At 29.5% G+C, this 269,817-nt stretch overlaps 9 protein-coding genes and 1 long non-coding RNA gene across 13 annotated transcripts; 5 read left to right on the forward strand and 5 right to left on the reverse strand.

The window, feature by feature from the left end:
* Positions 1-17,449: 17,449 nt before the first annotated feature.
* LOC122714073 (protein sister of odd and bowel-like) lies at positions 17,450-21,636 on the forward strand. Its single transcript, XM_043935092.1, has one exon. The coding sequence runs from the start codon at positions 17,605-17,607 to the stop codon at positions 19,693-19,695; it is 2,091 nt and encodes a 696-aa protein (XP_043791027.1). The 5' UTR covers positions 17,450-17,604; the 3' UTR covers positions 19,696-21,636.
* Positions 21,637-36,787: 15,151 nt separating this feature from the next.
* On the reverse strand, positions 36,788-59,475 carry LOC122714070 (tumor protein D54). 3 transcript variants are annotated; one of them, XM_043935087.1, is made up of 7 exons: positions 48,907-49,257; positions 47,574-48,340; positions 44,831-44,961; positions 44,077-44,225; positions 42,154-42,213; positions 40,976-41,138; positions 36,788-39,402 (listed from the first exon to the last, which is right to left on the reverse strand). In XM_043935087.1, the coding sequence occupies exons 2-7, from the start codon at positions 48,046-48,048 to the stop codon at positions 39,274-39,276; spliced, it is 1,107 nt and encodes a 368-aa protein (XP_043791022.1). In that variant the 5' UTR covers positions 48,049-48,340; positions 48,907-49,257; the 3' UTR covers positions 36,788-39,273. The 3 variants fall into 3 exon arrangements, with proteins under 3 accessions (XP_043791022.1, XP_043791024.1, XP_043791023.1); XM_043935089.1 differs by lacking the exons at positions 47,574-48,340; positions 48,907-49,257 and adding an exon at positions 59,284-59,475; XM_043935088.1 differs by lacking the exon at positions 42,154-42,213 and having other exon boundaries at positions 48,907-49,251.
* A 4,253-nt stretch (positions 59,476-63,728) lies between these two features.
* LOC122714057 lies at positions 63,729-65,173 on the forward strand. Its single transcript, XR_006346567.1, has 2 exons — positions 63,729-64,260; positions 64,341-65,173. It is a non-coding gene; the product is annotated as an uncharacterized LOC122714057 (long non-coding RNA).
* On the reverse strand, positions 64,889-70,585 carry LOC122714056 (oxysterol-binding protein-related protein 2). The gene is made up of 9 exons (XM_043935057.1): positions 69,994-70,585; positions 68,475-68,673; positions 68,291-68,400; positions 67,286-67,444; positions 66,768-66,968; positions 66,387-66,576; positions 65,559-65,675; positions 65,245-65,462; positions 64,889-65,029 (listed from the first exon to the last, which is right to left on the reverse strand). Exons 1-9 carry the CDS (start codon positions 70,026-70,028, stop codon positions 64,927-64,929), a joined length of 1,332 nt encoding a protein of 443 aa, XP_043790992.1. The 5' UTR covers positions 70,029-70,585; the 3' UTR covers positions 64,889-64,926.
* On the forward strand, positions 70,451-74,809 carry LOC122714090. The gene is made up of 3 exons (XM_043935111.1): positions 70,451-70,630; positions 73,888-74,081; positions 74,587-74,809. Exons 1-3 carry the CDS (start codon positions 70,451-70,453, stop codon positions 74,807-74,809), a joined length of 597 nt encoding a protein of 198 aa, XP_043791046.1.
* Positions 74,810-75,142: 333 nt separating this feature from the next.
* On the forward strand, positions 75,143-76,944 carry LOC122714086 (cilia- and flagella-associated protein 20-like). The gene is made up of 4 exons (XM_043935108.1): positions 75,143-75,226; positions 75,526-75,720; positions 75,890-76,122; positions 76,533-76,944. The coding sequence occupies exons 1-4, from the start codon at positions 75,143-75,145 to the stop codon at positions 76,942-76,944; spliced, it is 924 nt and encodes a 307-aa protein (XP_043791043.1).
* A 421-nt stretch (positions 76,945-77,365) lies between these two features.
* LOC122714080 (transcription initiation factor TFIID subunit 9) lies at positions 77,366-78,634 on the reverse strand. 2 transcript variants are annotated; one of them, XM_043935101.1, is made up of 3 exons: positions 78,387-78,634; positions 77,823-78,272; positions 77,366-77,584 (listed from the first exon to the last, which is right to left on the reverse strand). In XM_043935101.1, the coding sequence occupies exons 1-3, from the start codon at positions 78,523-78,525 to the stop codon at positions 77,445-77,447; spliced, it is 729 nt and encodes a 242-aa protein (XP_043791036.1). In that variant the 5' UTR covers positions 78,526-78,634; the 3' UTR covers positions 77,366-77,444. The 2 variants fall into 2 exon arrangements, with proteins under 2 accessions (XP_043791036.1, XP_043791035.1); XM_043935100.1 differs by having other exon boundaries at positions 77,366-77,587.
* Positions 78,635-78,882: 248 nt separating this feature from the next.
* Positions 78,883-168,724, forward strand: LOC122714093 (26S proteasome non-ATPase regulatory subunit 1). The gene is made up of 14 exons (XM_043935115.1): positions 78,883-79,002; positions 79,255-79,372; positions 79,458-79,627; positions 79,709-79,917; positions 80,028-80,495; positions 80,573-80,799; positions 80,872-81,124; positions 81,246-81,434; positions 87,462-87,677; positions 88,866-88,930; positions 164,593-164,927; positions 166,329-166,681; positions 167,287-167,629; positions 168,358-168,724. The coding sequence occupies exons 1-14, from the start codon at positions 78,972-78,974 to the stop codon at positions 168,426-168,428; spliced, it is 3,048 nt and encodes a 1,015-aa protein (XP_043791050.1). The 5' UTR covers positions 78,883-78,971; the 3' UTR covers positions 168,429-168,724.
* LOC122714092 (pancreatic triacylglycerol lipase-like) lies at positions 81,460-83,970 on the reverse strand. Its single transcript, XM_043935114.1, has 7 exons — positions 83,883-83,970; positions 83,638-83,803; positions 83,240-83,385; positions 82,723-82,974; positions 81,944-82,132; positions 81,713-81,848; positions 81,460-81,603 (listed from the first exon to the last, which is right to left on the reverse strand). The coding sequence occupies exons 1-7, from the start codon at positions 83,908-83,910 to the stop codon at positions 81,546-81,548; spliced, it is 975 nt and encodes a 324-aa protein (XP_043791049.1). The 5' UTR covers positions 83,911-83,970; the 3' UTR covers positions 81,460-81,545.
* Positions 141,339-238,496, reverse strand: LOC122714091 (tyramine/octopamine receptor). Its single transcript, XM_043935112.1, has 6 exons — positions 238,106-238,496; positions 176,749-176,981; positions 162,813-163,029; positions 154,219-154,549; positions 145,521-146,050; positions 141,339-144,741 (listed from the first exon to the last, which is right to left on the reverse strand). The coding sequence occupies exons 1-6, from the start codon at positions 238,494-238,496 to the stop codon at positions 144,248-144,250; spliced, it is 2,196 nt and encodes a 731-aa protein (XP_043791047.1). The 3' UTR covers positions 141,339-144,247.
* Between the last annotated feature and the right edge of the window lie 31,321 nt (positions 238,497-269,817).

The following is a 269,817-nucleotide window of genomic DNA, read 5'->3' on the forward strand; positions in this document are numbered from 1 at the left end:
AAAAAAAAAAAAAAAAAAATGAAAGTGGATTTTCGTTTTAAACGATTTTAAATTGTGTTAAGGACAAGTTACACTTTATTCTATCCGACATATCGAGACTATAATTAATATGAAAGAAAATATAACGTTTCGATTGCTTGAAGGAAAATTAATCGATCTTTAAATGTTAATCAAAGATTGAATGTTGCAATTTTTCGCAACACTGCATATTGTATACTGATGCAGTTACATTTACAGTATATTGAATTATTAAATTTTTGAATAGAATTGTTCAAAATTTTAAATTAATGCGTTTAAAATAATACGATAAAAAATAGATGTTTCTATTTTGATATTTCATTTTCTTGTTTCTTTGTATAAGAAACGATAATTAAAATATTCAGTTGGAGTGAAAAATATCAACCTTTTAAGGCCACTTCTTCGAGCGAATATCACATCAACCATGACACTCGTTTCTTTTTTTACCCTATCCACACTCTGTCCAACTTCCACGCGACCTTCGTTTTTCTTCCTTTCACCATTCTTTCTATTCATCATTCTTCTTTCTGCCTCTGCAATTTATTCTCGTACAACAATCTAATCTACCGCATTTCTTTATTAATTTTCATTTCGTTTGCATTTATTATCAAGTTGTAAAGGGAATAAATGATATCATTATGAAACGAGTAAGTTGCATAACGAGTTTGTATCTAACCTTACATATTTTATTTCCTGAATGCGACCTTTTGTTTGTTAACAGGTGATAGAAAACGTGATGGATAAAATATTCGAATAAACAAATAGAGAGACGTTCGAAGATTTACCATTTTTATTCCCAATCAATCTTCATTTTCTCCATCTCTAAACATTCTATCAGTTCTATTAAAGAATGAAAATATATATATATACATATCAATGGAAAATTTTAATCCATTTGAAACGATTTTTATATTTATTTAAAAACAATAATGCTGATATTGCTACGAAAGAAATTATCTTTGTAAAAAAAAATCCTAAAATTCTTTCCATTTCACGCAATTCTCGACGCAAGAACAAAAAGAAAAAGAAAACAAACAGCGAGAAGAATTAGAAAAATCCAAAAGTCAGAATATGCCGAGTCGGAAAAGACGAAAGAATTGCATCAGCAAGAATGCACGTCTTCATAGTTTAATCGAGGCAGAGAGGAGAAATCTTCTGCGATACAATGTATCCGTTGTTTATCAACAATCAACGACCATATCCAAGGAACGGTTTACACGTAATTAACAGGCTGGCCTTTACAGGCGTCTCGTTGCGTCACTGACACTGACTGCCAGCTAGACAACGTTGACATTGACACACGTCGCAATTTCAAAGTCAGATCCGTCAGGATCGCTCGGAATATGCCGTGAGAGTTCCTTTTTTTTTTCTTTTTTTTCTTTTTTTTTTTTTTTCTTTTCTTTTTTCACGCAATCGAATACCTTGAACGACGTGTACGAGAAAATAATGAGGATAGAGAGAGAGAGAGAGAGAGAGAGAGAGAGAGAGAGAGAGAGAGAGAGAGAGAGAGAGAGAGAGAGAGAGAGAGAGAGAGAGAGAGAGAGAGAAGGAACGAATATCGAAGGCAGTGTAATGAGAAAGAGAGAGAGAGAAAATTGCAACGTTTTTGTTCAACGAGAGAATAATCGAAGAAGGAAGTGTGCTGAAACGGTGAACGGTGGACAAAAGTTGTTTTTGAATGGTTGGATAAATGAAAGGCGACGATACAGTGGTTCTTCATTTTTTTTTCTTTTTTTTTCCTCTCAGAGGAGGCTCACTTTGAGGAAGAAACCGCGAGTCGAGGTTGTAATTTGGTATTGTCATTTGAATCGAAGATATTTGAGTCTCTGAGAATTGTGAAATTTTTCTTTATTTTATTATATTATATTATTATATTATATTATTATATTATTATTATTATATTATTATATTATATTTTATTATAAAAAGAAACTTTATATTTGATAATTATTGAAATAATAATTTAATGATGAAGATATCATTTACATAATGTATCTAATGCAGTATGCAAATAATATAATAATAATAAAGTTAATTTATACAAATAAAATACAGTGAATAACGAAGAGGAAGGCTACAAGTGACAATAATTTAACATAATATCTTAAAGAATAAATATATGTATTTATATCATAGAAAATAAACATAAGAAGAGGCAGGATCAAAAGAGGAGATATAATTTATACAAAATTATAAAGCAGCAACGATCTTAAAATATTGACCATTTCTTTTAATTAACATTTGTTATTCAACTTTCAATTTAATCATAATATCTTTAATAAAAAATAATATAAGCATTTAAAAATCACTTATTATCTTTTCTACAAAGTTATTATAATACCAACAGAGATACAAAACTATTAACTCGTAAAATAAATCTTCCTAACGAACACAAACTCAAAGGCAAATGCTAATATCGAGGATCACGATCATCATCGTTGTCTTTTACTCAACATCCAAGTTCAACATCCCAGTGAAAGTAACCTTTGACTGTCTTGTGATCGCATCTCGACAAAAAGCAAACTCTCTCAAAAAAAAAAAAAAGAAAAAAAAAGAAAAAAAAAATCTAATCAAAGGAAAATTAATTTTTAGAATAATAAACGAACAATAAACGACAAAGTTTGTTCCATTTACGATTTTAATGCCAAGAAGAATGGAAATAGAGATGTTGCAAATCGGGGAAATAATCAAATGATCGGGAATGAAGCGAAGGAAAGTAGAGAGGCAGAGTGAAGTGACAGATTGCAAACATGGCAAGACCTGTGTTATAGATCGTCGATCTATAAGGTAACGATCTACAGTCGATTTCTAGAGATCTTAAAGATAAAGGAACTTAAACGATACAAATTTTTGTTCCTCCTCAGAGAGAGAAAGTTGCCGCTTCGAGGAATATCATATCTGGTATTTAGCTGCATAAGGATCTTCAGGAAGAAGGACAGAAATTCTTAGATTCCTATAAAATGTGACCATCGTTATTCTACAGGAAATTGATTTGATTAAGTTAAGGAGTTAAGCAAAAAGAAAAAAAAAGATACGTGATTAATCCTTAATTGGCGACGTGTGTATTATTTACGACCAGGTAGAAAGTAAATAGGTATTTAAGATGACAATTTTTCATGACAGGTTACCACTCCAGTGTTTCTCCAGTGATTTGTTATTTGCGAAGCAGTCCTGGATAACTTTGTTTAATACTTTTTTTTTTAATTCCTTATTTTTTTAATCTTTCCATTATATTTTTTTCTTTATATTTTCGTCTCTTTGCGTTTAGCTTTCTTCGTTTCTTCCACACTCGATTAACCCCCAAGGAGAGAAAAAGAGAGAAGAAATCAATCTAGATGCATTCTTGTTAAAAAAAAAAAAAAAAAAAAAAAAAAAGAAGTAATTCTATTATCTTTTCTACAAAGGAAAACATTCTACGATAGAATTTCAAGAGGAATGAAAGGATTGGAACGTTGAAAAAGAAAATTTCAAATTTCTACAAAATCATCTCGAACGTGACTACGATAATCTTGATGAATAATTCGAACGTGACTGTTTATAGTTCTTATCCGTAGCCTGTCGAATCAATCAAATTATATAAAAACCCGGAATCGAAAATAAACGGAAAAAGAGAGGGAGGGGAGGATGTAAAGGAAAAAATGTAAAGAATAAAAGAGTTAAAGTCATTCGATCAGGTGAAATCGAGAATGAAGCCATAGAAACCTTCGAAAACGTATTATTACAGAGTATAAAGTGGCTCGTAAAAATTTGCCAATTCTTGGCCATTTCTTTGGTATAAGGGGGCGAAGGAATCCCGAAGAAAAAAGGAAGTCATCTTCCTCCACGGTTTCTTTTTTTTTTTTAAATCAATTTATTGTCTCCGTGAGAAAAAATTTTCTTAATTTAAAATATTATAACACGTATCATACCAATCGTAAAATTTTTAAAATCCCATTTACGACCCCCAAATAAATTTTTATCTTTGCAATATTTACAGCGCAAAAAAATTTCGATACCCAAACTACGACACTCGTCACAAATGATTCGTTTAATTTTCGTTCCCACGATACAAAATTCCAAAAAAAGAAAGAAAAAAAAAAGAAAAAGAGAAAAAAATTTATTCCCATTAATAACACGCGTCTCAAAATCGGGACAACTTTTAAAAAGAAAGCAGAGCGCAAAAAAAAAAAAAAGAAAAAAGAAAAAAAAGATGATCGAACCACATATATATATATATATATACATATATATATATAGCAATATGATGTGCATACGTATCCGTACACGCAAGCTTCTAAAAGCAGATGACTTTCCAGAAGAGTAAACGTTGGTGTACAAGCGTGTGCACGCACGCATAAAGGATGGGAAAGGCGTTTCGTGTATGTTTCACCGCCGACTTCGATTTCACCTTGTTGTTCCGAAGTCCTTTGACCCCATAGAACGCGTTTGTAACGCGCGACATAACGCTACCTTGTAGCGATAAATTAGATCGTGCGCTCGTGCCGCGTTTACGGACAGTTTGACGTTTTTTTCCCCCCTTTTTTTTTCTTTTCTTTTTTTTTTTTTTTTTTTTTTTTTTTTAACGAACACGCTTCCTCGTGTAACGTTGAACCTGCTCCGAGAGGAAAGTAAGCATTTTGGCATTCGATGCACTGTTGGACGATTTAAAGTACAAGTAAAATTTACATTCGGGTGTTTAACACCGTTGGATGGCAGAGGTCTCCGATAGCAAGGCTCGACAGTGGCGCCATAAAGGTCACTAGTGGTACTCTATTGGAATTAATTAAAGAATTATGATAATTTAAAATGGAAAGTTGTGATTGTGAGATTTTTTATATTTGTAGAAAAATGGTGAAACAATTAAGTGGGAAGTTAATTAGTTTAATTTTTACAATAGGTGAAAGGAAATGAGGATAATTGAAACTTAATGAATAAGTTCAAAGGACATTTTTGTTTTAATCTTTAAAATATCACGAATATATTAGTTAATTTTCGTATATTAAAATAAGTAAAACGATTATTCTATTACATAATATTTATTATGATTATGTAAAGTATACATATTTTTCTCTATTTATTGTTAATAAAAAATGAAGTTCAAGATCTTCGTTTTATCTCTACACATTTACTTATGAAACAAAGTATCAATATATTCGTGGAACAATTCTAGAAACTAAAAACAGACAAGAAAGTTACTATACAAAAAAATATTAATATTTATTTATTTATTATGTTATAAACAATTTAATTTTGACGGAGATAGAGTAAAAAGTAAAACCAAAAACCTTTTTACTTCTTGCTCTCATCCCAATTCACGTATAATATTATTGTCCTTCGAACTAAATCCATTCTCTTGAGATTATTTTTCATAATCATAGTTTTCATGTTCATAATACTCGACCTATTAATTTCTGTCCAAACTGTGCGTGAGAAAACGTAATTCTTGCGCGTACATGATGATTTCTCTTAACCGTGACGTTTAGAGATGAGTCAGTAACCATATCATCTGTAAGACTCATCCATGAGACCAAGCTTATACATAGATCAAGATCTAACGATATCTCAAGGGCGAAAAAGAGGGGGGGAAAAGGCTGTCATTCTCTCTTTCACTTTTATTACTCATTTCTATTTCCAGAAATAGGAAATTCACTTCTTTTTCTTCCCTCGAATTTACAATTGTTAATTTGTAATTGTTATGGCATATCCACTTCACAAAAAAATAATGTGAACGCGTTAACATTACGCGTTACAAAGATCGTTATCGATTTTACATTAAACTGACGTAATATTCGTATCAACAGATATGATCTTTATTTACAGTGATTACCTGATGTTGATCGTCAGCTCTGATTGTGGGATTATATTTCAATTTTAGTTACACGTTTCAATCCTTGTAAAGTGTTTGCGATTTCTGGAAGACTGATTCGTTTTAACGCGAAAGTTTTATAAGATCTTTCGAAGTTGCTATATACAATATTTATTCTGAAAACCAGTTTGTTCAGATCAATGCATAAATTAATGACATTTATACAACTTGTCATCAACATCATTGAATGATACGTATTTTTATATTATTTTTATTAAATAATATAAAAATAATTTAAAATAATTATAAATATTTCAGTATATCGTATATAAAATTTTTTTTTAAATTATCTCTATATTAAAAAAATAACTACTCTCAAATTTTCATTTAAAATCAAATCCATTTCAATATAAAAAAAGAACACACGTACACATAAAATAACAACTTCGTTCCTGTATAAAATAATAATAATAATAACAATAACAATCGATCAACAATGTGATACAACAAAACCAGAGCGCGAGAATGATTCATCACCATGGTACAAAGTCTGAAAATAGCTGTATGTAGATCAAAATCTAACGGTGTCGTTTCGCCATTGGCAAAAACAAAGGCGAAGAATCGAGCAAACAAATTCCGACACAGTTGTGGTCTCTCGAGGAAACCTGGAGAGTAGCAACGAAAGAAATGGAGGGGAAGGAGGGAAGGGAAGGAAAATCGGTTCTTCTAGGGCTGCTAGGTAATTAAGTGTAACCTAACGCGTGTACAAGGATTTTTGCGAATGATTCTTCCTAACCGACCGTTAGAAAGAATCGTTGGAAAGAATTCGCGGAACGCTCCACATCCTTTGAAGCGTTTTGTCGCGATCGCCGCGTTTGTCACGGTTTGCTACGGTTTGTCGAGCGTCTCGGAAACGGCAATTATCAGATCACACCGGCGACGCTGTTTTTCGAATTAAATGCCCTCGTTCAAAAGGCATTAACCGTGCTTTTTCGCTTGCGAGCTGAACACGTAGAGATTTCTCTTGTGTCGTTGAACGAGTCGAGTCATTTGAAGTCATTTAAAGTTGTCTAAAGTAGGAATCATATGCAAGAAAAAGTTATGAGTTGGATTGAATTGATCGACAAAACGAAATGTTTGGTAGAAGAAGTTTGTAACAGAAAAGTAAAGAAAATTTAATGTTTGACGAGGTTTGCTCACCAATATTTCCAGTATAATTGATAAAATGATTTGAAGTCATTTAAAATTATCAAAAATAATGATTGTATGCAAGAAAAAGTGAATTATGAATTGGATTGAATTGATTGGCAAAAGGAAATGTTTGGTAAGAAGTTTTGATAAGAAATAAACGAAGCTTAATGTTTGACAAGGTTTGTTCACCAATATTTCGAGTGCAATTGATAAAATAATGATTTGAAATCGATTGAATCTTTTCAATTAAAAGTTATCTAATATAAATATATAGATGAATCGAGTGTTTGCGAATGTTTATATTGGTTTGACGAAGTTTGAATTCAAGTGAAAGATAGAATTTTAAATTTCTGAAGATATCGAACATTTCGATTTTATTTTAAAAATGTTTATCATCTAAAATTAACAATATTCAAGTGTAAAATAAAAAAATTAGATAAAAAAAAAGGTGTTGAATATACAATAGAGAGATTTCTCGGGATAATATTCGGAGTAGTATGAAACCAGCTGTTCATCATCACCTGGCTCGTTACAAGGATATTAAACGTATCTCTTAATTTACGAAGAAACAGGAGGCATCTTTGAAAGTCTTCTTCCTCGGAGAGCGCATTATTCCCTCGTGCTATAACTTACGCTGAAAGGAAAGTTTTAACGACTGCATCATCTGCATGTGGAAATACCAAGGTTCGCATAGTTTCAAGAGAATCTAACGCACTGAATCGTTATGCAGAAAACTGATAAATTGCGGATAATTAACGAGTATGGACTTGAAATCTTATTCTCGTTTTTGATGGTTATTATTAACGCGGGCTTCGAGAGGATATTAAATCTCATTCCAATTAATCGACTATAAAGTTTGCAGAGGTTATTATGGAAGAAGAAAATTAAGATACAAGATTGTGTTAATTGTGCTCTTGGAATACTTTTTTTCTTAATTCATAATTGTCATAAATTTATATAACGAATATATTTGTATTTACGTTGATTTCATATTTTCAATAACTCAATTACTTATAATACTCGAATACCATTTAATTCAACATCATAAAATCTAAGTATCATCAAGTTTAGCTGATAATGCTACGTGTAATATTCCATGCTCGTCTAAAACTCTTCCCAAAAGTATCACTTTGATTCAAAAAAAAAAAAAAAAAATCACCAATACACCGTTAAAACGTAATATTTACGTTTTGAATCTCGTTATCTCGATCACGACTCGGCCAAACGATGGAATAATTGAAAGATTCGATTCAATCAGCAATACCATTCATCGTCCCTGTTATAATAGATTGGAAAGGTATGAAGGTTAGGAAAGTGGGTTCCGCATGAGCTATCAGCAATAAACCGTATTCACCAGGACGGACCTTCTGTGCTTCTTTTGTGGAATGGATAAAATCAACTGGCCGTTTCGCGATCGTATCGTTGGAAGAAGGTGAGAAATAAATCTTGTGCAACAAACTACTTCGAGGCAAAAGAGATAATGGGGCGTTCGTTCATTGGGGTTGGAGCGCAATTAGTGTGTCTAATCTTAGGCTTTATGCGGTTTTAGAAAAAAAAAAAGAAAAAAAGGGAGAAAAATCGCGACACACGATCGATTTCAAGAGGAACAATGGAGTGGACGATTAAGATCGACGATCGAGAGATGCATGTTGAGGAATTCTGTTAAAAGATCGAGTTATGTATTTCTTGTGTGCAAGATCCGTAATGGGATTGCATTTCATTGTAATAAGGTTATTGTTTACTGGAGTGATCGTGAGGATATTACTAAATGAGATAAATTCTTGATCCTTTCACGGTCCAACGTGTCAAGGATAACGATTACTAGACGATTAGAATTCGTATTTTTATTACGTTTAACCCTTTGAATCTTTAAAATTTGAAATTGCTAAAGCGATTATTTATCAATGTATAAAATATCAAAATGAAATCTTAGAATTATATTCTTGTTTGTAGTATCTTATTCTTTAAGTGTTTTATTATTTAGATATCCAAATTTAAAATTGGATTTGATGGATTGGCAACATTTTTTATTTTATCTTCGCATCACCTGCATTCTGCACACGACAGAGTCAATATCAAATAAGGCCCCAAAAGATCTTGGATAAATGATAATGATTCCATAAATAAGCATGTGCTTTTATTGACGTCTCCAGGTGTTAATTATACGATGATTCGTGGCTCTTGGATTAAATTGGCTGGACTCGTTTCGAATTAAATTTGTTAATCGATATCGCATATTCTATAATATGCATCACGAATATATGGGGATTATATATGTAATTTCTTTGACCATCTGCACGATCGATGTAATATTTATCGAAAATTCAGGGAAAATAAACGACGAAAGTTAATTAATAAAATGATGATGAAAAGAGAGAAGGTCTGTATATTTAAAAATTGAATAAGTAAAAGAAAAAAAAAAATATAATGCAAATGCATTTTCTTTCCTTCTTAATTAACATATCATTTTATTTTAATTTTTTTTTCAATATCGAAAATTATAATATGAAGCGTAAAAAATTAAATAAAATTAACATAATAGTTAATTAAACTGCAATTGATTATGAATGAAAGATTAAGTACAAGTTTAAAAAAAAAAGAAAAGAAAGCAAAATATGTAAATTAAGAATGAAATATCTAAAAGAAAATCTCTGAAGTTTAATTTTGTTAAGTTTAATTAGATTATAAAAACAAATAAAAGATTTTTCGACGCATAATTAACTCCTTCATAGGACAAACAAATTGAAAATGACATATATTTTTTTACTAACATACATTTTATTATTAAGTCATTAAATAATTATATTTTTGAAACAAAATTTAAATGTCATATGTGATAATGAATAATATTCTGGATAAAAAATAATTATTATAGCAATAATGAATCCATTGTATCGTAATAATCATATTTCTTTCTAACAATAAAGCTTAAACTTTCTTTGAATAAACGAGCAAATTCATTTTTTAAAAGAAATGACCTCGCAGAATATCACAGAGAGATTTCCTTGACTTACACCATAGGTTGATCATGTAGCTATTATTCTTTGTCTAAGGTGGATTGGTAGCTCAAGGCCATTTCACTGTCTGCGAACATGACACGAGTGACTCTTTCCTTTGTAAACTGGTTCCAATTCTATCTAGATACGTGCACTTTTTTATCTCTATAATTCGTGATAGGTAATTTAAAACGAGGTCGAGATATTCGACATCGAAATAACGACGAACTAGTCAAAAAAAAAAAAAAAAAGATTTCAAATTCAATTTTAATTACTTAGCTTGATATTGAATGAAAGATTATTCTTCGTAAAAAAAATTCCACGAAAATTCAATCTCCAAGAAATGCAATTAAATGCGCGTATCTGATAATTATTTGAAAAAAAAAAAATCGCTTAATCCCCTCGCAGAAGTTGGAATAATTTTTCAAATGGATCCGACAATCATCTTACTTCGTAAGCACATCCGGATCGATCTCGAAATCGAGATCACGTAATTCAGGATGCCGAAACCGGCTAATTTGGCCGAATGGGCCCACCTGTGAGCCCAAAAATGGACACCACGGTGTCATTTCGACGGAAATGAAATCGACAGAGACCGGATACGATGATTATCTCCTCGAATCGCATTCGAGAACGTTATAATTGGCGAGTTCGACGATTTCGATGGATACACTGACCCCGTTTACTCGAGGGAATCCGCTCCTCCTTTTTTCGACACTTTGCGCGCGCCTTTGGGCCCTCGTTTCACCTCGATCCCGTTTCGACGTGTCGCGAGATCGTGAAAAGATATTTCTGCTCGCTCAGTCGGAAGGGATTATCCTCGATACATCTTTCGAAAGACGATATAGGTTAGGCTTCAAGTTTTTTGTAACATTTTCGCGTGAAATAATTTTAATAATGTCAAAAGTTTTGAAATATTTGACTTCCTTGAAGATACTTGGATTCTGAATTTTTTTAGAATTTTTTTAAAATTATTTTTTAGAATTTTTTTAGAATTTTTTTAAAATTATTCGTTGAAGATAATATCGTTCTTCAAGAAGAAGGAAAGAGTTTGTATAATTTATTAAGAAATTGTTAAAGAAGGAATATTGTTCGAAGAAACTTATAATTTAGTACCAGAGATGACTACTTGGAGCGCTGTCATACTCCCAGTTTGAATCAAAGTTTTAATTAATCAAAGTTCTGGTAAGAATAGAATTTACAATGAAATATTAATACATATTTCCATTGATGGAAATTAAAAATTATTTTACATATTGCTATCATAATTTGGAGATTTGGAAGAAAAAGAACGTATCGAATGCCACGATGATATTACGAAGGGTGGTTAAATTGCTGGGGGCTCGAGGCGAGTAAAAGAATACGATAGAAACGATCTTTCACGAACAAGTATTGCTTATTGCGGCAATAGCAAACTTGAAGATTGGTCTGCTGGTAACTCGGTAACTCAGCTAAATGTCAAGGATAGTTTGAATTATTCTTTTACTTTTTGCGTCGCAGCGTTGCGAGCGACTAAACTTTTATACACTGTGAACCCCTGCTAGTATCGATGAGTAATATTCATTGATATTTCCACGATTGTTCGTAAACAATCGCACGAATACTCGTTTCAAGTTGAATGCACAATGTTTTAAGAGTTGTTCCCGTCATATTAGAATTGTGTAAACGTCCATCAATGAGTTTCCCTTGATAAATTGAACCTCCAAGTTTCTTAACTGCATTCGACGATTTATCTTCGAAAATTTTGTGATTTATCGCGTTCGACTTTTTTTTAAAGTGCATTATACGATTATATTTATTAATCTTTCATATTTCTTATATATATATTGAATCGATTTTAAAAATCAAAACAAATAGAAAAGCTGATGTACAAAAATGTCGAACGAAGCTTATTTATTAAGTTGTAAGGAGTTTACGTTAGAGAGAGATAGAAATAGAGATGGCGCTGTGACAGCGACTATAGCTGTCTCACTTTATCTCCGTCTCTCTTCATCTAACTTGAATTATAAAACTTAATAAATAAACATTAATCGACATTTTTATACAGCAACTTTTACTATATTTTAATTTCTAGAATCTCTTAAAATCAACTTTTATAATAAAGACAATCATTTACATTGGATTAATTTATATAACCAGAATAATATCAATTAATCACAAAAACATATTGTTAAAATTTTTACGCCACGATTCTCTGTTTTTCCAAATTGTTTCATTCTCAAAAAACCGCCATTCCCCTATCATTTCCTTAAATCATCCCTCTTCGATAGTCGTAAAAATCCCGAACTCGCATACCGAGACACCATAACCTCAAATTTCGCTGCATTTATGATTTCGAGGCAATCGAAACTGCCGTAAATCGATCAACGAACCGACAATTAGGCGGTACCAATGTCAGTGAACGAACGAACAAACATCCTCAACGTGGTCTTTCACCCTTCCATCTCTCTCTTCCTCTCTTTTTCTCGATTCACCGTCCCCGAAGCGATGAAAGAGCGCGCGCGACGAACACTTTCGAAGACTCGTTTTTTCTACAGACGTAATTTTGCGCAACTTGATCTAGTTTTCTAGATCGATAGAAAATCATCGAAATGGACCCTAAAGTTTCAACAGCAACGACCATTTCGTGTGATCGGCCCGAGGCGTGCCTGGCCTGATCAAATCGCGAACCTAACCTCTTGCAACGATGAAGGAAGGAGAGAAAAAGAAAAGAAGAAGAAGAAGAAAAAGAAACTGAGCCTTGCACCAGCGCAGAGAAACAAACTACGACGAAATCGAGTAACCAGAAACGATAAGTATCGTTCGTTCCGTGAATTCGCGGTCTTTTTGCGGGACCAGCGACACCTGTTTTCGCTTTTCTTGCTCTTCGATGGTGGATTGGACTTCCTGTTTTTTGACTAAGTGTATATAATTTTATAATTTCTTTTTCATTCGCTCTTATGAAGCGGTTTGTCAATTGCGGATTTGGTAGTGAATTGGAGGTAACGAAATGGAGATAATTAGAGTTGTGTGAATATTAAATAATGGTTTTTTAATCGAGAAGTAATACAAGGTATAGATGGATTTTCATAACGATTTAAATCTCAAAATAACAATTTCCAAACGTATTTATCGATTTTTAATAAAAAACAAATTACAAAGTGAAAATTTAAAATCTTATTCATTCCAATTCACTTGATTCATCTTCTTTAAATTAGTTCCAACCATGTCCCGATTTAAATCTCTAAATCTCCAAACAAATTTATCCCATCCAGGATGATAAATATCCAATCAAATGCCGCCCGTGAATTATCATCATTCCCCGTTCAAATTTTCCAATTCTCCATACCGATCCAACAAAATCAACTCCACGAGCCTTGTTATATTTTTCGTTTTTGGTTATTAGCGCGTTTTCAATCATCGCCATTGCCTCACCTTGCGCGGCGATGGAATTTTAATTACATTGTAGTAAAGAGCAAGATTGATGCCACTGCGTATATTAGATGAAATACAAAAATAATGTTGTGTAATAAATGCACAGTGATAATAAGTATGTGAAAGACAGTGAGAGTTTGATCGTGCAATATGATGATCATTATGCCGACATTCCTCGGGTACAAATTAATGGAGACACTTTGACGATTATACACGTTCCTCGATAATAGATTATCGATAATACAAATGATCGAGCTTATTACGTTGAATTTGTAACAATAATTATAAATAAAATTCGATTCAATTGAAATATTGTTATAAATAAATTGTTCGATTGCATTTTATAGGTTTTTTCATCATTTTGTCAGCACATGATCGTTGCATTTGTGGAAAAGAAATTTGTATTTTCATTAATTCAATGGTCAATATTTCGTAACGTAATTACATCTCATTAATGTAATTTTTGTTTAAATGAATCATAAATATTGAATTTTATTTAGTAACATTGTGTTTCCATTATGATTTTGTAATTGTCAATGGATATTTATATTTTAACAAGATAATATTCGTTGATAATTATAAATTAAATTATATTTTTTCAAATCATGGAAATTTCTTTCTGTTTTATGTATATCTTTATGATATTGATTGCACATGTAAATTATTTTGTTTGATTTTTGTTTTTTTTTTTTTTCAATTACATTACACAACAATTATGTAACATTTCATTAGTTAGTATATAATGAGTTGAGGATTTTAATTATAATTTCACATTTCCAAGATGAGTAAAAAATTTGAGTGATGGACAAGGATCCTTGAATTATTCTCTGGCATTTCACTGGACGAGGTTTTTATATCTGATGCAATCTCGCAAAACTTTTAATAATAAAGTGTTCAGGAAGTCGAAGAATGCTATGAAGAATCTTATAATACACGTCCTATTAGAGTTTTCTATTTATCGATTACGTTATATGGTGAACATTTATGAAAACAATCGTAAAATATTTCACTGGAATAATAACATAATAATATTCATCAAGTTAATATTAATTATTTCACACGTACGAGGAATATGATTAGCAGTAAATCGCCTATATTTTAATTTATCATTATTTAATAATTTTTAAAAAAAATGTTCTCATACTATCTTCCATACGACTATAAATTTCATTTCAATATCATAATTATAATTTTCTTTTATTTTCTATTGTCTATTATCCAAAATATATTAATAGATAATGCTTCGATTCTTCGAAGTTAAAAATGTGGAAACTTTGGACAAATTTCAACTTTAAATTTCAGAATCAAAACTCTTCTCCAAAACTCTTCGCCTTCATCTTTCGTCTAACTTATCATTACCAAGGAAACCGTAGCACATTAATCAAAATGATACATCGTGTTTCGTACAGACAAAAAATGAAAAAAGTATTGCCAATTCCTGACAGGATTAATCGTTACAAATATTCGTGAGGATTAATGATAGTAACGATTCATTTTTAATGATAATTTTTATCAGAAAAGAAAGCAGACAGAGAAAGTATAGCTAAATCGATGTTCGGTTATCGATTTATTTCAGAATCAACCAATTGTTGTGCTAATGCTATGAAGTAAGTGCTTACCCGCGTGCGTGACCATAGATAAAGATCTACTTTCGCCATCTATAGTAACGGGATAAAATTGGCCGTGGTAATTTTGAACGAAAGTGAATCGATGAAACGAAGAGTTTTCGAATTTCTTCCCTACATTTTTAAACCCATAGAATCCTATAATTTAAATCTTCTTTTAAACTCTTCAAAATTTATACAACGCTCAAACAACCTATAAATTTTCGTCAATTTTCTTAACTATAAATCACATATTCTATATATAACTATATTCGAATAAACAATTATTAAAAATAATTTACCCCAATTAAATTTTCCATAAAAATATTCGCAATTCGATTTGAAAAATAATAAAACTATCGCAACCTATAAATTATAAACCTGAATTTTCGACGATCCATATCACAATTTCTAAATTAGAAATCACTTCAATTTCGATTAATTAAATATTCATAATTCGAAGGTAATCCATAATTCGAAGATGCAGACTTTTTCCATCGGATCTGTCGGATCTGATGTATCGCGTATGCGATTCCAGGCCTCGGTTTCGCAACGTGGATCGACCGTCCTCGGACATCCGGGTGGCGAACGGGTCTCGATCAATTGTTATACACTGTGGCTGGCATTTAGCCGCGCGCGACTCGCGTCTGCACTGTTGCCGCATTAATTTGGAACGGTGCGTTGCGGTAGGATAGCTCACGGAAAAGAAATTGCGCAACCCTATGCTGTTTATGCCTCGTACCACGAGCGCTGCGCCTGTACAGGCTGATCTTAGCTTAACTAGGTTGCGAATATCTGTTTCCAAGTTTGGATTTATCATTCATTTTTTCTTTGAAATGACAAACAAAAAGGACGAATATAATAATTCAAAGTGGAATGAGAAACTTTGAGAAATGAATAAATTCTGAAGGAATAAAAAGTGAGGTTATTTTAATGGAGAGAGATATTTTAATATTATTCCATGAAAGAAATTTTATATTTAATTTAATTTAATTCCAATGGGAAATTTTCTGACAATAGGAATATCGTTCTATTGTTCATAGAAAAATATTTTCTTATTATTATATATTTTCTTAAAATCAACGTACATACCTATTCGTGGATCATTAACGACGTTAAAATTCGTATATTACATTATTCAATTGCTTTAAATCAACTAGAAATAATACGAATATTTCATTTATAAAACACAGATTGAGGTTATGTTTTCACTTTCATAGATCGTAGGCGGTAAACGATCATAGAAATCGCGACAGCAATTGCAATAAGAAAGATGTACTTCTTTCAAAAAGATACATAACAATCCAATTCTTAAATTTTCAAAAAAAAATTATCACTTCTTCACTATTCATTCTTCATTACTTCTTCATTACAATTATCACTTCTAAATTACTCTATAGAAATTAAACTACATAAACTAATTCAGCCTCTCCTTATGTACACAGTGTCCATGCAACAAAGCCTCCGATCTCCACATTCTTCCCTTCTCTGCCATTCTGTCTACCTCTCCATTTCTCCATCCTCGTTCTATCTCTACTCGGCCGGTTAACTTTCTCCTTCTCCGTCTCGATCCCTCTGTCTCCTGTGTTATACGTGGCGGCTGATCGGTGTACCAACGGCTAGCTGGATTTATACACGGCTACGGTGCGTTCCCACGCCTAGCACACGCGAGAGAGACCTGGCTCTTCGGCCTAATGCCCGCATGGTACCGATCCTAAGAAAACTGGTGGAAAATCTGGGACACGGCGTCGCGGTATGCGCCATTGTCCCGCGATTCTATAGGTTTCGATATCTTGGTTAGGTTAAGCCAGTTCCATTGGTCGCCCTCCGGTTTTTTGCAACCTTGCTCGGCGATCGAGCTACTTGGTTTTGTTTCCCTTTCCGTTTGCATTTACGGATGTTTATGCAAATTTCTTAGAATCTTGTTTTCTAGAATGCTTCGTAGAACTCTCGGTATTTCTCTCAATTTTTCTTTTTTTTTCTTTTTTTGCCCATTATATTTGTTTGCAACCGTGACACAAATTTTTATAATGTAACATTTTGGATGAATCTGATGAAGATTACATTTCGTATTGCGAATGTGTTTCGAATGGTTGAAGACAGTCGAGATTAAAATATCTATAATTCTGTTAAAAATTTTTATTTGGTAGAAAAAAATAACATTAGAAAATTGAAATAAGATAAACTGAAGTATAGTAAACTATATAATAATCATGTTATTACAAACGCTCTATCATAAAAAGAAAGTGAAATTTCACTCTCTATATAATTGTCACTTTATTTCCTTTTCTTTTCTCTCCCCATTTCATCTCATCGAGTCTTTCTTCCTCTTTCTTCCTTCTTTCTCTTTCGTTTAAGAAGGATAAAATATCAGGATGTTAAAAATTTTAAGAACAGTTACTTACCAAGAATCCAATTTTTTTTTCAGGTCGAAGCCCGAACTCAAGGATGCCGTGGGTGAGGAGACAAATTATCCACCACCACTGAAACCCACCCCTTGGCCGCCTTAAAACGAATACTGCCAGCCGCGCAAGACCATCGATATCGAAAGGAAGCGTCGCAACCGATCACCAGGACGAAGCACCAAACCTACCCCATGGATCTAACCGAGGCATTCGCCCCGGGAGGGGGTGGAGAGGAGCTGCCAAAGACCGATTTCTTCGACTTCGTCGTCTCTCCACCTCCCCACTGCGCCTCCGCAGATGGCGTGTCGGACGAAGAAAGCTTCCTCCATCGCACCACCTGCAGGAGCATCGGCTACCTTCAACAAGGTCACGAGGAGCACGAGACCAGTCGGGAACTCCACGGCTCCCCATTCATCAAAGAGACCAACAACAACACACTGACAGCTTTACCACCTGTCTCGACTATCACCGGCTCCCTCAGCCACCATCATCATCACCACCACGTGAGGACGCATCACAGCGCTTGCAACGTTCAACAGAGCAACGAACAGACACCGATGGACCAATCCGACTGCGACTATTGGGGCACGGACGAGAGCAAGGAGCAAACCTGTAACATACTCCTGGAAGATCTGAACAAATACTGTTGGTCGGCTCACGCGAATGCGCAGAGCCACGGAAACGACAACGTGAACGTTCACCAGGGCTCGAACGAGCATCACCAAGGGGTGGGTCGAGGATGCTCGGCGAACGACAGACAGAACACCGACGGGGCGATATACACTCTCACCGTGTTGAACAACGAGGCAAACTCGATGGACGCGTTGGACTGTTGCAAGAGTCCAGCGCCCACGTCCAGCGACTCATGGTCGCTCAGACCTAACCTAGATCTGGACGCTATACTGAGCATGGAACCAGCTTCCGCCGAGCAGGAACACGATCAATCCAATGCCGTGACAGAGGTTTCGCGGACGGTGAACGACAGGTTTCACCCGGACCGTTTCTCCGTTGCTTCCTCGCAGTACGCCACCGACGACAGCGGCTTCGTCGAGAGCAAGGAGCTCTGCGGCCGAGGGGCATCCAGCGGCGGCAATTGTACCGGTGGCGACAACAACAACGATTGGAAGCTGTCCGATCAAAATCTGCAGGAGGCTGCAGCCGCCGCCGCTGCCGCTGTCGCGGTCGGTGCCGGCGATTCCGCCGAGAGCCTTCTCAGGAGCGCTCTTCAAGGCAAACTGTACACAGGCCCTACCCAAGTGGTGTCATCCTCGTCACCGACCACTCAAGGCTCCGCTATATCGATGCCTGTTACGAGCAACGCAGGTTTGCAGATAGTCTCCGATCAACAGCAGCAGCAGCAGCAGCAGCAACAGCAGCAACAGCAACAACAACAGCAACCGCAAACGCAACAGGACGAATCCATGCACACGTGCACCGACGAGGATTTGTTACTCTCCCAACTGGACCAGACGACCTATCGTCCCGGCGATTACGAGAAGCTAAAGAGCATAGCCAACGAAGTGGTGGAGTCTTACTGCAGCCTGGAACCGGTTTGCAACGTGTCTGCAACGACCACGGTTATGTACACGTTGGACCCAACCAGTGGTAGCCTCGGCACGATCACGCTGCCCGCGGATCTGGGTCAAGTGAGCACGGTTACGGTGGTGACAGCGGCTCAGCAGGAGGTTCTCCAGCAACAGGCGGCTCCTCGAACGGAGGTGGAGCAGCAGCAGTCAGCCAACCAACTTCAAATAACCCCGTCGCGAGTCGTCACGACGAAAGCCCCGAAGAAGTACTGTCGACGCACGAACAGGAACAGCAGCAACGCGAACGCTGCTAGCAATGGAAGCAGCGGTTCTGAAACAGGTGGAAACACGAGTGGGCAGCAACAGGGTGGTTCGGGCGGCTCGCCGGGCAGCGTTCAACGGAAGGAGCGCTCGTTGCATTATTGCAGCATCTGTAGCAAAGGTTTCAAGGACAAGTACAGCGTGAACGTTCACATCAGAACGCACACGGGCGAGAAACCGTTCGCCTGTTCCCTGTGCGGCAAGAGTTTCCGGCAGAAGGCACATTTGGCGAAACATTACCAGACCCACGTGACGCAGAAGCCCAGTGTTCAGCAACAGGCGAGCGGCAGTGGCGCCAGTAACAACGGAAATAGCGGGAATCCAAGCCCATCTGGCGAGACGAGCGGCACGACAACGAGCACCGTGACGAACAGGAGTCAATCACACCAGGTGTCGGTCGATCCCGCGGGGAACGCCTGTAATCCACCTAGTTAGTCGCGTTGGATGGGCCAAACAACCTACTTCCGGTTCCCAACGTCCAATTGGATTGCAGTTAATCCTTGCTACTCCATTTAATCTAATTCCCGGTGGCACGGTGCGGAAAGTGGATCGGCGATTTTGCACGATGGTGATGGTCAACGAAAGGATACACCGTGCGAGTCTTCCTTTTTTCTTTTTTTTTTTTTTTTTCCTCTCTTCTTTATCACTTTATGTATCTATTTCTGTTCTCTGTTCTCGCTTGTCTCTTCGTAAGTTTTCTCTCTCCGTTTTTTTTTCTTCTTCTTTTTCTTTTCATATTTTCCGTCCATCGATCAGAATCTTCGTTCGGTTCGAGAATTCGGGATGATTTACGACGACTGAAGAAGTTTCAGGATCCCGGCAAAGAGCTAACCATGACTAGCGTCGAGCATCGTGAGATCTATTAAAGTGTCGATTAGTATTAATTTTTTCTTTTTTTTTTTTTGGAAATTATCTCATCTTAGGAGGATAATATTAGGATCGTTCTCTCGTCGATTCGGATATTTATTTGAATTGCATGTTTTATGTCGGATAGCACAGAGACGGTTTATGAGCGTCTTAAAGAGCGTCTGGTAAAATTTATAAAGAAAAGAAATTAGAATTTAAAAATTAAAAGTCAAAATATTCTCCTTCGAATTAATAATAATAAAAGATCAATTAAGAGAATCGCAAGTTTATCTGTGATAAATTATCATCAGTAACATCTTCCATTATCAAAACATTTATACATAATTGATTCTCACGCTTTAGAATTACTCGTATATATCTCATATTTCCTTTATAGTTCGAATCGTGTTGTGTTATATAACACAATCACCAACAATTGTTTATCGTATAAAAATAATTATTCGTGAAACATCGTTTAAATAAAAAATAAGTAAAAAATAAGTAAAAAATTTGCACCAGGCATCTTTAAGACGTTGTTGGTTTAAAAACTAACTCCATAATAGACAACTTTTAGACGTCGTGTGCTGTCTGGGACGAGTTGCACGCAGCGGTGCTCACGAGTTATGCGAGAAAGCGCGAGCTGGTAACCGCTGGTAGCCGCAGAGATCCCACGAAGAATTTAACGAGCCACACTGTAGAACATTCCTTCGGACGCTTTCTTTTCTGGGCGTTCCCGATCGTACCCTTGTCTTGCGCGTAACAGCGATTTATCAATCGCGGAAAACCGTCCGTAGAATCGCGATCGGATCGCGGTTTATCGTGAATTTATCCATGGGAGTGCAAGGAGGAGCTTCTGATGACCTTTGTATGGCTGTTGTTCCTATCGCCAGTCTAAGTTCCCGTAATATTATTATTCTATGATTGTGATGCAAATATTAACGACCCGTGTGTATGTCGTGGTCGGGAACTTGAATTGGCGATGCTCGTGAGTGAATTAAATCGATATTACGTTACGATCGATCGATAAGTTCCGTCGATAAGTTCACGATGATATTATAGGTTAAGGAGGCGAGCAGAGATCGCCATTTATTTTTTTATTCTCGTGATTAATTATTTCTCGTTCGATGTCAATTGGTCGAGGCCGTTCGAAGAAAAGTATAATAATGATTTGAACGATTGATAAAGGAAAAAAAAAAAGAAATAAATAATAAACAGTGAGAAAGTAAAAATGGAAGAGAAGGAGAGATAAAAGAATGAAACGAATGGGGTAAGTTCTAACGAATTGCCTTCAAATTGATCAATTGATTTCGGACGAGGTATAGTCGAATCGTCGATCGACAGTGGATGCACGATACGATTCAGTTCGCGATACGAGAACTCGGTGAAATTGTTGTTCCTAAGACGACTTATTGCTGTTTCAAAACGAGGGACCACGTCGACGATGATAGCGCACAATTGATCGATATTTAATACCGCTACGAGATATTAACGTTGATGATATTTTTACAAAGAAGATTCTTCTTCATCTTCTTGCTCTTTCCATTTCTCATTCCTTCTTCTTCTTTTTCTTCTTCTTCTCCCTCTTCTTCTTCTTCTTCTTCTTCTTCTTCTTCTTTTTCTCGCCTTTTCTATCTTTGTTATATTTTTCTTTCTCTCTCTCTCTCTCTCTCTCTCTCTCTCTTTCTCTCTCCTCTTTTTTTACTTTACATACGTATACAGTCATACACATACATACACATACACACGCACACATAGAGACACACATTAGACTAGAGGAGGTAACGTAGAATCGGTAAGTAATCAGAGAGAGAGATATATAATGTTTAGAAGTAATTAGTAGCACGAGCTGTGATTTAGATACATACTCAACGCGCGAGGGCCACGATCGAGCCTGGTTCACAGGCGATCGCGTGTCACGCCGTCTGTTATTCGTAAGAGAGTGAAAGCGAGACCGTTCAAACGCACGATTTTGCGAAGAATTTAACCTTCGATACACAGTCTTAGAGCCGAATCGTTATGCACGAACCTCCTTCGGATCCTATGGAAATTTCCCTTTCAGCTAGATTCCGTCGAGTCTCTGGCTCCCTCTGTCGCCTATTCTTTTTATTTTTTCCACCATACTCCGCCAATTTGGCGGGTCGTTCGAATACTGCCTGTGAGATTCCACGATGTAAAGAACCGCGCCGTTTTTTTTCTTTCTTTCTTTTTATTTTTTATTATATTTTATTAATATAACAACGTTCAATTTTTTTATTCCGTCCATTTTGGAAAACGTTTAGCGAAGTTTTTATCAAATTTGGATCAAATTTGCTCAATTTTAATAGGTTTCTCGTTTCGATTTACGAAAGAATTGGATGATTCGAGCTCGTTGAAAATCATTTCTTCTTGACTCTTTTTTTAGTACGAAATTGATTTTGGACGAAGCATACATCGATTCTTTCTCATCTCGATCGATCAGAGATATAATTATGAAAGGAAAGACGAAAAAAGGAAAAAGAAAGGAACGAGCTCGGTTGTCAAATAGTGATTTTTTTCAAACTGGAAACTGCCTTTGACCTTTGAACGATTGGATTTCCCTGGTCGTATCGTTTTAAACAATGAATAATTAACGATCGGTTAATCGGCGCTGTTCCCTCAGTGTTCAAAGTCGCGATGCTCATTGTCCTTTCGTGTTCACAACCGTGAATCCTGTTCTCCACCAGTACAAGTAATAAGTTCTTGTCCAATTTATACCGAGATATTAGATAGAAATAAAAACTTTTATATAAAGAAATAATCTATTTAAATAGATATTTTATTTATCCGCGATCTAAATTATATTACAAACTTTTTTAAATAAATCTTCCTCTCGAACAAAGTCTGGATTTTTAATAATAAATTATATGTGTCGTTATTATTTATACAGGGTATTAATTCATTAATATGGAATATCTTTGGAAGATTTATAAAATATATGAATATACACGAAAATTTGATATATGAAAATGTTAATTTTCAGGTTTATTTGTCAAGTTACGTACGAGCGATTTAAGTTTACGTTAGTTAGAGCGAGACGGAGATAGAGATGGCGCTGCGGTCGAGATGCAACTATCTCGCTCTATCTCTCTCTCGCTTCATCATCGAAAACTTCAATTGCTCATAATTTAATAAACAAGAGCCTCGATAAACGTTGATTTTTTATACTTTTATGTTTACAAAATCCATTTTCCAAAGTGGAAAAATATAGGAACATCCCTTATATCAAGGTAAATAGAATTAACCATTCTGTTACTTAATATTCCCGAAGATCTATTTAAAATACGACGTTACATTGTTTATCACTCACTGATTAATTGTATGTGCACAAAATTATGTACGAACATATATTTTTTTTTTCATTCAAATGTTAGCAAAATCTTGACCCCTTATATCCCTTTCATCATATCGACAAATCAACAATTAATCATTTAATTTCGAGTTAACCAAGCAATAAAAGCGAGCAAATCAGACAAGAACTTACCACTCATCCTGGTCTCTATCTCCCTCCATCCATCGTTTGAAATATTCGCGCCTCTTCCTACTCCTCTCCTCCGCTTGCGCCATTGTGACGAGAGATCTATGCCAGAAACGAGGCTGTCTTCGTTCGTACATATCGAGTTTTATCTCCGCTCGTAAACTTCGATTTCCAATTAACGATGTGCCGCTCACGATCCAAGGACGAGAGCCACGGTGTGAATTTCTTCTTCGCAATTCATGGGATGGGAACAGATTAGATAGATAGACGTCGCGATTGGTATTACAGAATCAATGTGGAATTTCTTTTTTTCCTTTTCTTTTTTTTTATTTTTTTTATTTTCTCGTTTCTTCAGAACGGGATCTGAATTCAGTTTCTTTCGCTTCTTTGCGAGGAACTTTTGTGAGCAGATTGTTGCTGGGGAATGATCGATGAGGATCGAGTGGGAAATCGGTATTGGAGATTTGACCCTTTCGTTCATGGCAATGTTGATTGGAGGGATATTTGTTTTAATTACGATTGCAATTGGTGAGATCGATTTTAAAAGACAGAGAAAATAGGTAATTTTATCTCTTTTTATTATTTATCGAGGAGAATGATTTTTGTTTTGTGGCAACAAATAATAGAGGTATTTAATATTGGAACATTGTGGTTACGTAATATTCTCGTGACTGTTTGGTAACGTTTTTCTTTCGATGAAATTTTTACGGCCTAATTACGATCGAGACATGGACTCCTAGAAGCCATGTATCTGATCGGTCAGAGATAAACAACATCGTGCATGCTAAATCTGGAATTGCGATTCTTTTCGGCAGTGAGTTTCATTCGTAATGGGGAAAGATCGATTGCTCGAACGTGAGATTGATATTAAAAGAAAGATAATACGAGCATTTTGGAGGATAGGAAAAATATACGTATAAATGTTTATAAAGTATAATATGTTTGGATAGATTTATATATATATGAGGATAAAAGAAGTACATCAAAATTTATGAATCATGTACAAAATTAGAAAGAAAATTGGATTTAAAGGAGTTACAGACAAATTTCTGATTTTTGAAGCAAATATCAATCAATTTCAAAACTGCTTCATGATTCTTAAATCTTAAAAATCCTTGACTCGACGATACCAATCGTCTTTGTTTTCGAAAGATCGAAATATTTCACAAAAATACAAATTCGTCAAAAATGCTTCGAAATCGTGGTTCAAAGCGTAATAGCCGCGGGAAAAAAGGATAGGATCGGCGAAACGAGCGTTGCATCGCGGAGGTCAGAGAGTTTTAGAGAGAATCCACGGTTGTTACGAGTACCGTCCAGGTAATTACACGTTCGCGATATTGCGTTACGTGCATGCATTACGCACATACTACGCGAGAAAAACGATATGTCCTGCGGCGGACGATAAATTCCGCTCCACGCCGTGTGATTTTATCGTTTCTCATCACTCGATGCACCAACGATAATTCAACAGATTTTAGGAATATTTATATAATCGACTTTTTACAGGATATTAATATTTGATAAACGAATCACGACCATCTTTTTCACGATATCATTCGTATCTGATTTACGTAAGAATTATTTATTTAATTTCTAAAAAAAATTATTGAAAAAATTAATTGAAATATATTTTTTAAAATCCAAGATCTCGAAAAAATTTAGTAAGTACAGGAGTTGTTAAAATATTCGTGAAATCTTCAGAGAGTCGATTATTAGGTTATATTAAGTTGTGAGCAATTTAAGTTTCCGTTGGATGAAGGGAGATGGGAATAGAGATGGCGCTGGGATGAAGATAGAGCTGTCTCGCTCCATCTCCAGTTTCAAAATTGTCGTAAACTACCTTACATATGCTCATGGAATTAAAGTAATTGCAAATGTTTCGAAAATTGACACTACACGAAACTATTCTCGTTTTACAATTATTCCAGTTTCGTTTCCTTTTTCGCAATCAGGTTAATAAGATACTTTCATAACGTTACACGAAACTGAACCGTAAAATATTTACATTTCTTATAATCTGAAAAATTTTCATCAAACTTTTTACTTATAGTTGTAAGAAGAATCTACTTATGAACGAATTTTCATGATCCTCACTTCCTGAATAGATCTAAATCTTACTTAATCTTAATTTGAAAATTCGTTTGAAAAGATTTTATTTTGGATAGATTTGTATCAATACGATTTCGTGGAGATTGTTGCGAAATTTAGTTAATTTTTTTACAATTTATTTCATTTTTACAATTTACCATTACTCTCAACGATTACTCTGACTTTTTTGAACTCTTACGAAGGTAAAGAAAAACGGTGATTTTTAGAAAATTTTTACCACGTACTTTACGATCGTTTCTGTTACGCAAACAAAACTGTGGCAGGAATTTCATGAAGTTTTATGAATTGGAGCGAGACTTTCGAGGAATTTCTCGTTGTATTTTAAAATTGAATTTGATTGGATAATTTTACGAGCATTCATGAAATTGTCAAAAAAATTTAATTTTTATCTTGGTTTCCATGATCATTTTGAAAGTTTTTATAATCTCAACGAATCAATTAACCACGGTATACAGAATTAATCTTTTCATTATTATATTTATGCCTCTGAATATCGAATAATTATTTATAATTAAAATATTCTCTCAGAGATTGTTCATATTTTAAATTAATTTGTTATTTTCGTTAATATTTATTGATTAAATTAAGATAGATAAAAAATTTTAATCAAAAAACGCATATAATATGACAAAGATAATAAATCTGAATAAAATATCAATTCATACTTTCAACAAATCCTCGAGTAAATATTCAATATACTTTATTCTATATACTTTAATAATATATAATTATTCAAAGAAAAAGTAACAACTTTTTCTTTGTTCTTCGCACTTTCAAACGAATGATTTCTCATTGCAAAAACACATCCACATCTTCAACATACTTTTCCCAATATCAAATTCGCGCCATCTTTTCTTTGTGATCACAAGTAAATAGTATTCATAGTTTGTCGATCAATCTATAAAAATAAAATTATTTTATTACCATTCGTATCCTGATTCGTAAACATTCAATTTTTCTCTATGCTTTTTTTCCTCAAACTCGATTCCAATAATTAAATGTTGATTGAAGTTTCAAGACTGATCAAGTATTTTAGTAAGCATTCACTTCCGGTTACCACGTCATATATATATGGCGGATAATCTCGAAGAAGAGTCGTATGGAAAAATTTCTTGTATTGCAAAGAACGTCGCTCTATTTGTGGTCACTCCTCTTGCGGTCGCGGAAAACTGGTAGCAGCTGTGGTTGAGCAAACAATTTGACGAACACCAACAGGACGATGTTATTCACAGCTGCTCCAGTTGTGGTTGTGAAATTGGTGCAATTCTGAAATTCTTTTTTTTTTTTTTTTCATGTAGATTTATACATAACGTTAGATAAATAGTGTTGGTAAATAAAATAATGTCAACGATTGACTGCGAATTTCTTTGTAAAAATGTATATACATATATATTTTTATAAAATTTACAATTTTATTAAAATTTCACAATTCCTCACATTTATCGTTTTCGAATACGGAAGGGAAAATGTTCACTCCATCATCCAATCTGAACACAAATTCTTCCAACTTCATCCATATCTTCACCTTGATATCTCGCTAACCACACTGCAACACTGTTCACAAATCTCCCCCAACACAATCTTCACCCAACACCTGCCTCGATCTACCCAAGATCCATTACGGTACCTATTCCAACCACTAACAGNAATTCTTCCAACTTCATCCATATCTTCACCTTGATATCTCGCTAACCACATTGCAACACTGTTCACAAATCTCCCCCAACACAGTCAATCTTCACCCAACACCTGCCTCGATCTACCCAAGATCCATTACGGTACCTATTCCAACTACTAACAGCCTTTCACGCCGGCAAATTACCCTAATCTGATCCACATTCGCAAGTGGAACATCCACTATAAACGATTCATAACCCTGCATCCGCTTCACCGATCCCCAGACATCACGAATTTTATCTCGCGTATAATGGAACCGGTCTACTTTATCGATTATTGAAAATTTACCGACAGATATATCACTCCTGCCATCTAGCGGTACTCAGTCATCGACTATGCAGTCTTCTCCAGATCCCATCCAAGATCACAAAGAACTTCCACAACGGTTTCCTTTCATTTTTTTTTTTTTTATTTCTTTTCTTTCTCTCTCTCTCTCTCTCTCTCTCTCTTTCCTTACTTCCACCAGTGGTTAGTAACCCGTTTCCGCAAAAAAAGGTTCTGACCGACCAAGTATCGTTTTCTCGCAGGTGCACTCGCGATACTATCTTTCCTCGTAACTTCGTCAGGAACAGGCTATCAAGGATAATAGAACGCAACCTCGGTGGCGTTTGAAGTATAGTTCCAGATGGATTTCCATCTATCTTCCCAGCCTGTCTCCTCCTCTGTTACGTTTTACCGGTATCATTAGTCAGTTTTATGGGATAAATCGTGACAGAGAGGAAACCGATACGAAACCGGACTCTCGCCCGTTCCTTCAGAGATCGCGAACGATCCGTGAAGGGATTCGAATCGCCCGCTCGAATTTCTCATCGCGAAATATTATCAATAACGCTCTATCCATCGATCCTCCGCACAGATTCCCGATGGATAATGTCAAGGTAATTGCTGATCGGGGGGGGATAAGGACTTGGACTCTCCTTAATCTCATCCTTTCCATCACTTTCGCCTCGACTCGTTTCCGAGATAACGTTTTAAAACGATAATTAACCGACTATCGCTGACCCGTTTATGATCGAGCGATTTTCAAGATGTTGCTTTCTTCTTTTTGCATTTGGTAAGTCCAATTTTTTGTGAAATGTATTTTTTACAACAGTAACAATAATAATTTTCATATAATTTATTTCCAACAGTTGCCCAATTGTATGAAATAAGAAGAGGAGAATCGAATTTGATTTACATAAAATATTTGTTATTATATATATAATTGCAGAAGAAGAAATTGAATTGTTGAGAATCCTTTTTTTAAATAATAATCGTGATAGCACAGGACAGAAGAATTGATTTCTCGTAAGAAAGCAAATTGAATTTCTTTGTTTGTTTTGTTTTAGAATAAAAAAAAAAAAAAAAAAGGAAACCTGGTAATATATTAAAAATGCTACAAGTCAATAATTATCTGTCACCAAGATTCTTTCAAATCAGTGTAAAATCAATAGAATGTGAAATAAATACAACATTATCATCTATGGCACATCGTTAACTATAAAATCAAACGTATATATTCTCAATATATTTCTTCAATATATTTTACACCCAGTGGCTGAACATTAACTTAACACGACTAATGTTTCTCGTTGATTAACTAGTAAATATTCGAAGTGTGATGCGATAATTCCCGGAGTCCATTCTTAATGATGCATAGCCAATTTACCATTGGAAGTCACGTTGATGACTACTGATGATGGATCAAGTATGACGTTAGATCTATTAGGTTCTAGAGATATCTTGTTTCGGTAACGACGAGAAATTTCTTTCCATCCTTTCATCGAATTTATGGAAAGAAACATGAATCTCAAATCATGAATTAGATTGACAGGAGAGCGATTGCCTTGATTGGCCACCGCCAGATGACTCTGATAGTGTTATCGACTCGTAATTTGGAGACTGGCTGTTAGGATGGTTAGTTATTGATTAGATATGTAAAGAAGAAAAAAAATGTTATGATATAGTCTATAACATTCACGTTGATTAGAAAGTGGTTGGATTTTAATTTAGAAAGATTTATGGAGAAAGAATTAAAAGTATGCAAGTCTTTGATATAAGAAAGTTAATGGTATTGGAAGATAGATTTACATTGAAATTAAAATTTTATATTTAGAATCCATTTATATTTTTCCAGGTTACTGTTGTTAGTTCTGTGTAATTCTATTATTAAGTATAAATAATTAAATCCAGATCTTATTATATAAATATCAGGAAGTCAATGTTACATCTTGGAACTTAAATAAAAGTAAAATTATCTTTCTTAAAATTCAATAATATTAAAAAAAAAAAAAATAAAAAGAGAAATATTCTAAAATTCTATACAATAATATTTCATAGATTAAAAATTTAAATATTCAATATTTCTTTTATCCTCATATAAAATAACAATCCTAAATACTAAATATTCTTTCCATTATAAAATATTAGATATTAGAATCTAAAGAAAGTAATAAAACAACGAAAATAAATTTTCTATAAATTCTAATTAATTATATAATTCTCGAAAGTCTCGAGCCTTCCATTCCACACATGATTAATCATACAATCAAGACGATTCTTCAGCAACGTCATTCCCATTCTAAAATCGATACCCTCAATACTCTCTGTATGCATAAAAACCATTCCCAAAACTATTACTTACTTACTTGACGTTACTGAACGTTAAAAAAAAAGAAATAGTAAATTAAAAAAAAATTAAAAAAAAAAATAGTAAATTAAAAAAAAAACAAAACAAAAAGGAGAAATCGTGCAATTACGAGAAAGAACTATATACAACATGATTTCTCGTCGAATTAGATCTCGATGTGCCGAGTGGAAGTTCCAGGAAAGCTTTCCAACGCATAAATATTCTAATTAAGCGCATAATTAACGAATAACGAATAAAGGATGGATTATCGGTAAACGGTCAACTGTATTTTCATACGTTATCACGACAACAATATCTTGTCTCGATATCTCTTTTATCGCGTTAATTAAGCCGGGCCAGCTGGTACACGGAAAACTTACTCACTTACATGCCGCAATTCCGATCGACTCGATCATAGAGAGCACGCCTAATTGACTCATTCCTGACTATTACCGGTGTACACAATTTAGAAACGAATGTTTTTAAATACGAATCGAGTGGGTAGATGTCCGATAACGGCTCTGTTAAACTGCAAATTCGTGCATTTGCAAGATTAAACTCTCGGACAGAAGGCTATTTGGAACGACTATTATCTCGACGCTTAAAGGTTAAGTGAAAATGGCGGAAGGGGGAAGTGAAAATGGAAGTTGTGTGGTATTAATATTGTATAAGATTTGAGTGGCTTGGAATTAGATTAGAAGATATCTCTATCGTTAATTTTTCTTCTCTCCAGTTTTTGAAAGAATATAAAGTAGGATATTAGAAGAATAAATGTAAAAAGAGAAGGAAATTTATGAATGATAAAATAGGATATTAGAAGAATGAATGTAAAAAAGAGAAGGAAATTTATACAGACGCAATATTCAGCCACGAATTTATATATTTTTTGAAAAGATTTAGATATCTTTGTGAAAATGATTTTAAATCCCTGATCTTTTTCGTTAAAGAGATGAAATAAAACGAAGATTCAAAATCTTTTGATTAATTCCAATATTATTTTTAAAGTATTTATATTACGTGTTTTATTATGAACTTAAAAAGTGCGACACGTGCAACGGCTCTAATTATTCAGGAATGAAAACTGTCCGCACACGACTCGACTTATGACATTTGAAACAGCATAAAGAACTATAAGGGAGCAGTCTTATGTAAAATTCATCGATAGTGTTCGATGCGCTGAAAATATTTTGAGCACATTGATGTTTGAAATATAAAAAAATGAACATAATTTTTTAGCTTAATTAAAACAACTCTGAGGAACTCAAATATTCTTTTACTTAACATCTGAAATTTATATCTTTTTTTTAATTTTTCCTTCAGAGTTTCAAATTCAATCACACTGTATTGTTGCATTAATATATTTGCTATCGATTTACACTTCAAGTTTCGAATAGGATTATTAGAAAATTATTGGAAGCAGACATTGAATAATCTCGAATTTCATATATGGACACAAACATAATGAAATCTTCAGAGAAGCTACACTTAATTCAACCAACCTTCAGAAAAATTCAATTTATTATGTCACAAAGCATACTTCCAAGTTCCAATTTTTTCCTTCACTCATCGTTAAAAATAATATTAAATCTGGTTTCTGATTCTACCAGAGCATACAGGGTATTCAACATATCTACATATTTTAATTAGACACGTTTAAAAAACATATCGAAATATTTATCAAATTATAAGCAATAAATATTTAATAATTATATCGTTAGATAAAACGAGACAGAGATAAATAAGTTCAAGCCTCGTCCTCCACGAAAATATTAACATTAAATATTTCCAACAAATCATAATCAATTTTCTATATTTAAAAAAAATACTTTTCCTTCGATTCACTCGATCACTAAAATTCTTCAACAATTATTTCCAAATACTTTTTCCTTGTCAAATATAACTCATCACCACATCCAACAAGATACACAACTATCACAACTATACACATAACTATCGAGGAACGATGGTTTCTTCAACTTGATTAAAAAAGAACAAGAACAAGAAGAGGAAACAGATGGAATCAGCGGTGCTCCAATTAATAGGCCGAGCGAGGTTTCTCCAGAAAAAAAAGCGCCATCTAGATCTATTCACGAGATCGATAGCCAGTAATCGGCGTGTGCCCATGAATTTCCTCTTCCTTCGCAGCTATTCTTTAAAATCGCGTTAGCTTGGGCACACCGGCGAACTCTGCACACTTCTTGGGATCCGATATGATGAGAGCCGCCATATAAGGGTTACAACCGGTGTTTAAAGTCACTAGCGGCGCGGCTTTCACCAATTTAAAGTCAGATTGCGACCCACCCGGCTTCTAATCGCCGCTCACTATACAACCAATGATCGTGCGCCCGGTAAATCGATCTCTCGATTTCGTATATATATAGCAACGTCTTGCTACGAAGGACGAGTGGCTGTGATTCTGTTACTCTGTCATTATGTCGTTTTAATTAGGTCGATCCTTTAATTGTACCGGGATGAACCAATAATTATATCTATGAGATTTTTTTTTTTTTTTTTCGTTTGATCCTAACGATGAACAATGTTAAAAATATCTATCGTATATATCTAAATAAGAGATTGTAATTGGAAGTTGTACAAAATTATTTAGGCGAAATAAGTAGTTGTTTTAAATTCTGTCTTTAAATTTTTTATCTAAAAATCTATGCTTTTTAAAAGACTTTGGAAAATTGCGATGTCCATACGTGGTTTTAATCTTTTTAAATCTTAAATTAAATTCACCTTTGATGATATATAATAGGGTGATTAATAATTTCGAATCAATTTTGAACTTCAAAGTTCTATATAATCTGTTAAGTAGAAGATTGAAAGTAGAGGATATTCGAGAAAGGAATTTTAAATACGAAAGTTGAGTCGTAAAGGAATGAATCTGTAATTAAAATCTGGCTAATAGCAAAACATGGAACGATTTAACCAATTCATCGATCATAATGTTTTTTTGAGAAACGTGTTAATAATATAGATCACGAATATTAGATATACATATATTTCCCATATCATTAGTTACCTTGATTGCTGTGACCTAAAATCCCAATCTTTCTTCAATTTTATTTATATTGAATCCTGCATTGATGAAGTCTCCAGCATTGAAATTTAAAAATTAGAACGATCAGTCTAACGTGTCACAATTCACTAAAAAATAATTGAAAAATTTCAAAATTTCTTACGAATTCTAATTCAATTATCACGAACTATAACGTCTATCGACATTTGCTAACAACGAAAGGGTTAATTCGTAATTCATAAATTCTCCAAACACCTTCCATATGCATTGCTAACATATGTATATATATACACACACACACACATACATACATACATACATACCTCCACAAGAAATCTTTGTCACGGTACCCATCGAGAAAAAAAAAATTCAGAAACGTCGTGAAATCTCGCAACGATTTATTCAACCGCACGGTTGGCCCAAGATTTTTCAACGACATTCGCATTGTGGTCGACTAATACCGCTACAGCGCGTTAACCTTCTGAAGGTAGGACGGAGGTGTGCCACACCCCCGTCTCTTTCGCCGTGAACCACGAGAGAGCCACGGGAGAGATACTAACAATGGCCTCTGTAGATGGGAGATTGGACGGAAAGGTGCAACGTTCACGTGCAAAGGTCGCCACGGTTGAATCGGGTAAACGAGGATAATGTCGTGGCCCCCGACTATCATAGGTGAATTTTATTGCCGCGAAAAAGAAGGCTTGCCGCATCCTAGACGCATCTAAATGCGATATCTCCGTATCGTGAAGGCCTATTGTGCATGGAGGAAAGAAAGTCTTTCGTGCTATGTTCGAATTATTCGTAAACATTGTGTGCAATTATGAGATTGAATTTTTTAGATGGCGTGGACCGTTTCGTACATTTTTGCTAGAAAAATTAAATTTTGTTTGATAATGTATGCACAAACGCGTGTACGGTTTTGATAAGTTGCATGAATTTTTTTGTAGAAAGGTATGTAATACGTGTAATATTTGTAAGTTGTTTTGGAAATTTGGTAGTCAGGTTTTGTTAAATTCCCTTCAAATGGTATTGTCAGGTGATAGATGATTATAACAGATTGGAGTAGGTTAATTTTTAAGTACTTAATTTTATTTTATATCATGTATTTTATGTAGTAGTTATCGTTAATGGTATTAATAGCGTTTTAATAATCTGATATTTGTAAACTTTATCTGTGCTGTTGTAATCATCAAATAATTGAACAATTCCAAATAGGGTAATTTGAAGCTATTGAATTTCCAACTTGTTTGTGAGAATTAAAAGCAATTCACATTATATGTCATGCTTCTTTGAGAAACGTGCTATATAAAATAGCTATATAAAATAATGTTTTGTTATTACATCTTGAATACTATTTGCACTTAAAACAAGCATAAATTTTCTTTCGATTAGTATTAACTATGGAAAAAAAAATCATAATTATTGTGCAATTAAGAATTTATCAATTATATTATCAACTTCAAAAAATTCTATATTTTCATTATTTCAATAAAATTTATAAGAATATTATTTTTAATAAACGATAAACAAAATCATTTGAAATGAAAATAGATATTTTTATATATTATCTGCTCTCAAAATTATTGCCAACTTATTATCAACTTGTAAATCAAATTATGCAAAAATTTATGAAACAGTCCAGAAATACATACCATGTAAATGCGAAACACAAAGAAATGTGATCTTTGAAACGTGATATTTACACAAAAGTCGTGGTATGTATATTACATTACATTAAACTCGCGTAGTAAAGTTTAATCGATGTAAATTAAGTCAAACACAATAATGGAACTTAACCTAGCGAAATTATGCATCGCTCGCACGCTAAATCTTAGCGCTAGTTGTTAGGTACGGAACGAATCATGATGTATGCGTTAAGTTGTTCGCATACAAGTTTTGCCCTCTCTCGTAACATTTCCGAACTACAAATGCAACATGGAACGCATTAATTTTTATTACAAGACGCAATCTTTAAGAATTGTATTATAAATATTATCATTTGTGCAAACAAAAATCTTGAAGTTCGTGAGAAAATGACATTTTAATTGTTCGAACATAATATGATGTATGATTATATTGCAAGATATGTAATAGAAAGAAAAAAAAAAAAAAAAAAGAAATATTACTAATTGTTCCTTGAAGAAATTGAAAGAATCGAAGGATATTAACGATTTGAATAAGCAATGGAGGCTCGAGCGAATTTCCTCTCGGCACAAAATCGATTCCCGCCAACAACTGCGATTCATCAACGTTACGATCGTTACTAGTGATTCGCTTAATAGTAAGCATAATTATATCGTTACCGCGTGATTCAACGACGACAGACGTTCAGAAAGCCGTCACGCCGATTTGTTCACGTTGAATAATACTCAAGGTACCGTTGTATTATAAAATGATCCCTTCCAATTATGTTATACTGCGTTTTTAATTTAACATTTTTAATTCCCTCCCTTTTGTTTATAGACATATACATATATTATAAATATATATATATATATATATTTTTTCTTTTCACACCCTATTTTCCTAGTTAATACGAAGCCTAATTTTAAACAACGGAGAACATTGTCGATGTTGTTTATTAAGATGGCGATCCCAATTTCAAGGTTACCATGGTAACAAAATATATCTGTTACGAGATATTTTCAACGAGATGATATATAAATAAATAAATAATTAAATAATTAAACTAAATAATACTCAAACAGGCCTGCACGTTGCCTGAAAGGAAAAGCGACAAGCTAAGCTTGCGCTTCATATCATAATTAAGAAAAATTGATAGATTCTGTTTTTTTTTTTTATGTTTATATAAATGAAGGTTAATTAAAGATTTAATAAAGAATCTCGACTATGTGTATATAGGAAACTGTACGTGTTGGCCTATCCAGTACAAAAAAAAATCGTTATAATATTATAGATCACAGATTATTGTGTTATGTGAATAATTACATTTTATGTTGTTAACGAAGTCGTAATATATACACATGTTTCTATACATATATAGATATACAGATATATGTACGAATATATATACATATATATAATATGTATACGCATACATACATAGATATGTATGTAATTGCATATAATGTTAACACAGCTCTCTCTCTCTCTCTCTCTCTCTCTTTCTCTTCCTTCCTCTCTATTTCTTTTCTTTTTCTTTCTTATTTTATTTTCGTTTTTATTCTCTTCTCATTCTCTGTTTCTTTCTACTTGTTTGCTCTCGCCATGCAGCTGGAGAAGACTACTTATAGAGGATCGTTTTTGTTTTGTACTTAAGCGTGCTCGTACGCACCCGAACTATGTTTTGTACCACGTGAAGAATGGCAATAAAGTAGTTGACCAATTCCTTTTTTTAACACCGTGTATAATTGTATTTCCACCTTCGTTATTTGTACTTCATGTACCTCCATAAATCATCATATATCTTCATATATTTTCTCTCCATGATATTAAAATGCATCAAATTTATTGATTAATTTTATTTTAATAAAATATATTTAAAGAATTAAGTTTAAATATTATTATTAATCTCATTTTAAAGGTAAGTTATCTTTTTAAATAAAAAGATTTTATAATTAGTCAATTTAAACATAAATATTTTTTTGATAATTTCTTAATAATTTTATTTTCTTTCTTTAATAGCAATAACATTGCAGCAACATTAAAAAATTTAATATTCACTAGATAAAAATTTGTTTCTTTTTCTCAAATTTCAAAGATCTAAAAATTTAATTATAGATAGGGTTATTTAATAAAAAAATTAAAATGATTGTTAAGATAGTCTATAAAGTGGTCCATTTATTATAAGCAGGAAATTGGAATACTCGAAGATAGAGTAATTTCCAAAAAGTTGTCTCTTATATTAGGACGGTAATCTTAAAGTATCATACAAAGTACAGATATATTTAAATAATATTAACAAGATTATTCCAATGATACATTATATTATACGAAACAAAATTCTGATATATTTTATAAATTGTGTAAAGATGAAGAAATGCTGTATCATAGATTTAAAAAATGATTAATATATAATACCAAAATATACATACAAGAAAAAAAAAAGAATGTTATCAAAATGCAAATTAACATTTTCATGGAATAATCTTATCTAATTAATTAGGAATCGAAGAGATCCCACTAAAACTAGTAAAAAAAATAGAAACTTTTAAAATTTTCATAAAAAATATATTATTAAATTCCCATTAAGTACGAATAAGTTTTATATAATTAAGAAAGCACACATAGATCTTTAATATAATAACAAGCATTTTAAATCACATTCCATACAGTGGGTGAAAAATCGCTCTTCACATGTAGCATTTTTTTAAAATAATTATTTATTCACCAATATGAACAAGTAGATCATGTATAGCAGGCTGTCGATGACGACATGAGCGCAGATTTATGATTTATAAGGATTAAATCGAGTTTCAATGATAGATAACGTAATTAAATATGGTGAAAATGCTTTGTATCAGTGTATCTATACGTGTATTTATAATTGCATCCGATTCCTTAAAGTTAACACATCTGTTAAACAAACGCGCTCTGGTCATCGCGCATCCGCGCCATTTTAATTTCATTCTAGAGCGTAATAAAAAATATTCTTCGCTTTTCTAGTCAATTTGCATTTAAATCGATTCTTTTATTTTTATTTATTTATTTAAATTTATTATTTTTGAAAGTCATTTGTAAGGCTCAATGATCACGGAACACGGGAAGCCTCGTTCTTCCATTGACTACTACTTCTAAACCATCCATAGAATCTTCATAAACTCTTCAAAACGAAAACAATTCTTGTTAATACACATATATATTTAAGCATATTGACGAAGAATTTGATTTTGCACTGGATAACAATATCAAGTTAGAATTTATAATTAATTTTTTACAACGATAAAAGATATCAATTCGAATAAAACATGATCATAATTGCTATGTCATTTTTTAAAGATTGATATCATTTTAAGCTAAATGTAACGAGTTATAAAATGTTTTATGATATAATTATAAAGACATTTAATAACGTATGAAGATAAGTATATATATATATATATTTTTTTTTTTTATTTAGAATAAATTTAAGAATCTTAAGAAGATAATGGCAGCTACCTGTGTCCCGCATAAATTAATCCAGGAATAATCTAAAAATGTTACCGCACTAATTCAAAACTGTTAAAGAAGATTGGATCCTCTTGTTATCACACGAAAATAGATAGTATTGTCGAAGCACGAGTCTTATCGAAGAATATTGATAGTCAGAATTCGTATGTCATAGGAATACATCGAGGTAATACCATTTCAGATGTTTAATATTATCGAGGTCCAGTGTATAAGATCCGGGAGGAAACGCCACCGAGGTAAAATATCTATCTTCAAAGCGTGTGTGCCCTACATTCACAAATTCGTGGTGCAAAAAACAGGTTGAAACATTAAGGTACGTATCAACGATATATTATATTATGCGTTATAAAAAATCGCCATAGTGCAAATAAGTTCGATAAAATAAGGAAATTAATTGCCATCTTCTTGAGTAACATGATCTTCGTTAGAGGAAACGCAAATTTCTGATACAAGCTCTTGTCATCGTACAAAAATCAACTCTATGGATTAATCAATACAAAAAATCTTGCACCTCTCTTGAAATAAAAAAAAAAAAAAAAAAAAAAAAAAAAAAAAAAATAAACTTATCAAAAAATCATCGAGATTTTATGTCTATAAAATTACACACAAGTTCCATAATCATTAAAAATCAATTTATATATATAAAAAAAAAAACTAGAAATAGAACAAAAAGAATTAATAGAAAAAAAAAAAAGAAATAAATATATATCATAAATTATTTTTCGTTTCAATAGATTTATTGTGCAACTTACTGAGTTTTAAAGAAGTGTCAAGTTGCAATTATCAATTTCAACAACGTCCAATGTCCTACTACACAATTTTGTGCACACGAGGAGACATCCAAAAGACACGAATCATCCGAGTTGTACCATATTAATCGAGTTCCGCGAAGCCAACTCTTTTTGCTCTTTTCCACAATTTCATTTTTTTTTTCTTTTTTTTTTCTTTTCTTTTTTTTTTTTTTTTTGTTCTTTTTTAATAGATGATCGATTATATGACATCGCATAGCAATACGCAGGTGGAAAGTGATAGTGAGTAGCATAGGGCGAAACAACCGGCATCGTGGATCGACGCATCAGCATGTTACGCAGAGAAGAGGCAGAAATCGATGTAGACTTGAGAGGCCCAACTCTAAGACAGAAGTTTATCTTCAGGAATGGTCGGGCTAGTTGCTGTTGGTGCAGAACGTAACGAATCGGTGTCTCGAAGCATCTCGTTGAAACTCTGCATCGAGTTAGATCTTGAAGGCACAACTTTCGTCTAGAACATAAAGAAAAATTCGTTAGATTTTATATAATTATCTAATATTTTATTACGTGTTTAATAGAATTTAAAGAAGAAAATTTTTAAGAAATCTCAATATCTCAAAGAAAAAATAAATTTTTTATCAGAATAACACGTTAAAACTTGAAGAGTATGAAACTTTCGGTTCATAAAATTTTATGGAATTTTATAAAAATATATTTTGTTTTTTAAAAAAGTGATACAAAAGTTTTTTGAAATTTAAAAAGCAATTGAAGTTAGGATATTGAACTGAAAAATTGGAAATGAAGAAACTTGTTGCGTTATCGATCGACGATGTTGAATTTGATTTTATAGAGTTTATAATTAATTCTAAATTTAATTTTTGTAAGAAGAGGAAAATTTATCGAATGATTGTTAGATCAATATTATTTTTAAATGAATATGCTATAATTTAAAATATTTAATGACGAATATTTTTTTTTAGATTATTATAATTAAATTAGTAAATTAAATTAGTAATATCTGCAATCTTAAATTTTATAAATATAAATATATTATTTTTTTAAAGCAACTTTAATTTTAAAATTTGCATTAATAAATATTTGTTTTCTTGAATATAAAATTTTCTATTCATATAATATTATAATATATAAGGTATGTGTATAAATTATATGTAAAATAAATAATTTTTAAAGAGATGTTTCTTTCATAAAAATATTTAAAGATATATTTAGAGAAGATAAAATTTGATAAGAATTCTGATTTTAACTTTATATTGAAAATTATATATAGTATATTCTTAATAATTCCTTCATTTACGTTAAAAAATGTTATAATATTTTTAATATAACAATTTTTTAATATAAACTCAAAGTTTTTTTTGAATTCAATTTTTTTTTAAAAAGAAACAAGATCTAATATCCAAGGCAATAAATATAATCTGATTTTAATATAATATATGAGTAACTTTATTCTGCTAATTTAAATTTTCTAGCAAAATAAGTTACCCAGATTTTAAATTAGTTGTATAGGACAACGTGGTTGGAAGTTATAAGACTTAATCTCATAGAAACGGTAAATTTACTGGAAAATAAATTGTGTGATGTATATATGTGTATGTGATGTATTTATGTGTAATATAAAACAAAAGTTTTAATTACAAGATACTCAGATTTATTATCCAAAAAATATTCTTAGATAAAATCATATTTTAAAAAAATATAAAATAATGAAAATTTCAAAATAAAATTGCTGTAAATTTCCAGCATATAAAGAGATTTCTTCTTGATGAACTGCTCCACGTGTAACTTATATTCTACATACTCTATAAACTTTTATTAAAAGAATAAATTAAAAGAATATTCAGAACATTCAAGTTAAATCAATTTTTCTATAAAATAATATTCAAATTCTTTCTCGAACCACTGTATATGGTACAATTTTTTTAATTTAAATTAAAATCAGGATTCTAACTAAGTAATTAAAATTTCTTATAAGATAATGCTGATTTTTATGTTGAAGATCAAAAAAAAAAAAAAAAAAGAAAAAAACCATAATCAAATTTAATCTGATTCATCTATCTAATCACCTTCATGTTCTCGTAGGCAGATCCAACTCGTTCCTCCAATGAACGAAAACTGTCTGAATTACGCATCTGGCCAAGCTTCATGGATAATCCACTGCCGAAGCCGCCAAGAATGCTGGTCGTCTTCTCAGCTGTTGTCTTGAACACAGACTCCGTCTTCTGGAATCTGTGGGTGGACGAAGAAACGATAAATATTCATTTAACGTGGAACTTGTCCTGTTTCAGACAAGGTCATGTTGTCCGTGGTCATTGATGCCTTAGGCAACTCGATAATGAATCAAGCCGATGGACAAACATGCATTTTTACTCACACACAGCCTCATAACGGATTAATCACACAAGCGTTCCGTGCTCGTCGCTAGATCAGAGTTATATAAAAGCTTATGCTTCTTCTTTATTATTTTTTTTATTTTTTTTATTTTTTTTTTTTTTTTACGCAAGCAAAAATAATGAGGAAATACGCCTCGTCGTGATTCGAGGTCGATATATACCCTGATTTTACAATTTGGATTTGGATTGGATACAATTTGGATTGATTATAGTAATAATTTAGCGATCGTGCTTTTGATTGACTATTCTATTCCGTTGAAATTCTTCTCTATATACATTTCTTTCTTTCTTTTCTTTTTTTTTTTTTTTTTTTTTTTAAGACGCGATTAAGAACCTTAAGCGTTTGGAATTTTATGTGTGACAACGTGCAAGAGATTATATTGGCGAGAAATGTTACGTATGTTATGATCCAAAATTTCTATCAGATGCGCGCAAGAGAAAGAAAATGTAAAAAACTTATTTCATACTATAAATAATTTCATTTTAGAAGTATGATTTTAATAAAGGGAAATAATATTTATGTTTAATTTATAATATTTTTTTTCAGAAATTATTTTCAATTGGAATATTATATCGAATTTTAATTTAACGTGGTCTCCGTTTTAGAAAATTTTTCTCATGAACAAAATAGATGATACGTTGGAGAAATATTTGTTAATACGATAGTTTTCAAAATTACGTCAAATTTATCTTCGATTATAAATTGCGATCATAATAATATTCTTTTTAAATTTTAGGTGGCTTCTAAAATGACAATATTATTCGTGGGATAACTTAATTTTAATCGATGATGGAAATTATGATGGAAATGTTGGATCTGAAGGATAACACGATTGCATGTGTGTACTTACAAACTGTTGTCGGTGACTGCCTTGGTGATCTGACCGAGTTTCTCGCCGACGTTCTGATAACTGAATGAGAACCCAACCAAAAGTCAAAGAAAAGTGTTCTACATGTCTGAAGAGCAGAAGTAGCAGAAAATAAACGAAAAGGGTTTGGGAGGGCCGGTAGCCGTCACCTTGCGCGAAATTAAAAAAAAATTAACATTGTTTAGAAGTGTGCGAATTACTTGCTAAGTTTGGGTCGAGCAAAAATTTTAGTTAATTTTAGTTAATTCGACTTAAAATTCCAAAAATATTATCCTATTATATTTTTATTATACTTTATATTTTGGAATTAATTAATTTATTATCTATATCCGTTTATCACAGATAAAATAGTAAATGATTGAACATGTAGTTATTGCATGCAGGATGATTTGTACAATTTTATTCAAATATAGTAATATCTGAATATATATGCATCATATTTGGCCATATATAGGGCATATAATATTCATGGAATATTTTTGAAGGATTGATTTTAGAGGGTAAAATAAATACAAAAATTATACAAAATGTAATTTAGTTTTAACTAAAAAACAGATATGGCTTGGTATTGTTGTGTAACTTATCCTGCATAAGAAATTACATTTCTAAAATTTGAAATCAAGAATCTTAATAGAATAAATTTTTTAGAGAATATTTTTTTAGAAAATATTTTTTTTAATATTTTTTTTTTTAGAAAATATTTTTTTTTAATTACCTTTAAATTATTGATTAGAGAAATTTTGATATCAAATTTACCTATTTACCTATTTAAATTATATCCCATTTTCATTTTATTCAAATTTATTTAAATATAGTTTTGATAAGATACCAGAAAAATTTTATGGTGAAAAATTCGAATCAAATTTTGGACACCCAATAATTCTGTCTATCCGCACACTTCTAAATTGTAAGTTTTTATATAAATGTACAAAAAAGGTGAGTATTGTGCATGCGTACCGTTTTTCGCGGCTTAAAACGTGATATCTGTACAATGGATCATTTAAAAAAACATAATTTACAATGCCGAAAATAAAAAGAGATTTGAAGATTCTTAATGAACGTCTACTTACATTGCGCAAAAATTGAGAATGTTTTGTTACAAAGAGACAAATAATCATATTTTCTGATAATAATACAATTACAGCAACCTCGATATCTCTATATAATGGCAACAAGCTTTTATAGCTCTAGCTTGAACCGCACAATTGTTCGCGTGTGGCATTCGTAACTGTATTTGGAGTCTCGGGCATTTCAACAGCATGTTATGAAAACAAGTTTGTTCAATAGAAAATTCTGCATATAATTATATAATTAATTCTTTGTGTTATATTTTCGTAGTTTAACCTTAATTAATTCTGATTTTCTGTGTGTATAATTAAATAATTAACTCTTTGCAATGTAAATATTTTCCTGAATTCATATTAAGATTTTAATTTGTTTTTATTGTTAATTATTCAAAGTTTGTTGTTAATTATTCAACAGATTTTTATTGATGCTCGATCATGTATGATATATAATTAAATATTTCTTTTGATATATCATACAAAAATATAAAAATATAAATACAAAAATATTATATAATATATATAAAGTATTATATAATATTTTATATTTATAAATTCCAAAATTTCTTAATTAAATAAATTATATATTGATATTCAAGTAATAAATTAACTATTCTTAGATTGCATTAAATAATTCCAAATTCATATTAACGAATACGATAAATAATATGATATAAATAAGATATTACAGAAACGATTAAAAAATTAAATCGTTCATGCTGTTGAAAACCCTGCGCATAAGAGCGCTAGCAAAACTCAGCCAAGACTCCATTCGTGCAAGATGATGGGTGAAAAATATATAGAAAAGTGCGTGCTTTGTATGTATTGAATAAAAACGTACACTTGACTCTCCTTAACGTTTTTCAACCCTTGATTCATATCATCAGTGATCTCCTTCCAAACGCTGATACCCAGCTTCCTCTTTAAATCTTGAGAGACTCTGATCTTGTTCGCCAGCACGTGCCTCAGGGTTTGAATCTCTTCCTCCACCTAGGAAACGTGACTTTTTCAGTGAAATAATTAATCGTTCGTGTTTGAATTTTTTTTGAAGAATGATTTTTCAATGATTGAACAAATTTTTTTTAATAAATTATGTTACAATGTTTAAACATTCTTGCAGAATAGAGAACTGATATGGTGTAATATTAATATTAATTAAAATTGATAAAAGAAAAAGGTAAAAAGAATTTCCAATAGTAAAAATTAAATTTATAAGTTAATATGTTTCTAATGAATTAAAAAAATAATTATTTTATTATAAAGTAATTATATGAAAGTATCCAAGTTCTAGATCTTTCCAACCAATTATAATCGTTGATTATTTGATAAATTAAATTTTTAGATTTAGGATTTAAGCCTATATCTTTTCACAAATCTACTTTCACAATTTTCAATACTCCACTTTCCATCTACTTTCGCAAATGAATAATTATTTTGACAGCAAGGATCTTGGATATGTTTAAAGTAGAACTATCCTTACAAAGCAAAATAAATAGAACATATTTCATGATCAATCTGAATTTCTCTCAAATCATATTTCACAATTCTAACTGTTCAATATTTTTTACAGGATGAAAAAGCATAATAAGATGTACTTTGGCTAATTCTGCACTCCATTCCGCCTTTTGACGATTTTGTTCTTCCAAAGAAAGTCCTTGCAATTCGTTCACCACATTATCTGATGTTGGCGAAATGTAACCAGCTGAATGGAGACTGGCGTCTTCTCCTGGAAAAAAGTCAATGATTGAAAATTATTTTAGAATTAAAATAACTCGAAATCTTGGTCTTTAAAATATCTTTTCGCTTATCTTAATATGATTTTCGGTTCTCGAAATATCATCGTGTAAAGAAAAGGTAATTTTTAATCATTTATTAATTAATCCTTAAAATTAAGAAAAATTTATATAATATATTTTCTAAATATTAATTGAATATTTCAACATATTTCAGCTACATAAAAATCAGCAGTTTAATTATTAATGTTTTTTGAATTTATCAACAAATTTTTAATTTTAATAAAGCAAAATTAAATTTTTGTATTGAATTGCTTAAAAAATCTTGTTTTATTTGCTTGAAAACTTTATTTTATTTTAAAAATTTCATTTTTCATTAATAATTAATAATTTTTAAACCGCTATTAATAATTTAATATTATTTTATTCTATATTCGTTTTTAAAGAACAAATTGCAATTTGAATGCAGTAAAAAATTAAATTTCCTGTGTTATAATTTAACATATTTTAAAAAAAAAAAAAATATTTTTCTTTCTTTCTAAAATTTCTAAATAATTCAAAAACGTGAAATATACAATTTTGTGCAATTATAATTTTAGATTCTGACTACCAACTTGATATATTTTCCATCACATATGTTCCATATCTTTTCCTCTTTATTTATGAATATAATCGAGTAATGTCTCATTTAAAATTTCATCTTTCAACGCTAAATGCATCGTTGTAAAATTTGAATGTCTCCTACAATTTTAGAACACGTTTTATGAATGCATAATGTGAATTTACTCTGCATAAAATTAGGACGATAAAAATTTTAAAAACTATAAAATGATGTTCATAATAATATCAAAATGAAAATAAATTGAAAATCGTAAAGTAGAGGAAATTAATTTACTGTAATATGAAATGCATTACAATAAATTTTCAAGCATCAAAAATTAAAAGCTTCAAGAACGATACGAATATGCTCAGATTAACAATTTCAATAAAACACCCACTATCGCAATCGAAAGACAGATTACTGTCATTTTATCGATCATATTACATCTACTTATAACCGATCGAATCACGGATGCTGGTATCGTTTTACACGAAGTATTGCTCTATATCTTTACAATTGCCTTTTCATAAATTTTATCATTTTTTTTTCAGAAAAATTTTTACGTTTTTTAAAATACAATTTGTATAATTATAATAAATTATATAATACAAAATTTGTATTATACTTTGAAAATTGAAAAAAAGAATCCTTTCAATTTTAAGAAACATGTGTTAATAATAATCCTCGCGTAAGTTCTTCCGCTTTGCGTGGAATAAGTATAAATTATTTCCTATCACACCAAATTAAAAATATTTAATTAACTAAATCTGAAATTTCACTTGTATTAATATCAAGAAATTCCGCATTTTTACGTAAAAAAAAAAAAAAAAAAAATTACGCGATAGGTGAAAGTGAAAGAACACCTGATAAATTTAAGGATAAAATGATTACTCATAAACAGAAAATTTGGAACAGTACTATAACTTAACGATAATCGAATACATATACTTATTTTAACCAAAGGAAGGAAGTACAGCACGTAGTTAATTATTGCTTTTTCTTGCTCCCAGAGCGATTAAGGACGAACACTTCTACGCTGTAAAACTAATCTCTGTCTAAACGCGCGTACATCCTGAATATCATCGATTTAATAGAGTAAGTAGAAGTCATGAACTTTCTCGAGTTCAACCAAGCGAAACGATATTACGAACACGAGAATGATTTCGATCGAAGGTTCAAGAAATCTAAACTTAATTACTTCGTTGAAGAATAAATTTATCAAAGTCGTATTTACAACTTTTAAATTTTTTCCCTCCCAAAGAATACAAGTTGGATGCAACGTGACTTCGTGTTACAATTTTTTTTTTACGATCGAATAAGTGAACACGATAAATTTATCGCGACAGTAATATCCTTTCTCTAAATAGAATACTAAAGATACATTTCTTGTCATTACTTACAAAAATGGTAATGTAACGTTACTCTCAGATACCGTTGCATGCCGCTCCAGTATTCGGTGGAAGTAATACTACGAAATACTGATATACTTCTCACTTTCATATTTTGCAATACTGTTCTACTTTACGATCATTTATACGTATAAATTTCGATTCATACGAAAGCGATAAATATTAAGATAAAACGTGCTTAAACTTGTCTTGAAAAAATATGGCATTTCGTTTCGAACGTCTAAAACATATGGGGATTACAAATCAGCGGAAAAAAGTCTGAACCTAGGGAATTTTGTGGAGCGTATCGCGTGACTGCCATCTATTAAAACACGATCTAAATGAGATCGATATCTCTATAAATAATGCAATTATAACATTCATAAATTTATCCTTCATTATCTACTATAAAATTGGCATACACGAAACGAAGGAATGAAGAACGTTGGTATACTAAATAATCCAAAAAAAAAAAAAAAAACTCTATTGTAACTAAAAATGAAACAAAAATACTACTTTATCAACAATCGGCAATACAATCGGCAGAATCGATAGTAACTCGAATCAAAGATACAATATCAAATTTTATCATTTTCACAAAAATTATATGCTGCACCTTTTACCAATTCGAGGAACTTCTTGTAATTTTGACTGTTGCTAATTTTGGCCAAGTATGGTTTCGAAAAATCTTGGAATATTACTCGAACTGATTTTTTCTTCTTCTTCTGGTCTCGATTAGTGGCGCCGTCCTCGGCATCATTCGTCAAAAACTGCGTCTCCACCGACAAATTTGCATCGTCCACCACGATCTCGTCTATATCACCGTTCGAATCCCGCCAACAATGGACAACGATTTCGTCCACGTCGTCACTGAGCTCATCAATGTCATCGAAACTCGGAGTTGCTGTTAAATTCGAATAATATACATCCTCCTCATATTCCAGCGATTCGAACTCGTGTTCATTTTCACTTAGACAGTCCTGTTCATCATGCTCCTGACACACTCTCGATCTCGAACCTTGTTTCGATGGTTCGCGGCGATTTTCAATTTTTACCTCTCCTTGCTTAATGTCCGGCATATCGGTTTTCATGTCAACGCGATAAATCACTTTTTTTTTACGAAGCTCGAAGAATCTCGATTAAAATTTGTTGTGAAGGAAGTTGTTAGGTTAATTGTCATCAATGTTTGTATAGATAGATGTCGATTCGTGAACGTGAAATTAATAATCTTTGTTTGTCAATTCATTTGATTGAAATTTGATGTTACAATTTCTACGATATTGCGAAATTGTGAAATATTTTTTTACCGCGGATTGTTTTGGAGTTGATAAATTCGTTGATAAAATGCTTGTCATGTTAACCTTCAGACATCGGAGTTGATAGCTAGATCAATTTTGACACTTAATATAGAGTGTTAATACATTGGCAAAATATTTAAAAAAAAAAAATTAATTCTAAAGGCCAAAAAAGAAACAAATAAAATGAGACAGATCTCTATTTCACCGCTATCTCATTCCATTTATAAGTTAATAAATGAATCTCAATTGAAATTTTTATATGCTTTTGTTTATTTGCCTTCTAAAAAGAATATCCACAAACATATTAATAATCTTGTAGATAGATTACGTAAATAAATCTATACTTTGAATCAATATTATGATTATATAAAAATAAAAAAAAAAAAGAATTATACTTGCAAATATTATTAGAAAACGTATTGCTATTTCTTATACGAATATATTTTTTTATAATTATAAAAACTATTATAAAAAAAATTATAATTATGACGAAACTATACTAAATACTTATATTAAACAAGTATAAAATAGAATATTATAAAAAGGTAAAGAGAAATATAATGTAATATTTTATATATGTCAAAAATGATCCAGACATCGCCAGGTTATTAAACAAAATCTCTGGTTGGCGCGTCTTTGTTTCTTGCCTACCGGTGAAACTAGTTTTCTCGCAGAAACCGTTTACCGTAACTGCATCAGTTCCACGCTAAAACGACCACAAATGTCACAACGTATGCGTCCTAGACGAAATACGATGATTCCCACAACGATCTTCAAGTAAAACTAAAACTCATTCGTCGAAATCACTGGATCTCACTTTCGCAAAACGACACGGTGGCCAGTCACGCGTCACGCGGGTAAACAAACCAAGTTGAAGTTAGGTACGACAATGAATATTCCGCGGGAAATCGGCACTTTCAGCCATTTATATTTCTACGAAGTGAAATCAACAATCTACGAGTGGTATTGGCCACGAACGATCTAAATGACCACGTGAATCGATCGGCGCGTGCAGACGACGATCACAGCTGGCATGATCATGCTTCGTTTTCCCGACGCGAACAGATCCTAAGTTCCGATTTTGACCAATCATGGCGCCACTATCGTACAGCCACGTATCCAAGAAGGAAAGAAATCGCGGCCAGTTACTCGTTCCTCTTTCGCGAAGGTGAAAGGGGAAGGGACCCAAGGTCCCCACCATCATTGTGCCCGTCTTCTTTTAATCCTTAATAAATAAAAAAAAAAAAATCTACTCTCGAAAATTTGCATGGAATTTGTATTTTAATGAGATTACATTTTACCAAAGGTATAATAAGATTTACTTTTTTACATTTTGATCGTTATTGATTTTTTTTTTTACATATATGTTTCGTGCATGAAGAAATAAAGTTGCCGACTTTGTTGTTGGTCGGTAAGTCGATCATAATGTTTTATGTCATCTAACGTTACATAATAATATTGTAATTTAGTATGAATTCGATTGCTATTGAAAGATTATAAAAAAAAAAACTATATTCTGATATCAACACAAATTTTTTTCTTTTTTATAACTCGTTTTTTTTACCGTGATTATAGATCGGCTCAATGCACACTTTGAGAAAGACAAAAAAGGAGATTTGTCGACGGTAAAAAAGTAGATTGAAAGTTGGGAAAAAAATATACGCCTGTTCTTGCGAAAGATCTCGTTGGATGGAGATGATGGAACGGAATCTTCGACGGTTCGTTGACTCTGGACGCATATTAAATTTCCACTTGCAACGTATAAAAATATGAATAAAAAGTAATATTACCAACTATATATATATATATCTTAAAGTATATAAAATTATTGTAAAAGTGACAGTATAGATAATAAGAGAAAGCCAACTATGCTTATATAATTACTTTTTTCATTAGTTTTGGATTTTATAGAAACTAGGCAAAAATTGACTAGAATATTCATTATTAAATAATTTTTATATTTTAAAATATTATTGATTCTACGATAAAAAAATAATATGAAAAAATATTTTCCTTAATATAATAAATCATCATTTCTAGCAATCATCATTTTTAGCAAGATTTTCGTGGAAAATCTCTCAACCTAAACTCCTACATCTCTTATTAAATTCTATGTTAAAATTAGATGTTACATGAAGCAATTGCGTGCACCAAATTAGAGTACGATATACGAATCAAACTGTAATTTTCCAAAAATCACTTGTACAATTAAATAATTATAATCTTCCACATCGAATATAATACATACACATGTTTAATAACGAATTAACAATGAATGAACACGCAACACACTAAATAATGTAAATACAGTTCTATTTAAAGATCGTGAATGTGCCGGTTATCAAAATAGCGGAAAAGGTAAATGAGAAGCGTGATAAATGATGGGTAAGTGTATTTTATAATAATATCGAGAACACAGGATAAAGCTGATAGAACGGAATCTATGTGGAACCGGTTCATCCGCTTCTTTCGGTTCGATGAAGTTCTAAATACGGCCCTCCCTCGGTAACAGGAACCTCAAGGTTAACTGCTGGCTGTCGTAACAATCCACGGATGAAATGACCGATCGTTTGAAAATACGCTAGTTAAAAAATTCTTTTGCCATTCTGTAATTATTTTGCTGCTGATATCGACTCATGACCCGAACGAATCGAGCTTTCCATCCCCGGTAACGTGACTTATTCAAGTGGGTCACAAAAGAAAACTCGAGACGTCGTGTCAGTTGAAATCCTGTATTTTTGATTAAGTCTAGAATGGAATAATAAATCTGATTCTTTTTTAATCTATCTTTGCAGATTCTTTTTTTTTTTTCTTCATGGACGAAGATATAATTAATTTCATGCTCTATATATGACAAAGTATTTTAATTGAATAATTAAAATAATTATGTAATAAATATATTTATTTTAAATTGTGCATTATGTTTTTTTTTAATGAGAAAAGAAAATTATAAAAGATATGTTTCCAATTATTAATAATTGATGGATAATAATTTTTATAAGTTTCCAAATGTTTGATTTCAAAAGGTCAAGGATTCTGAAGCAAGAATATCTGTAAGTAATACAATTTCATTAAACTTTCTATTGATTTCGTATCGACATATATAAAATTGGAAACTGTTCTATGTCATTTCATTAGAAATTTGAGATATTGCAAGGAAATAAAAGAGATCACTATAAATAGAAACCTATATCAAAACAAGATATAATTTCTTTAAGGAGAAAGGTGAAGTGGAAGAAAAAAAAAAATATGTGAATAATGCCATAGAAATAATAATGCAGCAACGTGTTCAAGAAACACTAAGTAATAAAATAAGAACTAAACATAACACGCAATAAAATTAGAATGATTCATTCAAAAGATTTTAATCAATGATGAACCTTGATCTAACAGAGGAAAATAGATAACAATATTATGAATGAATTGAAGTTATAATATGACTATCTAAAATAGTTTACATTAATTTTATTATAAACATGGCAATTAGCTAGATCTATTCCAAATAATATGAGAAAAAAAGAAAAATCTTTATGCCATTATAACTTTGCTATCTCTTTTATTATCATAAGTCAAATACAAGTTATCATAAGCATATGTAAAAGATATACCGTATAAGTCATGTAATTATTTATTGCACTATAATGAAGTTATAAAAAACATTAAAATATTTCATGTAAATATGTTTCATGTAAATATTACATGGTATTATTATTTTTTTTTTGCAAATAAAAGATCCATTATTTATTCATATATAAAAATGCATTAAAAAATTATATTCTTTTTCATATCCAATTTAATTTTTGTACAAAATAATTTTTTTAGAACAAACAATGAATTATTTGAAATGATCACGTTATCCTGCATATAATTACCAAATTTCCGCAAAATATATTACCCAAGCAAAATCGCGTTTACGTGATGTCAGCTGATAACTTCATAAAATCACGCATACGTGGCAACACCGATCGTCAAGGTGATTCAATTATTTTTAAATTTCAATTTTATTTTTACTATTTCGATCTCGAATAGTTAATTTTTATATAATTTCTTTTATAGATTGAGAATAAAAACGAATAAAAAGAATTTTATCGATATACGTTTAATAAAATTATTACACGTGATTTCTAGGAAATCGAGGGATCAATTCGTGGACCTTCCTTCAAGTTTCTCGAAACACGCGATTCCGGAATTAAGAGGCAGGTCCGACGTTGGTTTGGGTGAAGATCGATAAAATTGCCGTGCTAAGTATTCACGATGCTAACGGCTCTCGCCATCCTGGATAAGGTGGTAAGTGAACTTTCTGAACGTTATAAAGTTTCGCCAAATATCGACATACATTGCTCATAATAAATTGTTTTCCAGGTAAATTTCGCTTAAATCGAATCTCAGACGATTCCATTTATGTGAAAGTGGAGTGAAAAAAAGAGGAAAAGATAAAGGAAAGTGGAAATCAAAGTGTGATTTACACGATGGGTTGACTTTCTAACATAGTTAATGACATAATGTTTGTTAATGAAACAGGAATCTGGAATTAATATTTGAAAATTGTGGATTAAAAAAAAATAAAAGGAAAATTTTTTTCCTTGTATATTTTAACTTTTTCTTATTGTTTGGAATACAGAAGAGAATATAATACTTTAATTTGTTAAATTCAAATCATAAATTTTTCAAAAATATTGTTTAATAAACCTATGAAATGTAAAATTAAAAGGTTCTGATAATCAATATTTTTTAAATAATCGAAAATTCCTTAGATATATTTAATTGCAGGATACAGAAACAATTGACAGCGAGTTGAATTTAAAAATTATTATCTTATAATTAATTATTAATTGACAGGAATTATTCAATAATTAAAATAGAATTTCTAGTATTTTTAAACTAGAATATTCTTATTTCTAATTCTATCCGTGCATGATAACTTAAAATGTAATTGCATAAAATTTAATTAATCATTATAATTATTTCAACTTTAATTAAGAAAACAAATTTTTTTTTTAATTTTAGCCATGCAATTTATATGCATGAAATTAGTAATATATAGTAATTTATTCATCGTGAAGTCGTATGTTGTCCAGACAAGCAATAAAAGCAATATTAGCAAGACAAAGGAATGGTTATTGAACGTGCAAGGGAAAAGCAGACAAAAGGTGAGGTATTAAACGAGCGTTGTACACGCGTTGTTGGCAAAACGTTTCCTTTGTCTTTAATTAATTTCCGGTACAAGTGGAGGAAGCATCGTGACTTCGATTTTATCTTATTTATATTAAAAAAAAAAAAAAAAGAACGATCGTTATATAATTTTATTTACAAAATAATTCGAAAAGAAAAATAACAAATATCTAAATGAATAAAAGATTAGAAAATAGAAGATGTTAATCGAGTTGAGGACTTTTATTGAGTAAAATCGCGAGTTAAAATGGCGTCGGAACTTTGAGCGAGCATTAGGAATTTTTGTTTTACAGTCTAATGGGCACAGACATATTTGCGCATCCACGCAAAACCGAATCTGAATTTTTCTACATTTTGATTTAAAAGTCGAAATTGAAAAAAATTTCAACGAGTTTATTTCTTATAATGACATAGTACATTTAAAAATTTCTTTATTTTAAAGTGAAAAAATTAGAGGGAAAAGAAAATATTAAAATAGAAGATGAATGGTTAAAAACAATAGATAGTTATGCGAATATTGATAAATAAACTAAATTAATTTTTAATTATAAATTAATTTATCGTATTTTTTATTTGTAGTGAAATATTAATAATGAATAAACAAACTAGATAATTAAATAAACTCTTATACAAAGTATAAGTTGAGAAGGAGTTTGTAGACTATAATTAAATTCTTAATTTGCTAATCACTAATTATTTTTAACAAAAATTTTTTCTATAACGTAGATTATGAATTTATGAATGTTGACTTTCACTTTCACCATTTATACAATGAACAGAAATAAAAAAGAAAAAAAAAATATTTTATAAAATCAATAGTTAGTTCTTCCATGGTTCATTTATAAAGGATATTAATATTAATATTAATAGCATATTAATAATTAAATTCATGAGATATTTTTAGATTCTAGAGATTATAATAAATATAAAAATACAAAAATATCAATTATTTATTATCTTATAAGCAATTTAATTAAATAATTTAATTATCATACAAAATAATTAAATGATAACACATTTTAGATTTATATGATAGCTTATGGACAAGAGATTATATATCATAAGCGCAAAATAATCAAATAACGTAATGTTGTAATATATATTATAATATTGTAATATTTCATAAGAAGGAAAAGTGGTTAATAAAAGCATTCTGTTTTTCAGAGATTAATTTATGGGAGTAACAAGTTCATCAGATTATTAAATTAACCGAGTGGAGAGATAAAATTAACAAGAAATTGAATTAGTTAGATTGTTAATATATGAAAATATGAGTAATAAAATTTATCATGATTTAATCAAATAAAAAAATTAAAATGATTCTTTATAAATTTAAAAAAAAATATATCAGTGAATTTTGCCTCTAAATATTTGTAATTTTGTATGAGAAAAATTTATAATTTTATTCTTTTGAGAAGATAGTAAGAAAACTTATTCTGAGGAAACAGTAGTAGAAGTAAAGAATAATAAAATATTTTCTTTTTTAAATATCATTTTCTTTGATATAAATTTTCTTTGATATCCAAAGTAAAGAAACAAATCCATTATTTTGAATCAATAGCCTAAGATAAAACTTCTTTGAAAGAATCAAAAGAAAAACAGATAAGATTAAAAAAAATTCCATAATCCAATTATTCTGTTCATTTCATCCTATCATCTACAAACTTTATTCCCTTCGTTAAGAAACAAAATGTATTTATAAAATTGAACAAACATATACAAGAATATAACAAAAATATAAAGCACTGCGATTGTTATATAAATTTTTTCCCATATAGGAACACAGCATATATATATGAGAAACAATCATGAGAAATAATCAAACGGTGATTAAACGAAAAATTGAATCGTTTGTTCGATATGAAACGAGATTGAAAAGCTAATTTAAAATCGATTCTTCGTGAAGCAACTATACAAACATTTTTTTTTTTTTTTTTGAAGTTATAATATTACGTTGCAACCAGAACAGCGCGACGCGATTTCCGCGAACACGACACCATGGCTGCTTTTACAACTTTCTCTTTGGGATTGTCTGTCGAAGAACGAATGAATTATGCTTGGTTTATATTATCTGTTCAAGACACGAAACGATATGAGAATGATTCCGACAAATATCGGACGATACATCATATCAAAACGTATGCACGTATGAATTTTTAAACTTTAATTCATTGTGTATTATAAATGATATTTATATGATAAATATTATCAAATTTTAGGTCCAATTACATATAAATTTTATTATGGTTTAATCTGCCTGGAAAATGATTTTATTTTAGGAAATTTTATGTTTATGTTTGAAGCAGATATTTGTGACAACATCATTTTTTGTCATAAGTTATTTAATATTTATTTATATTTAATGCAAAATAATTAAACGGATTCCAAAGGATTAAAAATTCTAATTTTTGAGATGTAAAATGCTATATAATATAATATAATATATAATTATAATAAATAATTATATATAATATAATATATATTATATTATATATCAACATCATTATATATAATTATATATAATATTAATAATAAATAGTATAAATTAGATCTAATCTAAATTATTTAATTACCCAGATATTCGAATTCTATTTTAAAATGCACAAATATAAAATTATTTCAATTATCAAAATATGGAAAATACGTAAAAAAAAGCAAAACTAAAAAGAAATTATCTCTCTAGAATCTTAGGTTTGATTCTAGGCAGGATATTAACAGCCCCATTATGCAACTTATACGTATTCTTCCTGTTACTTTAAGTTTTCAAGATGACTTTAAAAATATCTCATCAGGATATTAAAAATGTAAGAAAATGTAAGGAATCTTATATTATAAATTATAATAAAAAGAAAAAAAAAATCATGACCTTTGTCTTTAGAAAATAGATGACTCATGCAATATCCATCGATAAGCAACGGATGGAAAGGTTAACCATCCTCCTTCCGATTGATTCGTGGAAAAAAAAGCGAACGTTTCGCGTAAATCAATTGACGCGATACTTCCGCTCACGGCGGGTTTATGAGCACGTTGAACGGGAAATATTTGCACTGAAAACAAGGAGGCCGTTAATGTGAAAGGGGTAGGGAGATGTGAGCCGTTAGGACATGGAAGATAAAAACGTGCACAGAAGTGTGCCTTGTTAATCTTTGACGTGGGCCGCGAAAATAGACACGATGAACGAAATAGAGAATTTTCAGTTGTATCAGAAATAATTTTCTTTTGAGAGACTGTTCGTCATTTGAATTGCACGATTCATTAATTTTTGAGAGGATTGTTGAATGAATCGAAAATGTTAGGCAAAGTGAATGAATTATGTACACGGACGTATATTATTACGATGTATGTATTCGTATTACGTTGAATTTCCATCGTATTCGCATAATTATGAGAATTTCTTTTTGAAAAAAATGTGAAATATATTTTAAATATAATAAAGTAGAAAAGTGATATGATGTAAAAATAATTGTGAGAAAAAAATATTCTAGAATTAAAATATCACTTTTCAAAATAAATTTTTTAAACGTATAATTCTTTTTTCAGAAAAATCCTCATTTGCTCTCTTTTATAAATTGCTCTTTTATAATTAGTGTATGCTATATGTTATATGTACACTAATATATTGAATAAAGATAAGGATAAAATATTTATTCTAAACTTAACATGTCATAATACCTAGAATATTATCTTAATAGAATTCTTGAAAATTTTCATAAGTAACATATATTTATATACGTACAGCTATTGTATCATATTAAATAACAAAAATATACTATATAAAATTGAAATATAATATAATATACAGGAATATAATATATATTCCTATATATAAATATATTCAATTATTAATATAATTAATTATAATATTATAATATTTATTATGTAATATATTACACATTATTATAATATTTTTTATATGATTTTATCATAATACATATGATAATTTTAATTCTGCTAATAATTTAACTATACTTCCACTAAATACAGTTAATATAATGTCGTAGTTTTTCTTCTAAATATTCTATTTTCAATCCTTATAATATTTTTGCAACTTTCAATAGAAATAGAAGAACTTCAGAACTCTTTGCAATAAGATATTAAGTATTCTAACAATAAGTAAATATTAGTACTAATATATCTAATGTCGTGAAAATATTTATATTTATACGAACATTCTTAGAGCTTCTAATACTTTGTAATACAGTATTATTCTACTGCCTTTATTATTTTCATATTATCCCTAATATAATTCACTTACATTATACAATAATAAAGTATTAATATACTTTATGAAAGGAATATTTTTCCAATGATAAAAATATTATTTTATTTATTTTAAAATATATCTTTACTATTAAATTTTATATCTTTCCTTATACTTTCAATATCCTCATATATAAAATTTATATATATAAGAAATATTTGAAAAATATTTCATATTTGAAAAATATGAAATATTTAAAATATGAAAGAAAAATAATTTTAACATATTTAATTCTATTATTTTAATTTTTATATCTTAAGAAAAATATAATTTTCTTTTTTTTTTCATACTATGTGATTTAAATATCACAAATGTATCTGTATTTTTAAAATTGTATACAAAAATAGGATAATTTTTATTTTCGAATTTTTAAATTAAAATGGTAATAATAAACATTAAAATAATAACAAAAAAAAAATTAAAAAAAATTTTAAAAATTCCTATAATTTTTAATATAATAAAATTGAAAACATATGAACAGTAATTAAATAAATCTAACGTGTGCCAATATTAAAAATAATATATAATAATATATATATATATTATATATCATCGAGATAATGATTTTCGCGATAAAAAGCAATATTATACGGCGATAACAGTATTATTACATGTATGATACACGATATTGCAAATGACCTTTACCTATCATCACTTAAATATCATTATCTTTTATAGCTACTTACGGATATGTACTTGTTACGTAGAAAATTATAGTATTTTTTATTATTATAGTTATCTGATATTTCATTCAATAATATTTATGAAAAGTATAACATCGATTAACATGACAAAAAAAAATTGTAAATAAAAAATACGAAGATAGAATGTTTCATAGCCACATTAAGTAAATATTTAATTCATTTTAATTTTTCATTGACTCCCACGTATTAGGTAATGAAGCATTTACATAACGAATGTGTAAATAAGGAGCCTTTAAATCAATGATGCACTTTCGGTTGAACGTATCATTAAAGAGTGACTTTAAAACAAAGCCTGGACAAATTCTAATCACGTTAACGTGATTAACGTGTGCCATAGGATGAGAATAACACACCGGCATATATACGTATGTGTGATGTATTTGCTCGTGTAATTGGAGAGGTTAGGACAACAATTGCTTGAAGATTGCATTGGTTTTTGTATATAAACGCACCATTAACGTTTTATTATAAAGTTGTGAACATTTTTTACACAATATAAATATAAAGAAAAAACCGATTATATAAAATGCTTGTAAATAAATATTATATAAAAAAATCTTGGATTACTTTCGACATTATCGCATGATTAGCGAATAAAATTTCATGCGATATTGCGATTATCGTACGATCAATTATACGTAATTTCACGAGATAAGTAGGACGATAGAAACGGTTTTAAAACTTTTAAAAAAATAACAATAGGTTAGAATGTATAACAAAAATAAATTATATCATTTATGTTCTTCTTCTTAGAGTTATATTTATTTACTTATCGTTTTTTAAACGAGAGATATATTTTGAACGCGAGATATATCACGCCGAAAATATGGAATACATTCTTACAGAGGAAAATAAGAAGCGTATCGAAAAAAGTGGCGTCAATGATCTCACCTGTTGGTACGTTGCTCATTTTGTCGAATCGATACGCTTACGTCGATGCTCCCTCTCGCTCGCACACGAATCCACCACTCGCAAATAATCAACGAAACAATAATACGCACACGTTTTTCCGCGAGAACTTTCGAAACGGATACTGTGACGTGTTCTGTGCTACCGAACCGAGATCGATTCCTTCCGAATCGCTTCTGACGAACGGCACCGCGGCCATATTGAAAACAGCCGGCTAGTGGCGCCACCGTATGATTTTTGTGGAACTAACAAGCCCGTAGACTTAAATTTGAATTTATGGCGCCATTTTAGCAATATTAAACTATATTTTATTATACTGATCTAATCGTATTAGAAATAAGAATGAAGTATACATATAATGAATAACATAGTTTCTACATCTATGTGGGAGTTTATACAACATTTTAAAAATAAATAAAAGTATAATATATTGTGTTTATAACATATTAGATTATATTGAATGAAAACAATATTTGAAATAAAATTTGTAAAATTAAATCTGTCAAAAGTTAGAATTCACACGTTTTTAGAATTGTAATATATAATTTGAAGCATTTTAAAGAGTAAATGTTATGACTTTTAACAAATATTTTTTAAATTCATTTTTAACAGTATTTATAATGAATTGAGCAGCATATCAAGTTAAAAATGATTTTCTAAAATTTAAAATGTTTCGTCAGTCGACAACATTAATGGATTTTTTCATTTAATTTAATTTCTAACTGTGATATATCGTTTCCGCTTAATACATATTAATTCTCTAGGAATCTGGGTCTGCTTCACCCACATTTTTTAAGAGCTTTGTCAGACATTCTAACTCACGATTGTTTCAGCACAAATTGTTTCTATTAAAGTTGATGAAGCAACTTAGATATCTTGAAGAAATCTTTTCTGTTAAATTTTTGGTTATTAACATAATGTTATTTTAAAATATTTAAAAATAAGCTTGAAAAATTAATTCTTTTAATCTTTAATTATATAATTTATGAAAAAATTACAAAAATTATCTAAAGAATGATATCAATGTAATTATAAGAATAAAAAACAATAATTTAAGTTTTTATCTACAATTCGTTTTCTTGCAATATCATTTTATTGTATATTGTATATTATATATTGCTTCTAATATTGAATTTAAACTAGAATATATTTAGGCTTTCGTGATAATAGAAAGGAACGTATGTCTTTCTTTACAACATTTATTTCTAATATCTATTTATCTATGTACAGATACATACATTTGCCTATGCAACATAAATACAATAATATTCTACAGCTCGTGAGCCTGATGGTATACCTCTTCTAAATCTTATTGGCATTTTTGAAAGAGTATATCATTCTTGTTCTTAATGTTTAATGACTTTCATGATAAATGGGTTAGAACAATCGTTAGAAATGTTATGTAGAAGCGTAAAGATGTTTATTACGCAATGATACATATCTGTAAAATTTATGCATAACACTTTTTGTTTCGCGATAATACTGATACTAAATTCATGTATATGCATGTTATGATGTAAAAACTATATATTATTGACGTTGATCAATAATGATCAATATTTCTTCTGAATGACAATGATCGAACAATTGACTTTTGATCAAAAATTAACTTCTAAATTAATTATTATAAATATCACATCTTCTTTTTTAAACATATTATTAGTTAAATATTTATCAATTCATTTGTTCTTGTTCGTACATCGTTTTCTTTGCGGAAAAAAGATTAAAAAATTGTTTTAATTATCATTATAAATTTCAATATTCAACATTCTCAACGTAATATTAATGATATCTATTTTATAAAATAGATATCTAATTTTATAAAATAATACGTACCAATGTTTCAAACTTAAATTTACATATAGAATACCATTTTACATAGAGATAACCATATATTTGTTATATACTCTAAAATTATATCAGAAAGTTCTTTAATTGCATAATAAATTACTATCATATGAAGAAATCTCTTAACCCTCAAACGGCTATTCCTGTTCCTTCTTTTTTTTTTTTTTTTTTTTTTTTTTTTAAGTAATTTCTTTTAGTTATCACTTTTGTATAATACCATACAATTTTAGATAGAGACTATGTTTGAAATATACATTAACGAGGGTTATAAATTACAAGGTTTGGCCGTCTGAGAGATAATATTAAATTCTATTCTGAGACATAGTTAATAGCAGTTAGATTCTGCACAAAGCAACAATATATTTACAAACTTCCTCATATACCATTCTCTCAACAAGTTACAATCATATTGCGATCATCTTCAATTTCATCCATAAACAAGAATGATCGATCATGATATACGAAATCGATAAATAATATAATGAATTCGTGATTAGATTGAACGTTTCATGAAATACATACATATACTTCGAAATACACGTGTACACCTATCGATTAGTGTTGATTTTATGACAAATGTTTCATCAAAAGTTTACTCGTGATACGGATTTTCCTATAAAGCAACACATTTAGACAATTTCACAACTTTAAGATTCGATGGATGTCAGTATTTCAGAAGCGTATTTTAAACTCGTACTGGCCTAAATGTCCACATAGTTTCGTGTAAACGAATCGTTATTAAACGGCGGTCACTAACACGAGCCGGATGACACTTATACGTTAAGCTGAGCTAAAATCTAGGTGCATGAGGGTCTTCAGCCTATTGTCTTCTAATGGAAAAGTTCTATGGAGACCAAATAATGGTGGCATAAGAACTTTTCATTTCCTGAATCCCTTCTCAAAAGGTAATTAAAAATCTTATCAATGAATTTGAAAGCTTAAACACATAACAATAATATTATTTTGGTTTACAGTGATCTATCGATGGAGAGGCCAATATCTCTGTTCTGCCATTGATTGATCAATGTCGGTTATTTCAACAATTCTTTTGATTTCACTGGCCAAATAAACACCCTATATTTTTGAAGAAAGAAATTTTTTGTTTTCCTTTTGACTTTATCATGGATCAGTAGTGTTCAGATGTTTTATGGATATAAATGATTAAGAGAAAAACTGAGAGTAAAAGACAAAGAAATTGTTGAAATAATAAATTGGGGTAAGTTTTAAATTTTACTGAATTATTACATTATCTATTTCTTTCAGTTGTTCATTATTTTGTTATATATGGATAATTGTTAAACATTACTGACCCAGATGATGATATAGACTGCTGAAAGGATTGCAACCAACTATAGCTTATTAATTGTGCTGTTACCTATTGATTTCATTCAAGAAAAGGAATCTCTATGACGCAGAGGAATTTTAGGATAATTAATATGTAGTATTTTTATATTGGCACCATTGAGTATCAAATATTATCTAATTTATTTTGTTCTTAAGCTTTGAATCTAACTATTTAAACTAGATAGTGAATTAAATTATAAATACTAGGTTATTGTTTAGCCAATTATAAGTATAAGTACAAGTTTCTTTGCAGTTCTTATTTGTCATAGATAAATAAAATTCTATAATTAGATTTTATTCGTTTATCATTTTCTTAATTTTCTTAACAAACAAGTTAGTAAAATCATACAAGCAAATTTTAATTTTATAATTTCTTTCTTTGAATTTTTATAGAAAAATGATAAATAATAATAATAAATATTAATTAAAATAAATAAAATCTTCAAAGAAATCTTTATATATATGTATAATTGGCTATTATTATGAAAGAAAGATCTAAATTGAGTCAGGTGATCTAAAAAGATGTAAACTATCCGATGAAAGCTATAAACAATATGAAAAATATCAATGATTATTATTAATTTATTGCTCGTTCGATGCGTGGTTGCAAAGCTTTTTTGAAGACTTGAACTAACTATTTGAGCTAATTTATTATATATAAGCAACCGCTCATTTACTAAATTCTTCACCTCGTGCTCAAAATTTTTCTAAATTATTAATCTTTAGATACAAGTATATAGTACAGTCGCTGTATGTACAGAAACCTAGTAGTCAAACTAACCATATATATATAAGAAAGATCGTGGGGTTCTTGATTTTTAATCCCTTTCTTTCTTTGTTATAAAAATAGTTTCAGAAGTGATTTTGTGGCTACGCGTAATTCATAAAAACGAACGTGTATAAGAAAGAAAGTTTCGATTTCCCAATGGCTCTTCTGGAAATCGAACAGAAGTGATTTTTATATGTTGCATTTTGTATGTTTATGTGATATGTGACAATTCAGTTTCGAGGATATTGAGAATGTTGAGAATTTTCAATGTTTTTCAATATGAAAAATTATATTTTATAATCTTATCATTACTCTATTAATTTGTATATATTATCAATTATTACAATTATTACATTAATACCAAAGAAAGTTGATTATTTTATTAATACCTTTAAAAAAAATATTATATCTATGTATGTATGAGGAAATATTATTTTAAATATTTTTATAGTTGATCAATTTTTAAGATATATATAATTTTTAAATGAATTTATTTTCTCGAAACTTTATTGTCATGTCACATATATATTTAGCTTCTTTTGTGTATTATAAAAAAATTACTATTTTGTTATTTGTTCACCGTAATATATACAGCAAATATCGATTATAGCAATAATGCTACAATGGACTTTGTAATTTAAATTTCGCGCTATGAAAATCACCTACCCATGCGAAGTGTCATGGCGAACCATCCGGTCACTTCGCTTGGGTGATAAAGTTCGTTCGTTATTGCGCGACATTTTATACAGACATTGATTTCTAAGTGTTATTTGTAAATCTACAAAACTGCAGTTACACGATATTCCATGTTTAAGCGTGGTGCCGCGATTACAGCGATAAATTTCGCATGCGAACAACAACCAGCAGAAATTGTTTCATCTGGCTCGTTTCATTACCTAACCTCTACTATGGCACTCACAGATTGAGTACCAGGGTATTATTTAATTACCTAAAAAAGACTATGCACGTACGACCTGCATACGGAATTTTTCTACGAGGTATAAGCTTGCTCGTTCAATTCTTCGAGAGAAGATTGGATTTGAGAGATTTAATGATTTTTCATCTTTTTATGGCATAGTTTGAATAACAATTCCTTTCTTGGTCGCTTCGAAAGAATCTGTGAACAAGTTCGTGTATTGAGAAATATTTGTGTGTACAATATATTAAGATTGCACTATCGAGGAGACACATATATGTATTGTGTAAAGCTGTATATTGTACAAAAGTTTTTCTCCTCGTGATGGAAGATCTGTTTGTGTTGAAGTATCGCATCTCGCATTGTCGTTTCATTGATCGATTGTACGCCTCATCTCACTGGAACACAATGGTACTTGTATGTCACAAGAAAGAAAGCATTTCTTTTTTTATATTTCGCTTTGTCTTCTTATTCTTATAAGATTTTCAAGAATCTTTAGAAGAGCACGTATTATGTTTACATCTTATAATTGTTTGTTTCTCTGTTATTTATAGCTATAACGATGACATAAGCAAGGATTTCTTTAAATTGTTTTGAGAATTGTAAATCGACCAACGATACAAAATTCATGCGATGTCATTGTTAAAAAGCAACCAATTTAATTCTACTTGTAATAAATATTCCTTATGAGAACAGTATATTTCGTTATTTGTTAGTTTTTCCGTTCGAATAAGGGTATCCACGTTTATTAAAATATGTCTTCTATGTTGCTGTAGTTACGATCCCAATAATCTCCACGATATAACCAATCCATTTGATTTGTATATGGATTCATGGCTAATTGGAACCACCTGTGGCACATAAAAAGTTTACATAACGGATAATCGATATCTGTAGTATCATAGAGAAGAAAAATTATAATGAATATTATTCATGAAATAAAATAAAAATATTACTATTATATACGTTATGCAAATAAGGAATTATTATATATATAAATTATTATATTATAAAAGTTTTAAATAATTTTAACATAAAAAACTAATTATTTTTAATTATTTGTTACCTAGGTGTCCATTCTTCTCCTTTCTTATGCTTTCGAGATTTACGCGTTTCCCGTTGTTTTTCTTCAAGTCTCATCTTTTCAGTCGCAGCTCCATCTTGATCACCATTTTCCAATTTCCTAATATCCGGTCTTAATCTCGAATCTGTCGGGCATATCACTTTTTCCATTTCCGATGTCAATTCATTTAACGACATTGCAAACGTTGTGAATTGATAATACTGGAAATCGATTGAATAAATATTAATTATTAGTTTAATAAGATATCGAATAGAATTATAATTATAATTAAATATAATAAAAAGGTTCTTATTTACTTCTGAACTATTAGATGGTCTCGGAGTAGCTTCCCAAAGAGTAATTGATCCAGGAATGTCATCGATCGTTGGAGTTTCATCTCCGTCTATACTTGCTGATGGATCATCAATTGCATCCTTAAACAATCGAAAAAATAAAAAGAAAGTTTAAGATGTCAAAAATATAATTAGGATTAATTATTTATTAAGAAATATTTAAATTTTTTAAAATAAAATTTCGAATATTTTTCTTAAAAATAATTTTAATAAAATTTTATAATTTTATAATATTTTTTATCTTTTAATTTTAATTTGATTAAAAATAAAATTTCAAATGTTTTTCTGATATTTTCAATAAAAATACTTTCAATATAACTTTTTATTCATCTTTGATTATAAAATTTTAATATATTTTAGAAGAAAAGTATGATACTAAGATCGTTCATAAATTATGTAAAACATTTGCTACTTTTCTCATGACGAAATTTTTTTTTTCATAAAGAGAACTTGTTGAAGTTGTTGAATATGCAAAGCTTTAATGAATGAAGATACGTATAAATAGGGATAAAATATAAAGTTCTATATATAGTTTGCTTTTAAAACACTTGAAAGTTGAAGGTACAAAAAAATGAATGGAAAGCGGAATTTTTACCTCGAATTTATAATATATAAAATCAATGAATCAGATGAAACAATTATATAAATTACATAAATTGGAATATTTTATTTATTTTGCATATTTTAATTATTTAAATTTTATTTTTTTCTCTGTATTAATTAAAATTAATCTTTATTTCTATTCATTATTTTTATTATTTTCATTTTAAAATCAATTAACATTCCAAATACCTGATGAGAAGGTTTAAAAGCTCCAACCTTGAGGCTGTGCAATTTTGCAAGAACCTTCTTGTGACCAGGACTACCCTGAGGACTCTTGGCATCACGTTTCACTTTTTCCAACGCTTCTTCGTACAAAGAAGGATCGCACACCTTTATTCTATCTGTCCATTTTCCATACAAAAAAAGAAGTTTCCTCTTTCTAGACATAAAATATATTAAATATTTAAAATATTATTTATTATATATTATATTATATATTTATTAATATATTTTTAGACTTATTAGAATGTATATCGTATGTATAATACTTTTGCATGCAATTCGATTTGCGATACAGTCATCGTTATTATATTTTTGAATTCAAGTGATAATAAATTGTTACCAGCTTACTCTTGATCCATTATAAAGCCTTCGACGCGGTGAAGATCTTTTCCATTGCAACTGGCACTCTTGAAGGAAAGAATTGCCTTCAAGTTCGCTCCACCGCTTTGTTTGATCTCCAAGGAACCGAGCTGTTCCATCCATAATTGACCCACGAGTACGTTATGCAGTATACAGTTGATGTTTTGCCAAGTGTATGCTTCCTTCCATCTGCATATGTGAAACAGTTGATAATGGAATTTTAATATGACTATATTCTTATTCTTTTTGCTTTTGTATTATTTGAATACAATTATTTACAATTAATTCTTATAATTTTTTCAATGTATTTTTAGAATTCTTATGTTTAATTATTTTTTATATTTTTATTAATATATTATTTATATATATATACAGAATTTTCTAGATGTATTTATAGAAGAGGAGATGATAGAATTATATACTTGTTTTTGTATTTCGATTTTTGTTTTCATAATAGTAATTTTGATTTTCATAAAAAAGAATTATTGAAAAATTAATATATTTACTTTGGAAGTTCGACAGTGACAATGCCTTTTGGATGAATCTCTATAGATGTGCCCCAGAATTTCAATTTCGGATGTATGGTGCCATGGAATACAAATTCATCACTTTCTGCGTGGAACGCGGATACCGGTGGGTGATGTGATACTTGTTCACAAACTATTCTGAAATAATAATTGCAATTTTGATATTCTATTAATTTTTTAACGCATTCTTAGCACAAGATAAATCTGGCATATTATTCTTTAAGAAAGTAATAATTAATTTATTTTGTTATTCTTGACAAGCAAATATTGTAAATAGTACAACATAATATAATATTAATCTTTTCTGGAAAAATAAAATTGACCTTCATATGTCTTTTATACATGCATTTATAAAAAAAATATTTGCACAAATACTCGCATTTGATGATTAAATCAATTATATCGATTTTTACATTATTTATCTATAACTTATTTTCTATTTTTAGAATCTCTTTTCAAAGATTAAATGCAAGAGGGGTAAATTGATCCGCTGGTTTGTGACCCTTTTTGTGCCTATCTATCCATGGTAATTGCTTTACTGCCACGATAAAGAAGCAATCTTCAATTACTTCAATGATTTGATGAAAAATTATATAATATTTTATTTTTGAAGAATTTCTTTCAAGAATAAAAAAATTATATTTATTAATACTTTTAGATCATATTTTTAAAAGTCAAAAAAGTTATCAGAGTAGCGATTTTCAACTGCTTTTGTTCATTTTTTTTTGAAAAAATTATAAATTAACATTTTAAGAAAATAATATATCTATTATTTTTAATATATATATATATATATTGTATTGCAAAATTTATCAAACTATTATTATCTAATAAAATTATCAAATTATTAAATTAATACTTTAATAATATTTCCAAATCTACATCTATTTTCGAAATCTATCATGAAATAAATCATTAATTTTAACATTTATATCATACTAGAACTATGAATTTCCTAGTGGCTTGAACTTTATTATTACTTACCGGAAATCTTCACGTTCCAGTTCGTACGTTTCTCCAAGTATCGGGTTGAAGGGTTTGCCAAGTCTTTCCCAGTTTGAAGCCAAAGCACTTACAGCAAAAGCAGCGACGTACTGTAATCATCGACTTTTAATAAATTTTTTTTCTAGATAAAAAAAGATTTTTCGATTAAAAAAAAAAAATTTACCTGTAACCTTCTAATAGGAGTTTCTTCTTGGGCAGCTTGTTTAAGCAATTTAGCATATTCCATATATTCGGCTACACGTTGAAGGAAAGAAAGCGGTTCGTTGAAGATGACCGGCATAGTGATCTTGCTAAGATCTTTGCCCAGTGATAACACCGAGCATAGATTTACTTCCGAGTGACCTGGCACTGGTAACGTTGTTCTTAAAAAGAAAATGATACTTTTAATAATTCGATTGGTTAAATAATAATCTGATTAATTCAAGCAACATTAATAAAAAGAATGTTAATAATACTTATATTTTAGTGACCAGTAATTTATCGTTTCAATTACATTATTTCTTCTTATTAATTAGACTATTAGAAATTAAACAAATTTCTAATAGTAATATTAATGATATAATATAATTTAATAAATTTATATTTTTCAAAATATAAAAGTAGTTCTTGATTACTATTTGATTATTTAAAAAACATAGAAAATGGAAAATGATAGTCCTATTCAATCTTAGAAATAAAAAATTAAAAATATATATGAAGCAATGCGCAAAACGTAATCGATTGCCCTATAAACTAGTTGTTTTGGTAACAATACTTAATCGGGATCAATAAATCAGCTACAATCTGACCGAACATGGTCGTCAATTACGTCATTTGAAACCTTAATCGGGCAAAATTTGACGATTATAATCGATCAAAATTATAGTCAATGTTTATTCAAAAAACATTCGATGCCTTTGTTAATTACAGTTATCTAAAAAATTTTAAGAAAGTGACGTCTTAAAAAGTGTAGATTATAAAATAATAAGATGACAAATCCATATTGTTGATCTTTTATTTTGATGATATTTGATTGAAATAGATAACTTTGATAAAATATAAAGTTATAACTTGTTAAGTTTAAAGATTAAAGATAAAAGATAAGATCTTTCTAAAAATAGATATGTACTCATTACTGCGTAACTAATATTATAATCAATAGTTTTGAAATTATTATCAAAGTTTTGCCATAATATTAATTTCAATAGCATTCATTATATTAACAAAATTAGAATAATGATAAATATTATTATCAAAATTGCTATCTTTAGTATTACTTTTAACATACTTTATAAGTTTTATTTTGAATTTAAGAATTCAAAATAAAAACAACTACCAATATACTATCAAAATATAAATTCAATTTTTCTATTATAGCAACAATATTAAAATTAATATTGATACGATAATACAATTTAATAACAAATTTCAAATTAAATTTTCTAAAATGAAAAACGAACAATATAATTTATCACGTTCAATATTCATACTTTTCAACTACTCAACCAATAATCATTTGGTATCAAGCAACAATTGTCAGAGACAATTTAATAAGATCGTCAAATCGGTCGACGTCTATCGCTCATCATCCTCTTCAAGTGCTTCGCAGAAATCGGCTTCGTGGCCGGCAATCGCAATCCTCATTCGAATATTCATTCAGCCCCACTATTCTGATCCCTGAAAACGACCAAACGATCACGCACCTGTACGGTCTCTGTGTCTTTTCGTTGGCCATCATAAACAAGCCTGTCGAGCGTGGCCAACCGTGCTATCCTCGAAAGTGGCTTCCTGGATCTGCTCGACGCGGCTCGTCCTCTCGATCCACCCTCTCTAAACGACCACACGCTACGACTACACGCACATCCGACAGGGATCAAAGGTCCACGAGACGCGCTGATTCACGCCACATCGTTGGCTTCCTCTCTTCCGTGTTATAATTAATTTCTCACACGTACATCCCACGAAGGGACGGTACAAAGAACGATACAGTGAACGACACACGGATGAACGAGCGGCTAAAAGTGGGGGAGAGGGTGAAAGACGTCCCTTCGCGTACTCCAAACGTGTACACACCTGGCTATCACCGCAACATTGCGTACACGATTGCTATTGACACGATTTCGAATTGATTAATCTATGTAAACGTGATTCAGGTCCCAAATGGATAACCTGGCCGTTCGACATGTGCTATCAACGCGTCACAGTGCGCTCTCAGTTGCGTTGGGAATGTACAGAACTCGGCGATCAGCTGTACACCCGGACACTGCACACGTTGGGCATGCGGGCGTGACGAGGTCTCTGGCGCATCCTCTTGTCCATATGCGTATCCTACTCCCACACGTATAGAACGTATAACTGCCCACGGTGCAACTGTCTCACTCGTGTCGCGCTCTCAAATGTACGTAAAATATCAATAAGTTCGAGCATGGTTATTGCGGCCCTTACTTGTGGACGTACCGTGTTATTTGATAGGCGCATGCGCAGAATTGGGCGAGAGATGATCGCATTTGAATTTTCAACAGAGTTGTGGGATTAATGTTCTTCATTTTTTTTTTTCCACGAGGATTGAAAAATAGATATATAGCGCTAGAAATTTTTAAAAAGGAAGAAACGGGTAATTGGAGTGATTTATTATTCTGTTATTTCTGGTAACTCGTAAGCTATGAGAATTTTGTTAAGTTGTTTTGAATTAGATTGTTTTAGATTGTTGATTTATTTTAATTAGTTTATATGAGAAGAAGTAAGTAATAGGAATTTAATTTTTTATATCGAAGAATTTTAGAAGTAAATAATTTTCCTTTAATAGTATTCCTTACACGAAGAAAAGAGAAGAAGAAAAAGGAGAAAAATAAGTAATCTAAGTTTTAGTTTCGAAAGTTTCGAGAGTTATTGTATTTTAGATATTATAAATTAGATAGAATATTTTAGGTATTGTAAATTAATAATATCTATTCAAAAAACATTAATAATAGATATATGTAGTTAATGGGTTCTTGCACGATCTAAACTTTTGTATTGTAATTAATTTTCTAAATATTTGAAATCTGTATTTCACAATTTAACGAGCACTTTGTGCCATGTTATACCGAAATGCAATTTCCATAAGAAAAGCATACAATATTGATCCATGGTTTGTAGTTATGTTGTAGTTATTCCAATTATCTACATATAAACTTACTTACTTATTATTTTTAGATTTTAAGTTAGATTTTACCTGAAATATTCAAATTTTATAATTTTTCAGTTCGCACATATATACAATATAAGAGATATTAATATATCCATGGAATATTTTCAAAAGAACATTTTCAAAATATTATTTATTTAATATTAATAATCAAATCAAATTTCTATTGCACGAAGTGAAGCAGAGCGCAACTCAATTTTTACATATTCTTACTGTTACTTGTAGCCACTCGAATATCTCGTTACTTAAAAAAAAAATTTAAAAAACAACTTTAATAAGTTTCGTCCCCCTGATTAACTCGGCCGTAAGTTAATTTTTCCTCGCAATTTCCTAACCACGTCCCTCGATTAACTCGAGCACTCGGTTTTCGAGTAATTACGGCGCGGTGTCAAAGAAATTTCGTTTAACGCGTGGAGACGAAAGGGCAAGAGTTCGAGCCAAGTATGTTGTTTTGCACGTTTATCGATTGGTGCACACACCGATTACCGAAGATGCACCGTTTAATCGATGCGGTAACGAAGTTGTTAACGACATGTCCACGTTAATTGCAATAGAATTTTCACCGCTAAGAGTGGGCCGCAATAACATCCCATTGCGAGTGATTGGCCCTTCTCGAGGACTCGATAGTCCTTCGATAAATATCCTTCGTGTTCCTCGTCTATTTCGTCCAACAATGGCACGCGATGTAGCTCTTGAAAGCAATTTCAATGGACTCATACGATGGCGGTTAATTAAATTCGTTGTTTTCTGGTTGAAAATGGTGTTAGGTAGGGGATGATTGACGATTTACAAAATTTGATTTTGTTAATTAACGTAAAGATGAAATGGAAATTGTGGAATTGAAAATTTAAGTTTATACAAGTCATTAGAAATTTTTAAAGAGTTTAACGATTCTAATTGCTTTAACTATTTTTAAAAAAATGGAAATTTGAAGGCAATCTGCATTTTTCTTTCTTTTTTTCTTTTTTTTTTTGTAAAAGGTAAAAGATAGTTTAAAATCTATTGTAAATCGTTTGTTTTTTTTTATCAAATTATTTTAAGGAATCGAATCATTTGAAATTCTTGAGATTGCACAATCGTAAAGCAAGATTATGGTTATTCTTTAAGTGCATTAGAATCTGTATCCTGTATAAAGACAAGTGACGTGAAGTGTGATTGACTGAGAATAGATTTCTTTATTCTTGAGTTCATGAATATGTAACAATTTATGCATATAAATATTAACAATAAGAAAATCAATCCAGAGTTGATTATATATTATATGCGAATGCAGAAATCATATTGAATTGCTGCATAAGTAACTTATTATTGAATATAAAAAAAGATTCTTATTATTTTTTAAAGAAAACGTGGAAAAGAATAAAATAAGGTTTATTTATCTTAAGGATCAACCGATTATATATAAAATAATCGGAAATGCAAGTCACCTCACAAAATTATTCTAAAAAAATCCTTCTCCATTGAATTTATAATTAATATTTATAATTAATATTATAATTAATATTAAATATTAATTATACACTAATTACTTCTTAAAACTTTTTATTCAATATAACGATATACAAGATTTTCATAATTTGATATATAATTATTAATTAAAAATTTAAAAAAAAATCACTCATCAAAATTACAATTAATATATATGATTTCACATATGATAAAAATTTCACTATTCCATTTAATCCTTCTCAAAGTAATCGAATTTACTTATTATTATTTACTCATTATATTTACTCAAACAAATATCTTAACGAACGATCGTCCATCTTATAAATGTAATTCAAATCATCGTAGATCGTTCGATGAGTTGAGAACAACTTTATCCCGCTCCGGAAATTCCTAAGGTTACCGCATAATCTTCTCGCGGTTAATTAGCATGGATTAATGGATCTGTGTGGTGAATTCGATGGTCCGACATCTACAGACAAACCTATCGCAATAAGAATGAACCGAATCTCTCTATTGATTCACCTGGAAACCAAATCGATATCCGTACGAGGCACAGGGGCTCACTTCGTTACAGATCGGCCAACTTTCGTCGGATCCAACGAGAGAGACGAGCCAGACTCGCCGAATCGAAAAATTCTCCAGTCCAAGTTTCGCGTTTATCGCGATCATCACGTTTCGTTCATTCGACACTTTTTTATTCCAAAATTTTAGTTTCTTTCGTACGTGAGTAATATTAAAATCGTGATTAATTTCAATCAAATCGAGGAATAATGAAAAAATATTTAAACAATATTTTGGAAAATTGTTGAAGAATATTTTTTTTTTCTTTTTTTCATTTTTATTGGAATATTTTGATTGGATTGTAAATTAATATTAATAAATGAGAATATTGGGCCTCGTTGATGGATAAATCGGTTATAATAAAGAATCGATATTTTTGTGTGTATTTTGTAGTTTATAGGACAAAATGATTAATCAGAAGAAGATGACCGAAAATAATAACGAAAAGAAATCGAATGACATTCATAAAAAGGAAAATGAAACGAAACCACGTGTTAAGAGATATTTAACGAAACACATGAAATTGTATCCGGAATTATACAGAAGCGATGTTTCCATACATCCAAGTTACACCACTCTTAAAAAATTTCCTTAGTAAGAATAATTTCATTCATAAAAATAAATAAAATGTAATATACCTTTTTTAATTTCTGTATTTTATTTCTAAGACGAATTTTATAGCTGTTTGATTTTTCTACTTTTCTATGAAAAAAATATTAATTAAGTAAAAATTTTTTCTCTTTCAATTTTGAATACTGGAATTTTTTAAAATATTTTAAAAAATAAGTAAATGTAATATAATAAAAGAAATATAAAAGATAAATTCTTCAATTTTTCTTTATAATTTTTTATAATATTAAAAAAAATATAATAGAATTATATATATATAATTAATGAATTAATGATTTGTAAAAAGTTTCAAAAACTTTATCAAAAAGATGTTAAAAAAGAATCTAATTCTCGAAATAAATTTGAAATTTTTCAAATTTTTCATTTCATTGTTCAACAATTCAGAAATTTATTTCGAATGTTAAATTTCTCTAAAAAAATTTCGATTATTCCATTGTCAGTGTTTATAAAACGTTTAATCTGTTAAAAGTTACGTGGTCTGCCGGCACCGTGTACAGAAGACCAGGAAGCAGATCAGACGTCAAATGAACCGCAACATAATGCATTTCGCGATGATGCAGATGTTCGCCATCGATAGCGTCAGGATCGACCGGGTATTCAGCTTTGGGATACCACAGGAGACATTGATTGTCCCCGATTTGCTAAGCAAGAACGAGAGACGTCACATCAACGAACTTCTCCGTGTCAAATAACGAAACAACACCTCGTTATATTGTCCTCCCAACGTTCATTGTGCTTGATATGTAACGACACGTGCAATCGAATAAACCTAGAGTTTCTACATTGAACAAAGTGTGGGCGAGTCTATTTTCTTCCTTCGTTCGTGAGTTTGAAAGACACAGGGCGTGTGGAGCGAAATTAGAAGTGAAAACAAATTCGATCCGACGAACGAAACAAAGAAATACATTCTCGCGTTATATTAAAACGATTAAACGTGACGTTTTCTCGAGATAAGGATACGATGGAAATGTAAGAGTTATTTTCGATTATTTTTTTTTTATTCATTCGATGAGAGGAGGAGCATTATGTTTCGTAACAAGTATCAACACGGACTTATGTCCATTTTGTACAGCTGTGGATCGTCACCGCTCGAATTATGGGATATGCATGTAAGTTTTTAATGAGTGATGGAAAGGGTAGGAGAAAAAATATTCTATTACGTTGGATTAATTTTTTTTTTTATTGGTAATAATCGAAGATGTTTTCTATTGTGTTAAAATAATAAAATTAATTTCTTTTTATCTTATTTTTTATCAATGGATAAAGAAAATATTTAATTTTGCTTACGTTATTAAAGTTTGATCTCCATGAAAAGAATTTCTTATTGTACAAAAAAATTATGTGAAAAAATATATTCTATTTTATTTATTATTGAAATTGAGCTGAAAAGTGAAATTATTGCGAATAGGTGAAGAATGGTTATATTCGAAGAGTAACGGACGATGAGGTGAAATCTTTAGCTTTGGAATTAGCCGGAACCAATGTCACAACAACTTACATTTACTGTCCTCGTGGCAACAGGAAAGCTTCCCTCGGCATTAAACTTCCGTTTTTAATCATGATTATCAAGAATATGAAGAAGTACTTCACGTTCGAAATAACAGTAAATTTTTCATGAAAAAAATTTCGTATAGATTTTTTATTATATTTCTTTTTTGAAAAAATGATTTCAATATATTTGGTAAAATTAAAATTGCTTCGAATTAGAGAAAAGAAAAAAAAGAAAAAGAAAAAAGAAAGGAAAATTTGCATTATCGTTTTCGATTCGACAGATACTCGATGATAAAGATATGCACAGAAGATTTCGAATGAGCAATTTTCAAAGCACCACTCGGGTTCGACCATTTTGCACGTCGATGCCGATCGGTTTATCTGGCGGTTGGAATCAAATTCAATTTAATCTGTCAGATTTCACGCGAAGAGCGTATGGCACAAATTATATGGAAACTACGCGAGTACAGATCCATGCAAACTGTAGGATTCGACGTATCTACTTTGCGGACAGGTAGGAAATTAGCTTTCTTCTTTTAATATTGAGTTAATCGAAATTAAAATCTGATCATAAAAATAATTATACATAATATGTATGTATATTATCGTAATAATTACTTATATATTAAATAATTACTTATATATAAATGTTTTTAAGAAGATTTTCAGTTAAGAAGATTTTCAGTTCAGTTCAGTTCAGGTTTTTTTTTCATTTAATTTTAGGTGGCTTAAGTTTCTTCTAGGTTGATAAATAAATAATTTTAATTATATTTTCTCAATGATATATTTTTAATGACTTTTTCATTTTATGAAATCCAAGCGTGAGAATATGTAAATTTTTTAGCATCACTATGACACAATTTGTCACACAATAGTATTGAAAAAATATTTATTATTTTTTATTATTTAATATTTCTCGAATAGATTATATTCCGAAGATGAATTGCCAGAAGACTTTAAACTCTTCCTGCCAATTCACCGAAAGAAATGCATTCGAGAAAGAGATGTGAAAGAAATAGAAAAGAAAGAACCACCGGAAGAAATCGAAATTGAAGAGCCACCACCTTTCGAAGGCGTACCAGAAGAGGAACGAGAAGAGGAAGAGGAGCCTGAAGAATTACCAGAAGAATTAGTAGAAGAGATACCCCCAGAGATAGAACCAAGAGAAATAAGAGAGGTGGATGAAGAAGAGGAGGAAGCTATAGAACCTGAATTTGAAGCCGAAGAAGAAGTTGAAGAGGAAATCGAAGCTGAAATAGGTCCTACTGCATACGTTACTGAAGAAGAAACTGAAGCAGAAGAGCCAGGAGATGAAGAAGAATATGCAGTTCCATAATGAATAATTTTGATTTTATGTAAATATAATGAATAAAACGTCTATTTTCGTGTGATTTAAAATAGTCTGAATAAAATTGATTGTAAATAAGTTGAAATTGAATAGATTCTATTAATTTATTTAAAATATTTATCTTATTTTTTTAAATATATTTTATATTATTTAGTGAAAGTATTTTATAATGAATAAAAATTGATATTTATTTTCTTTGTTTAGGAGAAAAATAAATGCAAAAAATTGTGATATATAATAAATACTTATTAATATATATAATTATATTGGTATGGGTAATAAAATTCATAAATTTCATTATTACAATCATATATTTTTATGGTATTCTCTTAATAAAAATATATAATTTTATTTTAAATTTAATTTTAATTATAGAAAGGTAAAATTATAAAAATTATTACATTGCATAAAGAAATAAAATTATTTTGACATTGTATATTGTTTTATGTAATAAAACATAAATATTTAATATTTATTTTATATGTACATTATGGTACATCATAATCATCATCTTCTCTCTTTCTTTTCATAGGTTCTTCAACTTCCATTTTTACAGGGGGCATTGTTTGTCCTGAGGAAATTTGAATTTTTGGTTTAGATACTTGTGCTTTTACAGTAGTACCTCCTCCTGCTACAACGTTAAATAATTAATATAAATTAATAATACAAATTATATTAAGAACAATAGGATATAACATTTTATTATTATTAATCAAATTATTTTATATCTTACGTATTTGGGTTCTTAATGAAATATGGATAGAAGGAATAGATGTTTGGGAATGCAGAGCTCGGAAGGGATCTATAGAATAAAATATAATTAAGAAATCAATATTTAATGTATTTATAAAATTTTATATATTTACCCGCTGAAAATTTTAAAACAGGCTTTGGCATAGAAATAGTTTGAGTTCTAGCAACAGTTGCAAGTGTTCCTGGCCTTTTGACAATAGAAAGACCAGATTTATTACTTTCTACTTTGATTTTAGATTGACCACCTTGAATGTTATTTCCAACTAAAGAATGTAATTGTTTCCCAACTACTTTTTTTGTTGCATTTTTAAGTCTATAATTTGTGGCATTTAGACAATATCTGTCAGGTGGTAATCTCAGACCATTGCTTGGTTTAACAAATGGAAGAGGTATATTATTTTTGGCCCTAGCAACATCTAATAATACATCTCTAGGTGGTGGATTTGTAAAAGTACGCTCTAATTGCATTTTAACTGCCAATCTAACGTCATCCAAATCAATAAATTTCTTTTTAGCATGATTTGCATATATTCTACTGTCATCCAATATACAAGTAACATAACCTAAAATAATCAAATTATTACTTTATAATTTATATTTTAAAAGAAAATAAAAAAGAATAAATATACATAATCATATATCTTATTTTATACATTAAATAAATTGCAAATACTTACGGTATGTAAATTCGAGTAATTGATTTATAACTTTTGGCTCATAATCTGTAATACCCATGTCTTTCATAATTGACATTATAACTTGGGCATCTTTTGGAATATGTTTTACATGACTCATAGTTTTTGCTTTTTCCGTCATTTTAAGAAATGTAATATTCTTATAAATATTCTTATACTTTATATACTAATTTTAACTTACATGTATTTTAGATTTTGATTAGTTTTATTAATCAAAATCCTACAGAAAATTATGAAGTATACGCCATTGAAAGCAGTGCTACCACACTAAAGTCCGAATTTCCAAGATTAAAATTTTGTCATTTATAGATTTTTTTTAATTATTAACAATATTTTCATATTTTTTTTTTAAATTTTCTTTCTTTTTATTAAAAAATAACTATATTAAAAAAAATTGAAGAAAATTTGAAAATTTTGTTACGTGATTTATAGTTCTTTCATCATTAAGGTGGCTAAATCTAGAACGGCATGTAGTATATTTCAATTGAATTTAGTTGACGAGTCCGTGGCTTGTGGCTTACAATCAAAACTGTCTTTTGGAATTTTTGCCGAAGGAATATATATTGTATGAAAATCAACATGAATATTACATCAGCAGGTAAATTATTTATTTTAAATATATTATTATAACGTATACTTAATTTTTTTATTTGTAATTTTGTTAATAAATTTTTATATTATATTAATATACATGCAATGATTTGCAAAACTCATGGACCATAACCTCTAATTTTGTATTCGAAATATTAAATACAGTCGATAAAAAAATACGTGTTAAATTATTTTATAACTTTTATATTTTTTAATTTAATTAACTGATTGGTTTTAATTTTTATTATTTTATTTTCAGCCGGTATCATTTCTCTTCTTGAGGAACCAATGCCAGAATTAAAGGTGTTTGCTTTAAAAAAGTTGGATATGATAGTAGATGAATTTTGGCCTGAAATTTCTGAGGCCATAGAAAAGATGTATGTAATTTACATATTATTATTTAATTTTTTATATAGTTTTGATGAGATAATAGATTTGACAAAAGTTTTTTATATATTTCAGTGAAATTCTTCATGAAGATAAATCATTTCCTCAACATGATTTAGCTGCATTAGTTGCTAGTAAAGTATATTATCATTTAGGAAGTTTTGAAGATTCTTTAACTTATGCTTTGGGAGCTGGGGAACTCTTTGATGTTAATGCCCGCAATGAATATGTTGATACTACCATAGGTATTAGCAATTTTTTATTAGTAATTTTAGTAATTAAATTTTATTAGACAATTTATTTTATTTATTTTGTTTTTATTTCAGCTAAATGTATTGATTATTATACTCAACAACGTGTATTGGAAGCTGAAGGAAAATTGCCACCAACTAGTAAAGGAATTGATCCAAGATTAGAAGGAATTGTAAACAGAATGTTTCAGAGATGTTTAGATGATAATCAATATCGTCAAGCTTTGGGTCTTGCTCTTGAAACAAGACGAATGGATATCTTTGAAGCTGCAATTATGCAATCAGTAAGTTTTTAATATTTTAATTTAAATATTTAATTTAATTTTAATAATTTAAATGTATTAAAAAATAAAATACTAATTTATATTTAAGTTTATAAATATTTTTCTTATAGGATGATGTTAGTGGCATGTTATCTTATGCCTTCCAAGTTGTTATGAGCCTTATTCAGAATCGTGGTTTTCGTAATACTGTTCTTCGTTGCCTAGTGAGCCTTTATCGTAACTTGGGAACACCAGATTATGTCAATATGTGTCAGTGCTTGATATTCCTTGATGATCCATTAGCTGTTGCCGAATTATTAGATAGACTGAGCAAAGGTTCTCAAGATTGTGTTCTTATGGCTTATCAAATTGCATTTGATTTATACGAATCGGCAACTCAACAATTCCTTGGACGTGTCTTACAAGCTTTGAGGGCAACAGCTCCCATTCCAGGAGCTCTTATGGTTAAACCAATTGTAAAACCAGTTGCAAAAGTATCTACTGAAGCTGCTGTTAGTTCTGAATCTACACCTGTAATGGAAACTGAAAGTACTACACCAGTTTCTGAGGAGAAATCCCAACGTAGTGTCGAAAGTTTGGTAAGTTTTGTAAATAAAAAAAAAAATTATATTATATATATTAATAGTTTATTAATCTAATCGTATCATTTATTTAGAACGCCGAAGAACGTGAGCAACAAGAACGTGTAGATGCTTTATCAAGCATATTAGGTGGTGAAATTTCGATCGATTTGCATCTCCAATTCTTAATTCGTAGTAATCATACGGATATGCTGATATTGAAAAACACTAAAGATACTATACGCGTGTCTATTTGTCATACTGCCACTGTAATCGCGAATGCATACATGCATTCTGGAACTACAAGTGATCAATTTTTAAGGTAATTATATTTGTTTTATTTGTTATTTTTGAGAATTTATTTTTTTATTTTATTTTCTTATTCGTATTTCAGAGACAACTTAGAATGGTTAGCCAGAGCCACGAACTGGGCGAAATTAACAGCGACAGCGTCCTTAGGAGTCATTCATAGAGGTCACGAACAAGAAGCTTTAGCTTTAATGCAATCTTATCTTCCGCGTGATTCAGGAGCGGGAGCTGGTTATTCCGAAGGAGGTGGTTTGTATGCATTAGGACTTATTCATGCAAATCACGGTGCAGCAATTACGGATTACTTACTTGGTCAGTTGAAGGATGCGCAGAATGAGGTATGTATATTATAATTCATAAAAACATACAGTTATAAAATCATTCGAGCAATAAAGTAGAGCTTGAAACCATATAATAATATTACATATACTACAATTTATCGTGGTTTTTTGTTCACAGATGGTTCGTCATGGAGGTTGTCTAGGGTTGGGTCTGGCTGCTATGGGCTCTCATAGACAAGACGTATATGAACAGTTAAAATTCAACCTTTATCAAGATGATGCTGTCACTGGCGAAGCAGCAGGTATTGCTATGGGTATGGTCATGCTAGGATCGAAATCAACCCAAGCAATCGAGGATATGGTTGCGGTAAGTCGAAATAATACGATAATAATAGTTTTTTGTAAAAATTTTTATTGAATTAAGCAAAAAAATTTTAACATACATATAAAATATATAAAAAAATGAAGGATTATTTTATTATACTAGCGCATAAGGAGGTTTACTTCCAGTTTTGAAGTTGTAGGATCCTCTGGCCCTATAAATGAAATTAATAATATATATTAGTTATAGATAGTTAAATTAAAATAAAAAAAAAAAATAAAACAAATATATATTTAATCACAGTAATATAAAATGAAACTTACTTCTGATCGAGAACACTGCCACCCATATATATCGTTGCTTTCAGACTTAAAAATGATTTAGATGTACCAGGAAAACCTGTTGGATTCGTAATAGATTCGCTGTAATATTCATAACTACGTCCATGTGCGCAAGCTCCTGTTAAATAAAATTTATCTTTAACATTGTACGCACAAACGAGTGTACTTTAAATTGGAAATTAATTTAATTTAATTAATTTCAAAATTTCTTACCAAGCAAATCGTTATTGCATCCCGGTTGTTTTCTTCCATTATTAGCATAGAAATCAGAAGTACCAACTGATTTGTCTAAACCCAATAATCCAGGACACGTGTGAATCACTTGAACGTTTAACGCATGTGATTTATCCACTCTGCCATTAGCATTTTTGTTATCGAACAATGGTTTCGCAGGATCAAGAGCTGCAATTGCAATTTAAGAATTTAATATATTTTTATTCATTATAAATAATATTTTATTAAATTTAGTTACATCAAATAATTAAAAAAAAATTTAATATTTAAAATTTCAAAGTTTGCATTTTTTTTAATAGTAATTAGAATTTTTAATTTACTTTTATCGATTATTGTTTCTTTCATGATAATATCATAGCATTGTCTTGTTTTTGAGAATTATTGTTCGAAAATCAATTGATCGATAAATTTCAAAATACTTTTCTTAATATGGTGTGATAATCTAAATATATATTATCATAACTTATCGATTAAACTTAAAAATATCATTACTTATATCTCGTTTAAAATTTAGTTCATCTATTTTATTGTTTGCAGTAGATCGTTCTTTTTCTGTTTTTTTGTTCTTCTTTTTTTTCTTTTAATTTTAATTTATTTTTTAATTTCATTTTTTCAAAGAGATCTTCAAACAAACTATTGTTTCATGCGTAATCTATTATTTATTATATTATGCTTTACGTAAAGGGCTTTTATTAAAATTTTATTAAAATTTTTGAATTAGATAAATGAAACAGTTGATATAATATATCGTTACTCACCTATAACTTCTGCGACTTTGCTATGCGTTGACACGCTCTTCGCAGCCAAACTCATGATATGCGCTCCAAGAGAATGTCCGACCATTTTCAACTTGGACGTTTGTAAATTGAATTTTGTGCGTAAGAAATTCACAAAAGAAGCTACGTGATTAGCCACATTAGGGACACTCTTTGCTGCAGTAGAATAAATGTTTTTTGCTATTGTGCTCCAATCTACGATAATGACATTGCTGTCCCAAACTTTAAGAAAACCTTAGGAAAGATTAAAAAATTATTAGGAAAATTTATTAAATCGAACGAATAAAAACAAGATTAGAATTATTTAATCCAATTAAGAGTTACTAGCTTAGCAAAATTATAATAAATTTGATGCTAATATTTTTAGTGTTTTTTGTTTTTCGAAACATTTTATAGTTTTGCGTTTCGTTAATTTTTACAATCTTATCATATCATCGATTGAATCTATATACAATATCAAATAAATCAAATTAATTTCTACAGTTGTAATATTATTTACCATTGCGCACAAGTGTGCAAGCTTCTGTGGTACCACTACTACTCCAACCATGAGTGACTATGATCGTGTTTTTTGCCGGGTTTAGATTACTGTTTTTAATTGAATTCACATCGTTCAATACTAAGCGATTGCCGACACGATTATTTCTGAAATAGAAAATATATTTTTTAATAATTTTAATTATTTTTTTTCGTGATTGATAATTCTGATCGAAAGTCTATCTACTTTTTTGTAGAAGCAAAGAAACATTTTTAGCATGATATATCAATTTTAGATTCATTTGGAAATCAATCTTCGAATAAATCGTCCCACAATGCATATCAACACTCTGTATATTAAATTAATATACAGATAATAAGAAAATACGAAAGAAAGAAAGATATAAAAATAATTCTGACCGTGTGAAAAGCGTAAAAGTAATCGTGTTCAAATTGGTATCCAAAAGACCAAGTTCCTCCAAGGATAATGGAGTGTTATCGAGATGTACTAGATGTGGAACTCCATCACCATCCGGGAATACCGTATAATTGAAAGTTGCCAAAGTTTGTAGCAACGTAGGAATAACTGGAAAAAAAAAAAAAAAGAAATTCTCTCTCGAGTTATTCTAATTTCCACTGTTCTCGTGTGATATTTGTGTACAAACTTAGCGCTAACGATGCGTTGGCGACCATGCTTGCTTCTATTCTCTCCGCACTAGAATTCAAATCCGCAGCGTTGTCTCTTCTTTTATAGGCTTAAGGGAAACAATCATCACTCTCGAATACTATTATACTCATTGATAAGTAGTTCGATTGATGAATACGTCAGATTAATGATTCACATTCACGTAAACGTGTAATTGTATGGTTTTTAATATTAATTTTGATATTAAATGTAATTAATTATATTAGAATTGTATTAGAATTGATATTAAAATAGTTTTACATTTTTTTTTTATATTTAGAATTATCGATAGTATAAGTGTTTTCGGCGGAATTAATTTTGGCTTTTAATCGAGATAAAGGTTGAGATTTAATTGATTTTATGTAATTTGTTTATTTGTGTTGATTATTGAGACCGAGATTTGCTCGATTGTTTTTACCACATTTTGTGGTAAAAATTAATATTGATTTGCATTGAGATTTTATATCTATTTTCGTTATATCGTTCCGATTTTATCGTATCGTTTATTTATTTAGGAATATATTATGAGTTTATATCTTGAATTTTGAAGGATTTTTTTTGATGAATGATAATTTTTGTAATATTTTTCAATATATCTTTTAATATATTTCATCTTTCGAATAGATATATATTACGTTTCATTATTTGTGATTGTTGTGCGATTATTGTATTTATCTTCAAAAATGAACAATTGGAATCAAATAATCAACTTTTTCTATTTTATTGTTTGTTTTTTTATTTTTCTTTCAATTTTTCAAATTCTAATTAATTAATTAACGATCATGTTTTTATATTTTTAAGATTTAAAAATATAACAAATATCTATTTTTTTTAATAGAACTGGCGCCAGAATTGTTCCTAAAAATAATTATCGATTGTTAAAAACCTGATAGTGATTATGGTTTATAATTTTTTTTCATTTTATGTATTTTTAAAAAAAATTAATTATTATCTTGATTATAACACGTGATTAAACATGATCAAAAGATTAGACTCATATTAATCATTTATTTCTTTATGATCTATTATTAAAACAATATAATCGTGAATCATATTATTACAAAACTATCATTTATTTCATAATAAAATAGATATTGTTGAATATGGATATTCGATATTCGAAATATTCTTGCCTTTAGCATAAGAATTTTGCTATTTGTCTTTCATTTTCAACTTAATTATAATACTCACAAACATTTATCTGCCAATACACAACAAATATACAATTTATATATTTTTGAAATTTAAAAATATTTTACAAATAGGATAAACAAAAAATTTATAATTTTCTATTTGTGTTCATGGAATGATTTTTCCATCAGGTTTGCCTTGATCTCAATCATTTTAATCTAAATTCTATCATAGCCTCATTTTCTAGTTTTCTTTCAGATTTTGTGTTTTAGTAATTAAGATTAGGAATCTAGTATTTAGGGATGTAAGGAAATGAAATATGAAATCAATGGTTACATAGATTCTTAAGAGTTATAAGAATTTTGTGCTATTTTTTAAACGTATTTATTTATTTATTTATTTTGCATAACTTCTTCTAAATCTAAATTTTAAGAGAATCGTCACAACTTATTATAAAAATCGTAATTTAAAAAAAATTAAGAAATATTCTTTTTTTTGATATCAAAGGTCAAAATGACTTTTTTATGACACTATAGTAATAAACGACAATATAATTAAGTCAAACGTGTCGTATCATTATCCATATTTTTCTTTGAAATTTTCTCAATGTTAGATATTTTATATATCCTGACATAGTTAAAGATGAAGTCTTTTGCATAGTTCATTAAGCCTAATGCTTTCTTTTCGTGAAAACGGATGCCGTAAAATTTTCTCAATTGCAATACCATCATTTTCGTAAACAGAAGCATAAAGCAACAATCTTCAACTCGTTACCACGAAAACTTAGAAACGAAACGATGATTTAACCCCTCGATCTCCACCCCCATTGCAAAGGAACGTTTTCCAACGGCATGTTTCGCGTATAATCTCGGCCCATTTATTCGCCAGAAACAGAGATTCTTGTTCGCAAAATAGCGTGGCATCGTATTTCTTAGCGATTCCCCACCGGGTACAACAACGAAATCCACTTACTGTCGGTGGAAAAATAGGTGCAGAACAAACTGCATCGATTTGTCAAGGTTGTTCCACCTGTCCACCGCCTCCGATGAATTTCGTTTCCACATTTAGAATACGATTTTCTTCTCGCGTGTTTATCTCGTTTTTCCCCTCGTTATCGAAAGATTAAAAGTAAAAATAAGATTCTCAGACGATATCGATCCAATAATGTCGCAATAATTATGTTCGTGAGATAACTTTGAAATATCGATTGTTGAGGCCAAAACAAACGCAAAAATTATACAAAAATATCGATTATTTATAGCGAAATAGACACGTGTTTCATATCTTCTCATTTCATTTAAATTAAATTGTTTGTAATTTATAAACAAATAACCCTCAATCGATATTTTTGTATATCAAAATCTTTTGTATTTTATTTTATTTTGCTTTTTTTTTTTTTTGCTTCTAGAATTGATCTCCAAAGATAATAAAATAATATACATTATAATATATTTGACACTTTGTGTACATATATATTTATTGAAATTAGGTTACAAAATGTTTCTTCGATTGAGATCTTTTCGATTGTATATCTTCAAGGTTGATATCTCTAAGAGCTGATAGATATCGTTTTTTGCGAGGTGATGACAAGTATGATGGAATAGCCTGTTCTTCAGATTATAATTTTTTTTTTTTTTTATACAATGTATGAGCGTTATTTGGATTTTTAGAGTGACACGAGTATTATTATGATGTAATTAGTATGAGATAATATTGGAAAGGAACTTCGAAAATTTGATGAATTAATAATTGGTGTGGAGAATGTATAAAAATACGAGTTTCTTCTTAGAAACATAAATTCTTATATGGATATATATATAATTGTTGGAAAATTATCGACATAGTTAAAGATGAAGTAACAAGAAGAGGAATTCAACTTTAACATTCATGCATTTATATCTTTTACTTTTTGGTTTATATCTATTTTTTTTTTTTTTTTATAGCTAATTTACTTATTTTTCACATTGAAGTGCACTCGAAAAAATGTACACGCGTGCACTCCAGATATATACGAAATACATTTTCCTTTCAAAACTTCTCATTCTCATTCATAGAATCAATTTAAATACATATCTGCTCTTGAAAATTTCAATCTCGAGAAGTTATTTTTATCTTTTTCCCATTACCCTAAATTTTCACTCATTCCGAAATTAGTTCATCTTCACTTCTTCTAATCAATTCTTCGAATTCTAGATAGTAAATATAATTTTTAAAAAAATTTTTGAAACAAAAATTCTCAAACAAAAATTGAACGAATTGGAATTAGGAACATTTGTTTTTCCCTTAAAGAAAATATAATATTGTTTGAATCAAAAATGTTTCAAAACGAATTGTTTTGAAACACGATAATTTAATTGAAAAGCTAATCTTCTTCTATGTAAAATATTGTGTACAATTTTTATTACATAAAAATTTTTTTTTTTTTCAGTACGCCCAAGAAACTCAGCATGAAAAGATCCTTCGAGGATTGGCAGTGGGTATCGCATTTACCATGTACGGTCGTTTGGAGGAAGCCGATCCTTTGGTCGCTTCCCTTTGTGCCGACAAGGATCCGATTCTACGTAGAAGTGGAATGTACACGTTAGCGATGGCCTATTGTGGAACCGGAAACAACCAGGCCATCAGGAAGTTGCTGCACGTTGCTGTAAGTTTTGCACAACGCTCCTCAAAAATTTACTCCTTTGTTTGCTGAATTTTTTTCCATTTCAATTTTTATCATCTGTGTTTTTCTTTTTTTTTTTTTTTTTTTTTTAAATAGAAATATCAAATATTTGACAACTTTACATGGAATTTAATCGAATGTTTTAATTTACAAATATTTTTTTTTTTTTTTTTTCGTTTTTCGATTTGCAATGGTATTTTGAATAAACTAAATATTTCTTTGTTATAATATTTTTTTTTTATTTTTTTTTTTAAATTTGCATTGCGCTTCGATGTTTTTATCGAGAAAATTTGTCGATATACGAAACGAGCAAAAGTCAGATAGGAATAAAACATTCTGAGCTGAACTCCAATAATTTTTATCGTGTCGTTAGTGATGTATGCGCTCGTGAGTTGTTTGCAGTGGAAAATAACTCTTATTCTGATTTCTTCTAATCAATTTCAATTGAACATATAATATTTTTTTTATTATTAATTGCATGGTTATTTTTTTAGATTTATTATTTTATAATGTCATCAAACTTTAAAATTTTTAATCGTTAAATGATTTATTCGTATGTTGCAATAGTATATATATATATATATATTTTAAAGATAATTATATTGGAATTACATTTCATCAGTTTTAATTGATGTAATTCAATATATAAAAAAATGGATTCAACGTTATCAAATTGTTATTATATGATTTATGTCCTTAAGTAATTCTTAATATCTTTATGATATTGATGAATTTTTACAATGTTATTAGAAACTTGAAGAATGAAATAAGATAAATTGGATACAAGTATATTTTATTTACTTCAAAGACTTATAGAAATCTAATATCATAGTTGTTCAAAATTCATTCACGAATATTTTTTTTTATAAAATTAACAAATAAGAAAGAATATTATCTAATGCCATTTAATGACAATATATTTAATACAAGATATAAAGTAATTCATATTTACATTCATTTTAAAATTGTATATATATATTTTATACATAATTTTTAAGATAAAAATTTTTATCTATCTTCCATTCAACTACAAATTATTTGAAATGTACGTCATAATATTTCAATCGAAAATACTGATATAAGTGAATAAAATTCAAATTATAAATCTATTTTCGAATATTCCATTCTCTTAAATGTCCTCTATAATAATATGAAATTATGTTCTTTCAGGTCTCTGATGTGAACGACGATGTTCGACGAGCAGCGGTCACCGGCCTCGGATTCTTGCTGTTCAGGTGAGTACCACAAAAGAATACTTAAACTCATGGAAGTCAATATACGAGGTCGAGGAATGCGGATTCCTCGAGGTGGCTAGGTTTAGTATCGATGTTCCTTCCGCAAGTTTTCTGGCTTCCTGGAATAACCTAGATTCACGAGGTTAATAATATCGATGAGAGTTATTTCGATGATAATCCGCGCAAATACCTAAGGAACAATACCTAGAAAAAGAAGAGAAAATAAAAATTCATAAAATTTGAAGCTGTTATAATCTTTTACACTTTAATTTTCTATGAATCATTTTGATTTCTTTCTTTTTTTTTTTTTGTTTTTTATTGATCCTTATATTTTAATTTTGATAAATTTATTTGATTTGAATATACATAATACAATTTCTGTAGATCTATCTATATGATAGGGTTATTCATATATACTTTTATGTTCGTATATTTCTATATTAAATTCACATTAATATTGTTAGGTTTAACGTTGGTTTCTCTATGTTAAATTTTTATCTGAATAATCAGATAATCATCAGTTGATTTTATTGTTATTTTTGCGATTTTATCAAATTGTACTGACTTGTTTCATAAATTAGGTTTATATTGTTTTTAAACATTGCTTAAAATTGGGGATGATATTTTAGTTTTATCAAAATTGTAAATTCTAAACGGGAGTGTTGATTTTTCAATTATTTTTTAGTTGATTTTGCGAAAATAGAAGATTTGCAATGTAGCTTAATAAAGTGATTACTATTTTTGAGATCGCGTTAACGTTTCGTCGTATCATGTTCCTTATTTAAATATTTTTTCCTGTTCAACAAGTAACTTTAAAAAGTATACTTGTAAGCTAAAGTATTTTCTTTTTATTGTAATAATAAAAAAGAATTTTTTTATAAAGTTATTATAAATTAAATTTTGGATTATTCGATAAAAATTCAAATCAAATTAAACTGCACACGTAGTTTTCAAGATATCATATATGGAATGGAGTTTACGTTTAATTAAATTTAAATCTAAAAAAAAAAAAAAAAAAAAAAAAATTAGAATACACATATATAATTTTTCCTCTTGGATAAGTATTTCCTCTGAAGAGGGTCTTCAAGAGACAATTTTACTTTAATCAATTCGATATCAGCTTATCAGAGTTCCATTAGGAATTGATAAATTGCTGTATCTTCTGAGATTACAGTCGAATTGAAAATGATCTTATTGATTTTTTCCTCTCTCTCCATTTTTTGCTTAATTTCAAAAGATCGATTATTCATTTATAAATTTTCTTTTGTGATTTCGTTTGTGATTCATTATTATAGCAAAAATCCACGATAATCTATGAATCACTATTAATAATCCTATTAAAACTTTTGTGCAGTAAAAAAAGTGTTGCATTTTATTGCATTTTTTTGTGATTCATTTATTATCTTCTTTTTATTTGAAATAAGATTTTTATATCTTAATCCTTATTATCTTTTAAGGAAATATGAATTAATTTCTTTTTGTCGTTTGAAATAAAGTATAAATATATTCATATTCATCTTTTATTTACGAAATCTATGACGCATTAATTTTTTTTAATGGAAATTTGACGATACGTAGGTAGAATATTTGCGTATATATTTTCAATTTTAATAAATTCACTCGGAATTTCAGTAAATGATATCGGATTTTATAAAATTGAACAAACACGAAATAATATCTACAATTCACTCTTGTACATATTAGTTAAAAATACATATGCAAATTGTCTAAAATAATAATACACGTATACACACGCATACACTTCCCTTCTTCAAAGATACATAAGAAAATTTTTTTCACGCCTCATTTTTCTAAAAAATGTACATTTACAAAAATCATTCTTTCAAACATTATATCTTATAATTTCATCGGTTTATTAATAATATTTAAACTTCATCACATTTTACCAACATTTTATTTCACATTTTATTTAATAATAACGTTATTAAACGTTCACATTCCTCAAATATTTCCAATCCATAATTCCGCCAATATTTTAAGTTCGACGATAATCACAGCTCTTCCAATTTTCTTCAAAAATTTATTTCCCCGATACACCATCGAATCCAATATTAATTAAACTTCATTAATATCCTTCGAACGTTTCACTTCATCTGTTCCATCCATCTTCAACCTTAATATCTCCACCCTCCATCCCTCCCTCCATATCGTATCCCTCGAACACTTTATTCCCCATTCTCGCTCAACTTTTATAAATTCAATTTCACCCATTGTAACCGTATCTCAAGCTCAAAGGCGTGCCAGAATCTCTTTCAAATTTCCCCTATCCCCTCGAAAATTCCTCGAATTTCCTGCTCCATCCCCCTTCCCTTGCGAGGACCGCGTTTGTTTTCCATCGAATAACCTTTCTCCACCCCCGTTCGTCCAACGAATCTCGCGAAACTTTTTTAATACCTCGACTTATACCATATATATATATACACTGATCGGCGATCCAACGTCGAAGGGGCTTTCGAAGCGATCGATGCTTTTCATCTCTGAGAATTTGACGGATTGAAAGTTGCTTTCATTCTGCCGTTAACTCATCCAATATCCGGCTGGTTCGAACGGTTCCCATTCTCGTTTCGACGATTTCACGGTGCAGTCTTCGCGGTCTGGAGGCGGCGGTGGTTAATCTGCGCCGACATTTTCTATTAAGCAAACCCGGGAGGGGAAGGATCGATCAAACGCCGATCCCCTTTCAAATCGTGGCCGAAGGAAAAACCGTGACAATTTTCTCGATCGCTTTTATTTATATCCTTGTCTGACGGGGGGATTCGACCCCCGTCTCTGTTGATCGATCGATCAACCCTTGAGAAATGGGGATCGGAATGAATAGCTTTCTTTCGATTAAAAAAAAGAAAAAAAAAGTTGTAGTTGGAACATGGATGGAGGGTGTATTCTAGAATAAGTGGAGGATTAATTCTAAAATAAATAGGTAGATAAAAATTGATATGTTATCGATTGGATTTATTATTCTTTGTTTCGTTATTTATTTTTTTTTTTCCCGTGAATTCTGTTTGATAATTGAATCAGTAGAACAGAATTCGAAGTTGAACGCTCGAGTGAGAAAAAAAGACGAGTTAGGAAAATGGATGTCTGATTTGGTTATCTCGTCTTTATTCTATTCTTGCGTGCACGGTTAAGAGTGGCGAATCCCGCCCCCGCGCGGGATTTGTTTCACAAAGTTTGCCTTTAGAGGGTCGAATTAACCCTCCTTTCGATTTACTTCTGATCTTTCGAGTTTGCGGGCAGATATAGGTTATTGTTTCGTATTGTTGAACGATGGATGATGATTCGATATTATTGACTTTCAATGCTTGACTTGATCGTTTCAAAGGGTAATAAAAAATTAATTGGACGATTCAGAAAATATATCTTTCGTGCAGTGAAAATTTTTAATGAATCTTAATCACGTTCGTATTTGGAATAATAATTTTTGCTTATCGTTTATTTTATATTCTTTTTGATGAAAATTTGAGGGAAATTTTATCGCAAATTTATCTTCTTACTCTCGAATTTGACAAATTCTACAAAATTTCTTTTAACTATATCAATTCAATTTCCTTCATTTTCCCCAATTTAAAATCGTAAAAAGGAAATATTTTACATAATTTCATTATACAATAGCACATACTTTTTAAAATTCTCAAATCATACACATTTCCATTGTATAATTTCGTATATAATTACACATCGTAACGTTAAAAATTTCCAAATTATATTATCCACGCGTTCTGTTCCATTTTCTACGAAAAATCGAGTTTTCAAATTTCAAGAAAAATTTTTTCTCCCCCCTCCCGTATCGTATGGTTTCGTTGCAGAGTGCATTCGAATTCTTCTTGCTCGCCAAGTTCAATGAATCTCGATACGGTGGGCAATCGATACCGTGGCCCTGTAGAAACTCTTAATTGAAAACAGTCGATCGATCTTCGTGGTATCGCGGAATGGACTGTCGAACAGGATGAATGGTCGGCATCCTTGCATCTCGCGAAAGTTGTGGATCATTGAGTACAGAATTTTACACGAATTTTTTACTCCGTGGCGAAATATTTCTGGAGATAATAAGATACGAATTATTGATCTCTCTTAACGATAAAAATTGTTCGAAGAACGATACGAAAATCGATCAATCGATCTTTCGAACGTTTTTTATTCTTTTGTAAATTTTTGTAATTTTTTGTAATTTTTTTGTAAACGCTCTCTTTTCGAGTTGAGAGACTTGTCTCGAGAAACATGAGGATAATCTAAGTGTAGGATAATTATATATATATTTTTCAAAATTAACGTATACAATTGGATTTTCATTTTTTATAATATCCTTCTAATTTCTACGTTGATATTTAACAAATTAATTTTCCGTAAAAGTACTTGATTTGAATCAATTTTTCTTTTTTAATCAAACAATTTATAGTCGATCCATTATGTCTAAGGTATCCAGCAGTATACGATTCGTCAAGTAGATATCTATCAATCAACCTATGAGAATCTCTCATCTGTTTCGGATTTTATTCAATTTTGGCGAGAAATTCGAGTAGAGGGATGAATGAATCACTTAAAATTCGAATTGTTGATATAACGCTAACGGGTTAAATAGACTCGAAAAGTGGGGGGAATCGATGACCTGTGATGTAGCCGTGAAACGTGAGGAGGGTTGAAGAGGGACATTTTAAGCAGGGACAAGATCCTAAGGTAAGCTCGATTTTAATCAACGCTGGTAATCAGGGGATAAATGTAAATTAATTTCTGGCGAGGAGGACGAGACGAGGGATTTCCATCCGCTAAATGGGATCCGCGAATCGTGACTAGATTATTTCTCTCCTTTCCCTCGTTAAACTGTGTCCATTGATTTCGATTATGCGATCGAAGTTGGTCAATAAATCCTCGTTTAAGGTTTTTGTTTTTTTTTTTAAAAGATTACTTACGTTTTTTATAAATAACACCCATTTTGAATACGATTTCGTAGAATAGAATTTGACGATTCTTAATTAATAGATTTTATTTAAAATTCTTTTTAACTTAATAAATTAATAAAGGAAACAATGTATATAAATAAAATATTTATTTTGTCACACCATTGATATTATTAAAAGGATAAAAAAAAAAAAAAAAAAAGAAATGAACGAGTTGTATATTCAAAATGGCTGCATCCATGGTTTCTAATAATATTAAATTAAATCCAAGGATCAAAGTGAGATGTCTTCAAATATTATTTAATTTAGATGTGGATTAATTAAATTGTTTCAAATTATTCGTTATTATACACTGAATTGTAGAATGAATTCTTCAAACATTTTCGTATAATTGAGTCCATCCATCATTATTTCGGTTTAAGTCAATTATTAGAAAGATTGGGCTGTCCCCAAATATTTGGCAACCGCTGTTACACCGGCCTCTTTTTCATCGAGTCAAAATCAAGCCGGAAGTGGTCGATAACAGAGATATATCGCAGTCGTTAAGCGGAACTGTATTTGCACCGTGTCTATTTGCACAATCCATAATTTCTAGGAAACGAATAGAAATTCAACGGTTGGACGAACCATTCGTTTCGTTACGTCCCTTTCTCTCTCCCTCCATCCATCTTTATTCACAGCAATTTCGAGCACGGAATGATCGAGTTAGCAGTAAAATATTGCACCGAGAAATACAATGAACGATGAAACAACGTTTATGCGTGTCGTCGAATTTTTAAAAAAAGAGAGAGAGAGAAAAATTATAGGAATTGAAGCAGAAATGAATCTTAATCGTATTGATGAAATCGTGAATGAAAGACGTGTGATCTCGAAAATCTTAAGAGCAATTGTATCAGTTTATTTAAAGATTTATTTAATTAATTAACATATATATGTGTTATCAAAAATTTGTCGTCAGAGTCTATATTCGTTGATGATCAAGAAGATGAATTTTATAAAAAGGGGGAAGCTTGATCACCACTTATCAAATTTAAGGAAATTAGAGAAATTATCTTTGCTTTCTGACATTATAATAAAATAAGATGATTAATCAGAATTCACTTTGGGATGTGATTTATTAATCTTTCTCATCATTTGTCATATTATTTTACAACAAACTCATTAAATATTCCATGAAAATATAATAATATTATTATTATGATAAATTTCCCAGTAAATGAATTTCAGAAAGAAGATCACAAATCATATTATTTCGTTCGTAAATTTAATTTTAACAAATATATACATATATAATATATTTGCAAAGGAAAAGAAAAATTTTTATTTTATTATATTAATTCTTCATTCAATTGATTAAACTCGCAAAAATCGAATTTAATAAATAAATAAGATAAAAATATAGAAATAAATTATACGAATAATCATTGATATTCAATTTTCAAATTTTCAAATGAATTTATATAACAAACAATATATAACATAGATAGATAGATAGAAGCAACCGATATTGAATTCGTCCAATTATGCAAATCGTAAAAGCGACAAACAAAATTTCTCTGAATAAAATCCGACGTGGAAATAACCCGTTGCTTTTCAATTACCGGATAATTAAACTCGTGTCACGAATATTAACAAAGATCCCGGTTATGATTCCACGCGATATACTAATTTTCCACGAAAGATTAAGCGAATCCACACACTTTTAAAAATCAAAATAATTTCCAAACGATACGATAATTTATTTAATTAATTTTATTATAAACAAAATCTTCTTCCAAATCTTCCGATCGTTAAGAAAAAAAAAATCCAAAGAACTTAATTACGTAATTCTTAATCTCGAATAGAATTGTCGAATTAAAAAATCATTAATGAAACTACTATTGGAAATGTCATAGTTTTTATTCAAACTAAACGACGAGGTTTTATACATATGTATCATCAACGTTTTTCTTTTCTTTTTTTTTTTTTTCTGTTGCTTAAAGAATTCCCTTTTTCGAGCTTTATGACCATTTACGGTTGTTTGAAGCCATTTTTCCTTCGAGTTGGTTAAGTAATCATTAATCTTCTCCGAGAGTACTTAGCACACATGCTATATTCATGATAATTGCAACTGTTCCTCAGCAACAAAAAATTCTCCATGCATTTGCTCAAGGAATAAGTAAATAGTAATAACATATTGAATTAACAATAAATCGATTTGGAATTTGAATAGATATACGTTATGTTTGTTTCAACAAGCATTTTTTACTTTTTATTTCTCTTTGAAACGATTTTATCATTTTTCTCGAATATTTATTATTTTTTTTCTTACATTTTTTTAAAAAAATTTATTGTGTCTTAGTTAATTGTGCAAATTTAAAATGTGCGTTTATACGTATTTTAATTAGCTTCTCGTTGATCAAGATATCAAATTTTTACTAGGATATCAAAAAGTTGATATACTTTGGTATGGTGCTGTACTAAGAAAAGTGTCACGAATCGAAAACAAAAAAAACTGAAACTTTTCAAAAAATTGATTATTTACATAGCATTTCATGACACTAGTAGTTCAACTTCAACTTTTGACATTTGTAGTATTGAACCTCACATGTGACATTTTTCCGAATGGTAGACCAGAAAATATTTCTGGAATACAATATAAATTAAAAATTCTTGACTTATGACATTTTTCTTACGAAGGTGTGATGCATATATGGATCATAGAAGTATTAATGCGTTGAATAAATAAGGTAAAAAACATTTTCGATGATCTATCCTTTTTTGTAATAAAATCTAATGAACGAAATTCAAATTGTAGAATGTAGAGACGTGTAACGACGAAGATATTGTATTTATTAATTTGTTTGGATTTCATTACGCAGAAACAAATTTTTAATAAGTTAATAAATTTCAAGCAAAATTTTTCTGCAAAAAAAAAAGTACATTCTAAAAAGTTATTATTAATTATCATACATATGAAACATGAAATATAATAAAATTCATTCATAATCTTTTTTTTTTTTTTTTTTATTTTAATTCTTTTTGATATTTTACTTTCATTTTGTTTAACAACGTTGAGACCTTCTCTCGAAAATTGTAAACACATATCACAAACAATATAAAATAAATTTCAAACAATTCGTGCAAAATCAATGCACGCGTAACCGAGTTCTTTGTGTTAATATTCGCAACACGTGTTTAATTACCCCCGTAATCGAAGGTTATCTTTTATCTAGATTATTCCATATTTCGCTAAATTTATGGAATTATTTATATATCACGTGGATCGAATGCGTTTAATAGTTTGGCGAAATTTAATACGATAAATGAAATTTGGCAATGAATAACAATGCCTCGGACCAAACGTGTGAAAATATTCCTCCAAGGAGAGATTATATTTATGGAAATGGTTAAGGGGCAGCAGAAGGAATATTCCATTCGGACTTATTTTCCTTTCGGATGTTCCTTTAAATGGGAATATATATATTTTTTCCATTGTCTCGAAGAAGATGAAAAAGTGAATTCGTGTATTCATAGTCCACGATATTCGAACATGTTTTCGCATCTTTGAATGTGGAAATGATAGAAAACTTGGAAACCTCGAGGAATGAAAAATTAATGAAATCTTATAATTTTTTATTAGAGATGTGATGATAAAAGTTGGAAATTTTGCAACTCGTCGTCAACTCTCGAACTAATTTAACGAGTTGAATTAAATATTGAGAAAAAGAATCTCGTTTTTTTTCTTCGACGTAAATTAACGTACGAAAGGCATCGAATTGGTTGTTGTCAATTTTTTTTTTTTCTCGATAACGCGAACATACGTGTTATGAAAGTTTTCTATCTTTCCATACGATCACGTCACAAACTTTTTTAGAAAAATGTATAACGTAAAAAAAAATTTTATCAAGTATTTTTTTCGTGTTATATGCATAATCATTTTAGATTTCGTTGCCATTTGTCGCTATTTTATAATTGTTTCTTAATCATTTTTTTTTAATTATCAGAAAATTGATATTCAATCCTTCTCGAGTGTCAAGAAACACGTAATTTAACTTTCCTTATCTTTGTTCCATTTCCTAAATAAAGAAAATTTAAAAGCAAGCCTTTTTATCCTTAAAACAAAATCCCTTATCATGGGATGATGGGAGAGAAATTTGTAAAAAACTTGCATTACACCTAATTTCCTTTTTTTTTCGTACTAAAACAGTATGCAAAGAATTTAAATTTTCTAAAAAAAAAAAAAAATCTAAAAGATCGGCGATACTTTGTTATATTTCTCTCTGTACCGTAAGAACGCTTCGATCGAACGTCATCCTCGCTTCCGGGAGCTTTCATTTCCGGTCGAGCCGTGTGTTGGCCGACACGAATACATACACAGCTCAGGCGCATCACTTTTATTATGCAAATCAGTAGACGTTGCAGAAAAATCCCCTGTTTCCCCGGATAGGTTCAAGTTTACTTCTATCGAAACCCTCGGCCGACTGATATTCAAATATTACCAATAACACGATTCCATCGAATTTCATACATAAATTTCGGAATAGTATTATTTCATGCACCATGAACGTGTATCTCGTTCGTTGTTTCTCTCTACTTTTCTCGCGGTTGAGGTTTATTCTTTTTTTCCCCTTCCCTTCATCATTGTGAATATTTATTATTAATATTAATTATTAATATTATTAATAATTAATTATATATTATTAATAATATAATTATATATTATATATTATTAATATTATTAATATTATTAATATTAATATTATTAACATATCGTGATGATATTTCATTTTATTTCCTTTTTTTTTTATTCCAAGATTGCAGTATATTTGGATATTTCAAATCTTACGTTGCTTGATAAAAAAAAAAATATTTTTCCTTTCTTGAATATTAAACAAAATTCGACATACTTTTTCGAAATACTTACAATTCTAAATTTTTATTACATCGATGATACGATGATTCGAACAATACTTTATTGAAGAATCAGTGAAAAAAGACTGAAAAGTGAGATAAAAATATCAACAGACTGTTGCACTTATGAAAAGAGGTAAAGATGAATAATAAAGGAGAACAGACGAGAAAGGAAGGAAAAGAGGACGGAAGAAATGTAAGGGAACTAGGTGACGATGAGACAATAAAGCAAGATAATAGATGAAAAGGTAAAGTGCAGCTTTTTTTTTTGCTCTACCATTTGCATTTTTCTCGACACGTGTAATTTTCTGCGAAAGTTTTTACACGTAGATCTTTTTCACGTGTACGAACGATACCATTACCAATTAATTCAGGATAATTGTAATTCCATGATCTATATAAATCAGAATTACCACGTACTCTGCACGGATTGTTAACAATACATTTGCGGGAATAAAAATAAAAATATGTATTCAATGTGATGCGAAATGTGATATTGTGTCTATGCTTCTCTCTCTCTCTCTCTCATTGGTTTTTTCAAAATAAATAAATTTCGTGCAATGAAAATTGTATACGTTATATATTCGATTCGACGATAAACTGCACGCGCGCGAAATTTGCACGAGGGCCATTGTCACGAGCACTTTGAAAGTCGACGAAACAAAATACAATCGATGGTTCCATTGTGTTCGCAACTGTTCGCTTTCCTTCGAACACCATCGAACGGGATATCGATTTTTTGCTGCTTCATGGCGTACATTGGTAATTAAACGATATTAGTTTAAACAAAATGTTCACAGAGAATGTAGTTATTCTCGTTCGCGTTTCGAAATTCGCGCCATTATTTTTGATTGATTCATAATAGGAAAATATATGGTGGTTTATCGTTTTATTAAATCTAGTCACTCGAGGAAATTACTGAGAATAATGAAAGGAAGGAAAGTTTTTCTTTTTATAAATTTTGAAAAATATATAATATTTTAAATATTTTAAATATTTTTATTAGTGTATGGTACGTTTTTATTTTCAAGTTTCAACATCGATAAGAATGGATCTGTTAATTTTGTAATGTTTTTTCGACATCTAAAAGTTGAAAGTGTTAAAAATGAAAAAAAGAAAGTAACAAGGGAGATATATAGATATGATAAATTCTAATTATTTTATAATCCAATAGAAAATCCCTTCTTCCATTTTGGTAAACGGATTCGGATAAATGATAGTGAAGATAAATGTGCAAGCGAAACGTTCTTCCGGATGCTAGATTGCATGATGATAAATAATATGATGATATTTCACCGGGTTGAAGAATTTTTGTTCCTTTTTTGTGATTCGCAATTGTTCAAAGTCATCAAATATCTCTTCTCGACGATTATTAGCAAATTTATAAAAAGGAATGTAGTATTTTTTCTTTTCTTTCTTTCTCTTTTTTTTATTAAATTTAAAAATTTTTATTTATTCACTTTTATAAATTTCTGCTTTGGAAACATTAATAACGTGTATTATATGATTTATCGTATTTATACGAATAATAAGTCCTTTGTAGAATAAGATCAATATTACGATGAAAATTATTAATCAAGCATATTAATGAAGCTCGAAAATGGATTGTATTTGTTGTATACGAGTGTTACTCTCTTGTTCAATTTGTCTTTATCATACTCTTTGAAGTATTATTTGTTCTTTGTTAAAGTTCTTTCTTCGCGATATTATTCAAAAAGGTATCAATACGTATTGAAAAATTTCATCTTGTTTGATAAAAAAAAAGTTATCTGTGTGATTTTTAAAAATATTGAAATAATATTGGAATCTTTAATATTTTCGTGATATCGAATATTGTTGAATATTTTATGCTATTTGATTTACAGATAATGCTTTATCGAAATCGAAAAGTATAATGAAACTTTAATTCTCTTGAATAAATATCGATAATACGATATTTATTTGAATAAGTATTTTTTTTTTTTTCTTTAGATTATGATTGAGAATTATATCGAAAATAAACATAGGCACCAGAAAAGAGATATTTTCTTCGTTTATAACCGTAAAAGTGGGAAATAATTCGTTATTTGTTTGTTATACTTTAATTTATTATTTGTATTTAAAAATAACACTGTGAAATAGTGTTGTGTTATATTTAACATTAAAAAATATAGAAACTATAAAAATTGAAGATAAAATTGGCAAACATATGGTAGATGTATTTAACTTCAAAAAGTTTCATTTAATTCATTCAATGTTAAAATATTGACTATCCAAACTTTGCTTAATTGAAACGCCGATCATTCGAACGATTATTTATCCCGGACAATTATTGGACCATAGAATAATTCACGTGTCTAATTTGAACTACGATTACATTTTAGGACACAATAGAGTTTAAAATTTCGAAATTTCAATATCTCCTGCGAATTCGATGCTTTCGTTCAATTTCTACAATTTCTATAGATATATTTGAAATGAAAAAAAAAAAAAAAAAAAAAAAATGGTGCGAAAATTAATTAATCGACAAAAATAATTTTAACATTCGAGATCGTACCGAAAATCTAGAAATGCAAGATTGTTGTGACGACAATTTATTTTTTTTTTTTTTTTTTTTACTGAACACACATGCAAAAGAAAAACGTGTGAAAAATTTTTTTTCATCTTTCTTCAAAAACTTTATGCATATTCTGTGAATTGTGTGTTGTCACAGAATAAAAGAATTAACGTGCACGTAAATATTGAATAATTACATATTTTTATTACAAAATTATGCAAGACCATAAATATACAAATACGTTATCAATAGTGAATACGAAAATTAAATTTTAAATCTTATTGAAACGTTAAGGTTGATAAGGATAGGTCGGGATGGATCGAAGTTCATTAAGCGATCGGAATCGCGGTCATCTGTTCTAAATTTTTTTATCAGAAGCACGTGTGAAGAAACGAAACGCCACCACGTATTCATTTCTATCGATAACGATCGTTTCGCTTGTTACTATCTTCTCTTGTCCAATTTGTGATTTAACCAGGAATGATATTCGATATCGTATCTCCATTTATATGAACCTCCATGCCAATTTCAGGAATAAGTAACAGCGAGGAACAAAGAGGGCACCACTGTTCAATTTTCTTTTATTTTATTCTCGTGCGTATGATCAATTGAGGTTAGGTTTTTCGTAGATTTTTTATTTCTATATGGAAAATTCTAAAATAGCTCTCGAAACATGTATTGAACGATAAATAATATTGTATTAAGTGAATTAATAGTGTTAGAATGATAATATGGATATTTAATGTTGTATATTAAAAGAAAAAATACTTTCATCTATTATTTCTACTATTCATTTTTCGTGTAAAAAATTAATTTTAAAATAAAATGTAATTTAAAAACTCTCAGATTTGGTAATATAATAAATAATAATAATTGAAAATCAATGGGTATTAAAATCCATTATATATAACGTGGCTTTATTTGTGGTGCAAACAACGTGGCATTATTCTTGAAAATTGCAGTGGAATAATGTTATAATTAGATCGTAGATTTTCATTGCAATTTCATTGCATGCATATTTTTTTTTTTTTTTTATATTACGCACGTTTTGGATATTTTTACGTAATGTTCACCAATGTTGCGATGTTTTATCGAAACAATTTTCCAGATAAAATCATTCGAATTCCTTTCGATCGCGTAACAACAGAAAGGAGAGAAAGAAAAATTACGTGACACCGATTAAACAGAGAAATGGAAAACAGTCGGACGTAAATTTGCATTAATGGCACATGTGCGTTCCCGCGCTATCGATTTTCCCGCCAATTATATTCCCGCTTTCTACGAATCCCCACGTTCTTTTTCGATGTGTACACTACATTTTCACTATTTAAATTCCATAAATTTTTAATTGCAAAATTCGTTAGATTTTCACGCAAGCAGAAAATGGGGAAAATTTAGTTTTCAATTAGAGAAATTTCGTTTCATGAGTTTAAAAACATGCGTATTAATCTTTATGATCAAGGTTTGAAAATAATCAAATGCAAGTATCTTTTGTATCACTTTCTTTATTAATATAATTTTCAATACAATTTTTAATACAATATATTCTTTTTACAATATTTTACAATTTTATACATGTGTTCCGTTGTTTGGGAGCCGTCAATTTTTGTTGCCACCCACACTTGGATTTTCCAAGTTTTCCAAGCAGATTCGCGAAAAATAAATATTTCGTTCTCGAGCTCATCGCGTTAATGCCGCTCCCTCTCGAGATGACACAGGCGGAAAGCTGCTACTGACATCCGCCGCGAGCTCGAAGGAAAATAACCGGACGTTGAGTGGAGTCGCTATTGTTTCCCCGGAATGTCGGGGATACTTGAAAATTCTAGCTTTAGGTCTGCCAGGCAAATATTATTTTCCATTCCGAGGCAAATTTTTGTTCCCCGTATCCAACGTGTCTTCGTTCAAGAAATTGTCAACCATCTTCAACCATCTTCAACCATCTTGAACCATCTTCAACCATCTCGAGGATGCATCTCGATGGATCTTCGATTGTTTTATCTTATAACAGTTTGATCTAGGTATTTATAATTTTATCTTTACACCTGTATATTCTCAATTATACTATTTTCAAAAGTACCTTTTTTCGAAAATTTCGTACAGAAATACAAGTTTTATTTGGAATTGATCTGAATATAGATATATGGTACATTGCTCTGTAACGATTGGTCAGTGTTTTTTGTTTTAAATAAGTCGTTGATAAAAATGTTATTTAAAATTATATGAGGAATTTTTAGGAGAATTATAAATATTGCATTATTTTAAAATATTTTCATAAATGTATAATTTTTCTCGAATGTGTTTGATACATAATTTAATTTTATAACAGATAATTATCCTTAAATCTCTAACACAGCGCGAATTTCTCAATTCGAATCGTGAATTTTCAAGAAATTTTTTCATAGAACATCTGTTCAATTACGAATTAATAACAGAGAATCGAATAAAATAAACAATAAGCTTTATCGTTTTACGAATCATCCATTAAATGCATCCACTCATTAACCTTAATTATCTGTATTAACCTCGATATCCAACCACCGTTATCGAAAAATGAAAAATAAAAGATCAAAGGATAGTCATTTCCTGTGTTCTTGGTATTATATACGAATATTTTACTGCGATCGAATCTATCAGATGGTTCGAATTCATAAGTTTTCAATGCGAATTCGAACGCCATGCAATGCACTTCTCCCTACATTCTTCGACTACAAAAGAGGTCGAATATCGGACAGGTCTCGTTTCCTTTGATAAGATACAATATTCAAATAGCATTGTTCAAAACTTTACCACCGTTTTAAAATAACTAAATATATTCTTTATTATAATAAATTTTATAGTACAATTCCCTTTTAATTTATATAATATTTTTCGATAATATCACGATAATATTAATAATATTGGCTTGAATAGCAGATCGATAATTTTCTGATTTTTTGAATATTCAAGAATCAGAATGAGATAGAAATAGATATAGGACATATCTATATTAGTAATTATACTTTTGAATGCAGATCTTAGATTCATGTCTTTTAGACTTTTCAAATTTTACAATCAACCACACGAAGGTCAAAAGTATTTGAAAATTTCTAATAAATTTCTTTAAAAAAAAAGAAAAAAAGATGGATCCTTCTATTTGGAACGAGAAATTTCCATTTCTTGGGAAATAAAACTCGGTCTATCTGCCTTTCAGACTTGGTCAACCGATTTCCTAGTTCGATAGCAGTTGCCGTGATGGGAAATGTAAAAAAGGAGAAATAAATGGTTGCGCTCGAGGAAGCTCGGGCCTTTTATTCGCGTAGATTAACGAGAAGCTAGCAGGCCACGGGATTAATTCTTTACGCGAAAACAGATTTTCGTGAAAGGAAATCGATCGATGTCGTTTATAACATCGTGCTGCTTCTTGAGAAACTTCTTGTTTGCCGCTTTAATCGGTAGATCTTCCTCCTCCCCTGAGAGAATCCTGATGATTTTTGAAACTCAGAATTTCAGAAGTTCGGTATAATTTATGCTTAAACGTGATCCTCTTTATGCTTTCGACGTTTAATTATTGGTTTCGATGCATTTCGAGTGCAAAAATCAATTATTATAATCTTAGAAAGATGAACGTTCGATAATTCTTTAGAAATTGAGAAAGGAATTTTATATCATAATTCACGAAAATTGAATCGTTTCTAATTCTAACACATTCTAAATGTAACTTTTTTTCTCTTAATCGAATAAAATTTTGAATATATTTAAATAATCAACTTTTTCGATAAACGATCTCGCAATTTATTATACATCCGTTTAAAATTATTATTAAAAAATATAATTTTAAAGAAGCAACGATAATTTATCTCAATTAATATTCCACTATTTTTAATATCCTTGAAATTTCTTTTTGTATCCAATTTAAAAGTATCGCGAGTTCCATTTAAATTTTTATATCATCATTTATGGAACAGAGGTGCCGGTTTCGGGCCGTTAATGAGAAATCTACGAATCACACAGGTGTCCCAGTTCTATTCCATCTTGTTTCCTTCCATGTTCATTAAAATTCTCGGGAATGAAATCAAAGTAAAGTAAGTTTTCGATCCTGTTTCCATCATATGAAATCAAAACAAAATTAATCTCTCCAGATACATACATATAATAAATTTCCATCTTACTATTGACGTCGCAAATATTGTTTCTATAAACAAAAAAAATGTCTTCTACTTTTCTCTTGTACGATTTCCTCTTCAACATGGGCCATTTACTTGGCGTGTATTCGTCGATCTTTTCATTGCTGGCCTTTGTTGGAATAATGTATATTCTTTTCGGAATGATGCAAAGAAATTTCGAAAGATGAAATGTTATTGAAATTATTTTTATCTTTTTATTGTCTTTTATGTAGAGAATAATATACCTTTTTGTTTTAATTCACTTGAAATATATCGTATATTCTTTTATCTCAACGAGTTCTATCAATTTTCACGTTATTGTTTCAAAAATGTCTTATCAATAATTGCTTAATAATTAGATCTAGGAAAATTAATACAAATCGAATAAATTTTTAATTTTTTCAATATTATTCGTGTATAAATTTTAATTTTAGATAAAAGATAGATAAGAATGACACAATTATTGAAAAATATCGATTAACTTATCCCAATTCCATTTCTTTTATTATTAAACCGTGCAAAATTTGCGTAAAATTTTTAATGAATACTCAAGCGTAAAAAAATAGAACCGAAATAAAGGTCTGTTTCATCCTTTAAATAATATCTTGATACCTCACTTTGCATATTTTATATTCGCTCCGTAGATTTTAAATTATTTAAATTTTCCACGCGAACAAACATTCATAAGTGTTACATACATACGTTTATAACATCGATGATAATAATAATAATTTTAAATCGTAAAATATATTCATTTCGAAAAATAGCACAGAGTTTTCGTCGAGTTGAGGTGAAGAAGGACACTAGCCTCGGCCGATTTCCTCGAGTTGATAATTACAAATTGCCTCTTAATCACCCGCTGGAAATCCTAGTAAAAGGCCCCCAAGCCTCGTATCATCGCCTAAATAATCGCGTCTTACAATTAGCCTGGTGGCCAAGTTCTCGTTCGTTCCGATCGAACTCTTCGTGCTGAATAATCGATCCTTGGCCGGCAAATTCGAGATGAGAAATTCGATTAATTCGGGGCCACGTTATCGTAATATCGTTCCACGTTTCAGGCATTAATCATCGCCTTGGAACGAATTTCGCCCTACCCTTACGGCAGAGAAAGAATTGAACAAGTGGCTGGAATTGGATGCTAGATGGGATGATCAGGTTTGGATGTGTAGAGGAAAATACTACGTTGATTGTAATAAATATCACGCCTTTCTATTTCGTGTGCTCCCCATTTTTGGTGGTTTTTCTCTTTAATTCGCTTCGCCAATTCTTGGAAATGGAATCTCGAGCTGGATTTGGCATAATAATTATTATTGTTTCTTCTTAAATGCTATAGATATAGATGAAGAAAAATAGATTTATTTAGAGAAAATTATGGTTAATATAATGATACAATCTGTTAGTAAAATAATTGAATAATGTTAGTAAAATGTTTGAAAAATAATATGAGATTATGATTGGTTAATTAAAATATTCGTAAGACAAAGTATTACGTATTATGGACGCAGGATTATTGGAATTTTATTGAATTTGTATTTAGTATTTTTTTTACAAATATGTAATAATAATACATATCTATTCTTTCTTTCAGATTTTTGGATGTGAAAACACACATGCTTTAATGAAAATTATTTTACACGAACAATTTTATTTATTTATCTATAGTCCACATATATATAAACGTAGGGATTCAAAATTAAACGATTAAAACATAAGTGGATGACAAAGATAAAAAGTCGACGAGCAAATTTATCCCCTTTCTCATAATTTGAAAAGAATATCCGCGTCGAATGTTTGCTCGAGCATTTAAAAATAGATCCAGGGACACGTTTATGAGTATAATTCTCAGGATAATGAAACTTTATTTTGCGCGGCTTAAGGCATTCCGTTCTTCTTCAGTTATTGCGAACCCGTTAGTCGCGCAATTTTTTAATCTTCCGTCCGTCCAGGAACTGGAACGAAGTCGTTCGAAAAGAAAGGAAATTATAGGGGTTAGTTGATGGAGAAAAAAAATTCTATGTTTCAATCCTTCCTTTTGATAATAGAATTTTGATTACGTTCTCCTCTTCTTCTTTCTTTTTTTTTTTATCTCTCTTGTTTCTTCCATTTTCTAACTTTTTTTGTTTTCTCATTTTTTTTCTTTCTCATTCTATGATTGTCATGTTGAATTTCGATATAAGTTTTATTATTGTAAAAGTTTTACGAATCAATAATATTGTATATTATAATATCAGCATATTCCTTATAGTATTCATTGGATCCATTTATAGTACAAATTAAATCTTAACTTTTAAATATCTTCATTAAATACATTTAACAAAATGAGGATATCAATCTCGAATAATTTTATTCAATTTGGACAAAATAAATTCGAGTTTATCACGATACAGAACAAAATTACAAATTCTTACTATTTTTAATTCGATACAAAATTATTTGTAAATTTGTGAAACAAAAATTTGGACGAAAGAAATATACGAAAAGAAAACTAAAGTAGGATCTGAAAAAGAAACAATATATTTAAAGAGAAATTTGAATGCTCGAAAATGTTTCTCTTTAATTGAAATCCTTCCTTCGATTCTTCTCCTTCCACTCGATATCAATTTCTTCCTTTCCTTTCTTTTTTTTCTTTTTTTTTTCATTCCTCGTTCCCCGTAGATTTTGATACACGCAACACGGATAAACGATTCTCTGTGTCGTTGGAAAATCCGTGGGACTACGGATACGTGGATATTTTTGGGTGGGTGCGCTCGTTTAAATTCACGTTATTCACGTGAAAAGCCACCCCCACGTAATGCAGTTTCCATGTCTGTACTTCGTGACAATGAATCGGCCCCAGGGAAGATCTCGTGGGCTCGTTCGACAATTTACGAACAAAGGAAAATGATAGTTTTCCCTTTTCGACCCGCTTACAGATTTTTTTCTTTTTTTAACCCGGTTAACCTGTTCCGAATGAAGTAGAGAGGGTGGAAATAGGAGATGCCCCTTCTCACCCAGAGTGTGTGTCTGAGAGTAATTGTAAATAAAATATCAGACGAATCCTTTTAGAAAATTTTACGTGAAATATGGTATATAAATTTTTAAAAACTTGTGAAAAATTTTTTTTTTTTTTTTTTAGTTTTTCTATATATTTGGGGACAATATAAAAAGAAAAAAAGAATAGTACGAAAGGAGAAATAAGAGTTTAATTTGTGACATAGATAATTGAATTTGTGTTTTAATATATTTTTCTTATTTTTTTTCTATATTAGGGGACAATCAAAAAAGAGTAGAATACGAGGCAGTTTAATTGATGAATTTGTTTTAATATATTAAAAATGTATCAATAATTGGTTTTATATAATTGTAACAACAGGTACGTATACTTAATATAGCATTAGATTTTCTGAACATTTGAATAGTGATTTAAATTGTCTGATATCTGTTCGCCATTTTCCATTAATACACGATTGATAATTATTTATTTTCAACCATTATAATTTAATAACGTAATAGAATTTACGAAGTATATCATTGTATCGTTACATTTACATCGCGACGAAGAAAAAATTAAAATTATTAAAATATCAAGTGTAATTACGGATGTGTTTCACACTCTCTTCTCTGTATTAAATATCGCAGTTAACTGCCGCCAGGGTGCAGGAGATGTAATTTATACATCTAGAAGATATTATTTTACAATATCATCACGAAGCGAGAAATATTTCTTTAATCCATTTTTATAATCTCCATTCCTGTCTCCTGTTAATCTCCGTTTCACATCGTTTCATAAACGACGACAAAAAGACGAGATGCAATCGTATGAGATCACGATATTTTCAAATTGTTTAAATGGCGAACGATTCTGTCTTTGCTTTTTCTTTTTGTCCCATACATTGTAAAAAAATTTCCTTGAACGTTTGTGAAGAAAAATGACGTTTCTTTTTTGCATTGACATTCTTTCTCTTTATTTTGCAATCGTGTTCGTTTCTCTTCGATGTATAAGAATTCTGAATCAATTTGAATTCATTCGACTTTTGCGAATCGAATTGAAAAATTATATATATTCGCTTGTATTAAATTTTTTTTAATTTTAAGTAATAAGTAATGTATAATTTTTAAATTTTAAATAGAAATTAAAAGATATTTTTAACTACATAAATTTTCTTTCTGTTTCAGGTAAGTGGCCAAAGTGCAACCAAAGTTTCTGCATTTCTTTTCTCTCACGTAAGTTATATATATATATATATTTTTTTTTACAACTTTTTATCACATAATTCTTAAAAACTTATTATCCATTGCTTCTTTTAATTCGATACTCGAAGTTGCTTTAATAGGTAATTGGGTAAAAGAAAAAGTGGTTTGTAATATGAAACGAAAAGTCGAAAGGAAGTTTTTAATTCATGAATAATAATATTACGACAGTTCGAAACTTTTATCGAAACAAAATAATGTTCTACCTTTGTTAGCACTTTCTTGCGAAAGATAATTTAATAATTTTTTTTTTCTTTAATTCAGAACATAAACTTTTATCGTGAACACTTCTACGCTAAAAATTTTGGAATAAATTTAATTCTTAATTAATTTTAAATTTATCATTTGATTTATGAATTTTAATTGAACACAAATTTCTAGTTTTCAATATTTTTACGTACGTCGATATTTTATAATTCTAAAAGTTTTAATCTAAGAGATGTATCAAAAAGAAAATAATTTTTATATCGTCATCGTTGCCTCATTGCGATGTAAACGAGAATATTAACAATCATGTTCATTGTCATTATATTCGAACTTCTTCAATTTTCTTTGGTATCATCGTTGCTCGAAGGATAAATAGAATTATGGTCTCGTTACTGAGATTTGCATAATGAATATTATCTCGTGGAAAAATTGGTCGTCTCTCTGATCAATCTCATTTGAGGGGTAATTAGAAGATGAAGACAGTGGTAAAGGAATTTTTGTGTTTGCCTTGAAGGAATATCAATAAAATTTAATTAATTAATGTGGATCTCTTATTGAAGATTAATGATGTCTCGTAAAAATATTAATCAAGGAAGGAATTAATTTTTTTTTTAATTTTTAAGATTTTTTATTTTATTTATTTTCTTTTTTTTTTTTGTTCTTCTTAAAATTGGAAAAGTAGTTTGCGAAGCATCTTGTTGAATTTTTAATCCCACGCGAAAAGAAATCGTTTATTTTCCTCTCTTTTGTAGTAATACTTATAATTTGCAACACCAAAAGTTTTTCACAAAGATGGTGTAACGTTTCCTTGTTACAAAGGAACAAAATCTATAGCCTTGTTCGAATATCCTGTTGTTGCATTTTTTCGTTTTTATTCTCAAACAATCCAGCGAAAGCTATCAATTTTCACAAACGATTTGATCTCACCTCCTCGTCACGTTTCACGCGAAAAGTACAATTTTTCCCCCATCTGAGTTACCAAAAATTCAAGAATTGCAAGAATTTCAAAAAACTCGTCAAATTTGCTCGTTCTTATTTCAATTGATTGACAATAAATCTTTAATATAATCGAAAATCTCGCCAACAATTTTCATTTCTCAAAATACAAAATTTTCTTTAACAAGAAATGAAAAAAATTTTTAATCTATTTCAATAGAAATTAAATTTATTTTTCGTTTCTTTCATTCATTATTTTCAATATTCGAATAAATTCATTTTTTCGATTATATTCTCATTTCAAACGTATATATATATCCTGTTTTGCGTGGGAATCTGATGAAAATAAACGCAGATGTGTTTCTCAAGTCACTTATCGAAAGAAGATAGAGATAAACTTTCCGTGTTTAGGCTTTCTTTTTTGACGCATCAACGACAACTCTCGATGTCGGTTGTCATTCCTGCATCGCGGTGCTCGGTTTTACAACTCTTCGTGACAAACTGTTGAACGCGGTGAAACGTTGAAATTACGTAGACGACGGATGTGGAATGTGAAAATTGCGAGTTCCATTAGCTGGAATTAATTTATGGAAATTTTTGTTTGTAAATTAAACAGGTATCCCTGCACTTTTCACTGTATCATTTTTATTCATCCATATTTTCTTTCCTTTTTTTTTTTTTCATAGTTCTTTATAAATGGAATTTGCTCGTTTATGAGAGATAAGGATTTATGATTGATTACAGTTTTTTTTATTTTTTATTTTTTTTTACTTTCAACTGGAAACTGACAGTGAGAAGTAATAGTTGTTAGTAATACAACGATAAAATGATAAGATAAACGGAAGAGTGGTAAATTAATGAAAGTGAATTTATGAAATACAGAAATATAGGAGGATAGAGTGAAAGTTTTTATCTCTATACCTCGGCTTCATCTATTAAAACGAATCGATCGTAAACTCGAAAAATAATCGTTTTATCTTGTAAAAAATCTCTCTTAAATTTTCCATCTATCTCTTCCAAATATTCCCATGCAATATCAAATTAATAATCCATCCATAGTTTATCTATCCCTCCCTCAAATTTCCTAATTTCAAACGTGACAAATATTATTCAGAAAGTCATTATTCTATCACGTAAACGATAAATAATCGATTAAAAAAAAAAGAAATAAATGAAAGAATAATAAAAAGAGAGATTTAGTGGGGGTAAAGCGTCGTCGTAAAACGGAATTCCCTCGAATTCTCGCGAAAGCCAATTCCCATAGACGTGCCATTCATTAAGCTCGTTATACATTTTGCATCTTCTCTAACCTCCTCTCTCTCTCTCTCTCTCTCCCTCTCTCCCCTCTCCTTCCCTCCTCCTCTCCCTCTCTTTCTCTCTCTGAATTATTCAAACCAGTTTCTCAGGGTATTCCGCCCCAGTTTATTCCTCTTCATCTTCTTCTCCTCGCCTCTTAAAACTTCCTTCTCGCCAACGAATAGTTTAACGACTATATACGAGCCCATTCGCGTCACTGTCTCGAACGTCGACTTGATAAATTATTACAATTCCCAGTTTTCCCTTGCAACCGAGTGGGTGCTTCCCGTTGAATACATCACCTCCGCCTTGTAACGCGGTTTCCTCCCGAAATGAGTAAACTTACACGAACAACTTGCCAACAACCTGCATCATTTTCTTTTCGTAATAAAACAAAAAAAAAAAAAAAAAAAAAAAAAGAAAATAAACGCGGTTGAGAATTAAGAATAATATAAAGAATGGATCGTGAAATAGTTTTACGATGTTTTTAAAGAAGAAGTTGAGGAGTGTGATTTCGAGTTTCATGAATGAGGGGAAAAATTATTTAATTTGTATACGATTTCGGATTATCGAGGTATCTTCGTCGCTTGTTTCCGTCGTTCACTTAGTTTGCAAACACAGACGGTGTATAAACACAGAGTATCGCACGATACAATTTCTCACGACTTTGTTTACTACGATGGATTAAATTCGATTCTTATTTCGAACGACGTTTAATCTCGTATCGTCTTTGGTGTCGTGCGAACGATAATTTCGTGCGTGGAGCCGTCGAGAAATAATCGTGGTTCGAATAATTTTTATGATTGTTATCTGGTTTTGCAATCTCAGAGGAGAGATTTTTACGATATATAGAATATCGCGCGACGCAATCTCTCGCCATTTTGTTTGCTACGACGAAAGTAGAAGATGTTAAATTCGATTCTTATTTCGGTCGATGTTTCGGTCTCGCGTTGTGCGAACGATATCGTGGGATAATCGAAGGATCAAGTATTTTATAGTGTTGTATGATTAAATCTTTCGTTCAATTCTTCGATATAAAATATCCTGCATCTGGGTTTTTTTAGTTGAAATTTGTTCACTCGTGTTAAATTAATTCGTATATGTATAACACGACAGGAACGATATTGCAGCGCGACGAGATGTCTTGTTCTCGGATTTGCAAAGATTTTAGATTAATTTTTAATTGGAAAATTGCAAATATAATTTATTATGCACGTATCTGTTCTTGTACGAGTTTAAATAAAAATGATTCCGTTACTTCGATCATCCACGAGTCAGACAGTTATTCAACGAATATTTTAACACCTCTGTTAAAGGGTTAACCACGGAAACGAAAATTCGATTCGAACTGCTCTATGTAATAACCAATGCACAATGATTTAAATAATTTATTAGCCGCGGAATTTGAAAATAATCGGCCAGTTATTGATTAAAAAGCGGTGGATTCAATTAAAAAATGATGATTCGTCACACCTCTAAATAAGATTCGCGTCGTTAACAGTATTGTAGATGATAGTTGGTGGATATCTTGTACGAAAATAATTCAGGTGTTCAGAAACCAGTGATTTGATTTTGAAATATTCAAAAATTTTACGATTAAATTTTTACGAGAATGCGTTGGAAAGAGTTTAAATGATAAATTGATTCGTCCTTCGATATCGATAATGGATATTTTCGATATTTTCTCCTGTCGTGCGAATTTAAGTTTACGCGTAAATGCGATCGATCAGACCGTGTATCTGTCATTGTCGTTCTTCGACCAATGCCTTTGATGCATTGGCTGGTAATCGAGCATATAGTGATAACGGAGAATAGAGATTACAAAGGGGTGAATATTTTACAGAACAGTGTAGTAAATAGATGAAATTTCAATTTTATTAAGAATATATTGATCTGAGAAAAGTAGATAATTTGGAGGATAAATCTCGTCGAAGGGTTAACGAAAATTCGATTTCGAACCATTCTATGTAATAACCAATGCACAATGATTTAAATAATTTAGCCACTGAATTTGAATCGGCTATTATCGATTCAATTGAAAATAATGATTCGTTACAAATATGATGGAATATGATAAATGAAACGACATTGAAAATCGAATTATGGGTGAGAATGTTTCGTGATTGGAATAATTTAACGAAGATTTGGGTCAATTTTCATTTTTTACACGCGAGGATTTTAAGATGATTTTTTTGTATTCAAGGAGGAGTGTACACGCATAGAAAGAAATATAATTATTTTAATTTTATGTAATATTCATTGTTTTTGAACAATGAAATTTTGCATGAAAATAAGAATGTATATACAAATTTACACACGTGAAGCAATTCGTTTCATTCGTAAATTTTTATTTTTATTTTTTTCTGTGCTTGAGAATTTCGTAAATGAGGTCTGAGCGAGAGAAAAAAGGATGCACAGAGAGAAAGAGCTGTGTGTGTATATTGCGTAAAAAAGTAAAAAAAAATTTTATTTCGCGCATTTGTATAAAAAAAAAAAAAAAACGATAACGAGAATTCAGGCAAATAGGGATAAAATCCCTCTCGTGTTCTAAATATTTCATGAGATACGGATCCACTTGTCCCGAAAAGAATTTATTTTTAACGATCGAAGATAATCGATAGAAAAATAAAAAAGTAGTGAAAAATAAATATTACTTAATATTTACATCATATAACATAAACTTTGATAATTATTTTACTTATTAATTACGCCGTTTATGATAAAACCAATCAATTCTGGAATAATATAAAAAAAAAAAATAAATTTACTCTTTGAAAAAAAAAGAGCCAAACAACAAAAGTTTATGAGACGATGGTAAAAATGATAAGATAAAAAATTCCCCAAAACGGAATGAAGTGAATTGATATTTTTAATTGGCGTGTTTACATGTTATACACGCACGTCGTTTTTACGACGAATTTTGCATTATCGAATTTTTTTTTTTTAATAATAAATAATTTTTTTAATAATAAATTGATCACGTCCAGTGCAACTTCCTAATAAAAAATAGAAAAATAATTGATTGCAATTGGATGCAATTAGCGCATAAAACGTTTCCACAAAGTAAATAACATTTGGTTTGACGCGGGTGGTGGGGGGGATCAAACTCGGAGAGTCGCGATTAAACACGCGTGGTTAATCGTGGCCCGTATAAATAAGGGGAGGGGATCACGGATCACGCACAACGGAATCGTAATAATCGCGCAGCCACACGGGTTTTGATCGTTTTAATCCTCATCGTAATTCATCGTTCTCGTGCATCTTTTTTTGAAAATCGATCTCACTTTTGGATACGGATATTTTTGTGCATTATCGAGACAATATTGCGATTAATTAAGAGAGGGGGGGGGAGGAATAGAAATAGTTATAAATTTAATAGTTAGTAATTTATCGATGTTTATTATTTGGATCGAACGTGTTTACGCGAAATAAAATTTTTAGGATCATGATGAGTTAAAAATTGAAATTGTTTTCAGAATAGTAAATATTTTACGCAAGCATAAAAATTCTTTTTCACTTGATATATTTTTTTTGAATGTTTTTTTTTTCGTGTATCCGCAGTTTATTAAGTTTTGATTTTTTTTATAAATTTATAAACAGATATAGGGATTATTTATCAATTTTCCACTGATCGGATTTTAATTCGTTATTTTTTGAAGATTGAAATTTCGCAATACAGGGTATAGGGATTATTACGATCTTCTTTTTAGAATTCTCATTTATTCGTTGGTTCGTGTAAATTTAAAAATAATAATTTAATTTATAAATATTTTCTGAATGGAAGTCATCAAATTGAATTCCATAAGTTTATTTCTTTAATTCAATCTGAATGGCAATCTCATGAATTGATGGAGCAAGGAAGGATGTGGAAATTATTGATTTTGGCACATTTCCTTGAAAAATAGTCATCCAATCGTTCCATATTATTAGTCCATTTGAAAGAATATCTTCAGGAATGTACCTTGGCCTGCTGGGTTGAAAATTGTTCTAAGGAATATATTAAAATAACGAGTTGTAAATCATGGGAATTTATGTAAATGCGGGTGGAAATTTTTTCGAAACTAAAACCAAATTAAGTAAACTAAAAATATTTGTAACATGCATCCTACCAATTCTCGCGTATTTTTCTCTCCGAGATTATTAGTTCAGTTATGATATTACGGCGATGCAAGAGAAATATGGGGTAATATAAAAAAGTAGCTCAATGAAATTATTGCGTGTAAATGAAAATAAATTACTTATTTGGCTTCCTCCTCCGATTCTCGTATGCATATAAGACACAAAAATTGCAAAAGAGAAACGTGTCTTTGTGCAAGCGATATTTATTAACCCTCTATAATTGAAATTTAACGAAAGAAGTAATTTATTGTAGATATTTTTAATAAATTAAAATATCATTTTAAATAGTGAATAAAAAAAATTTTTATTTGATTTTTTTTTTATCGTGAATTATTATTTGAATTAAATTTTTATATGTACAGTAATGCTTTCTCTATTTCTACTATTTAGAGAAAAATATAAAGGTAGAGTAGAAAATTTGGAATTATTTTTCAAACATCTCATTAAATTAAAACTCGAAATAAAATTTCGAAATAAAATTTCGAATAAGTTTCGAAATCAAATCGTGGTAATTAAAAAGATAATCAAAAAAGATATAAAAAATATCAAAAAAATATCCAAATAAAGAGATACACTCATAATATACAATTTTAATTCGATCATGTATTTAAATTCCATATAGTTTTCGTACACTTTCAAAATCAAGTTATATAACATCATCTAATCTTGTTCTCGTATCATATTCCCATATATATCATATCATATTCCCATTATAACAAGTAAATCACGTGAAGATTATATCACGAAGATATCTTATCAAAGAAAAATTTTGCGAGAGTGAATGCCAACAATCTGTCAGACATTCTATACTCGATACTACTCTCTCTTTCTCTCTCTCACTCTCGATATTCTCGTTCGAGACGCGAACACTCCATGCCCCAAGTGCATCTGGAAGTGACTCGAGTTTAAGCTCGGCTTATCCTCGTCCAGCTTTGATCGTACTCGACGCTTTGATTGACGCGCGCAGAACGTAATACCCATACATAATCTTCTATTTACTCGCGAACAATTCTTTGATTGTGTTGGCCAACATCGAATCGCCTTCGCTCTTCGAACGAAAATTCTTATTCGTTTCTTCGTAACTCTTTCCCTTTTGTCACGATTTTTCGTTTGTCTAGAAGGTTCGCATTGATTTCGAGGTAATCGTTTCTGATTTTATCTTGTTAGATAACATTTCGAGATCTTTGATATTTTTTTTTTAATTATTCTCAATCGAAAAATCAGCAAAAATATTCCAATTATTTTGGAACACAAATAATTATCATGTAATTCTAAAAAAGGCGATTAAATTTAGGAAATTTTTGAACCTCTGTAACATCGAAGATAGTGATTTCCGGCCAACGAGTGAACGATTCTTAGAACCGCGGAACCTTCCCCTTTAAAATGCATTTTTATTTATCTCTATACGACTTCCGGTTCCCCAGATATCATCGTGTAAAGAAAATATAATTTTTAGTCATTCACTTCAAACCCCATTAAACTTAGGCAAAATTTGAACAGTTGTAACTCTGAAAATAGTTATTTCCGGTCAACGAGTGAATGATTCTTGGAATTGCGGAACCTTCCCCTTTAAAATGCATTTTTATTTATCTCGATACGACTTCCGGTTCCCCAGATATCATCGTGTAAAGAAAATATAATTTTTAATCATTCACTTCAAACCCCATTAAACTTAAGCAAACTTTGAACAGCTGTAACTCTGAAAATAGTTACTTCCGGTCAATAGATGAACGATTGTTGGAATCACGAAACCTTCCCCTTTAAAACGCATTTTTATTTATCTCGATACGACTTCCGGTTCTCGAGATACTATCGTATAAAAAATCGTATAAAGAAAATATAATTTTTATTCATTCACTTCAAATCCAATTAAACTTAGGCAAACTTTAAATAGTTGTAACTTCGAAAATAGTTACTTCTTGTCAATAGATGAACAATTGTTGGAACATTCCCCTTTAAAAGGCACTTTTATTTATTTTGATACGACTTCCGGTTCCCGAAATATCATCGTAAAAAATCGTATAAAGAAAATATAATTTTTAATCATTCACTTCAAATCCAATTAAACTTAGGCAAACTTTAAATAGTTGTAACTTCGAAAATAGTTACTTCTTGTCAATAGGTGAACAATTGTTGGAACATTCCCCTTTAAAAGGCACTTTTATTTATTTCGATACGACTTCCGGTTCCCGAAATATCATCGTATAAAGAAAAGATAATTTTTAATCGTTTATTATCTCCATCCTTATTGTTTACTAGAACTTCTTGTTCGCACTCGTCTCACTGACCTATCCCAAATTCCAAACAAATGACACACGAGATTCTTGGTATTCGCTTAATACGCATTTCCAGGAAAAAATATAGGTCAGTGGATCGCGTGCCCATTCATAATCTCCGCGCTGTCTTAAACTTACTATGGAAACTTTAAGTCTTTATATCTCGGCAACGGATTGAGATATCGGGATAAAACAAAAAAAGACTTCAATGGCACATTTTCCTCTATTTCCTGAGCGGGTTTAGATGACAAAATTTTTAATTTACTCTCAAGTTTTTTATATGGAAAATCGAAATTTCTTTTGTTATTTCGCGTGTCGAATATAACGATTTGTTTTCTTTCTAGTTAAAAGATTCAGATAATCTACTTATCTTGTTTTAAGCCGAGAAAAGAAGAGGATCCGTTTTTCCGTGAAAACTATTCAACGACTTCCACTATTTCTTCTCTTTTCTTTCTCCGATACGGAGAAAATTCGATACCACTGTTAACAAGCTACGTTAATTTCGAAAATCGATACCTTGTCCGCTACTTTTCTTTCAGTTTAACATCCCTTTCATTTTGCAGTGAAACGGAGTATTTGATACTTCTGCGATATATACCGAGACCGAGAATCATTGTATTCCCGTGATCAGTCGATTATACTTGATTTATCAACATGAAAATATTCAAAAAAAAAAAAAAAAGAAAAGGAAGAAAGACAGAAAGAAAGAAAAGGAAGGAGAAAAAATTCTGTTATCGAAAATTAAGAAAAGTATTTTTAGAAAAATTAATATTTAAAGCCAATATGCTTTAATAGAATTTTTAATCTTCGTTTGAAATATAATTCAATCAAGTGATCAGAAAAATATAACCGTATTAAGAAATTAAAGGAACGTTCTTCTCTAAAATCCATTACTCCAAATACCGATAATACTCTTCTTCAATTAAACATTTCTTTCCCTCCATACTTCCTTCCTTCCTTATATTTATCTTCTAATTGAATTCTGATTCAAGAGAGAGATTAAGTATTTCTCGCTAAGCTCAAAAAAGACTGAAATCGACGATTATCTTTTACTCTAGAAATTTATAGCTGTCCAAAGTTGTGTAATAAATCACTTGCACGGGGGAGGACAATTGATTCAAACTCGAGCAACGAACAGTCGAAGGAAAGATTAAATCGTTTACTGCGATTTTTAAACGATTTTAAGATTTCCTTGATAAATCGAGTTTAATATTTTTTTTAACAAGAAGATCGATTCAACGTTTTCGTGAATTTCTATTTAGAAAATCTTTTCCCAAATTCATTCTCGAAATTTTTATAGAAGTAATAATTGTTTTTTGAAAAATTGAATGTTTTTGATGTTATAAGAGACTCTTAAATAGAAATGTCAACGCAGCAACGATCAGTTTGCTGAATTGATATGTCCAACTATTCTAAACTATCAAGTATTGTTGATAAGGATTAGTGTGCTTGACAGGTGTCTGTTATAACTGACAATCTTGTTGAAAGGGTTAAGTGGAAAAGAAATTTCAAAATTGATTGTTCCACTTGAATGTACTTTTTCTTTACTACACACTTTCATTTTTTTCTCACAATTTATATACACAAATCATTTCAAACTATACAAATTTGTTTCAAAATTCTTAAAATAATATCATTAACAAAAATTTCTTCAAAAATCTATAGATCTTGTTTGATGTTTTACATAAAATAACACGAAAATTAATACAATGAAAATAAATTTCATACATTGGTTTACTCAAATTTTTTTTGTTTCTTTCTTTTTTCTTTTCCACGAAGGATCATTTCATGGATTTTTCAGTTTATATTACAATAACAATTCGTATAATTTTCTTAAAGAAACAAATTATCTTTTTGACTCGTGTGAGCTCAATCTAAGGTGTCAAAAAATCATTCTACACCCAATCATACATTCATACATTGGTTTACTCAAATTTTCTTTTTTTCTTTCTTCTTTTTTTTTTTCCATAAAGAATCACTTCGTGTTTCAGTTTATATTACAACAACATTCTGTATAATTCTTCTTAAAGGAACAAATCATCTTTTTGACTCGTGTGAACTGAACCTAAGATGTCAAAAAATCATTTTACACCCAATGCCAATCAATTCATCCACTTGTACGTGTCTCCAAAACCATTTAGGCGCACCTGGGATTCTCATTGCCAATGTTAATGCAGCGCAGTTGCATTAACCAATCCCTGTTAGCTGAGATTCGCAATCAGAATACCCTGGTGAGCGTTAAGCGAGTGACAATTTACCAAGCTTTCCCTTTCCCTTCGAAATTCATCTCTGCCACGATTCCCTCTAAGGGAAATCTCAGTCGTTCTCGTCGAAATCGTTGTCGTGGTGAAACGACTACCTTGAAATTGCCATAATTGGCAATTCAGCGCAATTAGCTCTATCCCGTGTCGGATGGAAAGATTCGAGGGCAATTTTCGCATAATTGCTCGCCCATTCGAATTCGAATGCGTTTTCGAAGATTTGTAGCCGATCGATTATTCTGTTTCGATTATTCTGTTAATTGAGCGACGTTATAAACTGTAATTAAAACGCCAAGTGCGTGCACAATTACTCTTAAAAGTATTCAAGTGTAGAAAGATCGAAGAAAAATCCATGTTAAATTTTCGAGAGATAGAATAATAAATTTCTTTGAAAAAATATATAAATATGATAGTTTCATGGTTAATTTATACTACGTATAATCATGTTTGTTCAATATGAACAATATTAAGAAGAAAAGCGTGTTGGTTTATTTCACGTTTGTTCGAACCGGTTGACGGTTCAAACCCATCGCTATTGTAGTCATGGCGCTCTGTGATTGGCCAATGTTTTTCGTGAATAACTCGTTAACAGAGCCGAGACGGAAATTTTTGCAAATGAAAAAGTTGTTTGAAATCATCTCACCAATCTCTAGTTAAGATCCAGTTAAGATTTTTAAAATATTTTATATATGCGTCATATTTAATTTTCATTTCCATTTGTAGTAAGAAAATACATCTGTTTCCATTCATTTTTGCAAATATTGATAGTATACGGTTCGGATAATAAAATATTTTGTTAATAAAACATTTAGTTATTAAGATAATTTCGAATAATTCCATTCTATTTTATTTCGTATTTTATTTCGAGATGGCGCACTTGTTGATTTTTGACAGAGATAATTTTATCCCAACTACGAAACGGTTTATGACGGACGCTCTTGTACATCAATAAAGATTCTGAGAACTCTCTTTTTGAAAAATGCGATTCTTTCGTAAGCTTAGGAGATGGATACATTCGACCGGCCAGAGAAATGTGGATTAAGGCCAGTTGTCTGGAAGAAATTCATTCGAAAGAAACTTATTTTTGGATATAACATTGATAGAGATGGATTTTTACGGATAATGGAGTTCTTGGAAATCAAATTGACGTGTGCGTACATTCTTAACATTAATTGGAAATAAATTTTTTATGGATATAGCAAAATTTTAATATATTATATAATAATTATATAATTGAAAAGAATAGAAAGGAGAGTATTATATCGGACAAATCGTTATAATATTATATAGTTTCATAAATTTCAATAAAAAGATCAGATAATAAATAAAAAACGTACAATTCATTAAATATTGAGTAAACAAATTTTTTAATAAATAATTTGTTTAATCATAACACGTAAGATTTTATGTATATCATAATGATTTATTATTAAAAATACAAATTTTAATATTTTCCTATTGAAAATATCTCGTATATCAAATAATTAATTTACACGAAGGTAAGATGTTTTTTTTCCTTTTTTTTAATATATATATACACATTTGTATGAAAAAGTGCATCGTCATATTTACATATACGAGAACTAGGACGAATTAAATCGCTCTTATGAATTTTTAAATCTACGTGATCAAAAAGAATTCCTGATTGAGAAATGATCCAATTTGCATGTTAATATTCGACCATTATAGGTGTTTGTAGACTTCTTGTAATCGGGGATGCATAAATTAATTTCACGTCAAATTAATTCGATTCGTGATAATATTACCAATTCCTTTCGTTATTATAATTTTTATCTCTCGATGAATTTTTCAAATGTATGTATGAATAATTGGATGAAATATTCATGAAGATATTATTATTATTATTATTATTAACAAATCAAATTCGGTATATATATATATATTTGTAAATTACGAAAATTTTGTATTGTCAAAAGATTTTTTCGATGCTTTTAAAAAACGTATAAAGCGTAAACGATAAAAGTTTCAAGAATCGAAAAGATGACGCAATTAGCGACCGGTAACTTCTAACGAAATGAAGTTAACGCGGAAAGGGAAATTAAATTCCAGCTGCATCCCCCGGCGATTCTGGGTTACTGTTGCATCAACAGCCTTGTATTTTCCGTGTTCCTTCGAAATTTCTTCGATCTCGTCCAAAAATAATAAACGCAAACAGAACTTTATTTTCATCGATAAAATATTATTTCTTAATATTATGTATTTTTTTCTTTTTTTTTCATCAAGAAATAATTGCGATGCACGAAATTTAATTTCATATCGTGTTTCAAAATAAATTATATTTTATTCCATGTATATAAATTCGTACGCAAAAACGAGATGTCATAAAGTAATAAGAAACGTGAATTCTTTGTGCGATTATCATTGACTTGTACTCCTTTTTTCTGCCTCGCAACACTTACATATATATCTCGCTTTAGCAATATTTTCATCAATCGTCGATTAATTAATTAAAATATAAGTTTTTGGATTTTGTTTTTATATTGATTTGAAGAATCGTTAATATTTTAAAACTTTGTATTTTTTTTTTTTTTTTATTCATCATTTCACTTATCGTGGACGAAATTAAGATTAAAAATTGAATTAGAATTTTTTCCTTGTGAATTCTGTATAATGGAGAATTAATTTGAGAAGAAAATTGAATTTACTTATAAGCTACTTATGGCTATATCGTTACTTTTCTTTGAAAATCGGAGAATTATTATTGGAAGCATTGCGAAAATCGGGATATTGGGAAATTTTTAAATTCCAAATATCGTTTCTATCGATTATTCTAAGAAAATGAAGGTGGCGCCATAGTATGGAAATTGAATTTTTGGCGCGGGAGGGATTATCGGTGCGTTCAGAAATTGCTTGCATCCACAAATTCGCATTTTCCAACCTGTTCACAGCTGATCGCCGTGGAAAAATATTCGAAGGGGGCTAAAGTCGGCTCTAAATCCCCTCGTAACTATTGAGAATTAAACTTTCGAACAAGGATATTGAATTTTCAGAGATATTCTCAAGCTGGATGTGATTTAATATTCCACATGAAAATTACTTATTTTATCTTATTGGATAAAGATACGTGCAATCCTATTTTTACTGATCTTTCTTTTAATATTAATGCATTGTAATTTAAAATGTAAATGTAAAAAAAAAATAATTTATTTTTCAATTCAATTTTTTTTAATTTAATCGAAAAATTGTAAGTCTTTTTCTTTTAGATTTTCAAGAGCATATTGAATTAAAATACTCATTATTCTTTCGCACATGGTTTAAATTTCATCTGTTTCACTTTAAATGGAAGTTTTATTTTCTATTTTTTTGATACAGTGGAATCTCAAACCTTGGCAACTTTCAGTTCAGAATAGAATGACACGTTGAGATCCGCACAATTGTGCAACTCGAGGAATTCTGCAAAATACGAGCACGTTCGCGGGAATAATAAAAATTGGGAAGTTTCAAAGTATCAGAAACACAGTTATCCTTCGGTAACTATCCTAAGAAAACAAACAGGTCTGGGAATGAAGTTAAATTTCGATTGTTCGCAGAAATTGTATACGTAGAGAGAGTTGTATTCTTGGTTTCATATATTTATTCATTATTCATTATTCTGTAATATTTCACAAAGAAGAATTGAGTACTTTTTATTCAAAATAGAAATGTTTTAAATTTTAGAATTTTTGGAATTTCATTTTTTCAATGAACATATTGTATCATGGCATGTCCTGATATCGAACATATCAAATTTTAGATTCTGTTAAATTTAAATAATCAGAACCAGGTGCATTGCAATTGACAATCAAAGTATATATAAAGTGAAAAATTAATCTATAAGGTTCAAGTAAATTTCTTTCTTTGCGAAAATTTTTCGATAACATTGAGTATTGACAAGTTGTCCACGTTTCTTTGACTATTTGTTCAAGCTTGACGACTCGCGAGCGGTACATATCCAACACTATCGTTACATGTGCAATATATCCACGCATCTTCACTGATTTGTCTTTTATAACTCGTTAACAGGGCTAAAAAAAATTTTAATAGCATTGAATATATACCATTAACAAGTCGCCAGATTCGATATAAGTTTCTTCGATTATTATTTGTTCAAACTCGACGACTCGCGAGCTGTACATACCCAACACTATCGTCACATCGCAACATATCCACGCGTTCTGCGATTGGCTAGTAGTTTTTCTTTAATTTAGTCGAAGAAACGTGGACAACTTGTCAATACTCAAGTTAAAAATTTTCTCAAAGAAAGAAATTTGCTTGAAATCATTGAACCTTATAGATTAAAGAAAAACTCGTTAACAAGCTTAAAAATTTTCTTCAATAGCATTGAATATATATCATTAACAAGTCGCCAGATTCGATATAAATTTCTTCGATTATTTGTTCAAACTCGACGACTCATGAGCGGCACATACCCAACACTATCGTCACATCGCAACATATCCACGCGTTCTGCAATTGACTAGTAGTTTTTCTTTAGGTTAAAAATTTTCTTTAATAGCATTGAATATATATATTGACGCACATTGTTTCGATTATTTGTTCAAGCTCGACGTTTCGTGAGCGACACATACCCAACACTACCAACTCAGACAATATATCTACGCGCTTTGTAATTGGTCAGTGTTTCTCGTTAATAACTCGTTAACAAAGCCTAGACGAAAAATCTTGCAAAGGAAAAAGTTGCTTGAAATCATCCCTAGAATTCATCAGTTAATCATTTTAAATCGATTTTTCGATTTCTTCGACATTCTATACGCCTCGTGGGAATATTTTCGTAAACGAGAGGCATAGAGATCGTTTTTCTCGCGATTCTCCCATCCTTTCTATTTCAATTCGCCGAGAACTCGAATCACTGGAGAGGATATTCTCCCGCGCGGCGAAGGGTTAATTAACGTCACGTCGAACATAGGTGGAAGCCTGGTTTCCCTTCTCCGCCTCTGTTCCAATCCTCTTTTGTCTCTCGACTCATTCGATCCTCCAAATTCAGGGAAAATCGTTTTTTCCACGGATCCTTTCTTCGATTTACCTCGAACACTGTTTACCAAACACTCGATCGTCTCTCTATCATCTGGTTTCTACTATCTTTTGTATATATCTTGTATATATCTTTTGTATATGGTTCCTTAGTTAAATGTTCGAACTAGTAGTCTTTCGTTGGTGGTGGAATATAATTTCTTCTCTTGCATTTTTTCTGGATTTAATTTTCTCTTTCTAATGAAAAAAAAAAATGATAATCGAGTGGTGGTTTTGGTTTCAGTTATGGTTTCGTGGTTAAAGGAATTTAAATGGATTTATATTTGATTGGTGTGATTGTAGGATTGCGTGAAGACAATTTGAAATAGTTGAAGAATTCAAAAAGAACAGAGTATAATCGGATATGTCTTTGCACATATTGTAATGTGAGTTTATCTCGTTAGTTATTTTTATTAAAATGAACGAAAATTTTGTTTTTAATTAAATTTTGTGTACGTGAAATTAACTTTTTATTTTTTAAAATTCAGATATCATTATTTTATCAATCTATTATCAAAATATTTTCGGATGAAATTATATTTAAAATAAACTACTAAATCTTTAAAGATTGAATTCAACTTTTTAAAAAAAATTTTAAAATTAAAACGTACATAAATTTTAATTAAAATTAGACTTTTCGAAACAGGTAAATTTTCTTGATATCATGCATGAACAAATCAAGTTCAAATTCAACGAAGCGTAACAAAAATTCAAGAAATACGAACAATGTATCCAAAAGTTAAACAATAACGCTAAGAGAATATGATACACGATGATAAATTTTTTTCAATACCGTAATACCAATTCTATCGAATTTGAAATCTCATATTTCATATTTCAAGTCTTCGAGATATCAATTTCGCGAGCTCGTTCCGTCTAAATTCTTTCGTTTCAATATCTCGAGCAATCTTGTCTCATTTATTCCATTAGAATTTCTTTTCCATCGATCTATCGAAATAAGATTAACAATCACGCGATTTAAACCTCTAATTCAACTGCACCGACGGTTTTTCTTCCTCTCCTCTCCGTATTCCTTATGCATAATTTATCCCCTTATCCCCACCCATCTCGCGACTTATCCGTTTCGCTTTTCGACCGACTTGTTTTTCTTAGAACTTGGCTATTGATTAAATTTCCTGCCCGGTGATGAATGAAACCGCATTGAAACCTGGCAACTTAGCATTTCTCAGGTTAAAACGAAAATAATCTGCCAATCTCTTTTAATATCTTCCAAAGGAACTTTCATCCACCGTTGTAGGGAAAGCCTCGTCCCTCGACAGGGATTTTCGAAAAAGATAATCGAATATTGAGGCTACTTAAAAATTAATAGTGCAATGGAGGAATATGTTGGTGCGAACAGATTTTCATTGCAAAAGTGATATTGTGGAATTGAAGTTGATGAAAGTGGTAATTAGCATTTTATTCTTTATTATATTATTATTTTTTTTTGTGTGAAATAAATAATTATTTTTGTTTCAGTGACTTTTCAAGAGGTCATAATTATTTTAAAATTGTGGGATATTTAGAAAAATTGGTTATTTTGAAGTTTTACTGTTGTTTCCCTTTAATTTTATTTTCTGAAATATGTCGTTTGTTTTTTGGAAATATTAAAAAATGTTTTAGACAATTAATTTGTTTCAGAAGGGGCGAAATATGATGTACTTATCTTCTTTATAAATGGACTTATAAAGAATATATAAAGAACAACTTTCTTTTTTTAATAAATCATATATTTTTTAATGCAAGAATAAACGTAGTATATTATTCTCTATAAGAAATTACTAAGCCATTTATAATAAAAAATTATTAGTTTAGCAGATATTTAATTATATTTAATTATCTCCTAAATTAATAAATTTTTGATATATATGGCTTATTATTTTTTTCTAGAGAATGCCAAGATACATCAATATGCATTAATAATCATATGATAGTATTGAAAAAACAAATTTGTTCTTCATAAATACTTTATGCGTCTATTTACGATAAACTAGATAACATCAAAAGTAGCCTCATCGAAACTATTCAATTTTCATATTTTTTAATATTATAAAAAACAAACGAGATATTCTAGATATAAAATTATATGGGATATTTAGAATATTTCTGAATTTCATACAATTAAAATTGTAAGATGGCACATTTGTTATAAAAGGTAAGTACAAAAAAATAAGTATTAAACTAATCCTTAGTATTAAGAAAACTGTTGAAAAAAATTATAGAAAAAAAAAAACAGACAGGGGCAACAGAAAAGTATGGAAATGGTAAGTATTTTAGGTAAGTATATATAAAATTTTATAAAAATTAGAATTTTTTAATATTTTAAAAACAATAATTTTTAAAGTATTAAAAAATTCTATCTTCTATCGACATATATTCTCCTGATACAAAATCAGAAGTTTTAACATCTAAAAATATTGAGTCAAAAAATCATTTTTGTAATTTTTTCAATTTATCTACATTTTTGGCTAGTATATTTACATTTTCAATGTTTATTTTCATTCTTGGTCTGTTTATTTACATTTCCAATATTTATTTACATAAAATTTCCGAAATTTTAAAGCCTTGGCGTTAAAATTTCGGTTTGTCTACAAACATTGCTCGGTTTATTTACATTTTCAATGTTTATTTACATTCTCGGACTGTTTATTTACATTTTCAATGTTTATTTACATTCTCGGTCTGTTTATTTACATTTTCAATGTTTATTTACATTCTCGGTTTGTTTATTTACATTTTCAATGTTTATTTACATTCTCGGTTTGTTTATTTACATTTCCAATGTTTATTTACATAAAATTTTCGAAAATTTTGGTTTATTTATAAAAATTGGTTTGTTTCTTTACATTTTCAATGTTTATTTACATTCTCGGTTTGTTTATTTACATTTCCAATGTTTATTTACATAAAATTTTCGAAATTTGAAAGGCTTAGCATTAAAATTTCGATTTGTTTATAAACATTGGTCTGTTTATTTACATTTTCAATGTTTATTTACATTCTCGGTTTGTTTATTTACATTTCTAATGTTTATTTTCAAAATTTTTGAATATTTTCTATAACTAATTTAAAATACTTACCTTTACTTACCTTTTATTACTTACCTTTTTATCGCTATTGTTTTTTGATTAAATGTTTTTCAACAGTTTTCTTAATTCTAAAAATACTTACCATTACTTACCTTGTTTTTATTTATCTTTCTTACAGCTATTGTTCCTTAATGCATTAATTATTTTTCAACAGTTTTCTTGATTGATTAAGAATACTTACCATTTTTATATTCATTATTTACAATATTATTATTTTAATATTCTTTTGATTCTAATATATGTATTAATTAATTCTCCTAAGATCCTTGATAAAAGCTCGAGAAAAATCAATTGAACAGACGAAATTTTTGGCCAAAAAATGGATTTTGTATTAGGAGAACATAATATAATAGGAGGTCGTTCGAGAAATTTTTCAAAGAATTAGATGTTTGCTTACCTTTTTATACTTTTCTTTTAATTTTTTGGTAATTAATACTATTTTCTTCTCCCATATTGTCAAAATTTACTCGTTTTTTTAACAGTTTTCTTAATTCTAATGGAATAAGAAATATATAGGATATCTATGTAACTTTATTACCTGCAATAATCTTGTTTTTTATATTCCATGTAATAAAGTTATTTAGAATAGCCTATAGAAAGGTAGGGAATATAAAAATGAAAATGTATTTCAATATTAAAAAATAATCATTTATTTAAGAAATTTGGTATAATTACAATTTTATTACAACAATAATAAATTACATATAGTACAATATACATTACAATATAATAATATTTAATTACATAAATTTATAAACTACGATTTACAATAATTTTCCTTCTATCGTTCTTCTGTACTGCTGCTCGTTCCATCAATATTGGTACACGTGGCCACATATTATTGGTATATATCACTGGCTCGTTTCACATTATCCTTTATAAGCTTATATTAGCTTAACCATGACAATTCTCTTCATTTTTTTGACTTATATCCATATTATAATTTTCTCCACTCTGAAAAAAAAATCACGAATTTTATCCATCCGTAACATCTTGGTCTTTCAGCTCCATCATAAAGTCAATCTGTCTCTGTTCTCCACGAAGTCATTCGTTCGAATCGCTTGTTCCGTGTCCGCAATTCCTCTCGACGTAGGCCGAGGCTGGTTAGCGTGAAAAATCAGGGGATGTCAGATATTTTCGAGGTGGTGGGTGTTGTTGATGAATCGACGTCATTCGGGGAAGGAACATATTTTTCTTGAGGGTGTGCGCCTCCTTTGAAAAAATAGATCCGTGCATCGGCCGTGCCAGCTTACAAAAGCAAGTAGGAACGGCTGCCACAAAAGAACCGCCTCTTTATTGTCTTCTTCTTCCTTTCTGTTGTTGGTGTTTTTTTTTTTTCCTTTTTTTTCCCCTTCCTTCTTTTTCCTCTTTTTTCCTCGTTTGCCGGTTACTCCGCTAACAATGAGCTGCCTTTGAAGTCGCGAGCCTCCTTTGCCTCTCCTCCATGTTCGTTTCTTGTTTATACGATTGGTTCCGGATTGCAAGATTCTGGTGCGTGATTAAAACACCGCTCTGTTTGTCCATGAATTTCGTTTTTCCTTTTTGGATTTGGATGAAATTGATAGGCGAAATTATGATGGAGTTGGTCGGTCGAGGGAAAAAGTTATTAACATTGATGTTTATAAGGTTGCAAGCTTGTCTTCCGTGGGATGTTCCTTTGGAGGCTGAAACAGAAATAAAAAAATAAATTATTATATTGTGAACAATTGAAGTGAAATGGAGACGGAATGTAAAATTAAAACCAATGTAAAATTATTACCATAATTTAATTTTTGTATTGTTTGCAGTATGTAGAAAAAATGTAGATCAAATTTAGATTTTAAATATTGCTATTTTAGTTGCAAGTTTAATAAATTCATTATTAAATATTCAATATTGAATTTTGATTTACAAATCACGAATTTTCAGATTTCAGATTTTGAATTTTCATGCTCAAAATTGTATCACGTGCACGAGAATACCGAACTATCTTCCTCGAATTATTTTCTCCAAATTTTATAAAAATATTTCAATAAAATATCTTTTTCGAATTAAATTTCAAAAATTACAAAAATTGAATCCAAATTCCATATAATTAACCAATTATATTCCCAAACGAATCTAAAAAAAGATATCAAGATTTAGAAACTTAAAAAACAAAAATATAAAATTGTTCCGAATATATATCTCTCCAATGATGAAGATGTACTTTTGCGTGCGAGAGCAGATGTTCGTTGCTGATGAAAAATCCGTTTCCATTCTCGATTCCCGAGATTTGCCTCGAAATAACGAAATTCGTGGGTAATCAGTACAGAAGGATGATATATATTCGAGCGATGATCCGACTGGCTGAATACATCTCGCATCGCCAACTTTATTCGACCTACTTCGTCGCCTAATACGAATTGATTCCTGGATATTAGAGATACAATGCGAAATATCACATCTTTCCTAATATTTCTTCGAATATTAATTCTTCCATGCTTGATATTTTGCATACGTGCGATATTCAATTGCTCAATTATTTATTGACTCATTGAGTGATTGCATGTCCATTGTTTTTGGTATGATTGGTTTTAGTATGTTTTTCTTCATAAATATCGGAATCTATTATACGATTGGATTTGCTCGTTTCCTCCTGAGGAAGAGATGAAAATTTTTAGTAATAATAATAATCGTTGCAAATATAGTAATTTATTTTGTACAATGCTATAATGATGGAATCTAATAGTGATAGATGATTAAAATATGGAAAACGTGATATGCAATTTTTTTGAAATGTACAATTTCCAAATTACATTATACATGCTATATGGCTATCACTTATTGAATAACTTCATGCCAAATCGATCACTTTCGACTTATATGATATATCAGAAATTTTATTCACAATTCAATTCATGATATAGAAAATTATTAGTATTAGTTTGAGTTATAATTATCATCGGTCTCGAATTTATTTAACAATTTTCGTATACAGATAATTAATCACAGTGATTTGAATTTAAGATAAAATTATTTACATCTAAAAATATTATCGAATTATCTTGTCCATGGATGTATATATGCGAATGATCGATGGATGACTTCGAAAATAATGGAATTTCGGTTTCGAGGAGAGGAATATTACCGCTTTCTCGTCGTGAAAGTTTATTGTTGTCGAATCGATCGAGTGATTATTTCCACGAAGAACGAGTTACACGAGTTGATCAACAATGCTAATTACACGAGTGGCGGAACAATCGACTACGGGGAGTTTATTTGCTCGATGTGTGATTCTGATAGGGTTGCAGTGCGATCATCCACACGCAGGGAGGGATGCATTAGCATGTTTTTCCTTACGTGTACACGGAAAAAAAACAAAATATCGGTTCTTTTTAGCAAGAATTACTTTAAAGAAAAATATGAGATAAAACCGAAAGATCATTAAGAATTTTATCATTTATCATATTTTTAAGAGTTGTGTTTTTTTTTCATAATAAATAGAATTTTAAAATATTCGAATGTAAAAGAAAAAAATAAATTTTCATATATTTATTTCGTCAATCTGTAAAATTTTGGTTATATAAAAATTCCAAATGAATCAATTATTAATGAATATTTCTTTCATTTGATTCAATGAATTCTCTTAATCTCTAAAAACATTAAAATATTTTATATTACGATAATATTATGATATATTATGATAATTGTTAACAAATTTTCCGAATAAATGATTTGAAAAAGAAAATAGTTACATTGAAAGGCAAAAAATTACAATGTAAATTAGGTGCAATCATTATTGGAATAACCTTTTACCTATCAGGCAACTTTACTGAAACGTTCATTAAAGAAATCGTATTTTCTCGATTAATTAAACATTATTTGTACAATAATTTGGTTAAAATTTGATCAAAATTGGTTCTCTGGTTTGAGAGAAAATGGGTCAACCTCTCTGTGAGGATATAGCTCCTATTTCTTTAAACAGAAAGTGAGAGAAAGAAGAGGTAAACAGAGATAAAAGTAGAGTGAAAGTATCGATAAAGAACGATGCGAAATAAACCAGGATTCTTTTTGCGGATGGAATAAAAAAAAAAAAAAAATCTTCAAAACAAAAGTATTATCTTAAAAGATGCGCAAAAAGTATTTTTCAAGAATCCTCTTCCAACTCTCGAAATTTGCTAATTATCTCGAAAGCATCCAAGTATCCACTTTAATTACTCGACCAAACTTAAGAAACTTCGATCCTCTTCAATGATCTTAACAACTTGCCATTTTTCAATAGCTTGCTTCGCGTCGAACCCACTCGAATCGAAAACTGAGATCCCTCTCTCAAACGCTTGAGAACAAGATCGAAAATCAAGTGTTCAAAGAACGAAGAAGAAATTCTATTAATTTAACATCCTTTATGGGAGGAGATGCAATATGTATTTTATAAAATTACAGAGGTATATTGTAAGTGAAACAAATATCTGTCCACGTCCTTTTATGCATTAATCTATGAAGAACGTGATTACTCATGGGATTAGAGATTTTACACGATGAATATCGATAAAGAATTATACAAGGCTCGAGACTATCAAATGCTAACGTTATAACATGATAGCTCCTCATTATTCAGTCTCCCCTAATATAAATATATTGTCTTCTCTTGTTTGGATCACGTTTCTTTCAGCATTTTCTCCCTTCCTTCGATTAATTAGCAACTTCAACGACAATTAATCCTTGAATTATGTTCCCACTGAAGATTTTCTAGTTGCAGTTTCATTAATCAATTTTGACATAAAATATGGCAAAATGTTCAATATTTAGATAGAATATTCCGCAAAATTTTTTCTCTCAGAATAGTATATATTTAAATTTATTTTAATTATAATAATTTAGAAATTAGTCCAATCAATGTTATTAATAATGGAAATCATTGAAGTCACTTTTTGTTTCATCCCGATATTTAAATCGATTAACAAGATGTTAAGGCGTCAAGCGTCCATGAGACAATAGTATTAAGCGTCGAAGAAACGAGGAAACTCAATATTTACGATTCACTCTTTCGTTGTAATCTATAGACGCAGCACCTCTAATGTTTATTAATATTTAACGATCAAGTCGTTTTACGAGTCATTTATGATAATGATAGATCAGAAATTACGTTTCATATCTATTTCTTTCTTCTTCTTCTTCTTATATCTATTTTTCAATAATTAGTTATCGTAATAATGTATCTAAAATAATCGAAAATTCAATCGTTAATTGTATCCAAAATTTAAACTCTGTCATAATTTTAAAATTTTAAAATTTTAAAATTTTAAATTATACAAATTTACTTTTAAAATTTCTATAATCATCACTGCCTTTTTCTTCTTTTGTAACGATGATGATCGATATTTTGTTGAACGATTGAATGATTTATTCTCCGATATAAATATATTTCTTCCTTCGATTCTCATATTTTCAGAAATTTCGAAATCTGATATGATATTTATTTGATTATTCCACGAGAAACGCAGTCTTTTCCATTTCTGAAAGTTATGTTCGCGAGTGAGGGATGAATGTCTATGTATCTCGCTTCTGTCTGTCAATTGGAAAAGAATCCATTTTTCAGTTGAATTGATAGAGAAAACGAGATATGGATGGTATATGAGAGTATTATGCGTGCTGCAGATAATGCATTGACAGGTATGATAAGATAGAAAATCGAAAACGAAAGTAAAGATTTTGTTTGGGAGAAGATAGTTCTCAAAAAAAAAAAAAAAAAATCCACAATCATTTATATTTAAATAATAAAACCAGTTCTCAAAGTTGGTGGTTGAAAATATTTTTTGAAGTGTTTGGTTTATAAAAATGTTATTTGTTAAAACAAATAATGTTTTAAAGGAAAAAAATATTTTTATAAAAAGAGTTAATATTTCTTTATTGAGATTTTTATTAAGATAGAAATTATATTGATGAATTTGTAATTAGTTCGAAAACTGAGAGACTTACACTTAGTTCTTACACTTTAGAATCGAATAAATTATCATGAATAAATAAAAAGAACGGAATAATATTTAACCATTTGTTCTTGAATTTTCTTGGAATGAAACGAATCAATTCTGTCGCGCCAGAAACCATTGCAATGTACAACTGTTGAATCTTTTATAAGTAAACGTCTGTATGGAATAGAATAACGAATGAGCAGAAATAACTATTTGTGTGGAATATGATACGTTAATGAAATATAATAATGTCATATATGAAATTATGATACTATTGATGATGACATAAAATGATGAAAATAATTTCACCTTTAATCGATATGATAATTTTTTAAATTTCCATATATTTCATAAAATACCCTTTTTACAAAAATTAAAATAATTATTTTTAATTTTTAAGTAAAACCTTTTAAAGTTAATTTCATTTTCAATTTTCGTTTAATGTAATTTAATGTTGATGTAATTCAGAAAAATTAATTTTTTTGATAATATCTGAGTGCATAATCACAGTGCATAATGCATATAATGCTTATTTTATTCAATATTTTGTTATAAATTTATTTACTATTTCTATTATTGTTATTGCCATTTCTTATTAACTGTTCCTTTATTTAATCATTTTCCAGTAATCTCTTATTATCCCATCTTTTTTTTTCAATTTTCACTTGACCATTCTCCATCCAGAATTGAAGTGAAACTGTTTTTCACCTTTCACTTTATCCTTTCATTTTTTCTTCTTCTGTATTTTAGTTTTTCCTCCTCTTTAATTTTTCATAATTTTTCTTACTTTACCTTTCACCTTTATGTATTATAACCATTATGTATTTCCTTTATTTCTACTTTAAACCTTTTGTTCCTCCTTCTTATTGTATTTTATTTCTTCTTTTTACAATTTTTTATTTCATTACGCTTTCCTTTTTTTTTTTAATACTTTTTCTATTTTACATTATTTTATCATGTTTAATTTTAATTTTAATTTTTATTTTATCACTTTTCAATATTTATGGTTCAATTTCTTCAAATTTTTATTTTTCTTCTTCTTTGATCTTTTATTTATTATATATTATATATACTCAATTTTATCTTTTAATAATAATTTTAACATTATTATTATTATATATATATATTTTTCCTTTCTAATTAATTTTTTCTTTTTTTTAATTTTAATTATTTTATTTCTGTATTCCAATATTTTATTTCTTCCATTCTGTTTCTTTTATTCTTATAATTATTATCATTTTTTCAACTTTTTTTTCTAATTAATCGCCATATATATATATTTTTTATTGCACGAAACTTTTCCATTTCGTCTTGTTTCCATTTTATTTGTCCAGGTCAAAAGTTGAGCTATCCTCAAATTGTAAAATCAATTTTAACACAGGGAGCCACGTTGCATTTGTTGTTTATTTATACCGTGACCACGTTAATCATTCTATTTAGACGTTATTCTCGTGGTGATTAATTGCAACCATCTGAAAGGCCGTTTAACAAATTCGTGTTGCCCAAATACTATTTACAATTAACTATTTATTCAATTATTGTTTTCGATTCGTATTATTCTTACTAAATTGTTCACCATTTTCTTTTTTAATCATAATTTTCAATTATTTATTTCATTTATCATATTCAAAAATAAATTTAAAATTTTGTTTTTACTTATTTAAAGTAAATTTATTAAAAATGATTGTAATTTTTAAAATATAAAATACTGTAGTATAAATTAAATGTATGGAGATATTAAAATCATTTGTATAAAGTAAAAACAATTTAAATTTCCATTCCTTTTTTTTTTTTGACAAAAAAAAATAAAAAAGAATTGGAAACACTATTAATAACACGTACAACATAAGTATATAATATTACATAAAAAATATTTAAAAATATTTTTTTCCAGACTCTTACCAATTATTTTTTTCAGTCAATTTCATTTTTTCACTCTTTTATCTTGATAAATAAACAAAAGTTTAAATTAAATTTCCTTCGCTCGATTCAATAATCCCCATATATTTAGCATTTCAAAATTAACAATATATTTTATGAATTTCATATATATTGCATTTGATCCGACTACCTTCCGCCAAATTTTTACATTAAAATCGAATAGAAAGAATCGAAGACATAGAAAATCAGAGGGCCACTGAAGTGTTAAACAAAAATTGAATGCGAAAACGTGGCGCGCAACGTGGCGAAAATTTTCAAAGAACAAGATTTTTCCAAAAAAAAAAAAAAAAAAAAATGAAACATCGAAGAAAAATTTCTCGTTGCTGTTAAAACTCAACTTCGAAGAATGGTGGTGTAATGTAACGGTAAATATCGGTGAAATGAAACGACATTTGGCGATCGAAGGGAAGGAGGTTTCCACTTGTGATTGCAATCGAGTTCAGGATTAGTGAAAGGGATTTCTGGATTCGGTTGGCCTCCCAATCTTCGCAGGAATCTCTTGGAGATTCCTGTTGCTCTCTCACTAAGCACGCTAGATTAACTAGTTTTCTAACTCCACTTGTTCCTTTCTTCGTTCGAATCTTTACTTTGCTTCACACAAAATTGCGATTTTTGATTGCAATTTTCACGCTGATGCTCACGCATACTATGCAAATTATACGTAATATACAAAAAGATTTTGAATTTTATTTGATACATTAACGATAAGATAGTTTGTTGATATAAAATTTGATTATTTTTTTGCTACGTACAATTTATTCTTGAAATAATATGATTTCACTTTTTCTTTTTTTCATCCTTGGATGGATAATATCGATTTTTGTCTGATCAACTGCTACGATGAAATTAAATTACACATAATCTGTAACAACAATAAAAAATAAAAATATGAAATTATAAATTTTTTTCTTATAAAAAAATCTAACATCGTGAGGATATTTAGATTATACAACAAGATCCAAAATATATAGTATAGATTGGAATTAATTAAATATCTTAAGAACTTAAACTTATTTAAGAACTTAATAAATCACAAACATTTAAAAAAAATCTAATAAAATATCTAACTCAAATCAGCTATCAAAAAAGTAAAATAAATTTTGAAGTAACATCTTCAAAAATTTCTTCCAATTCTTATTATTCTATCTAAAAAAAAATTTCATATAACGCCATAAACCCTATTCTTACGTTCCAGCATCAATTGTTCGAATCATCCCCATATGTTTTCCCAAAATTTCTCGAGCCAAATTGCAATATCCACGAATAGACTCCTTAATATTCCATACGTTTATCCAATTGTTTGCTTTATGACACGAGTTCGAAGGATTCTGCAACATCCACAATTTCAATTTCCACCCTTCAACTTCCGGTATCTTTGGTCTCGTATCTCGAAGAACGAGATCGATACGCTTTTATGTGGGTTTTATCGCAGCAACCCTTGTTTGCTACGAGAATCTTTCACCGATCAATGCGATCAGTTCCTCTTGTTGGAATCATGTTCTGGAAGAGGATCCCTATTTACGACTTTTTCTTTTTTCATTCTTTCCTGGTGATCCAACTCGTTCGTGATTTGCTTGAAATGTGTTGGATTCCACGTCTAATTTGCCCATTTCTCGTGTTCTATTGCGGATAAAATAAGTTTCGGTTTCTTTCACACATTTGAGATGCATCACAAAGATTTCTGGCGTATTGATCGATCATGAAAAATGAATGAAAAAAGGAAAAAAGAATTTTTCTTTTGTATATGCATTCAGATTGTTGTAAATATAGCCATTTTTGGATTTCGTTGCATTCTTTTGTCATTTTACAATTTTGTAATTTATCGATATTTGGTATATTCGAGCTTTAATATCGAAGTCGAGAATTATGGAAAACTTTAAAGATGTTTGTAAATTTTTGAGAGAATTGTTGAATGAAAAGAATCACGAATAGTTGCGGTCTAAATGGCTATTAAACTAACAATAAGAATTGGAAAAATTTAGAGAAAGGATTTTTTTCTATTAATTATGAAAATATTTTGTAAAATAATTTTTGTTCACTGAAAAAATGTAGGTACATATCGTCGCTTGAACGAGTACTTAGAATATTTTTATTTTTAGTAAAATTTCATTGTATATCACTGATACATACAATAGACAGAAGCAAAAATAAATGGAGATATTTTTTTGATACAGATGCAAGAAAAGATATCAGGAATTCATGTGTTCGTTTCGTTTGAATAATTGAATATTTTAACATAATTTTTCTTGAACTTTAATTTATAATTCAACCAAGAGGAGACAGAATGTATTGAAAATTGATTCAAGAAACCTTTTATATATTCTCTCTTATCACTTATTTAAGAAACAGAATAACAATTTGTATATTAAGTATTTCAATTAATAGAACTTTCTTAAGAGTTCTTTCATCGGAATTATTTTTAAAATTCCATTGTTATTTGTGTTTTTTCGATTTGGAATAATCTTAATCCCATGTGGACTCGTTGTAATACAGCATAAATTATAATTATCGGGGTAAAAGTATAGATTCACTAATGAAAAGCAAAATTTATTATTTTAATCATCTTTCACGATAATTTAACACTATATTTAATAGCAAAGATTTTAAATGGAAAGTTCAGACTGAGATGTTGATATTATCGTAATTGTTCTTAGAAATTTATCAAAATCTGTCCACAAAGGATTAATTATTTCGTTACAACTGTTAATCACTGAGCAATTTATTATAATAATAATAGAACTCTAACCGTAGCATTTTCGACAGGAACAATCGCATGTAACTCGAGAACGATAAACTATCAAGTGCACTTAATAGGAATTCAATTATCAACGCTTGTATCGATACATCGTTCTTTTTTTTTTCTTTTTTCTTTTTTTATTGTTAAACACTCTGCAACGATTCTTCATTATCTAGCGAGTAAAATGAAACAGCGGTTCCACCGATTTTACAACAATTTAATTCAGGATTAATATTTCATTACTTGTTTCTGTTTCCATAAGCGTCACTCAGCATCTACTTACTCTACTAATATCTACGTGTTCGTTCAAACAAATCTCAGTCTCCATAAATTTCATCGAAGCAATAATATTCTCCTTCTTTATTTCAACTTTGGTAAAAATGAACACGATATATTAACAAAGAATGCAAAAGTTTTCAGTCGAATAGACTTTTTTGCAAAATTTTTTGAACGAAGTAATTATAAGTTAATTATTAGTTTCATAACCTATAAGATTAAAAGTATTCGACCATTTTGAATAACGAGTCACGTGATCTCGATGTAATCCTAACCTAATCATTTAAAACAAACAAAGTGTATAAAGTATTGTATCTAGAAAACAATGAGATTAATTCTTTGAAACTATTTATCCGATATCAAATGTATCTTTTTTTTTCATCTTTTTCTTAATAAACAAATATTTTTTATAATCAAAAACTCTTTCATTATCTCATTATAAAAATCTTTTAGACTGAATACTTTTGCATATCACTGCGAAAACGAAACAAAGAATCTTTCTTCTATATCATTTTTATCAATCGTTTCCCTTAATCTTAATCCTCTTTTAACTAACTCGTACACTACCCATTATTTTTACTCACGAAATTTCACGAGGCGATAGGTATAAAGAAGTTATCAACAGAGAAATTATTATGTACATATTATCACTGTCAACGTTGCATCGAAGATCGATTTCTCTTGTAATTAGTGTTAATCTTCCAATGGAACGCGTGGAAAAATCGTTAAAGATCGCAGAGCAGGATTAAGCGAATACGAAGATTCGAAATTCGCGCCAAAAAACGATACGAGGCACGGGCGCGCGTTCGTTTGAAAACGTTCGTTTCGCGCGTTCGATTGGACGCCTTTTTCCGTGGCGTAAAATTGCGTAAAATTCGCCAGAAACGAAACAGGCGATAACAATTCATCAGGCGGCGTTAATTATACGGCGAATTCATCACGGACGAGCGCATATTCGACGACTGATTTAACAGTTCTTGCCCTCGTTAAAAGTTCGAGGGCATTCCGTGCGCGAATTATAGCAATTCTCTATGCCCTGGAATCTTGGGAATATCTTAAGAACGATATAGCACTTAAGAACACAGCAAACTGACGATTAAGTTAGATTAGATTAGATCGACTAATAATGGTAATAGCTCGAACATCGAGCCTTAACCTAGAAGTGAAGTTTATTGAGGAAATTATTAAGGACAAGAAAGGAGAATTGTTCTTTATTTTTTGGGGAGGGAAGAAAGATGGGCAGCACTGATTTTTCTTACGTGAACAATAATAGTTAAAAATTTGAAATCAATATGATACATATATAAACTTAAAAGTAAAAAGAGATTGAATAAATTTATAAAGTAAAAGATATTTTTGCTTAAGAAAAACTTATTTCTAGCTTATTCTAAAATTTGAAATCAAATAGTGATTTCTTATTTCGTATAACCTAAAAATTAGCAAAATTAGTAAAAATCCCTATTCTACTTTTAACAAAGATCTATCAAAGATATAGCATTAATTTTGAATTAATAATTAATAAGATATACCTGTTGGTATAAATATAATTGATAAGATGATTTCAAATTTTCGATTGGTAATATATAATACAAATTACTTAGTTTCTTATTATACATTGTGCGTATATTGTACATAAATGTAACAAATCAATCCCTCCATTGCAACAAATCTTATCTATCTATTTCTAAATGAACTTACTTATGAACTTTATTTATGTTGCAATTGTTTACACGATTATCTAATTTTTCTCAATTTATGTGTAATAAATCTTCTGATAAGATTTTTTCCCAATCAGAATTGGATTTGTATGCATTTTATAAAGAATAATTCCTTTTTTCTCAATACTTAAATTTTCTTTAATATCTTCTATATGTTTCCTAATTTCTCTTTATTGCTTCCATGAATAATTGCTCTCTTGCAGTTCGGTAATATTTTTCTAGTAGCGGAAGGGTTAAAGCACGTATTTCAACACGCAACCATTATTCGCGAGAAATCTTTGCCAAGCTTTTTATTGTAACTCTTTCAGGCAGCGCATTTACTTTAATCGTTATTTAATCTTTTAATCGAGTTAATCCTTTTAATGCTATTCAAAAGTATCTTCATTTTTTAATTTAATTTTATTTATTATTTATTGTAATATTATTGTATTTAATTTCTATCGTTCGCTTCGGAATTTATCTGTTTAAAATAAAGGACTGTGATGTTTCTCTGATACATGCAAAAGAATATTTCTTGTTTAAGCGACAACCTGGAATTAAAAACGCATTTAAAAAAAATTGGAAAATGATGGTTCTATAGCATTTAAAAAAAGTTAACTCTCGTACATTCAATGATTACATCCATTCATAATGGCACAATTTCCAAAAAATTATTTTTCAAATAGATAAAATTTTGCATATATGAAAATATAAAAGACTATATCCTTTTACTGTTAATTTCTACGTTAAAACAATTCGTTAGAAATAAAGAGTTGAACGATGATTAATTAAAATGAATAATTCGAAAATAAATTGTGATAGAGAAAAATGTAGAAATATAAAATTTGTTACTCCATACCAATGATACGTGAAGTAGTAACGTGTCATCTTTATTTTCTAATTTTCTATTTTCTTCGTTCTTATCAATTACTTTGAAATGTTTATCGTATATTTTAATAGCGGAATCCAAAGTGTCAGATCCAGATAACAGATTGAAAATCATATACGTAGGAATTATATCTGATGAGGTAATTTCTGAGGTTTTAATAGGCCAACTCTTTCACAGTGTATTGTTATATGAAACACGGAATAGCGAATAAATATCTCGTCGAGGATACAGTCTATTATCGTCCAAAATATCTATTAAGTTTTCATAATATTGTTTGAAAGTCTCATATTTACAAGATTAAGAGAACGTATTATACTCTCCATGAAACAATGAAAAGTGAATATCGTTCAAACATTTGTTGATATTTATTATTCCGAAATTTTAAATTTTGTGCTTGCTGTGTTGTTAAGTGGTCAATGATCTCAATTCCTCGTTTCAACAATTCTCATATTATTAAATAATAATTGAAGGATTCGTAGTAAAAATGATTCTAGCCAAACTTTTCCAAGATAAGAATCTTCTGTTCAGAAGATTTTATACAAATGTATAAATTGTAAAAAAATAATATTAGACAAATTAATAATTGCTAAAAATATGATTATCATTAATTCTTATCAGATCCAAATGAATGAAAATTAATTGTTTCCACAAAAATAATTATTTTTCTTGTCAAAAGTGAATAGAGCTACTACTTTATTTCATCTTAAATCATTGTAATTATGATTTAACAACAATAGAGAAAACGAATATTTTTAATTATTTCCATTGTCTGTTATTTCATTTCTTGAAGCATATTGAATTCAAATGAGGATCTATCTATTATTCATTTATCCATCTAATTCGAAAATGTAGAAACAAAATTATTGAATTAACATCTCTCGCGATATACAATTATAAATAATCCGTAAGAATTAAAAATCTCATATCTATAATTTTCAGTAACATATTCACTACGAATCCCTCAATTACATCAACTGTTGTAAGACTGGAATTTTCGAATTCTTCTTCTATTTAATCATATCTAAGCGAATTTCATCCGAAAGATTCACTGGCAAAATTCGATGCTCGCTTATTATTAGGAAGCTCTTTCTCCTCGTCTTAACCCTACTTCACCCTAGTTCCCTTTATCGATATTGAAAAAGCTTGTCGAACCACTTTTGGAAGATGAAAACGCCCGCCTGGAAATCTTAATCATCGAAACACCCTCCTTCCATCTCGCTTATCCTAAAGTTCTTAATCTAAATTGCGTGTCCCGACTTCCGATCTCTCGAAAAATCCGCCCATAGGAAGAAGAAACGTTTATTGCATCTCTTGGATCACTTGTGAACAACAATTTCCCTTCGAAAATTAACAAGCACAAGCATACACCTTCGTCTTAAAATTTCCAATAATAATTAATAAAACAAAAGATTCTTCCAATTTACACAGTTTATCGAACGTCACTTTTCACAAAAAAAAAAAAAAAAAAAAAAATCTTGAAACGATTCGAATACAATCTTCAAAATTTTCTGCCTTCGAATTTCATTATTTTCAAATATCCTCCGATTATTATATTCGATATATTCGATATATTTATACTATAACGATTGATTGACAAAACAAAACGATTCTCTGTCACACTTGAAACAATAATCAATCACTTTGCACTCCAAACTTGCACACTCGTTTCTGGAAAACTTGATTTATCATATAACACGATCTTCAAAATTTCTCTTTTCCAAATCTTATCAATATTCAAGGTATCTCTTCTCAAATGTTTCTCTTCTCTCTTCATCATCTTATGATATTAAAAGGAGCGATCGACGATCGAGCACGGTTCCTCCGCTTCCGGTTCTCGCGGGCCGGAAGTCGGTGGTGTTCACCGCCGATGTTAAACCCTGGTGACAGCGATCCCCGGCCTCCCGGGGCCGAATGCCTACCTGGACGGTCTCCACGTTTGATTCCTGTACCTGCAGAGCAACACCTTCTTGAACGCTTGTCTGAACACCTTGTTGAAGATGGTGTAGAAGATGGGGTTCACCATGGAGCTGGCGTAGCCTAGCCAGGTGGCCAGGTCGAATATCTTGTGGTCGATTTGTCTCTCGCAGTTGGGGCACACGGCTGGGATCAGGTTGAGAACGAAGAACGGCGCCCACAGTATCACGAACGTGAAGAACACTACCCCAAGCACTTTGGTGGCCTTCTGCTCGAGCCTGATGATCCGACCGTGGCGCGAGCTGTTGCGGGACACCACGCTGCTCGTCCTTGAGTGGTGGCTGCGTACCGTCGTTTGGTATCTGTGGGGGCACGGGGAGGATGAATTGCTGCTTTGCCTCGAGCTGATGCTCGCGGCGCCGTTATGGGCACGCATCGTCGCCGCGCGGCGGATCGGCGCTGGCCTCGACGTCAGCAGAGTGGTCCTCGTGCTTCCTGCGGAGGACAGATTTTTGGAAATTGTACGTTTTCAAATTTTAAGATTGGGATGATCGATTTCACCTAAAAATTTTCATGGGTACGATATGGTTTCTTTCCCTTTTTCTCTTTCTTCTAATATATCGTTATCTCGTATTCTGACGGTATGAGTTGGCTCAAGTTTCAAGAATGAATAACTTAGGTTTTTATCAATAAATTCATTCACTTTTTTGGGTCATCTGTGTCCGCCCGTCTAAAATTAGATTCTCTAGCGCATCTATCATATTCATTAGAGATTCGATAATTCATATATGTCAGCTTTTCAACAAAGAAGGCCTCCTTTCCTAAGAGATCGATCAATCTCTTATTTACATTCACATTTTGTTCTCCAATGCTAGAAGAATTTCGATCCTTATCACACGAAAATAATCAACAAGGTTCATCAAATAGATCCTATATTAAATAGTATTTCAAAATTAAACTGCTCCCATAATCGTAAAAAGAATAATACTTATAATTCAATATCCAAATCCTTCTCTAAATTAATTAATTCTAAATTAATTAATTATTCGTCTCTCGAAATTTTGCACTACCAAAAAAAAAAACAAAAAACAAAAAACAAAAAACAAACTTACATTTCCAATCCCAACAAGCCCGATCAACCGCGCCAACCCTCAAAGAAAAAACAGCGCACAGGAACTCGAACTCGGCCAACACCGAACTGGAAAACCATTCCACCGACCCATCGCCTCCTCACACATTTCCAATCAATCCGTCCACCTCCTCCCCTTACCCACCTCCCAGACTAGACCCCCTCCTGCACCCTCTCCACGTAACAACGGAATTCAGCTCGTAGCTTCTGCTGCCCTCCATCCTTCCGCTGTTGCTCCTTCCCAGGAAAGCCGCCTCGAGATTCTTGCCCGAGATCGGCCTCATAGTGTCGCTGGAAACGATCACGATCTCGGTGGACGGTTGGGGCGGGGGTCTCCTCGACGATTCGCCGAAGTATGGGCACGTGCACGGTGGCGGAAGGGCGATCTCCCCCTCCTGTTTGTCGCTCGACTTGCGACTCTGCGGCGTTTCCTCGTTCGAGGAGCTCTTCCTCGAAACGGAGGAGCCACGGCCGAACACGGGCTGCTCGTGGAAGCTGAACGATCGTTTCCTCGGCGTCTTCGGCGATCCCGACTCGGCCCGCTCCAGATGTGCCTCGTTGAACGTGGACGCGCGTCGTCGTGGATGCTTCCACGGTGTTGGCGAGCTGAGGTCCTCTTGGATCGAGAGGCTCGTCCTGGAACCGGAAGCGCTGCTGCCGCCGCTCTCTCCGCTCCTGAAATTTTCAACCGACGTGGTTAGAATGTTGAATTCTAGAATTAGTGGTTAGAATTCTTTTGGTGAATAATAGTTTTTCTTTTGAGTTCTTTTGGGTTGAAAAGAGGATATTTAGAGCTTGAAATGTGGAATTTTCGTTCTTGCGTGGAACGAAGATTTATTGGAAGTTTTTATGGATATATTTGGATTCTTGAGAGAGTTTGAAAAGGAGAATAGGTTTTTTCTTTGTTGGTATTGGGGAAAGAGCGTATGTTTGTGTAATGTGTGCATTTAGAGTTTGTAGAATTTACATTCTTGTGCGAAGAATGAAGGTATAAATGGTGGTTTTTTTGTGGATGTTGAAGAGAGAGTATATAACAGTTTGTAATGTATACTTATACAAAAATGTGAATTGAATAAATTTTAAAGAACGAAGTTTTTAATGATTCATTTATGAAAATTTAATGAATTAGTATCATTTATCAGAATTCCTCGTTTTTTCGTACTGAAGATTTATCGTGTTCCTGTTGAAAGATGTGTCTATTTAATCATCAAAGTTTACAATTTATGTACGATGGCGGACCATCATATTTTCTTGTCGAGTTCTCAAGAAATATGATCCGTAGAAAGTAGATAGAATTTATACTTCACGAATATTAGTGAAAATTTTGAAGTAAAATTTCGTAATTTTCATTACAAAATTTATACAATATTAATAACTACACATACAAAATATAATATTTCATACACGAATAATTCACCTATCTATCTTTCATCTTAATTTAAAATTCAAATCCATAAACCAATAATTTCATAACCATCTCTCAAACCACTCATCAGTGATTATTTGATGCACGAAAAACTCTCTCTAATTATCAATCTCGATTCTACTCTTTAATCGTATAATAATCGAATTTTTTTTTTTATTATCTCTTACCAATAAAATCATACCAAATTCTAACGTTGAATCAAAAACCAATAAGACTTCAAAATTTCAAATCATAGCCGACCAATGTTAATGCAAAAATTACTGCAGAAACTTTTAAATCCTCCCCCATTTTATCTGAAACAAAAAAAAATATAAAGTTCGCATTCGGGATGACGATGGAAACAATTCTCCGACCGGAAGGCAGCATTTTTAGATCGACCTCCTCATTTCTCCACACTCTTTATCCCCCTATGTTGCTACAGAAAATAGTAATGGAACGGTCTGATTGAAAAAAAGAAGAAAAAAAAAATATGAAGGGACCCACGTGTATCCTCTGGACGAAAAAAGGTCGATGGATGTCGCGTCGTCGCTATAAATTCGACACATATGAAACGCAGCTGCACTTTTGACGCGTTCTATCCATTATTGGGGATCGGCCAGCCATTATTGCATATCGCGGCTTTCTGTCCACGGCCTGGACCAAAGGCAAAGTAGTTGATGAAGCTCGGTTTTATCGCCGACAACGTGTTCGAGTGATTCGTAACCTTCGAATCAAGCTTAAAACATGACGAAATTAAAGCTGAAAAAGATAAGGCCTATAGATTGATTTGAGAATGAAATTCGAATTTTGAAATGAAAATTTGATTGTTGAATTGATTATATATAGAAATATTTAACTCTAGTGGATTAAGGTTGATGAAGATTAGTAATTGAGTCGCTAGAATTTAGAAATGATCATTTCAAGAGAAAATTTAAGAAAAGAATTTAAAAACTCTCGTTATCGTTATAAATATTACAAGTTTCTCTGTAATTCTTTTTATCGTATATTTTTATTAAGTTGAGTCCAATTACAAACTAGATATTCAGAATATCTAGTTTCCCCTAACCCTTTGACAAATATAAAAATTCAAAAAGTAAAAATTTGACGAAGAAGGGGAATTTATTATCGGGACAACGCTATAATCCTTTTTCCTATATCCCTTGCTAAGTTATTTAATAATGCTGCCACGAAATACTGTACAATACTATCATCGAAGATTCTTTGCCAAGTCCACGCAGCTTTTCATTTCCTCGGCAGGTTCATTATTGCAGGAATTCTTCGGATAACTTCACCGGTGTTTTTAAAATTTCATAGAAAACTTCCGACGATGTCCTGTACAACTTCATAATAGCTTCTAACATTTCTTTTCAAAGGGGCGATGGACAAAAGACGCGTCGGTGAACAGGTGGACAAAGGAATGTCGAGATTTTTGAAGTTAAAAAATGTTCGAATTTATTTTATAAAAAAATAAAAATTCGTGTGCATGCAAAAATGTACATCCTACATATTTACAAATATGAATGAAACATTTATAGAAAGTGTAAGGAATCTGAAGGAATTATAAAAATCTTTGACAATTATTATCTCTTTTTGAATTTATACGTACGAATAAAAATATAAAAATCGAAATTTAGATTTATTTTATCGTGTATATATTCACCAATATATATTTTTATTTAATTCCATCGAATTCAAATGAATTAAACAAACTTCTTCGATCGTCTTCTTTTCCATTTAATTCTTTATAAATTCATGTCAACAGAAATAGGCAATTTTGATTAAGAAACGTGCCTTTGATAATCCATCATCTTTCTATGATTCTCTCTTTTATTAATCATTAGCCATAGATTGCATTATAGTTCTCGTCTCCGCCACTAGAGGCTCCACTTTGACCACGATTCTCGCATGTACTTATCCACCCACAACGTTCACAACGAATTATGAATAATTCTACATTTTGTTTTTGAAATTAAGAAAAAAAGAAAGAAAGAATTCTTCGAGGGATTAAAATTGATTCGAGTGAAAGAATACATAAATCTCTAACCCAATCTCAAATCTTATTATCGTTGTTAAAAAGAATCTTTTAAATAAATCTTTTAAATAAGTTCTAATTTGTGAAATTTCATTAATATAATTATATTTTGATTATTCAAGAGGGGATAATACTTACGAAAAAAAAAAAAAAAAGGGTACACGTGGGACAGGTGGAAAAACATTGTTGGGGGAATTTCAGTTTCTCGATAGTTCGATAGAACGATCCCGAAACACTTTCGAAATTGAAACTCGAATAGGATATTGTTGCCGAAATCGATTGTCGGCTGAGTGATCGTTGACCAAGGTCTTCCCATTCGGTCGACCGATGCGGTTGATTGAAGATGTCTCGAGTGGCTGCGGTAAAATCAAAAACGCGAACGTATCCGTTCCATCGACACTTTCTTCGTTCATGAATCGCGTTTCAGTACCAGATATTCGTCCATTTTCCAAAGGAAAATGGCCTCGAAGAATCAAGGAGAGATAGAAAGAATTTTAGAAACTTGGAACAGCTCTTGAAGATTCAGTTGAAGATTCGATCGAGATTCGAAATGGTGAATTTGAAAAGATAATGGTTTGCAAGAGTTTGAATACTTTTTGATCGATTAATTTTAAATTCTAATTTCAAGGTTTTGCTTGTTTCTATTGCTTAAACATTTCTCGTTGAGATTTGTTTTGATTTTATCCAATTTCTGATTGATTTCAATGAGAGTCACTTCAATTTCCATTTTCAAATTTGCTTTAATTACATTTTCTTTTCTTTTCTTTTCTTTTTTTTTTTGTATTTATTATTACTTGAAATGTAATTTTATACTTTTTAAAATTCCAATTTTGATATTATACAATGCTTAAATATTATTTTTAAGCGTTTAATTTATTATTTTTCAAAATGCAAACCGGATAATCAAACAATCTTTCCAATTAAAAAGACAAGAATTGTTTCGAAATACCACAAATAAATAGCTAATAAATTTAGAAAGGCTGTTTCCAATTGAAAGAAATAAGAGAATTAAAGTAAAGGGATTAAAAATCTTTCCACCTAAAATTATCCTTTTAGAAAGGACATTATTTATAGGGATAACCTAATATATTGCGGTTCCCTTAGCGAATCGCACTTAGCTCGTAGCAAAGTGCAAAACGTAGCGGCGGCCACTTAAGTAAACTGCTCTTACCTGGCCCCCTCCTCTCTAATAAAGGAATGCACTTAGCCGTATCCACAAAGGATTCGCGCTTTGCTCGTCACTTTGAAACCCTCTTTGAACGCGATCCAAGTTCAGAAGAACTTGGTCGCGTCTGGTAATTGTCCTGGAAACGGCCGTCGTCTTTTTCCATCCACCTGGAAACCTTTCTAACCTTTCCAGAGAGTGGAGACAAGTGGAGACAAAAGGAGTCGTCCACTTGTCGATGTCGAAACAACGATTCAATTAACGCGGATGGAACGAGCATTCTTTGTTTCCTATCGTTTCACACGATTTGTATCTTCGACGACACCTGTTCGATCGTTGCGGGGATGGAGATTGGTTGTTTCTTGATTTCATTGGCTCTTGTGATTCTTGGCATTAATTTGGAGCAGAGAATATTTTTTTTTTTTTCACAAGCGTTCGAAGAACAATCGCAATGATCGACTCTTTGACTTTTTGCGATTTAAAGAGTTAATTTGGATTTGATGATGCAGAGAATATTTTTTGAAAGATTGAATTCCATTGATTCAGTGTGTGATTATTTATCGATCGATAATACTTTTATTCAAGCTTTTTATTGTTGGCTTAACACATGTGGATCTAAAGAGACTCGTGTGAAAAGCGAAATTCACGATTTATCATTGAATTTAGATAGATTGTAATTTAATGCACATGTTTTTAATTTTTTGTATCTGACCTTTATACATAGATTTCATTTAACCATATAATAATTTTAACAAAAGTTTTGATCTTCTATTCTAAAAATTTCATGAATATTAATATGTATTTTCCATTATAATTTGCATATGGATTTCACTTAACAATTTGAAATCGATTACGTTTTATCTAAAAAATATCAAACGATTCGTTTTTTCGATGGAACTCGATTTATCCATTGTTTTCATCTTATTTTATCGAACAGCACCATCCCTTTTCTCGTTCCACCGCGATTTCCACTCTATCCTCCTTTATTATTGCTGAAACGTCAGAGGGAGAGTTGTTTTCCGTGTGACTTTTTCTCTCCGCAAAAAAAGAGAAAAGGAAGAGGGGAAAAAAAAAGAAAAAAGGAGGAGGGAAAAAAAAAGAGAAAAGGAGGAGGGAAAAAAAAAAGGAAGAGGAAAAGGGTGGTCCCGCTTGAAAGGCTGACACGATCCCAGTGGGATATACTATAAAGATAACAGGAGCTTCTTTCACTTGGCGTAACATCGCGTGTGAGATAAAGTTCTTATCATTCGATTTGCCAGAAAGTCGTTGAAAGAATCGAATGGAATTTTAATAATTGAATATTATTAGTAATTCTGTGGCTCGATATCGCAGATTTATTATCTTTGAGGGCGTCAATTATGAGCCATCGATTTTCTTGGAACAAAAAAAAAAAAAAAGGAAAAAAATGTCAAATTTTCGATTTTGCATATTTCTGAAATATTTTCAATTTAAAGAATAATGATAGATTCCTTCGCAAAATTCCTTCTCTCCATAAAAATTCCATCATCATCGTATCAAAAGTCAATATTTCACCACCAAATCCCTTCGATCGATCTACGATGGTAATTAGCGCCCCTAATTCCCGATGTTAGGCCAAGTTTCGCATATTTCAACCGAATGTGACTCGAAGTATTAGCGAACTGTCTCGCGGCCCATACTTCATCGAACTCTGCATACCAGAAGCGCTTGAGGGAGCGAGAAGTTGCGATATTATCGGGGAAGGGGATATAGCCACGAGGAGGAGGGGTGAATGTGGCTGCATCGGCATGCAACGTCGTTACCACGAGTTACGTATCCTTGATCGACAGTTTCGAGAATGGTGGAAGGATCGAGGCAATCGTGATTCTTATAAGGTATTGGCCTATTGCATGGTTTACTTCATCGTTGAGAGTATTTATAATTATTGATTGTCGAAGGATTATAACGAAAGAGTAATAAGAAGAAAATTCTTTGAACTTCTTTGTGAGTTATGACTTTTAATGACGAATAAAATTTGAATTTTTAATGATAATATTGGATTATCAAATTTTTTTGAGAAATTTTCAAATTACTTTGAAGGATTGTTTTCGTTGATTTTTTTATAATTTTTATTTTAAATTCTTTCTTTTCGCGTTGGAAATTCTTCAGAAGAAATATTATAATTCACAATATAAAATAAAAAATATTTAAAAATAAGTTAAAACTTTTGCATAATTTTAAAAATTAATTTTTGAATATCTTTGAAGATTAAAAGGAAATTTTATTCACTATTAGATAATAATGATAAATTTTTTATTTCTTCAATGATAATAAATATCTCTTGATTTCCTTCTTTGAATTCGTAATTTTAAGCTTTTTAAGCTTCTTCATTATGTTGTTAGTATTTAATGGAGAAACAATTGGGTAAATTTTGTTATTGGAATGAAGCTCGAGTTTAAGTACCATCCCTCTTTTTAGTTGTTCGATACTTCGCATGGCTCGGTAATTGATATATTCTGAACTGAAACTTTTGACGTTACAAATGTTAAACATTGGATTACTTAGTTCGAAGAAAATTTAATTTTTAAAAATCAATTAGCTTCTCTTCTCCCTAATTTGATAATTAGTAAAAGTTTTCGATATTTCAAAAACTTTTTTTGGCTTTCAAAATCAAAATTGACACGAGCTAAAATATTATACAATACTTTTCGCAATATTGGAATAAGATAGTATTAAATTGTTTGAAGTTTTTTAACATTAAATCGTATAATTGAAATTCTTCTGATTTTCGTTATCCAGTTGAAAATAAATATTGATTATCGATCGATGCAATGATTATTTTTCATTTATTTAATTGTTCTATACATTTTTTTGTATGCATTTTTGATATCATTATTTCTTAATTATCGAATTAACCTGTTAATCGAATTCAAAATTATTAAAAATTCCGAACAATTGTGAAAAATTAATCAAATTGTAACCACATTGATATGATTCAAAATTCACACAAAAAAAATTTTCTACGTCGCTTAATACGAATATTAAAATTTTAATAAAAATTTCTCAATCCATTCTATGAAACCAAAAACTCTTCGATCCAAATTAATTTCCATCGAATCTCGAATAAACTTTGACGATATTTAATCGAAAAATCTTCGACGAGTTGACACACAGGCCAATTTTCAAAAAGATATAAGACGAGAAATATTCCACGTCTGTCATGTTTCCACCAAAGTCGTGGAGGAAGATATTCGCGAATCGCGATTCCTCACGCGGAAGATATTTTCCGACTGGATGCAGTTCACTATGGGTGACAGTTTGTTTCGAAACTGGGATCGACAGTCAAGCGTCTTATATTTTATCTTCGAGTAAGGGATGTTCAATTTGCTGGAAAGATGAAGAGACGAGGGAGAATTTCGTTTGGAATTTTATTTCACACGTGTCTCGTATTTGAGTGTCGATGATAGGAGGTTCGATCGCGTTTGATGTTGGTTTGGGATGGTTTTCTTTTTTTTTTTTTTTTATTGTATTCGAAGAGAATGATTGATCGATTTTTCCCCTTTCAATCAAATTTATTAAGGGAATTATTGTTGTTCTCGTTCTGAAAAATCCTGAAGATTTTAAATTTTAAAATGAAACTATTGTGTAATTATTGAATGTTTGTGAATGTTGTTTTTTTTTTTTTTATGGCAGATGTAACTTCGTTTGGTAAGAAACACGCATCGTTGAATAAATTTCTACGTTCCATGTGTATATTTGTAGTAAACAATGGCATTGAACACAAATATGAGTGTGTAATTCAACTGTAGCTCAATTTCAATATTTAAATATCTATAGAATGCAAACAAGCAAATATTGGCCACTGAAAAATAATATCCAAACACTTGCCTGCTCTCGATTTAATTTAATTTAATTTAATTATAAAATTGTGGATAAAACGATCGATTTCTCTTTTTTATGATCACTATTTCTGCAAACAACTCTCACTACAATTTGCTTTATTCGTAACTTTTAAGTTATAAAATTTTACCAATAAACAATTACTAAAACAATTCTTTCATATCCTATTTAAACAATACTCTGATCAGACATTGACCAATCTTGAATAAATATAAACTCGATATGTGAATACTTTTGCGCAAACAAATTGTGAAAACATTTGAAAAACACAATTTGGAAGACGGAAGAAAATGAGTGGCATCACGTTTCCTTGCATCCCTCTGTTCTGAAAAATCTACAAAAAAAGCAATCTCCTCGCTGAAACAGTATACCATCTTTCTTACCCGTGACGGAAGCTGCACCTGTGCGACTGTTGCTGATGCTGATGTTGCTGGATCGAGTGTTGAGGCGTGGACCTCGGCGTGCCCATAGGGCTTCCAGGGCTGGTGATACCCTCCAGACCTCTGGACAACTTGAGCATCTCTGCGCCAAAAGCGTGAAGGGCGAACATGGCCGAGGGTGGCGGCTCGCTTTCCGGAAGCCAGAGTTCGTGAGTGTCCAGTGTCGTCAGCTCGGTGTCTGTCGACGTGCCGGAAGTGTGCTGCGGTGTACCACCGCTTCCGGCCGGGCTTTTGCTCAACAGAAATCGCTTCCACGTACCTTTCCTGTCCAGGCCTACGGCAGAAAGGAAATTAAGTTAATCGAAACTCTTCTTTGCGTAGCCCTGTGTTTATTTTTTCTTTTCTCGATTCTAAAGATTTGTTAAGGAAAATTTGGATCGAAGCGAGGAAAATTGAAATTAATGAAAGATTTTTCTTTGCTGCGTGCAGTTTTTTGACGAAGAAGATGTGGGTTAAAGGGAAATATTGAGTGATTGAATTAATAATTTTTTTTCTCTTTGATTTATTGTATGATATAATTGTGATATTGGAAATGTGATATTAATTGGAAAATTTTGTTTGAGGATTGAAAATTATGGATTTTGAAAGAAATTCGAAGAAGTTATATAAGATAGATTTTATGAGTGATTTATGGAAGAAAGGTAATTGTTTGAATTGAATACAAAAATGTAAAGTACTAAAGAAACCGTAAAATGTACAGCTTCCAGTATTTCTGGAATTCGCTGTTTAAGAGTTGTTCAATATGAAAGCTTCAAACGAGATGAAATTTAATCTGAAACTCGTTTGAATAACTGAGCAAACTTCGATAATTGTAAAATACTTCAAAATACTTTAATTTCTCATTGTAGTTTATTCAATTCCCCGATTAAAAAATATTCAAACCAAATATATTTATAATTACTTAAAATTTTCGAAACGAAAATCAAATCTTTTTTTAAAAATCATCATAAATTACATTCATTGACAAACTACATAAACATTGTAATTAACATAAATTTATCAAAATTAATCAAAATTTATTATTCCCAATAGATCTATCTAAATCCATACAAAAAAAAAGAAAAAAAAAAGAATGCAACTTCTTATTTCGTCAAAATATAGAATCGAACGTGTCACTGAAGAAATATTATATTTTCGGATACAAGTTTGCATAAAATCGAGGTATACTGAAAAATGTCGGATAGTATTATCGAGATATTTACATTGGAAATTGGATTTTTATTCCAGTTATAGGAACTAGATTTAGCTATTGGAAATGAACAATTTTATTTTACATATAAAAAGATACCAAATGAATTTTCCATTCTTATATATTTTTAATTGTAATTTTTCATTTTCTTGTAATTTTATAATCCAAAGGATTATACAACAAGCTTCTCCACCCACTATTTCTACTCGATGCTCCTCCTTTCAATCCTTTCAATGTCTCAAGACTGTCTGCACCTTATTCCAAAATGAAAAGGTACGAAAGACTCGAGTGTTTCTCTGATTTCGCTTGATTTATATCCCTACACCGCTTCCTCTCTTATGTCTGTATCGATTAATTTCGATTATTCGGAAGCGCCCTTTTTAGCATACCGTGTCACGTCCGGGACTTTTGCATAATGGGCCACGATTTGCATGAAATTTCTTATCGTCCACCGGCCATCGTTGGATGCAAAAGAAATTGATAAGAAGTGACACGCGTCCGATGGACAAAGAAAAATGTCGGCCAACAATCTTGTCGGATACAGGAGAACACGAATAGCCAGATCAAAGTTGACTTGTGATCGAAGTGGAGAAGATGAATAACTGCGTGATGGAAAGTTTGCAACTCTAACTCTCGAAATGATTGATTAATTTTTTGATCCAAAAAAAAAAATTGCAAAAAAATATCATTTACATCGACACGAGAAATAAGTATTCAAAATTATTTGGATACTTATGGAATAATGGAATACTAGTGTTATATTTTGTCAAATATGGGGAAGAACGAGAATTAAAATAAACAACATATTCAACTAGTGAAATGTCAAGAGAAATCTTATAACTGGAGATAGTCCAGCCAACATTACGTTGGATCGTCTCAATTGATTATCTAATATTGTAGTACATACTGCATCAAGTACTTGGTGCCACTTGGGAATATTACGTGTTGGTGGTAGTAATAGTGGTTCAAAATCCATTTTCAATTGTAAGTTTCCTAATGACCATTACTTGATGCTAGTTAATAACATTAACAATAATAATGATCGTGAAATTTTGTGCAACGACTCTATATTGATCAGATTAAGATCAGTTTTCAACTCTCTGGATGATTATTTCTATTTCGAAGTAAGGAATGGATTAATTTTATTTTAATTTGCCATTAAGAAAGAAAATAGTTGAGATAATAAGAATAATAGTAGAGTAATTAATTAATTCGAAAAATTTTAAGTAATAGAAATTTCATTAATTAATTTACACTTTTATCTGATTAAAATTTTCATTTCATCAGAAGAGATTAATATCCTTTGTTTTCTATAATGTGATTATATTGAAAACATTAAAAACTTGATAAAAATTAAACGTTTCTTTAAAGAGTGTCACTTCTGTATTTAAAGAAGTTCCTAATTAAAACATAATTCACTTAAAGAGTTAATTATTAATAAGCATTATATGACGTTTATATTAGCAAAGATTAAATTCGCCTTTATTAAGTTTTAGCTCCGTGTCTAACGTAATTTCTGATTAAAAAGCAGCTAGAGGTTACTAGGTTAACCTAATAGAAAAATGCTTTATGACACTTCTTCGTTATCACGTTTATATAAAGATAAAAGTGAAACACAAAGTGTCATTAATTAATTGTTAAAAATATATATATTTAAAATTTAATTTCTTTTAATTATTACTTTTTATTACTTACTATCTGAAACGAAAGTTAAAATTTTAAATTGTTATTTCATTTCAGAAATTTTTTTTATTTTTATCTCTGTCACATTTTCTTAACACATCGATGATCGAATATTCGATATTTCGAGAGGGAGAAGTATATATCGATCGTTCTCTCTTCGTACTGAAATACAGTATTCATTTTCTTCGAATATACCAATGTCATCCTCTACATATTTCAAACCAGTACTGTAATTTATATCATCCGATATAACCGCGAATATAGAATTTCGAGAATTTTCAGACCATGCAATGTCTGGAAGCACGGATTGACAGTTAATTTTCTTCTTTCGATTTTGAAAAACAGTATGTACATTTTTAAAAACTATTCATTATCGAGAAACGAAAGATAATCTATATTATACTAATATTCGTATAAAGACTAGTATTTGTCTTCATAAAATAATCTTTGAAGAAAAATATTAACATTATCATCAATAAACGAAATTTTATTAATTATCGTATTTATTGTTGTAATAATCCTATTCATGAACAAGATTAATGAGTTGATTGGTTGGATTTTAAATGCAAGTAGCAGTTTTTTAATTAATCTTTCGTAAATAAATAATATTTTCTCAGATTACTCATCGACAATTTCGAAGGTAAAAAATTGGGTAATTAATCTTCTTTTACAAAATTAATTAAGATTCTCATTATCCTGTTCATTAGTTGGATTTCAAGGTAGACATCTTTGATCAATTATGGTTTCGCTTTCGAACAAAATATATTATATCGAAATTCGTCGTTTAAATTTCAAATTGAAGTAAATATATATGATATATAATTTACACAATATATTTTTTTGAAACGAAAATTTCTACGATCATAGAGGGTTAACTAATTCCGAAAATCTCGCCGAAATTAGAATACACCTGGAGGAATCTGGAGCAGGCCTGATTTCTTAAACCGTTACCTTTTGTTTTACCGACACTTTTGGCGCTTGTTGCGAAACACGAACGATCAATTTGCAAGTGAAATCGTTCGATGCAAATGTAGGAGTCGAAGGAGGCGTCGGTTTGCGCCCCAATTTATGCCGGTTTAGGCTCGCAAAACTTTTTCAGTATTCGTTGCAATTTGTCAAAGTTTGTCGAACAGTAGAAGGAGTATCGTTACTTGCAAGAATTGCGATTTTTTTGTTTCCCTGTCAAGCGAATTTACTTGCTTTTCTTTTGTAATTTTAATAGAAATAGGATGAACTTTTATTTTTATTTTTGTAAAAATTAATTACCAAATTTTTTCCCTTTTATTATCAAAATTATCATCAATTTGATACAATTGATTAAAAAATTTATTGAAAAATTATGCAATTTAGACATCATAATAATTTAAGTAATTATGATGCTATAATTAAATTGATAATAAACAGAAATTTGAATTATTTATTTTCTTCCTTTTTTTTATATTTATGTAAAATTAAATTAAATCAATAATATACTATTTGCATTACATCTCGAGAATTATAATTTAATATTCTTAAAGAAACAAATTTTGTAGATATTGTAGATTTGGAAAAAGAAAAAAACTTTAATCAGGATAATAAATCATGCGAAATAATAAACATAAAAATTTAAATACGACGACACCGAGGATCTCGATTCGTGGTTCGAAGAATAAGGAAAAGGATTTAATTTTTTTTCTCGAGAAGACTGCACCCTCGAACAAAGAGGGCGACCGATCTATAGAATTTCTTAATCGCAATCTCCGCCGAATATCTGGCGGAGGCCTTGGATTACAACGAAATTCCACGTAATACCCTTTCCTCGTTCAACCTCCTTGTTCGACAATGGCGGCTACTCGCGTTTACGTTACAATTTTCTCTTTTGGTTTTGATTAAAAATCGACCCTCTGCCACCGAAAATGTCGTTACCCGATTCGACTTTGATCCGACGACGAGCAGACGAAATCGAATAGGATTTTATCGTTTTCCATTTGCGATCCCCTGTTTTATTTTCTTTTTCTTCTTCTTTTTCTCTTCTTATTTCCTCTTATTTTATAAGTTGAATTTGAAAACATTTTTGACATTGTTTTTTTTTTTAATTGTTATTAATTAAAAATCAATTGAAATATCTCTGAACAGGAATAATTGCCAAGTAAATTCGATGAAAAAAAATATATATAAAAATTAGGAAAAATTTGAGCTTTAATTTCGAAGATATTGACTTTTGGTCAATGAATGAATGATCATTAGAAACGCGAAAGCTTCCCCTTAAAAACACATTTTTATTTATCTCAATTTCCGGTCTTCGAGAAAGAAATGTAAAAAAATGCGAAAGAAAGAAAAGGTAATTTTTATCGTTTACTATTCTTGTTATTCTCTTATTCAGACTTTTCTCGTCTCATTGTTCTATCATAAATGACAGTCGAGATTCTTGAAAGATCTTAATACGCATTTCCAGGGGAAAAAAAATTCCAATGGCATGGTTTCCACTATCTTTCGAGCGTGTTTTAATAAATAATTTTCAATCGAATTATAATGTTGTTTTATAATTAATTGAAAAATATTCATGAAGGAATTCAAATAATCCATTTATATCTCGAGGATAATATTTTTTTTTTATTTTATGAAATTGTATTCCAATTTTGTCTCGAGTTATTGGGGAATATCGATGAGAGAATTTGCGTTGAAGTGATGAGACAATCAATTTGTATTATAATTTTATTTTGAAACGATCGATATCATTGGGTTACAGAAGATCGAAATAGTTTTCATTTGAATCGAGTTAGATGGTTCGATTTTGATTTGCATTTAATTGAAATATATATATAAGGTAATTTAAGTAAATCAATTTCCTATCAAAATCATTGCTAAAATTTAAATTAGAAAATTTGAATCATAAATCAATTTCCATCGTAATATTAAACATTGGTATCATTACACTGCAATTAAGTTACATTCATTTAAAAAACTATAGAAAAGAAAACATGTACATAAATTATTTATCACGCCTAATATCGAAATTTAATAGAAAAAAAAAAAATCTTAATACTTTTATACTTTTTGTCGATGACGTATACGTTCTTCTGTGCCCATTTTATAAGATTTTCTTTTGTCCATCGAAGAACACAATTCGTGCTTTAAAAAATGGCACGATAACTCGTTTCGTTAGATTGAAATCCAGAAAAATGGCGTTTAAAAAACTGTCTCTGAGTCTTGGAGATAATGCAAGTTACCAAGCGTGATATTTTATTCTTTCACAAAAGAAAAAAAAAAATTTCGTTTGAACAAAGACAATTCTGGCATCTAAACAAAGAAAATGTTAATAATGATTAAACGGACGAACAAGAAGATAAAATTCTTCTATTGCTTCAATTAAATAAAATCGTGGAAAAGAAAGGAAGGAGAATTTTCAACGAATTTATATTATTGCACGATTTTCATAAAACTCGCCGCAATATCTCCCAGTTATTTTATTACTTTGTTTGTTGCTGGATTATTTCGAACGATATTTTTCCATTTTTGTTTTTACGCTCTGTGCTCTCTCTTTTATCTTCGTATGAATAGCATGAATATAATTTACTTTGTATTGTTTTTCCAAAATAAGATGCATACCTAGTTTTTAAAATCCGTGAATAATTATAAAAATTCGATACATCGATTTTCTTTCTTCTTTTCTTTTTCTCTCTCGTGAAATTTATAATTAATAAATATAAATTTATTCATTTCATTAAGAGATACAACTTTCTTTTTTTTACGAGAAATATTAATGGAAATAATTCTGAATGAGAATTTATGACATAAATGGATAATCTCAATGGAATCCTGAATTTGTTACGCCAATGATAACTTAATAATAAAGTATATTGTGTAACAATATTGATCGAATTCTGTTGGGAAGTCTGTTGGGAATTATTTCGAAACAGTAGATGCTTTAAAATTATTTTTTTTTTTTTTATATAAGTTTAAACTTTGTCAGGAGTAAAATTTTTTATCAAAGATAACATTTTTGTCAATCTTTTTAAATTACTGTTTCATTTATTCTAAATAATTTTATCCAAAAATTTCTTATATTTAATAATAGAATGTAGCAACAATATTTCTTTAAAATGATTGATTTTTCCATTATCTTTATATCACTTAAGACATATTTTTTGTATTAAATTATTCTCGAAAGTTTTTTTCACCAAGAATTCTCCCAAGAAAAGTTCTCACAAATGATAAAAAAAAAAACATAAATTAATTAAACTTACTATCCTTATAAATACGTGCTACAATTTCTTCTTTAAGAGATCGATTCGATTGTCTTGCTTCTTAAAATCAATAACCCTCAGACAATCTGGATTGCTTTTAATGGATTAATCATAAGCAACAAGCAATCATGTAAACTTTTGCTTTTTATAAGCGTTACACTCTTTTATTTCGTGCTTGTAGTTCAATCTTTTCTCCTCCTCTCGGAACAAATAATTGCAAGAACTTTCTTTCTTGCAAGAAACGCGTTTGCTATAAGCCAAAGCTCTTGTAAACTTTATCGTGTACCGTGATATTGGAATTCTAAGACGCCAAGAAGCTCGTGGAGGTGCACTTTGTAAAAATCTGATATCTTACTATTACTTTATTCTTAGTTTTAAAACTAAGTTGATTTAATCGTATTTTAGAGTAAATAATTCAAGTCGATTGTATTGACAATTAATCTTTATTATTTTTTCTTTTTTTTTTTTGTATACATCGTTGGATATGTCGTTTCCTTTTTTATCTTAGGATTTTATTTTAATTTTATTTTTGATATTATGTATTATTTATATTTTAAGTTATCTGCTTAAAAAATATTCTGTCTTCTTTGATACTTCTAAGATATCTAACGTCTATCTTAAGATATCCTAAAAATTTATTTCATAATCCTTTTTTTGAATAATTTAAAAAAAAAATAAATAAATCTGCTGATTTTTTTATTATTTACTAGAGCTTGGAACTTATATGAAGTCCTAATTCCCAAGCTTTGATAAATAATATATGTAAAAAATCAACAGTTTTCACCCTTAAAAGTTATTTAAAAACGAAGCATGAAGATCAATTTTTCTTCTTTCAAATTCATTATAATTTCCATTTTAAAAAAATTCTCTTCGAAAACCACCACTAACGAATAAAAAAACCCAAAATATTTTTCTTCTTCATTAATAAAAATCTTTCTTTTAACGCAAACATAAATACATCGCGAGACACGAAAATAAAATCATATATTATATAAATCAAAGAGATATAAGAGATAAAAAAACAAGCATACAAAATGGATTGTATCAGTCACGATATACCAATCTCTCGAAAATGGATCCTTAAAATAAAATTATACGAAACACACAAAAAAAAAAAAAAAAGAAAGAAAATAGATAGAAAAGAAATCATACCAAAGTTTATTTTATACGAATCAAAGAGATGAAACAGAGACATGATACGAATGCATCGATAACGAAATGCCTTTGGAGGATTGTATCTGATAATACACTAACCTCTCCAAGATGGGTTCTTGAAATAAAATTATCGAAACGAGACACAAGAAAAATAGAATGGAAAAGGAATAACGGAGCAGAGCCTACATCATACGAATCAAAGAGATAAAGCAGAGACAGACGCGATGCGAATGGATCGATATGCCTTTGGAGGATTGCATCAGTGTACCTGATAATACACTAACCTCCCGAAGATGGGCCCTGCGGGCCACCCAGCCATCCGGAGGACCAACCAGTAGTTCCTCCTATATTCTGTTGCTGTTTCGCCAGCAATCTCACTGTCAACGCGTACGTAAGCAGCATCACGCCCAACGGTATGTAAAAGCAGATTATGCTGCCGATCAACTTGTACAAAGGATCCGGTATTTGACAGGCACCGTCCACCAGCACCGAGTCGTCCTCCTGGAACACGGAATTATGCACTTAGTGTGATTATATATTCGCGCTTTGATCTTCCATACGGGAAAAATTGAATTTTCGTGACGTTATTAGGGATTGATATTTTATTTTTGGATAATAAAATCCGATGGAAGGGGTTCTACTGTAATATAAATTTTTTTTTTTTTTTTGTTTAGAAAGAATCGAAATGAATACATATTGCTTTAATTTTTAATTTTTTTTTTTCTAAGTAGATATTATTTCTGAATAGATATTATAAAATAAAATCGAAATAACGAAAAAGAAATCAAAAAATATTATGTATTTTATTAAAATTATTCTTACTTAATTATACTTGGAAATTTTTGCGAGAAAATTTTCTTTAACGGTATTTTTTTTTTTAATTTAACGTTGCAAAATATAGAAAGATAATAACCACAAGGAAATATAAATATAAAATTTTAGTAAAAAAAGAAATTAATAAGACATTTAACTTTTTCTTTTGATTCAAATAAGAATAATAGCAAATCGTTTTGCACTTAAAAATATTAAAATTATATAATATTGATTGAAATTTATATCAATAAATGCATTCTTCGAAATTTTTCCTATAAAAATATAAAATAAAAGATTAAAACAATCTCAAAAAATCCTAAAATTTCATAATTTCATATATATTATAAAATCGAAATGATTTTATAATATTATAAAATCGAAATGACGAAAAAGAAATCAAAAAATACTAATATATGTATTTTATTAAAATTATTCTTACTTAATTATATATAAATATTGTAATAATGAAATATTTTACTCGTTTTCCAATTATAGACGAAATATTCCACAATTGTATCGCTCGAGCTGCCACGGTCGACGTATCTTACAAGACTGAATGTCGAGGGCACGGCGAACATCGACTCTCGTCTTAGTAAATAAAACGAATTACGTCGTTCGTAACATCGTATAAATTGTATTGTATCGCGGATTATCTCGCTTAATACTTTATTTATCTACCTAAATACAATAATGAGGAGAAATATATCGCCGTGTTGACCCATTTTTCGATTATTTAATTGCACAATTAATAGTCACATTTTAATTTATCGTATAGCTAAAAAAAAAAAATACGCTGGACGATTGCAATGTGTGAGCACTGTAACTATATTTTTTTTTATATACGAAATATTTATAGATTATTTATGAATAATTACATATTATTAAAATTTTTATATTTAATATGTTATAATTATAAACGAAAATTCGATGTTTGGAAGAAATATGATAATGTTAAATTTAAATATATATATGATATCTTTGCTGAAATGATATCTTTATCAAAATAAATCCAAGGAGCATAAAAATATAAAAATAACTAAAATTATAAAATTTAAAAAATCTAAATTTAAATTTAAAATTAAAATCTAAATTTAAAATTTAAAAAATCCATAAAATTATATAGACATAAATGTTATTAAAAATAAAATATAATAATTTCAATGAACTGAATCGCAATTATCCAATATCTTTTGCTTTCTAAAAAAAATAATAACGAAAATACTCAATCGAAAAACTTCTTATTCGTTGCAGAACACCAGAACAGTGTCCCAGTGTGGTCTCACTATTGGCAGAGAGCTACAATCCTCACGTAAGGTACGGAGCAGCGATGGCTCTAGGAATCGCTTGTGCTGGCACCGGCCTGAAGGAAGCCATAGCCCTATTAGACCCAATGACGAACGATTCGGTGAATTTCGTCCGCCAAGGTGCTCTGATCGCCTCTGCAATGATTCTGATTCAACAAACGGAGGCCACCTGTCCTCGCGTCAAAGATTTCAGGGCATTATACGCGAAGGTCGTGGTGGACAAGCACGAGGATGTAATGGCGAAATTTGGCGCCATTTTGGCTCAAGGGATCATCGATGCCGGTGAGTACTCGACGATTTTTGGGACGTNTTATTAAAATTTTTATATTTAATATGTTATAATTATAAACGAAAATTCGATGTTTGGAAGGAATATAATAATGTTAAATTTAAATATCATATCTTTGCTGAAATGATATCTTTATCAAAATGAATTCAAGGAGCATAAAAATATAAAAATAACTAAGTCCATAAAATTATATAGACATAAATATTATTAAAAATAAAATAATAAAATTTCAATGAACTGAATCGCAATTATCCAATATCTTTTGCTTTCTAAAAAAAATAATAACGAAAATATTCAATCGAAAAACTTCTTATTCGTTGCAGAACACCAGAACAGTGTCCCAGTGTGGTCTCACTATTGGCAGAGAGCTACAATCCTCACGTAAGGTACGGAGCAGCGATGGCTCTAGGAATCGCTTGTGCTGGCACCGGCCTGAAGGAAGCCATAGCCCTATTAGACCCAATGACGAACGATTCGGTGAATTTCGTCCGCCAAGGTGCTCTGATCGCCTCTGCAATGATTCTGATTCAACAAACGGAGGCCACCTGTCCTCGCGTCAAAGATTTCAGGGCATTATACGCGAAGGTCGTGGTGGACAAGCACGAGGATGTAATGGCGAAATTTGGCGCCATTTTGGCTCAAGGGATCATCGATGCCGGTGAGTACTCGACGATTTTTGGGACGTTAAACGGCTGTTTTCGATGCTCGATAAGCCTCTTGGCTGGAATATGATACAGATCGTCGATCAAAGAATTTCTTATTTCGAGGCAGTTGTCGACAGAAAATAGCGAAATCGAAGAATCCTCCGTTGAACGTTGGTCGTGATGGTGTTATTGGAGTATTGTTCAAAGAATTGACGAGGAAGTTGACGAGCTCCTTTCGTTACGATCGATGGATTCGACGTGTTCCGATGGTAAACGGATTGCGGATTTGTTTTATTTGTAATAGTCTACGAATTTTTTTTTTTATGGATATTCTAGGACAAATTACGAATATTTCTGTCACCGTGATATTTTTATTACGTAATATTACGGTTTTCAACAGTATTTTTTTAAAGGAATGTTATTCGATTGGAATATCGAGATTGAAGATGAAGAAATTTTTATACTTATTATAAGAGCTTAAAAGATAAACAAAAATATGGATCCAATACAATAACATCATTTTTAAATTAACAGTCATCTAATTGAAATAGAATAATAATTATTGGAATGATAAATAATTAAATCGAATATGGATAATTATAATTCTATAAACAAAGAAATAAGGAATTTAAAAATTATTTAAAATAAATTATTTGTTTGTCGATACCCTCAAGATAGAAAGGATATCTCAAAAATATTTCACATTTTACAATAATAATAAACATTTTACGTTTTAAATGATTATTCCAGGTGGTCGTAACGTGACAGTGTCACTGCAATCGAGGACAGGCCACACGAACATGCTCGCAGTAGTTGGTGCATTAGTATTCACTCAGTATTGGTATTGGTTCCCATTGGCCCATTGCTTGGCATTAGCCTTCACCCCAACTTGCCTGATCGCTCTGAACGCTCAACTAAAAATGCCAAAGCTAGAATTCCGCTCAAACGCCAGACCAAGTGTCTATGCCTATCCTGCACCCCTGGAGGAGAAGAAACGCGAGGAAAGGGAGAAAATCACCACTGCGGTTCTCAGTATCGCCGCCAGGGCGCGCAGACGCGAATCTGAGAGGCGTGCACGTGATTCTCATGAGAAGATGGATGTGGTTCGTATCTCAATCGTTATTTTCAAATCTTTGGAAAAATTCTTTTATCATTTTTCTCTTAACTAATATATCATATTATATATTTTCACTAATTTATAATTTATAATAGATATCCTTATTTTTTATTTGAGTAGAAAAGAATTTCATTCTGTAAAAAAAAAAAAGAAAAGAATTAATATTTTGTTTTCATAAGAATTAATACTAAATTGACTATTGTTGAGTTTAAAAAATATCACGAATTTTATAATTTTATTGGTAATTTATATTTGGATACTTGGAATACTCTTGGAATTCTTTGGATACCATAGAATCCTCTCGATCTCATTTATATAATAAATTACATTTTGTATTACATATAATCGTTCTTATACGATCATAAATAATTTCTCAAGAATTTTTCGCATATTTTTCTTCTTCACATCTCAATTTTTCAATCTTCTTACGAGATAATCATCAACTGTTTATCTTTCAAGCTGTTATCATTCGTTCTCCCAACGCAAAGATCATTCCCTGTTACATTGATTGACGGCGAGGCTAAAGATAAACGATGCTTCCGTTCAGATTAGAGATTTTTCGTTTCCGTCATGTTTAATTTTTAATCGCAGGATCCGCCGGAAACGGTGAAGGAGCCGGTCGAGGCGGCGGCCAAGGAGAAAGAGGAGAAGAAGAAAGAGAAGGAAACTAAAGAAGTGAAAGAAACGAAAGAGAAGGTCGAGAAGAAGAGCAAGGAGGAAGGCGAGAAAACGACCGAGAAGGAGAAAAAGGAGGCTGAGCCCAATTTCGAGATCCTTCAGAATCCTGCTCGTGTGCTGAGACAGCAACTGAAGGTGATACAGTTGGTGGAAGGAAGCCATTATGTGCCCGTCAAGGATATTCAGATCGGGGGTATCGTGATGGTGAAACACATCCAATCGGATACTGAAGAGGAATTGGTGGAACCAGTGGCCGGTAAGTCGATATTATTTTTCTTTTATTTCTATGAAGAATTTCTATTTTATGATAGAATTTTTCTGATGCAATCTTGTGTAATAATAAGGATTTATTAATTTAATACATCTTCGATGCAAAGACAGTTATGCGTGTACTTATGCACATCAATGCAACTCAAAATGCCTTTTACAACGTTATTTTTGTAATAATAATATTTGCAATAATTTTTTAGAATTTTTGCAATAGTTTTAGAGAAAAGTAATTTTAAAATTGAATTAGTCAAGCTAGCAATTAAAATAATTATATCTTCGAATTAATCATCTTTTCCTTTTTAATTCAATGATTATACATATTATTCTTTATTAATTATTAATTATTAATTAATTCTTTAAATAAACCAAATTATCAAAAGATATAATATATTTTTATAATACATAAATTTACAACGAGAAAATACTCAATAAAAAACAATAAAAATCGTTTTATTCGATTCTTTTTACAATACTTGGTGTGAAAATTTTTTTCTTTTTCACATTATTGATAAAAAATCATTTATCCCGCTTACTATAAATCAACGATTAAAACTACAATTTCTTTCCTTCATCCACATTCCACTTAAGACGATTTCAACTCGAAAAACCATTACGCAAACTCAATTATTCAATATCTGTCGCACTTTGCTAAACTCCTCTTCTTTTCATAAGAAATTATCCTCACATAGACTCTCGATTATCATTCTGTTCCAGCTTACGGTCCTCATCCGGAAGAAGAGCAAGAAGCGGAACCACCAGAGCCATTCGAGTACACCGAGGATTAAACGAGAATGCGTCGCAGAAAACTTTACTGTGTGACCGCCAATGTTGCAATGCAAAATCATTTGTTCACGCATACATACTTAAAATAATTCAGTAGAAACGACACGAAAAAAAAAAAGAAAAAAAAAAGAAAAATCATCCGTCATTTCTGTTTCGCGTAACGCTTACTGCGATACTTCCTGTCTTATTTTTATATAATTAATTCTTCGCCACTAAGTGGCTGTTTCTCGATATTGTTCATTATCTAAATAGTACTCTGTTTCTTAATTATTAAAAAATATATATAATTTGCTCTGGTCGTATGCTTGTCATTTATTGAACAACCTTTCCTTTTTAAGATAAAAAAGGTGAATTTTATCGACAGTAATGCAACAAATTTTGTTTCGAAGGTTTTGCTCGTTCTTTGTACTAAATTTTTGTAGTTTTTTTTTTAACGTTCCAAGTAACTTTTTGATAACTCTTTGTTTTCTCTTTTCTTTCTTTCTTTTCTTTTTTTTGGGAAATATAGATATAGGTGAAAACTGGAAATTTAACTTTATAAAGACTGCTTTCACACCTGTTTTTATAAATTCTTTTTATATTTTTGAAAAATTTATAATGTTCTTTATATTATTTACAAGCTATGAATTATAAAGGTAGAAAGATTATATTATAATATGTTTTATGATGTAAATGTAAAAACTCATAATAATAATATATTAACACAAGATGAATAATAAAAACGAAAACATCAAGAATATATTTTACATATATTATATAATACATTAATATCAAACGATTAATACAATTATAATATGAATTTTAACAATTATATAAATTACAGGAAAGATTAAATACGGTAAGTAATCTTGTAATTACACTTTTTAAATTTTTATCTCAAATTATAATGTTTATTTTGCATTTCGTTCAATAACATGCAATCTTATACATGTTTCTTATTTATACTTTATTTATTTAACTCTTGAAAACTGAAAAAAAAATCAATGTTGAATCACCATAATATTTACAAATACTGAATTTATACTTTCAACAATTGCTATACTTTCAAAGTTTAAATTCATAATCAAATTACAGGAATATTAATGATTCGTGACTTTAATTAAAATTCTAATGATTTTATTTTATAAATCTTGCAAATATTGAATAAACAAATATTATAATAAATATTTTTTCTAACAATTTGAAATGTGAAAAAATTTCAATAAGATCTCCATCTTTTAATATTATACATTATTTTGACAAATTTATCCATCATTTAATTAAATATTATTAATTTAATATAAAATTTAATTAATAAATTAGAAAAATGATTTAAAAAAAATTAATAATTTTGCTTCGAACGATATATAAATCATTATTTTAAATTCTTTCTGATTGGTTTGAAAAGCTTATGTTCAAATAGCAAATTCTCGAGAGGCTATTTCAAACGACTATTTTCGATAGAATTGTTATCGGGAAATTGTTGTCCTGAATACTTTGTGTGATTGATTTCGAACGAATGCCTTAATTGACAGATGCTCAAAGACTTCTTCCAGATGACTAATTCTGAAAGATTAATCGTCGAAAATCGAAAATTGAAATGTTTTACTCCTCTCCATTGACGACTACATTGAAGCAAAAAAATTTAGAATTTCTCATTTGAATCTTTAATTTAGATACGTAAATTCTATAATTTATTCTTCGAAAATTATCTTGTATTTACGTTAATAAGATTCGAATTATATATATCTTTATAATACGTTTAATATATCGATTAAAAAAGAGAAATCTTTTCAAAGTGAAAATTTTTATTATGATATAAATAATTGATCAAAAAATGAAAATAGCTCTATTACCTCTTTCTTCAAAAAACAAAAATAAATAAATTTTGAATTAATAATAATGACATAAGAATCAAAAAAATAATTATCCTTAAACAAAAAAGAAAAAATTTAGTATTCACGATTATCGAAACAAATAAACTAATTGTGTATGTTTATTTATTCAATATTTTGAAACATATCTTGTAAATGGAAATATATAGATGAAAGTGTAAATATATTAAAATAATGATTTAGCACGATCGACAATATGTACAAATGAAACTATCAATAGCATTCAATTGGCCAAATCGTACCGAATCGTGCATCCATCTATTCATCTCTTTGTCGCTAACTGTTCGTTTTGACGAGATATCGGTCGTAGAACGATTGACGAATACCTCCATTCTCTGTCGATAACGACCGATTCAAATTATCGGCAAACGAGCGAGCATCTCGTTTGCATTCGTGAATTCAAAATAGAGGTTAGGTAAAAGAAAAGCTGTTTCCAAGAGCTTTCGCTTCATTGTCAGTCAATAGTGACGAGACACTTATCAAACCTGGAATCGAATTTCTATAAATAGTGCCGCAATAAAACTTTATCGACATTTTTATGATGTATCTTGATAATTCGTTAAACGAAATTATTGGGATGAAACGAGATATAATCGAGAAAGAGATAGATGTAAGATAGTTTTTCGAAAACTAAAAAGAGGATTATTCACTTATTTATTCTAAATTAATACTTTGAAACGTATATTTTTTAATTATTTCAAACATAACCTCACTTTGTAATACATAAATAACGTAGCATCTAGTAATGTATAGTATAAGAAAATGAAAAATTGTTATAATATCTTTTCTATTTTGAAATTCCAGATTTTGTTTCTTTGGAGAAACAAAAATTGACAATATTCATAAATATCAAAGTGAATGAAATTAAATCCTTCAATCACAAAATTATTTCAAACACTTCATAACGCAAACTGGCGATTATCAATTTCACACGCGTGTGAGCGCCAATTTCATTCATGCCATGCGCGCCGAGAGGAACGCGCGAATTACCATTTGAAATTTGAATTTCCATAGACAAGGTTCGAAATTCACCTGTTTCCTCCCGGAGGATGGAGGATTGTGATTTAACGTGTGAAACGAAAGTTTTCCATATTATTGTTCACGGATGCAAAAGTCGCAAATTAAACGCGTTGAACCATCCATGAACCTTTTTTATTTTTTCTCTCCATGTTTAACAGCGTGGATCGAATCATCTCTCTTGCGTGAGAATAGACCGTGTGTCCGACAAAACACCCTCTCCTTCGGTCGCGTGCATCGTGAAAATACGATTCCTCTCGTTTCGGTGCCGTTTATTTATCGTTCTCCACATTTTCTCATCGGAGAAATTACAATGGGAAGATTGATAGCTTGTGGAACGATCAAAAGAGAGTTATTGGGAGATTGTCGGTTTAATTATGCGAGAATTGTTTTTCGCGATATCGTTTTCCTTCGTTGCCAGAATTGAAGAGGGAAAAGGATCATAGTTACGCGGAATTACGAAAAGAAGTTTTTGGTATTTGAAATATAAAATGTTTATAAATTTTAAAATTGACGAAATTTTTATTTAGAAAATTAATATCTTCTTCTTTCAATTCTTTTCCATTTTCAAATATATTTTCTAAATCATTTCTAAATCATCAATAGCTTTATAAAATAATAATCAAAATAAACATTTTGTTAATTATATAGAAATTAAATAACAATAATATTTATAAATAAATAAATATATATAATATATATATATATATATATATATATATATATATTTTTTTTATCTTTATGAATTATGAATCTTTTTGTTTCGTAATGAATTTATAAAATATTTTGAATTATTGTTCGTAAATTTTATGGAAATAAAATTTGATTTTATTTTCATAAAGTAGAAGAGAGCGTAGGAATTATTAAGAAAATCAAATTTTGAAAGATTGTTAATAAGTTAATTTTATATCAACGAAACGTAATTAAACAAAATTTCAAATTTTATTATTGTTTATTCTTTTCGTAACCTTATTATATTAATTATTATTTATACTAGTTACCATTTTGAATTACAAATAAAAGATACATGGATAGAATCAAACGATACAAATACTACATTGATAAAATATTTTCAATCTTTACTCTTAATTGTATAATTCATCAGCAGAAAATTAAAATATGTATTTCATTAAAATAATAAAAACGCGTTATTGAAATAATTCTGATATTTCGTATATATTAATTCCATACATTTCATAATAAATTCCAACGAAGTTTCATCGATTTCAAAATTTCCTTCCAATATACAAAAATATAAACTCTTACTATACTATATATCACATCGATAGTTTAATTGGAGCTTTTACATTTCTTGCAAAATTTGCTCGACAATATTTCTTATTAAGAAGATATTTTTACTCATCAAATTTTTAATCATCAATCCTTCGAAAGATAAGAAAAAAAAAAAATAATTCTGCGAGATTGCAGCCTGCTTTTGCAGATTGTACGAAGTTTCAAATTAACCCGAAGAAAGTCTGGAAACTGTAAACAGAAGCACTGTTTATTTACGTTTGCGAGAAACTTTGCCTGAATGAATTTAAAAAAGGGGATCATAGACTTTCTTTTAATATTCAAATAATAATAAACACGAAAGTCGTCGAGATATAACATACGCGGTTTTTCTTATCAGTTGTTGAATTCATAATTGGAAATGAAAATCGAAATTGATATAAAATGTATGAATTTCGTGCTAAAGTGAGCTTAGAATAAACTAAACGTGGCTTTATAACTTGTTCGTGCTAAGCTGGCTTTTAAAAGTATGTTCATATCTTCCAAGAGTAATTTTATAGCTGCGATTAGTTGTTAAATAAAAATATGGAAATATAATATGGGGATATTGCAGAAAAATATACTATTTTATGCGAAAAATATATAAGATGTGTAATAAAAGTATATTTAAATTATACTGTAATAAGAAACTTTTTATTATTTAAAAATTATCATTGTAATTTGTATTAAAATAAATTGGAAACATGGTATTCCGACTGAAGATTATTTTTTTAAAATAACATTTTATATACTCATACAAAATCATCCAAAATCCTTAATTTCTTGCATTTGCATAAAATTTACATAAAATATAAAACCTAAGTATACATATTACCCTGTTTTACAAATCAGAATTATTGGAAAATACCTGAGTAAGAAAAATCTAACATGTTCCTTTACAATTTAATAGTCAAATAAATTTCGATCGATATTCACTTTATCCTCTTAATCTTTCACAAATATCCTACCAATATATTGACAAAAATATATTATAAAAATATATAAAAAATATATATAAAAATTCTTAAATCTAGTAGCATATAATACAAAATTGATTGAAGACAGAAGCGTGAAATGCACAGTCATTTTTTAAACCAAACGATATCCAATCGTTAAAAAAAAGAATGAGTATCGATAGTTGATAATTCATATTGTTCTGATCTCATTTTTTTAATTCCGGTCGAGTTAATTGGAAACTTGTTCCCATGTTGGTCATCCACCGTGCCACGTTTAGCCCAGAGCCAAGTTACATATTTTAACGAGTTTAATGAGAAACACGCGGAGAATAGGATTTAATAGAGCGAAACAGGACAACTTTTCTTTTCGTTGAAAATTACACCTGTTTGCACATGTCGCGTGCCTTGCGCCTCCGATAAATCCGTAAGATCAATAAATATATCAGGTTTGCTATCGTCAAATTTTAATAGTATTTGAAATGGGAAATGAAAATATTTATGCATAATTTGCAATAATAATGTAAAAAGTATGTAAATGTAACTTTGTAAATCTAATTTTCGTTGAAGAAATTTCGTTTTCTTCGGGAAATTAAACTTGAAAATTTTTTAAATATGCATGAACTTAGACATTGGATCGGATAATCTCTAGATGGTTATTGAATTATTGGAACATGATTGAGCATGTTACTATTATAAATAACAATTAATCATATACACGTTTAATCATAGGTTTCACGAGCGATCGAACAATCAATTATTGACATTAATTTATAAGATTCCAAATTCATTAAACGAAAAAATTTTATTTCAAGTTTATTTTACTCGTTCTCCCATTTTATTTCCTATGTAGAATAATCTTTTACTAATTATCTGGTCGTATCCTGTTGGGAATAAACCAGGTGCACGTGCACTTGACTGACATTCAAATGCATCTTTCCCGGAAACAAAACCTCCAACACAAATTTGTTATTCTTGATTTTCGTCTTATTTTGTGCTCGCTCGTACCATGAATTAGCCCACGCAGTACAAAAACATTCCTTTTAACTGGATTGTTTTTCCGCCCCCTTTAAAAAGTAAACTCTAAAAAATTAAAGGAAAATGTTTGGTCAGTAATAATTGTTCAGAAGTTGTACTTAGTAACAATCGAGAAATACAAAATCATTAAAACGTCATTAACAAAGAAATTAACAATTTGCAAAATTTTTGTTTCGAAATACGGGTTGAAAAATGAATGTTTACACGCGAAACAATGTTTACACGAGATTGTGCAAATTACGTCAAACTACCCACGTGAATTACGCTGCGTTCAAAAAAAGAAAGAAAAAAAAAAAAAAACCCACGTTTTCTTTTACACCCATGGAGCATCAAATTTATAAAACGAGATTTCGTAACTTTATGAATTGCAATTACCTTGATCATGCTGGCGTGGAATTTGTAAAAATGCAAATATGAAATCCTGTGAAATATTGGCATGGATATTCTTGATGAAAAATTCAACGACGCGATTCATTATTTGAATTTTCATACGGAAAGTGGCTGGAATTTACGCGTGTAAAATTATCGATATTTTATCGTGTTTTTGTCCCTTTCTTTTCTCGTGTTTTTATTATTGTCTTTGTCGCCATGATTGAAAATAATTACACGATATTTTGAATAAAAACAAATATAACCGAAGAAATAAATTATTATTAATAATAATAATAACGAAAAAAGTAAGAGTTCCACGAATATTCTACAATTTTAATTTTTCAATTATTCATTATCGTGATATTGATTAAGATTATTAACTTTTTGAATATATATTTATTTTTTTCTCTATAATAAAGTGCCAAAATTTCTTGTACAAGATTAGGGATTAAGAATTTCTGAATTAAATATTTATTTTATAAATAAATATCTAATAGCTTACTTCAAAATATCAATTGACTAAAAAATGGTATATCTTGAACTTTTTTTTTTTAAAAGATTTTGGAATAATGTTCCTGAAATAACTCAATATTGTGTATCGCACAGATTTTAGAATTGCAATTTTAAGAATTGCATTTACTTTCTACGATCCATGTCGGAAATAGAAGAACAAGAGAAGAAAAAAACTTAACGTTTCGTGTTGCACGAAAAGTCCATAAATGCCTATCTATGGTTTAATGAACAGGCAATTAAAAAGAGAAATCTACACTTTTTTCACTTATTTAAATTTCTCAACTGTATTATTTTTTAATATTTTTTCTTTTTAAATTTCAATGAATTTTCAATGAATTACTAAAATACTAAATTTTTAAAACTACTAAATTATTAATAAATTTTAAAAAAGGATTCATAAAATTAAATAAAATATTATGTAATGGAATTTTATAAATCATAACTTAATAAAATTTTAATCTTATATTTCGTTTCACTTTAATATGTATGTTTCTTCGATTACAGCTATGTATTCCAATTTAACGCAGATAGAAAATGGTACTTTACTTTTCCATATAAAATCAGAAAAAGTTACAATGATATCAGAAACGTTTTAATAAACATTTTTCAAATCCTCATTTCTACGCGCAATTCGATAGAATGAATATCAACGTATCAGTTAATTCCTATACACCTTCCCAGTATTCCAAATCGATGCACGTTTATTCTTCACGAAACTGCGCCACCGAGCATGCAGTTACGATTGGTATCAGAAAATAGCTCTCGAATTACAATATTCATGCTTCCAATTTTCTCTTTTCTTCTTTTCCCCACGAATGTTCATTTACCTTCACGACAACGCGTGTTTTAACACAAATATTTTACGTTTTCTAGGCTAACTCTAACATGCTCTAAATAAGATCTCTCGGCCTCGAAATATCGCGTGATACTTATTTTTAAATCGCACCGCGAAAAAACTCGGCGTCGATTGGTTCGCAGAGATGCACGAGATCCTGAAACTGATTCAAGACGAGTTGAAAATGTTCCAACTCTTCGAGATACTTTCAGCGATCCAATTTCGGATCGACTCGGCGATGATCGGCTCACGAATACAAGGCTCGCGCTTACATTCAAGCCGATCGCGTCCGATTATTGCCGAATTGATCCGAATCGAAATACGATGAATCAAGTCTCGAAATCGCGTCCGAATTTATCCGAACACTCACGAAATTCCACGAAGATTCACAGACTTCCTATTCATGATGCAATTCTCATATATGCCTATTGTTTCGTATTAATTGTCTCACCTTCGAGTACATCAGACTGAGTGGCAAACTCATCGCGATGCTGAGAACCCAGACGAAGCTGATTTTCAACATGACCCGCCGCCTCGTCTTATTCCGACCGAATTTCATGGGATACCGTAGACTGAGGTATCGGTCCACGCTTATGGTGCACAAGTGCATGATGCTCGCTGTGCATAATAATACATCCAGGCAGATCCAAGCGAGGCAGTAAACTGACGGCAGAGGGAAATATCCTGTAATAAAAATGAATGTTTTCTGTATTACACGCGGTGGTTGTATAACGCTATTAAATTCAAATTTGAACGATGAATAAAATATATCTTGAGATAAGTGACAAATAGCGTTTTAAATAGAACTTGTACTCCTAAAAAGAGATAGAAATATAACCTATTTTTTTTTTAAATTTTTATCATCGTCACTTGTTCACTACGCTCGATAAACTTCACAACAATTGTATATACATAACACCAAATTCTTCTGATATACAAGCTGACACAATACGAAGTATTACAATTACCCCAATCTTAATTTCCTCCACCCTAATAATCTCTCCACAAAGTTCCACTAGAAAAATGTTCCACAGAAAAACATCTCACACGATCCATCTCACTCTCTAATTAGGACCGCTAATTCAAGGTAATTTCTCGCAATCTTACCGCTAAAATCACTTTTTCGATTCTTCCATTTTCCATTTTCCAGAGTCTCGCATTCACAATGCGAAACTAAACTTGGGAATATTTCCGTGCGATTTTATCTCCTCGAACGTTCCGCCGTTCAAGGATGGAGCAACGACGGAAACTCGGTAAAATATTTGGCGAGCAATTAGAAAGTTCGAATTCGCGGGGATGCGGGTCCCGGAAGCGCGAGATACGCGCGAGGATTGATAGGAATCTCGGTGGCGACGGTGGCACGTGTGATTTCTCGTTCCATGTTCGCGGCAGTTGCTGGCGGATCGGATTTCCGGGATCGCTTGGCTCGCGGGCATATTCCGCCCACGCTGACGCTTTCCACCCCCGCATTCTATCCCGCTCAACTTCGCCCCGATACCCGCCTATTTTCTAGTCGTTTTGTGAACCCATGTGAAGCGTCGCGTGGCGGAAGGATCAACGATTGCTCGTACGATATATTGGATATTCGGGAATTTTATATTTATTTTGTATCTTTTTTAGATTTTTGATTGGGTTGACTATTGCTCCAATGTGTGATATAAAATTTGTAATGTGTGATGCTTTTTTTTTTAAAAATTAAATTAACTATTTAAAATTACGTAAAATTAGTTTTTAATAGAATTTGTTCTCTCTTTTAAGATGGAATGCGAAACAATTTTGGTGAAATTTTGAAATTTAATTGGATATAGGGAATTCGGAAATTTTATATTTATTTTGTATCTAATGTTTTTTAGATTTTTGATTGGGTTGACTATTGCTCCGGTATAAAATTTGTGTGGTATAAAATTTGTAATGTGATGCTTTTTTTTTTAAAGATTAAACTATTCAACTATTCAAAATTACGTAAAATTAGTTTTTGAATACGAATAGAATTTGTTCTCTCTTTTAAGATGGAATGCGAAACAATTTTGGTGAAATTTATACGTTTATTTTCTAATGTGAAAAGTATGTTAAGTAACATTTTATTTATGAATATTAAAGAGTTTGGATCAATGATGTTATTATGTGATGTTTTCCTTTTTTGATTAAGTTGATTCTTACTATGTGGTGATATGAAATTTGTAGTAATTCGTATATGAATATATTTTATTGTTTTAAACGCACTATTAATGTTATATTTAATGTAGATTTACAATTTAACAACAGGAATTTTTTCGAATTCTTTTTTTAAACGTATTCCTTAAACGAGGCGTGATCGCATAGAAACTCGATAAGAAAGTAGAGATGGTTTCATTGTTGCGGAATGTCGATGAAAGTATCTTCTTTTCATAGAATATATTGTATATACAATCCCTTTTGTTAAAACATTCCAGTTCATAAATTTCGGGCTTATGCCCTTCCTCCATTCATAAAAGCAGATTTATGCTGCGTTCATCCCCGCGTTAACAGAAATGTTATTTATACGATTTAAAAGAAAATCAAAAAGTGTAAATTTCAATTACACTTTCGTTTAATTAAAATCGAATATTTTTGCGGATTTTTTATTTTTAAAAAGCATCATTGTTGTCAAAAAAAAAAAAGATCGAAATTTATGCTTTTTAATTTTTTTGTACAGCTTGACAGACTTCCATTATTTAATTACTTTTTTTTGAAATTTTATGATCGGTTTAAATGTGCATTTACTCGATATACAAATAATATTACCAGATTTACAAACAATAATATCGAACGTAAATGTTTGTTGTTTTCTCAAATAACAACAAATTTTTCAACAAATTCAATAATGTAACAATAATAACGACGATACCATTAAGTTGATGGAGAATAATTATAGAATCATAATATTTTACTTTTCATTCATTTAACGAGCAATAAACATTAATTACAATTCATACGCTTTTATAAACAAAACGATACGATGTAAACTCATTTGTTTTATCCTTTTCTCTGATATTTTGCTAGAATAAACTTTTCAATGGTTTCGATTATAGGAAAGCTTTTTGTTTAAAAAATAAACGGTAAGCTGTACATGTATAAAATGATTGGAAAAGAAAAAAACTTCTGTGCAATAATAACTTCTTCGCAATCCTTTAATATTGGAAAAATTGTGCATTAAATGCGAAATTTATTACAAGTGTAAACCATAATAATTCATTTTACCGAGTTTAATACAGATAAAAGTAATGAATGAAATGAAAATCAAGAATTTTAAAGTCCTTAATAAACTGCAACGTATCCAAAATTAATCTTACAAAAGCTTCCTTTTTTTTTTTACACTCAAGATTTAAAAAAAAGCAATTCATTTCCATTATTAGAAAATATCATACAATTTTAATTCTCCTCAATTTCCATATATTATATTTCACGCATTTGTTGCCACGCAATCGATTATTTAATACAAAAATATATTAATCTTTCAATATTAAATATTCACAAACGAATACAAAATTACCTTCACCTGATCAAATTCAATAAACACCTTCACTGTAAATTTTATATTATAAACAAATTTCCATAACAATTTTATCAAACGTACGTCAACACCAGCAACAACAACTTAATAATTTGAGAATAAATTGTACCACTTGTACAACTTTTCATACGCGGGGAAAAATGTAAAAAAATTCTTCGGGATCGTTACGAGACAATTGCATCCTTAATTGAACGTTTCAAATTGTCCCTATTGATCGTGTACACCGCGGTATCGGAAATAAACCGAAAAATTAAAAGCGCGATCGTCGGTTGAAACAATCATCCCTCTCCTGTATCATTCCCTCCGGCCGAAAATGGCCGAATAAATAAATACAACAAAATTGATCACACACCATATTATAAGACGATTTTCATCTCTCTAAAAATGAAATCAATCTGAAGAAAGTATTAAGAAATAAATTTTTGTTTATTTTTTTTGACAATGATCACAAAAAAAAATAGAGTAGAATTCTTCTATATTATAAAATTCCATTTTTCCATTAAAATATTCAAAGATATTTTCTGTCATCAAAAAAAAAAAAAAATACATTTTACTCTAAATATGCAAATTTGGATTAAAATCAAAATTATCTGGATCAAGCGAATTTTCTTGTTCTTCTTGTTCGCTGTTGAATGATCGAAAACGAATTGGGCTTTGCATTCTCCCCTATATATAATTTATTCATTTCGCCAATATTCGTCTCTCACATACACCACATATATTTTCTTCTAGATAAATTACAAAATATACAACACTAATACAACAGCATATTTAATGTATAATCATATCGTAATATTCGAAAGAATATTGTGCACATTTGTAGTAATATCATAGAGATTCGTATTTTATTTTCTTTTGTCGAGGGAGAAGTGTTTCGTATTCGCCACTCGACGATCATTAAAATTAAACGTATTCCCATTTTCTGGAAACAATTATTCGTTTCATGACGTCGCGTAAAAGGAACATCGAATTTATGGTCCGCAATTACAAGCGACAAAGTGAATCGTGATAATAAAAATAAATGAGAAATGTTTGGATATAAATAGTTCGACAGCGAGTTCGACTTTCAATCATTTCTCGAGATATATTTCGCAGATTTGAAAAGCATTTATCACCAATATTACGTTTGAAATGACGAAAAGAAATTATTCATTACGCGAGTTCAATTAATAAATTACGTTATTACGAAAATTAACGAATGAAGACTGTAAGAAACATTGTAAATGTCAAAAATGTAAAAAATTTTTTTCTTAATCTAATAATGTAAATTATACGTGTCAATGTATGTAATTCTATAATACAATATGTAATAATATGTATAATATGTATAATATACAAATTTAATGCAAGTTTCTTCTGTAAATAGCTAATAATGATGTTAAAATAGTACCTCTAACGCCATCTCTGTAGAAAACTTGTAATCAAATGTTAGAAGTCAAATGTTTCATAAGTGTCAAATTGTTTGCTTTGTTTTGATTACAAAATTCTTCTAAATAGCTAATAATGATGTTAAAATAGTACCTCTAACGCCATCTCTGTAGAAAACTTGTAATCAAATGTTAGAAGTCAAATGTTTCATAAGTGTCAAATTGTTTGATTTGTTTTGATTACAAAATATGTTTAAACCTTCAATAACTCAAATACATCAAAGAATTTTCTATTTTTTAAAAAAACGACGAATATGATTCTTTTGACGATATTTTTTATAGAAAACAATTGATTTTGATGGGAAACTTTTTGTCACTTTTTGAAATATTTGTGCGAAGAGTTGAGACTTTTTTTTTTTTTCTTAATTGTGGAGATATTTCTTTTTTTCAATTTTTACGTAAAAATTTCTATAGAACAGGAGCATCGTGATAATTTAGCATTACTTTGTAATTTCCAAGAGCAATCGCCTTAAAAGACGTAATACCTTCTCTTACGCTATTACGATGACGTATAACGTGCCAATTTTATGTTCATAGACGTTTTCGTGTTGTGATAAAATAAATATACCGAAAGTGGATTAAACTCGTGATCAGTTATATTTTTATGCATTTTTTTTTCCATCGATAGGATTAATTTTCAAGATATTTCTGACTGTTTGTCGATATTTTATCGTCGTAATACGACGACTTATTGTCCATCCATCGTACGATAAATTGTATAAAAATAAAATCAAGAAGTATTAACTGGATATTAAAATATGATAGGAAATAATCGTTTGAAAATCTTGCTTTTTTATTTGATCGTATAACAAAAACTTTCTACATAAATAAATATTTTCGGAAATTCTATATAGAAAATCATATAATTTTATGATTTTCCTGAAGTATATGCATATCTATTGATAAAAATGGATATTGAAATCGTAAAATTGTTTGACGCTTATTCTTTTTTTTATTCCTTGTCATTTCGTTACGCGCATAATATTTTAATGGCACCAGATAGGACAAAATTTTAATCCAACTATATAAACTATTCAAAAATTTGAGTGTTCTCTTACACATTTCTTAAAATTCATAACATAATTTATAAAAAAATTAATATTATTAGAACTTTTAAAAAGATTGCATCGAAATAAATAACCTGTCATTAATGTGAAAACTCAACAATCGATATAAAAAAATATAATTACAAAAAATTAAATAATCATTAATAATAACCAATTAAATTCAAATCAATTGCACTAAATATAATTATTATATTAAAAATTCAATCACTTCGTGTACAACAATCTAATAAATAATAAAATCGGAATATCATAATTTTTAAAAATTCTCATTTCAAAGAAATTCACGAAAAACAAAACTCTCGGCAAAATAAGAAGAAAGATCGAAAAAATATGAATCGAACGTATTATTTCACGCGAGAAATTTTAATTTCGCCTTCCGGCCTCGAATCTATCTCGCATTGGGATAGAGACGAAATTTAATTTCTCGTTTTCGCGCACCTGCTCGGCGTGGAAATCATTTGAAGTCGTTTAATACGACGCAAAAGAGTTTCATTTTACTTGTCACGCCCATCTTTTGGCGCGACTCGAATGATGAGAAGAGGAGTCGGTCTAAAAGCCTAAATTGAAAAAGATAATTATTATTACCGTTAACTCGACAAACGTTTCGGTTATTTTTGATGAATTGAATTTACTTTACTTGAGAATTTCACGCGAGAGAAAAGTTTGGAAAACGACTCGTGACCTCGAACGATTTGGAATCAAAAGTCACTCGATTTCCTGAAGCCGCCATTTTTATCCTTCCTTCAGTTTCCGGACTTTTCTTTGATCCGTGGTGTCTACTTACGAATTCTTTGGATCTTCTGAGAATGTGGATTTATATTTGAAATGCGTATTGAACTTGTTAATTTGAATGATTATTTATGTATACAGTTTCTGGAAGTATTAAATGTCATAAGTTTATAGATATATGATATTTAAGATGAATAAAATAATTTGAATATTTTATTGATGTATAACATTAAATGTTTTGTTGCTATTAATCTTTAATAAAATTGATAATTATTGTAACTCCAAATTCTGTGTTTCTTCTTTTTATTTTAATGCTTCAGAATTTCAGAAGAGAATGATATAGCTATTTTTTGCAAGTGCACATATATCGAATTTTTTTTAAATGTATTAATTTGTAAAACACATTATATTAATATTTTTTAACAATGAATATTAAATTAGTTTAGGAAATAATTTAATTTGAATTTCTTTAAAATATTATATTTTATAATAATAATTTTTTATTGATTATTATTAACTGATTAATTTTTTTTTTATGGAAATAACATGAAACTTTATTTTTTTGAGCAAAATATTTTTAAAATTAACAAACTGACAAAAGGATGAATAAAATTTACTTTTATCCTTAACTTTGAGCATAGTTTTAACTTTACTAACTTTAGATATTTTGTAAAGGATCGTCGTAAACTGTGTAAAAATTGAACCGTTTTATAAGACACGTAAAGATGATAGGTAAGAAAAGTTTTGAGATAAAGTTAAACCTCACAAAGATCCAATATTGTAGAAATTTGCAAGGTATATACATATTATTAGTATATGAACTAAATATACAGTAGTTTGTCTATAGATATTAAATACTGTATAAAAACTAAATTGAAAAAGTTGGAAGTAAAATTAATATTTAAGTTTTTTTAAATATTAATTGTTTTAATATTAAAAATTAATTTTTTATCAAATATTGACACGAAGAATTATGAGAATCTTATGACAAAATGTAAATCTTATGACTTGAAATATTTTTTCGTTTGATTTATGAAAAATAATACAGTATTTCTATGGTTAATTATTCATTTACGTTTATGTTTTATAAATTTTCATTTTTACATTTTATCACTATATTATCTTTTTATTGGAAATTTTAAAAACATTCAACGAGCGGAATATTCATGAAAATTAATTAAAATCATTAAATTGTTAAATTTTCTCATTAATTATGATATTCTCTTTCAAGAAATTTAAATTAACATTTAAATATTAATAAAAAATTATTATACAAGTAAAATTCGTATTTCATTATTGATAATTAACTTTACGTATGGAAAAAAACTAATTAAATAAAAAAAATTAAGATTCTTTATTGATATAATTTGTTTGCAAACAATATTCAACACACTATAATATCACTCAATATTATTTAATCCTACAATCATACACTAAAGAAAAATCATACGCATCATCGATATATTTTAAAATATCTAATTCAGAGCTTCGTTAAAATTAACAATTTTTAAATAATTATAATAATTGTTATACTATTTTGAAAATGTGTGTTGAATTAAAAATAATTATCACAAAGATAGAATCCAAAAATTTCATCCAATTAAATTAAAAAAAATTATATAAAATATTTTATTTTTATTTGCAAGAATTTTATTATTCGATTCTTGCATAATAATAAATTTTCTATAATTATAGTAATATCTAATGACAACTTTGATCTATTCAAGATCTTTTGATGTCAGTCCTCTCGATAATAAATCGTTCTCGTGCTATAAGTCGAGCTCATCGAAATTCGTTCATCACCGATTTTCAAGAATGCACCCTCTTTGCAATTTCAAAGTATTTATCCCGTAATTCACGGATCTGGCCATTCCGAAATTCCAAAGACCATAATGGCTCAGTTAACCTGCAATTTCAGAATCTCGTTACCTTTAAGCTCTCGAGCAAGAAATTATTCTGCAATTTAAGAAGCTGGTTGCGCAGACGTTTTCAGATAGCGATAATTTATATAATCTTTTTTGAAACCGTGTTACAATTTTTTGATAATCTTTACGAAAACACTTATTAACAATATCTATTGATATTTAACTATATATATATATCTTCATTCTTTTTAATTGTAAATAAAAAATTATGTTCATCTAAATGTACAATATATTGAATTATAGTGAATTTTTGAAAAAATAATATCATAAATAGATATAAATTTCGTATCTATATCATTTTTATTTATTTTCGTTCATTTAAATATCGTTACAAAACTTTTTTCTTGATATATCCAAGATGTCGATGTAGATCCACCTTTGAAGGGTGGATACTAGTGGAAGTCCAGTAAAATTCTAATGAAATTCTAATGAAAATTTTTTGATGGAGTTAAAATTATTTTTTTATTCGATATTTTATCCGATAATACGTTTCCCAAAAGGAACAATAATCCTTTAACGTTGTTAGCCAGTGATGAAATACCGTTTATAGGTAACGATGCATCTTTTTCATGTAAAAATATTCAAAGAATATAACGAGTAGCGAATTCATTGTGATGACCGTATTTTGATCGAACGTGAGAAAAAGATTAATGATATAACGTTAATTTTGGTGCTTTCGTTACATTATTGTACTCTCTAACATCTTTAGTGCGTATTGTCCTAAATAATTTTTGTTTTTGTTAATAAATACGAATGATAATGAAATTTATACAGATCTCTTATATAGATCTAAATTTTAAATCCATTTTTGATTATTATGCACGAATTTCCATTTATTTTTTGTTTTATTTTTATATAAAAATAAAATATATTTTCATTAAAGTTCAAAAAGAGAAAAATCAGATATTATATTTTAGGTGTGAAATTGAATGGATAACATATCGAAAATGCAGTTGATGGTTTTACCAGTTTTATGTAGACGAGAATTGACAAACATCGCGATAAATCATCCTATATTTTTTGATCAATAATTTATTTACCCTGCTTTTTATTTGTCCTCCATCTCCTCGCTCGTGTTTTTTGTTTATTTCGATAACAAATCGATAATAATACGATCGCGTTATTCGTGATTAACGAAAAGTGAAATTTTAAAAAAGCGATATCATATATAAAATCTATCATTTTAAGCTATGCATCATCTAACAGAATATTTAGATACCAATCAAAAAAAAAATACGGAACAAATTTTTTTCTACTTAAAAATTAATCTATATTTTCCAGAAAATAGACAGATTTTCAAATTCAATTTTTTCTAAAACCTATCATTTTTATTTATTATTCACATGTAAAAATAAAATAATCTTCTATTGGATGAAAAATTTGTTAAAATTTAAATAAAAGAAATGCAAAATTTTCAAGCTTGATTCGAACTCGAGAAGCTCGATTCAAGCCTCAAATGGACAAATTGTATTTATTCTTTTTTTACTATTATTGCATACACGTGGAACTACTTCTCGATCGATGAATCACTGAATTATATATCAATATATATCAACAGATCGGACAATAATAACACATAAACGTTCGAATTGCTTATCTGGAAAATTATCGTGTGATAATTCCAATTTTCCAAATGAAGTTAGGCGGTTTCCGGTTTCACGTGATAATTAGCCGGGCAAATTGAAACGCGTACGATATTGTAAACACGGAAAATTTTGCGCACCGCGCAAATCTGTGTAAATCCATTAAGGTTGTTAGCACCGAACGAAAACAGACCGCATCAAATTGGTGCTGGCACAAGGTTTACGCGGTTACAGTTTCGGCTGTGAAACGTAGCTTGTTTGACAACACTCGCGCACACAACGAAACTTTGTTAACACACCATGTAAAATTGTACATGCGACGAGTTTCGCGATATAAATCCTTTGATCCGGCTTTATAGATTGTCGTGATGATCTTTTGATCGTTTATTATTATTATTTCGCTCGATACGACGTTGCAGATACGACGACATCGTGGAGATTATTTATTTTTTACAAAGAAGAGAAATGTGCTATTGGTTAAAAGTTAAAAATAATATACTTTGAAATTTTATCCCCTGTTAAATACCTCTTATAGAATTCATCAATGAATTCATGGAACGAATAGAGATATAAAAAAGAAATCACGTCCCTTACTCGAGGCTAATACTCGTAAAAAATAATCCCTCGAAATCCTTTCTCCAATTCGCTCGAGCTCGTTTCGTTTCGTCAAAATAAAGGATGTTCTATCACGATTCAGCGGTGCAAGTATAGTTCGATACATCGATACCTGAGAGAGAGAGAGAGAGAGAGAGAGAGAGAGAGAGAGAGAGAGAGAGAGAGAGAGATCTGCATCCCTGAATACCTATAATTCCGTTCGGTTATTGACCCAGCAGATATTTGCCCTGACAAATTTAGAAATAAATCGTCGAACAGACGACTGGCCGATGTTATAAACCACTGGTCACTTTGTTTCGACGAAATATTGCTCATTTTACTCTACTCTATTTTCAAAATACTATGAATATTAAATTTTCCACGAGCAATTTATTACTACAATGCAACAATTCTTTCATTCTCTTTTAAAGATATAAATTATATACAATGGGACATATTTATTCTGTTATCAATCCATGTATATTAATTACATTAAAAGTTAGTTAAATTAAATGGATTAGTGATTTTTATTATTATTATTAATATTAGTTTTTATTCAGATAGAAAAATAATCATATGCTTGTTAATATATTTAAATATTTAAATGATAAATTGATAATTCTATTGACTATAATAATAGTCTTGTTGCATTTCTTTGTGATATTATTAATACATTTTTATCTTTAAACAATTATATATCGTAAATATTGCATATATTGATATTAAGCTTTGGATTTATGTACGATCTAATAGATATTCTTAACATAGTTAAAAATATCTTCTCTCTTAGAAGAAAAAATAAATATACCTTCTATTTATTTCACATTTTCAAGTGAAACCTATACATATCATACCTATACATGATCAGACAACGTATTCAAATCCTTAAGTCCTCAAATCAGAAATATTACTCCTCCTTATTATTTTAATTTGCACGAAAGTGTAAATCTATATTTATTCATTTCTTCATGAAATCGCAATTTGTACATGGATTAAAATCAACGAAAAATTAAGATTTCTCGCTTTTCAATTTTTTCCCATACACTAATGTTTTTCGACTTCGATCGATTTCTTTAATAATCAAATTAAAAATCGTCTTTTCGTCTTTTCGTTGGACGGAGAATGAAACAACTGAACAGCGATACCGCAAAAGGAATTTAGAAATTTAGTGAGAAAATCGGTAGACAAAGGAGAGTACATTAATAATGGCGCGTTGCGTAACAGTTCTCGTGCGTAAACAATGATAATCCAGATTCATGAATATGCAAAATTCATGGCAATTTTGTTCGACACGCGAAAGTCCACTGATAATTCCACGTTTCTTCGCGTTAATTCTTCGTTATTCAGTTATTATAAGATTTGTAAAATATTTCTCGATGTCGTTTCGTGTTATCGAGACTAAGAAAATTCGATATCTCGTTCCAAGTTATTTCGTATTTCGATACGAGACGACTTCTTATTTTTTGAAACGAAATATTTTCAGCGCTACTTTAATAAAGAATAAACAAGTGAACCTTGCCTTCAATACCCTCCAGTGAAGCGGCGCAGAATATAAATGAAATAGAAACGTTAAAGGGATGCGCGAAATTTTCTCTAGTTTCCACCAGTTCGTAAAGTTTGATGCTGGTTCAGATGGAGATTCAAGTTTAATTTGTATCCTTTGAAAATAATAATCAGAGATGATTAATAATTCATTTTGTTTCGCGTTTAAACAAATTACTTTGAATCGAAGAATCGAATCTTGCGAAGGTAGGATTCCTCTTCCTTACCATCCTCACAACTACTTTACAAACTCCTTTCCCTCAGAAATTTTCCACCAAACTCTCCAGAATCCTTCTCATTACCTTCATTTCAACTTCAATTCCATTAAAAACGAATCGCATCGTTTATAACCAATCTGGTGGTTAGAAAATCAAGAACCACATAAATTCCTTGATAAAAATTTCCATTCATCCCAAAATCCTCGGTAACAATCACACCAACCACACTCCTCTCTCTCAGAAACTTTCCATCACTCTCCACAATCCTTCTTCCTCCTCCCATTACCTCCGTTCCAATTTCAATTCCACGAAGAACAAAGCGTCGTTTGTAACCACCAACCCCCTCAAGTCGATTTCACGAATTTCGAGTTTCTTGAATTTCTTGCAAGAGATGCAGGATTGCTCGGTCGGTAAAAAAAAAAAAAAGTTAGCCTGGCTAATTTAGTTTCGATTATTGGATTTTCCTACGATGAAGAGCAACTTGCCGCTCACAGCTGCATCCACGGGGGACGATGTCTTCGTCGCGTTACACTAACTTCTTAATAATGTAGCAGCGTCACGCTGCGCCGCCTGTTGCAATATGTAGTCGACTAACGGAACGACTAGATGCGGAGAGGAAGGACCAAAGTCAGGGTCGTTGGTGAACGTTCCTTTGCCCACTGTGTGGCAGCGTTCTCGAAAACTTGGTCGTAGTTGCGAACATTCTCAAACTTTCTCGATGCACTCACCATGTCGCTTCGTCAATGTAGATTTTAGACATTAACCCTTGTCTAATTTTATCTTTGCTAGACTGGTTTCGCTTTTTTTTTTATATTAATTTTTCATATTTTGATCGATATTTCGTCGAAACGAGAATTGAAATTGAACTTTTATTATATTTTTTATTTATATATTTATTTATTCAAATTGATGAATAATATTAAGGTTTGTTGAATTTGTTCTTAAATAATGAATGAAACCATTAATTAACGATTAAGCAAAATTAGAACGTTCCTTCTGTAAACGTAACCTAAACATCACTTTGTTCGAATCTAAGTTAAACTTTTACGAATAATATATAAATTAACATTAAGTATACCATGTTACATGTTTATTAGATCAAAACGAACAAACAAAAGTTGCTATATGTAAATATGAAAAAAATTAAACCTTATTTATTCAGATAAAAAAAAAAATGAAGAATAAATTCATAAACAGGCGAACATCTTAATCCTAAATTTTATCGATCGATCAAACCACAGTTTCCACAGATTATATCTTTATTGCTTCTAGAAAAGTTTAACTTCTCTTGAGAAACATTTCTCGCCATACGACTCACTCGCAGATACTAAAACCTTATTACATACCCTTATTACCAGAACCAACCAAACCACGAGGGTTTTTCCAACGAAGATAAGGAAACGGTATCGTTTTAAGAGTACTAGTTTCGACGTGAAAGGCGTTTCCACAGGCCACGAGCTTCCTAAGCTGAATACACGTCCGATCTTAACCTGGCTGTGTACACGCGAACGTCTGGAACATGATTCCACGTGGAATGGATCCTATCTCGATAATTCGAAACTCAGGAAAAGAATTAAAGCCTTTGAATTGTCGAAATTTTCAAAAAAGATTTAACGAGTGAAAATTCGATGATGACAAAAGTTTTGCACGAAGATGACTCCAATTTTAAATTAATTTTAATTAATTTTATTTAATTAATAATTTATTTATTAATATTATTATAATTATTATAATTATTATTATTAATAATTTATTTATTAATAATTTTAATTAATTGATAATCTTTCAATAGTGATAAGAAGGAGTGGGAATTTAAAGATGAATAATAATTGTAAATATAACATACATCAAAAAAATGTTTTAACGAAAATTGTTTTGTTCAAAGGGGAATATCAACAAGTGGTGAAAATTATTTTTTTTATAAGATAAGTAGGTCAATTTTTAAATTAAACACTTTACGTTAAATTATAAAAAAAAGAATAATATATTTATTGACAAAAACAATCTTCAAGTTCGAAAATGATTTTGTCCATTGCAAACTTCGATCCGAACAAACGAGCAAACATAATAGCTTTGCAACAAAGTTCTCATATTTAATATCATATATTTTTCGATCCTATTGTTACAAAGCTTTTCTATTATCACGTCTCCCCAATTGTCACGTCCATGTTTACTATAAGCGTTTGTTTACGCATCTTTGTGATTTGCTTTAATTGAAAGCTGCAGGCTTCGAACATTCAATTCGATTTGTCGCTTTGAAATTTCAATGAAAACGAAGGGTCAAATATCGCGATGATCATGCGAAACTAACAGTTAGAATCGTGAAATCCCTTTGAGCGGCCATCAAAGCGGCGATTTTGTTTCTATGAATAATCGAGGGAACGCACAGAATTTCCAAATTTGGGTTTGAAAAAATTGGTAATTTGAATGTTTGTATTTTGTAAAATTAATCCACTGTTGATCAATTATGATGAAACGAAGAAATTGAAATTGTATCGTTGTAATTATCAATTATTAATGATGAAAAAATAATAACGTTTTGAGTCTTTTCAGATGATATAATTAACATCTGCTTTATGCAAGAAAATATGTTTATATTTTAATTACAATGTATAGCATGTGAAAAGGCTAATTCTAAAATTTCCCGATAATTCTTAGATTTAACGTGTAAATTTTGAATTTTAATATTTTGTGTTTTTTAAATATCATTTTTAAACAGATTTTTTTCATTTTGTTATTTTTATTGCTTTTATATTATCGATTGTAATAAAAAATTTTCCATTCTTATATTATAAATTTATTGATAATTATGAAAGTTTGAAGTTAATAAAAATTATATTTAAATTAAATATTGTCAAGATACATTTCATTATATCCACATCTGTTTTCTATTAAAATGATATATATATTTAAAAAATACATCACATATAGAAATAGATCCATAAATTATAGATTTTGTGACAATGCAAATATTCATTTAAAAAGAAATCAACTTTCAAACATAAAGGAAAAAAAAAATAATGAAGAATAAACAAAATTTCACTAATGTAATATAAGTTAAATGAAACGAAAGAACACATTCTCGTGATAAGATAAGAGATATGTTAATGAGACCAACTATAAAAATCGAGTCGATATCTTTACAATTTATCAGTTTGGCTTGCAATAAGTAATGACAACATCACTTCTTAAATTCAGATCAGCTATTATTAAAAATGAAAGGTAAGTGAATATCTTCTCAGTATATAGCACAATCATTTTAGACTTCGTTGCATTTTTTGTCATTTTACAACTGCTTTTTTTATCCAAGATCAATATTCATCGAGAACTTCCTTTAATTTTTAATATAAAATCAAAACACTTATTGCTCATACAATGGAAACAAGTGCTTAACTCCACTCATCTCGTTTCTTTACGAAATATATCCATGTATAACTCTAACTTGTATATAGAAAAAAAATTGCCAAACACATGATAGCTATAAATATGCCGATACCGATAATTCAACAAACTTAATAATATTTGTTCTTTACAAATTTTCAGGTTTATATCTGTCGTTTGTTGTCATCTCTTTGGCAATGGCACAAACTCCAAAAAAGTCTAATTGCGTTCGATACATTGATTGTCCAACAGAAGATTCTAACGAAATGATATTTATGAGTGATCCGAAAAACTGTCACAATTTTTACAAATGCACAAAAATGATATGTCCAATAGAATGCCCAAATCGTGGCAACGGAGATCGACTGGTCTGGAATTCGAAAAAAAAAGTCTGCGATTGGTCGTTCAATGTCTCCAATTTAACAAACTGTCCCGACATTAATAATCCACCGACGCCATCGCCACCGACACCTACTCCATCGCCGTCGATACCATCGCCATCGACACCATCGTCACCAATACCATCGCCGTCGACACCATCGCCATCGACACCATCGTCACCAATACCATCGCCATCGACACCATTGCCGTCGACACCATTGCCGTCGACACCATCGACACCATCGACACCATCGCCGTCGACACCATCGCCGTCGACACCATCGCCGTCGACACCATCGTCGTCGACACCATCATCGTCGACACCATCGTCACCAACACCATCGTCGTCGACACCATCGCTACCGACAGCTCCATCGACTTCAATATGTCCAGAAAGTGGGAAAAAAAATATAGCGCACGAAACAAACTGCAATCTATATTACTTATGCATTAATGGAGAAAAGACACTTAAAAAATGTCTGATAGGATACATTTTCAATCCGTTAATCGAGAACTGTGACTTACCGAATAATTATCCTCCTTGTAAAAAAATTATTTTCCCACGAAAGTTATTTTATTTTTGAACAAACAATCGTTTCATTTTCACATGTCCATAATTTTTAAAAAAGAATAATTAGAAATTGATCATGCTGTTTAAAAAAATGATCATTTTTTTTTGTATACTATTCTGATATATTTGTAAAACTATCAATAAAATATTTGAGTAAAATTTTATTCATTTCGATCTGATATCTCCTATTTTGCACAAATCCGAAGGAAATGATTAGCTGGTGTTTCATTCTCTTTCTTTCAATTTAAATCGTGCGGATTAAAAATAATTAGTTGTCAAAATTGCGAGAAAAGAAAAAGTGATTCTAATTTTTCCCCGATTCTCTTCTATTCCTATAATCATCAGAGAGATCATTATTAATTATCAGTTTATAATTATCATCAAATTTATAATAAAATAATAATTATCAAATTTATAATAAAATGTTAAACATAGTCTATTCATTTCGTTCTTTAATTTAGTTTAATTTCTTTAGTTTAGTTTATTAATTTAATTTTTATCTACGACAGGTATGTAGGTTAACAACGCTAATAGTATTTCTTAGAAATATTAAAACCATATTTTAAAAATCGTCTATCTCATCTAAATATCACGTTAGAGACTATTATCATCATTTATCATGCTAAGACATTAAATCTAATAATTTTTAATGTCACGTGAGCATGAAAGTGTTACGTCATTTTAAAGATATCTATCTGGAATCTAAATTCTTTTTCATAATTAGAATACGAACAGGTATAGATAATTTAATTTGAATTAGAAAGAAGAAAATTAAAAAATTAAAATAGATTTCGAATAATTTAAGAAACATCTTAATTATAGGTAATTAAAGAACTGTTCGTAATTTTTTAGTAAAAATTCTTCGCTTTATCGTTACAGAGTAATACAGAAATTAAATTATTATTAAATCAATTTATTCATCAATATTATATATCACGATTTAATTAAATTGATTACAACATCGTATGCTAATGAAATTCGATCATGGTCTCTGAGAATATCTCTGAATTATGTCAATACGTATTTCGTCTCTAGTTAATATTTCATCAGATTAGTTTTATTGCTGCTTAATCATCGTAGCAGCTACGATAGCTAAATCATCGTAGAACCATTCGTGTGAAAAGAAATAATTAATGATCTGAACCGAATATTAAATATTAGTTTAATCTAGACAGCTCTATCTTCGTCACATCGTGCCTTTTCGCCTATCTTCATCTCGCTTCATCATAATACAAATTTCACCTTAATAAACAAGCTTCGATTAGATATTTTTACATATCAAACTTTCATTGCTTTCATCCTCCAAACTAACATCTAATATCATTATATATGTTAATAGATGTTAGTTTATGTAAAATAAACATTGTTCTTTTTAGCTTTTAACGAGTATATAATATTAGTATATAATATTAGTATATAGTATATAAGTATATAGTATATATTATATATAGTATAATATAGTATATAATATTTTATATTACTATTATAGTAATGTAATAATATTTTATTAAAGAATTAATTCGATAATATAATTTTATTTTTCTTATATAAATTGTATTAAAAAAAAAATTATCGCTTTTAATTATGAAAAATTACGCTTTAGTAGTTTCTCATAATTTTTGTTAAAGAAATATTGTTATCGAATTTTGTTTAGGGAACGCACAATAGCTCAATCAACTATACTTAACACGTTTCCATTAAAATCATTCACGAAATATGCGTCATTATTTGTTTTATGCGTGTGTACGTGTTGGAAACGCCAATGGCTTGGATGGAAAGATCAAAGTGCATTGAAAATGATATAAACCTACATTTTAAATTACAATATCACCGATACAATCGTATATCTCACCACTGAACTTATTAATATTATGCAAACGAATGAAAGATGAACAATTACGTATGATTTAATAAAAAAGGAGGGAGAAAGAATATATAAATCGTCACTTCATTATACGTAGCTTTAATGTAAAATTAATGACATAATTGGCTAATGGGATAATATCCATATAATAATATATCATCATCTATTATAAAATATAATGATAAATAATATAAAGAGCGAACAAAATAATTTGAACAATTGGAATATCTCACTTGATTTTTAATAATAATGTTGAAAAATAATTCGAATAAAAATTGATATTAATAATTTTTTGACAGAATGTAGATCATGTAAGATCAATTTTTATTTTTATTAAATTATGTAATTAACACATCTTCCATTAAAAAAAAAATATATGAATTTTCATAAAAAAATTATTACTATTTAGAAGATATTAATACATTCAAAATAATATGATCCCACTTAAGAAAGAATATTATCTTGTACACATTCAACGACACGATTGTGATATAATTAACTTTTGAAAAAAATCCTGCATAATGTATAAAATAAAATTGCAACCAAAAAATATATGATTACATAAATTAAATTAAATATCAAATATTCCAGAATCTCATATGATCCTTTTTATTCGGGATAACTGGCTGAACTCTGTATAAGTTTTAATTTCTCATGGGACACGCCGTGTGCAACAATTATGCAATCCCTCCAATAAACTTGTCCGTAATTCTTTTCAACGTTGTTTCGTTGTTCACATCGCATCGAAATGGATTCCATCCATTATAATGAATAGTGATTATTATTCAAAGTCGTCAACGATTAATTCCGTTCTCCTAAAAACACGAGATATCACGAAATTCTTCCTATTTGATATAGAAAAAATAATTATACATAATTACTGAGGTTGATTTATGACTTTATCACAAAAACGCCAAGTGAATTTATAATTATTATTCCAGTTATTATCGCGTTGAATTATAACAATAACATTTTTACACGATTCCCTGACTAATTTTTGTTCGAGATCTTGCAATTGTATTTTGTTTGTTCGATAAAAAATATTTAACTAGAAATAAATTTTTATATATTTGTCACATTTGGATTTATCGTCAGATAAAATCGAGATAAATCTATGAAGTATTTAAAAATGATAGTGAATATGATAAGAATAACAATGCTTTTTCAATTTCTAATTCAGAGTATTTCTCGTCATATTATTAATTTGCAAAATTCATAGATAATAAAAAAAGTAAGTAAAATATTAATTTGACTGTATTATTCCTCTCTTATACTTTTACCCAATTTTTTTATTTTCTAAAAATATCTTTTGCTCTATCTTATTAATTAGTAAAACAAATAATAACTTTACAATATTGTATTTCACTTTAGTTTAATTTTTAGCAAATCACAAGCCTTAAATTCTCGTTTCTCATCTGTGCCTACCACATTTCAATTCATAAAGAAACAAAGAAATTCATAATAACAAAGAAAAAATAATAATTTGACGATATTTCCATTCTCATACTTTATTTCATTATTCTCAATTTTTAATAAATCACAAGTTACAAATTCAAATCAACTCATCTTTTATTCCATTAATTCATAAAAGAGAGAAAAATAAGAAAAAATAAGAAAAAAAGAGAGAAAAATAAGAAAAAAATAATTCAATATTATGCTAATATTCCATTCTTATTTCATTAATTCGCAAAGGAATAATAAAAAAATAAACAAACGTATTCAATTTCATTTCTTTTTTTTTTTGATATTTTCACTCTTATACTCCACCATTCCCTTATCCCGAATCACAACTTCACAAATTCAAATTCTTATTTCTGATCCATTGCGCCCCTAGTTAATTCAAGGAAAGAATAACAAGAAAAATTAAAACAATACTAATAACTCGACGATATTTTCATTCATCCCTATTCTCCATTTTTCATCGATTCCTCTTTAAAATTTCATTTCCTTGATTGCTTTCTTCGAGAGTCGTCCTCGAGCACAATAGGCATTCCGTAAACACAGACGATTCTATTTTCTCGTTTCGAAATCAATTTCCTCCATTCCGAACCAATCTTCCTACTGATTATCAGTCATCAACCGGTGTTCTCCCTTCAATTAGAATTATGCCACCCCCAGCCCTTCTGCCTCGATCTGGTGTTCAAAGGGCGGACGGAGGGGGTGGAAATGCGCGTTTTAACGATGAAACGCGAGGTTGGGCTCGTGTTAACCATTCGAAAGTGATGATGGGTCGCCATGTAAAAGCGATATCGTGAACTTTAATAACCATCGCCATCAGCGAGACGCGAATTAGAGCGGTGCTTTCAACGGATTCAACCCATGGTTGAAAGGTTACTCTAACGTTCAATGATAAAGATACATCTCCCTGATCTACTTTCCTTTGATTATTCCATAATTCGTCATAGAAGAGATATAATTGTTGCGTTTAAATTTAAGGTATCGATTTAAATTTATAATTTGATCGATCGAGACGACGAAGGAATTAAAAAATTAAAATTGTGCGATTATTTTCTTCAATAGAACTTGTACTTATGCATTATTGCTTTGGATTAGGTATAGAATAATTTTTATGTACGTTGAATAATTAATTTTATCTTTATGGTTATTTTTTCTTAATAACCATGAAGTTTGTTTTTAATCTTCAAGATCTAGTGTGATCTTGTTTTAAAGGCTTTGAAGTTCTGATTTTTTTACAGAATATGTTTTTTTCATATTTCTTCAAGTTTCTATTCTTTAAGTTTAAAACTTATTGCGAATATTAATAAGAAAAAAAAAATACATTCTCACAAAAGTATTGAAATATAACGATTATCGTAATAAAAAATAAAAAAAAAAAAATAATGTTATTCATAAAAAAAAATTCAATTTCGAATATTAAGAATTACTTACTACATTAATATCCGTAATTATTCTTTAAATATTATAATTCATTTCATTTTATTTCGAAAGAAATTATTAATCCATCGTTAATTTCAATATCTTTTGTAATTGTTTTAATGATGATGGATTTGAAAAAGTATTTAATTTGGGAAAGATTACAGTCATTGCATTTGATTAATTAAAAGTGTATCGCATACGTGACAGCTAACGTGTTACCTTATACCTTCATGACGGTTCATTTGAATAATGAGCACAGAAATTCCTCGAACTCCTTACAAATGGTTTTGCAAGTCAAACTTGCTAAAGTTGAAATCATATGATATGCAGGCAAAGTTGTGAAATAGTCATCCACAATGATAATTGTTCCAGTTACCATGGATTCTGCGAATATTCTTACTCGAGAAATACGAATTATCATGTAAGATTTTCCACGTTGGCAGTTATCTTTGAATTCGAAACTACGAATCTGAATTATAATGAACTTATATAATGTCATTGTTGAAATTATTTAATCAAAAAATTTAATGAAATCAGGTATTTGATATCTCCTAATGGAATTTGGAATTGTGGAAAATTAAAGAAAATTATATTGATTTATGTATTTATTGTTTTTTATCTATTTTCCCTAATATATTAATTAGCAAAATAAAGATTCGTCCAAATCTTCGTATATGAATTCTAATCCTGATTATTGAATCTCAAATACCAAATTTATCAAATGTATCAAATTATAAATTATTTGTATATCATTTTGGACATGTAAATATTTTTAATCAAAATTTAAATAGAAAACATTGTATTTCCACTGATAAAATTTCATAAATGAGTTTTGATTTACAAATACTGAGCCACCAATTTGAAATATAATATTCTTATCTTTTTTTATCTTTGGAAACAATTCCTTCTATTTAAAATCGTAACTTTTGTATTATTGTAACAAATGAATGATGAAATTAAAAAAAGATATATTCGTTTCAGCGTGAATATAAACACTATATTCTTAAAAATGCTTGAAACGTATCCAACATCTGACACAAATTTTTCTCAAAAACAAATCTCACGTGGATAAAATCTATTTCGAAAGTTCGATTCGTTCTCGAGCAATAAATCTACGTTCGATGTTTCGAAACTTTTTCTGTATCCTATATCCTTTTTATTTCCACATATTTCGATTCCAACAAAAAAAAAAAAAAGGAAAAAAAGAAAAAAAGAAAAAAAAAATAACGAATAAATTCTTGTATTCAACACGTGGCAACATAAATTTTCCGTATTCGTTTCAATCCATTCATCGGGATAAAAATAAATAAAAATAAGAAACGTAGAAGGATGTATATTTAAAAAAATAAAAAAAAAAATAAAAAAAATATCGTTCAACGTGCATGATAACTAATTCGTAACTGTTTTCAATTCTTACGAGGAAATAATATTTTTCCATCAGGAGATAAATAAAATGCGAATGTTACAAATGTTACAAATCGTATCGAAAGGAATAATCTTTTGTATTTGACAGAACAAAAAGTGTATCTTCTTGTGATGTTGTTCTTAAGAAACGAAAGAATGTAAAAAATTCTTTCAAAATGATGGAAATTCTAATTTCGTTTTCTAATAGAGAATCATCTTTCATTATAATTTTTATTTCAAACATTATATTTTTAAATAACACAATGCAATTTTCGTAGTATTTTGTATTCTAGTAAATGGAAGAAATGACGAGTTTTTTAAAAATCAGTATTTTATTATTATGCATGACGAAAGAATTAATTAAAGGATTTCATGATGAAAAGAAGATGTCTCCATTTTTAATAGAATATTGTATCATTTTGTTATTGATTTGTTAAACAAATCTTTTTTAAATTTTTCTGTTTCACTGTTTCTTTATTCATTTTTAAATAAATAGACTTTTAACGAATTGTTTAATTCATGATGAGAGAATCTTCAACTTTGAGGAACAAAATTATAAATAATAATATTCATAATTTTTCATCATCGAACAATTTTATCGCGATTTTATAATCTTTTTAAATATATGAAAAATATATGCCAAATACAAATACAAACATACTCACGTAAGTTTAACACATTAAATATCATTCACCAAGGCTAAAATTTCGATTGAAACCATATAAGTCGTTGAAGAACGATGCTGGAATTGATTAATCCTTGGATCATTATCCAAGGATTAATTATCCAAGGATAATTAATTTTTTTCATTCTTTAAGTTTATTTTATTTTTCCTAAATATTCTGTTTCAGTGTCTCTTTTTTAATAATTATAATTTGATAGTGATAAAATTTTAATGAAAGTTTTATATTTGAAGTATAGTTTTTATTTTTTACTACAATTTTGGAGACACTATTTACCTGATATTCCATATCATGTTAATTTTATCGCTTGAAGATAAATTAATTCCAGTTAAAGAAGAATATCGAATGATATATTCTGTTACGTTTTATCAATTTCATGAGATTTTTCTCTTTCTATGTCTCTTAATAATTCCTCGAACCGAATTAGAGCTTTATTATCTCATTTAATATTTTGAACTATCTTGTAATCATTTTTGACAATCGCATCATTAAAAACTGAATTTGTATATGGATCAAGATTCTTAATTCGATTCTGGAAAAATTATATAAATTATAAATAAAGAAGTATTTTCTTTCTATATTTTTTATATGTTATAAATTTTTGTCTTTTGTAATGTCTTTTGTGTCAATTGATAGAAAAAGAACGAAGATTATTATACATTTTATTGTCGACAACGAAGTGATTACAATTTTTAGATAAATATCGTATAATTTAGATTTTTTAATTTTAAAAATATCGTTGAAACCTGAAAACATCTTCGGAGTATTTGTGATTTTGTAAGTAAAAAACGATACCCAATTTACCCAGAGAGAACCGTTGATAGTATCTCGAGGAACGAACAAAACTCTCTGGAGTCCGACATTACTTTGCGACCTCCCGCTTCCATGACTTAACCGTGAAAAATAACACAAAATCCACTTAAATAAATTCGATAGAGATGGCTTAAATTTTCGTTAAAATAGTAATAGATTCTTGTTGGATGAAGAGCATCTTCGAAATCTATTTAATAAATAAATATTAATAAATTATTCGTACATTTTAAAAACGAAAACAATATTGTATCATTTTTAGACAAATATGCTCAATTACGTATCTATTATATATACTTTATATCAAAATCAGACCTAAATCACAAACGAAACACAAATTGATTTTTCATATAAAAAAAAAAACATTAAAAGAAACTACAAAGTTTATCATCAAAACTCATTCTAGCAAACTATATATCCTTTTTTATTTTATCTCGATATTTCAATCGATTGTCGAGATATAAGACTCAAAACGTGTAAAATTCTTAAGGCAATTTCGTATTATGTCCGCATTTTTTCTTGAAACTGCTTCTTCTAAGAATCGCGTCTGTCGTTTGTCTGCAGTTTGGGATAAATGAGTGAGACGAAATACGAAGAACGAGAGATCCGAGTAACAGACAAGGATGAAGATACTAAGCGATTAAAAATTATCCTTTTCTTTACACGACGATAACTCGAAAACCGGAAATCGTATCGAGATAAATAAAAATACGTTTTAAAGGGGAAGGTTTCGCGCTTCTAATGATCGTTCATTAATTGACCGGAAGTGACTCTTCAGAGTTATAGCGCTTCAAAGTTTTTATAATTTTAACAGGACTTAATTAGGTTTGTAAGTAAAATATATGAGAATATCTTGGGAACCGGAAATTGTATCTGAATAAACGTTTCAAAGAGCAAGGTTTTACATTTCTGATGATCGTTCACTTCGGAAATTACTATTTTTTTTAAGTTATAGACATTCAAAGTTTCCTAATTTTAATAAGATTTAATCAGATTTAAGATAAATTGTACGAAGATACCTTGAGAAGTTGCATCGAGATAAATAAAAACGAGTTTTACAGAGAAAAATTCCGCGCCTTTAATGATCATTTACTCGATCGAAAATAACTTTCTTTTTAGATGTAAATGTTTTTTAAGTCAATAAATAATCTATGTAAATTCTTATATTTCATATTTATATACTCATTACTAAGTTAAATAATGCTACTTATAAACTTGTTTGAAAATTTCAAGACGTGCATCCGATTATTATTATTACGACATATTCGAAATGCATATTCGAAAAGCCGCATTCTTTAATCGAAGATTATTAAAAATTCCAAGAAACTCGGCGGAATGAAGTTCTACAAGTTTCTGGGCGCGCGTCGGATCGACGAGGTCATTAATTTTACTAATTACGATTCAATTACGATCTGTTTAATATCAATCGATTAAAATCATGTTCAGAATTGAAAAGGATCCATCGAATTTCTCTTATTGTAAGATGTTCTTCCAAAGAAAAATTGACATAAACGTGTAAATTTTTCCAAATTCCATTCCAAACGATCATAAGAAATTAATCACGAGCCATAATTCCCATGAATTCTACGAAGAACATCTTCACTCCTTCCTTCTTCTTTCCTCCTTCGAATATATTGAATGTATCGAAAAAAGAGTGAAAAATCGCCATGGCTTTGCCAATGAATACTCGAGCGAAGAAGGTGGTGACTACGATGTTTAGGGTTGGAAGATAACGAGTAGACCGATTTTCTATGCGGAGAAATTTTTGAAAGGTGCACGAGACACGATCGATCATAAATTCTTAAACGATGAAGATGGATGACGGGTCGAGTCGGCGGCCTGCATCGAGAATCGTATTCGCCGCGAAATGGACGGGCGAATAATGGTAATGCCCGTCGCCTTATGCTGCTGATTTCGAGGACGAGGCGTTATCTTTGCACGGTAAGAAAAAGGCGAGAAAAATTGGCCCTTGGTCCAATGAAAATATCCAAGAAAAAAATATATTTTGCATACAATTTTGTCTAAACTATTTTAAAAAATATTTTGAAAAATAACTGTATTTCTAAAGCTTTAGAAAAATTAATTCACCTTAAAAATATATATATTATATTTATCCTATTATTATTATCCTATTCTTCCATTTCCTCTTTATCTTATAGTCAAATTAATTCTTAGATTTTAGACAGAATTTTTTATAAATTTTCCACTCTTATCTCTCTTGACTCCTTCATTTCACTTACTTTATTACTCCATATCTATCATTTACTTTCATCCTTGGATCAAATATTAAAATTTTTTCATCATTCTCGGTCAAAAATCTTTTCCATGAATAAATTTCACATTATCATCGTGGTAATAGTTATTATTATTGCTACTTTGCAACACGTTTTATCGTCACGACAACGTCCCATTGTTACCGCTGTTTTACACGGCCACGAGGCAATCTTTGAACATCGTGTAAATGGCAAAGATGGCAGAGGAGAACAGTCGACGAATAAACACCTGGCGTCATCGGTGTTTGCCACGATACGACGAGTTTCCCTCGACAACCTCGTTCAAACTTACGGGCAGAACTTTGTACTTAGGGCACGGTAACTGTTGCCGCCTGGAATAGAGATGCATTTGTTGTGTGCATCTCGTGGTGGAGGGTACGAAAGGCGATTGTATCGAATTTTGTCGCCAAGCCAGGTGAAACGGGTAATAAAATTTAATCTCCGAGCGTTCCTCCAATTTGGATTAAAATTTTTTTTCTCTTTTTACCCATACTTTAATTACATAAACTGTAATCCAATTCTTTTCTCTTCTTTCATTTCTCAAGTTCTCGTTTCTCGAGAAGAATTATTATTTTTGTTTTTTCAAAAGAGATTGATTTATTGAATTTTTCCTCTTTTTTTTGCACAAAACTTTATTTATTCAAAAGAGGATGGAACAAGGAAAATTGGTTAAATTTTTGTAAAGGAATCTCGGCATGTTTATTTATAATTTGTACTTCGAAACGTATCGTTAAATGGAAATTAAATCAATCACCATTCATACTTGAGATAAATTACCTAGAATTGACAATATATGTTCTGGAAAATTACATTTGTAGTTGTGGAAAACATGGACAAGGCGTGGAATATCTTGAAGAGGCGATATTTTTAACAGGCAAACCTGAGAAATGTGTTTGACGGTGGAAAATACCTTTTCCAGATAAACTTGGATCAGCTATAACCGTGATTACAGAAGTTATTCTGGAAGTTGAGACTCTCTAAAGGAAAAGATCTTGTGGGGGATGGGGTATCTGCTCGGTGGAAATGTAGTTTGGAAAAGTTCCAGAATTGTCGTAATAAGTTGGCCGTGGTCAGGCAAGAATGGGAATCGGCTTGTTGGGAAAAAGATCTCTTTGAATATTCATTTTTTTTTCTTTTTTTTAAATATCGTCTATACTTTTAGATTTTTAATCTTGCTCTGGATATCGATTCGAATTCTAACAGTAGAATAAAATAATAAAGAAAGAAATTAGTACGTGAATATTTTAGAAGTTGTTGAGAAGAGAAAGTTTCTCCTCTTGAAATTTATGCTAAAAGGAACTGTGGAAAAAATTAAACTCGTTAAAATTTCCAATATTTTTTAGAAAGTGTTTCCTTTTCTATTATGAATTATTTTCTAATATGAAAGGATCGTTGAAAAAATTTCAGAAGCTTCGACGTTTAAAATGATTGTTTACTATATTTTTTCACAAAAATTATTTGGTCAAATTAGCAAAAACGATTTCATGAAGAAAAGATTTCATTAAGAATTAAAATCTTAAATTTTAACTTCATCAAATTCAAGGCTCATAGTTAACCAATAACTATTTTTGAAAGAATTAAATATTCTAAATAGTCTAAATATAAACTCGACTGGATTATTATTATTTGAATAAAAATTAAAAAAAATTCGAAATTGAATTTTTAATGACCAAGAGGACGAAATAAAATGAATCTTATTCCCGCAATCAGATTCATCATATCCATTTCAAACGGCTTTTTATCCTGCGCATGATTATTTCTTGAGACTTTTTACAGAGAAAGAATGATCGCGGGAGTGAAATTACTTATGAATTCAGCGTTTTCCGCCGTGAAAATTCTGCTGCGAACGTGTGAAATATTCATCCGGTGTTTCCCTCCAAGATGATTTACAACAGTTTCCGGGAGACAATATTTTTATACATATATCTTTTATTTACTGGGAAATCTTCGATAGTTGATGCAATTCTCAAACAAACTGGTCGAATCGAATATTTTCTTTCGTATCCAATGATGTTATTCGCGTACAAGAATTGAGAAGAAGAGTCGAGTGGAACGAATATAGATGGTTGGAAGATGGAATAGAAGAAGGTAAACCGCATTAAATGTACCAAGTAAACATGTGAAATTGAATTTGTCGGGAAATAATATTTTTGCACAACAACAAAAATTTCTGTCGAAGCTCATAATGTTAAATTATCAATAATTCAATTTTAATAGAGGAGGCTTTTATTGCTTCATCTATTTCAAACAGCATAAATTAGAATTCGAAATCCGAAAATTATCGTAATTACGTTATTCGAATTATTGGTGTTACCATCTTCCTGCATTATTATCACGATTGCATTATTGATGTCGATGCATTATTATCGTGGAGCAACATTATCAAATATTAGTACTATTACCACTTCTCTTCCTAATAACAAAATTGCCTTTTACCGTGTTCTGCCTTTAAATTATTTCTCCATTAGAAGCGAAATATTTCGAAAAGAGATATATATTTTTTTTAAGTATAAATGCAAATGCAAAATTTTAATTGTATATTTAATTCTATCTACTTCTCGTTTCTTCCATCTTCTTTCCAATTTTTAAATATTATTATTCTTATTATAATACAAAATATGAACATGATAATTAAAGAGAAATTATATCATTAAAAAAAAAAATAATAATAATAAAATATTCCATATGCTACATTCAAACTCAAGAATTAATCCAATCCAATATATATACCATTTCAAAATTCTACAGAATTACACATCTTCTAAAAAAAATCCCTCTCAACACGCATAGATACAAAAAATCCAATGGAAATAATTATTCAAAAAAGAATTCGCCTTGCAAAAAAATATTTGAATAATCCCGTGACAATTTCTTTCCACAAAGAGTTGGAGACACGCGTAAACCTGGCCGGTTTCCGGTTTACATAATACTCAAAATTAGAATAGAAAGACTAACAATGATTAACACGAGCAGATTATGATCATTCTAATCCCTTCCTCTATTTTATCTCTTGATGAAATCCAGTGAAACTTTGGATATATCTGTCGATCAGTTAAAGAGGATGCCATTGTTGCAGTGACACTCTTGTTAACCAAGATGCATCTTGCGTTTGCCATTTATCACGGTGGGACGACGTGACGTGGAGAATACTATTGCTCAGATTATTGTTGTGCGACAAGCATATTTTTGGAAATTCGTTTTCATTTTTTGATCCAAGAGATATATCTCTGTTCGAAAATATTTCTTTCTATGTTCTTGTATTCTTTTGTTTCATTGGCACGAATTGTATATTAGGTTTTTGCATGTGAAATGATCAATTTCATAAAACTGTTCAAAATAAATGTATAACGATAATATTTCTTGCCATAAAGAATTAAAATATGCATCTAGCAAACGTCAATAAATTTTTAAAATTCGAGAACTCTCCATTGAAGTAAAATTAGTCAAAAGGAAGAGAATTTATTTCCTCTTTTTTTGACAAATATAAACAATACACACATTTGAAATTTATTAAATCATTAAAACTTAATAACGATGAATAAAACGTTCGATTTCATATATTAAAAATTATAAATTTCGTGACGAAATCTTGTTTATCGATATAACCATCTTCGTTATAATTCTCAAAAAAGATCTTTCAATTCTTCGCGATAGATTTTACAAAATCCACGTTTTGTCGAGACGATGCGTATGCATCTGTTGTTCGAAATATCCTTAACTCAAATAGCTGGCAGTGGTTTGTACACAGAGCTTACGTACCTAACGGTTTCGAGCGATCGCGTGTCACTGATTTGTCCATGTTTGCTTATCCTTCCGTTTCCGGTGTTAGTTACACACCGTTTCTTCCTAGGCTGCAATTCTGGTTTATTCTAACCACGCGTTGCCCTCGTAGCATCAAACACAGAAACAACAGAACGACCGCAACACCCAATTCGGATACGGGCTAACACGTTTAGCATTAATTTGTAGATACAGCGGGATACTGTGTATCCGCAGGTGATCGGGTTACGAGCCCCTGTTTCGTATGCATATGTTACGATACTGTTTAATTTATGAATTTAGATATAAATTAGGTACGATCGTAATAATAAAATAATTAAATATTAATAAATATCGTTACGTATCAAATATTAACGTTAATAATGTATCGCGATAAACATTGATTAATTAATAATAAATTAATAAAATTAATAATAATAGTGTCCAATAATGAGAAGAGTTGAGAATTTCTTTTTTGTTTCTTTTCATCATATCGTTTCAAACATTTTGCAACGAATCATGAAATTTTATTTTTTTAATCGCAAGAAATTCTCAAGAAATTAAATATGGTGGATCGCAATTCTTATTGAAACACTGTAATTAATAATCGTCGAAGCTGTCAAAAGTGGCGGAGATTTCACTTGTTCGAGGATGATATTTTAAATTTCTTTGATGGCGAAATGATATCGACGAATCGGTCAATACAAGTGAAAACTCAAAAACTGAACAACCGGCCTTATTCTATCGACATCGATTGCCACACGTCACAATTCACGACGTAACAATTCCTTTTCTCGTGGAACAAAGCGAGGGGCGCAGTTTCGAGGTCAATTTTCATGCTTGTCGGCTATTTCTCAGCGAACGAGGTCGCATGCAGACACGTTCGAGTCCACCTGGTCTGGTTAAATAGCCCGCTATCGCAGTTACGAAAGTTGTTCAGAGCTGGGGGTGGCCATTTCACCACAAGTGGAAACTTTCTGTTCCGCTCCGGCAACATTCCATTTTGGCTACGCGGAAGGATACTTATCACGCGAGTTTCCACCTTTCCACGAGCGAGAGACGACTCGGAAAAATTTATTCTATCCCCTGTACTTAACTTTTCGAAGGAAAAGTTTGTGAAGAAATTCGAAAGGACGTTTTGTGCTTCTCATCGATCTTTTCTTATTAAAATATTGTATTAGTAATTTTCACGTGTTGCAAATTTGAAGTATTTGAAATTTTTCGTATTTTCAATTTCTTAGAGCTGCGATCCATTCTTTTTGGATCGAGTAAAGTGAATCGATCGACATTTTACTATTTTATTGGACATTATATTTTAAACTAAATAAATCATTTATTAATGCTTTTCGATTTTACAAATATATCTAAAATTATTGCTCTCAAGAATTATTTTTCGTCGATGAATGCTTCGAATATTTATACCCTCGAATAGTAGCTGTGAAAAATATTTTTTAAAGAAACTCTTCAAAGTTTTGCTCTCAAATTTAATATATTCTAATATATCGTCGTATTATCACGAGCATTGATAAGTAGTAGAAAAGTACCCAGTACCAAATTCACGATAAAATTATCCATGATCCATGATCTATTCACCACGAATTGAGATATAGAAACAGAAGATAGTATCATTTATTCGTGGAAAAAGAAATGTAAATATGTGAATAATTTTTCGAAATTTTTAGCCAAAATTCTAATTGTAAATATTCCAAAACGATCATACATTTACTTGTAAGAATACACGTTTCCTTTTTGCATCATGCGTAATAATTTTCCACTTAATATCGCTACTTTACGAGATTTATCAGGAAAGGTAACATTTGCATCGATTCGTATTTCAACGTGACAAAGTTTAAAGTTTCCGAATACGTACTTTAGAAAAGTTCAGAAAAATTTGTTAAAGGATCCGGGGGAGGGAAATGTCATAAATCCAGTAAAGAAAAGTTCTTTCCAGAAATTCTTCTCTCTCTCAACTTTTCGCCATCTTGCTATATTTTATTCATATTTAAAAATATTTCCGTTAAAATTTATGTAAGGGAGAAAATGTATTGTCTGCTCTTCGATTCGTACGAAGCGAGATTGCTCGTTAAGAGTTTCATCTTAAATCTGAGTACATTTAATAATATGAAATGAAATATCTTTACTTGGACATCGATTGTAAAAAATAAATAAATAAATAAATAAATAAATAAATAAATAAATAAATAAATAAATAAATAAATAAATAAATATCGGAATATCGAAACTTTCTATTCAAGAAGTAACAATTTTCTATAAAAATTTTGCACTTAACTCGAGCATCTTGCATGAATATTTCATTTATCGAATATTTTGCACAACTTTTTCCCCAGTAGACTTTTCCCTGCTGGAACTTCTTGCTCGAAGGAATCGTTCTTGTTGAATTTTTCTCCTTTCTTCTGTACGAGATATGATCATTTTAAAGTTTCCCGTTACAGAGATGACTTTTTCAAGAAGATATAAAGTCTCGTAATATTTCGAGACAGATTATTAAATGTACTCTTGAGACCCTTTGAAGTAAAGGATGATAATGTTGTATGTCATAAACTCATAACTTATCCTTTGCTCATAACTTGTCCTTAATATCTGAATTTTTAATTAAAGAAATGACTAGACAGAAATATAATTTTTAAATCGTATGCATTCATTTGCATATATATAAATAGATTTATACACATTTTATGGGGAGAAGGGATTTATTTAATTATACGGGGTGACCAATTTTAATATGCATATTTACTAACTCGTTGGAAACCTGAAATTGAAATAATGAACACACACTAGTTTCACAATTTATTTTATGGTTTAAAATATAATTTAGTTTTATTACGTATAATTTATTATAATTTTAATTTTAATAAATTTCGAAAATAAATTAGAATATTTTAACATATTAAATATCTTTTAGAGAATAACGAGCTGCATTGTTACATGCATTAAGAATTATATTTTGCGTATAGTTTATATTCAGATACAAATTTCAAGAGAGAGAGAGAGAGAGAGAGAGAGAGAGAATCACGAACGTATTTTTTTTCATGACAATTTTTCTATCTACCACTTTTTAATTGATCTTCTATTCATTATATTATTACACCATATACAATATTCTATAAACATATGATAATTCCCTAATTTTAATTAATCATAATATGATTCAAACTTCAATTTTTCAATTCTCTTCTGTACAAAATTCAAAGACACTTTATTGTATTGAAAGAACGAATATTTTTTGATATTTTGAACAGAAGAATTTTCCAATAATATCCGAATATTATTCTAACTTTAATATTCCAAACTTTCCACCAACTATTTTCCCATTATCGTTACTACAACATATTTCACATTAAAACATCCATCCAATATTTATTAAATTAAACATCCAAAGGCTACATCTCGGTCATGCATCCTTATTAAAAACAGCATCGCGTGATCTTTGCTCCGCGGGTCCAAAGGCCCGTCATAATCATTCGTTTAAATATTAAACGCGATACGAAATTCCTCCGTATCGTGGCGGAAACACGCGTTAACACGTTGCAATCAATATTGCAACACGCGAGAATTTCTAAACAGTTTCTGTGTGTCCCTCTCAAAAACAAGAATTTCGAGGGGGAGGGGGCGCATGTAGATATTTTCGCCGCCAAGAGACGTGACATTTTGAATGTTTAAACTTGGCCATCAGGTTCGAAATTGGTATCACGTATTGTAGCGCCTATGTTCCTATGTTCAGCCCCTTCTATCTTGTCACCACGGTTATTTCAGTCGTTTTCATAATGGAGATACGTTGGAAAGATAGACGAAATGTGTTTTTCCGTGTGATGCAGCCAACGTTGAACCGAGACGTCGGGTAATTCGTTTCGAATCGAGAGAGAAGACGGTTCTTTGTACGGGAAAGCGTATTCGTATGTAGGATGATGATAAGAAAGTAGGTGGTCAAAGTGTTGATGCTATTTTCTGGAGGACGAAAAATGTTTAGACAATTTTTATTTTTGTATGGAATAGAAGAACGTAGAATTTCTAAAAATAATTTTATAAAAAAATATATTTATATGTATTTTCTCATCCTTGAGATTAATAAGGAATACCAAATTTTAGCTATTTATTTCTTCGATATTTTATATATGTTCGAGGAAAGTAAAAAAATTCATTTTGCAACGTGAAATGTGTATAGGTATTTTGTTAATGAAAATCTTGTGGAAAATATAATTCGTTACATCTCTTCCAAATTTCTTGTGAGATATAATAATGTTAAAAGTAAAAGCGTGGAACAAATGAGCTACTGCCTTATTGCAGAGAAGAAAACCATATTTTAGAGTTATCCACTTCCCTTAATATCGCTCGTAATTTAACCTTTTGTACTGTCACAATGCATTCAAGTTGCAAGATCTAGAAACGTTTCGTAACGAAGAGCCATTACCTTTTTTTTTTTTAAATCTTATAACTTTTCAAAGTTATGAAGATCTTAAATTTTACAGATCTTAATTTTAGAGATCTCAAAATATGCAATTATGAAATATTTAATAAATACATCAATAATGATATTTTTATTCTAAAATTTACAAAATTGTTAAAATATATCCTTGGAGATTTAATAATTTTTCTAATTCGATTTACGATGCAAAATTAAATTTCTGAAAAATCTTTCTAATCCGATATTATGTCAAAAGATTATTTTCTTATTTTGCTCGAAGAAAATTGATGCACACATAGCTAGAACATTTCTTGCACATTTTTTAGTAACTTAACGTTATTTTAATAGGACAATGTTACATGTTCTTGACAAGATCATATCTTTCCTTTTCGCTGCTTCGAATACACAACGCATCTTCCTTTCAGAGGCTCTTTCCAAAAAATACATAGGTTGAACAATGTCTTCCTATCTTATTACAATCACAATTGAATTCAAGTTTTTGAAAGAATTTTTATACTAATATATTTATATACTCATTTTCTTTTTTTCTTTCCTTTTTTCTTTTTTTATTACATACTGAGTGTCTGAATTCATAAAATTAAACCAAGTTACACAGTTCACAAGATAAAATTAGTTTCATATGTATAAACATATATGAAATCACTATTTTTAAAATTGTAATAGCAGTATTCGATATTTTCTTGCATTTTCTATCAGAATTATAATCCAGATACATGAATCATCCTGAGTATATTCAAAGAAATGACACGCAAAGAGCTTCAAGTTCCTATTTCATATTAAAGTTGACAGTATGTGAAAAAAAATGTGAATCCATACCAAGTATGGGAGCTGAAAGATTAAAGTACAAAAAAATTTTTTAAAGAAAGAAAAATTTCGTTAAGGAATCCAGAAAATTTTTTTCTCAAAAGAAAAAAAGAATGTTCTTTCTTTTAATTATTTTACCTTTATTCTATTTTATGCAAATACCTCTGAAAAATGTAATAAAGAAAATTTATTAAATTTCGACCAATATTATTCAAATTTGATTAATTATTCCGATATAAACTAACGTTTTCGAAAATATAACATTATTATTATCGAAGAAAATTGAATAGACGAAAAATTTCAATCAATTATGTCAACAATTTCTCTTCTCAAAATTCCAAAAACTCAGAAACAAAAATTGAAAAAAAAAAGAGATTTAATATATCGGTAATTCCATCTGTAATCCTAATAACTCAACCCTTTCGTTACATCATCCGGACAATCTGAATGAATCGTCGTCGCGACATTAGTGATTATTGATCGAACCGAAGGGTTACGAATCATTTCCCCAAGTTGTAGATCTCGTAATATACTCGGCAGTGCGAAACTCTGGAAAGTGATGGTATTAATGCTCCGATGGTTTAATCTTCGCGAGTTCCGTTCCACTTCTTGGCCGCTGTTCGGCAAACGAGTTCCAAGTTTCCAGCTTTGAAACGAGACTCACGTGCAAACAGATATTTCGTTTTTCGGATAAAATAAAACATCAAGCCTAATTACGTGACTTCTCTGTGGACTGTGGAAAAATTCGATATTTAAATTATGAATGATTGATTTCGGAGAATTTCGAAAAATTTTTGTGGAATTTTATAATTTTATTGTGATGAATTTCTTATGTTTATAAGAATGTGAATTAAATTATATGTGTATAAAATATTGCATATAATTGCACAAAATATGAAAAGACAATGAAAGTTAGTTTGAAAAATATTTTTAAAAAAAAAATTATTATGATGCTGTATTTGTGCTTAACAAATAAAATTTCTTTTAAATAATTAGACAATCATAAAAATTGCAAACTCAATTTATGATTGAACGAGAGAAATATAAGGCGTTCCATTTATGTTAGTTATGTTCGGATATCCTCATTCTCACAATTGCTCTCTCAAATCAGATATAGGCTATTTTCTAACCAAAATCGTACAAATTTGAAAAAATTAACCAATAAATATTTCTTTTGCATACTATTTCATAAAATTTTTAATTTTCTTTGATAATTATTCAATGTAATTTTTTAATTTAATATGATTTACTCTTTCTTATCAAAATTGATATACTTAAGAAATTAAACAAAAAAAATTATAAATCATTAATCTCAATAATTCTTTGCTTCTCCGCAAAGTAACTAACATTTAATTTATGTATAAAATTCGAAGTGGTTAACCTTAGTAATCGGTACTAGGGAATACGAATAACATTGGTCGACCAGTAGTAAGGCGGTGGCATTACTCAGACCCAAGCAAGACGATCGAATAGAGCCCGCAGTGATAACTGTGGCACATTAGTCAGACAGAGTGCAAATGATAGCGCATAGCATTCTCGGTTAACAATACGCATTACACCCAAGGGGAATGTTATCACGTTGATGAACCATCCAAGATATTCTTCCAATTTGTCAAACATTTTTAAATCGTTTGTTAGAATGGGATGAATTTAAATTGAAAAGTTACTTGATAAGTATAATAAATTTGGAGAAGATAAAAACTATTTTGTAAATTGTTAAATATTGAAATTATGAGTTTTATGATATATATTTAAATATCTTATCTAATCGATTATGTCATATGTAAATAGTAATAATATAATGAAAAATGAAACTCCTCAATTTGAGCAGTTTTTAATTTGCAGATAAAGAAATTTTTTTTATTATAATTTTATTTATTTTTCTGTAATGGTTTATTACAGTTTTAGCAAGACTTGATGATATAATTCTTATCTCTCCAAATATATATTTTACAATCTTCGATGTTAATTTCCACTTATTGCCCGAGCCATTTAACTTATACTTACTCGCATTTTTGCTTTTCTTCACATTTTTCCTTCACTGTTCATCATCGTTTCGTGTTAATCAAAATAAATGTTACGAGAAAGGAAAAACGAATTTAATATTTCACTCGTTTCATAAAACTTCATATTTCGAGATATAACAATTTCACGCCACGAATTCAAAATAACGAATATTAATACCAGAGATAATATTAAAATTGTGAAAAAAAAATTGATTTCCGAACGATAAATTTTATTCATTTTTATTGGATAATATTAAAATAATATGTAGATTAAAATGATAGTGTATATACAAATAGATAAGTATATTAGTCAATGTAGTTTTAGTAATAATTGAAGAACCACGTAATATTGCAAACAGAACTAAACAAAGCAATAAATCAATAATGTAGGAGATTGATCGAGTAGTTGTGAATGTTCTTGATGGTATTAATGATCCGTCATATAGAGCAAGTGGAACATATTAGTGAGACAGTGGTAAGCAGTACGCAATGTCCGACGTTCGGTGATGGCTCGATACATTAATCGGCCAATAGCGAGATGACCGCATTGATGGTGATCGAGCTACGTTTCTGCCTCGATACAAATTTGCTCGGTTTCGAAATTTAACTAGTTCATATTACAAGATTTTAATAGCAACGTTTTTCTTCATTTTTATGGTGTTTTTAAAAATGATTAGAAATTTATGAATATTTTTTTAAAATATGTTATTAACGGAAACGGAAGTAACATTATAATCTAATATTATTATGGTATTTTAATAAAAAAGAAATTTAAAAGTTAAAGAATTTTGAAAATAAAAAATAATGTTTTTTTTAAATTTATTTCAAAAGATTTAATTTCATTCTACGAATTTTTATATGTATAATTGTTTTTATAATATTTATTATTAAAAAGGAATACAATGAGCCAAAATGAAATTCAAAAATTAAATATTTATTTTAAATAATTAGTTCGTATTATTCTTGCATGTTGTTAGATTATTACTTATAAATGGCTGTTCTAGTTCTAACACGCATAAAATATCCTGCAATAACTAAATAGCTAACCTAATAACCTAAAATGAAGTAATTTTACATTTGAAAAAAATTTAATTAATCAATTATAAATAATTGATGATCGATAAAAAAAAGAATAAAATAGAATTTTCTATTACGAACTTTCATTGTGTCAATTTAAATTGAATTTAAAAATTCTTCAAAAATTGGCTCTAGCACAGTAAATCCGAATTTAACGCCATCTATTATACAAAATACAATACAGCGGAATTCTATGTACAGAAAAAAGCCAAAAATTGAAATTTTTCCCAAAGAGAAAAATAAAACTTAAAAATTTTAAAAATCTCATTCTCATCACGTTTAATTTCATTTATATTTTTCTACAATTCCAAAAATGACAAACAGATCCCTCACATCGAAACAATATAAAAATTCATTTTTATTACTCTTAAAGTTCAAATCATTTGTCAATAGTCAAAAGGGGAAGAAGAAAGAAACTCGAGATTCTTAAAAGTTTCACTTTCGTTCCCTTTCAAAGCGCAAGTTCCTCGAACGAAAGAAAGTATTAAATATCTCGAAAAAGAAGACTTGCCGAGAATAATCACTATCGATATCTTTTATCTCGAATAATTAACTGCCACAGAGACAACCCATTACGATCGAAAGTTTTCATCGTTCACCGGTTAAATCGTGGAGCCAATGGCTCGAACCTCGATAAAAATCAGCCATTATCGAGGGAGGGTCGAGGTGGCGAGATCCTCGAAGAAGTTCCAAGCTACTTGGCAGAATTAATCATTATTATCGGTGGAAGTGTCAGTTTAGAACGGTCGGTGACACGTTATTGTCTTGGCCGAGTCATTAATAATCGTTTCTATCGGGGCAGAAGCGCTTCCGAGTGATTTCAAGTTTATTTTTTTTTATCGATGAGCTTAGCGAGAAGTTGGTGAACTTCATCCAGTCAAGAAATGTTTTTTTTTTTAATAATTTTCGACTAAAAAATAATTTATAATATACATTTATCTATATATTATATGCGGATAATTAGAAATATAATTGTATCATAAAAATATCGATACATTTATATAATTATATATAAATGTATATTTATATAATTTATATAATTATGTTTACATCCGAATAAATATCTGTATCTTGTAAATATCTGTATTTTTTTTTATCGATGAGCTTAGCGAGAAGTTGGTGAACTTCATCCAGTCAAGAAATGTTTTTTTTTTAATAATTTTCGACTAAAAAATAATTTATAATATACATTTATCTATATATTATATGCGGATAATTAGAAATATAATTGTATCATAAAAATATCGATACATTTATATAATTATATATAAATGTATATTTATATAATTTATATAATTATGTTTATATCCGAATAAATATCTGTATCTTGTCAAATTTTGAAAAATATTTTATTTTTATTTAATCCTATAAAGAATGAATAGAATAAATTTGCATAAAAATGAATTACGATATAATATAAAATAAAATTATGGAATAAAATTTAAATTTTACTTTCCTAACATTACTCTCATTTTTATTTAATTAATTTAATGAAAATAAACGATATTTTCTCTATCGAAGGATTCTACAATTTTTATTTCATTTCGAAACATTCTATTGAGAATAATTTGATTTTTTTTCAACATAATTTTTAATTATTTAATTCAATTTTAATAAAATGTTAGAAAATATAAAAAAGTAATAATAAAAATTTTAGATCTCCAAAAATTAAGTTAATACATTACAATTTCATCGAATAATTAACTCATCAGATTGATTATGAAAAAAAGAAAAAAACGGATGGAATAAACCTATATAATCATTGCTCTTCCATTGCTTTTTTTGACACAGAAAATTCGTGAAAGGATTGAAACGAAGAAGTGAAAAAAAATGAATCTGATCATAAATCACGGATGATCTAACGGTTAGATCTGCTCGACCAGTGTCCAAAATGGATTAATTCAATTGAGTCAAGATAAATCGGGAAAGGGTTGTTGCGAGTCAAGGAATCCGTTTCCGGATTCGAAGCGAATCAGAGAGGATTAAATGTAGTTTAGGGGGATCGGCGAGTGTTCGGCCAGATTGCTGTGTAATCGATTCAAATCAAGTTCTAGTGGATTCAAGAAGGTCGAAATGTTTTCAAACCGGCGAATTCCACCTGATATACCGCATTTCCTTTTTGTTTAGATATTACTGTTTCGTGTAAATAAGGATACAAGTGGAATACCCTAATGAATTGTATCATGTTAATTATTTTCAAATAATATCGATCAAGATTACCACTTGTTAACCTTGGACTTGTTAATGATGGACACGTGAAAAAAGTATCTGGAAAAATTTGTTCGAATAATCGATGATGAAGGAATTAAATATTAAATGATTATAATTTTCAAATATAAGTGCTGATATATTCATTCTGTGTTCGGATGATCGATCATTTGAATAAACTTCGAATAATCGATGACAATAATAATTGTAAATAATATTGCAAGAATAGATATTTTATTCAAATGTTTCATTCATATCCTCATCACGATCAGAAGTATTTGTTATATTGAAAAAATAAATTATTTAATGCAATCTCAATTTTGATAACAACGATTGCCACATATAAATAATCGAACTGATTCAAAGTGCACTTTGTTCCCCATTCCTAAAAATCGCACAAAACAAGTAAAAATGGAATTTTCCGATACTTGCATATAAACACGAAATATATCGTCCACGAATAGATCTAAAAAAAAATTAAATCGAAAAGAAGAGACAATTATGAAAAATTAAAAAAAATGAGGAAGAAAATATAATAAAGAAATTAAAATGGAAAAAAATATTATAAAAATTGAGGGAATTATTGAATAATATTTATAAAAATTAAATTACAGATATGTGGTAGTATATGTTAAATTATGTGTGTGTATGTGTGTGTATGTGTGTGTGTGTGATTTTTATGATTTAATATGTTATTTTTGAACCTATATTGTCACAGCTGTACAAATGCTAAATTTTATTTATATTGAAATTATTTAAAAACATTCTGTACATCGTAATTCGTAATTTTCGAATTTTGTAGGATTCTAAATCTCGATTATGTTATTTCGCAACGATGCACTGAATATTAATTTACATAAAATTAAGTCTGGACTGAGTAATCTGGAAAATGGGCGTGAATAAACGAAAATTGAAAATTGTCTTTCAACGATAATCATATTTTATGACTTGATAAAATTTTAAATTTTAAATTAAAGAAAATTATTAAATTATATTTTTAAAACGGTATATTTTATCCAAAATATTTTTTAAGATTTCTTTTTTGAACAACTGTAACAAAATGTTGCTTCGAATTTTAAATTAAAAAAAAAACTATTATAAACATACATTCATTCCAAATAAAAAAAGTATTTTGTTATTTATAATCAAGGATGTAGGTATTATATTGAAGTTTTGCTTGATTTTGAAACAAAATACTTCATTTATAACAGGAAAATTACAAATAACAATAATAGACCTTGTCAAAGTTACTTACTATAATCTAGTCGTTAAAATGCATGAGATTGTGATTTGAAGCAATGCACGATCGATATACAAAGATCAGATTCGAGCTTATCATCATACATGAAAAAGGAATGAAATTTCTTTGTTAACACGATTATAGAAAAAATTATTCGAAGATCCATTAATACGAATGGTTATTTTTTCATTGAATAAAGAAAATAATTTGTCGCGAAAAAGAGCCAAGAATATTAACTTAACGAAATCTTCGTTCTTTCATAAATATTTCATCCTATCTTCTAACACATTTTATTTAACAAAAAAATTCTATTACAAAAAATTGTTTTAAATAAGATTAGAAACAGAATAAAATAATTTTAATTTTTATATCGAAATTACAAAACTACTCTCCGTTTCCAGATTAACGTAGCAGAACGTTTTAAAATATCTTCACGTATTGTGAGGAGTGAGGAAATGAAACATTTATAGCATCAATGCATCGCGATGTTACGCTTTATGAACCCTTAAACGAGACCATATCTGTCATTTCGCTCATAAAATTTCTATTTAATCGTACGACATTTATGGAACACTGGAAATTGTTTTATGACCAACCAAAAAAACAGAATTGCCAACAATATCTTGGATATGCAAATAAAAAATTACAAAATAGAAAGGATGTTTTGAATATGGATGCATTATCCAAACAATTCATGAAAAACAATTTAAAATTTGATCATCCTTTGATTTGCTCGGGTACGTGGGGTCGCAACTCCCCAAAGGACTCACGAAAGACGACTCTTAAGGTTGAGTATCCATTCGTTACGTATTCGTATATCATACTGTATCACACGATACGTAACAAATGGATACCTCCCAGTTTAAGGTCGTTCGGTCCTCCCTGCGGTATCATTATAAGTAAAGATGGAATATGATAAATTCTATCATAGTAAATTTCGAATATTTCACGAGTAATTCGAATATGGTGTGAAAAATACTTCAACAGACGTCCACTAGGCGGCATGGCAATCGCATTACTCTTCTCCCTAGTTACTTTTCCTCCTCTACTACTCCCATAGTGTGACGTTAGACTCTGAAAATTTAAACCCTCCTCTGACAATTCTAATTACATTTAATTTACCTTGCAACGACGCTCGTGAAGAATTCTAAATTTTCCGACTCCTTACAATTATCTCCTTATAAATTTTTATAAACTTAATGAAAATAAAAAACGAAATTTGATCGTTGAAAATTGATTTAGATTTTTAAATATTTATATTGAACTTGATCTTCCATTTCTAATTAGTACTGGAATATCGAATATAGACATGGAAAATTGCCCAGGATCAGTCGAATGAGTGATCGATGGGAGATAGTCACAGTGGTCGAATGAAACTACGCCAACTCATGAACCACGAACAATATCGACGTAACTGTGTGAGGGTGTACGATCTGTACGCATTCGGGACTAACGAAGCGTGTTTCGCGCGTCATCAGGACAAACTGCCATGCTTTTTCACACCGGACGTGTATTGACGGACGTGACGTGCGGACTGGATTTATGAGCGAATCGCGGCACGGTTTCCGGTTTGTATCGAATCTTGGATATTCGTTGCCCCGTGTTCGTTTATGGACGCAAGGGAAATTTTATTTGTTCGTTATTACTTTGTTTGTTATTAGATGAAATTAGATGTATTATATTTTTTTTTATTTTTTTGAAGAATAATCGTGTAACATATATATAACAAATATAAAGACTGTTTTGAAATATTTATCGTGTAGGAGAGAGAAGAAAATCAATTGAAAAAAATAAAAAATTCACATGTTTGAGATTATTAATATTTGTTTGTATTCGATTTTCGAATGGAAATATAATTTTTTTTCATTTATCGTCGGTAATTCCACGTTGCAAAATTTTGCAACATTTTCATCTCTTTTAAAACACGCTCAACGTAACGTGAATCTGGAAAAACGGGGAACACAGATGAAAAACTCGTGGAATAATTGGGCCCTCGAGGAAGCGGCCGACCGATGAGTAATTTTTCACAATTACCGGTCACAAAAGCGGCTCAAAGAGAAAAAGACGGAGGTGGAAACCAGTCGGGTGGTAATTACCTCCGTTCTTATATCATGAAAAGTAGGCACTATACCCTATAAGTGATTTATATCGTTAATCTTTGTAGCCGGAGTGAACTGGCCGGATAGAAGGACAGAGAGAAAGATATCGAGAATGGTCGAATCTCATTACCTTTCTTAGAACGTCTCTATATTTAACGATAAGTACATTTGCATTTCGATCGCAGAGTGGACTCTTGTCCGAGAGGGAAATTCACGTGGAAAATTTGCAGCGACCGTACACGTTCATTTTATTCATCGCCTCGAGTAAATTATCTCACGGTTAAATTCCACACTAATGGAATTCTTTTAGCTTAAGAATCGAATATATATATATATATATATATATATATATTGTATATAATACATTGTGCGAGAACATAATTCAATTTTTTACAGTGAAATTGTTCGGTTCATTTCGTGGCAGCTTCGAGGCATTTTGGTTCGCGTGAATTAGCATCGTGAAATATGGAAGATTGAACTTTAGATCGAACAATGTTTGAGATAATCGTAGATCGTTATATATGAAATAGCTGATTCTTCGTCCTGTGTATGTAATATCTTTTTAATTTTTATTTTTGAATAATGTAAACATAAGGTATGCAAATTTTTAGAAGAATATTTAATTAACGTTTTGAAGAATACTTTGAGAAAAGGTATAATTTATTTTCTTTGTAAAAATTGTTCAAAGGATTATGTTTTTGAAATTTTTGATCTTGATTCGTTAGAACTTTTTAAAGGCAAAGAAAGATTGTGTCCAAATATCCGTGTCTAAAGTCACGTTACAATTTATCTGATTTTATTTTACGATTTCATTTACATTAATCAGTCGCAAATACATCATGCACGATAATACACGAATAATCTGATTACATGCTATCTCGGTCAGAAATTAATGTTACTCAACCAAATTCCAAATTTGAATTTGAATTTAAATTTTGAATCAGATGGATATACAGAATAATTCCAATCTCTTCATAACCACGAAAATTTTACCTAAACTTCCATGTACATAATATCTTTTGATTAATCATTCTTATAATTTATATCAATAATTCGTCAACAATCATTTTCAAAATCAATTAAATTCTTAATACTCAATTTTGTTTTAAATTATAAAATTTCACTAAAAAAAGAAAGAAATTAGTTAAAAAGTTTCACAATATTTACATTTATTTGGCATATTTCACATAAAAATTCTTCAAAATCATTTTGATTCTTTTATTTATATCTATTCTGAAACTCCTTAGCTCGAAAAGCAAGAATATAAAAAGCTACATCTCATATCCTTATCCTTTCTTTTAAACTACTAAATCACACTAATTATATTTTTATTAATATTAAAAAAAATAAGCATTATATCAAAGTTTAAAAATTTGAAAAAAAATTTCAAAGAATTAATTAAATATATAAAATTCTCAAACCGACATCAAAGCACTCGGTCGAATAAAAGAAACGATCTGGTCGATATCGAATATTCGAAATAACAAGCCATCGAGGAATGGAGATCGTCCTTCGGCTGTGAGATCGTTCGCTAGAAAGACGAAACAACCTCGTATATTCGATTTGTCGATTCTTCAACGACAGAAAAAACTCGTCTCGTCGAGTTGCGTTCCACGCAAATATATAACGCATAAAGCAGAACCGTGCACGAAATCAGAGGCAATCGACTCGATTGATTCGCTCGAAGTGAAAATGCACCCCGACCCGAGATCTGTCGATGGATATAGAGGGGGGAAAACTGGTGAACTGCTGTTTTCACGGGTATATTCAATTTGTCATATATATTTCGCGCCGATTGTAACTCTCGTTGTAACGTAGAAAATTGGAAGAGAACGATTTTACCTATCACGTATCGGTGAGCTTGAATTCCTTCATTGTTCAATAGGATGACATTTATCGAATGGAATATTTTGCTCGAGATTTTGGTGGATCGATGGTGAATTATGTTAAAATTTTGTTTTTGTTAATTCAATTGTATAAGATGATAAAAAGGATCTTTGGAAATTTTCATTAATATTATCTTTCATTATTAATAATGAATAGATGATATAGATCTTGCTTTTTGTTTCAATAATTCAATCTATTAGTTAGAATAGCTAGTTGACTTATTTTTATCGTTATTTTTCTTAATAAAATAAGTGTAAATATGTAGGTCTTTTAACTTTGATATCTTTAGTTATCTACATTACATTAAGAAATATAATAACAATGTCTTTGTATAATTTGTTACAAGCTCAATTGTGATAGGTAGTACAAAGTTCATTGCAAGACTTGTTAAAGGAGTTACATGAAATTTACTGTGAGATTCACTGTGAAATCTATTAGAGGATTAACTATAAGATTCATTGCATAAACAGTATGATACTTATTCCAAGTTCACTTTGGAATTTAACACGATGTTCTACAGATTTTGTTCTACAATTGTAAGATCTGAACCAAGACCATAATAAAATTTTATCAATTTTATTGTGATTGCCTTGTAAACCAATAACTATCAAATCTTTAACTATTCTTTTTAGACCTAACTATTTAATAATAATAATAATAATACATAATATTAAACATAATATACTATGTTCTATAGTGTGATAATCTTCAGAATACAAAAATAGTTATTTTCATCTTAGAGATCGTAATCAATTTCCATGAAATAATTTAATCCATCGATCGAACAATCCATCCAAGTCACGTACAATTATTTAAAATTACCAAGAATCTTATATCATTATTTCCCATATACCATCCGTCCCAAATTTACTCTGCCAGTGAACAATTTCTCAACGAAAGAACCGCAGTAAGCGGCAATTCCAATCGCACGAATCGTTTTCTAGGATGAAATCAAATTTCCAAAGTCGTCTTTTATCGGTTCTCTCGAGCGTGATTTGCCATTCGATCATTTCTCAACGTTCGAAAAACCTGGATAGTTTCTTCGCCGATTCCTTTCGTTTCCTTTCTCGAAACGATCCGATAGAAACAGAAAGAGACTCTCAAAGAAAACAGGCTTTCGAGCAAATATTTTCTCTTCAAAGCTGGTGTGGAATTCGTTTGAATTAATTGATACCACCAACGATATCTTTCCTCCTCGCCTCGTGCAAAGCTTTCGTGTGTAGTTTAACGGATGTAAAAGAGAGATTCTCCATTTTTTCGCGTATTGTAATGCTGTTATTTCGAATGAATTTTAGATTGAATTCTGGTATAATTCAGTAATTTTTCTGATAGTTAGTTATTAATATTATTTATTTATTTTAATACATTGTCTCGTTCCAAATGTTATAATTTTAATCTATTAATCTATTATTAAAAATCAATAATAAATATTGTTTAACACTAGAATTATCGATTATAATATGTATTTAATCATATATATTACATGATTAAATTTAAAATATCGTTGTAAAAATAATTAAATAACATTTCTATCTAAATAAAAATTATAATATTAATTTTTCCAAGTCTTAATCCAAATTTTTGTGTATCAACTTTTGTATTTTGGCCTTTTTTACAAATATATTAATACCATAAATAATATTAATATATTTAATATAGATGTTATATTTTTCTACGATACTGTACATCTGGATGAATATTTTTTTCGATATCAAAGAGAAAATTTTGGATCAGAGAAAACGCAAGAAAAATGAAAATCCTTACACAAAAACACAACAATCCTCGGTGCCGTTTCAATTCCCCAGACGAGCCACACGTAAGAAGAAACCAAGATCTCAAATGTATTCATATTTATGCAAGATCCAACTACGAATGTGCCTGCTGCATTTACGCACAACTTTGAAATGTAAATGATAGGAATTTAATCCGAGGAGAGGTGGATTGTTAGGTAAACGTTAAAGGAAGAATTAATTTTTCACTTCTTCTTCGCTTTTCGCCTCGTTTCGCTTTTTTATTCTTCTTCTTTCCTTCACGTGTCGAGTTGGACGTGAATTCGATTGAAACTCGAGATAAATCATAAATTTTGGATCAAGGAAATATTAATATGCATGCGACGTTGTTGAGGCTTTTTATGGAAATTAATGTGAGAAGAGAGGTTGCTGCCTCTTTACCTGGAAAAAGTTTGTCCAGGTGTTATGGGTATTTTTAAGTTCTCGACGTGATTTATGGATTGCAGAACGTTCTCGATACGTTGCAACCAGTTTAAAGTGGAAACTCGAGTTTGGTGGATTTTCGAGGCTGAATTTATAGGGCACGTTTATCACTTTGTTGCATTTGCATCCAGATTGTTTGGAATCAATCTGTGCAACTAGAAAATTCAATACGCATTTATAAAATTCCTCAAACAGAAATTCTAATTTCTTATTTTCGAAAATCGTAATTACAAATATTCATTATTCATTATTTTTTACGATTTTTATTTATAGATCAATTTTGTTCAAAATCTACTTCTTATAAATTGTATATATAAATTTAACTTTGAAGAATGACGATTTTTATTTTTATAAATAAAAGAAAAATAATTCACAAACACGAAAAATCATTTATTTTTTTCAATATAAAAAATAAAATTTCTCGCTATTTGAAGCATAAATGCAATCAATCGGTTTACCGTTAACCTTTCCAACCCCCGTACACCGCAAAATTGACCGCAATTATCAACGTCCACGAGACGTCTGCTGTTAAGCTGTCCTATATTCACGCGATATGGTTGATACACAAGCATCTGCCAGTTTGGAATGCAGTGTGCAGCCAATAGATCGTCCGCAAGAACCGCCTGGTAATTAACGCGCGATTATCGTCGCTTAAGGATACCTTGCCTGGTGATTAATTAACTTTCGTGAAGGGAAGAAGGGGGAGAAGTCTTAACAGATTGACCTCAATCATTATCTATTTTCAGTTTTCATATATGATCGTTAGATTTGTGGATTTCTGTGCAAATGCATATTTTAGATAAATATATTAAATATTTTCCTTCTCATATTAGTTCTCAATAATAGTTTTTTCTAAATTTATATATAATATATAAACGTAGAGTTTATATATTATATATATTTTATATATATATATAATTTTTTTATTTGGATAAGTAATAATTTTTTTCATAAAAAAACTAGAAATATAAGTATCAAAAATAATATCGAAGTATTAAAAATCTTCCGATCAAAATCTATAAAGTAATTAAATAAAAATAAAATAATTTAAATATATATTTGAAATATTTTAAATAAAATTTATTATAGTTATGAGCAATCGATAAGAAATATTATATTTATTTTTTTTTTCAAGCATAATAATTTATCAAAAAACCAATGAAATGTATATTGTAATGCAAATTATGATAAATAAATATACATGATAAAATTACTGTTGCTTCGCAAATTTGCGTGTAACACGTATGCATGCTGTGCATATACTCTACATAATGTGACATATATTTTAAATAATATTACTTTCTATCAGTTGAATATTTAAATATGTTTTAGCTGCATAAATTCGAAAATATTATGATAATAATAATCAGATCGAATCAGAATGATAACGAATTTATCAATTTGTTTAATCACAAATATGAATATTAATTCAAAATGAACCATGTTTTATATAATTCATCAATTTCTTTTATACAAAATTTTATTTCTTTCGTTGAAATTAATTAATCTTTTTTTTTTTTTTTTTTGTGAAATATCTTTAATCTAGAAAATGCTGTGGCACGTAAAATAATTTGTAATGAATACGTAGCAGGTCAAATGATTGTTCACAAAAGTAATATGCAAATTTTCTACTATAACAATAATATTACGTTTATTTTTAATATTCATGAAAATGATGTTATCTACCAACATATTCACTGTCAAACTTTTAACGAGGATACTTCTATTACTTTTATACCTCGGCAGAGAATAATAATAATAATTTGTGAATGAATCGAAAAAAAAAATTTTAAAATAACATTTATACATGATGAATTCAAATAAGAAAGATTAGAACTTTCCAACAAATTTTTTAATATCTTTATGTTTTATAACAGTTTGGAATAAATGCTTAATATCTATTGCATTTCTATTAAGTCGAATGGATAATTTTCTTCTAAGGTTATAAATCTGGAATTAATTAAACTGGAACACAGTTATTTTTTATCTACTTAATACGGAATGATTAAATGACAAGAAAATGAATAGATTATATGATTATACAACGATTAGTCTTGAATAATGCATAGATTATTAGCATTAATTCCTTGCCTTAAAATCTAATCAAAAGATGTTCATGAAGTACTATTTCATTTCAATCCAAACTCCATGTAAAAATCAATCAAAATTCTAAAGAGATGAAAATATTTAGAGTAATCGATATTTTTATGGAATACAATAAAATTTATAATAAATAGTTTTAAAAATTTTACATTACTTCAAATTACAATGTCTCAGATGACATTATAAGACAAAGTGATGCGATACTAGCGCCACGAGTTTATTAACTACTAATACCTTTAGTATCTAATATATTTCTTTACTTATCTATCTCTTTAATTATTTATTGCTTTTTAAATATTCGATATATCATATTTTTCTACAAATGCGACAACAAATTTGCAACAAAGTCATTTTAAACAATCCATATTTATAATATTAATATGTAATAAAAGAATAATTATTTGATTCTTATGATAATATCTATCTAACATAAAAAAATTTTTTAATATCTTCCAGAAGAAGTAGGATAACAGATTTTCTCTATCTCTTCGAGTATCAATTTATCCAAAATTTATTCAAAGATTACTATTATTAACCCTCGATACAATACATGACGGTTCCCTATCGATTCACAAATTTTAGAATATGATTCCAAAGGCTAATTAGCTTAATCATCAACGTTCGACCACGGCAAATTGCTGGCTTAACATAGCAATTCCAACTTACGAATCCGATTAACGAATCGGGATCGACGTTATATTGAAATTGCGTGTCTGAATAGCTTAGTCGATTGTCGTTCACTTTTTCCAGATGAACTCTCTTAATTCTGGAGAGAATATTGTCCAATTGTGCGATTTAATGCATCAAGAATTAGAAATTCGATAGGTGATTTTCCAATAATATTTTGTTTCGAATTATAAAAATGTTTATTAGATTAAAATTTGTTAATACTCAAAGTATTCGAGTAATGTAAAGATGAGATCGATATTTTATTCCTGTCATTTTTATAGAAGGAAAAAAATTTTTGAATCTTTCTTTCTGTTTAATTTATTCAATTTGAAATGAATAAGTTATCCTTTTCCAGATTTGCACCATTCCAATCGATTATAGCATAAATTAACAGCAAGTCGATATAGGATGGTATCGGGCCAATATCAAAATCGCTGCTAATGTATTCGGTATATTGTACGTGGACTGCATGCCATCGTTCGATTTACAATTAACCGTGCACTCTTGTGCTTCCTGTCATCCTTACGACGAACAACTGGGATACACAGAATGTTTGTCAGGTATATCGTGACCCAACACTTTCACTCGACTTCTTGTCAAATTTAAAATTCATTCCAATGATGTCTAAAATTTAATTTTAGGTCAAAATCTAATTTTTATCACATCAAGATGTAGAAATGCTTCCATCAAGACAATATTTTATGTAGTATGTGGAAAATAAATGATATTTTTCTTGAAAAAAATGCATATATATTCTATTTACTCTTATTTAACTGTACACAAAATATTGTGATGATGATTCAATATGGTCCAATATAATTGAGAATTAATCGTGAAAATTATATCAATACAGCTTATTTTATTTTAATTAAATATTATACATTCGATTTTAATATTTTTCAAGAAAAATAAATTCAAAATAATACTCCTTAGAATATATTTCAATAAAAAAAATCTCAAATCGATGACGAGAGATAAAAACTTTTCCTTTAGAATTTAAAATTTTATCACGCACAAATTTTATTAATAATACGATAATCCAATCACACTTTTTGAATAAATATGTAAATTTGCGAGATTAATGTAAAAGTATCGAATTTTTAAAATAATTATCCCCTCGTAATAATATAATTTTCATCGTGTCATAAATAATTATCAAATCCCCTCCCAAATCTAGCACGTACGTTCATAATTATTTATCGGTAGCCACGCAATCAGATGAATTTCATTAATTTGATACACGGTGTAATCGTCCAACACTGTCACAAGAGCGATTTACAGCCCGATTAAATTTGTTTAGAATTCCCGTATTATATTACGAATTGTTATGTGTTCAACATCCTGTAACGCACCATTGAAAATTAATTCGTCGTGGGTCGATACGTAATGTCACAATGAACGCATCAGATTTATCGTGCATATTTGAACTGATACTTATAGGGGTGGTGTTTCAGAATACTAATTAAGCGTACGTTAATACGTAAACGAGTGGATGCACGTGAATATTTTTCATACCATTTTAGTGTTTCAGTGTATATTTTACATAAAGGTATTCGACAACAAGTTTAAATAATTCAACTTCGAATTAAAACAAATTGTTTCTTACTTCTATCGCCAATTAAAGATTTATTTTAAAATTCGATTAAAGGGACATTAAGAATTAAGAAAAATTGAGATCAATTATAATTACGAAGCATTCTCTATTCTCGATCCTTTTAATTATGAAACATGAAAGAATCTTTTTGTGATTTTATTCTTCGTAGTAATTATAACTGTAGATGAAATACACGAAGATGAAATGAAAAAAATTAAAGTTATACGAATATTTTTAATGAAAAAACTTGTCTCTTGTCTTTTAAATTAAACGTGCAAAAGTTAATTTCTTTAAAATGAAATTTCTGATTCCTCTTTTTATTTCTTTATTTTATAATATAGTAATTAGAAATTGTAGAAAAAAACTTATTTCAACTTTTTTTTTTATGCGCGTATATCGGTGAATAAAGAAATACTTTTCTTCTTCCTCCTTTCAATTTTTTTATTCATTCCTTAATCGTTAGAAACTATATAATAAGTGATACAATCTCGATTATATCTTTGCTCTTACACATTTCCAAGACTTTAACCAGTTATTCCACCTGTTAAAAAAGAAATAAAGAAAGAAAGAATTAAATTTCTTCAAAAAGAAAGATTTAGATCCTCGAGAATCCTCGTCTCAGGGAATCAAGATCTTTTGTATCTTTCCTTAGAAAATTTAACGCTTTTGACTCGAGTCATTCTCGAGGCAGAGATGGTATCCTTCGGCAAAGAATGAATTCGTATTATTCTATTCATAGCCTTTCCTCACAATCGTATCACAACAAAGTTGGAAACGAAAATACTCACGCGTCCCTGCCAACTAAAACATTGAACGATATGAAGTATTCCGTGTATAGAAACAGTGAATGGAAAACGCCCACCCAGCGTGGGCGGTCGATTAAATTATGAATCACGTGTTAAAAGCGTAACGCGTTGTTTAACCATACGATTCGATCGTGGAATAACGAGGGGGTGGATAGAATCAGGGACAAATGGAAAATTAATTGCGTGGCTGGATGTTTTGAATCCGAAATATTTATTGATTCCTATTCAGCGTTCAACTCGTTGTGAATACTATTGTAAGGAAATTTAAGAAAAATATGTATTAGAATTTTATCGAGTAACGCGCGAATCTTAGGTTATTTGTTTTAATCAAAATTACGAGTTAATCGTTGAGAGATTTATTAAGAAAAATTGAACTCAAATCTAACTCGAATTTGCTTCGAATTTAATTTAAAATCTAATCCAAAAGGAAATATTTTTATATAAAATTCGAAAATTAAAGCTAATTACGAGATATACATAGGATGATAACTTTGACAATACATTTCAAAGATATTAAAATCGAGGAATGGATAATATTTTTAATATGCAGTCCTATGTCCAGTATTAGCAAATGCATATTAGATTGCATATTAATGATATATCAATGAGCACATCATTTGCAATGTAAATCATTCGTTTAGAATGCTATAAGAAAAAGAATTGTTTATATTTTATTTAAAAAAAGAAAGAAGCAAAGTATTCTTATTTTTTTTTCCAAATTAAAACAGTGTCACAAAAATATACAAATATTATCACCATCAATATCCAGCGAAGTTTTAAAAGTTTTAAAAGTTACAAATGATGTAACCATTGATTAAATAATTTCACCTCGAATAACGCAATTTTCTACAATTTGATATTCGTTCAAAAAAAATATACAACTGTAATAGATGCAACTTTAATCGACACGACTTCCCCCTCATAAAACTTTTCATCTTCTCATAAAAGTAAAAATTCGGATGGAGAACGAAAGAGAGAAACTGCACGAGGATACGAGGCGAGAGAGAGAGAGAGAGAGAGAGAGAAGGAGGCACTCGAGATGCAAAGTTGAAGGATGCACCGATTGTTAAATATTGCAGAGATGTGGATCTTTCCCGGTTTATTAAATTTTCCACGCCCACTCGAAAGGCACGCGCGCGAGAATTCCACGAGACGCGGACAAAGGCTGGTTTCCTCGTGCCTCTGCACCGCGCATTGTCTGCGAAATATTTATCATCGTTGCATCATTCAACGCGGCCGCATTTTTGCATTCGAGCAATCTTCAATCCAATCCAATTTTAACGAGATTGAACAACCGGGGCAAAAGTGTAGGAGATTATGATTCTTTCTTGATCGATTGGATCGATAATAGTGACATTTCTTCTTCCATTCTTTCTCACTTTGTCATTTTGTGTCTCGTTATTAGAATTCGAGGCAAATGATTGGATTTAAATCTTACGATTATTTCTTCATATCCTTTCTCTTTCTCCTATTATTCGTCCACGAATAAAATTGCTGTTCGAAGAATCGAACAGCTGGCCTGAAATTCTCTAGAAATTCTCTAGACTTCAGATTTCAGATTCCATTGAATATTCCTTGCCACCTTGGAGAAAAAGTGAAGTTAAAATTCAATTAAAATTTCTCGCTTCTTTCTGATCGAAGTTACGGATTGCAATTAAATTTCTAAACGGAAATCATGTACGGATCGATTGTTTCCGATGTAAATTTTGACATAAACATAAATCATAATGCGTGGATTTTGTCAAAAGATTTCCAGCTAAATTGTTATTCGAAAGCGTCGAGAGCCACCCCATGGATATCCAGGGTTGATTGCCTACTTGGACAGGGGGGTCGCTATCGAACTGTGTCAGTGGGGAGAATTCTCATTGGTCTGGATCGAAATTCTGTAAAGGCTCTGCTTCGATGCGCTGACATCTAAACGCATTACTATCCGCAAATCATCGATTCCCTGTTAAACTGTTGCTGAATTCTTCGCGTTGCTTGTTCCAAGTTTAAAAATTGGTTTCATCTTGGTTTTTATCCTTGTGAAAAATCTGTTTGAAAGTTTTGACGGTAAGATTAATCGCTCTTTCTGTTAATGGTATGTTGTAATTATTTAGTTGTACCGGTTTTCATTCTAAAAAAAAAAGAAGAAAGAGTTAGAAAGAGATAAGAAGGAAGAGTTCGACATTATATTTGAATAACAAATATAAATAATGCACTGGATTGAATCTTACAAAAAGAAGTATTAGGATAAATAATAAATTGTTTATTATATTATATATTTGTTTATTATATAAATTGTTATTATAAATATATAATATAATAAATATAAATTATCATATATATTTATAATAATATATATGATAATAAATATATCAAAAAATGAAGTAGGATAAAAGGAAATTCATCTCTAAAATCTAATATGTGACTTGTTATTTTTCTAATAACGAGAGGCAAATATTTTCATTCCGCGAGCAATTATTTAATAAAATATTATTTTTCTTTTTCTTTTTTAAAGAAAATTCATAACAATTTTCACGTAAAAAATCGAAAATTCTTCTATACTTTCAGTCATAAAACGGATACATAAATTTCGAACGACATTACAAACAATACACTTTCAACTTCGAATATTGAATTTTCCATAAAAATTCGAACGTGGCACAAAAAAATATGACTGATACTATCCACGATACACGATAAAAGTATGCGAAGATCTGTAATATTGCCATAAATTGCAGACAATTTTTCCTCATTTCAACCTGTCCCTTTCGTTACACGTTTCTTCTTTTTTTCCCCATTCATCCCTTATCGTTGTTACTTTTACACTTTTTCTACTTTTTTTCTTTTCCACCTCATGCACACACTCTTTTCCTTGTCAGACCCTTTTTCACCACACTTTTACGAGCTCAGCCTTCATCTTTAGTTTCTCGAAAACGATAGAACAGGTGTTCGTGGAATATGAAAAATTTGTTCGAGAAGCGAAACAATGCTTCGAGACGTTACTCCCTCCTCTCAATACCTTAAAACGTTGAAAATTCAATATTAGAAGAAAGGGATTATATATAGAAAGAGATAAAAAAAAATTATAAATAAAATCTTATAATTGAAGTAACGAAAAAGTCATGTCGTTATCTGCAATAAAAAAAAAAACGACTTTGATAAATATCCAAATATTTTTGAAACCAAATTGAAAGTGCAATCGATAAATGTTCACTAATTTGAACATATAACAAATTTAATTCGATTTGAATTAAATTTTATTTTCGTCTCGTAGAATTTCGAGCAGAAGAGAACGAATAAAATTATCATCTTCCAATATTTTCCAATATTTCCAATATTTCGAGGTTCGACAGTATAATATTTTACACGAAACACCAAATATCATACATGGCCAAATACTTTTGCGACCAATTGTATCACATTGTTAAAACATTCAGGTTGGAAAATGGGTGAAAAATAGGAACGAGGATGGTACAAATTGGCCACTTACATTTCTACTAACATTACTCTCCCTATATCGTGTATAGGAATTTCGAGGCCTCGAAACGGATACGCCATTTGTCTCTTTGTCGTTTCCTGTGTCGCAACATCGTTTTCTTATCCTTCTTTAATCGACTTCTCCGAGCGAATTGTTGCCAATTAACTCGAATATCCACTCGTTCGTGGTCGTAATTTGCAATTTTGAAGAGGAACATCGTAATGCTTTGGAAATTGCTCGTAAAAAATTGAAAAAGTCCAAGTTATTGATATATGATATAATTTGAAAAATATACGATATTTCGAGTTGGTTCGTTATTTAAACTTATTCTTGGATGAATTGAGAAGTGAAAGAATGAAAAAATTTTGAAATTTTGACAAATTCGAATTTAAGATGAAGAGATATATTTCTTCGAAAGTTATATTATAAATTCGAATTATTAAAAATATTTGTGATTATTTTCAAGTGTAATTCGTCGTTTAACATTGAAATTGTTTTGCAAATCATTTGAATGCGAATCATTTTGCCAGGAAGTTCGAGAAATTCGGATTTAAATTGAACGAGAGTCACCAAATATCGATTATAAACGTCAATTTTCGAATTGTTTGCAGATAATTAGTTCACAGATGATCGCTTTTCTCGCGTGACAGGTGGAAGAGCAAAAGATCGCTTGTCGTCGACCAAGCTTTCTTATGCATAATGGATTAGTCGGCAGGATTGCGAGAAAAGCACAATTACCATCACGATTTCTCGCGACGTTGCGGAAAATACCATTTAAAAGGCTGGGATCATCTATTTTTAAAAGGAAAAATTCGCTGCAAAAGGAAAAATTCGCTGCAAAAGGAAAAATTCGCTGCAAAAGGATAAACCATTCACGGATAATTTAGTTTTTTTTCATATAAATAGTTTCAAATTTAAGTTTATAGTTTAAATTATTAGCAGACATTGGATCACTTTTAACCCACGTCAAAATTTACACTTTGTCGGACAAATTGTAAAAGGTTTTATTGCCTTTGAATAAATCATACACGGATAAAAAAAATATATACTTTACGATTGATTTGCATATTTTGTAAATTACGATTGACCAGGCATCAATGGACCGTTGATATTAAAAACGTTATATTGATACACTTTCAAAGGGGAATATCGAAAGGAGCCAATTCAAAGAATGAAATGAGGCAAATATTTTTATTTATTCCTTTTTGAACATGTTAATACATGTTTCGCTTTGTACCAAGTTCTAAAAGGATTACGATATATCCCTTATTGGAGGATCGTTTCTCGCATCTTTATGCGATATCTACATAAGAGCCTAAATATAAGTCTCGAAAGGTAAACTGAAAACTTGAACGGTTTATGTTTGATTCTATTGAAAAATCCATGTTCGTGTAACTTTGCTATAAACGAGGAAAAGTAATCCAAAGGGAGCAAAGTTGTGAAGATCGTCTAGATCCAAAACCTCGAAATAGATGGTCTTGGACTTGTGCCACTAGATCTCATTTATAAGTAAACTACATCTTCCTTGTAACAGAATTTCCTTTGTAACATATATTTCGAGATAGGCGTATAAAAATTATATGAGTTTTCATTTAAAAAACTTTTTTGAAAATAAAAAAAACGAATCGAATGTTGATAAAGAGAAAAAATAGTTAGAAATAATGCTACAAATCGTATCATCAATTTTTTTTCGAGGATAATGAAATTATTGCAAGTCGATTCGCAAGATAATGTGTAAAACTCATTCAACACCTTACCAACCAACATTTGGCTGAACATTCTTTCGTTAATTAAAATTATTTTCGACACTCTGACATTTTTGTTTTCAATTCAACCGTTTCTGCGTCTCCACTTTTAATTTACTTGGAGAGAAAAAAAAGAAAGAAAGAAAGAAAGAAAGAAAAAATCATACACAAATGAAAGAATTGATTCTCCAAGTCGATCTCTGTAAAAATGAACTTTCTCTCTCTCTCTCTTTCTTTCTCTCTCTCTTTCTTTCTCTCTCCCAGCTTCAATGGAATCCATCCGACGGATTGGTAAAAATGAGAAACGAAACAATTCGATCTGGATGGTAGGCAATATTTAAACAAAAGGAACACCATCGATTCTCGTTTGAGAAATGGGAGAGCGGAAATGGGTGACGTGGCCACCGGAACTCTAGCACATAGATAGACTCGTGTGCGTTGCTGAATCTTCGTCGAGCCCCTAATCTCCGTGTAATCTCGGTTACGAAGGAAACTTGGATTCCAATGCGACCATCGTGCTGAAAATTTCGCCATTATTGGAAGAAGAAGTATTGGAATCGTTTGATGAAAGATAACTTTGCCGATAATTATGCACAATGTTTAATCTTTTGCATTGAGAAACTTTTCTCAGGTTATCTATCATTAATTACATTCTATTTTTTTTTAAGAAACAGTGGAAAATGAAATTTTCGTTTTAAATTAATATGGTATAATTTTAAAACTAATTGTTTTATCTGAATATAGACTTATGTCTTATAGTTTTCTAATATTTGAAACAATCATAGACATTCGATATGCCTCGAGCTTATCTATCTTCTTAAAGAAGATAATGTATACGTATATTAATACTTTGGTATTCATCGATGATACACGCATATTCTTAAGATTTCGATACATTATCGAGATATTTTCAAGTATCTATGAAAATGGCTGCAATGCGGTAGAAACCTGAATAGAATATTTAAAGAACATACGAGGACAATAATTTTACCATGAATTTCAAAAAGTGTTCGTATTATATATTCCAATTCTCGATAAATTTTATCTAGATGAGATCTACGTAGCTAATTAATTTTTTAATTATTAAAAAGATGTCAATACATTTTAGTTTGAAAGATATCTATTTTAAAAATATTCGTATTAATTTTCAATTTTATTTAAATAATTAATTAATTTTCAATTTTATTTCAATATATGCAAATAGCAAATAAATTTGTTGTTGATGACATCAGAAATAACGAATTTGTTTTCATTTCAAACGAAATTTAATGCTTTTGAAAGATGCACGATTTGATATCAATTTTTTTTTATCTATTTTAAAAATTGCTTCTTCTTTATTTTTTAAGTTTATATAAGTTTATATTGATTATTATTAATCAAAACGGATTATAATTACAATTCTTGGATATATTACTTATTCATTCAAGAATTTCATAATATATTTATTTAAGATGTATTTTGTATATTCATCTTAAAAGATGATATATAAATTTATATTCAGTATTTTAATGGAACATAGATAATAGTAAACATTAGATAGAATAAAAATCTAATATTATATAAGATAACTATTATTAAAGATGTCATAGATACGATAGCCATAGTATAGAATGTCAAAACTATTTGACAGCTACAGGAATTCCAAGTTTGCTTGCTTCGTGACAGAATTCCGGAAGAAGATCGGAAGAATATCCGGAGATATCGAGTAAACACGAACAACTGTCAGTTCTTCCTGACATTTCTCACCATGAAAATGTGTTGATTACGAAAAATCGTAAATTATATAAATTTATTCTTATAAATAAACGACATTATATCAAATACAAAAGGAAATCTTCTACTATTTTTTCTTGAAACTAGATGTTTGAAGCTGCGAATTTTTACGTAATTAAAAATGAATATTCAATTAATATAGTTAATTATTATATTAATTATATATTAATTAATATAATAATATAATACAATAAAAGATAAAATTATATTCTTATATACTTTACATTACAACAAATCATTGCATTCAAGCCCAAAGTTACAAAAGAAACTCCGAATTTTCATGTAAAAAACGGGAGAAGAAATTAAAAATTTTTTAATTAAAACCCACTCAGAAAACAGAGGAAATTATTGAAGACTCTTTTTGTTTGATCACAATATCTTAATCAGTTTTCGAGATATAAAGTTTGAAAGATTTCATAGTACTTAAGACAGTACAGAAATTATGAGTGGATCCATTGATATGTATTTTTTCTTGAAAATACGTGTTCTTCCAAGAACCGTGTCTCGACATTTGTCTGGAGTTTGGAATAGGTGAAACAAAGCGTGAACGAAACTCCGAGTAAACGATAAGGACAGAAATAATAAGCGATTAAAAATTATCCTTTTTTTTACACGACGATATCTTGGAAACCAGAAATCGTATCGAGATAAATAAAAATGCGTTTTAAAGAGGAAGTTCTATGCTTCCAATGATCGTTCATATTCATTGATCGAAAATCAATATCTTCGAAGTTATACCGATTCAAATTTTTCCAAATTTTAATAAGTTTAATTTACCATTAAAGTAAGTTAAACGATAAATAGATAGATTTTTAAAAGAATATCGTTTACAACGATTTTACTAACGATACATTGGAGGCTCAAGATCCATTTAAAAAATTTCTTTCGTTGAATTATGATTTTATATTATTTAGATGCTTATAACCAAATTCTGTATTCGTGTCATCGCGCAAAACATAAAATCTAATATAAAAATCTGTGTGTCTCCTAATAACATTAATTGCTCCAAACATACTCGATATTATTATTCTTCAAACTTTCCCACCCAAGCACTTACCTCTGACCAAAGTGAGTATTCCAAGAGGCATTACAAGCACGGCGACCAGCAGATCCGTGATTGCCAAGCTCATCAGGAAATAATTGGTGACGTTCTGCAATCTCCTCTCCCTGGCAATGGCCAAGCACACCAAAATATTCCCGGCTGCTGTGCCCAACACCAGGACCAATGCGAGCATCGCCCACCAATTGTTCAATCCGTCAACGTCCAACCGTGTTCCGTTCACGGAGTCAATCTGTAGATCGGTGACGTTCAGTACGTCCAATCCTGATCCGTTGCAGAGCGCGCTGCTGTCGTTCGTCACCAACAGCAAAAGATCCTGGTAACAGCTGTCGATCACGGCCTCGTGAGGATCCGCGCGATCGATCGTCGTCGTCGACGAGTCGATCATCGCTCAACAAGACAGCTGATCTGGGTATAGCTTGTCTTTATTGGGTCCTCTCTGGTGAAATCGAGGGCATCTGCGTGAATGTGGCCGCGTCGACGTCTTGGATCGGTTTTGGCTGGGTTAGTCCATTGGATCATGCATTGGAGTGATCCTTCTGGAGAGATTTTTGTTTTTCGTTAATCTAACGTCGATAGGCTTTTCTAAAAAGTGTTTTCTTGGAATTTCTATGTTGAATCGATTGTTGAATCTCGATGATTTGGATTAGAGTTGCTTTGTTCGACGACGAGAGAAAGGAGAGATTTTAATTGAGAGATAGTTGAAATGTGAACTTTTGATAATTGTGGTTGTTGGGATCTTGTTTATTGTTGCAATTTGACTTGATATTTTTTTTTCTTTCTTGGAGAAATATTTAGTAGATGATGGCTCTTGTGGTTGATTTTTAGTGTAATGAAATTTGGTGTGATTTTTAACGATGATTTATTATAAGCGAGAAGGAAGGAGAGATTCTAATTTTGTAATTTTCTAAATTATATTATTGTTTGAAATGTATAATCACATAAATATGTATCATATACTGTAAATATGTAACACTTGTATTATCTTTTATCGATGATATTTACTCGTTTGAAATTTCATTTGCTTTTAATTGATATTTGACAAATTTCACGATAAATATGTCAGTTCTCGTTTCGTATTCCATATATAATTATAATTATCATTAGTAGGTATTTTATTCTTAAATTATCAATACTCAATCATATACCTAATTAATATTTTATATGAAATTAATGTAATTAATAATATTATATCATTATTATATCAAGTATAATATTATATTAAAGGTAAACTTACATACATATTGAATTGTATCACTCTATTATCTCTATATGTAATAAATATTAAATAATTGTCAAATAAAATTTCAACAGCCTTTCAATTTTATTTATAAATAAACGATTAAATTTTATTATAATCTCTCTCCATTTAATATAATATTTGTAAGAATTGAACGTTCATGGAAAAGAGAGAGAGAGAACGAAATTTATTTTTCAAATATTAAAAATTTTTTTATAGCTGTTTTTATCAATTTTATTATTTCCATTTGAAAATTAAACTTTTAAATTTTTTCTCCTATTTTTTCCTAATTTTTTCACGTATTATAACTGAAATTGAAAATTCTGTTATATCTCGTATGTTTCTGTTTTCTCATATGCTATCGACTTACGAATTTACCACTTGTCAGAACCGTTTTAACGTCTTTTGTGTGTTTGAATTATCATTTAAATTGAAATACTGAAATGTTCTCTATCTATCTATTTTTCCTTTAAAACGATATTCGCGAATTTGTATACAAAAAATTCCTTTTATCTATTTATTTTTTTTTTTTAATTTTGACTACATCATTCATTTGTTAAAACATAATTTCCTTAAATATAAAACCTCCCCTTTTCTGAGAATAAATTAGAAAAGAGAATAAATTAAAAAAAATAGAAATTCTAATATATTTCAAAAGTAATAATTTCCATTTTCAAAATTAATAACACACTTCTCATCGCTATGTGTAATTAAAAACAATACTTACAATACATTTCAAATCCCCATTAATATTCTAGAATTATTACACAATAATTTATCTTCTCTTTGAAAATCACAAAATAAATCAAAATAATCTGCTCATTGTAATCTGCACTTTATTTAAATTTTAATCATTATATATCAATCATCTCACCTCTCTGTCTACAAAAATATTAATAGATAATAAAATTTTAAACTAATTTTCATTTCTTTATCATTTTATTGATTTATACACAAAACTTTTCTCTAAATTTTAAAACAACTTTTTTTTCACATCTGTTGTCAATTAATAATCAAATAATCAGATAATAATCAAAAGAAATTTTTGACTTATACCAAAAAAAAAAGTATCTACAAAGATTCGTCAATTAAACGAATTATTATCATCAAACGAATTATTATATTACCATTTATCACCGAATCGAGAAAATACAATTGACGCAATCGTGGATGTTACATCACAAGGCAAAGAAAAATATATTTAAATTCATCCTCAATATCGTGATCACAGCGCCATTTGTCTCTTTCAAACTTTACACGTTCGAACACCGATTCTGAATATAAATTCGGATAGGATAGAAACAAGTGATCGGTAACAACAAGCATCCCCTGTGTGCACGATTCCCCGATTGATTCCCCGTTTCCATTTTCCGACCGCGCGATCCCGATCATCGTCGCCGCCGTCGAACGTGACAATGTTGATAGTGAGACGGAACTTTGATCGAGTCGAATTCCCTCCTTTCGCTTGCCTTATCGATCCGTCAAACGCGTCCAACCGCGTTTCGAGGGAGAACTCACTTTTCAAACTCGTTGAAATATTCACCTTTTCAGAGCTATTCGATTTTTCGTGCGAATCCTGCGAACGATCCTTACTGATATCCGTGCTTTTATGGTCAAAGTTATGATCATTTCGAATGAGGAATAAATTGTATAATAATGTGAAAATGGAAATGTGGGATGAATGTTTACGAGTTGAAGGGGAAGAAGTGTGAATATTTGCAGTTGATAATTCGTAGAATTAAAAAAAAATGATAATAAAGAGAAAAAAAGATATGGTAATAGTAGATGGAGTAATTTTAAAAATATTACTCGTTATGTTAATTTACGAATCGAATGTACGTGTGTAGAATTATACGGTCAAAAGAATATTGGTAATCGATATTGATTTGATAATAATAAATAGATAATGTTTAAAACGAATAAAAATACGAAGGAATCAGCTTCAATTTTCTTCATCTCGAATCAACTCTCTACTTATTCAATATGAATTCTAATTGAAATGTGTGTATTTGAAATCTGATGAAATTTATAAATAGATCGTTAAAAGTAACTCTTTGATGCGAGATATTTCGCGAATATAGTAGCTTTCTGTTCAATAACCCAAACATTAAGGAAACGTGTAAATGTTCTATATGAGACAGTTTATATAGAGTTGGCTAAACAGATGATTCTAGGAGTCACATGTTTAAAAAGACTCAAGGATATGTAACATCATTTGCATAAATAAATAAAATGATCTTCTTCACTGTCAAGTACATTATTTATTCGTAGAAACATTGAATTGTCTGTTTCTATGATGATCAAAGATTCTTTTTCATCTCATCAACGCGATAAAAATATTTTTTATTCACAAATATATATAAACTAAATTATTTCATTACTTTATTATTCAAAATTTTTTCAATACGAAATGATAGATTTTTACTTGAATTTTCTTTCAAAAACTAAATTTCATAAATCATATTCATAAATTCCATCATTCAAAAAAAATCTTCTCGATATAACAAAAAAAAAAAAAAAAAAAAAAAAAGAATCGAAAAATATTCTCAATGAATTCAATATTTTGCAATCTTTTTATCTTTGCATCTTCTCTTTAAATATGTAGAAAAAACATTATTTCTAACATTTCATTTTTCACATTTGCCAAATTAAAAAAACTAATAAAAATTTTTTTACCAAATACTTGTTTTCAGAATAATTAAAAAAAAAAAAAGAATTTTCATCCCTATGTAAAAGAATAGAAAAGGAATATTCTGCATCAGCTTTCACCGATCACAGTGCCAAAGCTTTAACGATTTAATCCCATTTTCCATTATTCAAACCAAGCCCCTTGTAAGTGGTGCCATTTCAGACGATTCATCGAACACGATTTTCTACAATTTTCCATCATTTTCTACGATTTTCTTTGGAAGTTTATTATTTTCTTTTATTCCATCTTTCTCTCTTTCTCGTTTGAATGATTTCTCTGATAATTTCTAGTTTCTAGAAATTTGGAATGAGGACTGTACAAGTGAAAACGATTTTTTGAACTAAATATTGAGGCGGATTTTTTAGTTCGGAGAAAGAATTCGTTTTTTCTCTTTTTCTTTTTTTCATCTTTTTTAAAAAGTGGTAGTCTATAAAATGTTCAAATATAAAACTTCGTAGAGGATAAAAAAACCTCGATATTGGCGAAGTTATGGAAAATTATATTAAAATAATTGGCAAGTTGCCAAAAAATTTGTTTTCAGGCAATATACACATTTTCAAAGAACTCTTATTGATTGATACTAAAATTTTATCTATTTCTTGAAAACAGAAAATTATAGAAAAATCGTAATAAAACATGATACGATAAAAATTGAATATTTTTATTGTATCATTGTACAGTTAAAGATTTGTAACAAAGAATATTATACACGAAGAATAAAAATTAATGTCATAGTTTAATTTCTAATTAAACTTTTTTTAATTTTATATCATATATGTACTTACCAATTTTAAATTAAATAATAACATTAACTAATATAAGCTGAGAACGACACATTGTAACTAAGTAACTTTTGTACATTGATAAAACAATGTGATATAGAATTTTCGAGAAGGATTATCTGGATTGAAAGTGCTTTGTCTTGGAGGAACAAGTTTCATATAATTTCCATATTCCAAAGTGTGCATAATCTTAACTCCAAGAGAATCTGTTTAATTCTATGAGATCAGGAATTTTCTATAAGGTAAGATTAAAGTATGTTTTCGTACAAGAAAGAATATTGTAAAAATATTGTAATTTCAAAACAATACATTCCTATATTAATATTATATTAATATTATATCTATTTATTTGATCTTTTTATTATTATTGTAAAATTTTTAAAATTATAATCTCTTTATAGGATGTATTGTAATTCACGAATTTTCATAAAGCATTCTTGGTGTTAAATTATGCTTAAAACTATTTTCAAAAGAATTTTTCCAGGGAAAATTACAGAGGAAGAAAACCATTGTAATAAACATACGTCTGATCAAAGCTAAACCATTTCTCCTTACATTTCATTTACCTTCTTCTCACATTGTTAGTCCTTCATTTTTGAAATAAATTTCTTTTCTTTTTTTTTTTTTTTAAGAAATAATACATCGTTTTATTGTTTATTATTATAATTATTATTATTTATATTATTATTTTAAATTTTTTTCCAACATAATTATATGAAAACAAATAAAATTTATGCAACACTAATATTTCTCTATAATTATTTATGAAACAATGAAACGTTTCTAATTAATCTTTATTTATATATTTTTTCTGGATATATAAATATTCTATAAATATATTATATTTATTTAAAATATAAATATTTTTTATTATTTCTCTTTATATATATTTTAAATTACATTTCATATTAAATTATATCTTATTAAAATTTAAAAATTTTTATATGTAAAGATTTTATATTTCCATAATAAAATATATAATCTAATAAAATACTATCAATATAAAATATAAAGAAAAATAAAAAATTGTTTCATAATACTTCACATTATATTCCATTTCCATATCTTCCTTTCACATATAATAAAATATTCTCGACCAAATCTATAAAGAAATCTATTTCTAATGCGATTCGTCATCTTATTCGACGTATTTACATTAAAAATGCAATGAAAAATCTCAATTGGAATTTAAAATAATCGAATTAAATATTATATTTCCAATCGAAATATACCCGAAGATAAGGGAGAAATCCTCTTTGAAAAATGTACAGCGAGCATACGTATTCCTTCCGCATCTTATGGCCAATGAAACGACATTAAAGGTGAACACTGCTTTTGCTCCCTTCGCGGAATTCGATTACGTCGTAAAGGGTAGAGACAAGCGCCTGAAGAAACCTAATTTTCACGAGACATCGATCGTCGATAATTTCGAGAGAATAAAATAAAAGAGAAGAAGAAAATGAAAAACTAGAAATGTTCGAATTGATAAAAATTTCATTAAAAAAAAAAAAAAAGAAAAAGAAGTACGCGTGTCTTTATTGTTGCAAGTGTATATTGTTAGAATAAAAAAAAATTTAAGACTACTTGAAACACGAAGTGTTTATTCTAAGTGTTAAAACTATTTGAAGAATTTTAAAATAAAATATTATATCTAAATTGATATAATTTAATAATTATGTCGTTAAATTTTCAAATTATTTTTCGAAATCATTCAATTCTTGTTTTTAAACATTTTTAAAACATCAACTTTGGAGATATTCACGAGGATTGATTTAAATGGAACATTCTGTATAAAACATGAGGTCGATTGCTTAATTCGTACGCCTGCAAAATATAGATTCCAAGAAAAATCTGATCGAAACTTCGTGTGCAGTTATCGTTTTTTTTTCTTTTTCGAATATCTCAATTCTCTGCATCTGCTTTCTTTTTCCCCCTTTTTTTACTTTCTTTAACCTGGATTAATATTTATTATGGACATGAGATTCACTGTAAGACCATAATCTACATATAAACCATAAACTGCACATGCTGCATATGTTTATTACTTATTACGTTATTATCATATGTATTTAAAGAACGATTTATTAACGAATAATTTTTTTGTTTTCTAACGACCTTAATATACTGCAAAACAGTATATGCATTTTACTTACTTTATATATATTTATTCCAGATATAAAAATCAAAATTATATCAATGTACGAATAGTTTTAAAAGAATTATTACTAATTTTATTCCTTTCTTACTATTTTCCTTTCTTTGATTCCAATTTTTTCAATATTTTCTTTTTTTTACACTTAATTAACTAAGTTTTTTAAACAAAAATAATTCAAATTCGTTTGTTCACCTCAATTCTAACAAAAAAGCGTCATTTTATTTTAAATGAATGATCGAATACATTCTTCCCCGAATATTTTTTCTTTCTTACAAAGAATTGTAACTACTATATAACTTCTCCCTCAATGAAAATTCTCGCTCGACATCGACGTTACTCTTAATACACAATTGGCACGAAGTGCGAATAATGCCAAAACCTGGCGCAAAATTATCGATCCCGCGAAATATGAACCGGTCTATAAAGACTCAGGGGGTTAAGGGATGATCGGTGTTGTGTACGGTAATTCCCAGTTTCGAATTTCGTCGAGTCGTAAATCCTTCGATTATCCTTGCTCGCGATGTATCGAGACGTTGGCTTTATACGAAATTAATCGCATAAGCCGAGTTGAAAGCAGATGTGAGTAACTGACATTAAACGTAATCTCGAAACGATAGTGAGGCGGTAATGAAATTTGTCGAGCGGATGAACAGTTTATTTGCGAACAAAGCGATGAATAGATACATAGATAGGTGAATAATAAATGTGGCGGGGATTAAGATAATATTAGGATCATGAATTGTGGACGTAAATTGTAAAGGGGTAATGGTTTATCTTAACCCTGATTTAAGGGGTGTTTTGGACGAGAAACAAAAATATTTCCTTGTTGCACATTAATAAGTTTGAAACGATAATTTATTATTATATCATTATTTTGATTAAAAAAAATCTTGGATCTGAAAATATATGACAGTGTCATATATGCATCTAAAGACCTGTAGATCTCTAGCAATTGATGCACAGAATAGAATTAGAAAAATAATAAAAGAAAGAATCTATAATAAGAACACGTGGAACAATTAGACAATTATGAATTAGTTGAAAATAAGATTTTTTTATTCTTTTATTTTTCTATTAGATATAATTTTCATTGGAATCTAATATTTCACGAATTAAAAGGCAACATACATATATTTCTACAATTTAAAAACTCGACAATTAAGTGAATTATGATTGAAAATTAACTCTACTGAGTTTCAATCTGAAAAATTTTACTTTTCTTTTACAAATGTTTTACAAACGACAATATAGAACATCCCATAAATAATGTTCTTTTGAAAGTTTTAAAATGAAATTATTTACAATTGCAATTTATAACGAAGAATTAAGCAAGTGGTTGCAACAATTCAAATATTATATATATTTTTGCAAATTTATATATCCTGTTGTCTTTTGTAAATAAAAATTCCCCACAAATGCATAAAAATCCATATCTAAATTATTATTTTTTTATTGAAATTATGCTTTCAAAACGACACCTTTATTGATATACGTAACTTTAAAAGATAAATAAAAATACTATATTTCTAACAATCTATCCTATTCGCTAACTTAGTTTCTCTTTCCATTGATATGATAAAAATATGTGTAATAATATATGATAAAAATTTGCCTAATAAAATTTTCTATGGATAAAGAAATAAATTATTATCTTTGATTGGTTGATCAGAATACCTAAATCGCATATACACAAACTAAAGGGAAAGGGTAATTAGTGCGCTCTTGCTTCTAATAATTTGCTGGTGCATTCAATTGGAGAAATTCGAATGCATCAGCAAATTAACAGTAGTGATTGAGATTGCCAATAATTTATTTCCATATTCTATAGTAGATTGCACATATTCACGTACTAATACCGTTAATATTAAAATAATCTCAAATATTTATTTTTTTTTATCTCTAATTTTTATATTTTATCATTTTTTAATATAACTGAAAAAAATTTCAATAGGCAAACATTATTTCATTTAACATATAAATCACAACAAAATATTATTTTCTGTTTAATTGAAACAAGTATCGATAAAGATGATAAAATTCTCCATAAATATTAGGAAGAAAATCAAAGATTTTAAATCCCTCTTCAGATCATTAGTAAAGTTATAATATTCCAATTAGGTCAAGACCATGAATTTGCTTATTATGGAACACGAAAATGTTTAGAAACAACCATAGAAAATAAACGACTTGAAAATCCCAATGGAAAAGTGATCCTGCTCCAATGTTCAACAATGCTCGACCACATTCTGCTATGTGACACAAAAGTTGTTACAGGAAATTCAGTGGACACAATAGATACATCCACCTTACAGTCCAGATCTTGATTATTTTCATGCATTTAGAGAACACGCATCTAACTGGAGAATGTTTCTATTTGAATAGCTGTTTGAAAATAAGAAGCAATCTTGGAACAATTACAGAGAACCAAGCTAATTTTAATTAAAGGTTCTCCAATTGATTTTACAGGATTATCAAAAGAATTCAAACTCACTTACGTATTTGAATGTTAAATGAATATTCAAATCTAAAATAATTCGCCCTATTTGATATCCAAAATTTTCCTAACTTATTACATAAAATTCAATCAATCAAAATAATTAAATCAAATTTACCATTTATCAAAAATTTACATTTGCTTTAGATTTCAATAAAACCTTATAAATTAAACCAATAATATTTCAAAGAAAAATTTACTTTTATTACAACAATTTTCAAAGGAAAGAACTTACATCCGATATATGATGATTAATACAACAATTTACACAATTTTTTTACACAATCGAATATAATCCATGAAAAAATTTTCATTGTTTACTTATGTGTCAAAAAAACATTGAAAAAAAAAATGAATTTCTCTGTACTAAATCCATGATCGTTATTACCATTGTGGGGATATAACGTGCACTAAAGCAATTTTCTCACACGGTTTTGCGTTACAGATGAAAATAAAACGAGTTCAATTATATGATCCGGGTTGGGAGAAACGAGGAGCCACTCAGTCGGATTAATTTATTAGCGGCCACTGTGGAATTTGAATATTCACGAGGAGCAGGACGAAAAACTAAAGTCTTCGCTCGAGACTACAGATATGTATAGTGCAATCGGTTCGCCGCAGGGAAATTCAAATTAAATCGTAACAGTGGTGCTCGTGGAAAACCGGAAATGGAAAGCCTTCGTTAACGTGAGCAAACGATGATTACAAATGTTTGGCGATTTATTAATAGAAGAATCGAGGATCAAATTATGGAGATTCGCGAAGAATTGGATTTCATTAAACGAAATAGACTTTGAGAAGATTGAAAAACTTATTGTTATTATTATTATTGATTTTTTTTTTCTTTAGTATTATTAAATTGTAATGGTGAAGAGTCTGAGTGTACACGTTTGAAAATTTGAATATTAACAGATTAAAATTCGATTCTCGATGAATAATGTTCGTAAGTATAAAAGGATTAATTAAGCTCGATTAATTAAAACTACATAATTAGTATTAAAGGAAATTTGGATAATCGAATTTTTAATCCAATCCGTTGAATGAAATTTTGAAATTTTATTCTCCAAAAAGTAAATTGTAAATGTAATACGCGATACTGTAATTAACATTAAAATTTATCATTTTGAAATTTGTTAAATTCTATCTATTAAAGTTCATACATTTATACATTTGATTCAGAATTATTTAGTAATTAAAATTATTATTTAAATTTTAATCAAATATAATTTCAAGAATAATTCTTGTTAATGTTAATGAATTTGTAAAATTAAATACACGTAAATTAAATACACGTGTAAATACACTTTTTATTTTAAATTTTTTAAATATTTATGTAGATCAATTTGAAATAATAATTTTTACTCGTTTAATATTGTAACGCTGTAACCAAAATTTGATAGCAATTACCATTTAATTTAACTTCTACTTAAAATAATTACGATTTAGAACTAAATTTCTTGGGAAAATTATTCCTCCTAAAATTTGTTCTTCCGCAAATTTAGAATTACGTAAAGCACTTGCCTTCCAATTACTAAATTTCAAGCATGAAGTTGCATATCTTCATCTTCTAAAAGATTAAATAGTTTCTGACATTTTGAGAAAAGTAAGTGAAATGTACATTAAACCCTAATTAAATTATAAGTCTCATGTGTAAACTACGCTGACAGTTTTCCATTTAACCCACTTGTTTCTATTTTAATCGTATTTAGATTTATGAAATCTATGTATATATATTCAAATTATTAAATTCTCTTTAAAAACAAATTTTCATTAATATAAAAATATTGTAAAATGAGAAATCTTTTGTTAAAATAATTAATGTTATTTAAATTACTATACTATTTTTTCTATTTTCTATTTTCAATAATTTTTTCTATTATTTTTTGTATATAAATATTTTCTTTTTATAAATTTATAACTAAAAATAAAACAATTAAATATATATGTTATGTTTATTTAGTTAAATACTTTAGTATAAAAAAAAAAAAGATAATTGTCTTCATATTTTCTAAAAAAACAAAACATTTCTTTTAAAGAAAAAAATTTGATCAAAAATAATCTTTATATTCGAAAAATGAAATTTCATTAAACGATAAAATTTCCAAAAAAAACTTCCCCTCTTGGCATGTAAAAAATCCATTATTTAATAATCCACTCACGGTTCAGTTCAACTTTAGTGCCAAAGAACAGCTCTCTTATCAAAAAAAAAAAAAAAAAAAAAAAATGAACCTTTTCTCTCCAGCATTCATTCCTTCCCTCGCTCCTCTCTCAAACAAGCGATAATTAATCTCCAGACAAAAGTCAAGATCAAAAACTTGGATTCTCTCTTCGATCAAAATCTTGCAACCTTGAATCCCTTCAAGAGGAAACCAAATTTTTAGCACAGATCAATTTTCAAACTCTCTCTCCTTCCTCCATCCAATTGGAATTTAATTTACGCGGATTCACCTTCTCCAATCTTCGATTAATTAAAAGGCAGCCACGCCGATGGACACAACTCCTCCTCGCATCTCACCACTTACAACTTTTCCAGAAAAAAAACCTTCCTCCTTTAATTTCAATTCATTCGAAATCTCCAAATGAACAACACGACAAAAACACTCACATACTCGATCCACCACGCACAAACACCAAATTTCAAAGGAAAACAACACTGCAACAACACTCAGGAACAGACTTACAACCACACGAGTCCACGAGACGTGTCGCGCGCGAAACACGTGACTCGCGGCTACCCCAGCCGTACTTCCGGTTCACGAGCTTCTGGCTCGCGCGTTACTTCCTCGTGAAGAGGCGAGAGGAGCCGCGCGACGGCCGACGATCTACTGAGACGACGTTATCGCGGATACTACTAGCCCACTGGCCCTCATTCCTCCCAGCGCCCCTTCTTTCAGCCGGCGTGCATCACCCCCAACCCTGGTCGCGATCCCACTGTTATAGGTTAGGTTTTCAAACGCGTGCGCTTGCGTCGAGCCACGGACGGCCCACCAACGCGACACACAGACCACGGACACCTGTTCGTGCCGGCACCGCGAGGGGATGCGATTCTGGTTGCGGTTCCTGCTCGATGGAGGGTTTAACGCGGTCAAATTTACTTCTGAATTAAATTCCCCTTCGTTTCGAAACGTTAAAATGTTAAATTTTTTTATTCTTTTCTTTTTTTTTTCTCTTACGATAAATTTGAAGGGATGAAGGGGTGGAGTTACGAATTTTTAAAATGTGAGTTTGGCGGGAATGAGAGATTGAGTATATATGGAGTGAGCTTGAGAGTGTGGTGATACAGTGGTTGAATTGTTATTATTTGATGAAGGATGAAATTAAATTATTGCACGAGTAATAATTAATGCAATAAAGTAAATAAATTTTATTTATTGTATTTATCGATATGTTGATATGTGATGCATATGTGCGTTAAATACGAAGAGGTGTGTTTGTGAATCGAGGATCTATATATTTATATGGATTTGATTTGGAGGAGGTTTTTATTGAGGAAATTTGCATTGAAATTTGACCACGAAGATTATTAATTTCATTGATTTTATATTTATAAAACAGTGAGATTAAATTTTATATAATTTCGATAATATAAATAAAAATAATACACGAATCCTACTTAGAGAAAAATTGTTTAATTTGATACTATAAATATAAATTTCAAATTGTTATTTTTACTTTTCCAAATTATATTAAAACGATAAATAAATAAACTATAAACCTCAAATATCACCACAAGCCACAACTATAATTTATATATAAATATTATAAATTGTCGAAAAATTTTATTCTAAATACAAATTATTACTTTCAATCTCGCATCATTCTATGAAATTTCTTATTTTTGAGCATCTATTGACTTTATTCTACGTAACGCGACCCAATTTGATCGTAGTTCGCGAGAGACCTCAAGAGAATATCACACGATAGTTCATAAGATTCAACCTGTTTGTAAAATCAGTGCACGACCACTCTTATAAAAGAGTGGTGAATGTGTTTTGAAATACGATTAACTTTTAGCTCGGAAGACGAGAATAACCAAAGTCGGGATAAGCTTCAGAATTCGAAATCGGTATAATGATTAAATTGTACCATCGATCGTTCTATAGTTTTAATCCTGTGATGTCCCTTGAATCATTTTCCAGACCGAGTACATTTTTCTATCGTGACAAGATTTCTTAAACTTGTGGAAAATATGAAAAATTCATTGCGTATATTTTTCTTTTCAATCTTTTTCTTAAAATATTAGCAGCTCTTCTTTTGTTTGATGAATCAGAAAGAAAATTAAAATGCAAAAATTTGAAGACTTTTATTTGAAATAAAAAAAAAATACTATGATACAATAAATTATTTCAATTTCAACTTTATCGAAGATCGAATAAATAATTTACAAACTACAAAGACAGTTCTTGCAGTAGTTGAAGAATGTTAATCTCACGAATTCCTGCAGATCCATGCATATTTTTTGAATTGGACATAAATTGATCACAATTTGTAATTAAGATATCTTTAAATTTTACTGAACAAAAATTAGAAATATTTTAAACTTTTGATTATCAGTAATTAAAAAATAAAATCTAAAATGTAATTTTTTTTATCTCTTATTTTTATCTTATTTTGACCTGTATCCTAGAATTGCCTATCAATTTCTACCATTTTGAATTAAAATGTTTTTTTTCAATTAAAATAACAATGCTCTTTTGAAACGGTGAATTATGTGGAAAAGACTCGTTTACAGCGAAAGAACACGCACCTATCTAGGTAAATTCGCCTTTCTCACGTGAAAAGGCTGCCTGAATTTCATGGAAATACGCGAAATGACCGAAAACCTAGATAATTAAGATTAAAAAAACCTGGACGTTATGATATCCGGCTAATTTTTAGCACGTAAATCGATCATCTGTCTGACATCTCTTGACGGATTCCATATATTCTTGGCTTTTTCCGATCGACCTAGAGAACTACTTCAACGTCAATTTGGAAAGGCTTCGAAAAATCGAAAATTCATTTTGTTAAAAAATTTTTAAAACTCATCGCTTTTAGGATGGAAATTCACGATAAACGATTATAATAAAATCTAAAACAAAAATTACAGAAAAGAAATTTATAGAATAAACATTTAAAAAGATTAAAAATTTTTAATTAACGATTAAGAAACAAAATAATTTCACACTGAAAACATTAGAAATAAAAACGAAAAAAATGTATTCGTAAAATTTACTTGAACACAGTGGAAAGAATTAAAAAAGTAAATTTTCTTTTATTATCAATATCAAAAAAAGAAGTATTCAAGTAAAATTTATATTATTAATTATATTATTAAATTTTTATATTGAAACGATAAATAAATATAAATTCAATTAACCTTACTTTTATGACAAATAAAATAACTAAATAAATCAAATGACTAATTATTCAAATGAAAAAATAATTTCCACTCCATTATGAAGATAAGTATTATTAATCAAAGAAGAGAGACTTCTTTTATTTAATTTATAAATTAGAATGAAATGCGACAGAGAACAATATAAGCGCAAAATTGCACTGCACGAAATTGCAATCGGTGTAAGCTCGTTTGACAGTTTTGATCTGGCTCTTTCATTGCGCGGATATTAAATTTTTTTTCCTCCAACAAAAATTCACGTATCGTGGTGTCGCGTTTTGGCATATTCATATAAAACCATCAAAAATTGAAATTTTAGCTGAAGGGACAGATTCAAATTTATCGAATTCACAAAAACCGTATTTCATCGTTTTAAGTTGTCGTTTAATAGTTTCGATAAATTTCGAATTAAAAAATTTCGAATCTAATAAATCTCATATTAATTCCTATTTCTTATATTTTTTACAACTTTTAAAAAATAAATTTTTTGAACTTACATTCGTGTAAAATTTTTCTTTATCGAAGAAAAATCAAAGAAGAATATCGCTTTTAGTAAAAACTATGGATACCCTGTATATTCTCTAAATTCAAAAATAAGTATGTTGCCATATATAGGAGTTAATTTTCTACGCATATTTCATAATTAAGCGAAACGATATACCTATCCTATATCCAATTCAAGAAATATGCATGGATCTGTAGGAATTCGTGAGATTAACATTCCTCAACTACTGCAAGAACTGTCCTTGTAGTTTGTAATACCTTACAGAAATACCTTACATTGCTCTGTTGTAATGAATAATCGATCATTGAATCAGGATTATTCAAAATATCAGTCTTCTTTTTATCTTTCTTTTTTTTTAATAAGATTGAAGAAAGCAAACAAACTCTAATAATAATTAATAAAGAATCACTCGCATGTTAATAATTTCTTCCCTGTAAAATAAAGAGAAAAAATATAATACCAAGTCTTTTTTTCTTATGACTTAGTCTTTAAAAATTTAAATTCACTGCATTAATAATTTTTCTAACAAATGTGATATTAATACAATTAATCACATTGCGACATTAATTTCTCAAAAAAAGAAGAAAGAAAGAAAAACAATATAAAGTTTCACTGATAATATGAAAAAAAAAAAAAAAACATTCATTTTCAATTGTCGAACAAAATTTTTCTTTCTCTTTATTTACTTATTTTACCTAGCATCAATAAAACGAAATTCTTTTAAGCGAGTATCTAAATAATCAAACTTTTATCCCGTTAAATAAAGAAAATAGGAAGGAATTGAACATTCTTGAAGAAGAACTTTTAACAAGAGTGTCAAACCGACAAATATTTCTCGAATGGAGAAAAATGCATCTTCCGAAATTCCATCGGCAGAAGATGACGATCCTTGCATAGAACAACTCGTTTCGCCAAAACTTTTCTATTGTTTCGATAAATTTTAAAATCCGTATCGTTCTACATTCTTGTTCTATATTCGATGTTTATTCGACACACAACGAATGTACAATGCTTATTAATTTTTTTATTTTTTATTTTTAATATATAATTTGGAGAAATTTATTCCCGGATCTTTTTAATATGAAAATGACAACAGTAGCATATTTAAAAATATCGGAAAAATTCATAATGAGGATTTTTGTTTGATCAAATTTTTTATAGCAAATTTTTTTCAATAAATTCTGAATAAATTTTCTTCAAAATATCTATCCTTGATGTAGGAACCGTTGAAAGCTTCATTAATTAAATTATAGTAAAAATTAGTTAAATAATTTAGAATATTTTATATTATTTTTTCTAAAATAAAAAACGGGATAAAAAACTTTAATTTTATTCAAAATAAAATTTAAATGTGAACACAAATTTGTAAATTGTAAATTATAAACAATTTATAGTTCTATAAAGTATTATTTCCTTTTAAATTATCTAAGATTAAGATAGCAACGAGCAAAAAAGTGGAAGAAAACAATAATGGTCAGACGAGCAGATTAATCTTAGAAGATTTTAACTAAATCAAAAAATAAAAATAATTTTGAATTTCGATAAAACGAATAAAAAAAAACAATACATTCGATACGATTCGAGCATTAGGATTCAAAGGCTAATTTTAAAACAGGAAAAAGTTGTAAAAATTCAAGCAACAGATACTTTGAAACAGTGAAGTACCCTTTAGCTGATATATTTTCACTCGAGAACCTGGAGAAAAGCCAAGCCCAACTTTCAGCTGAATTTTCAAGCTTCCAACATGTTCAACACTAACCACCACAACTTTACTACTGTTTTCATTTCGAACATCGACCGAAACATTTTCTAAACAGTCGTTGCATATTTCTACATCGTCGATCGAATTGCATCGAGTTTCTTCCCACAATTTTAAATATTTTCGATATGTTTGGTATATACGATTCCATTGCTTCCGAATTATATCCTCGTGTTGTTTATTATAAAGATAATGGGTAGAAATTTACAAAATTTACACAATTTTTTTAAATATATAAAAATTGTTTATTAATGAAATTTAAGAATCTTTTGATATGATTGATTCGATGACTAAATTATTTCATGTATATAGATATTTTTTGATTGAACGGTAAATTTCGTTTATGATAAAAAAAATGTAAATGTGTATTTATATCCAAGAATTATAAGTCTGTCAAATTTTTTAGAATATCAAAATAAGAATCGACAGACAGACTTATTATCAATTATATATTTATCCTAATATTTTGAAGATCCAAATATTACAAATATTTTAATGATTATATGATTTTTCAAAGATTGTATCACACCTAACTTTCTTAAATCAAATATAAAAAAAATCTCTTACAGAGGAAAGCTCTTGGCTTAAAAAATTCATGCAACCTACAAAGTCAATGTATCGACATTCGAGAGCGATGTGTCGAAACGAAAATCTTCGAGAGAGAGAAAATGATATAAGGGATGAAAAGTTAGGTGGTATTCTACCGGCATCGATCGAGTCGCATTATGCAAATTCCAAAATGGAGAATTTTGAACGATAGCAATGGACAGTGAGGATGATTGCTTGTTCGTTGTATCCGATTTAAGAACGATATAAGATTAAATTGGTTACGCGCCAAGTAGAATATTTATTAATAAAATATTAATTAAATTCGAAATGAAATATGAAAAATTAAATTTATAATGTTTGATATCCTTGATTTTTTTTTTTTAATAATAAAGATTGAATGGAATCAATATAGTATGTAATCATGATTGTTGTGTTGATAGTTGAAATGATTAAAAATGATTAAATTTTGAAAATATCATTATCGTTTCTGAAATTGAGATCGAATGATTAAGATTAACATGAAAATTAATTTTTATATTATTTCTTATTAAAAATTTAAATCTCTATCTTATTAAATTTATTTTTTATTTAAAATTAACCTATAATTATACCGAATACGATTTAATTTTTATTATATTGTCATTTCCATACTCTTATTGTGTATTTATTTTAATTAATTAAAGTTCTATTTTTTATTAATCGACCAGTGTTAAATTATTCTAAAATTTAACGCTCGAAAAATCGACGTATTACGCAAGAAATTACTCGGCCTATTCTTAATTTATGATCTGTTTAATCCGATTAAGGAGCTGCTTAAACTGGACGAAAAGTCGTTTAAGTTAGACGATAATTAAGCTGTCTCGAAATGCAAACGCTACTTCGGAAGCATCGTTTCCGTGGAGTGAGTGAAATACTCGAGGTTCAAGGCTCGATTGAATTTCTGTTACCACTTTCCCTTTTACATAGTTTGCTAACCTAAAGGTGATTTAACATAGAATATCGATGATGCAGAAGCTATCTAACTTACGTTTAAAAATTGATTTTGACAAATTTCTACCAATTCATTAATCAACTACAATGAATGACACTGATTGCATCAGAAACTATTCAATTCTTGTCTGAACAGAGATTTTTTTTTCTTAAACGAAGAAATCAGTTTACAAGTATTCTCATTTATAGATTCATATTTACCCCCTGTGAATACAATCGTATATGATAAATATAATTGATCTACCAATAAAATAAGGAAAAACTTTATAAAAATTATTGGAATATTTTAAAAAAATTAATATTTTCTACCTGAATTTTCTACCTGAAAATGATAATAAATCCCAAAATTATCTCGGATAAATTTGATGCATGACAAAATTATTTTCCTCGCGTTATTTAATGTAAAAAAAAAAAAGATATTGTTTCTGAACAAATAATTTCTAACACCCCATATAAAATACAAAATCGCAAGAGATAGAATTGTTCATCGAGAAGCTCGAAGGAAACCAAAAAGAGATCAGATCAACTTAGAAATCTTTCTTCTTTCGATTCGACGCATGTTCCAAGTTTAAAAGGATAGAGAATCATTAGAGGGACGGAATGGATGAAGAATATAACGGATATGAAGAGTTTCACAGAATATAAAACCTGGCACGATTGGTAGGGATGGCCGACCCCTTTTGTCGGCCGTTTGCAACTTCCTGCGTCGCACGTTTCATTTCCTACCTTTCTTTACTTTCGTGTGCAGCCACCGTGTCCCGGCTGCATTAATCAAATGTCTCTTTCTCTCGTATATCATATTTTATCATCTATTTCATCTGTATCATCTACGTAAACAAACCGCTTTTATTATGGCTAACGACATTTGCGTAATTTTCTCTCTATTTTTTATTTATTTTTTTATTTTTATTTTTTTTTCAGTGAATCAAATTTGAAACGCGGTTTCCGTTTAAATTCCATTTTGGAATGTTTCATTCGTAGTTGATGTATTTCTTGGAATATTAAGATATCACGTTAAAATAGAGAATATTTCGTTAACATAGATTGCAAAGTTTTCTCTTCATTGTTCCTTTACATTGTGAAATGAAATTCTTTCTTTGTAATCAAAAGTGTATTATAACCTATTTGTATGTGATTTTTTAAAAATATTCATAAACACAAAGATAAATAACTCACTCTCTCTCTCTCTCTCTCTCTCTCTATATATATATATATATATATATATATATATCTGTATACTATCCAATTATGTATAGCATCTACTGAAGAATCTATTCGTGACAAATCGACATAAACTTTGATCATTTCAAGTACTAATCTTGTAAGGAAGTATATCTTATAATAAAGTTACTGCTTTTACTACTGTCTTTGTCTGAGGATAGTAAGTTAATTTTTAACAAATCATTATAAAAATGTTAAACTATCTGAAAACATCATTTTGTATCTTTTCTCTATCCTACTATTCTCTCCTCTCCCTATTTTAGTTTTTATAAATTTTACAAGTATATTTTATAAATTACAAATTATCTAATGATTTTTTCCCATACTCTGCAACTATAATTCACTAATCATTAATCAATTTACTAATCAACAAATTATTGTGCGAAAGGAATTTTTCTTCACTTCCATAAAACAAAAAATTGTTCAATTTTTTTTTACCTGATACAAAGATAATATCATACCTTCTTGATAATTCATCCTGATATATCCTCTTTATGGTACTTTAAAATAAAGTTTATCGTCGTAATTTCTAATTAACTAACGTAAGAGGAACAATGAGGAGCAACAAGTTCCTCGTCGACTTTTCAATGCACGATTATACCATTTCAATTTCACTCGCTTTATTTCTTCATTAAATCGATCTAATTAGGATAAAAGCACTCGTGTCGGTTCCGTAGAACAAACAGATCCGAGCAAAAGACCGAAATATAATCACGCTGATGCGAAATTCTACGAATCACGATAAAGATGAAATTACACGAATCAAATGACGATTTCTGGTTTGGTCACTATAATATTAACCTAGTTCTATCTATTTGTGTGTTCCTTCTTCTATTTCTGTTTCGAATGTTAATCGAAGATTCTAGATATTGATAAATTTACACTAGATTGAAAGCTCGTGTTTTATTTAGATTAGATTCTATTGATCAATATTCTCTGAAGAAAATTTAAATCAACTTAAAACAAATATAATATATTCAAAAAAAATAAAGTATTTTCATTAATATTACTTGAAAATACCATTTGTTACGTTATTACGTTTAAATTATGAACACATATTATTTATTATTTATATCGACGAATTCGGTATATGTAAATTTTTCGTTTTAATTGAAATTCAATAAATGCATCGAAGATAATTAAGTTCTATTTTCCATTTCTGATTTCCTACATTATTACTCTAAATTCTCCCTCATTATTACGTTAAATAATTCTCATTTCAAAATAATATTTATACGAGTTGATAATTTAAAAAATAATAAACGAAAACAGAAAAAACGAAATCATCTTCGAAAACCTTTAACTAAAAAAAAAATTGAATTTATAAAAAAAAGACTCGAATAAATTTTTGTTTTCTTTCCCGAAATAACAATTACACATCTTTTACACAATATTACCAGAAAGTATACTCAGATCAAACGATCGAACTACACCAGTATTTTCTACGAGTAAAAATAAGAAAAGAAATATTAAGAAATATTAAAATATTAAAAGAAATTATAAAAATATTTTAAAATATTAAAAAAATTATAAACATTTGAAAACGTTTTATTATCACGCTTTATTACATTGAAAAAAAGTTTACATTTCCATTTCAAAGTGTCGTTCCCCATTACGAATGCAAGTTTGAGGAAACTGAATTTACCACATTCCAAATTTCATCTTTATACTTTATATTTTTTTACTTTTTTTTTTTACTTTCAATGAACGCATTATTAATCCTTTTTATTAGTTCTTGCCACGAATTGACGTTTGAACTATACACAATCGATATATAATTTTCACTATGTTCTCCATAGATAAAAATCTAATGGTATAAGATCTCAGAACAATGTATTTCCTGCAATCCATCTTTGATAATTGAAAATATTCGTCCAACCATTTTTTAACGAATCTTGTGTAATATGCTAGACATATATATTTTATTATAACTTTTTTCTAAAACATTTTCGACCTATATTTATATAATATTCTTTTTTTATTTTTATATAATATTCTTTTCTCATAGAATATACTGGTACAGTTTAATCGTTTAATCCGGGAACACTTTGTATCAAAGATGCATTATATTTAATTAAAGACACGTTCATACGATTAATAAATAATTAATTATTTCACGTTTCGTTAAATAACATTAACAATATACAATTTCTCATTTCTCTTTCGAACCAACAATTTATCAATACGAAGAATCAAGATGTAAAAGCAATTTAAAGGAATGAATGTTCGTCGAAATGTTATATTCATGCATTCGAAATATCGAGTGAACGATCTATTCATAAGCGAGCTCATTCAAATGATTAAATATACAATATCTCGCTCGATGGAGTTTGATAAGAGGCACAAGTGAGTGTCGACGAGGAAAATTTCGAGTTTAATGTGTCGCACGCGTATAACTCATTTGACGATGATCGAGTTATGTTTAACACACGTGTCAATCGCTTACTGCAGACTTTACGTCACCACAACTTCGTCAACGTTCATCGATCCCGAGTTTGATCAGATTTTATATTAGTCCCTGTTAATCTTCGAAACGATAGCTCTCCCATTAAATCTGCTTAATTTTATGAGAAAAGTTTCAGATACATGGTTTTCGATTCCGTAATTTTATTACGTTTATAAACGTAAACGATTTGAAGTTTGAAATTTGATTAAAGATATTATTGAATTTTTTAATCGATTTGTTAAATATACTTAACTTTCATTTTGGAGCTCGTATTTCTTATCTCTTTTATGATAAGATAGTAAGGAAAAAATGAAGGAAAAAGAAAATCTTTTTGATAATTCTTTTTTGATACTTCTATCTACAAGAATAATTTAATTTAATTTAAAATAATTGTGAAAGAGACTGATGAATAAAATGTAGACAGTACTCTACAAAACAGTACTCTAAGAATCTCAGCCTCATCTCAATTTTGTGAATGAATATTCTTAGAGGAACAATTATAAATCCTGATTCTCAAAACATAAATTTTGTGACGTGTAATGAATTTTTACAATTTTTAAAAAAATCTTCTGATTTATTCTTTATCTCGACAGCGTGATCGTAGTGAAAAATTAATTAAGTGATGTTTAGATCCTATTCAACATTATACGTTACCTAATGTTCATAACTATCCATCATTTTTTCTTTACAAACTGCTAGTTAACTATTATTAATCTCATTATACCACAGAGCTTATTGTTAGCTTATTGAGGAAGTTTATAGTGCTATTCTAATATAAACGACATAAAAGTTTCTACTACAAATATTCACAAGTAAAAGAGGAATTAATATCTCTTACAGTCACAACCTGTGTTTCTTTTCCTTCTCTTCTAAAAAAGAATATCCTCCAAAGTTTTCTCTTTCCACTCTCATTTACAAAAACCATATTATTCTACTTATACTATCGATCAAAGATGCAATATTCAAAATTTCATATTGCTTCATAAAACAAGCTATTTAACTTGCACACCCATTGTAATAAAGAATCAGGCCACGAGAAATAATATCGTTTCGTCAAAAAACAAAAAAATTCCTTTTCTCCTCAGAGATCCATCCTCGTTAACATTGCGCGAATGAAGATCCATCGGCGTGGACTGTTGGATCAGAATGTGACCTCGACCCGATCTCGGTGTCGTCCTTGCAAGATCCATCGAGTTTCGAGGAGGTCAGCCAAGGTAATGGCCGTAAGTAAGTTTAACGCTTTCTCGAGAGGAGACTGAATAACGTAGAACACGGTACCTCCATTACCAATGTGCTTCTGCTTCCAATTTCTGGCCCGTCGCTGGGACAAAGGATCGCAAACAGATCGATAGAACGATCCATCAAAGACGTTGAGTGTCTCGTCTTGATTCTATAGCCCTACTTGTCTTGTGTCTTGGCCCATATTAGGATAATTATCCACTCGTTCCATGATTGAGACAAAGGGGATGAAGGTATTGGGAATAATCTGTTAGATGTGATTGTTGGAAACATGTAGATTATTCACGATTATCGATCCTCTGGCATTGAATTCCATTGTACGAGAGTGTTAGGATTTCATTGAACAAATTAAGAAAGAGATTTTGATATGAAAAAATAATGGTAATATTAATTAATCAAATTGGGCAATGACGAATTGAAAAATTAATTAGTTAAAATTTTGAATAAATTTACACTTGTGATCGTTAATTATTGTAATTGACCGTTCTTTGTATAAATCGAGTGTTCGATGTAACATTTAATTACGATTGTTAGATATTTTGAATAATAAATTATATAATTTATTGAAATAACTTAGTCATTTTTAATTTCAATCGTTAAAAATTTTGCCCATCGGTAGCCAATTGTTACTTTTTTTTTAACTAAAATAATTGTTAAATATTTAATACTTTTAAAAAATGAGTTGAAAGAAAAAGAGAGAGAAAAAAATATTTTGATATTCAGTATCTTAATTTTTATATTATTACTTCATTATTAAATATTTTTATTATTGACCAATTGATTGTAAAATTGATGCATATTGCAATTATGATGTAATATTTGAATCTCAATTAAAAAACTCCAAATATTAGTTTTCCACTTTTAAATAAAATTTGAAAGAGAAAGAGCAATTAAAAGCAAAACGTTATCTTTTATGCAAATGGACAACTAAAAAAAAAAAAAAACGAAACACACAAAGGATTTAATTAAAACGAAATTGTCCACAGAAGGCGCGAATTAGAGAAGCAAGATGACTTTGAATCGTAGTGCAGAAAATGAAGGAAATGGAAGAAAAGGAAGCGGAGAATAACAAGAGTATATACAAGATATAAGATAATGAGATCTTGCGTATGCAAGGTAGGAGACAATGATCGTTTGAAAATAGTAAAGTTTCAAACTTCCGTGGAATTAAGCGAAATTCTGTTACGTGCCTTCACTGTGATATACGAATATAAATTCTCGTACAAAATTTCATACAACGTGTAAAATAATTGTAATATTGCGCATTGCATAAAGAGATTTATTTCTGGATGTGGAAGAACGAAATACAAATGAAAGCATGCCCAAGAGAAGATTTAATTCATAAGTATTTTTGAGCAAGCACCTAATGATGAAATATTAAATTAATATTGATATTTATATGTAATTAGTGATTATTAAAATCACTAGTGATATTAATCATTATATTATGAAATAATATAAAATAAAGAAAAAAAAATAACAACAGCTAAAAAAAGTAGAGTTGTATTCAATTATAGTCTACTACTTGATCTGTATTATATTGGCCTATATCATTTGCTTAGCTAGAAGATCATAAATTATCCTATTCTATTCATCTGGTCATGACTTATACTTATCTGATCGTGAATAGTTTATACTGCTTGCTCATCCGACAGAAAGTGCTTATCTAATCATAATTGTTTTATTCCACTTGTCTCCTACTATTACCGTCTTATATATATATATATATATATATATGTACAATAAAAATATCGATATATGGATTGCATGTTCTGAATAATCGTGTATTATTAAAAAATCAAATACTTTTTTACTAATTTGAAAATTTTCACGTTGCATAATAGCAGTATATCAGTGATAGTTTTAACTCTTCTAATGTGATTTCTCTTGTAATAATCATGATTAAACGTTAGAAACCAAATTTCGATTTATCTTTTGAAAACTTTCCTTTTACTGCATGTCTAAAGTTGCGCGAGAATCGTGAAGTTCTAAAACCTCGACTAATACTATTTTTATACGATATTTTCCTCGGATCAGAGGAAAATATTTGTCGATCCGCAATAAGTATACATTAATCATCTTAAAATAGTTTTTCTTTCATTTTCTTTGTCGAAAATGGGTAAAAAAGTAATGTAACCAAAATTAAAAAAATTTATCATTATATCTCCTCCCCCTTTTTTAACAGATCATTCTTTATTTCTACGATCTCTTTTGATAATGTTTTCAAAGAAATTTCACGAATCGAAAATACAATATTTCTCGTGAGATATTTTAAACATCTATAAAATTTCAAATAAATCAGAATCTTCGATAGATTATAAAACAAAAAACATAAAATTTTGACGGGAGACACGACAGAGGCAAAAGCTTCCGGAGCACAACTGACATCCGGTCCCTTTCTTTTCATAGATTTCCCGGCGGGAATGTTTATAGGCGATCGGCGAAATCCGAGGAACGTTACGATGGGTATTTCTCTGACAGATAATCGATGCCCCTGTCCACGACTGATTTTAGCCTCTCGAAAAATCGCAATCCAACCCGGCGAAATCGAATACTCCTATGGAATGAGATAGTGTGTTATCCGTGAAATCGTTTGAAATCGGCAAAATCTTGCGTGATTGATCGAACTAGTGATTATTTGAATTATAATTTTTCAAAACATTTTTCATATCTAAAAAATTTTATCCTAGATTTTCATCTTTTCTTTTTGATAAATTATTAAATTATCATTAAAATAAAATAAAAACAATAATGTCGATACAATTGATCAAAAAAGAAAATTTTCAAATAATCATAATACAATCAAATTATAAATAAATTTATAATGTGTTATGATCATCGACACAGTCGTTATGATTTTTTCCACTAATTATTCAATGAAATCTTTCGATTAAAAATTTATTTATTAACGATCAAAAATTTCCAAAGAAACTTTTTATTTAATAAAATATCATCTTTGTTTATTTGAAAATTATTCATCATGAACAAATTATCAAATTATTATTAATAACACTATTGTAACATTCATAAAAGTTGAAAATTGATTAATGGCATCATCTCCTGGATAAAAATAGGGATCATAACTTCTCATTGGAAAAATCTATTTATACCCAACATTGACAATGAGTCTCCGCATATGTCAATACGTCTGGAAAACAAAAGTTTACTTTTCTCATTTCAACGAGACATCGCTTCATCAGTGTTCCTTTTATATTTGCAATTTCTTTTCTTTTTATTCTTCTTCTTCTTTTTTTTTCAATAAAAGAAGATTACGCTCTACATATGCGGAAAAAACGATCGTCGAAATTCGTGTTTATAGAGACGAAAGCCTCTTTCGTTATACGATTCTTGTCTCGAAAATGACGTAGAATCGATGAAAACGACGGAATGCTCCATCTCTTTGACAGTTCACGATGAAACCGATGATTCTTCGTCAATTTGAGGATCCATCAGTGTGAAAGCTCTCAGACTTTTCTTTAGATCTGTGCGGGAAGAATGAATATGTCCTTCTTTCTTTTCAAACGATTGAGAATTGATCTCTTGTTCTTGGATAGAGAAACTTTATCTATGAATTATTTCGTTTATTTCGAAGAAGTTAAATTCTTTTACGATAAATAGAAACAGCAATTATATTAGCCTTATTTCTTTTCCTCTGTCTTCTAATTTTTAGAACCCTATTTGAAAATTATGAGAATTATGACGAAGAAAAAAATTGGGATTAGCAAAGATTTCAAAAGGTAAATTTTCAAAAGGTAAATTCGAAAATTTTTATTAAAAAAAAAAAGAAAAAAAATAGGATATTTCAACGTAAAAGATTATTTATTTAAATGCCTCTACTATATAGAAATTTTTTTCTAATGAAATAATATAAAATAATATAAATTATTAAAATGAAATCGATAATTATATTTCTTTTGAAAAAAATTTCTACTATGAGAAATTTCAATTAAACAATTGCCTCAAATCTTCCTCGTGAGATTTTTAATTAAATAATAAATTAAATATATTACACGAATATTCTCTATAAATTTTCCAAAGATTGAACAAATTACACGGTGTTCGATCCTTAAAAAACGTCTTCTCTATGCAATGAAAAATTAAACATTGGCATTTTCACTCAGCAAAAATATACGTTCGTGGTGAATCTCTCATCAATCATCGCCAAAAACCTTTCCCGGTTTGCTGCATCGTTTATTCGAACGTATATATAAGATGGAATTTCGCGAGCAAACATTTCTTCTCCAGATGTATCTCTGGACTTTTGACTTATCGCATGAACGAGATCTTACCGCTGCCAATGAATCGAAAATTTCGTGAAAAAAGACAAATGATTCGCGAAATCATACAAAATCATATATCATGCATATTTTTACGTTCTAAAAAAAGAACAAAATTGATTTGCAAAAATTATGTGTACATCGGAGGAATTAATTCGTAGATATCAGAATACGAATATATTTTTCTTCGAAAAGTAGCGATTCACATTTGTTTTCAACGTGATTCAAAATATCATCTTTCTTCGTGAAAAAGAATACGAAACGAAGCGTGTTTCTTCAACAACAAAACAAAAATATTATTAAAATGAAAAATAGTTCACTTAAAGATTGCTCAAAAAGAAGAAGCACAGTTTGATGATTTACAGAAAAACATGCACATTTGAGTGATCTATCGATCATACGTCAAAATTCGACTTTAATTCGCTCAAACAGGCAATAATATTTTAACGTTGCCAGTCTGATTGCTGTCAATATTAACCTACTTATGTTTGCGCGAGCGTTATCCGATTTGTGAATTTCTCTAATAATCGATTGGAATTTCTAATCGTCTCTAAAAAAGTTTCATCCCGAAATTTTCGTATATTTTCGATAACATTTGATGACAACACCTCGTATCTTTCTCTTCCATCATAAAAAAAAAAAAAAAGAAAGAAAAACAATATTTTCTTTTTATATCATATACATATATGCATGTTCATATACTTTTAATTTCCTTTGCATTTTGTTGAAATTGTTTTCAAAAAACGCATTATCGAAAATGTCTTAAAATCGATCAACGTGAAATGGAGTGTCCTGTTGACGAACGTTCGCTTATGCAAGCAAACAATTATTTGCCAAGCAATATTTGATCCTAATGCCTATACGTGCAAGCATACGTATGCAGCTTCCATAGACCGTATTCGTTTCGTATCCACCAAACCAACGATAAATATTGCAAAATGGATCGGCAATCGAATGAGAAACGATGTTTGATAGTCGATTCGATGACCGCCTCAATTATTCATTGTATATCGGTTGCGGTGTGAGCTACGATATAAATGCTCGCTGACCGAAACAAGTAATTATCGCTTAAAAGAGTATTTTCCTTTTCGAAACATAATTTCTTTTTGTAATACTTGAATAACTTATGGTTCTTTTTTCGTAATTATATAAAAATACATGTTTAATAAGTAAAAAAAAATATATATATATTTTATTTATATTAGATTGTTGCAGATGAGATTTTTTTATATAAAATGTTTTAATATTTACTTAGAATGTCTTTGTAATATTGAATATAATATTAATGTAAGTTTGAATTGAAGAATGAATAAAGTGTTTGATCAAAAACAAATTCGATTCAATGCCTCTTATTCATTGAAAATCAAGATTAAAATTATTAAAATTAATTGGTTTAATAATTTAGTTAATGATTATTAAAAGTTCTTTTGTTTTTAATTTTTATAAAAAAAAAATTTTCGAATTTAATGTTGAATATATAATTCACAACACAAAATATACTCTTTTAAACGATTTTATAAATTTGTGAAATTGACTATTTTATGTATAACAATTGTAATAATAAATGTCACAAGATCCGAATGAAATAACGAGCCATATCGAACAATGGAATAAATTACGGAAATATGAAAAAAAAATCAAATTATGAATAAAAAGATAATTTATTCAACATCAATAATTTATTACAATTAATATAAATACATTATAATGAAATAAAAATATTAGCAAACTTTCATTTCTGTGTTTTAAAATCTACAATTTTACTAAATCTACAAAAAATTTTTAAAATCTAACAACTAATACCTAAACAATTAATACCTAATACTTAATTGATGAAAATAAAAATTCCAATCCAAAACAATTTCATCCAAAACAACGCGTTTTCATCAAACAAAATTCTCACCTATGTTCTCTTCAAATTCTAAATAAAATTCAAGCTCAAAACCGATCAAGATCAAACGTTTAACAAGCATGGAAAGTAACCAACACTTGACCTCGTGCTCTCTTGATCGTTCTCGTTTCAATTAACGCTGATTTAATCTCATAGAATACTCGTGGATTTCATTCAAATATCAATCAGAAAAAATTACACAAACGAGGTAATGCACTCGATCGTTTATGTGTCGATTAGCGTATCAAACCCCGATATCCAACCCTTTAATCGTATCGTTATTTGACCGGCGGCGTATCAAATCTAAATTAGTATCGGCCACGCAGCTTAGTTTCATCGAAGTTAACGAACCGAATAATTCGCCGACATTACTATAATTCTGTATTTATAGTCAGAAATGTATCATTAATCTATAAAACTGGTTGAGGAGGAATTCAATCCTCTGACAAAAACGATTAAGATAAAGCTAATTAAGCTAAACTTAAATTATTATTCTTCTTCTTATCTTTTTTATAAAAATGATTCGAATTTTTAATGATATAATCTTTTGGAAATTATGAGACGAATTTTTTGTCATTATTATTGCATTCAAGTATTATTGTATTAAATAATATAATTTTATTATTAATTTTATTATAGTATTATAGTATAACTTAATATCATAGTATAAATTATTTTATAATTTAACAGTTTAATTCATAAAAGAAAATTTGTCATTCATTGAAAAATTTTTTAACTTACCCCGTTATTCATTAATTCAAATTAAAATAAATTAAAAAGTAATTAATTTTTGAATGGTTCAAGTAACCATATTTTTAAGAAAATAAATAATTTTTAATTTGATTTTGTTTTAAAATAGCAATGTATTGTAATACGGAGATAGTTAGCAGTTAAAACATATTTCAATGTCAATTTTCTGTAATGTTTTTAAGCAGGCTTTACGGAACTAAATGTACCCTATGTGTCAATGTCAGTGTTAAATAACGAGACGGACTAACATACGTTCCGTTAAGATAATAAAGCATTAATTTTTACATAAAATATATTTGAACTTTGAAATCTGAATTAAATACATTTGTTAAATAATATTTAAAATATTTTCTATATTATTGCTTTATATACCTAATAAAAAGAATAATGTCGAATATGAAAAATTAGGTTGAAATAGAAAATTATATCAAAGTAAAACCATTTTACATATTCAAATCACATAAAAATAAAAGATATTTCATATTTCTATTACTTCTCACCGAATTTCGAATATTAATCAAATTACAAAATTATTTGAATATATAAATTTTATAGAAACATAAACAAGAAAGAAAAACAACATGAGATAAAGAAAGAAATGGAATTCCGATTTTTTTTTCGTAAATACAATTTTTTATTTATTTAAGCGATGGATATAATTCTTATGTCAATTTTTAAAGTTGTAAAATATTTGATTTTTAACGAATTCCGAAATTAGTGCCATCTGTTAGAGAGAGAGTGTTACAAGAACCGTGTAGTATAACTGAAGTACCGACAAGAAATAGATCGACACGATATCTTATCCTTAAAATAATATGTTCTGAAATATCAACCAAGAAAAATCAAACTGGCAACGCTATCTATCATAGTAAATCAAAATTACATATATAATATTATCACTCAAAGATACAAAAAAAAAAAATCAAATATTTTACAACTTTAAAAATTGACATAAGAATTATATCCATCGCTTAAATGAATAAAAAATTGTATTTACGAAAAAAAAATCGCGCACGCAGCCAATTAGCTCATATTATTTTTTATAAAATATACAATTGTATCACCGATATAAACTATACAATAATATAATTATATATTGTATATTAAATAATATGATTTCCCAGGTCCCACCGCTTGGAGGTTGCTGCGAATTGGAGACCCACCCTAACCACGACATTCCATCCACCCACCATTAGCACGAAAATTTATTTATTCATATATAAATTCTCCTTTCGATGTACGTTTGCAAAACGTTCAAACTTTTGATCGTTGTGCAACACGAGCAATAAAAGGAGTTAGAAAAAAAAAAACCGACGCGGAAGACTAAACCTGAAAATAAAATTTA

This window comes from Apis laboriosa, unplaced genomic scaffold (genome assembly GCF_014066325.1).
Source record: "Apis laboriosa isolate Shangri-la unplaced genomic scaffold, ASM1406632v1 scaffold27_cov151, whole genome shotgun sequence".
Taxonomy (NCBI): Eukaryota; Metazoa; Arthropoda; class Insecta; order Hymenoptera; family Apidae; genus Apis; species Apis laboriosa.

Coding starts and splice junctions, on each gene's coding strand:
- LOC122714070 (XM_043935087.1), bottom strand. CDS start 48,048: ATGAAAACCGATATGCCGGACATTAAGCAAGGAGAGGTAAAAATTGAA. Junction 42,214..44,076: donor AACGTTAAGGAGAGTCAAGT/GTACGTTTTTAT, acceptor GTTCTCATTCAG/TTATCAGAACGTCGGCGAGA. Junction 39,403..40,975: donor CTGCCTACGAGAACATGAAG/GTGATTAGATAG, acceptor TTTATGTTCTAG/ACGAAAGTTGTGCCTTCAAG.
- LOC122714056 (XM_043935057.1), bottom strand. CDS start 70,028: ATGATGGCCAACGAAAAGACACAGAGACCGTACAG. Junction 65,676..66,386: donor CTTTTAAACCTTCTCATCAG/GTATTTGGAATG, acceptor CGATTGTTTAAG/GATGCAATTGATGATCCATC. Junction 65,030..65,244: donor GGAGAAGAATGGACACCTAG/GTAACAAATAAT, acceptor TATGTGCCACAG/GTGGTTCCAATTAGCCATGA.
- LOC122714080 (XM_043935100.1), bottom strand. CDS start 78,525: ATGACGGAAAAAGCAAAAACTATGAGTCATGTAAAACATATTCCAAAA. Junction 78,273..78,386: donor ATTACTCGAATTTACATACC/GTAAGTATTTGC, acceptor TGATTATTTTAG/GTTATGTTACTTGTATATTG. Junction 77,588..77,822: donor TGTTTTAAAATTTTCAGCGG/GTAAATATATAA, acceptor TTAACGTTGTAG/CAGGAGGAGGTACTACTGTA.
- LOC122714093 (XM_043935115.1), top strand. CDS start 78,972: ATGAAAATCAACATGAATATTACATCAGCAG. Junction 79,918..80,027: donor AAGCTGCAATTATGCAATCA/GTAAGTTTTTAA, acceptor TTTTTCTTATAG/GATGATGTTAGTGGCATGTT. Junction 87,678..88,865: donor GGAAGTTGCTGCACGTTGCT/GTAAGTTTTGCA, acceptor ATGTTCTTTCAG/GTCTCTGATGTGAACGACGA.
- LOC122714090 (XM_043935111.1), top strand. CDS start 70,451: ATGGATAACCTGGCCGTTCGACATGTGCTATCAACGCGTCACAGTGCG. Junction 70,631..73,887: donor TGCGTATCCTACTCCCACAC/GTATAGAACGTA, acceptor TGTAGTTTATAG/GACAAAATGATTAATCAGAA. Junction 74,082..74,586: donor ACTCTTAAAAAATTTCCTTA/GTAAGAATAATT, acceptor ATCTGTTAAAAG/TTACGTGGTCTGCCGGCACC.
- LOC122714073 (XM_043935092.1), top strand. CDS start 17,605: ATGGATCTAACCGAGGCATTCGCCCCGGGAGGGGGTGGAGAGGAGCTG.
- LOC122714091 (XM_043935112.1), bottom strand. CDS start 238,496: ATGATCGACTCGTCGACGACGACGATCGATCGCGCGGATCCTCACGAG. Junction 176,982..238,105: donor AATACTCACTTTGGTCAGAG/GTAAGTGCTTGG, acceptor TTTTTATTACAG/GATATTTCCCTCTGCCGTCA. Junction 163,030..176,748: donor TCAGTCTGATGTACTCGAAG/GTGAGACAATTA, acceptor TCCGTGTTCCAG/GAGGACGACTCGGTGCTGGT.
- LOC122714086 (XM_043935108.1), top strand. CDS start 75,143: ATGTTTCGTAACAAGTATCAACACGGACTTATGTCCATTTTGTACAGC. Junction 75,227..75,525: donor TCGAATTATGGGATATGCAT/GTAAGTTTTTAA, acceptor TATTGCGAATAG/GTGAAGAATGGTTATATTCG. Junction 75,721..75,889: donor ACTTCACGTTCGAAATAACA/GTAAATTTTTCA, acceptor TCGATTCGACAG/ATACTCGATGATAAAGATAT.
- LOC122714092 (XM_043935114.1), bottom strand. CDS start 83,910: ATGGTCGCCAACGCATCGTTAGCGCTAA. Junction 83,804..83,882: donor CAACGCATCGTTAGCGCTAA/GTTTGTACACAA, acceptor TTTTTTTTCCAG/TTATTCCTACGTTGCTACAA. Junction 81,849..81,943: donor ATGCAATAACGATTTGCTTG/GTAAGAAATTTT, acceptor TTTATTTAACAG/GAGCTTGCGCACATGGACGT.